At 39.7% G+C, this 243,782-nt stretch overlaps 3 protein-coding genes across 3 annotated transcripts; all 3 read left to right on the plus strand.

Annotated features, from left to right (window-relative positions):
- Positions 1 to 16,589: 16,589 nt before the first annotated feature.
- Positions 16,590 to 124,928, plus strand: LOC149280615 (metabotropic glutamate receptor 5-like). Its single transcript, XM_089500325.1, has 8 exons — positions 16,590 to 17,268; positions 49,666 to 49,915; positions 93,116 to 93,351; positions 97,735 to 97,981; positions 104,167 to 104,335; positions 106,230 to 106,356; positions 116,329 to 117,268; positions 124,109 to 124,928. Exons 1-8 carry the CDS (start codon positions 16,590 to 16,592, stop codon positions 124,926 to 124,928), a joined length of 3,468 nt encoding a protein of 1,155 aa, XP_089356451.1.
- Positions 124,929 to 156,562: 31,634 nt separating this feature from the next.
- LOC149280616 (dipeptidyl peptidase 1-like) lies at positions 156,563 to 161,718 on the plus strand. Its single transcript, XM_089500344.1, has 7 exons — positions 156,563 to 156,731; positions 158,364 to 158,509; positions 158,707 to 158,870; positions 159,653 to 159,808; positions 159,906 to 160,018; positions 160,489 to 160,620; positions 161,216 to 161,718. Exons 1-7 carry the CDS (start codon positions 156,563 to 156,565, stop codon positions 161,716 to 161,718), a joined length of 1,383 nt encoding a protein of 460 aa, XP_089356470.1.
- An 8,727-nt stretch (positions 161,719 to 170,445) lies between these two features.
- RAB38 (RAB38, member RAS oncogene family) lies at positions 170,446 to 188,010 on the plus strand. Its single transcript, XM_089500309.1, has 3 exons — positions 170,446 to 170,647; positions 179,894 to 180,174; positions 187,858 to 188,010. Exons 1-3 carry the CDS (start codon positions 170,446 to 170,448, stop codon positions 188,008 to 188,010), a joined length of 636 nt encoding a protein of 211 aa, XP_089356435.1.
- Positions 188,011 to 243,782: the final 55,772 nt, after the last annotated feature.

Below are 243,782 nucleotides of genomic sequence, written 5' to 3' on the forward strand. Positions count from 1 at the left end.
AGTGGCAAAATGGGTTAGTACGGGGTGCCAGTCCAGGCCTGATCTAACCCATCTCCCTGGAAAGATTATGCCACAGCCCAGGGCTCCCACGATTCAGACATCCCCAGGCAGCATTCCAGGTGCTAAGACAGCCTTATATATACGTATATAGTATATATATATATACTTATATAGACGACAGAAAAGAGAGATCTGTGCCATAGGGAATCACTTGGTACACCGCATCGGCATTAGAAAAGGAATTAAGGACTGATTGCCAGCAGAGCCTCAGAAAAGGGTAGATGCATAGAGACCATCGGGTCTGTGCTCCACCAGTGATGCGCCATGAGTGGGAGTATTAATGAAACTCACTAGTTACGTGACTACTTTCTTGATTCGATTATCAACAGTTTTCAACCAGGTTAGTTCTGCATCTTAATTTCGGTCAAACTCTCCAAACCATAAAAGTTGCCAGTGTGTTTTGCATGAAACTCCTAAAGAGCTGAGAGCTGATATGAGCCAACATGACCCTGAAACGGAACTGACAAAAAAAGGGTTAATATCTTTACGTTACAATCCCAAGATAACTCTCCGTTCCCAATCAGTCCCTCTGAGCCTCATAATAACGAAATAACGTTAACATTTTTCAAAAGTATTTTTTTTTTTAAGAAATCAAATTTCTAAACAAACAATTTCACAAAATTGTATTTTACTTTTAGAAGACATAGTGATGGCGAATAAAAATCTAACCATAGATTTTTAAGCTCTGTGTTATAATGGAGCAGATTAGGCAGCTTCTTGCTGAGTGTTCTGTTTCCATGGGAACAAATAATGTTTAAACATTATTTATTTTTTTAAATACACAGATTTCACTAAAATCATTGCTGATCCTGGTTTGACCTAGAGTCTTAAACATTTCATTGCCATTAGCTCCTTTTTTTTTTTTTTTTTTTAACTACAGAGAAGTGCTTCTAAACACTCCAATCTAAGGAATGGGGCTTAAGTCATCCTTATTATGGGGGGGGAACTCTGTTTTAAAGCATATAATATAATACATATGAAGCCAAAAACCCTTAATGTATGTCAGATTATGTCCATTTCCTATTAATGGGTTCTTAACTAAAAAGGAAATTTGCCAGGATCTAGAGGCGATTAACCCTGAGGGTGTCAGAAGAAGAAGGTCACCTCTCACCTCTGACACTGAAAGTGTTAAATCACAAGACTTTTTTTTTGTTGATCAAGAATTAGAAGAACTGCACTTGTAAAGAGTGGCAATTGCTTCATTGCTCCTGAAGAAGGAGGCTGATCATTTAAATGACTGCTGCAGCTAGCAGGGCATCCTCTGCTTTATAGATGTAGCTTTTAATCTGAGGGATGCAGCTGGCATCAGCATCTGGTACATGGAGGGGGTGAAAGGAGACAAGGAAATGTGATTGGGATGAGCAAATGAGTGGATGCTTGGTAGTACTGGAAGGGATCAATGCAGGTTGCATTTCCCCATCCCCCTTTCTCTGCATGATCTCCTATGCTGCTGTAGGCAGCCTTACATGGACTGAATAAAAGTAGCTACAGCTCACACCAGCAAGGACTGCACATCTGCACCAGGATTAAAGAGATGCTGCTGACAAATCCTTGGCTCATCTCATAGGAAGATCAGAAGCTCAGTTTATGAAACAAAAACACAAACAAAAAAAATTCCACTCTCATCACTTCTACTATAATTTGTGCTGCAGAGGATGCCCACCTTAAAATGTTCTCATGAAACCTAAGAGGGCACTTGGATGAGGAGGAACTGGAGATGACTGCGATTATTCTATTCTAAAGAAACATTGTGGAGTCTACTTTGCAGATAAGTGTTTGATGAGGTTTTACTGCATCAGAACACACTGGGAAGCTCTCATCACCCCTTCTGTCCCAAATCCACTCACCATACAAAGAAGTTCTGCATCCATCTGCTGATCTGCAGACACACAGGTTCTTTTGATGGAGGAACATCAGCAAATCAAGCTGCTCATGCGATCCTTTTGCTTTTTTTTTGTTTGACCCATAAGCTTCCTATCTACCAGGGATGGATGATGCATCTGCTGCTGGACTGAAAGAGGACTTGTGATTTATTTGTCTGCTTTGGAGATTGCCCTGACCCCGGTGTGTCTTCTACAAAGGTACAGTGTGTGCATTTATAAATGTCTCTTCTCATGCTGGGTAACACCTTTTGTGAAGGAGTTAAGTCGATTTCCACTCTGATTTTGTTTTGATGTGAAGTAGATAGGGGTCTGTGATCTAATTTGCACCCTCACCTCCTTATGACCTTGCAGAGATAGACCCATCAATAGCGCCCCCTTCAGCCTTCAAGCATACATCTCTAACCCAAACTAGTAGGTAGAGCTGAAACATTGTAAATCTTGTATCCAGGTTAGAGGATACATATCTTGTGTTAGTAAATAAGGCTATGTAGGAAGCGATCTAAGGGTGCAAACTCAATATACTAATAGTATTAAAACGACATAGATTGATTTCCTTCAATAAAGTATTAAATATGACATCATCAGTCAAGTCTCATATGGTTTAATTACATGTGTTTAGGAACTGAGTATCTCAACTTCATATACCCAGTGCACACAGGAGGGAATCTTATTATTTTACATGTTTGAGAATAGTCAATCCACTAAGTAGGGTTAGCAGATTCCTTCACATCTCCCAATGCTGACATTTCCATCAATTGCTGTCTTGCCAGGTTTAAAACATTGTTCCTCTGGGGAAAGATACCAACCTTGGGTTAGACTATGCAGAGCACCTGAACCAAATAATATAGGCAGTATTTTCTTCTAACGTTTGCTTATGTAATGCATGCCAAATATTTCAGACCAATAAAACCCCTGAAATAAAAACAAAGTAAAAAAATAAAATAAATAGAAATTAAAAAAAAATGAAAAAAGAAGAATATCTCATTTCTATATAGGATTTTAGTAAAGATGGATAATGACAGCAGCTGACATAACCATGGTGATGGTTCGAGACCAGAGCCTTTGATAAGAATGTGTGTGTATATATATATATATATATATATATATTTTTTTTTTTATTTATTTTTTTTTTTTTTTGCAATAGCCCACTTCAACATTTTATGATTTTCCTATAAATATGCAAAAGTAGAGGTAAGCACTGACTTCTCTTTTAAGAGTTAAGCAACTAGATGACAACACTATTATAATATTGATAAAAATAATGCCCCACTATTTCTAAGTCCAAACAAATATTATTTGTGTATTTATATGGCCAATGCTACTCCTAAGGGTACATGTGCCACTTGGTGGCACTAAAAAATTGCTTTGATCATAGGGAATGAGAAATCTGATTAATATTTCCTTTTCAGTAACCTGTTAGGTGCCAGGTGACACTTGTTAACATCTAAAAGAATATGATCCCCCACTGGTGGGATGATAGTAAGTTTGCAAAAAATTATTTAAAACAAATAAATACACAAATCCTTGATATTAACCCATTTTGAAAAGTGTTTAGGACCTCCATCCATCATTCAGGATGATAGGAATTGTAGTCTAAATATAATCTGTAATCTGCTTTAGTGCTCTCAAGCATACTGCAAACAATGTCACATCCGTTTTCTTTTAAAGATGACTTTCCATTGAAATCAGTTAGTTTCTTAAGTCTATGCATAAGCATATAACAATCACATAAATTCCCTACATGCCCAAGGATATGAGAAAGCAATTTGCGCTAATGTTCTAGAGTCTTTTGTTGATAACCAAGTACAATTCATGTGTAATATGTAGAGGACAAGTTAAGGGAAATTAGTGTGTGTGTATATATATATATATATATATATATATAATATATTGAAAAGAAAGGTCTTTCTTTTCACTATATATTCATATATATATATATATATGTGTGTGTGTGTGTATTACCTTCTCAAATGAGTATTTCGTGGGCAAATGACAGCTTAACCCCCTTTCTTTGTGTTTGTTGCCCCCTGTGGTAGCTAAGGGGTTAAGAGATACAGGCACTGGTGGGATATAGCTGTGTATCCAGCAGATGCAGTTCAAGCATGAGAAACTGGAACACTTGTCAGGGTGATCTGGGATTCCACCAGAGACCTTTCTTTTCACTTACAGCACACATGAAAAATAACTGGTGAAAGGAGAAAAAAATATATCACATTTACATAAAAGGAAGCCAAATACTAGAGTTCTCCCTGGATCCAGCACTGGGAGAATGAGAGCTGCTGCGCTGGTTTTATTTCACTTGCTTCAGTGGAGATCTGCTTGCATAGGGAAGTGTGGAGAGAAGTCCTCAAGCTCTTTGAGATCTGATAATCAGATCTAAACAGCTGAATAGTGGATATAGAGTCTTTCTTTCATTGGGGGGGGGGGGGACTGCTAGGAGGATTGGACGGGGATTCACCCATTTATGAAGCTGCAGAGTCTTTATCTGGCATGAATTGCTGAGAAGGACACATTGGATGGAGTGCAGGCAGAAGATGACCAGATTGTCCTTCCTGAAAGGTACTGACTACCATATTTAGTCCTGGTTTAATAGGATCTGTGTTAAATACATGATTCCCTGCCATAACCCTAGCAGTGATGTACATCATAGGCATGTCTTCTGCCTTAGCCAAGTACATGCTCTCCTATGTAATGAGATGACCTACCTGTTATTAACAACCTCTCCAGATTGTTATTCAACTCTTTGGCAGGTCCATGTATTGGAATACTGAGAATGCCATTATACTGGGATTAGATCAAGGTCCCCATAATTGTGTGTCTCCTTTGAATTATTTAAAATGGCAGATTTTACTTGTAACCAGGTTAGTAGAGTTCACTGTGTATTCTATGCATCACCTTTTTTCTTCCACTGTTCTATCAACAGGCTTCATTTCTTTATGTATACAGAAATAAATCCATGTTTCACATTAAATGAGGCAATCAACATGGATCTCCAGGACCAAGGACAGCAACCACTATAAAAGTTTATATGATGGAACAAGCAAATCATAGTATCTTCCTCTAGAACATTACAAATGAATGTTTCTTTTTAATGGTCAACAGTAAGGGACCTTCCTGGGGGGTAAATGGCGTATACTTTGTGTTTTCGACCAACGAGAATCTTATTTTCTATAATAAAATGACAGTAATAATTTAAATATAATTAATAATAATCATATATAATTCCTTTATTGTATTTATATATAGTAGACCCTTAAATACATTGGACACTATAGATAACATACAATTATTAACATTGATGTTTATTGCAGAGAGGGTACCAAGTAGCACAGTTTTAATTGAATTTCAGTCTTTTTTTGCATTGAAAGCAATCAAGGTCATTTGATGGATGTATTGTTTTTGTAATTTTTTTTTAAATAGTTCAAGAGGATTTGTAGGAAAATATATATATATGATATTTGATACATATGCCACAATAAGAATAATTTAATGCAAGTGGAATGCAAGGGTTGGCAAAAAAGAGAGATTTGTGACATTTTTGTTTTCAGTGCTGATGCTTAGGTATTTAAAATAAAGTGTCCTCCAAGTTTATTGAATTTTCTTGGAAGCTGAAACAGGAAGATAAATGTGTAATAAGGAAAAGCTTTTAAGACCATTGCAGTGTAATTAAAGAATGACCCAGGCAGTCAGCTTTATTCCAATATACAAATGATTGGCATTTCTTAAAACCAGCCTGTTACAACCCCCCCCAAAAAAAAAAAAAAAAAAAAAAAGACAAAAATGAAAATATGCAGCCAGAGCCACCAAATGTGGGTTAATATCTTCTTATTGGTTTGGCAAGGACCAATAGATAAACAGATGATGTATGAGACGAGCGGTATTACAACGTACTGTGATATCATAATACAATCTCAAATTATAATTATATAATACTAAATATAATATGCTATAGTATTAGAATATTTCTGGCCGGGATTGTGTATGTTATCTGACATTATGTGTTTAACTGTATATGAAATGTGATGATGTAATCATGGTGGCATTCTAGGAATTAAATGCCCCAGGAACATGAGATTCCTTTAGCTAGCTAAGCCAATTGGGAGTTGGAGTGGTCTGCGCCTCATTGCCATTATAAAAACATCTGCATTCAAAATAAAATAAAAAAATATATTTTACATATATTTATTTTTTTTTAAAGAGAAAGGACAGTGAAGGTGACCCATTGGTTCTCGTCGGCTATCAAATTCTGTTTTAGGCTTACTTGACAGAGAAGAGGCAACAGGTATTTTTTGCTTTAGCTCACCAGTACCTTGCCATAGCCTCCCATAATGAATACCAATGTATAGCAAACGCGGGTTGGTATCAATCATATTGACAGCTAAATTAGGATTATGTCATCAATGCTTAAGCTTTGGACGGTCTTGGTATGTTGCCTTCTGGCGAAGAGGGCAGACAGTTGATGCAAAAATATACTACAGCAATGACATAGCTTGCGCTAGATAGTAATTAATACTCATTAAGTTACTTATTTTATACTAAAGTGAAATTAGAGAAATACTTGTTTTTGGGATATAGTTACAAATTAAAATAACCCTCTTTTGCAAATCATCGCCTTGCTGGGGGGGCATCTCTTAACCAAATCCGCAAGACGCCCCCCCCCCCGGGTTTATAGACTCTCTTGTCCATATTTACTAAATTTGACATCACTTTTTGGTGAAATGTGCGGCTTCTGAATGTGGATTAGGAGAGGTCGCAACGGGTCAGCGCATAAATATACCGGATTTTATAGCACAACCTATATAACTACAGAAGTTTAAAAGAAACATCTCGGGTGTATCTAATATCCCCCAAAACACCATATAGGTTTTAGGCAGTTTCTGAGGGTCATTATAGTTTTAAAGAGGACTAGAATTGAACCCACAAAAAATCAAATGCGAGACGCTTAGCAACATGGTCTGGAGAGACTTCATTTTTATTAAGATAGGGTAAATAGTTATAATAAACATAGTTTAACTGTTCCTTTAGAGCTGGGATCCTGACACTGTAACTTGGTACGATTTAAGGACCTGTCGATAAACTTTTGCTAAAAATGAAGATTGGTTGGTAAAACCAGACTCACTAGTAAGCAATTTGCCTGCAAAGACAAAAAAAAAACTCTGAAAAAGCGATCGCATTTAGCAAGCGTATGTCGTACTCAAAGCCCAGGGTGGTTTCACATCCAAATCACTGTGTGCCTGATAACATAGCTTTTACTTGCAATTGGCACAGGTCATTTCCACACCTGAAGCTCACTACAGCCTGTAAGATAAGTGTGGTTACAGATTGAGTGGTAGATAGGTTAAACAGCCCCCCAGCAGAAGTGGTAGAGGTTAATAGAGTAAAAGAGTTTAAACACGCATGGGCTCCTAAATCTAAGACGAGACCAACGGCTGATTAAGGTTTGAGTCTTTACAGCAGGAAAATGGTCGACTAGACCGGGGAATGGGTCCTATCTGCTATCATATTCTATGTTTCAATGCTTCTATATGATTTTCTATTGTCTTCTATCCTGCTCCTTTTTTATCTCATGGGTCTCCTTTTCAAGTCTAGTTCCAAGTAGTGGGCTAGTGATACCGGGGAATCTGTATATAACATCCCACATGAACTATTTATGTTTACTGCGACTATTACTAAAATTAATTGTTATGACCGTGCCTTCTTTTAGTTTTGGGGGTGGGGCTGCTCTGGGGGGGGGATTTGCGTTGATACTGCGATGCGCTACCTTGTATACCGGGGACCGATGGTGGGTTTCGTGTTCTCTTTGGTTACTTTTGTAGTTTTTGTTTTGTTTTTTTGCCGGATTCTTTTTTCGGTTGTCACTCTGCCTCTTACCGTAGGCGTCGTGCGATGCTGGTGGAACGCTGTGGTCCTGCTGTTTCTGGGCCTTCCAGTGTACCCTCTTCCAGCTGACGCCCTAGGTATTCATTTGGAGGGTGGGGATTGTTCCCCCCCCTGTATATTTGTTTGTTTGTTCAGTTGTACCTCCTGCCTTTCATTGTCTTCGTCTTCCTCTCCTGGTGTTTGTCTTCCCCCCCCTCCCCTCCCTGTTTGTTTATTTGTCTGTCTGTGTGGTTGTAGGTTGCTTTGTGCCTACCACTTTCTTTGTTTTCGTCTTCCTCTCCTGGTGTCTGTTTCCCCCTCCACCCCCCCCTTTTTGTTGCTGTGTTTCTTTCTCCTTTTCCTCTTCCTTTTCCCTTCTTCCTTTACCTGGGAGATCCTGACTCGCGATTTGGGGGACGATTTACCTCCCATTGATTTCATCCTGCGCTATGACTTCTCGACCTGCCGATCTTGTTGTGCTCTCGATCAATGCCAAGGGGCTTAATGTCCCTGAGAAACGTTCAATTCTGCTTAGGGATTTAAAGCGTCAACGTGCTTCTATAGCGTTTATTCAGGAGACTCATTTTCGAGATGGGGCTCATCCTCACCTGAGGTCACGCGATTACCCTGTTGCCTATTTCAGTAACAATCCACACTCCAAGTCGAAAGGGGTTGCTATTTTGTTTTCTAACCATGTCCCGCTTAATGATGTCACTCGTTTAGCAGACCCGGAGGGTAGATTCCTCTTTGTGAAGGGTAAGCTTGCCGATGCCTGGTACACGTTTGCAAATGTCTATGTCCCTAATACTGGGCAGCACTTGTGGCTTTCTAAAACATTTCGAGGCTTGCGCCGATTTCAGGAGGGGCTGTTAATTTTCGGTGGGGATCTCAATGTAGCTCTGTCTCCTCGTTTGGATACGTCTGCGGGGGTGTCTCGGACCCCCTCTCAGTCTTAAAACGTATCCACTCTTTGCTCACGTCTGAGCAATTGGTGGATTGTTGGAGGGCCCTTCATCCTTCTGACAAAGATTTTAGTTTTTATTCTATTCCGCACAACAGGTATTCTCGCATTGACTGTTTGTTTATTACTCGCTATAATCTCCCTCTGATTGCTGCTTGCTATGGAGCCATTACGTGGTCTGACCATGCTCCCCTGTCCTTGACACTTAAATCCCCCCTGTCTCGACCAACCCAGAGCTCTTGGAGGCTGAACGAGTCTCTGCTTAATGATGCCCTTGCCTCGGAGGATACTGCCGAGACCTTACGCAACTATTTTTTGTCCAATGTGACTCCAGATCTGCCTCTTCCTACTATTTGGGAAGCACATAAATGTGTTGTCCGTGGTCAGCTTATTAGATTGAGGGCTGCTAAGAAGAGAGCCCATGCTCAAAAGCTTAGCGCATTATATCTGCAGATAGAGAGGTTGGAGAGGGTTCACAAGGACACGATGGTGGCTGCTGACTTTACGCGTTTACTTGCGCTTCGTACGGAACTCGCTGCAATCCTCAATGCCCAGGCTCAGAGATCTTTCATTCGTTTTAAGGCCTTATTTTATGAACACGGGAACAAGCCGGGGAAATATTTAGCCCGCGCTTTACGCAAGAGGAGACAACTTTCCTATATACCTAGAATTCGTTCCGCTGGGGGTGTCTTGCGATACCTTCCGTCAGAAATCGTGCACGAATTTGTGGCCTTCTATTCTAACCTCTACAATCGCTCCCCTACACACGACTCCTCTGGGGATACGGAGACTCGTAGATTGGCTATTGCTCAATATTTATCCCGATACTTACCCCGTCGTCTGCCCACTTCGGACTCTGCGCAGTTGGAGGTTCCGATTTCTCTGGACGAATTGTCTAGGGCGATTAAGCTTTCTAAATCTGGTAAGTGTCCAGGTCCAGGCGGTCTCTCTCTGGCCTATTATAAAAAGTTTTTTGATATTTTGGGTCCCCAATTGGTCTCTGTGTTAAATTCTATTTTGAAGGGGGAATGCTTCCATCCCCATACTTTGGCGGCTACGATAGCTGTGATACCGAAGGAGGGGAGAGATGCTGATCTCTGCGGTAACTACAGGCCTATCTCCCTGTTGAACGTAGATATAAAGTTATTCTCCAAAATTTTGGCTTTGCGTTTGGGTCAATTTCCTGATCAGTCGGGGTTTGTGCCTGGTAGGGAATGCAGGGATGGGACTATCCGTGCATTGAATCTTATCCACTTAGCTGGGCGTTCAGGGGGCAGGTCTATATTGCTTTCTACAGATGCCTAGAAGGCTTTTGACCGGCTTGACTGGACGTTTATGCTCGCTGTGCTTCGGGAGATGGGTCTTGGTCCTCCATATGATGGACCGGGTGTCGGCTTTATACTCTAGGCCCTCTGCCAGGGTTCGCATTAATGGTGCTCTCTCCCCCTCGTTCCCTATCTCCAACGGCACTAGGCAGGGCTGTCTGCTCTCCCCGCTACTCTTTGTCCTTTCCCTTGAACCCTTTTTGGAGGCGGTGCGTACTAACCCAGATATTTCAGGGGTGATATGTGAAGGTTTACAGCACAAAACGGTAGCTTTTGCGGATGATATGCTATTTGCACTTACGACTCCATGCGTTTCGCTACCCGTGCTCCTCGAGGCATTTCGGCTTTATGGTTGTCTCTCTAATTTAAAAATTAATTTCGCAAAATCTGAGATATTAAATATTTCCTTGCCTAGGGCAGAGGTGGCCCCCTTGACCTCCTCCTTTCACTTCCGTTGGTGCGCTCAAGCATTGCGTCATCTGGGGATCTGGTTGACTGCAGACTTATCTCTTTTGTATCGGTTTAATTTTCCCCCGCTGCTTGATGAGATTCGCAGGGACCTTCGCACATGGGGGTCCTTGGTTGTCTCTTGGGTTGGTAGGGTTAATGCCCTTAAAATGAACGTTCTTCCCCGCATATTGTTTCTTTTGCAGGCCTTACCTATAGTTCTGCCGAGGGCCTTTTTCTCGATGGTGCGTTCGATGTTCCTATCCTTTATCTGGGCCAAGAAATCCCCTAGATTGGCCATGGCGTTATTGCAGAGACCTAAGGTGACGGGTGGTCTGGGGTTGCCTTGCCTCCGTACTTATTATTTTGCTTGTCATCTCTTGCGGTCTTTGGAGTGGACATATCACCCTTCTCATAAGTTGTGGGTGCATTTGGAGGCGTTTGCTTGTTTGGTACCGATTCGGGTACTTACCTGGTTGGCTCCGTCGGTGGCCCGGAGGCAGATGGAGGGTCATCCTTTTGTACTAGCCACCTTGCGGGTGCTACACTCTGTCTCTCGCAAGTGCCGGCTGCTGACTTACCCTTCGCCCAAGACTCCACTTCGTGATAATCCGGACTTTCCCCCGGGTGTGTCTGGGGGTGCCTTCTTGGGGTCGCCATCGCATGATTCTCCCGCGCTGAGTTCCTTTATGCAGGGTCATACGCTCCGGCCCATTTCTAGCCTTTTCCCTGAGGTTGCCCCTACCGCTCTTCAGGTTCTCCAGTACCTGCAGTTGCGAGATTATGTTGCTTCCATTCCACAGAAACATCATCTTATTAGAGACCTTACCCCCTTTGAGGCTTTGCACTCTGGGGATGCCTTGCCTCCCCACGGAGTTTCTTTGTTGTATCAGCTACTATTGTGCGTCGATGATGTTCCTCTACCAGCGTATGTGGGTAAATGGGAAACAGAGCTTGCTGTTTCGCTGACTGCGGCGCAGTGGGGTAAGATTTTTACTTTGACTCATGGCTGTTCCCTAAACTCTAGGTCGCAGGAGATGTCCTTCAAATTTTTGTCGCGTTGGTACCGCACGCCGGTCAGATTGCATGCTATGTTCCCAGAGAGCTCGAATATGTGTTGGCGGTGTGGACAGTCGGTGGGAACAGTGCTTCACTTCTGGTGGGATTGTCCTCTGATTATCCCTTTTTGGAAAACTATCCATGGTATCCTTCCTCGTTTCACCGATTCCCCACCTCCTTTCGCCCCTTTTAACTATTTGCTAAATCTTACCTCCCGACCCGTCTCTGTGTACCGGCGCTCGGTGGTTCGGCACCTGCTGAATAAAGCTAAAGCCCTGATTCCCCTTCATTGGGGTGCGTCATCTCCGCCCTCTATACGGGAATGGGTGTTGCGGGTTGAACATGTTCGGGAAATGGAGGAGCTGGTGGCCAGGTCTGATAGTCTTAGCGAGCGGCATTGTCGTACCTGGTTCTACTGGTCCCAGTTCCTGGCGGATCCCTCTTCTCAACTTCTATTTGGCTGATGTTCTCTTTATTATTTGTTTTTTGTTCTCCCCTACACGCTGCAGGTGCTGAGTTGTCTATGCACCTTATTAGAGATACCCGGTACCTTCTCCCCGTGTTCAGCACTTTAAGGAGCAAACCGTTTTAGTTCCGGCGCTCTGACACTATGGCCAGAATAGGCTGAGGGGTGCGGGTATTGCTTATTGTTTCTGTCTATCAGGGTTGTTGTCTATTTTGTCATCCTTGTGTGCAACGCTGTCATAATTACTGTCATTGTTATATGCACATTCCTGCTGTGTCAGGATTTTGAGATTTCTTGCTAGTCCCCCCCCCCTCCTGTTCCCTCCTATTCCCCCTCCTGTCTTGTATACCTTGTTGTAAAATAATAAACTTTGATTTACAAAAAAAAAAAAAAAGAATTAATTGTTAGTCCAAGCCATTGGATTAGTGCGGGCGCACGCTATGTTTTTATGCCCCCATAGCGCAGGTATCAGGTGAGTATGGGATGCTGTCAGCCAGTGGCCCACCGGGCTACAAAAGGGACTTCTTACCCACTGACCCAGTCACATGGCAGGAAGTAAGAAGCCACCACTACTATCACAGATAATACTCCAGAAATGTCAGAGTCTCTGCAGATCCCCTTGCTGCAAGACATGGACCCCAGGCACCAAATAGACCCCTAGATAAGATCCTATCGCACTCAGCAAAACGAGTACGGTGGTCCATAACTTACACTGCAGCCAATATGAAGCAAGTGAAAGGCCCCTGCCACTAGGAGCAGTGGTACAAATGCCCCCTTTCCCGCATTGTTAACCCACCCCTTCAAAATTCGAAACAAAGTATTACTTTCCAAAATTATATATAATGGGTAATTTTTATTTTCTACTTAAGCCGGAAAAAAAGCTGTAGGAATACTGAATAATATGTATCTGTAAAATATATGTAACCTTAAAAAAAATAACCTTATTACCATAGTAACCAAGGTAATGGTCCAATCAGCAGGAACATTCCATCAGTAGCTATGGTTATAAAACACTTAGAACTTTTCACCAGTATTACCCTTTATAAACCACCCCTGCTAGTCTAATATCGCTCACGATAACAAATGGATTGTTATCTGACCTTTAGTTCTCGTTTGTACATCCCTTCTGGAGTTTATCCCCATAAGGACCAGTGCTTTTTTTTCATCTTCTTACTATGTCTTTCTTAAATTGTACCCACACAAAGTCTATTTTTTTTAAAGTAGATAAGTAGTGCTTTAAAAAAAAAAAAATATATATATATTTATATATATATATATATATATATATATATATCATGTCCTGATGAAAGTCAGTAATGACTGAAACGTTGACTTTGAATAAAATGAAATTGTCTATTTAAAGACCTGGAGTGCTGACCTTCTTTTTGAAAGTGTTTTACATGGAAACTGCTGGTTACTAGCACCGGGCTTGGAATATTTGGAATGGTGTGCAATGGACTCTGTGAGTAAATATATATATATATATATATATATATATATATATATATAAAAAAATTCATATAAGGCTAGGTTTCCACTTGGGTTTTTGTCCTGCGTTATTTTCTTGATGAAAAACGCCAGGAAAAACGCCAAGAAAACTGCCACTGCATTTTCCTGCGTTTTGGCGTTTTTTCTGGAGTTTTTTCTGGCGTTTTAGCCTTTCTGTGGAAGTTGCTTCTTTTGACCTTAGGCAGTTTTTCCATCCTTTACACGTTAGAATTGTCACCCAGCTAAAAGGGATTAGGATAAATGGCAAGAATCTGCCCTCTCCTGATGTCATTTACTTGGTAGAGTTCTACTTAAACACCCCGGCGGACCCTTTTGTCTCTTTTCTGTGGTTTGTAAGGCCTGCTTTATTCCGAATGTCTGCTCCTCTAGGAAGATTGGCCCCAAATGATGGTGCAAATTGTTTGCTGTTGCTTTTGGCAGGCAGGATCCAGTTGATGTGTCGCGTATGTTTGTTTGTAATGGCATGTTTGTTCCAAATGGTCTAAAATTCAATATGAACTTTGTTTTGTGTGAATACTGTTTGTTTCCAGCCTATTTCTCGTAGGACACACAGATACTGGGTCCATCCTCTGCATTGTAACTGTGGAAAAAAACGCCATAAAAAACGCCAAGGCAAAACCCTCATGGCTTTTTCATGGCGTTTTTTCTCTCCCATAGACTTCTATTGGGAAAAAAACGCCAAGATTTCCTTGCAAAAAACGAGTGTCAACATGCTGCGATTCTGAAAAACTGCCACAGAGCCCAAAAGAGCAGAAAAACGCCAAGTGGACTGAAAAGACGCGAAACAGAAAAACGCCAAGTGGATATGGCACTGTGCGATTTCCTATTGAAGAACATCTAACATCTGGCTGCAGCGTTTTTTTCACAAAAAAACGCTGTGTGGCTGAATTGGCGTTTTTATGGGCGTTTTTAGCACACAAAAAAACAAGTGGAAACCTAGCCTCAATAAGACATTTATTTTTTATGAATAAAATTTAAAAAAATGGTGAAAAAATATACTTAACTTGCCCTAATTTTAAAGCCACCCTATATTCCTTTATAATTTTGATTTATTTAACCCATGGTGTACCAGGTACATCACTGGTCCTTTAAGGGACATATTTTCACGACTTACCTGGTACGTCACTGGTCACCAAGGGTCTATAAATCTCGATAAGTACCGTCACCATCCAAGTATTTGACATTATCTTTTAAACACATGCAGTAAAGTGAGACCCTTGTATTAAGCGAGATGATCCGACGCCGTCGACGACCATTTCATTATAATAAATATGCATACTGTAATAAAGCAGCATATGAGAAATACCATCTTCGCTACCCGCGTGTGTTATAAAAATAGTAGCACTAAATCCCACACGCAATCTGCTGGAAATATGGTTGTGCCACTTGTGGATGATTATAGATGTCATTGACACAGAAAATCTTCAAGCAATAACGCCAGTGAATTGTAGTATAGAAAATACAGGGATACTTATACAAAGAAAAGAATGAGAAAGGTTTCACTCCAACTGGGATACTTTAGGATACATTTTATAATAAGTTAATTTATTTTCACCATTATTGTAGCTCATTTCTCCGTATTAAAGACTTTTGGGGTTTATTCTCTAAAAGGAGAGCTGGTCGGAGAGTCCATCCCTTCACCAAAATTAGAACGGGTGAACTCCAGCCTAGCTGGTCCTGTATAATGTATAATTGAATGCCTGATGAGACTGAAGAATTCACCATACATTATACAGGGCCAGTCAAGCTCTACCTGCAGCAGAAGGTCAATGCAGTTGGCTCTTCATGATGTATAATGGAGCTGCAATCAGAAGACCCCTGTTAGTGAATTGGGCCCTTAGAGGTGATTACATTTTTCATGCCAATGTATGTTTCCCAACCATAGTTAACCTATTTTATTATATTTAATAAATAGTTACAAAGTCATTGTGGTTGAAAAATAACTAGGAATATCAGATTTTAAAAATTGCCTATCCAATTAGCTGTATTTGTACAAAAAAAGGCAAACCCCCCCCCCGAAGACCCCAAAATTGCAATACATTTTTAGATGGACAAAATCCAATTTATTTTTGGTATTATTGGTTAATTGTTTCCATATATTAAAATAAATACTCAAGGGCATGATTCTCATGTTTCTTTAAATTATTTTTATTATTAGTATCAGATTAAAAATAAGTATTCAAAAAAGTTCTTTTTTTAAAACAGTTATAGTTTTTAAGGAATATAATGTTTTCGGACAGCTGCATATTAACCATTTGTATGAGTTCTAGCTCTGTTATCTTAGCCCGATCTACTAGACAAAACAACCTGACTCCTTGTCGTTCTACTTGTGGTAAACAAAAGAATGGCTCAGTCTAAATCTCTGGGAATACAAAAAAAAATGTCTGTTGAGGGGGCCCATATGACAGCTGCTGTGGGCCCCCAAGGTAAGTCTGGGCTCAGTAAAGGTGCTCATTTTGCCCTGAGTTAAAGACTGCCCAGGCAACAGGTATAATATATGCATTTTATGTTTATAATATTGTTTAAGTCTTTAAATAATATGTGTGAGAATGGGAACAATCTGAAATTAACACAAAAAGATTTGCTCGATGTATAAAATGTATGAAAATTTAGCCTAAATACCAGTTTCTTGAATTTTTTATGGGCTCTGTCAATTATTATCATTAAAATTGATGACGACCTTTAATTTCTATTTCTTGCCCGCTACATAAGATTTGGAAATCCGATTACTATAGATTTAATCAGTAGTGACCTTTATGACCGGCCCGTTTAATGTACATGTTTTACAAGAGGATAACTACCCATGCCCTATTCTTTCTTTTCTAGGGAATGACATTTTGGAATATTTGTGAATATCTTCCTCAATGGTCCCTCAGATACAACGGTCATTTGTTGAGTGGTGGGGAGCGATGCTTGGCTATCCAACAACATCTACAAAGGAGTAAAAGCCGACTCAAGTTGAAACAGCCAAAGCTTTTCTCTCATCATGCTATCTAGCCTAGCTTAATTCGTTTTCTAAAATGGTTCTCTACTTCGTCTTTCTGTTTCTTCTGCTGAAGGAAGATGGTAGTGGTAGTACCGGTCTGGTGGCATCAGCACAGACGAATGAAAGGAGAGTTGTGTCCCACGTGCCAGGTGACATTATTATTGGGGCTTTGTTTTCTGTACACCACCAACCCACTGTTGAAAAAGTTCATGAAAGGAAATGTGGTGAAATACGAGAACAGTATGGCATTCAGAGAGTGGAAGCCATGCTACATGCCCTCGACAGAATCAACGCAGACCCAACACTGTTGCCAAACATAACCCTTGGATGTGAAATAAGAGATTCATGTTGGCATTCTGCAGTGGCCCTTGAGCAAAGCATTGAGTTCATTAGGGACTCTCTGATTTCATCCGAAGAAGAGGAAGGATTAGTTCGCTGTGTTGACGGATCTTCATCAGGATTCCGATTAAAAAAGCCCATAGTAGGTGTCATTGGACCTGGATCCAGCTCGGTGGCAATTCAAGTCCAAAACTTACTGCAGCTTTTTAATATACCTCAAATCGCATATTCTGCCACAAGTATGGACTTGAGTGACAAAACTCTTTACAAGTACTTCATGAGAGTGGTACCCTCGGACGCCCAACAAGCAAGGGCCATGGTAGACATTGTGAAAAGGTACAACTGGACATACGTCTCTGCGGTACATACAGAAGGTAAGATCCATCTAAACAAGAGTCAATAGAATGGTTTTTTTCTAAAATAAACCATGTAAATTTCTAAATTATAAAGTGTAGATTGGTATATTTCTTGGTTTAAAGTGTTATGTGAACATATGATGGAAGCCACAGTAGCCAGTGACCAATTGGAACACTGAATTATTGTCAGTTAGTGGCAAACCTGCTTGAAAATAAAATTATAGGTTCTAATATGTTATTGATTTAGGTTTGAACCAATATATGCTTTCTTAGTAATATGCAGCTTTTAAAATAAAATATTAATCTGGTCTAAAGTTAGGTCTAAATACAAGGAAAAATATAAAATAAAATTCTTATTTTTAAAGTATATAAACAGCAAGAAAGATGACCGACAACCAAAATACACGTTTCTTAACAGCAAAGAGAATGCAATTTAATTGGTTATTTCTTATGTCTTAACAATGATAACTACATTTAAAAGTATTATATATGTGCTTTAATTGTATAGCTATTTAATTAGATCAAATAAGCAATGTCTTCTCCTATCTGCCTGTTCAATGTCTACGCCAATAAAATAGTTAAGAATGGTTAAAATTGGATTGATGCCATTAATGCAGCGTAAAAATAAAAAGTTATTTAAATATTTGACTTGTGTGCATATACAATATTCTATTCCTCAACAGAGGGGGGCTAACGTATAGGCAGAACAGCCAGCTGCTTAACTCACCAGTGGTTTAAGGGGTCTCCAACAGTAGAAGGTGTTTTTAACTGGATCCAAAATGTGTTTTGCCACAATTTATTTTGACATAACTCAGTGTTCCGTAGTGTAATTAACCCCTTAATGACAAAGGCTCAAAATGCATTGTTTTCAATGGATTTTGGGACCGTCCATAGCCCCGGTTTAGGATGGTCCCACCACATCTTTAGACAGAAGAATTGATTTAAGTGTCTTTGGTGACTATACAGTTACTTTAGCAGGAATAGGTGCGAGGAAACGTGCACAGATTTTTTTTCTGTTTTATATGGCTGTATTTCTTTTGCATTTCTTATTTTTTCGTGTTTCTCTTTAGCCCGAGTACAATATGGTAATAATAATTGCATGATATGTCCTTGGATGGAAGCTTAATGCTACTCTGAATTGAATCCTTTGTCAAATCTGAAGTCACGACAAGAGCTCAAGTGCTCCTTTTTACTGAAGAAAAGTCACGTTGGGGAGCACATCTTCCCACACAGGCTAAAGCTTCGTGATACAATAACAAACATTATTAATGGTTATCATTCTTAGTCTGCCTGCATACCCTGATGCACAATGCTGTGCCATATAATGATGAAAGGCTCCCATGGTCTGTTATATAGTAACATAGTAACATAGTTCATAAGGTTGAAAAAAGACCAAAGTCCATCAAGTTCAACCTATATACATATTGTGTCCCTACTGTGTTGATCCAGAGGAAGGCAAAAAACCCTTATGAAGCAGATGCCAATTGCCCCATACCAGGGGGAAAATTCCTTCCCGACTCCAAATATGGCAATCAGAATAAATCCCTGGATCAACGTTCTGTCCCTATTAATCTAATGATATTAATCTATGATTTATTATATTATTAAAGTGCTACTGATTTTGCTTTATTGACTTGGCTTGGCCTGTCCTCCAACTGAAGGCATCATCGAAAATCCCAAGACATGCCCTGATCATTTCTCTTCTTGGCTACTTTAACCCTAATGTATCTTATTCTGGATTGGTCCATTCTATATGTCTAGTTTATCAGGGAGACTTAAGCCTCTTCTGATTGGCTGCCTTTTCCTTGATGACTTTCATATATTTTTATATATGGTCAAATATCCAGTTTTAGATTCTCTGGTGCTTAATCGAGGAGTCAGTTTAGCTATGGATGTGTTGATTGACTCTAAGGTTGATTTCTTGTGTATGTCCTGGGTATTCCCTCATTGATGAGCTTGTTTACCTGATTGCTTTCCTGCTCTGATAGAACCTCTACCTGGTTTTTGACCCTTCAACCTCTAGTATTCTTAGGCCACTTGGCTACTTTGATGATACCCTATCCGACAGTCATGTATCGTGTGAGAAGATATCTTTCTACTTGATACCAGTCAAGTGTCCAAAAGGCATCAAAGCCCCAAGAGCAAGTGAGTGCTCAGATACTCACCCGAACAGGAAAAGGGGGCTCTAATAAATAAAAAAAACCCTACCACAGCACTAAGCAACCTAATTTCAGGGTCCGTTTACAGACTATTGTTATTCAGTAAAGCTTTACTAGCTGTCATACAATCCGATGTTTGTTGGCACCTTCCTTTATATTATAAATTCTGTCAAGCAGAGATCTCTGAGACTCCTGCTTCTATTCAAATTTTTTATTTTTTTATTAGACCGTGCTGGAGAATCTGCTGGCCCTATATAAATAAAAGATAAAAAGCAAAAAAAAAGAAAAAAACATGTTGGATGCCTATTACAAATATATTTGTGTGTATTTTTAATTTTAATTATTACAATTAGACTGTTTTCATTTTCGCTGCCCTTTGTAAATCTAGCCCTAAAATTAATATTAATGCATCTAATAACCCAATTTCATAACCCGCCATATACAATAACTGAAAATGTTGTCAACTACCAAATGCTTAAATGTAACGCAGAATATTAAATATATACTTATTCTGTCTATGATAACATTATTTATAATGTGTCATATAAACAGGCTGATCGTTTGTATCACTTAGGTAATTGTTTCGCAGATGATAGGAACATTTAAGTCATTTATTTCCCATTTCACATTATAGCACTTATTTTGTACAGCTTTAATGAAATATAACAATAAACAGTGTTTCTGTTATATATCCAAATGTTTTTTCTAAAATATTAAAAATAAATGCCTGATGGTAAAAAAAAATAATAATAAATGTCCTAAAGAATTAATTTCAAGTACTTCTTACAATTTAAGGTAGCATGACAACCAGGTCCAGGCTGACCAAATGCCCGGTGGGCTGGTAGTCTATGGAGCCATATACTTGCCTTTACTGGCAGATCAGGTCCTTCAGTATGCGGCCGGAAGCCTCATATACGTCCTTCAAACACTGCTGGCCTTAAAGTGCCAGCGCTGATTTTAATCCCCAGTCTGGCCCCCATGACAAGTCAAATAAACTAGATACTTTTATAGGCAACAGAGCTTGAAGTCAAGATTAATAATAAATACGAATAGCGTCGACTATCTATTCTCTGTTAGAAAATTACAATTAATTTTTTAGGCTATGATCAAAATACCTCTCAAAAATGCAACTAAAATCACAGACAAGGGCAAAAGTGGGCAGAAACAAGTAGTTTCGATCCACTGATGTCATACCACATGGACCATTTCTGAATAATCAGGCTTGAAAACAAGGTTTTTCCTGCAAGGGTTTTCCCCGTCATGGAAAGTCCTACTTTATGTGTTTTTTTAGCGATAAGTGATTTAACCCCCCACCCCCAGAATTTTTACTATTAAGTTCCTCTAACTATCCATCCCAAATAATCTCCCCCTTAATAAGTGGTCCTCTAGGCACATGCTTTGTTGGCTTCATCGATATCAGTGATCTTGAGACATCTTGCGCATGAACACATCGCATCTTTCGACGACGGCTCCCTGTAGCCTAATTTTCATAACCAACAAGAAAGTCAAAACTATTTGCTTTTCAGGACAATAATCAGGTCAAGCGTCAGAATTACAGCATCATCAAGGTTTTCATATCAATATAAAACATTTCGTGGTTCATACAAAATCACAAATACTGCAAATTTTCCCAATTGTGCACATTTCCTCTGCTAAAAAAAAAGTTCTTCATTTGAGCCAAAATTCCTGGTTCTAGAACAGCCTTTAACATTCTTAAATATTCTTTTCACACAGTCTGTCAAATGTATTATTATATGTGACTATAGTGACTTTTTAGATTTTACAAGAATCACTTTTTATACATATTTTCACTATATTTTTTATTTTATATATATATATATTTATTTATTTTTTGCAGAATGATAATAAAATAACTAAAAATGTTGTCATCATGATTGCTGAATGTGATATCATCCTTAATTAAAAAGTCACTTTTGATAACGTTTTTTTTTTCAAATGTCTTTTTAATTAACTTTTTTATTCTTAAGATTAATAATTAGACTTCCATTATGCATGCAGTTTAAGAACTACAAAATTGTACTCTCTCTCATAATTAGTGAATTCTCGTGGGACGGTGTTTCTAATTTGGTTCTCCCCGAGCAGTATTTTCATTGGATTGTTATATTTTTTGTGCGATGCGGGATGTGTTAACTTTTGTTTAGGTAGTGCCTACCCACTGCCGCTGTCTTCATGATTGGCAGGTTTCATGAATTACATTCTGCCCGTACTGGAAGAATGAGGAGATGGAAGTCGTTCTTAATTAGTAGAATTGTTTCTGATGAAGGCCACAATGTCCCTGAATTCTTAATTCGTAGATACAAACCTGAAAATAACTTTTACAGGTATTCAGTAAAGATATCTTTGTTCTAACAAGGAAAACATCCTAGTAGAACCCAGAAGACCTTCTTTACACTTGTCACCTTAAGAACCTTGATGAGGACCACATTGAGAGCTGGCCCAAAAAATTTCACTTGGGTTGCTGAGAACTTGACTCCAATAATTTTCATAGAGAATTCATCTGATGTTCAGCCAAAGAATGAACCTTGAAGATCCATGGAAAATCAACTTGGGCCAACTAAGACCATACAATTTCGGAACATCTACAGTTGAGAGACATCAAAATGTTCCAGTAACTGATATTTTAAAAAAAATATATATTACTAGTTTTAAACGCTGTGGAATTCACAGAATCAGCACATTCTGTTGTGATAGTACAATTATGGATGAATACAAAATGGACAATAATATGAACACACATAAAGAAGAGAGCCTTGCTCCTGAGAGCTTACGATATATCAGTAGGTTCAGAGGCATTGACACAGAAGGCTTGATTGTAGCAGAGGTCAAGTGGAAAGGTCCTACCGCTGTTTGATATGAGGGAAGCTGCAACGATAATTAATGTAAGCCATCTACGATATATTATTCCAAACCATACATACAATTAGGGGCCAGGATGGTCAGGGTGCAATCAATAAGAAAAGGTCACAATTTGGTGTCGAGGAAGGCAGAATCAATTCAAATGTAACTAAACTGTGTACGCGCATGTGTTTCTAACTTATAAGGGGACTTATTTCCAGTACAGATGTCCCTGGATGATAAATCACCAATGGAATAACGGGATATTAACCCCTTAATGACAAAGCCCATACATGTACGGGCTCAAAATGCATTGTTTTCAATGGGTTAAGGGAACGCCCATTGCCCTTAAGAGGTTAAAAAAATAAGAAATAAATACCGCTTATTAACTTACCATAAATCACAGCCAACACTATGCATACTCGTACCAACGAGTACCTCTGTAAACGAGACACATCCCGTCCTTCCAGAATATTCAGGAAAACTGTCCATGGGGACAGCGTGGTTCTCCAAGAAGAGATCTATGCCATGTTGGTGTCTTTGTCCCCCTATTACACATGGGATTCAAGGGCACAAATTTGCCAGGAATTTTAAGAATATGTTCATAACTGAAACTTCTGTGACTTATACCACTCGCTATGGATAGATCTGGCAGGATTTATTTACTGTATCTTTAGACCCTCTAGTAATAATTAAATATAATGTAAGGAAGTTTTGGTTCATTGAGAGGGTGGTAGATAAATGGAGCACATTGGGATTGGTAGAGGCTGATACCGTGATGGAATTTAAAAATGCATGGGGTAGACATGTGGCTCCTGAATCTAAGACGAGACCAACGACTGATTAAGATCTGAGTCTTACATCAGAAAGAATGGGGAAACTAGACAGGCCAAATTATTCTTATCCCCGGTCAAATTCCTTGTTCCTATGTCTGTTAACTCTCACTCCCATCAGCAACATCGGGGATATTATCTCTCTATTCAATACATTATCCAACAGATCATTCGAATTCCATCTTATCTAGCCGAGCAATGAAATAGGAATGGGTCGGTCTGCTGAAGAGACGTTTGACACCGGTAAACCATTATGACAAAGATATCCTTGTCTGCTCTCTCTCTCTCTCTCTCTCTGCTTCTTAGATCATGTGTGTTTGGACCGTAGGCATGCCAATGTCTTTCTACTGAGACGCTCTCTTTTTTGTACTGTCGACAGTCAGCTGCTGTGCACATGTTTAAAAAAGACAGACACAGCGGTATAAATGTTGAACACTTCCTAACACGACCTGGCATCGTTTCGCAAAACAATTTCCTCGAGGTTAAAACCAGATCAGTAGAGAAAAAGCTATGAGTGAATGGATATTTATTTTTAGATAAATGTCCTAACAAAGCTGGTTTGTAAAAAAAAAAAAAAAAAATTGACATTATTCCAGTTTTATCATTTAAAGTTATTGAGTAAAGTATGGTGTTCTTCACCAGTTTCAATGTTCAATATTTATTAAGTATACCAGTTAACCAAATGGAAATCGGTACTGGTACTGAAGGAGAAGAAAGCTTACAATCTATTAGGTAAACTAGTTATTCAAACAGAATCATATTATATGCATATTGGGCATTTTACAAGAATAATTAAACTTTATATAATATCATTTTTTTTTTTTGGTGTAAAAAAAAAAGAAGATTTAACCATTTGAATAATCAGTGATAGAGACAGTATGATTGACAGTATCAACGGGACTCAGTGCATGCAAGACTCGGTAACTGATGGGGTTAGAATGCGTTGTTTGGTGTATTTAAAGTTGGCATGTATTTATATTCCTATAGTTTTTTTTTTACTAAAAATGTGTTAGTCCCTGATGAAGTCTTACTGCGAAACGCGTAGGGCTAGTATTTTCTTACATCATATCCTTGGCCAGTCTCGGGTGAATCTGCAACGAACCGTACAACGATTGTTCCATTCACAATAACAGATCCTCGAGCCAAGCTGGACATTTTTACCTATATACTACATTTAATGCATTACTAAAAATGCATCGTCCTTGTGAGCGAGGTTTTAAAAAATTAGAAAACTAAATTAGAAAACTTCAACAATGTTGGGCAATTGTATCTAATTTCTTTTCTTGTATGTTAAAATCCTACCTTCTCTATCATTGATGCCTTGAATTACTGGGATTAATAGGAGAACCCCTGGACAGTGGATCAAAACTTCTCATTGGGAAGTTCTATTTGGATTTTTTTTTATTATTTTGTATCTTTTAACCATTTGAATGGCAGAAGTCTAAGCACCTCGGTTCATGCAATCTTTACTATAAAAAAAAATACTAATATCTGGACCCCCAAGATACACTATTAAGAATGAGAAATGTAAAACAGGCAGGAAGACTCCTAAACCCCACTTGAACATACTGTATTTTATCAATATTTGTTCTACGCCATTATTTAATATTATAAAGAATAAAGAAATAGTATATGAAAAAGAAGAAGAGAGAGAGAAAGGCAAAAGTTAAAGAAAAAAAAAAAAAAAGAATAAAAGAGAATTCAAATCATACCCATAAATTTATGCGTAAGAAATATGGAATATCACTGTACGTATATGTCTTTGTTTTGTTTTTTTTTGTTGTTTTTTATTTCTCTTTAAAAAAAACAAAAAAAATACTAATTTTAGCTACATTTTTTTGTTTTTCTATTGGGCATAATTATAGATCCTCTGCTAAGTGTATTCACTCGAGTACTTTCCCCGCTGCTGAAATCTTTACGTTACAGACATCTGGCTATGACAGACAGACAGGCGTGTTTAATGGCAAATTCTTTGCTTTCTCCTTGCTTCCATGCACAGCTGTCGAGAAGCCGAGAGTTTAATGAGAAAGCAGACACATGAAATCATGAGCAATGACAACCCGTGCTCTCTCATTATTGGCATAAGTAGGACAGGATTCTCATTTCTGCTCCGTCTCCATGTGCCGAGCTGTGGCTAACACACAGAATAACCTTGGTGATCCATATGGTTTAGACGGCATCCTAAACCCATTACAATAATTTGCACAAAGAGTTGAATCACCGTTGTAGAGAAATAATAGTCGAAACATATATATATTTTTTTCTAGTTACATAACTTTAGCAGAGTCACACTATTTTTTTGTCCAATTACATATCTGGCTTCAGTGACATCATATTTCTACTTCCTTCTGCATTAAAAATATTACAGTGGAAGTGGCTCTGTATGCATGTGGCGATTTCATAATAAAACATGTGCTCTCTTTAGTTCAGAGCGTTAATATAGACTAGTTTCATTATTAAAAAAAAAACTATTCAGATCTCAGGGATCTACAAGGCTGATTAATTAGCCAGGTTTTCAATACAAAGCTGACAGCGTTTTCACAGACTACTAAATAACAGCTTGGCCGCTGACGAGGAACACCCAGATCTATTGGTTTCAGAAAATAACTGGACTGGCAACAGTTGATTAAAACTATTGATCTGCGCGGCTACTCGTGCAGCTTAAAAGTTAGCGGAAACCAATTATTTCATTAAAAAACAACATTTACTAGGCGTTTGACAATCTACAACATAATTGTCACTCGTGACTGCTAATTTTCTTTACAGTGACACGGAAAATAATTATTACCGCCGCAGTAGGTAAAGAAACAACCGTTTCTGGAGATGTCCTGGATATGTCTATATGCACACACACACACACATATTCCACTCATTGACTATCTGCCTAGAATTTAACTAGGTCCTTTGGCAAGTTATTTAATCCTTCCCAGCAAGCCCAGACTGGTTATCTGGCACACCAGGCCAATGTCTGGTGGGCTTCTTGCCGTCAACACTCCATACTCACCAGCGGATATCTTGTAGGATAAGAGCATAAAAATGTAACATTGGACGCACGTACATCATTCCCTGCAGGCCCAGACCAGTTATCTGGCACACCAGGCCCATGTCTGGTGGGCTTCTTGCCGTCAACGCTCCATACTCACCTGATCTGCCACCAGCGGATATCTCGTAGGATATGCCTGGCCGCATGCAACGAGAGCATAAAAATGTAACGTTGGACGCACGTACATCATTCTCTGGGAGCAGAATTAAAGTACTAGAGCCATCTCATCATCCCCAGTCTGGCCCTGCTTCCTAATATTCCTAAGAGTCTATGGCCAGCAGTTTCGCATGACATCACTCTGGCCAGGTTATGTGAGTTGCATGATGAGGTCACAGGATGTTGAGCCCATGGAACATCTCTTCAAATCCAAAGCAAATTGACTGTTTTGGTTTGGCAACCCCACTGGGAAAAATGCCCTTGTTAGTGGTTGGCAATACTGCGCAGGACACGGTTCTACTCAATGACAACCGTTCTTATCAACATGGCAGCCATGAGAATGACCCAATCACCAGGAATTCCAATAGTTGCCATGGTGATACATAAATATATATATATAAACATATCTTCCCTGATAGTGTGGTACTAGATTTCCCATCATCAATATACAAGTAAATTAGACGTGGTTACAAGCATAAACTGTACATAATTGATGAACAATATACACCGTTTTGGCATTTGCACAGATGGGGTAAAGTCATTTTAAATATTTTTTTTTATAAAACATGACATAATAAATATGTTCCGGGGAAGGTAGTAATACAGCTAAATAAACTTAGGTAATATCTTTAACAAGTTTAATACGGAAAACATTTTTAATCATTTTTTTATCACATAGCAACCAAGCATGTTGCTATGCTTACATAGCGAAGGACAAAAATACATTTTCCCCACACAGAATATGTAAACTAATATGCTGCTTTTTATTTTTGTGCTAACAAAATTGCAAAAAGCAATACCAAATTGTGTTATTAAATAATAAATGTTTCCATTTATTAAACATAATTTTATATTTATATTATTAAAAAAATATTAGGTAAATATGACCTGAATATTTGAATTCAAAGGTTTTTTTTTTTAACATTTTTTAAGCACTTTTTTTTTCTTACGTTCGAGGGGATACTGGACCCCCTAGCCCTGTAAAGCGTTTTGGCCATATTTTCAAAGGGAAAACATAATTATTTTATGTAGGACATGGGCCAAACATCTCCTACACGGCAAATAGCAGCGCGGTGGGGAAAGTATACCCCCCATTTTACAGAAGACCAAGTGGTTATTGCATGCATTATATATCTATATATATAATAATGCAAGTGTATATAAAGACTGGAGTGTCCATTTTAAACAGGATCTTCCTTACCAGCCCGCTTACACTATGGACGGTGTGCCAAGCTGGCACAGCCTCCATAGACTACTTTAAAAAGGTGTTGTCATCAGAGCGCAAGGGCATGACATCATATCCCAAAGCTCCACTGTGAGGAGTATTTCTACTTTTTATGGACTACAAGTCCCACGATCCCCAGACAGCCACGTTATCTTTTGGAGTGGTAGCTAAACTACAACTAGAGCTTCAGCAAAATGTGCTCCTTATTTGCGTATCACTGCCCATCATCCCTTGCTGGATACAGTCTGTCACTGTTGTGATAGCGTTACGCGTACTTTTCTGTTCCTGCGATGCGTTTTCTAGTTTCTAGTGCTCTAAGTCAATAGATCGTTAATGAATGTAAGACGAAATGGCCCTTTATGAATCAAATCAAGTACACGTTCATTGTGCTTGTGAGTGGAGGACGTGTTTACAGGGATAAAGTAACGCAGCGAGCATCTTTAGTTCTCTTTACCATGGAAACACCACTCAGCATAAAACAATGTTTTCTTTATTCTTTAAGCGTCTTTCTTCCCGGTTACCTTTAACTGAGTGCCAGGAATGGGTGATGAGCCATGAATCATTGTGCCCTCTTCCGCCTTAAATAACAAAGCGGTGAAAATAAAATATATTTTTCAGGAGATTAACGCCAGTGGACAGGATGTTCCAAACTCCTATCACACTTAACCAGCATTACTACCATCAAGACTAGCTTGGGGTTTACATTAATATATATTTATTTATACAGCTCCAGCAGCAGCTCTGTTACTATAGGGGGCAGTGAAAATACTTGCCAAGTTGGCTCTATATTAAGGTTTTATTAGGGCCAAATTGTGGATAAAGACACTTTAAGGGCGGTGTGACCGGCGGATAGATATGAAAGGTCACGAGTTAAGTCTTTATGCTCATGTAGCGTGCGGCTGGGCATATCCAACCTCTGGTGTATGGAGCGATGGTGGACCACAGGTCACCATCCAAGATGGCCAAGATGACCAGTCTGAGCCTGGCTCTGCTTACTGAATTTGTTGTCTGTGATGAATACTGTTGACTGAGAAGAACAAAGAGAGTTTGACTCAGAAACGATATAGAAAATAGAAAGCAAGTGTGTGTTATTGTATACCTTTTTACAGGTATAAAGTAGAATGTTGGGCCATAGCCTGCAGCTGAGGATTGACGTTATCCCAATAACGATTATGATTCACCTTCCTGTGTTTGACTCTGACTTGCCAATTCCATTGGGTTCCTGCCTGTGCCATCCCCTTGGCCTTTCCTTCACATGCCCCAGATATTTTTCTTCCCAATTGTGTTCATTTTTGGCTACCAGAACTTTCAGACGCTTCCTCGGGATGGGATCTGTAACCTAGGAAACCGAGCTGTTCACTTTCAGCAATGTAAGAGATTAGTAATAAGAGAGAGTGTAGCTCAACCCAGAAGAGAAAGCCTAATGGCTTCCCTTGTGATGAGCCTGTGTTGCCTTTTTCCACCCTTCTTGTTCCCTTGGCGGACGGAGTTCCTCTGGAACTGGGGTGAGATCACCTGGAAACTAAAAAAGATGGACATTTCTGAATAGCAATTTTAACTTATTATTGAACTGCATCCATTCTTCTATAAACAAAAAAAATGACCAACCTCAACCACCTAACGTTGCATCTTCAAACCCTGAAGTTAAGTTAAAGAGAACGCGTCACCATAACAGATTTTGTCATGACTTAATTCATTTATTACAGCCGTCTAGCTCATGCATCTCGTTTGTCAATCAGTATAATTGGTTCCCAGCTTTTCTAAGATTCTATTTTAACTCGGGGCAGCTGAAATTTGTGTCGTAGTTTGACATAACTACAGGGCTGGACTGGGGATTAAACTTGGTCTGGCACTTTAAGGCCAGAGGCCGATAATTGACATACATGCAGCTGCCGTACGCTACTCTTTTACACTCTCGTAGCGTTCGACTGCCTCTATCACGTAAGAAGCCACGCACTAAAGGACCAAATCTGCCACATGAGTATCGGAAGAGGTTATTGTGTGATTCCATCGGCCATCTGGCTACCTGGAGTTTGCCAGATGGCCAGTCCAGGCTTCTAACTAGCATTATGTAATCTCACTCACGTCCTGACGTTCTCTCTTATCTCCACCATTAGAAATACCAATCAGCAACCTAGTCATGAATTAATAGCAACTTAATAGGGGTGATAACTGACTGGGAAAGAATATTATGCTGATTCTAAGAACGGGAAGTTAGCCCATGATATACACACGCTGAACAATGATGTTCTTCGGGATAATAAGTATATTTTAGTGGTAGGCTGGTCATGATTAGTGCAGACCCAATATATCACCGCTCTCGAGTGTTAATCTTTAGAACAAAATGTAAGCTTTATTATATTAGCATAAATGTTCCTAAAGATAAAACTACTAAATTAACCAGAGGACTCGTCCCGTGGGCTGCCTGAATCACGGCAGAGAACCGCTGTGCTGCTGATGAGTAAAGCCCTCTAATTCATAGGGAGACGGCTAAATAGCCTAATCGTAATTATTCCCCCTATCTCCGCAGATTCTACACTGCCATTCCCCTAAAACAATATTACAACCAGCCTGCAACAACGCTGCCAGCCGCTATCTACAGTACTTAAAATTCTAACCTTCCTCTGGGTAAATGTACCCTTCCCGGCACGCGTTTCGCCGCGTACATTTTACCAAATGCCGATTCGAATTTTCAGTAGATAGTAAACCAGGAACACGTTCACCATGTTAATAAAAGTGTTAACGACTATGGATCTGATTACATAAAATGATTCCAGAGTGACTTAAGTAAATAAGGGGATAGAGAAATCTTTCCGATAACTGTGCAGAATGACGGTTTGACAGCTTAACGTTTTATCATATTCCAAAGAACGTTAACATTTTGGATATTGTTAATATAGGATTTTATATTTATATTTTATATTTATATATTTATTATGTTTTATTTATATATACTGTAGGCAATGCAGTAACACATGCAAACGTTCCAACAGTCACAATGCCATTTGTGGTTTCAGCCAAATGACAACACAGATTAAATCTTTTCTTAAGCTAATTTTTACAACAAGACTGGAATAAAGAGACCGTTGGAAGCAATCGTTAAATGTTATTTTCAGTTGAAGCAAGAAGCATAGAGGGTCTTTAGGTTAACAACGATAAATCACTCCAATTAAGAGCATTCTGAGATTGAGTTTGCATTAGAGATTTCATAACAAGGTAATTCCAGTGAGGTTGTCAAGCAATCACATGGAGACCGTTACAAACAAGAAGAACATTTATATAGACGTTAGTATTCTTATTCGTATTTTTTTTGTGCATTTGTATTCGGGCAAACATGAAAACTAACACGAAGGGTGCGTTCAGCCCGAATACCGAAGAAATGAACATGGCGGCAGCAAAACGTATACTAATCTTCATGTTCGTCTTCATTAATCTACTATTCCCCATCTAGCCTACCTTATCTACGCAGCATCAAATAGGTTAACGGGAGCGGAAATCCGTAGGTTCGTGCGAGGAGTTAAAGGTCCGTGCGACCGACTCTATTGGTCGCCAGCAGGGGCTCCCTCTGGCATCAACAAATCTTATGGACTCTTACGGACCTTTAACTCCTGATGGTGAAACTCCTGCTCCAAGAGTTAAAGGTCCGTACGAGCGACTTTATTGGCAGGCAGTCTCTCCAGGTGGAGTTTCACTGTCAGGAGTTAAAGGTCTGTAAGAGCTCTCTAAAAGCTGTCCTGATGGGTTAGAACTCACCTGTACGACCTGATGTCTTCGGGGTATGCCCAAAGAATATTTATCTCTTTTATGATTTCATTAAATTGCAATACATTTTAAACACCTAAATATACTTTCACACCGCAATGCAAATTCTTTGTTACAAAAACTTTGATATGGTAACCATATTTATGTTTAAGTGAGAATAAGCCCGTGAAAAACTCATATCCAATGCAAAACGGTAACGGAATCTAACACTGAATAGTGATTTTACAATGTCCTATATCGCGTAGGTCTGGCAATACATCTGCCCCTTCCAATCTTAGATTATACAGGTTCTTCTCCGTTTCCCATGATAATTCAGTGGTTCCTACTCCAAGGCTCAAATAAAGGGGTTTATTCAAGGGAGAGATGGCAGGAGAGTTGTAGTTTCTGCTACCTCCTTTCACTTTTTATTCTAAATGACCAACACTGGCAGGTTCCTCCAGCAAAAAGGGCTGAACTTGCCCTGTATAATGCATTATTATAAGGTGAGTAGACTTTGAAGAAGAATAATGTATAGTTAAGTCAAGGGGTTGGAACCCTGGTCCCCCCTCCAACTCTCCATTTCGTGAATAAACCACACAGTCATCATTGTTTGAAAAGCTGACACTAGATACTAGACTTGTGTGTTTATATTCGGGAGAACACGAATACGAACATGAATGTTATGTTTTCGTTGTTCAAACCGAATAACGAACAAACAAATACGGCGGCGGATGAAAGTACATGAAGACGCACAACACGTAGAATCTTCCTAGCTAATATCCTTGCCCCCCCATATAAATCACTGCCTCTTAAGGCTTCTGTAATATAGCAAGGGTTAATACGGGAATCTGTAGTTTCGCACCAGGATTTAAAGGTCCGTAAGAGCGACTCTATTGGTCACCGGCAGGGGGCTCGTCTGGTTTCAACCAATGAAGAGCAGCTCACGTTATACAACAGCTCACTACAGCACAAAGAGAAAATAAAATATAAAAGTTGGTACAAGCAAAAAGAAAACAAAAAATCATGTTATATGTAGACTTGTGCATTCGTCTTCGGGCGAACATGGAAACGAACACGAAGAGTGCTTTTTCGTGTTCGTTCCGAAGACCCGCCGAAGAGAAGACGGCGGCGGTAAAACGTAGGCGAAGACGAAGACTCACACCACGAAGATCTTCGTGATTGTCTTCGTCTACCATTCTCCCCCCCTCTTCTAACTTACCTTGTCTTCGCGGCTTCGCGGCAGTTCCCGGAAGTGGAAATCCGCAGGTTCGCCGTCACGGGTTACTGGGCAGTGTGAGTGAGCTTATTGGTCGCCTACAGGGACCTCCTCTGGCATCAACCAATTGGTTGATGCCAGAGGAAGACCCTGCAGGTGACCAATAGGCTCACTCGCACGGTCTTTGTAACCCCTGACAGCGAACCTATGGATTTCCGCTCCCGTTAACCCCTTCGATGCTGCGTTAACGGGAGCGGAAATCCATAGGTTAAAGGGCCGTGCAAGCGACCAATAGGCTCACTTGCACGGCCCCTTAACCCTTTAAAAAACAAAGTTAACCCCTAACTAATTGAACAGGGAGGGAGACCAGTGGGATCTGCCGGGTAAGTTGCAGCATTGAGGTTTTAAAACCCCAATGCTGCAACTTACCCGGCACATCCCACTGGTCTCCCTGTTCTATCAGTTAAATGTCCGTACGAACGACTTTATTGGTCGCTCGTACGGACATTTAACTGATAGAACAGGGAGACCAGTGGGATGTGCCGGGTAAGTTACAGCACCAGGAGCCTAAAAGTCTGTACGAGCGACCAACAGAGTCGCTCGTACAGACTTTTAAAATCCCAATGCTGCAACTTACCCTGCAGATCCCACTGGTCTCCCTGTTCTATCAGTTAATAAATGATAGAACAGGGAGACCAGCGGGATCTGCCGGACAATTATGGCACCAGGAGTTTAACAGTCTGTACGAGCGACCCTATTGGTCGCCAGCAGGGGGCTCGTCTGCCATCAACCAATGGCAGACGAGCCCCCTGCTGACGACCAATAGAGTTGCTCATACGGACATTTAAACTCCTGGCGCCAGAGCGGCTTTAACCCCGTTTTAACCCCTTAACCGGGGAAAACGAAGAAAACCCGAACACGAAGAATGTCCGCGAATATTCGCCCGAAGAGAAGACAGGACCAGGCGAATATTCGCGGAATACGAAGTTGTTTTTTTTTGCCGAAGACGAGCACGAAGACGAACACGAAGAGCCCCCTGGTGCCCAAGTCTAGTTATATGCATATGTGTAAAAATCTTCTTAGAGAGCAATCATTCGTGGGAAATTATTTCTGGTAGAGTAAATATAATATATAAATTCTTGCGTTTTTCTAACCCTCTTATGGACAAGTCCCACGGGAGAAAGAGATAATTACTCCATCACTAGAGGAAAACACCAGATATTGATATTAATGGAGCAACTAATCATTTCTTGTAAATCTATCAAATAAGAGGCTGTCCTGTGGTTTTATAAGATTAATCATAACAAACAGCATTGGGAAATGTTAGATGATTTTAGCAACGAAGATGACTGGAGATTAATACTACATTATTTTCATGTCATCTTTTTAGCGCCATGAGCATTTGTTAACGAAAGCTATACAGCAAATCAAACACACACGCACACATATTTATACGTATAATATATATATATATATATATATATATATATATATATATATATAAAACATCCAAAAATAGTTACCGGCACTCCAGGGACTTCTTTAAATAATCACTCAAGAAACTGCAGTTTTCTAATCAACGTTTCAGTCTGTTTATTAGACTTTCATCAGGACATTGTTAATTTTGGACATTATATATATATATATATATATATATATATATATGTATATATATATATATATATATATATATGTATATATATATATATATGTATATATGTGTATATATATATGTATATATGTGTATATATATATATGTATATATGTATATATATGTATATATGTATATATATATATATATGTATATATATATATATGTATATATATATATATGTATATATGTATATATATATATATGTATATATATATATATATATATGTATATATATATATATGTATATATATATATGTATATATATATATGTATATATATATATATATATATATATATATATATATATATACTGCTTAATGTAAATAAAAAAAAGATTTTGTTCTAATTGTTAGGCATATTTAGCTTCTAATAATAATAATAATGTAATAATTTTTGGGGATTTTTCGATTATACTTGGTGTGCAAAGCAATATGTTATTTATAATACAAAAAAAAATATCACTTCAGACATACAGACAGAACAAGTATATAGTATTTAACAAAATGTAAAAAATTATTGATAGCTTTATGGATTTATTTAAAGGGTTGACTATGGATTTTAGGAGAATAAAAAAGTCAATGTATGATGACGAACGTTCTCAAATGCTACACAATATTTTATACGCTTACTTTTGAATCTAAAATCTCTATATTTGCTTCATTTAATGACTAGAGGACTTTTCTTTTTTGGGAGGGTGAGTACTGTTTCTTGAAATACTTTTTTTTTTTTTACATTAATTTTTTAGTAGTTGCTTTAGTAGTAGTTTTATACCAGAATTTCAGGTTTTTGAAAAGATTCCAGAAAAGTCAGCAATTTATATGACATTTCAAGATGCTGGAAATGCCAAGCAATATTTCATGCATCCAACGTCGAGTGTAGGGTAATTCCTAACCTTTAATATCAAAAATGGTAAGATGATGCATCACTGTCATAAAATACCTCTGTTAAAAATCCCAGTTTTGGGTCTATGATATTTATTGGACATATTTTCATACAATGATTCATTGTTTACTAGTAGACATCCCAGAGAACCTAGAGAAAAATTACTGTAAAAAAAAAAAAAGTACTGTAAAAAATATATATATATTTTTTACAAGCCACTTTTTAAAAAGAATAAAAATGTGTAGTAGCACCTTAAAATGTTACAGCCTTAACAGAGTTGGGTATAGGAGATGTAAGGACCTTTTTCCATTATATTTAATGCAAAAACACATAGAAAATACTATAGTCTGTATGAATTTTTACAGCTGGCAGAAAAATAAATATAGAATGAAAAGTGTTTTTTTTTTTAATTGATTAAAAAAACTGACCTTTTAGCTATCCGTATTTAAGAAGAATTAAATGATAAATAGCTCTGGAAATTGTCTATAATTATTATTTTCTGTCTATGTGGAAATGTATTTAATTACTTAATTTCCATAAAAAAGTAGAAAGATATAAAAAAGCATGTTTTGGGTTTTTTTTGCATAATATTATGGATTTAGCAAGATTTTTTAAGCACAGCTTGAATATTTTGGGGAAATGATCTTGCTGTTCTACTGATAAAATAAGATTGTTGTATAAGGAACAAAGTCTTGCAGGTTGCTAATAACATCTTTGGCTGGAGGGAAATTGTCTTACACTTTGTTCCGATATTCCGTATCGTTTGTAATTTGATGCTAAATTCCGTCATTTCTTTAAACCTTCAAAACAAATATTCTTATGGCTGAAAAAAATGTTAGTTTAATAGTGCCTACAAGTCACTGTTGTGTCTTGATTAAGTAGATAGAAATGGAGAAAAAAAATCTATTAATCGTGCTAGGCAGATTAGTAAAATGCATTTACATAAAGACTGGATTCCTTCTATACTCCTTTATGGGCTTTCTATGAAGTCCCTTTCTGTAAATGTATTTTGGCATGTCCTCACCTGAAGCTCTTAAAAATTTATGCTGTAGGCACTTTCATGTTTTTTGGTTTTTTTTTAAAACAACTCACATGTCAGTGGAAGGCAAGTGACCTCATTCAAAACATATCTGTAACTTGACTTTTTAGTGAATAGACCCAAATTCTCTGGAACTCTGTGGCGGTTGTCTATGCTTTATTTGAGTCCTGTGTGTATTAAATCCTGATATGTTTTCCTTAGCAAATATAGATTCGAGTTGTAATAGGTGTGTGTTTCTACTGAGTGTCATGGTAACCATCAGGATTGTTCTGCAAAACTTGTAAAAATACTAAACTTGTATCAGTAGTATTATAGCCTATTGGACCATTTTGTAATAGGTAGTGATACAATCAAAAAACTGATATCCTCTCTGGTCGCACGATTTAGTCGATAATTTATTCGAAAGCAAGGTTGAAGTGTAGCTGGATTATTTGGAAGTGAAGTGTGCTAAAATGTTACTTTGAGGGGCTGCTTATCCCTTCAGGGATTGCGGGTGAAGAAGCTTAGGATTTGTTGGCCTGGTGATCTTTGGGGGCTCTCAAAATCAGCTTCCTCACTGGGGACGACAAGGCGGCCCTGGCACTTTAAAGCCAGCAGCCGACTAATGACGTACATGTACTGCTCTGTCTCTGGAGAGATATTCTAAATGAGTATGGGGCCCGGGTGCCAAACGGCCAGTTCAGGCCTAAGTTTCTTAATGGGGAGGCAAAATAATTTAGGAAATTAAGATCGCTGCTCTCATGGTGCTTCTAATACATATACACATTGCTTATATCAATCTATGAAACGCCATTGGGTCTTTTATTTTGTTTACAAGAAAAAAAAAATAAGGAAAAAGAAAACCATTACGCTGGCCCTCCTTAAATATACACATAAAAGTACACATAAAAGAATGTTTTTTTAGTAGATCAGTCAGAATATAATGATATATTATTCAGTCTTCAGGAAAAAAAAGGTTTAAATACAGTTCTTTCAATCAAATCCTGGAAAGCCTTGTGACTGACGATATTTCACCGTTGGAGCAAAAGGGATAACACGCCAGGCTGTCAGATAAAATACATGAAACCCTTTAAACAATTTCTTTGATATGTATTTTCCATTCCATGCTTGAAATTTTCCTACTTAAAGCAATTATCTGAAGAGCACAAGGTTTGTCATTTCAGGCTCCATAAACTCAATTCCTTTGATCTTACACAGAAAAGTCGACTATTATGCAAATTGCTTTTACGTTCCCACAAAATATCACACTGCGCCGGTATAAAGTCATTCACCGGAGTAAAACTATTTTAAGTAGTGTTTTTATATCCTTGTTTCTACTTTAGGTACGTTTTGTAAAGGATAAATAAATTCAACAATAAATGATTACTTTGCACAGCACAAAGGCTAGACGTTTGTTCATTATCTACTTATTATAGTCTTATTTTCGGAATAAAGTAATTATATTATTTTAAGTTCTATTATTTGCAGCTCAAATACTCTCTTCAACATAATCCTGGAAGGGTATGTTCAGGGTAAGGACATGCAAATTAGAGGCGAGAGAGAGAATGCATTGAAATAGTATTGTATTAAACATAGGCTGTGTCTTTGAAGCTAGCCTTGGAGCTCACTTATAGGGGAACCATCGCAGATTTTGGCATAACTAGGCTTATTTATTAATAACTAGAAATGTAGAATGTGACGGCAGATAAGAACCATACGGCCAATTTAGTCTGCCCATGCAAAGACTCAAACCTTGGTCCTTGGTCTTGTCTTTCAGGAACCTTATAGCTGTCCATGCTCTGTAAACTTCCTATAGCTGGTAAAACAGTTTTAGGATATTTAGGATAATAGTTAATTTCTTGAAACTTATGTGCATACCTGGGAACTCTTTGGGTTTCGTCCCGAGACCACGGGAGAAGCGCTGCTTCTCTGGGTCAACACCGGAATCATCCAGGTCACCTGCTCTCTGTCAATTTTCCCCGTCAGCGGGTAGTCCTGGCCGCATCCAGCAAGAGATGAAATAAGGGCAAAAGAATGGGGACTCGGTGGTGGAAAATGCCGCTCTTTTACCCCAAGATTAAATACACTGATCCAATGGCCTGGTAAATTAGCTCTAATTCCTGTAGGTATCTTCATTCACCGCACCCCACCCTTGCAAGGCTGCCTGAATCAATCAACAACAAAACAATACATACATACAAACAATCATCAGCAACATAACAATAGGAGAGAGCTAAGTTATCATACTTGGGAACTCTCCGGGTCAAGAACCCAATCCTCCGGGTCGTGGGAGCGGGGTCTTGACATGCCCTGATTCCCGCCCATTTTTCCTTTAAATGGGGGTGTTTCCCGCTGCCGTCAGCAGGAACGCCCCTGACGTCAGCTGCAACTCCCACTGGTGTCAGGGGACCTCCCACTGATGTCAGTGGGAACTCCCACTGACATCGTGGGATCGCCCTCTGACATCAGTGGGCAGTACTGGCCGCATCCCGCAAGGGAAGGATCCGGGTAGCCGGAGCCTGGAAGTTCCCAGGCATGTACGTTACTTTGTAGGTTTTATAATATATATACAAAATTATTTGATTTATTTATGTAGGATTTTTGAAAGTCGTAGATCCAGTTGATTTTTTGAAATAGAGCGTATTTTTTAAGGTACACATTAGTCTGTATTTGTAGCAGGTTCTCATCTAATCAGCTGGAAAGAAAGATGAAAGCATCGGTCGTGAGTTTCCACTCTGCAAGTGATCTTCACTGGACCTTTTTGCGGAAAGCAGATGCTTGTTTTTACTAAAAATCAATACAGGATATTTCATATATCTTAAATTGATTTTTCAACAAAAAAACAATTGCTTGTTGCCAAGCAAATTGCTTGTTTTGCTTTCAGGCAAATTGGGCTCTTCAGGAAAAAAAATAATGTCTAACCTGAAAAGTACATATACATTTCTAATCATTTAAATGGTTTCTAGAAAATAAGCAGAGCGTTTTACCATCTCTGCATATTGAAACATGTGTTCTTTGTTATATCTTAAATTATTTAATTAATTTTATTGTATGTATTCATTTTCTGGATTGGATTCATTTATTTTTCAAGAGATTACAAAAAAGAAAGACCTACAGTCATCTGATACCATATTACCTAATATAGAAAGAAAGAGAAAAATACTGTAGCAGTAAAAGATATGACTCTCTTGGGTTTATTCACTAAGAAGATGAGTGGCCACTCAAGGGTAAGCTAGACTCAACTATAGTTGTAATTCAATGTAACTCTCATGTCCTTGCCTGAAACTTGAAAAATAGTACAAAAACTACATTTAAAAAAAAATTCAACTGGTGTCTCTTATTAATCAAAGAGGGGTGGTAAGGGTCATTTGTCACAGATGCCCCCCAAGGGTGATATATTTAACTTTAACTCCCACATTCCACTAGGAACGGGATAGGGGGTAGAGAAAAGCACAGCTTGGGGCTTAAAGGATAGGTGAGAGGGGATAAAAGGTCTCATCACTCACAGGGTGGAGTAAGGGAGGAGGGCAATCATCAGCCCCCCTTGGTTATTAAGGGGTTCCAGGGACCCCAGTTAAATTTTTTTCTTTAATTATATTTTTTCGATATTTTTTAAATTTAATGTAGCAGAGGACAGGAGTACCGTAACTCGCAACCTTGCATACAGTTCCATTTCATTTTTAGGATTGCTTGTTTTAATTGGCTTTAGTACATTTGTGACTTGGACTTTTGTCCAACTTGTTCTTCCATGCAGAAGAAACTGCCAACACAAAGTATTGCTCATCCAGACTGAATCATAAATATGCCAAATGATTCTGAACTAGTCAAATTAATAGACACTGATGACTTCTGTATGACTGAACAGAAGTCTTTGACATTCCTGAATGAATAATTAAAGGCCATCTATGGCTGACCAGTTTTTTCTTGAATATCTATTGCCAAGTTCAGTGATGAAGCACTCTTTCATATTAAGGAAGAGGATTTCTTCTGTAGTACCAATAGCCCTTAATTCTCTATGAAGACAAAATAAACCCGACACCATTAGTTTCCGTTTCAATCACCCATTGTGCTTACCTTATTTTCTGTTCAATCTTTTTAAGAATTCATTTACATGTATTTAATATTAAAATTTGTTATAATGTTCTCTTTGATACTGTGATGGATACTTTGTCTATAATATGAAGCATTCAAGAAAGCAGAGTTACAGAGCCCTGCGCTCTGATCACAGTGAAAAGAGGGGAAATCAACATTGCTCCCTTTCAAAATAAATACATTAATATCACCAGACATTAGCAGGGATACTCTACAGTTACAAGAGAGACCCCTGGACCTCAAGATGATGTCTGACCAAAAAGGCTTAAAAAAAAAAAAAAAAAAGTGAAAAAACCCAAAAACATTCCAAACATCTCATACCCCAGTTAACCAATTAACCACCAATACAAAAGGAACTGTTTTGATGTGAAAAATATGCATGCCTAGTATTACTTAACTTGGGGACAGAATTTGTGTTTCTTTATAGTAATAATACCTCTCCAAAACTAAAAGAAATACTAAACAAAACTACAAAAAAGTGTTTTGTTAGTGAAACCCCAATTTTTCTGTAATTATGATTAATTTTTAGCATGGTCATGCAAGGCTGGTTCCATTTACAGATAATGTATGTTCTTCACCAAGCATTAGACCTTACAGTGAGTAAGTAAGGAACCCACATCTATGCATAACTAATACCTTAAAACTGGGTGAACTGGTGAACTGGTACCTTGTATTGTAGAAAATCACAGGGTATTAATTGTTCTTAATCATGGATGTTCCAAAATTTTGGCAGGGTTATAATTGTTTCTTTTAAATAGTAGGGCTTCCAGAAGCTTCAAGGTCCTTTTTATGACTACCTAAAAAAAGAACGAACTGTAAAAAAAAAATAAAGGAATTAAAAGTTTTATATCCAGATGACTCAATATTTGGCAGATGGAGTCTCAGAAATCTTAAATATATAAAAAAATGGATGAAAAGCTGACAGTTCTATAGGCTTAAAATAATTTATAATTTACATTGTGGGTAGAATAATTTTTTTGCTATTATGTCTAAAAGGCCCAGCCTAGAGTAATGCAAGATCAGATTTGTGTTTTGTTGTAAAAAAAAATACTAACCTGTGTAACGATGAAAATAAAAGCTGTGGACTTTTTCACAAGAGTTCTCCTGCAAATTTAATTCTCTAGAGGACCGTGCTGTCGGTCTTTTTTGAGGTATCCCTTTGTGGTGTGTTTGATGACAACTTGGTGGAAAATGTGGGTACAGGATATGTGAATGGTCCGTGGATATAAGAAAATATTACTGCTTGAAACTCGAGAATGTATTGTAAATGTGGTACAATGGACTGTGCCTGCGCAGTGTACTGTGCCAGTGGTGCGTTACCGGCTACAGACATATCAGATGTTGCACAGCCAAAATAAACCAAGAGGGTGGAACTGGTGAAAGCCCTGGTGGATGCTACGAGACAGCAAGAGACAAACAGGGCAACCGTGGCTCAGATCAGCACTTACTCACTACTCAAATTAGTAATCTCCTGGAAACACAGCATGAGCAATTAACCCAGTAACCAGACAAAACAAGTGGGATTATACGATTATCCCCCTGGAGTCTTACTTTGGGACCCCCTGTGGATATATAGTCTGGGGAACATAAACCATGCTACTCTGGGTCCCCCAAGGGAGCTCGCCCACAACCAGGGTGTCGTTTGATGGCTCGTCTCTAGTCCAAATATGGTCCTAATTTGGGGCCCCGAGCAACAAGAATTACCAGGTGTCGATGCAAAAGTACCCAGTGAAAAGCTCCTGATCTCCTCCTGTTAACTTTTCAAAAAGTGCTCCATCGTTTCTACGTTTCTCCCGGTCAGGAGCATGGAGCATTTCTGGCTATGTAGAGCACTCATAACCGGTTAGCCTATAGAAGTCTGGTTAGGACATAATAGGGGACTGGGCAGGCAAGAAGTCTCCCCATGAATCCGTCATGGCCCGCCTCCCAAACGTACCCCCCATATGTCCTCAGCCTCAAGGAGTTACCGTAGCAACATCAACATATACTGTAGGCAACATCAATATATACAGTAGTTATGGGCTATGCTACCCGCTATCCTAAAGCAGTACCGTTACGAAATACCTCTGCCAAGAACGCTTGATGAAGGAATTTTGTAAACTTAATATTAAACCACCAAGAGCCTCCATTTATCATCCCCAACTTTAAGGGCAATGTTATGGACTGTGGTGGTTAAGGATGGGGAAAATGGGGATTGTTTAAACTCCACATAGGAGTATTATTAAACACGTGGCCCAAATGCAAGGAGAGGGGGAGGCAGTAATGCTTATAGTAAATGAAAGCAAGTTCTAATGCTAGATTAGGTGCTGATTTTTATAAATCTCTAAATTCGATGCATACCTAGAGTAGATGACCTTTAAGGATGGGTAAAGCTTGATTTTTTTTACATTGTTTGATTTTACTAGAGTTTATTTGTGAGTAAAGCCTGGAGTAGCGCATGATTTGTGTTATGACCTTGCTTAAAGCAGAGCTAAGCCTCAGAGCGGTGAGTAAAAAGTTGGTGAATTTATTTTTTGTTAACTTATTTCCGTGACGGTTAGACAGATTTATTCGTGTTGAGTTAGCGTTCAGGCTTTTTGTTTATAGCTTTTGTGTTCGTTTTGTTTTGCTGTAACAAAAAAAAACAGCAAACCTCTGTAAAAAAACAAACAAAAAAAACTGTGCTACATGAAAATAAAAGCTCTAGACATTTCCACAAGACTCCATCACCTGCGAATTTAATACCCTAGACGACCGGTTGACCTTTTAACCCCTTCAATTCATGCCGGAAGCTGTTACATCAGATCGGACAGCAGAAAGCCAGCGATGCTGGCTTCTGCTGTCAGGGGGGGAGTCCAGGCTCAAATGAAGGGGTTAAAGGTAGCCCGCTGGTGTTGTTTGATCACAGTTTATATAAATAGGCCTGGAATGGCTGTTTGGCAAATTGTGCCAGGGCCCCCTCTTCATTACAGTCCAGCCATGTGTGTAATTATATATATATGTATATATATATATATATATATATACACATATACCGTATTGGCTCGGATATAGGCCGCCCCCGTATATAGGCCGCACCCTAAAAGTTTGGTGCTTTTTTAAAGAAAAAGTTTTTTTCTTTAAAAAAGCACCAAAAAAACATGCTGCCACTCTGCCCCCCCCCGCCCCCCGAGATATGCTACCACTGTCCTCCCTCCCCGAGATATGCTGCCACTGTCCTCCCTGCCCGAGATATGCTGCCACTGTCCTCCCTGCCCGAGATATGCTGCCACTGTCCTCCCTCCCCGAGATATGCTGCCACTGTCCCCCCCCCCGAGATATGCTGCCACTGTCCTCCCTCCCCGAGATATGCTACCACTGTCCTCCCCCCGAGATATGCTACCACTGTCCTCCCCCCGAGATATGCTGCCACTGTCCTCCTCACTTACTTAAAAGTGCGGCCTATATTCGAGCCAATACGGTAATATACTGTATATTATTCTTTTGAGTATTAGTGCTCGGAGCACCCTGTTCTAGCTTAAATGGGGTTGTGTGGGTGTACAATGCATAATTGCCTTTTTTGTGTAGGAGAAAAACCAAGACAACATCTCAATAAGAAAGGAAATACAATGTATAAAACATTAAACTTTGAATTGGAGCTGTTACAAAGGAATATTTTGTGTATTAATTATATTAATATGTCCCATGCAATTCACTGTTTGGCAGGTTTTTATATAATGCAAAATGAATGGAAGGGAATGATTGTTTATGTTGGAATAATTGGTTTCCAAGTAAACGCGTTTTACTTATTACATGATATTAGGTAAATGTGATTGAATTTATTGTTCAGTTGAGCACTCAATGGGAAGAAAGGCTTTCCCATATTTTAGTTAAATCCTGTTTTGATCTATTAGATGAATCATATAACATAATAGAGGGGTCTATTTACTAAACTGTCAGTGCATGTGAATAAAAAATGAAAGTATGAACCAGAACTTGCTCAGGTCAGACAAAAGGGCATATCACAAAGTTCACAAAGCCAACTCACATTTGCCCCCATACAATTTGTCTGTGCCTTCTTTGCCCCCTGACGCCCCTTCCAACATACAACACACAAGTTACACACGCTTACTCATAAGTACAGATCCATGATCACACACAATTAAACATCCAAGCTCACACACACATGCGCACACACACATACCCATCCATGCTCACACACACACCCCCAAGTACACATCCATGCTCACACACACACGTACAGATTCATGCTCACACGCACACACACGTACACATTCATGCTCACACACAAACACATCCATGTTCACACACACATTTACACATCCATGCTTACATACATACATAAATACAAACATATAGATACATACCCACCGCCTGCCCCTGTTTACCTCTCACCGCTCCTGCAGCTTGCTGTCCAGCTGCTCACACACTGTGCGAGCAGCTTTGGTTTTACCTTGGGGTCACGTGACATAATGTGACGCAGATATGCTTCTGTCTCCCCATGCTGATTCAAAATAGTTTAGAAAGAGCCTGTCAGGACTCGGGTGATCAGGTCGGGTTGGAGCCCATGCGCAGGGGATACCTGGGGTTCAGTATGTAACCCACGGTGCATGATTATGCAAACAAAGACACCACAAGCAGAAATCCAGGTAATGCAGTGTATTTTATGTATATAACAGGACCAGCAAATAAGGGTAATACAGTCCAAGCAAGAAACGTATGGCAAAATAAAATACCGGTAATAAGTCTTTTGGCAGGGAGCCCGCTTGGAAGGGCACGACAGACAGAGAGCCCGCTTGGAAGGGCACGACAGACAGAGAGCCCGCTTGGAAGGGCACGACAGACAGAGAGCCCGCTTGGAAGGGCACAACAGACAGAGAGCCCGCTTGGAAGGGCACGAAAGGCACACAGCCCGCTTGGAAGGACACAAAAGCAGGGAGTCTACTTGGAAGGACACAAAAGCAGGGAGTCCACTTGGAAGGACACAAAAGCAGGGAGCCCACTTGGAAGGACACAATAGCAGGGAACCAGGAACAGTACAGGTGCAGAGCCACAGCAGGAAGGTCCATAGACTTCAATACAAAGGCCCTCACTGAAGGGCAGGGCAGGTTCATAAAGGCAGGGTAATCCAGGTAACAAGGCCCAGCTGGATGTAGACCAGGGCTCAACCCAGGTAACAAGGCACACCTGAGTTCTGAGTGCTCCAGAGGGCGGAGGGTGGCCACTAGTGGTCGCAGATGTAAACGCCACAGGTATAAAAAAGCCATGGTTCAGGCAGCGAAAAATTGGTTCCTGACAGAGCCCTTCAGACCTGGATCGGTGTGAGGAGACAGGAACAAGGGGTCACAGGGGTCGCACCAACAGACAGGCCAGGCTGTTTATAACAAGGCAGCCCTGGCACTTTAAGGTGGTGGCTGTCTGATAACGTCAGTATGGCCAACAGCTGGATATTGGCAATCGCACACTACTTTTTTCTGCCCAGGTAGGGTGCAGCTGGATCACCTGATCCACTGGCATACAACCTCAGTTGAGTCAGGTCAGTTGAGTTAAACAAAATAATTAATATTTGAATAACTTGAAACATAGCGTGCGGAAAAAGGAAAATAACTCTATAGATTCCATTTGCCAAAACTCAATAATATTGACTGTTTATTAGATTACTTCTGATAGAATATAACCAGTAACTGTTACAAAAACGTTAGTTCTGTACCATTGAATTATTTTATTTATTCGCCATTTCTTTTTTTCACACTCCAGGGAAATATTAATAAAAGTTAAGTTTTAATTACCAAGTGGTCCACACAGACTCCACTAGCATGGTTACAGCAGGTTGGCCGGTCCTGACCAGCACTGAGCCATAGACACATAAGGAACTGCATTAGAAAGAAACAAAGAAGTCTTCAAACTTGTATCGCTATATGACCGGTGTTGATTTAAAAAAATAATAATATTAATGATGCCTACGATGACTGGATTCTTGAAATCAGGAGGCAGCCTTTTCTACCCTCTTGCCTCTATCTTGGTTGGCAGCCCACCCATTCTCACATCTCATTTACAGAATAAAGAAGATGTATAGTTCTCTTACTCGACACTCCACTGGGTACATCTGCGTAGATTTAACGGTGATATACAGACTGACTCAACCAATTCATGTCATGAATAGACTAAAACAGTCTGTTGCATCTAAATTAATCTAATTAACCACTGTCATACCGAAAGATGACGTGCGAGACAATTACCATTGATTGTAACAAAGGCTCATGAAAAATGATGCACTTCGTTTCTTTTTGCCGACAAAAATAGCATCTTGTTATTCTTGATTTACTGTGCATCTTTGATATTTCTGTGTCTATTTTCTCACTGGTGTTATCTTTACAACATCTACTCCCAAGTCTGAACACTTAGAAAATGAAAGCATAATGATAGAACACAACAATATACGACATACAATGTTAAATATGGTACGGTATGTTCACAATGTAATAGGGCAAGAAAATACAGAGAAAAACCATGCAATGGGGCTGATTTCATAAACATCTTAGTTGCTATGGTGACTGAACTCGTTTTTCAAACTTTTGTTAGCCTTTAATGTGTTGGAAGCAAATATTTTGGACTATAGTGAAGGACTGAATTTTGGATAATGCAGAATATGATGGCGCTATATAAAACAATAAATAATAATAATAATGAGGTTAAAACCTTTATCGAAGCAATGGTTTAGCCAAAGGACCAACACAAGCATGTTTTGTATGGCTTTACCCAGCAGAATCGTGATGTGACATCAAGAAGAGGAGCCTAATGTTTGAGCGACTGATCAGCTTTGTTTTTAAGCGCTGTTATGGAACTCTTGAAATATTCTGATTCATGGAGTAATTTGTATAAAATATATCGTCTTAGCTTTATAATGTTTGGTTTATCTAGAAGTTGCATGTATCCCTTCCTGTATCTGGAAGTATGAGTTGGGTTGGAACTACACACTATTTTGCCACTGGGAAATGGGACAGTCCTAGATCGATATCCACCCAACCCTATATAATTCATCCAACTACAAACGTCATCCTATTCTAGTCATTCCTGTCCGCATTAGGAATTTGAACCTGGTGCTTTCATACTGCTGCATTTTCATGTTCTGGGATCTTGGTTTCATTATCAGTTCACATTTCACCTGCCTCTTGGAATTCCTATATGTATACTGATCACCCGTTGACCTCACCTACAGATTGTCCTGCATTGGGGCTAATTAGCAACCCTATTTAATTTGATGTATCCAGTCCTGCCTTGCTCATTCAAGGACTTTGGTTCATCTACTCTGGCTGTGTTCATTTTTGTTCCTGATCTCCTGTGTACCAACTTTTGGCTTTGCTGTGTATTCCCATGTACCTTGGCTTGCCCTTTCGACTGTCCATGAAGGTGCCTATTCAGATCCTTGGCTGTAAGTGACTATGAACTTTGGTTACTACGTTGTTACCTTTACTGCCTGGGTATGGTTTCCTATTCACCAATAGTCCAACCTGCCTGTCCATTGTTTCAACTCTGACTTCCTGTAGCCAAAGAAAGTGATAGTGAGGAGGGAGGGGGGATAAAGTTTAAAAGTACAAGGAAGGATAGTGGGATTTCCAATGGTTGCAGCTCTGGGGGGTCCCCTCGTATGTACATTAACTACGTCAGAGGTAGCGAATGACATAAGTCACAAGTCAATGGTGTAAGCATGCGTTGGCACCCAAATGCATGTCCATGGTTGTCAAAGTAGAACCATTCCCACCACATTTATCATTGGCATAGTATAAGACAAGCTATGTAGAGACATGTATAGATCAAAAAAATCTGCTCTTTTAAGTACAATAGTGCAGTATTTTTATGACGGGTTCATTTTGGTGAGATAATAGGATTACCGAGTTTTCTTGAAGTGTAAAAAATAATGAATTAATAGAATGAGCCATGATACAATACTATTTCACAGCTGCGCTTTCTTCTGACACATCCAAGCTATATGGTTCCTGTATTCTCTCTCTTCTGCGCATGGATGGTTAGGTTTGATTGGATTTGACATAAAACAGGATATAGTGCTGTTCTGTAGGCATCGGATTTGTAAAACAGTCATGAAAGTTTGTTAAACTGGAAAAATGACTTATTCTTTGCTAGCCCACGAGAAGTACGGGATTCGGAGCGCAGAAGGTGTTTTTTTTGTCAAGGTCAGAATGCTTTCAGAGAAACGAAATAAAAATCCATAGTTACAATGTATAAAAATAGACAGGAAATTAAATGGACATCATATAATTTAATGAATAAAAATATCGGCTGTCATCAAGGAAAACCAAAGGCGATCAAGTACATTCTCTCAAAGGTCTTTTTTTCCCCCGAGAATTCAGCTTCTTAAAGAAAGCATGACTGTAAAATATCAAATACTTTTCTCCCTGTTTAATATGCCACCGATTGTTAATTTTATTGTCATGTTTTATTGTGGTTCTGCAACATGTCAGTTAAAGGGACAGTAAAGCCTCATAGAAAATATAATCTAAAAAAGGCACAGTTGATGCACATGATATCTGATCCTCACATTTTGAAAAATTATAACATTTTATAACATATCCCAAAAAATATACTGCCCAATGTTGGGCTGAGACTAATGATTACTCTTTTTTACAGTATAACAAATGGAACATTTTTTTATAAACCTCACCCAATCACAACTGTTTTTAGAGGACATGAACTATCTTTACGTTTTCATAAGATGTAAAACCCCTTCACAGTTTATTTATTAATCCCTTTAAGGTTGCCATAGGCAGCTGCCTAGTGCCTAAACATTTTTACATGGCACCATAACGGGTATGGAACCACCTCTTATGGGAACTATTCCCTCTTTAGGCTGCAGACCCACTTTATACTCTGGAGGTGTCATGTCATATATCTATATATATATATATATATATATATATATATATATATATATGTATATTTAATTTTATTTATTTATATCCTATATAACGACTGTATGATTTCCACTCCATATTGCTTATAGGCCGTGTCCTCATATATTTGTATGAAAATAATGTTTATTTATATATATATATATTTTCTCTTTTTTTTTTATAACTTCTGAGTATACTAAAAAATGAAAGAGTGAAAATGCTCTTCCCAAGCAGGTCCAACTGGGGCTAAATTCTCCAACCCAAGATAGACTTACCTCCAGTAATTAAATTCCACTTCTCCCATTCACTACAAAAAGATAAAAATCAGTGATATTTTACATCAGGTCATGGAATCCAGCCATTGTTCATGAACACATTGAGGAACAGAAGGATTACCAAGTGGAGATTTAGCCGACCGAGGACACACCATTAATCATCTCCATTATCATTTCTCAATGATATGCCTCTTTCAGACCATCACAATCCTTATCCCTGAATGCTTTGGACTGAATGAGAAGACTTGATATAACTCAAGATTTTACAGTTCCAGAAACAAATGAAACTGTGGGTTTATTATCATTCAGAACTATAAACGTATGGTTTCAAATGTCATTGCTGAATATTAATTACTGCTTTTTTTTTTTCTTTTTAGGTAACTATGGTGAAAGGGGTATGGAAGCATTCAAAGATATGTCGGCTAAGGATGGTGTTTGCATTGCCCACTCATATAAGATTTATAGCAATGCTGGAGAACAGAGTTTTGACAAATTACTGAAGAAATTACGTAGCCACCTTCCCAAAGCCAGGGTGGTTGTTTGCTTCTGTGAAGGAATGACAGTAAGAGGGCTTTTAATGGCAATGCGGCGCCAGGGACTGATTGGAGAATTCCTTTTACTGGGAAGGTAAGTTGATTTAAACAATTTGATTGTTAAAACGTTTTAATGAATTAAATTAAAATTAAACATCAAAGACCACCCACCGTCTAGAAAAACTGGCACACAAATGGGCAACCTCTACATCCCCGATTATTTGTGGTCCTTCAGGGTTGAATTGGAAAGCACTAAAGCACTTGGTACTGGTATCAAGTTACTGCATACAGATTATGTTTTAATGTAGCCCAAAAATGTAGCCGCAAATTTCAATGGCGTGTGTCTAGATTGGTAGAAATGTGCTCTTCCATCAAAATCTAAACATCCTGGGGAAAAAATATTACATCTAGTATTACATGTCAGTCATGCCAATAGATATGAAATATATAATAGTTCTAAATAAACTTTTGTATTTCACCAACCCGCCTAAAGCTTATTCAGTCCTAATCCCCCTCTGACTTCAGCACCACCCTTCCTGGCATCGTGACAAAGATAGTAGACTAAATGCGTTTTCGCGGGTCTAGCGAATCCTTTTAGGGTAGGATTAGCTTTATGCTAATTATCTCAGGCACTTATGCATAAAAGTTATATTGCTTTGTGTTTTCCAGGAAAACACAGTTTTCGAATAACTGTAATTATACATCATTGCACCTTTCACTTGAGCTGAAAACCAATTGTGTATAAAACAATTCCAGTGAAAATGTATTTACTCTGTTAATGGATTAGAGTGGTCAGCGCTAAAATGTTCACAATGTTATAATTAGTTATTTTAATAATCTCACGCTGTATTATTTATTTCAGATAAGTGCCAACATATCCGCAAACAGTAGCTGAAAGCGGAAACGGCACATTTACCAAATCCTGTATTATTTATGTATATTTATTAAGCATATGTATACAGATTTTATATATATATATATAATTCACATTCCATTTATATTCCATATAACCAGCCATCTTCTTGTTCTCAGTATCTGCATAATTATTCCTCCCCATTAAGTATTCTCTTCCTTGCCATATTGAGACAAAGATCTTAGGATCCTAAGGATTTTAGCCTTTTAAACTAAAGCTATAGGAAGTTTTTTGGTTCTTTTTTCCCCTAAAATCTTATGGTTCTGTATATATAACATTTCCCATGTACATGTTATTGGTATTTCAATTAGTTTTTACACTTTTATATACAAACAAAATCTTTTATCTGTTTTTTTTTTTTTTTATCCTTTTAACCTTTAAAAAATGTAAAATTTTAAAAAAATATATAGGGTCGCCTATACACTCCCAGCACGGGAGTGTATAGGCGACCCTATATATTTTTTTAAAATTTTAAATTTTTTATTCATAGATTTCTAGTCCCATAACATGATATAATGGTAAAAATAAAAAATAAAAATACAATATTATTTCCCCATAAATATTTTATAAAAGTAATGGAAACTAAACATTTTCTAGAAGTCCCCATGCCTTAATTAAGGTATCCATTAGGTGTGGTTGTACATACAAGTATATTGCATATGCAGCGCATGTAGGTGATGGTATACAATATATTGCAGAGAAGGGTTTACTTTCTATATTTGTGCTAAACTGGCCATCTGGCTCTCTGTGCAGATGCCTGTTGGGCCGGTGGCCAGGAGGGCCTCGCACTTACTGATACTGTGGCTCCACTGGAAGATTGAGTCCAGTAGTGTGTGGCTGCGTGATGTGCGGCTACTCATATTCTGCCGGCCTCCATGGATATTTCTGGAATTTCAGAATATTTGTAAATAGAGAATAAGTATAATTAGATTAGCCTTTATTTAGTTACACACCTACGAGCCACTGAAAGTTGCCTTATAGCCAAAAAAGCCATTAGCACCCCAAGCGCTAGTCCCCATCCAGCTCAACCCAGTCCCCATCCCATTTCTGATGCAATTGGAGCGAGCCACCACTGAGCACAGCTGGCCCCAACTCCCTGACCTGGCACTAACTTGCCTCTCATACCTGGGAAGTTCAGGTCATACGCAGATCAGACTGCGGTAGAAAATTCTAGTTATAAACTGTCATTATTTGCACATATCTGGAATAAAAAAAGAAAATCAATGTAGAAGGTCACCTTTTTTCCTTCTATCGTTGTCGAGAAAACAATTACTGTAATTTTTAAAACTAATAAAAATTGGCAGCTGTGTTTGCTGTGAAGATAATTGTTTTTTGTTTTTTTATTACCACCAGGCCAACTAACGATTATAACTAATGTTATGTAAATACCAGAATGGAATATACTCCAAGCTTCTTATAAATTAAATTATGATATAAATAAAAATGATTATTTGTATGTACTTCCTAAAATGTTCAGAAGAACACCAAGAAAGTAGCATAATTGATGGTTAGCTCAGAAACTCAAGGGTATTATAAATTGGCGAGAAATAAAACGTACATATTCAAGATATAACTGCTTAATAAAAAATAAAAAAAATATATAAAATTTAAAAAAATAAATAAATAAAAAGAAATTGAAAAAAACAATTCATAGACTGATCCGAGCCACCTTGGGGCCAAAAATAAAAATGTTAAAATTACAATACAAAGAAAAAAAAAGATCACTCTATTATGCTAACAGAGCGAAAATCTACTCGAAATATCTTTCCCCTTTCAAATTGGAAGTGATAGGAGCCTTGTCTCTAGAGGCTGAAGCTGAAGGCAACTGATAACGTGGATGAAATAACAAAAACCATTAAACCTCACTTCAGTGGCATTTAGCTTCCTGGTGACCGAGCTTTCAAACCTGCCGTTCATCTTGGTGGAAAAAGAAAATGGAGCGATATTCGTCACCAGCAGCGAATACGACTTTCTTTTGCCTTAAACAAAGGATTGCGAATGTACTGTATTGATCTACGAGATCTGAGCCGTAAAAGCACAGCTGCAGGAGAAAGCAAAGACTGCTCATTATTTTGATAACTTGAAAGGGATACTGTGAAGTAATAACTTTTTTTTTGTGAGTAATAAAACACATAACAGAAAATACCATAAAAACGATAATACGCGGCATTCCGTAATAAAATTCGGTTAAACAATCGGTATGTCTCTAGATTTGGTCAAGGTTCGTAGGCCACCCTCTCCAGTGCCATTTCGTGAAAGTCCAGGGATCTATTACCCAACACATATTTTAGAGCTTCTTGATCCAAGGAGAAATCCGATTGCCTCTTGGTGTCGAGAAGGAATTTTTTTCCCCTGGTGGCAGAATTCGAAGTAGCTTAATTAGGTTTTTTTTGCCTTCTTTTGGATCAAGAATAGGAAGGTTAGGTAGAAGGGTTGAACTTGATGGACTTAGGTCTTTTTTCAACTATATGAACTATGTAACTATGTATGTGACACACACCCGGATGTATTATTTTAATGGTCATCTACTGTTTTCACAAAGCATAGAATTTGATGGCAGATAGAAACCAGTTGGCCTATTTAGTCTGCCCATTTATTCCATGTGTAAAAGCCTCGAAGCACATTCGGTCGTTGGTCTCATCTAAGATTCAGGAGCCTTATCCAATGCATGATTAAATTCCCTCGGCACTTGTGCTGTGAGGCTGTTCCACTTATCTACCACCTTCTCGATAAAGTACACATTTAGAATGTGACCTCGATTCCTAGACATCTAGGTTCAAAGGCTTCTCGCTGTAGGTTCTAAAAATGACTTTAGCTCAATATCTTCTTGCATGTAACGTTCAGAGCATTATTAAAGGAATATGTATATGTGTGTATATATATATATATATATATATATATATATATATTATTTATCACCAAAAAACATGTATTAATATGAAGAAGTATAAAATAATTGAAAATTGTTACTTGATAAGAAATAAAAGAAAACGGTTCGACAGTCTAGTTTATGATATTGCCCCGTGCAAGGGTGTTTAGAGTAGATCATTTGCTCAACAATATTTCATATTTCCATATGAAGTTCCATCATGACATCAGAAATAAATGTAGAGCCGCCATATTGTCTTTAAAGATCATCTTCCTTTATCGTAAATATTGAAGCTCCCCCTACCCAACCCCATCGTGTTCTACATGGTAGAACATTCGGACCACTTGAAAGGGGAAATATCACTATTTTTAAAGCTGCCTAAGGGCTGAGCTTTTTGTTTGTCAATTCGTATAATTGGATTTAACAATAGGGGACTATTTCTCTTTTCTGGAAACCATTAGCCATTACATTGGTTTACTAAGTAAAATATTCAGGAAAGATGATAGGTTAGCTTTAAGCCTGGTTCTAAAGCCCTTTCTACGTGGCAGTTATCGCTAGGGAGAGCCGTACACAAACAGCAGCTGTGGGGAAAAAAAACAACGTTAATTCAGAATAATTAGACATCGCAACTGTTACTTTTTCCCATTCCTATCACATATTTTAGCAAAAGGTGCTAAATAGCAATTGCTGAAGCCTGACACCGCAGTGGCGTATAAATTAAGCTAAATTGTTAATGTGCTAAAACGTGCCACTTTCTAAAAAAAATAATTATAAATTTGAAAAAAAATAGATGAAATAAAAATACATTTATTCCTGTCTTTATCTAATTAAAAAAAAAATATATATATATATATTGTACAGATTTTAAATCCAGAAGACCCAAAGAGCTGTAATGTTCACCCTTCGCTGGCTGGAGTTGTTTAAACGTTGAGTTGCTCACTCCCATTTCCTGCCACTACTGGCCACCCTTGCCACTCAGAACCACTCAAACTCATTATAAGGTCCAGCTGCAGTTGATTACATGATCAAGACAACCTTTATAAACCTGCCCAGCCCTGCAGTCTGGGCCTTGACATTGACGTTTGAGGACTACTTGTTTTGGTTCCTGATCTGTTCCTGCTTTGGTTCCTGATCTGTTCCTGCTTTGGTTCCTGATTTGTTCCTGAGTTGCGGCCAGCGCCCCACTAAGTGGACTCCCAAGTCGAGTGCCCTGCAAGTGGGCAACCTGCCGTGTGCCCTGCAAGTGGGCTTCCTGCCGTGTGCCCTGCAAGTGGGCTTCCTGCCGTGTGCCCTGCAAGTGGGCTACCTGCCGTGTGCCCTGCAAGTGGGCTACCTGCCGTGTGCCCTGCAAGTGGGCTGCCTGCCGTGTGCCCTGCAAGTGGGCTTCCTGCCGTGTGCCCTGCAAGTGGGCTACCTGCCGTGTGCCCTGCAAGTGGGCTACCTGCCGTGTGCCCTGCAAGTGGGCTACCTGCCGTGTGCCCTGCAAGTGGGCTGCCTGCCGTGTGCCCTGCAAGTGGGCTTCCTGCCGTGTGCCCCAACCTGAGGGCTTTCAGCCGTGTGCCCTGCAAGTGGGCTTCCTGCCGTGTGCCCTGCAAGTGGGCAACCTGCCGTGTGCCCTGCAAGTGGGCAACCTGCCGTGTGCCCTGCAAGTGGGCAACCTGCCGTGTGCCCTGCAAGTGGGCAACCTGCCGTGTGCCCCAACGAGAGGGCTTTGTGGCGTGTGTGTGCCCCAACGAGACGGCTTCGTGGCGTGTGTGTGCCCCAACGAGACGGCTTCCTGCAAGTGTGCTTCCTGCCGTGTGCCCTGCAAGTGGGCTTCGTGCCGTGTGTGCCCCAACCCGAGGGCTTCCAGCCGTGTGTGCCCCAACCCGAGGGCTTCCTGCCAAGTGACTTTCCTTGTTTATATTGTTGTACCATCATATACAATACAACTCTTAATCCTGATCTTCTGTCTGTGGTTTATTTCCTGCGCCTGTCTGTAACAACCCCAGGCCATCAAGCATCGTGGGGTACAGACAGAGCCCCTCGTATCCCCTGCACCTGGGCTCCTATCAGACCTGCTCCCCCGGTTTTAATATGCGCTGGATGTTGATCTACTGCGTAATCATCATTTGTGAGTAAAGGCTTAAAATGCTACAGAATTCAATTAATTATTTGAACTAAAATATTAGGAGTTTTAGACCTTTGTTAGTAAAGTAAAACTTTTTTTCCCATTAGGGTAGCCTTATATTCAAGCAATATACGGTAAGACAGTCGAGCACATACGGTAAGACAAGACCAAGGACTGAGTTTAGTTTGAGGTCTTATATCAGGTAGAAAATTAATTAAAACTGGTTGGGCCAACTGGTTCACCTCAAGCACCAGGTACAACTTCTAGTACTGCATGATGATTTGTATCGACAATTATACGACATTTATTAAAAAGCGACGCCAACTCATTTATTGTATTCATAGCTACACTTAAAAATAACATTGGTGATATTAAATGTGCTAAGAAATATTTTCCAGTCAATACAAGTTTATTTTGGGTCACATTTGTGTTGTAACAGAGTAATTTATTTTCTACCAATTATACCAAGTATACTTTCTACTCCGCATCAATAAATATTAATAAAGTAATAATAAATTAATAAAATATTACAAATTCCCCTAGAATTTCAGGTTTTCCTGACGTGGTAACCACTGTTTATACCTACAATGCCTCAGACTTATTTTAAAAATGTATATGATGATCTTTGGAATGATCGTTCATTGATCATTAGGAATTTATAAAAAAAAAAAACCTCAATTATGTTAATCTAAGTATTTTAGGAATTTGGTTTTACGTTGCATGAGAGGATAGAAAACAAAACATTTCAATTCTCTACCTGTAGCTTTTTTCGCATTTAAGAGACATTAAGACGTCAAAAGTGTGTTTTTCACATTCGTACCATAAATGTTCTTCTTTCTTTGCAAAAAAAAATTATGAAGAACCTAGCATCAGAGGAAATTATTTTGGAAAATTTAAATTTTTTCCTTTTAGATTTTTTCTTTCTGATTAAGGAATTAGGGAATTAACATATGGCGGTTTTAGGGGGGAAAAAAACAGAATAGTACAAGCATGGTACGATATTGTTTTTCATTTAAATCATACATATGCACCCCTGCTTTTTTTCTGCAACAATTTTGTGATAACTAAATACGTTTCAAGCCTGTTAAGTGATATCGTAGCCAGATTAACCATTTTTAGTAAAAAGGACAGTATAGCATAAAAACCTAGACACAACACTAGCCAGGTCTCACTATATTTTTATTTTAAGTCTAGATCTTGATTAAATTGTAATCTCCTTGTACATTCTGGATTACTTGCATGTGAAGCTATGTGCAGGGCGGCCAATTTAACCATTTTCCTGACGGCGTCATATAGCTGTCCCGAATCTAAGACAAGACTAAGGACTGGTGAATTTCTGGAGTTCTATGGTTCTGTCCTAGAGGTTATCCCAGCTGAGCCTCCAAAGCTGTCTTTTGGCCTCCAGATGTGGTATTTAGCTCCAACTATTGTCTAGTCCCACCAATGTTCTTCTCTTTTCAGCCCACTAAATATGATTTATTTTTTTTAACCCTGTTTCCCAAGTATGCATATTATATATGATATATAAATAATATTTCCTGGTAACGTTACCTCTGAATTAAGAGTGCTTATTAAATGTGTGCCTATTCGACCCCACATTATATGACAATAAATGAAAAAAATATATATATAATTTGGGCCTGTTGACAGCTTGGATATCCATGGTAAATCCTACGCTATATTCACAGATATCCGGTGTCATAAGGCTTAACTCTGCCTTTAAGGAGAGCAACATCTGTGTTAAAATGTATTTCTATCAGACTATTTTCCGCTCAAATCTATTAATCTCAATGAACGACAAACGGTATCAGATGCTTACAAAAAAGATACTTGTGTTCATAATTCCACAGCCCGGTAAATAAATCTATAAATAAAGCGGTACTTTAGGATACGACTTTGTCATTTTTGCATCCGTGGACAAAAATAGGACTTCGGGTGAACTTGTGACCCGTAAAAATAGTACGCTGTTCTCGGTTCCTGTTTATAGATACCATGTTTCAAGGGTAAATGTCAATGTGTATATCAAACAAATCTACCCCGGGGGGGCTCGTGTTAACTCTCTGAACAGTCACTGTTTTTCCTGTATAAAGGGGGTCTATGGATCGTGCTAAAGGGACAGTAGATCCAAAAGAGGGTTCGGTAAGTCAAGCTTTGGCAAGAAAACGCCTACATTGAATTAAATGGGAGCGCTTTCTGTGAACATGCGCTAGGGGGGTCTCTTTAGACCCCCTGGAACTCTAACATGAACCAATGATGGCGCTGTTGCGTGGTGAGCAGGCCATGCATGCGCGCTGGTAAGCAGGAGACGTGTTAAGCCAAAATCATCATTTAAATATAATTTATACATGGTCTAACCTGAGTCCTGGGAATATTTGTTCCCCTTATTGTACTTCTTGGATGACTTCCTTCAATAATTAAAGATTAATTGAGATCATAATCATTTATCCTTTTGTGGCATTTTATGCAATTGCCTGAATTTCTGGCACACGGAAAGTTAGCTCATTAAATGTAACCTATCGAGGAGAACGCATTATCTGATGTTTAAATGTAGCTCCATGCCACTTATTTTTTGTGTAATAATTAAATCTTTGTAGATAACAGGGAGTCGGGGTTATCAGGCAAGCAGTCGATGAATGACAAAAAAAAGTTTTAAAACAAAAGAAAAGCAATTGAAATATAGTTGAACTGATGACATCATAATTAAACTCCTGCCCTCAAAATATTGGATTTTGAATCATTACCTAATATGTTCCACTTAACAATTTCAGTGAATCATGGTTTTGTATTTTTCTTACTATCCTTATTAAACTTTGTTTCATTTTAGTGACTTTAATACCAAGGAGGTGTAACTACCTATCTATACTATATGTATACCCCCCCACTCCTCATTATTGACTTCTGTTGCTAATAGGTTTATAAAATCAAGAACATAGGCAGCCATCTCCATAGACAAGCATTGGCTGTAGAATGGGTCATACTGAAGAGCTCAGTGGCTTTCATAGGATGCCCCCTTTGCTGCAAGTCGGTTTTTGATCCACTTGACCTATTATTTAAGGTGGAAGCATCTAGAAGTAACCACAGTCAGGAAACGGTATAGACCGCGCACACTCACTGAGCAGGACTGCCCAGTGCGAAAGCACCTAAAAGTACTCTGTAGCATCACTCAGTAGAAAGTTCCAAACTGCCCCTGGAAGCAACACAAGCATTCTGCTTCGGGAGCTTCATGAAATTGGTTTCCATGGCCAAGTACGCTTCCAACTTTTTGGTGCACCCCAGTGCACAAAGCAAGGTTCATAAAGGCATGGTTGGATGAGTTTGGGGTGGAAGAACTTGACCCACCGCACAGAGCCCTGACCTCAACCCCATCGAACACCTTTGGGATGAACTAGAATGGAGATTGCGAGCCGGACCTTCTCATCCAACATCAGAACAAATGTTCTAATTCCCAGTAAAACCTTAACACCCCTCCTCCTACCTACCTCTGTGGATCATCTTTCCCATTGCCTCGCCTGGTTTTGGACTCTTATTATATCTGTGAATATTATTATTTATTTAGTTAGTGTGACTGGAGTGGCACTTTTGCCTCTTGTGCAATATACCCTAACTTCTTCTAGATTGTAATCCCTTTACGGCAGGGGCGTATCTACCTTTTGTTTTGGAAATCCAAGTTATACACTACATGTTCTTTCCTGCTCGTCCATTGTACAGAGCTATGGAATCTGATGGCATTATATAAATCACTAAAAATAATATTCTTCATAAAGGTTAACATTCTCTTCTTCCAGATTCTTCGGATTTTCACCCAGTTTTGCCAAAGGCCAGGTCGACAAATTTACACCAGATATATACCTAAGATTAAGTTAATTATTTTCAGGTCTGGGTGTCTAGAATGCAAAACCTGATTCCCATTTTCATTTCACCTAATTCTTTTTTTAGACCCCCTTACTATCTACTCTAATTCTATAGAGTCCTAATCATGTACCGTTTTGTGCCGTATTCCTTATACATTCTCTTATACACCAATGTCATCGTCGTTTCTGGGTCTTTATGTTATTGACCATCAGGGATGAGCGAGAGACGCTTTTGACCCTGCTTATCTGATTGTTTTAAGGACCTTGCTACCGGCCCTGACCTTTTGCCTGAGTGACCACGATTATTCAATTATCCCTCGCTGCCGCATACTCGACCTCGTTGCCTTTTGGACTCCACTTCCCAAAAGCCCTTACATTGGCATTGCTAAAATCCCATCGTTTTATAAATGGTAAAAATCCAACATATTTTTTTTTAGAATGGCTATATATTGTCTACCTGAGCTTAATGTGGTTTTATATCAATATGACCTGGCAGGCTATTTTGTAAGTATGGGGAAATATATGTGAGATAGAAGAGACGCGCACCAATTGGGTAAATGTCATTGAAACGCACCTTTAAATGGCTGTGAGTAAATGTATTATGTACTTACAGAATGTATTTATAAGAACAAGATTAGGAACACAATTTACTTTGTATAACCCTAATAAAATCATTCATGTGCAAAATAGATTTTACTGTGCGGCAACAAATTCGGTAGGACCAGATAAAGGAATTTGCAGACACTTTTTTAAAAGCGAATGAACAATGTTACGTTTCTTCCTCTCTCTCTCGAGGACGGACCTTCTGCCTTCTCGGTAACGCAGTCGGTTCACATTAGCGTTTGAATCAGTAACACAGAATGCTGATTTCTTTTCTGTCTGAATCAGAAATATACATATTAAGTAATTGCTTAGGCTGAGGAATAAACAAGATGAGTTACAACGCGCCCCGTCGAGCAATGGGATCGTTTAAGATTCATTTATGTAATTTAGATGTAATTTATTAATATGTATTGGCTTTTCCTAATCTTTTTGTTCACTTAGGCTAAAATAGAAAGCAAAGCTGTGCTTGGAATTCAACATGGAGTTTTTTTTAATGTTTCTATTTACTGTGGGTTTGGAGGCACCATTGAGAAGGGATACATGGGGTTGTAGGAATAGTTATAGGAACAGGCTATGTGATGAGATATAATATACCCACGGGTCAGCAGACCGCAAATGTTACAGTCTTGTATATTTTGACTGCACTTCCTGTTACTTGTGATCTTGTAGAGGGCTGGAAGAATATTATTTCTCTGCTCATTATGGTGCCTGTCACTCATACACACACCCTTTCTTTCTCAGGCATACACACACTCATGCTCACACACACCTACTTGCATACAGTCATGTTAACGTGGCGTTAGGTGACACCGCTGCTCTTCTGCTTGCTACAGCCATCCAGCCCAAGTCATTCATGTTTGAAAAATATTCCCCCAGGCCTGCCTGCCCCTACTCCACACAGATGATAACACATAGATCCACCAACCTTCAAGGTCCTTGCTACCCTACTCGAGGGCCAGCAGCAGACCAGCCCTAGAAACCCCCTCCCTTTACCCACTGGTAAAATGAGAGGTGGGGAAAAAAAACTCATGGACCCCCTCCACTAACATTAAAGATTAAGTCAACTTTACAATAGGACCATGGACCTTCTTGATAAAATAACAAACTTGCTTGCCTATTGTTGAAAGGACCAACTTAGAAAAGTTGCTACAATTTTTTCGCTTTATTTGGATTGGATACCCAACAATAATGCCCATGGGTGTTCGATGATATCAAAATGCCCCATCCCCTCAAATATATATGTTATACATGATCAATGCAGGGACATCTATTCTTTTTGGTTGAAATAATGACAAATGAGAAAAGTGTTTTAAAGGGTTGTTGGCAACAATCTAATTTCTAATTATATCACTTGTGGATTCAGGGAATCTCAGCTGCATATTAGTCAACAGATAGTAAACAGATTTAAACTCAAGCCGAGTACATCAATTATCTTTAGAGGAATTAATTGGGCTTTCATGCAGCAATTTAATAATGGATTGGTCATAGTTTGAAAGCAATTAAGAATAGTTTGCAAAAACATGCGGTTTCATAAAGTGTTGCTTTTCTGGTAGAACAGTTAAAATATAAGTTATTGCCCCAGAAATAAAAATTAGTAATAAAACTACTATTCCTAACCATTCAAGAATTATGTCATGCACATATTGGGCCTGATTTAATGAGCTGTCCAACCCTTAATTGGTGTTATCGGTGGTTGGAAATGTATAGTTTGCGATTCAGGTTTATATCATGGAACTTTAGACCCCAACTACTGAAAAAGCTACATATTAACTAATAGGAAAAATCTTCACTTCAATGGGGTGTCGTTATAATTAGCTTGTGTGACACAAATACTTTATACATACACAAACCAAATCAGTATATTTATCCTTGATATGGTTAATGAATACAGGATTAATATATTTTTTGGACTTTATGACAGAAAAGTATTATTGCTCAATTGAAATAACCAAATCGAGGATATTCAATTGAATTACTGCATAACTTGTATTATTATATATTGAATTATATATATCATCATGTTGCCCAGAGCAATGGGATATAAACAGGAGATAACAAGCAGCACATTAAATAAGAATTTAGACTTAAAGAACAGAGGAGGACCCTGCTCAAGTATGGTGTCAGTCTAGAAAGACATGAGGGTATATTACTCAAGGGGTGAAGGTGCTAATAGATCAACTACACCATGTAAAGAGTGATATAATAAATACTATTACTAGACTTACTGAAGAAAGAGGGTATGATGGGAGACACATGGCAGCAGGAATAAGGGCTAGGAAAGGTGTGTTGGAGGTATGTGGGTGAAGAGGCATCAAGCTATGACTTGACAAGCTTCCTGAGGAAGAGGGTCTCAAGTGATCGATTGAAGTGGAAAGGTAGGGCATTCCGAAGGACAGGACCGCTCTTTGTGAAGTATTCATGCATGAGAAGCCCCAATTACAGCAGAGGACTATAATTATCAGATGAGTGGATGGACCAGGTAGGCTTATGTTTGGAGATAAATGTGGAGATGTAGGTTGAGGAACTGCTTTGAAGAGCTTTATAAGTGAGAGTCGGGACTTTAAATGAAACCCTAGAACCATACAGGCAGCCAGTAAAGAGACTGACTGATGAAAGAGGTGTTAATAGAATAATCGTTAAGGAAGATAAGGCTGGCAACAGCGATTTATGATGGACTGTAAGGGGACAAGAAGAGGCAGACCAGCAAAGACATAGTTGCAGTAGTCAAGACAGGAGATAATGAGTGCGTGATATACTATATTATAAATGTACCATATCTAAGTGCTCTATAATTGTACTACTGTGATAAAATTTTTGTCATTTTAATAACTTTTTAGTTCTCATAGCATTTAGCATTGTGATAAAAAGGAGATGTTCTATCTATCTATCTATCTATCTATCTATCCATCTTTCAATTTATCGCCTATCTATCTCTCTTGCTCTCTTTCTCTACCAATCTCTCTCTATCTATCTATCTATCTATCTATCTATCTGATATGCTAGTAATTAAGTCATCAAAGACAGCCATATATTGTGCTTAAGTGTCAAGACAATATATGTGATTATGGCTTCATCATTGTTCAGACACTTTAATATTTACTTTTGTCCCTCTGTTTCTGTGTCTGATTATATATTTGTCACCGAGTGACTGATAAGAAAACAATAGGAACAAAAAAAGAAGAAAATAAGGAAACTAAATTAATTTTAGTAGAATTCCATTGCAATGGTTCCCAGTTAGTCCCATGTTTATCTCCACTGAACTCAGGCTGATGAGTTGCGATTTAACCTGTTCCATTTTTGATAGAACATCTTGTGGTGGATGTTTACCCTCTTAAAGCCATACTTTTCTACTACTTTTATTTAGAAAGCATGGAAAACATATTAAAGTAATATCCAAAACATTACAGAATTCATAGTTTTAGATAATTTCAAATTATAATAATTTTTAGATTTAAGGTAAAATGGCTAAACCACACTGACCCATTCCCAAGTTCTTTATTGCCAACCGAGCATCTCCATGAAGAGCTAATTTACAATTTTAAATGTATTTTAATTTGTCGTATATTTTGATACATTTTTAAATAAAACGATATTTATATTTTTCAAAAATGTTTGTGATTAGAACACTCATCTTAAAGTGGTCCTGTCATTAAACTTTAACCTGATATTATTAAATGGAGCATTAAAATGTGTTGTGTTAACCAGTTCAGCACACACTATGTCCATACCTGGGGACTTTCAGGCCAAGGCTACCCCTGGTCAGGGGGAACGGTCTACTGGGAGCAGGACTGGCAACATACGTGGGCATATGGCCCATTTATATAGGGGCGGGAGGGGAATAGGGCAATAAATGAGTGAGCCTGCGACCTAGAGATTTAGCGCCATCACCCAGAGAACCGGAGAAGAGGCTCTTCATCTGGCATCTCTGGGATATCAATATGACCCATCGTTTTCAGCCTACCTTCATTTCCAATGGACACTAAATTTCCTCTTATTTCCTCTTTTCTGGACCAATTGTAAAACAGGGTATGCTGCTTTAAAAACTGGTAAATTAACATCCAACAAGGGCAACAGGGGTCAGCAACATGCAGGAATAAATTATCTTCTCAACAAAAGAGACAAGAAACATATTTTGTATTACATGCCTTAACAAATGTTCTGTCAATTGATTTAAAGTTCATATTGGGAGACAGAGCTGTTTTAAATCTGAGCTATATTCTAACTTACTTTCAGCATTAAATATTTTATCATAAAATAAAACAACATTTTCTCCCGCTTAATCACGCTATGGTTGAATTATTTAGCATGTTAAACCTACTCAATGAAACCTCCTTAATTGGTACAAAAATCATTAAGACTACACTGTATGAAATTATTCCTTAAAACGGAATTCATTACAATTTTGCTAAGCAACAGTTATTATCTTGGGAGCTCATTTAATGATTTACTAAATAAATCATTTGTAAGTAACTTGTGAATAATTATTCCAAACTTTTAATCACTGATGTATTTTTTTTTTTTAATTAGAGGCATCCAAAAAATTGGATGAAGAAGAGGAACTGATCTCTTAGCTAGGGGCTGAAAATAATAATTCCCTTGAGCGATTTGATGTAAGATATTCAATGCATTTCCAAATTTGGAAACCATCTACAATAAGAAACAGTTTGGTCTGGGGCAACATTTTTTGCAAAGGTTAATATAATGTTTGTATATTAATTGTTTTTATCGTGGTGGAAATATTATTTATATTAGTACATTATTAAATCAATTAGAGTAAGTATACTGGTTAATTCCACCTAGCCGCCTTCTATCTGATTCATTCATTTTCTAAAACTTGCAGTTCTACTTATGGCCACTAGGAGTACCATTGTATCAATAGGCATTGAGGTTCTATTCGCTATCTGCGTTAATTAAAACGCAACTATTAGATGTTAATTGTTTGGAAAAACCTTAAACAAAATAAAAGCTTTATTGACTCGTCCTAATCATTAACTTGCTAAGAAAGCCATATACAGTATGATGTATAGACAGAATAAAAGGAATTGAGTGGATGACAATAAAAACAAACTGTATATAAACTTTGGCAACTTTCAGCCCTCATATTGTTTTGTAACAATGAGTAAATGATTTTGAGATATCGTTCTTGACAGCAATATGAGGTGTTGAGTAAATTTTCAATAATATCTGACACCTTGCCGTTGGATATTGGATAGGGACATACTATTTACTGTCAGAGATGTAATAGTTTATAATTGGATATAGAACAATGCCCCGTTTATAGTCAATAAATTAGGACAAAATGTGTTGTTGCTGTACATATATATATATATATATATCATATATAATTCCTGCATAATCTGTTTTGATATAATACAAGCGCACAAGAGGTTTAATGTGTTCTGTGCTATTAGTTACATAATTATATAGGCTGAAAAAAGACATGCGTCCATCAAGTTCAGTTCAGTTCAGTTTGTTGCTGTTGATCCAAAAGAAGGCAAAAAACACCAGTTTGGCTCTTTCCAATTTTGTACTAACCAGGGAAAAAATTCCAAAATGGCAGTCAGCTATGAGTTCAAATTATCCAACATAATGTTTGCACAGTGTGTAAAGAACCTTTGTGTATTTTGATTAAATTGTTTTCCGATAGAGGAGGAGGGAGTTTCAGTTGCTCTTCTAGTTGTTAGATTCTTAGGCATCCCCTTCAAGAATATAAAACACTATTCCCAATTGGGCAAGCTGGTTCACCATATGAGCCCAAGATAAAACTTCATTTCAGGTTGTTATTACATTGCATTACATTTATTTATACAGATTATTGTTATTATTATAGGTTAGAATAAACATTAAAATGGAGAATATACACAATGCAAAGTAACATTAACACATGTTAATACACACTGGTACAGAAGTCGAAAGTGACCCTCACTTACAAGCTTACACCCGATTTAGGGGATAAGGACTGCTTGGGCAAGGATGACTTAGGTGCGGTGAGGGTCATATGGAGAAAATTAGTGGCATGAAGATCTTGATGGGGAAAACAGATGGCTCCTTTCCGTGACACAGGTTGTAGGCATTAGGGAAATAAATGATGTGCTTCTCTGACCAGGTAGATTTGTAGTTAGTGTGTAAAGTTACAAGAAAAGCAGCAATGCCAGAGATTCAGCAATTTGGCGTTCATAGAAAGGAGTGAAGCCGAAGTTCTTCAAGTTAAGACAGCTTTTATTAGACCCAAAGTAAAGAACAATAAAACATGGGAGTTCAAGTTTTATTTTGAAGGGTATGGAGAGCCAATGATAGACTGGCAAACCGGGGCAGAGGATGAAGAACAATGGGATTAGAAGGTTATCAGAGGTGTTCCAAATTGGAGTAGTGAAATATGGAAGGGGAGAGGGTCGTTTAGTAGGGAGTTGCACTAATGCAGAAGGGATATCACAAGGTAATTATTTATATTTTAATAGATATTTTGGCAGGTGAAGGCCACAGGATTTGGTGGGTGAAAGGATGCGACGGGGTGAAAGAAAGACCAGAGACGAGGGTAACGCCAAGACAATGAACTTGGGCTGTTGGCCAACTTGTGGCATTCTGAAAAGTGATGGAGATGCTGTTTCTTTTTGTAACCACTTTATGCCCTAAAAAGTAGGTTGAAGATAGCTAAAGTAATCAGAATTATGTATTGGTTAATTAGAATATGATATTTCAAATTCAGTGACCTGTGATTCCATTTAATGATGAAGCGGTGTGATAGAACGGAATTTGGATAGAGAGAGCGCTAAAGATGATCTTCTTCGGTGTATCCGCTTTCGTCAATGAAAAAGCATTAGCATTTTGCTGTAGAGCCAAACATTTCTACATCCCAGCATATGGCTTTATTTTAAGCAGAATATTTATCACAAACCATATTACTAGGATTTAGGATGGAAAAAAAATGGTTCAATGGTGTAAGTGTACCTTTTCAGCACAGAGCAAATACTAATCGCTTATAATGCAAATATTTAAGCTTTTTCCAAGCAGTCAAAATGACAACAAAGAGGAATATTAAAAATCAGTATTATAAGACTGCAGCAAATGAGAAATTATTTTACTGTCGCTAATGTCTGCATTATTTCTTAATCAGATTTACATACCAACATTTCATAAAAAGTGCGTTAAAATTACGATTAAACCAGTTCTTGATGGTCTCAGCCGGCTTTCATGATGATAATACTTGGTTAGTAATGTAGTTTGATTGATTATGATTATTTGATCATTTGAGGCATTCTCATTAGCAAATATTGCAGATTTTAATTAGAAAAGCATTTGTTTTACTGTCCAAAGCCAAATTGCCCATAATCCAGATCAGGTATCAGTGGACCCATATGTTTGTAAACTAATCTGTGGAATAACCCAAGACAATCTCGTTGATTTTACTGGAGCCTTATATCCAATGCAATGTATAAATCACAGAAGGATTCTTGCAAGTTGTAAAACTCAATTCTTGCTAGGGTCGATGGCTACCTATAGCACTGATAGAACCCTATACTTACTTGGTGGCCGCTGGCTTTAATGTGCCAGAGGCCACTTGGTCATTCCTGGTCCTACTCTTGAACTGGGTTGGTCTTTCAAAGCCCTTGTGAATTCTGTTTGAGAAAAAGGGCAACCAGCTAGAAAACCCAGTGTACTTAATTCACCATAAAAAAATCAATCACAATCTCCTTGGATTACCCAAACAGGCATAGGTTAGGTGTGAATGGTTAATGAAATGTGAATTAAAATAAAATCTGTTTAAACAAATAAAATGTAAAATAGTAATCATATATAATTAATATAATTTACATTTTCCATTGTGAGCCATTTCATCTTTTATGTATGTATTTTTTAACATTTTCAGGGTACTCGACAAATATAATATAACTGTCTAAAATTCTAATGTTTTATATTTCTCATTTCGATAACATCATTATGTTTATTATTAAATAACTGTAACATGGTAACACTGCCAAATTGTAAAACAGCGCTAAATGGGAAATGAACAAACATGTCTCTGTGATGCGGAAATGTTTAATAACGAGATACAAGGAATAGGGATTTGGATGACCGAACATCTCAGATATTGATACAGAACAAAAAAATTGCATGAAATGGGCAATTCTTCTATTTAACAATAATGTGGAAGAATGATATAAAAGACTGCTAGACTAATGTACATTTGCTGGGTTTTTTTCTTATTTAATTTAGATTTTGTTTTTCTGCCTCATTAAGATTATATTATAAAATAAAATTTCTCAGATACTGTTTCTTATCTAAAATAAAGTTTGATGAATTGAATCACACAATTACTAGATCCAACACAGAAAGTTCCATTGCTAACTTATAATATATATATATATATATATATATATATATATATATACACACACACACACACACATACACACACACATACACACACACACATTTAAATCTATTGGAGAAGGGTATTTCTAACAGAACCTGAATGCCAAACTAATGGTCCGTATCACCATAGGTAGAGAAAATGCCTATCTTTACTTACATATAGTTTTTTCCCTGAGCAAAAACCCCAGTCTGGGTACAGTGATGTAAGTCGGCATTAACAAAAACCTGATTTTATATAATTTTGTTCCAATAAGCTCCCTGGAGGCTGCCATTGCTGAGCTGATTCTTTATGGCAATGCCGATGAAGTCTGTTCTCCATAGACCTTCATTAGTCAGAGTGTCTAGTTGGATGTTTAAGACTGAGCCATTCCATAATTTACTATAAGCATGTGATATTAGAAGGAGTCAGGGCGTTTGTCTGGCAGATCGGACAGATAACACCGCTAGCGCACATACCAATGGCTAATTTTCAGCTGCCTGAATTCATTATATTATGCAAAAACTTTGCTTCCATAAAAGAGCATATTTTTTTAAAAACCTGTTTTTAGTCTGATTCTAGTAATTAAAAAAACTGGTGGGAGATCTTTTTTTTAAATAAAAATAAAGTATTGCATGTATTTCCATTGCTATGCCCACAATGATTAGACTGTAATATAAACCTTTTTATAGTCCAAAACCAAATGCTACAGCTGCTGTAGAACTATTAAAAAGCATGCCCGTGGCTCAATCAGCATTATGAAAGGTGTACTTCCATAACAACTGGGAGAGGTCCATCTTTCTTTATCCATATGCCAAGAGAAGCAGATGTTTCAGACAACTATCGTAGCGAAGGACCTCCGAGGAGAAGGGATACAGACCCAACACATACTACAACCATACTTTCCAAGGGTTTGGGGCCACTATTTGTCATCTTATGAGACATCTGTGACTTTTTTCGCATCCAGAAAGGCAGGGACAAGTTGCTCTGGCTTATAAATAGGGTGACAGGCCAAAGATGGGCTGCAATGAATTCCAGGTCAGGAATCCATGAGATCAGTTAAACATCCAAGTAACGAGACCCCTCTGACGATTAGCAATGAAGAAAGAGTGCCTCTCACTTCTGGAGCGATGAGAGAAAAAAACTAATGTCGATGTCTTCCACCAGCCAAATGCAAGCCATTAGCTGAACAGCTGTGATGGAACAGCTGTGAAAACGGGGTGTTTCTCAAAATTCTTGCAGCATATTAAAAATTACTTTGGCTTTTTTTTTTAAACTTTATTTTTTTCCTGAAATTAATGAATGTTACAAACACCCGGTAGTTTCTATGGGCTAGCTAGTTCTAAAATGCAGTCTGTGCGCTCTATGTCTTCATTCAGCTTCCAAGAATGCCTTTGACTTCTATGATGCGCTGACCACTTTACCAGGAACAGCTTACGGAGGAACATTGCTTAATACGCGGTCATGATTTGCCTCTGTATATTCTCCCTTCTCCACATCATGCGCGCCACAATCAAATCATCCCCACCCAAGCAGCGCCTTACCTACCATCTCAATCCCTTCAACCACTTTATAGATTAGAAGACTGCAGGAGAAAGGTCCTCTTTCCTTCTGTACCAGTATGCCTTAATGTGTGTTATTGTCAATTTTGTATATTGTCAGTTGTAATCGCCCCCTATCGTAATAGCGCTGGGGAATTATGTATATGATTAGAATTATGACCCAGTAGTGCACGATCAGATTCCCATAACTCCCAACGGTTTTCAGTGGACAGTCCCGATTTTCGGCACTGTCCCATATAGCTGCTACACTGTCCTGTTTTTCAGAATAGTAGGGGTCATGTATTGGTCGTCCTCTTATCTTTGATGAGTTGGAAAATCAATGGAAGTCTTTTGCTATCCCATCAAAAGCCTCCATTGAAGGTCCCACGTGGACACCTTGTGAGTGCTGCGAGGTGGCTCTTTGGGTAAAGTGGTGTGTGTGGGGGGGTGGATTTATTATTCACTGAAATGTGAAGGAAATTTGTTAGTTTGGAAAAGGAAATTGCCTGTATTTCTCCGTTCCAATCATAAGCCGGAATGTAACTTTTTGGGATACTGTTAGAGGTTCCCACCTCTAAGTAAAGATATCCTTTATAATACAGGCTCTGTCAGATAAAAGGTAAAGTGATTTGTCAAAAGCTGAAGCAAATATAAGCAAAGCATTTCATGTCTAGCAAGGATCTGAAATAAATCCTACAACCTTTAGAACTCATCTGCACTGAGCTGGGTGAATCCTATGATACATTATTATTGTTTCAAGTGCATTTCCGAATTATGATAATTAGCTCATCGTGAAAGCTTTGGGACATTCTTCATCCGCCTTTGATGCAGAATTCCTTTGCTGTAAAGATTTCAGAAGATAGAAGTCATTTTCAGTGCTTAATTGGCAAGTTTCAAGAACAAAATAATAATTTCATCTCTTTTTTTTTTTTAACCAAAATGAGAATTACATTTTCTAGACATGTATTATATGATTCCCTGCCTATTGGTTTGATGTTCTGCACTGTTGATTTTAGGGACTAATATTTAAAGAGGGGGGCATCAGGTAATTGTCTTGGAAATTAGAGTATTGTTGTACCTTAGGGAAGCTGGCATATGGCAGCAGCACAGTGTGTGGCCACCAGCTAGGCGACTCCGACCGCACGCTAGGTAAGCATACAGATGTACCGTTCTACCAATTATATGTAGCCATTGGCCACATTTATGTCATTGGTGGTCATTGGCCTTAAAGTGCCAGGGCTGCCTTGTCGTCCCCAGTCCGACCCTTATATAAAGACAGAGATCTATAGCTTCATGACACCGCGGTGGGCACCAACATTGCTCATGGTGGACATTTACTGGGTCTGTGGTGGACAATTTAATGATGTTCTTTGGACCTTCGCAAACCTTGCCCTGAACACTGGTGTCGTTTTATGGACACTTTCCCTATCAGTGCATGGCACTCTAAACATATTCTTTTATTGCCAAAAGGGGTAAGCTGTATAAATGACACTAACAGACAAGTCAGTCCTGGACTGGCTGTTGGTCGTAAAGGGCAAATGTACCTTCCACATAAAATGAGGTCCGCTCGGGCATCTAAAATAATTCTTTGAAAAGCAGTCACCTGCTGGATAAATGCGGCCGCACACTGTAAAAGCCACATGCCTATAACTAATATGGAATGAAGGTGATCCACTGTTTTCAAGGAATGTGAGCGGTGTTCTGGAGTTAAGAAAGAGTATTCTGGTGGCTGAGCTAATAGTAAACAGTAAAGGAGAGATATTGCAGTAGTCCAGATGGGAAAGGACCAGCACTTGCATTATTGTTTTGGTAGTAGAGTGAGAGAGAAATGGGTGGTTTTGAGCAATATTTCGGGAAAAGGATTGACAAATTTTAAATTACTTCCTTAATCTGGGCAGTGAGGAGTGAAGAGATGAATCCAGAGTTACCCCAGCGGTATAACTGTCCACTGCATATACTGACCCAGACAGTTCTACTCAATGGCATGTGCTGCTAGAGCCTTTCCATGTAAAGCCACTCAAAGGAGGGAGAGCTGCAGGTGGCCAACCATGATAAGTACCCAGACAGGGCTCCTCGCTAACTCAGAACCTGGTAAGTCCCTCTGAAACAGTCTTACTGAAACATATTAGCACGTTTGGAGAGTTGTGATACTTGGCACTTGTGTGTTGGACACTCATATCTTCATTCATTGCTCACGAAACTGGGTGGATTAACACAGCCTTTATAACAGTACTATAAAAGGCTCAAGAGTCCATATAAAATGGATACATTAACATATTTATTTAGGGACCAGATTTCCCCTTGTAAGTAGTAGGTCCAAATATTGGTTTGTCAAGTTATGTGTAACCCCGTGGAAGCCAAAGTGCATCTCAGGTACATTGCTTCCTTACAGAATGATTCAAGTTTGGTTCATTTTTACAATTCCACGTCTATTATCTAATTTTTTGTATCTTTCATACCATATAGCATCATCGTATCCCAGCTTCAAATTTGCCATATGGGATTTGTTTTTAAACACTTATTCTTGTAAGGATTAGACAAATTAAATGTTGGTTCTGTTGACTTTGTGAAACTTTGCCAGAGGGGAGCTAATGTAATTCTGCAGGAAGGAAAAAGGTTAATTTGTATATTTCAGAATCTGTTTGCCTCATTTTTGTAGACAAGATTTTACCCTCAAGATTATGGAAATCTAAAACCATGTTGGCTAGTTTTTTGGGTGGTTTTGAATCATAATTTCTCAAATTTAAAAGAAAAAATGTCTATAAGTCTACACAAAAAAGGGTTAATGTTCTAAAGCTGTTGCACGCACAATAAGTACTATTCCTAAAAGGCGGTTGTAAAATAATTGCTAAGTTTGTTTCGTATTCCGCAAATATTCACCTGTTCCTGGGTTCGGACGAATATTCGTGTATATTCTTCATTTTTTTCTTCTTCGTTTTTTGCCATTTTTTGTAGAAGGGGTTAATACTGGAGCAACTCTATTGGTTGACGACAGGGTCTCTCTCTTTGAAAGAGGGACAATTGTAAGGCACGTTTCTTTGTATGGACCCACAGATATTTCACCATATCTTTCTTTTTCAAATTGCAGCACAAAACACTTAGAAATCGTACACACATACATGCTAATCCTTTTAGAGATGAGAGTGCATCACATGTGCATTGGATTATTCTTCTACTTCATTTCTTAATAAGTGAAAACAATTTTATATACCGATTTTGTAAATGTTTTTTTCCCCCAGCTATCTAGTAGTGCTTGTGTTGAGTTCACATGATAAATTGTACATCATAAACCAATCATTACAAAACCATGGGATTTTACAGATTATGGCAGATCTGTTACTGTGCATGGATTTCTAACCTATACTTTATTTCTCTTTTGATGTTTTCCTCACATGATAGTCAAGCTAGCAGGTAATTTTTCAGGATAGTTGTTATGCCATTTTATTACATTGTCAATTCCAAGTTTTGGTTGTTTTTTTTTAAAACCTACTAAGAAACTGTCCATTCTAGTCTTTATCTCTCAAATGAACATTACTATTTTCTGTCTACTTCTCCAATCAGGGGACCAAGGTCACTGAGGAAATCTCATGAACCACAATTTCAGAGGCACAGGTTTACTAAACAGATGTAAGGACCAGTGAAGTGCCAAATTAAGCAATTACATGGATGTAGTGTCAGATTAAGCCCCAAGGCATCTGCCAAGATCAGTAGATTTTTAGTTTGTTTGTTTTTTTAACCATAGTAGCAGGAAGCCACATTTGGCTACCTGCTCCATGTGCTGATTGCTGCCCAAGGGCAGCGATCAGACTTAATTTTGAGGGTTTTTTTTAATACTAAGAGAACTGGCTGATCTTTCTATGACAGATCTACAGCTCTCTGTTCGTTGTAAGAGGAAGACTCTGTATTAAACAGTAAATTTTCCTACTAAACACACAAGACCACCTCTGTGAGCAGGCGGTAGCCTCTACAGTATATTAATAGTACATAGTTGCCACTCTAGCTTTTTTTTTATGATGTGCCAGATATGAAGCTAGCGCTATAAGGATTAGAACCCTTTTTATTGTGTTAAAGTTTGCTCCAGCTCATCCCTAACTAGACCAGGATGCCTAAAAGAAAAATCCAACCAGATGTTTTTATTAATAGTATTAAAATAAGTATTAAAAACAAGTTTTCAAAAATATTGTCTTTTTTTTTGGAATGGTCCTTTTTTTGTATAATGTTTTCATACAGCCTGTTAAACTCCATTATTCAGGCCCTGCTATCCAGAGACAAAAACGTAGGAGTGCTCTGCTGTCATGTTGAGGGGTAGTAAATGGCATCAGACAGCCATTAAATATTTTAGTAAATAGACATGAGCCATGAAAATAATCAGACATAATTGTATCAGATAAATATTAATATTAGTAATATTTGTTTTTTATTATGATATTGCAATTTTAAGAACTTGACTCCATCTAACCACTCTTCAACAGTATGATGGCTAGAGAAAAGATATCAGATTATACTCTCTAGAATTGTTGCCATGTGGCCTGGCAGTCACAGATTCTAGTTTTAATCATGCCCTAAAACATCACAGAATTCCAAAGCGGCAAGAATCTTCGGTAAGCCAAGCGGCTACAAAATAATCAAGTGATTGATATAATTATACATAAAGCAAGGAACCAAATGCATGCTTGTGTATTTTCTGCCACACATTATAGTGCTCTAAAGTGTTACCTAGAACTACACTTGAATTGCATCACATCATATTATTTATTGATTTATATAGTGCCATAACATTCTGCAGTTCTATACAATGGGTAAACTGTACATAACTGTATTTGCCAAAGGGGGAGTTGACTTGAGAGTTGTGACTTTACTGTACGTTATGAAGGTCTATCCCCAGTACGCTTCAGCTGCAGGGGTCTTGTTGATGAATGGGCCATTGGACAACTAATTATAGAAAGGGGTCTAGTCAAAGCGCAATTCCAGATATGACCACAGGAGGCACCCAGAATAAGAGAGCCAGGACTTCAGCCTGTTATTTTTTTTATTTTTTACTTTTTCAAAAATGCCCAGTTTATTCACTGAGGTGACATTTCTACATTAACTATTCATGAAGCAGAGCCAGCTCAGCCTAGGGCTGCCATCTTTAAGCAGCAAAAAGTAGGCCACCAATTAGCATGATATCGCAAAACCTATGGACATTTAGTACAATGTGAAAATATCTGTTACAATTTGTTAAAATCATTGACATTTACAAAATGACCTTTCAACTATTGCTGTCTTTTATACAAAAATTCTAAAAGTACAACCTAATATCGATAGACTTACCTTGGAATACATTAGATGGAACACAGTTTCTTTGGAATCAATAAAACGACAATGGTTCCTTTAAATAAATCTTGAAGGGTAAATTAGAAGAGTAAAGTTTAAATATAGATTGAACCTAACCTCAAAGATTAAATTACGTGACTGGATAAAAAGAAGCCCATGCTCTGTTTCTATATGCTTTTCCGCAGACCTTGGCTCATGTATGCTCTGCACAAACCCAGGTCCCGGTATCCCTGCATAGGCAAAACCTTCCATATGCTCTGCACAGGCCCTTCCTCCCGTGTACTCTGCACAGACACAGACCCCATTAGGCCTGCATAGGCAAAACTTCCCGTATGTTCTGCACAGATAAAGCCTCCAGAATTCTTGCACAGGCCTTTCCTCCAATGTGCTCTGCACAATCACAGCCTCCAGTATGCTCTGCACCGGAAACTCCCCTACTGTCGGCACAGACACAGTTTCCGGTGTGCTCTTCACATACGCAGATTCCGGTGTGCTCTTCACATACGCAGATTCCGGTGTGCTCTTCACATACGCAGATTCCGGTGTGCTCTTCACATACACAGATTCCGGTATCCTCTGCGCATACACAGTTTCCGGTGTTTTTTTTCCAGTGCCTTTCTCTGCCTCGTTCCTTGACACACGTGTCAGCCAGATAACAGAGACAATCGTTGGAGATTTCGCCCTGTGATAAAGACACCCCTGGCCTTATTTTTCCGACAATCCAAATTCACACACACCCATAATGTGTTACCCATTGTACACGGCTTCAGAATATGATATAAAACAATAGTAACTTGATGAAATATAATAATAAACCTGCAAGGTTCAGCTTTAGTAAATAAATCAAATATTCTGTTCTTTTATTTTGCAATTAGAATTATTTTCTACTGAAAAAAATTGTGTATGGACCCTTTTGTGCCCGTTGTGATCATTATCTGTTTCTATTACTATTACCACTGTTACTATTTTAAGCATACATGGTGAGTTTGGAGATGAATACCGAGAAGAATGTCGATTTTCATTCATTATAATTAAGAAACTGTCTATTTTTCAGCAGACGGTAAGTGCTTAATAAGCAAACGGGGATTGACTACATGTACATGGTGACGAGTCGATGGAATCCATTCCTTTAGTGTCACATCACAAAGTATTTGGTCTTTATGGATTTTGGGTTAGAATTCTAATAATGCTAACAGAGCACAATGGGGTTGGTAGCAGATAAAGCAGAATATGGTGTATTAGTAGGTTCAACCTGATGAAAAATAAGGTGTAATATTGAGTTGAGGAAGCCTATAATTTCAGAATGGGTTTGTAGCTCTAAGAGCCAGAACTCAATCCAAGCAGAGAAAGCGCTGTTCATAAAAATCTAGGTAACATTTCTTATTACCCTCTTACTTTTTTCTATTTTCTCATCTGCCAGCTAGACAGGGCAATCTGAAAATCTTTATCTAAGTTGGATCTGGATCAAGTTTAAAAAAAAACCAAATGACTGGCGGGTCCAAGGTTTAAATGTAATGTAGGAAGGATTGGTAGATGAATGGAACAGTCTCCCATCAGACGTAGTAGAGGCTAATACAGAAAGGGAATTTATAAATGCATGGGTAGGCATACAGCTCCTAAATCTAAGACAAGATCAAGTACTGACTAAGATCTGAATTTTAACATCAGAGCTGACTAGATGGGCCAAGTGGTTATTATCTATGGTTACTATGTTTCAAATGATGGGACAAGCCAAACAGTTGAATCAATCCCAGTCTTGTGTCTACATTGGCGTATCCAGTGCTGCCATGAGATAACGCAGAGTAAAGAATGAGTACTATTGCTTTGCAGTATCTTCCTCACCCCTCTGTGTAAACGTCTTTTTAATAATATACACAATATCCTCTCTTTCTGTGGTTATAGAAGTCAGCATACTTTCACGAAAGTTTTTTTTTTTTGTAAAAAGATGTTACTGCGCATGAGACACAATACTAATGCTTTGTGACATATAAAGCCTTTTTTTAACAACAATTGCCAGCCAGTCATAAGCCGAAGGCAAATTCCAACATGTGATCTCTTGATGACTGTCACATAGGAATGTTATCAATGTCAATGTGACTATAAAGGAAATTGTATGTATGTTGCAAAGAATATGAATACATGATTTTGAATTAGCATTTATCAACTGTATGCCAGTCGTAGGTACGGTTATTTAACATTCTATGTTTTTTTATTAAGATTTGGATTTTAAAAACATTAATAGATAATACTCGGATCCACCTGGGTAAGCCTTAGCTCCATGGTACCCAACCAGGTCTTCAGTCCAGCTTTTATAAATCTTGCTATTGGAAGACAATGTTTTAATTACTAAATCATGCTCCGTTATTGTGCCTTAAGGACTAGAGTGGGAACTACTGCCCTAAATGCATCTGTACCTGTTTCCATATGCAAAGCACCTGGAGCTTAGAGATAAGGAGAACCCATTCCCAGGTGTGCCTATTCCTCTGCACCGGGACTGTCTAGATTCTCACTGGTCAATGCCAATGCTTTGAACGTACCCCATCATAAGTTGTGCACCTAAAAAAAAAGGTAGAAAGAGCAGGAGAACCTACAAAAAAAGCTTTAGTGCATCAGCTTTCACTCACATTAGTTGACCTAAACCCATTTACGACGGTGCGTAAGGATCTGTGAAACATGGTTGCAAAAGCCCCTAAGACAGTATAACGTCTTTAGAATTTTGCAGTGACGGGGGATATCTTTGCCGATACATTGATACACAGGTGGTCAGCTTGTCTAATGAAAGCCTGGACTCCACCGGTCATCAGGAAACGGCATCACTGGCTCCAAGCAGACAGCCGAAATGTATTGGCTCTGGGTACGGATACACTGAAAAGTGTCTGAATAACCGAACGCTTAATTCTCTTCCAAGAGTGTCAGCAGTAACAGAGGATTAAAGACCCCAGAGTGTTGCTCTCTAGTGACCACCTGCTGGCTGATCGCCAGTACTGCAATCAGAAAAGTGGGGTTGCAGTGACCTGTTTCCTGATTACTGTAGTGAGATCAAAGTATACGAATTATGAAACATAAGTAATAGAATTAAAGTAAGAAATTAAAATTAAACTATGCAGACCCCGCTGATGTAACACTGACATTATTGGGGATGCAATCTGGTTACAAGGTCAAGATCCTGAAAAGATCAACTCAAATGTCTTTAAAATAATTTTCTGTGTTTTATGAAAGAGTTTTTTGGCCCAATCTGGAGTATTGCTGAATATTTATATATATTTTTTTCATACCTGGGAACTCTCCGGGTGTTTGACCCTCGCTGTTATTATATCTATGACTCCCAATTGGTGCTTTTGCTACAAGTATTTTTCATTTAATATCCCTGCTTGAATGCAAGTGACTCAATTTAAATAATGACAAGTCAAGATTTTAGAGCCATGTGATAAAAGCGTTTGGTGATTCACTAAATAGAATCATTACGATTTGCAATAGTTTCAGGGTCAGCTCAATGGGAAAGTTCTTTTTTTTAATCCACAAAATCCTTAATTTAATAGTTGTGAACAATAAATAAACCCACAATTATGTGCTTAAGAGTCAAAATAAGAAAACAATATACCCTATTGGCTCGAATATAGGCCGCACTTTTTCCCCCCCACTTTAAGTCTTTAAAGTGGGGGTGCGGCCTATATTCGGGGTCTAGCACCCGACGCCCGGGACATGCAGTGGGGTTAGGATACAGATCCCCCGCAGTGGTGCAGGGGACCTGCATCCTACTCTCCGATACGCCCAGACAGCCTCCCCTGCCAGCACTTTCCACGGGGGGGGAGGGGGCCGGCACGGGAGGTTGTTTACCCGCATCGTTATTTACCCGCATTGTTTATGGTGACCGTCCGCACGATGTGTTTTACCTCTGCCCCCAAGACTTACCAGAGCAGACTCCCGGGTGTCTTGCGGGGCCGGCGGGGGACATCTACGCAATACGCGTATACAACTTCCGGTGCCAGCACATCGGCTGAGTGCCGGCACCGGAAGTTGTATACGCGTATTGCGTAGATGTCCCCCGCCGGCCCCGCAAGACACCCGGGAGTCTGCTCTGGTAAGTCACAAAAAAACTTTTTCTTTAAAAAAGAACCAAACTTTTAGGGTGCGGCTTATATCCGAGCCAATACGGTACGTATTGGATAATATTTTTGATATACCATGGGAGCAGTGATTTTAACTTCCTGTTCACAGGTTTTGTATCATTATTCATTTTGTTAACGCCTCTTCTAGATTGTAAACTCTCCTTGCCTAATGAGGGGCCTGTAAATCAATATGGTATATTATACGCTACTTTTTATGTCCTGCTTACCCATTGTACAGCTCTGCGGAATATGATGGCGCTATATAAAACAGTAATAATATGATGAAGGGTTTCACAGTGGAGGGAGGGAAAAGATACCAACAGTGGGACCCAACTCAATATATTTACTAATACCTCTAAGCTAAGGCCGGGTAAACCCTCCCCGGGGACTCCTTTAAGAGCTATTGATCTCTGGCATGTATTTTTGATGAAGGATCTGTAAAGGAAATACTTGAAAAGCTGTTTTCTTTTGTATGTTTAATTATTTATAGTTTTACATGACATTTTTACAGTGTGAAATTTTTTGGATGTTATGTTACCCAAAATAAATAATTAAAAGCAGTTGCTGTGATCAAAGTCATTTGAATAGGATTATTGTCGGAGGCACGCGTACGGTATGAGCGGCTCTAACCTTTCGTGTATGGTCTAGAACTGAATCTGATTAATAGGCACAGATGATCTTCTCCTTGAGTTAACATGTATTTATGTTATCGTTTATCTGGTTTTCACTATACCACACAGAAATCTAACAGAATAAGAAAAGCAGGATTTATGGTTTTACACCCAGGGCCATTTAAGTTTGTGTCAGGCCTTAGGTAGCCCCACATTCGGAAATGTAACGGGAAGTAGGGTGTTCTATCGGGACCTCCTTGGCCATCGTTGGTGTCTTCTTAGTGGCGAAAGCCGGCTACAAGATGGTTCTCGAAATAGAGGTGCTCCTCTGGGGAAAAGGTTCTAGCTGCAGCTTCCACTCCATGTGATGGAGGCACACAGCCAATCAGGAGAGGCTTTTGGACTGGCATCAGTCATGAGAGTTGAAAAGTCTCTCTTGATTGGCTGAGACCTCCTTTACTTAGACCTCTCATTGTCTTGGTGTCCGATTGCTGGCCTAACCCACAGAGAGAGGGTTGGTGAGGGGAGATCTTTTGAGCACCTATTGCAAAGCAGACACCATTTCAGTTGGAGGAGGCATTGGGGGGGCAGGGTATTATGTAGGGCCGACACGGCCCAATCAGGCCCCCTTATAGTGACGCCACTGGTTACCAAAACAAAAAATGAAATTAATATAAAATACCGGTAGTCACGAATAAGCAGCTGAAGAACCCAGAAGATCGATTTCAATGTTAAAACTGAATCATTTATCTTAAAACGTTTAGATTAAAACTGCATTAAAATTAGAATTATTTATTTTTATATCCAGTGATTACGATGAACTGCTTGTCAAGAAAGACATGAATACATATCTGAAGAGGATTATTTAAAAAATATATATATTTTTTTATTATTATTTAAATTTGTGAATAAGTTTAAGTGATATGGCTCTACTTGGCTTACGTCACCAAAAGAAACCTATATTATGTTGTTTTTGTTTGTGGAGGGAAGTAAATTACGCGCTTCAAAAAATATCCAGCTTGTGACAATTGTGTAATCATGTTGCAATATATCGTAATTAGGAGAGGGAGATTTTTTTTCTGAAAAAATCTAAAACAAAAACACAAAAAAATGATTACTTGGAAAGACATCTACATTTCACAGGGATTTTGTGATTTGCTGTAATTTACTCAAAATAAAAAAAATTGTGAATGTGGAAAATTGCTGTAATGTAAGGAAAAAGCAAAAAAAAAAATATAATAAAGAATTTTTGATATACCCTGCTGTTCAAAATAAGCACAATGGGAATGATTGCTATCACTGTTCTTACTGTGGATTTTGGACCTTCATACAAGGTCGTTTTGTAAGCTCCAAGTTTGGTCTAATTTTGTCTAGCATTTGCGTATTAATAGAATTAGTCATTTTTACATTTATTTTATTTAGTGCAATTTCACGATCAGCTGTTGTCTTATACCTTAGGGAATGGCGATGCAGACAGTGATGTGTTTCTATTATCTGGGGAGATAGGAATGGCAAAACTAAACCATATCTAGACTTCGGAGGTGGAATGTACAAGGGAGTTACGGTATATGTAAAGGATCTGGAACTACGTCGTCACCATGCTGTGTCTCCACCCTGTGGTGAGATGTATAGAATTCAATATAGATGACTTAAAACTTTACAGCACAATTTTTTTTTAAAAACTACATTACATAACAGATTTTTAATTGCATGCTGGAGAATCCGATGATTTTTTTCCCCCAGCTGGAACAGAAATTATATTTTTGAGATATTGTGATACACAATTAAATGGAAAAGTATGTTAGTAGGCTCGATGGGGAGGGGGTCCCACCACGTGGTTTGCTTACTTGTATTCTGCGTGGTTGAAATTGATAAATAAAGCCAGAAATGTGGTTTGTGGTTCTGTAAATTATCTACAGCTTTTACACTCTTGAAAGCAGGGCTTCTGTTCTGTATCAATGGGGTCTGTTCGCTAAGTTGTGAAACATAGAATGTGACGGCAGATAAACCCCATCTAGTCTGTCAGTTCTAGACTCAGGCAGAAAAGAACCATTCACCCCAACTCCCTCACTCCACTATCCATTATGAAGGGTCAACACTTGCAGGTTTCTTCAGCTAGGATGGCTGAGCTGCCCCTGCATAATGTATAATTTAATGGGTGAATAGCCTTTGTGAAAATCTCACCGATTTAGCTATACATTATACGGGGCCAGCCATGTCTTTCCTACAGCAGAAGTAGAATGGAATTCAAGAATTGAAACCACAATTCTTCTGAAAACTCTCCCTTACGTTTGTTCTTATCGTTATTTTTGTATTTTGTGCATTTTAAAGTTGTTAGTTTTGTAATCTTCCCACAATGTAATGAGGACCAGTGCCATGAGAAACAGAATTCGGTATCATTTCTTCGGAGTAATTGATGTGTGAGTCCATCACTAGCTGCCCTTGGCTAAATCTATCATGGCAAGGGGAAAAAAAAGACCTGGAACAATATAAAATAAGTAATATACTGGGGGAATGCCGACACACATAAATAAAATTAATCTTTCTGTCCTTGGGTTTGGCAGGAGAACTGTGGGCACATTCGCTTGATTGCTGCAGTTAGTTGGCATGGCAACCATAGGAACAATTCGTGAACCGTCAGCCTCGGTGGAAAAAAAATACAATTCAAGGTGTTATAGCTACAGGCACTTTGAAATGGAGAGGGAGGAAGGCTAAGAAATAAAATAGTCTAAAAAAACAAAACAAAAACATATAAGCTCAAAAATTTGCATTAACCCATTGAAAGTACAATATTTGTACAGATTTGTTAAAAATATATATATATATATATATTTGTATGTGTTGCTTACTGTAGCTACTGGTATCTTTAAGATAAAAAGACACTTTTTTTATTGTTACCATGGAGCACACAAAAAAGGTGCTTATTGCCACTAAATATAATTATTTGCCCACTGATTCACTAAAAATCATATTAGGGAAAGCAGAAATAGTGATAGAGTTAAATCATTTCATCAAGTCATCAGCAAAATAATAATCAGGATAGTCCCAACGTTCAGGCTTTCATCCCAGCTGTCAGTTGTTAAGTCAAGTATTATTATTATTACTTATTGTTTTATATAGTGCCATCAAATTCCGTAGCGCTGTACAATGGGTAGACAGGACATAACAAGTAGTATATAACATAACAAATTGACTTAAAGAGACAACAGGTGAGGAGGGCCCTGCAAGTATCTAATTTATTTATATGAATTATTTATATAATTTGCTACAGCAAATGCAAAGACATGACATCATACATGATCCCCCCTCCCTTTTTACAACATTGTAAAGATAAATATGATTTAATATACCGTGCAGTAACTGTACAGCAAATACGATGGCGCCATTTAAACTGATAAACGTATAATCAGAGCCGATTACTGTACCTTCTGGTTCGGGGAACCTGCACCGACCCACAATCCTTTTGAATTTTTGACACCTAGCTCCACCCCTTTGTTCAGTTAGCCCTGCCTCCCTAATGCAAACACACCCCTTCCTGCCTCTTCTTGAGGAGCAGGAGAGGGAGATCCTGAGAAGTTACCAAGTGTATCTCAGGGTTTCTGCAGCAATAAAAGTCTCAATAATACCTGTAGAAACAGCAGAAAATGTTTTTAAATAAAAACGCGGAAATAACATATTATTCTTAAATCTCCTAATAAAAACGGACATCAATAAGTTGCATGTTCGCCTCAAACGTCTGTTATGTACTGGGGTATTATGCAGTCTGTTTTGCCAGCAGATGGCAGCATAATGGAAATGTGCACTTGTTCTGTTGTGTTAGGTCTCTTGTGTATATGTCTTAATCTGGTGCGTGTGGTTACTGAAGTAAAGAAAAGAAGTTATGTTCCACTGCTTGTCTGTGTTTGTGAGCAACATCTACCTAACATTCAAATACACAAAAGTCTCCATTAAGGCCTGCCCCGTGAGCACATCTTTAAACACATGCCCTTGCAAAACTGCCAGAATATGGTTATTTCTAATAAGGGAGCTATAATCTACTTATGTCCAAAAACTGCTTAGATTTGGGTAGTTTTCATTATTTTGCTTTGTTTATGCTATTTGCATAATAAATACTTCAGAAGACTCCTACTTTATAATTTTCGTAGGTTACCTAAATGATAAAGATGGAAATTCCAGCTGAATAAAGACATAGTGAAACACTAAAAACTACTCTAGTGCCGTATATGCAGGGTTCCAAATGGGTTAATATAGGGGTCACTTTATTTTTTTACCAGCAGCATTTTTTTGTGTGTAAATTACATTTGTAAAATGAACGGGGCTCATAAACACCCTGACAGGAGAGCGGGAAACTCTCGGCGTTTCATCCTGAGGGATTTATTCATTAACAGAGGGTTATGGGGGAACTCGGATGAGAAGAAACATTTTAATCTAAATTAAAGGAACAGTTGTACCTTTTCTTTGACACATTTCATGAGCCGACTTGTGTCCTGCGGGGGGGGGGTTTGCTAATCTAAAATTTCAGATGACCAAAGGAACACTTTTGATTAAGGATCTGAGGTGTAGCTGCCTAACGGCCCTTTAACAAGACATTATGTGTGTATTTTACAAGTTGAAGGTTTCCATGAGGGCCGGTATTAGAGCCATTTGGTTAGTATATTTGTAACTACTTAGAATCTTCATGATGGGCCATTAAAGGGTTAATCTTTCCAGCGTCTCAGGGTTCCACTCATTTAGAAAGCTCTCAGGTACGGAGACTGCGTGTGGATCATACAAATAAGCAGTAGGCCAGGCCCTCCAAAAAATAGATGCGTTGCGGCACGTGCCAAGGACGGCCCTCCGGCACGTATAAATCTAGCGTGTCTAGTTTTACAGACCCAAACATTCTAAAAAACAAATCCATTAGTAAAACCCTCATAAAAATTTACTCCCGACATGTCTGCATCCAGCTAATGGAGATTTTGTTTGTTAGAATTAATGACTGCTGTGACCCTTTTATTAACCCTTTCAGTGTCATAGGAGTCTTCTCACCCATCTGACAGTACTTTTTTTTAATATTGCCTTTGGTGACATAATGCAGTTACATCAGCCACGCTAAGCTACATACCTGCTTAGAATTTCTTCTGCACAGTAGATGCCATCGATGAACAATAACCCAATTTATGTTCGGCAACATCCCCTGATTATAGACATACCCCACAAGTCTATGTTTATGCTTTTAGAGGGCTACATCCATCCCTTACATAATACCCTATAGGGTAGTATTTTTAATAGTTCTGGCTTAAGGGGTTTTGGGGGTAGTGAAAGGGGGGCATACTGGTTTTTTTTACATGTAGTGCTAGGGCAATGGGCTGTCAGGCCTTTTTTCATTTTCTTTTTTATTATTATTTATTTAATATGGTTAGCGATCCATTTCTCGCACATCTTATGTATGCCAGTGATGTCGCAATGAGCTCACTGTATTTTTTTATTTTTTTTTATATTTAATTATTTCCATTTGTGGAAAGAGGGAGAAATGCTGTTTCTCACTCTTTTCCCTCTGATTTCTCCTGCACTGATCGCAATGCGACATCTAGTACTATGGCATACCTCCTATTGTCCTGCCAAAAACCCCAGACCTCACATGGCCACTAGGGGGCCACTCCTTGTGCTAGAAACCGTGTTACACGTTAATTTATGTGTTAACACTAGCCATTTTATGTTGTAGTTAATTCTTTTAAAAATGTGTGCGGTTTGCTTTTTTTTTGCTGTAATTTTTTTTGCTTTAATTCTGAACTTTAGTTAAATAAGTATTGATCATGGCTGAATTTCACATTTTTAACATGTTGGCACAAACAGCCATGAAAAACGCAGCCGTCATATATGAGGCATGCTAAAGAGGGTGTTTGCTTGGGAAAATAGTATGCACGAACGTGAGTTGGAGTGGAAGCATTCTGAACTAAGTCACCTGTATTCAAGTAGTGATTTGCAGTGAGACAGTAAGAAAGACATCAGTTGGAAGGCTCTGATATCACTAAATCAGAGCTGAATATGAAGGGCTCAGCCCCAGACGGTCTGTCCAGCCCAGTATCAGATTTCAATTTGTCTCTAAATGGAACTAATCATTTTCCTTCCCCAATTCACCATTACCAATAATATTACTTTTCAGTGATCGACCACGTACTATGCCTTTGGGTCATATAGATTATCATCTAACTCCATTAAAAATATATATTGTATGAATCCACCTATTTTTTACCCAGGACACAGCAAAACTCAGAATGACTTTTATCATCTCCCGTCTTGGCCATGGCAGTCCTCTGATCATCAGTAATCTGAAATGACTCTGCCATTTGTAACCATTCTAAAACATCCTCCAGGCTTAACATTCTCAACAGTAATTCCTCAATAGTTTAATGACTGTTTCCTACTATATATCTGTATAAGTACTCCATTATATTAGCCCTCAGCTTCTCTTTTGTTCCATACTAACTTGTAGTACTCTTATAATTTATCATTTGAATTTTCTTTCTTTTTCTCCCCCCCGATATACTCCATAGCCATTGAACTCACTATCCTGCCATCATCTCCCCGAACATTATACTAACCACATCTCTTTAATTTAGATAATCTCTGACAATGTTTTCTTTTTTTAAAATTCTTAATTCTCTTGAAAAGATCTAAATAATGACCAAAGAGAAGAATCCCTTTTAAAGGGATTTGCATATGTCTTAGTCTAGGGTTTTTTGTTTTTTTTTTAAAGATGGAAGAGGACAGAAAGAAGAGACCTACTTTACACAGGTCTTTATACCCTTTTACAATGTCAGGTAGGGTAAAATTACTACCTTATATGAGTTATATCTCAATTATCATATTCATATAAGTAGCTTTCCAGAGAATCCCTCAAGAGGGGGTTTATTCACTAATGAGAGTTGGTAGGAGAGGTGTGTTTTAGCTCCTTGACTTCACTATACATTATGGAGGTCCAAACCCTGTGAGCTTCTCCTGCAGCTGGAGCTTGGTTGGCCCTGTATAACGACAATAATGAAGACTTTAAACGTTATTTTTAGTAAATAGGGTAATTTCCAATATGTTTCCCTTTTCATGGCATGTACCACATCATACTTGGTGGAATCAGGTTTTGGACGAGTGAGTAGAACAGATGTGATCTTCGCTCATCATTTACTGCACTTTCGCTCTCACACATTCCCTCACTCTCTCACATGCTCTCTCACTCTCTCTGTCAATGTCTCTCTAACTTCTCCTTTTCTCTGCTTCTCTTTTTTTCTCCTTGTTCTCGGTGTCTGCCCCATTAACCATAACTGTCCCTAAATGAACCCTAAACACCCCATTAACAATAACTGCCCCTAAATGAACCCTAAACAGAAAAAAAAAAGTATAAAATTAATATTTGGGCTGCTGAAAGTTAGGGGAGGTGGGGGTTAATTTAGGGGCAGTTATGGTTAATGGGGTTAACCATAACTGCCCCTAAATTAACCCCCACCTCCCCTAACTTTCAGCAGCCCAAATATTAATTTTATACTTTTTTTTAGATGAGTTGCTGTCTGAGCAGTGTCCATGCTATAAGAAAAGGGGCGGGGCCAATCGGCACTGAGTCAGAAAGGGGCGGGAATCAGTCGGCAGTGTGACTGCAGGGAGTTACTGGGAAGTACCGTAGTAACTGCAGAACCTCAGAGTTGTCTGCTTCATGAGAAGAGACCTCGGATATCAAAAGCTTATATCATTTTTTTAATTGCTAGCGAACCTTGAACTAATTAGTCCATCTTGGAGCAATACAGATATATCCATTTGTCTTATTTAAATGTGTTTTTATGTTAGCTTTGTCTCCATAACTAAATCTAATGCACATAACCATATATCCCATGCCAGGAGATGTTAGGGGTCCACACACTATTAAATCATTAATGTCATGGCAGAATTTTTGCGTTATTCAGGGGGATTAGGGAGACTAATCTATCCATAACTGGAAACCCTTATTAATACGGCTTAAACATATCTGTCTACAAAACTATTTATAAGAACAAAAGCAAGAAAATTCTGCCTATTCAAAGGAATTTCTTTCCATTTCTAAAAATATCAACATCCATTGTGTTTGCGTAATACTAACAGTCCTTTTTGTCTTCAGAAGCGTTTTGTGCTAATTCAAGACTTTAATAAGCTATTCATTCTTATGTGGGTTTAGAAATAGGCGATGCATTTTTAAGACAAAAAAAAAGTACCCATTTCGCCACAGGTTAATAATAATTGGTGCTATTTAGTAGTGCGCTCGCATATACATGAAGATAGGAAAGCGCCTCAAAAAGGACGGTCTTTTGAAATAATATCTGATGCAGTTAAACTCCCAGATATGGAATATACATAAAATAAAAAAACATATATCTAGTGTAATATTGCAATGATGTCATAATTAGTATTGCTTAGTAATGAAGGTAAAAGGGTTCCTCGAAATCACTAGTATTTTTCTTCCAGGTTCAGGAAATGTAGTGAATAGAAAAAAAAAATTAACAAAATGTATTCCGTAAAAATAGTAGCTTACATAAAAAATCCAGCTTCCAGTAATTCCAGGCAAAGATCCAGGTAGGGCAAGGAAGGTCTATGTGAGCGCATAAATAGCACCAGTTATTATACCATTGCAATATTACACTATATATTTCTTATATTTTTTCCTTTTTATGTATAGTCCAAATCAGGAAGTTTGACTGCAATATATAAATATTTTTATATGGTTTTCGGATATTACCAAGTGCAGGAATCACTATTATCGTCTGTTTTTAACATTATATAACACCTGGGAACTCACTTTTGAAGCAGAAGCTCGTAAAGCCACATCTGACTTCGGGCACCTGAGTCCGTCTATTTGAGGGCTAGTTCCACTCTTTACGTCGCTCATAAGTGATGGGGATCATTGGGGGGCCAGCCCTGAATTGGTTCCCGGGTATGTCAATAACATGGGTTATTAATGATGTTTACAATTGCAGAAGTTAGGACTGGTGATATTCTGAAATCGATACATTTTGGACAATTTAATTACTCACTTTCTTTTTCTAAATGTATATCTTCAAAGAGTTATCATTCAGTATTTCCTGTTGAGCTGATTACTTAGCTTTCTCTGCTGATGACACTTTACCTTGTATTTTATACCATCAATGTCCCTATATAGTTTATAGAAAACAGGTAAATTTGATTGAAGTAGAAGCTGCAGCTACAGAGCTTCAGCTACTCTCCTCCTCTGTACTCTGCTATTTTTTTGGCCCTGATTGGCTGCTTCAACTCATATGGATTTGCCCCTTATCCTACCTTCCAGCTATTTTGCGTGCAGGAGGTGGGATCGTTATACGAGGGTGTGCACACTTATGCAACCAGGTTATTGGGAGTTTTTTTAATCCCACCCCCCCAAAGACTTCAGTTTGTTTTGCAATTGAATTGTTAACGTTATCGGCCACATTAAAGGTGGAAAAAGTTCTGAAATGATTTTTCTTTGTCTCATTCTTTAAAATCACAAGAACCTGGCATTTTAACGGGGTGTGTGTAGACTTTTTATATCCACTGTATACTGTGTTGGCTCTGCAAATGCCATCGCCAGACCAAAGGAGCTCGGGGGGCAGGGAAAAACCCCAAATATTATCCATGTACTTGGAAAGGCAGTTAAAATATAATGTGACACTCAGCTGTTATAAAAACTAACTAAAGCCGAGCGTCTCGAATCCTCATAAACCTCCTACTCCTCCGATGTAATAAACGGTGCTCTGCAAACCAGGGGCCGCATTCATACCGTCCGAATAAATACAGAATGTATTTGGCACTCGGCAAGAGCCCCGTCAAATAAATTCCTTAAACACCGATGTGATAATGAAAAATCTTCTTTATTCCTCGTACTTGATCAAAACCCTCAGAGCCAGGCACTCCTAACGCGTTTCGCACTCGGTGCTTCTTCATAAACTATTGTATGCATTAAAGTGTGCCTTTAAAGAGTTAAGTGTGACAGTATATAACAAAATCCACTCTGTTATTGAAACAGATATTTAGTAAGAGTTTTTTTATGACCTCATATAAAGGCACCCTATCATTGCAAGTTAACGTTCTTTATTCGACCAAAACATCGTATGCCAAGCATATACTTCAGCTCTTTGTTGGTTAGCCATAGAGTGTTGGTGATTTTTAGTTTTTATGATATATGCTACATTCCAATATTTATTAACACATATAATAATTATTTCAAAAAGTAAAAATGGAGGAAAAATCCAAATGATCTAAAATCTTAGTACAAGCGCTACCTCGAAGAGCTTTTGGGCTTTCGTCGCCATCCAAATATGTTTTCTATATCATTTTTCTATATAGCAACATCTATTAAAGTATTAATAGCCCCCCAATTCTTGCTTAAGACTAATCATGGATGTATGCATACGAAGGGGGACGCGTCAACAGAAAATAACGCTAAACTACTATTAGTCAGAGATTTGGCCGAGGAGTGATTACATGTGGGCAGAACAGCAGGTTTCACGATAATTATGGAGGCTGAGGACAGATTTTGCAAAGCAGAAAAGACTAGGTTATGCCCTAATGATCATACTCATTAACCTTAATAGCAGAGGAAGTGCGTTACGGCATAGAAAGCGGCCTCTGTAGTTGTGATGCAAGACAAGGGTTGCTAGGAAACCGTTTTAAATAAATCCGAGCGAAATTATTTTTACGTTACCATATGCGGACACGGCGCGCGCATCGTCTTGGGTCTTAAGAGATGCAACTAAAAGAATTATTAGAGATCGTTTGCTGAATAAGCCGATATCGCATATATTTTAAGTTTTTATTTATTATGTATTGAGGAAGGCAGCGGCTGGATTTGCCGATCGGACACGGAGGGACCTTACACATCTTTTTCAAGGGGCATGAGAGAGAGGGACACCTTTATTAAAGATGGTAGTCAGAAGTATTGAAATTGAGCTTATTTTAATGTATAAACCCATTTTTGCTGTTTCTACACACATTATTGGGGTTTTTAGGGCTGTAGAACCCTCCGATACCCTCATACCCAGCAAACATTCTGAGCACATCGAGAAGAGGGGGATCACGGGAGGAAAGAGGGACAGAGGGAGTTAGATCCCCAAGACAAACCATCCAAACTTAAGAAATATACTCTATACAGAGCTCTGTCTTATGCACACAGATAACAATATTTTTTCCCCATGAAATCATATTTGAAAAATGTATGATGAAACAAATATTATGCCTTCAATGAGTAGAAAGTGAATTGATACGCAGGCATTCCGTTACAAGTGTAGCCACATCTCCCAGACATGACGAGTGTAAAACTAACAGTCACAGCAATAACCGGCACACTTAATGGTCCGCAAACCAGATAAACCTTAAATGTCAAGGTAATTTCCCATTTTAATCACTGGCAATTCATCTTTTCAATGCTCGGCAGTTACAGCCATGATCTCATGATACTTCATATTTTATTATTATTTTATCAGCTTGTGATTGCTATATATATATATATATATATATATATATATATATATATACACACACACACACACACTATATGGACAAAAGTATTGGGACACCTCACCAACAGGGATGAAATTGCATGGTAGAAAATGTCTTGGTATGCTGAAGGGGAGATATCCAGACATTTTGGACAATGCTCTTCTTCCAACGTTGTGGGGACAGTTTGGGGAAGGCTATTTTCTATTCCAGCGTGACTGCGCCCCGCCGCACTAAGTAAGGTCCATAAAGACATGGTTGGATGAGTTTGGTGTGGAAGAACTTGACCGCCGCACAGAGCTCTGACCTCAACCCCATTGAACACTTTTGGGATGAACTGGAACGGAGATTGCAAGCCGGACATCTCGTCCAACATCAGTGCCTGACCTCATAAATGCTCTACTGGATGAATGGGCAAAAATTCCCACAGAAACTCTCCAAATCTTGTGAAAAACCGTCCGGGGGGGGGGCAACTTCATATGAATGTCTATGTATTTAGAATGTGATGTCATCGAAGTCCCTGTTGGTGTAATGATCAGGTGTCCCAATACTTTTGTCCATATAGTGTATGTGTATTGTATATTATCCATAGCTGGCAGCAGTCCCAAATTTGCCTGGACTTCCATGACCACCAACCAGCCGCTTACTATACACAGTACCCGAATTATAATATGACATCATGACACTGCTCATGCTTTGGGGTAGAGTTGTGGACAAGGTGCTCCAGTAATTTCTTGCCCCAATAAAAAATCCACATCTTTGTGTTTTGCAAGCTTGCGGTTTTAAGATAATGAAGCAGTGAATAAAAAATCTGTACAACTGGACTGTTAAGATTTCGGCTTATTACTGTTTTTTATTTTATTACTTTTTTATATTTAATGATATATTTATTATATAATTATTATTGTTATGTAGCTGATGGAAGGATATGTTTTGTTGTGTTTTTATGTTGTACTTGGAAGTTTACTTTATCACCTTTTTGTTGCAAATTGCTTTGTGCGGTACCCCTTTTTATGTCGTATTTACCCATTGTACAGCGCTGTGGAATATGAGGGTGCTATCCACCATCACGCATTTTTGAAATATCATTAAATCTTTTTTTTTTTTTTTTTTTTTTTTTTTTTTTAACTACCTAAATTGCCAACGGGGAGGACCTTAATCAGTCGTTGGTCTCGTCTAAGATTCAGGAGCCATATGCCTATCCCATGCATGTTTAAATTCCCTCACTGTATTCATCTTTACCACTTCCGCTGGGAGGCTGTGTTCCACTTATCTACCACCCTCCCTACCACCAGGATCCCTTGGTCTTTCATACTTGGAGCCAATTTGGGGAATACCCAACTGACATTTAAGGGATTAAACATGCGTATAACCTTTTTGTTTATTCTAATGTGACTAAAGGGATTCATGTATGTCGCACTCTTTAATATACTTGCTATTATATAAATGCCCAGCAGATAAGGGCATCAATCAAACGTTTGTAAGAAGAATCTAAACAGGAGGATTTATCATGTTATCATTTTATTTATCTCTACAGTGACGGCTGGGCAGACCGCTACGATGTGACAGAGGGCTATCAGCGCGAAGCCGCGGGTGGAATAACAATCAAGCTGCAATCTCCCGACGTAAAATGGTTTGATGATTATTACCTGCAGCTACGTCCAGAAACCAATTTCCGGAACCCATGGTTTCAGGAGTTTTGGCAACACAGGTTCCAGTGCAGGCTGAAGGGGTACCCACAGGAAAGCCAGGTCTACAACAAGACCTGTAGCAGTAAGTCTATCCCTCTTATTATACCGTGGGATATAACTGCGCATGCCGGCGGCAATACCGTTGTTGGTAGCAACCATACAGTTAAAGTGTCAATAAGGCCTAATTTAGACATTTTATAGGCATTTTGAAGATACAGGGACTCCCCGGCCGTTACATGAGCTGTAATGCATATGATAGCTGAGTGTCCTCTTATGATTCCCACATTCTCCCAGCTCCTAGCTAGCAATGTTCGGCCGAACCGGCTTGGTGAACATCGCAGGGGGTCGAAGGAAGCTGCAGTAAGACGTAGAGTTGTATAACTCCTTAAGACCTCAGAGGTTACTTCTTCAAATGCCATCGCATGCAATGACAACTCAAGAAGTAGCCTGTAGGATCTTCAAAGCTTATGTGGCCGGACATCTTAGCTCTGTGGACAGGACCTCAGTAGTGATGAGGAGGCGGCTCGTGGACGTTAAGGCTGGTGGCCACCAAATGACATTAAGTGTAGCCAGAGGCTAGACATGGGAGACCACACGTTTTTTTTTTGCTTATGCAGCGTGCGGCCAGAAATCTCCATCCAGTGGCTGCACACTACAGCACCCAATCTGCCACTGAAGAAGCACATTGTGTGAGTATGGAGCCGTGTTGGCCAGTGACCCCACCAGGCATTTGTCCGATGTGCCAGATGACAAGTTAATGCCTAAATGAAACATTCCAGAATGAGCATGTTTATTAATAATCAGCTTTTTGTTACTTTACAAATGTTATTTAATTAAGCTTTGCTTTGGATCCTTATTATTATTAATTTTTTTTTGCCTAGGTAAAGTATAAGCCCTAAATATAACTGTACCAAAACTGTGAAAATCGGCCCTGCATCCTTGGGGAAAATTTATATATAAATATATCGTGCCCATTGCACTCAAGGGGTTAAGCTATGGATTTTTCTTTCCTCCTGTAGTAAGACTTTAACATGGATTTGCTCTGTGTCTCTTATAATTCCCTTCAGATATAATCAGTGATTGTGGTCCAAAACCACTTGTCAGGTCAGCTACAAATAATTCAATTTTTTGGCAGAACAAGATTATAATTTAGATAGATTTATGATTCTTTGTCATGTTTCTAACCACCTGGAATAGTACAGTATAATAAATATTTATATATATATATATATATATGTATATATATATATATATATATATATGTATATATATATATATATATATATACAAAAAAAAGATTTATGTATTTGCCTGCTAAGTAGTTTATCTACTGAAAATGAATCCATGCACACAGCATGGCAGTGCCAGCTTGGATTAATCTAGTAATAGTATAGCAGCCGGGAGAGTGAATATTCCCCTCCGGTCGAACAGAAACACCCACGCTCTACAAAAAAAAAATTGTGCCCACCGCGGGATTCCTGATTAATATTCTTTACAGATGCAGCTTCCATTAAAACAAGCAAGTTCCCTTTGATCGGTTAGCTGCCTCTATCTTCCTACTTGTAATTTTAGAATTCAAAAGACTAAACATTCTAAAGATTTTATATATATATTTATATATTTTATTATTATTATTATTTTTGAATCCAAGCAATTAACGTTTTTATTTTAAATAAAATATAATTACAAAATATTGCCATACAAAATGTGGCATTTTAAATACGATATAAGAAGTGATAGTAACACAAAGTTTAAATAATATTGCATGTCACATGACAATGAGATTTCCCTGCCAACAAATATGAATTAACGCCACTGAAGCCTAATTGCAACAATTACTATGTCTCTTTGGTTGATCCAGGCATTCTATTTGGGAGATCACGTGTTGCGTCAAATAAGAAACCCTCATACCTAATATGATCCCCTTATACATTCTCATAAGTAATTTTTTTTTTTTGAAAAAAGAAAATATATAATTTAATTTCCAGAAATGTGTGTAGGTAGTCCGTGGTTTGTTCCATGTTTAAATTATATTAGAGGGGTCGGACACAGAGTCATTTAGAGGAAATCCACATTTTAAGCTGTTTAAAAGGAAATGTTCCTGAATGATGTTCAGGGGAGGAGAATGGCATTTTGGTTCCATATTGTGACAGGGAGAATCCTGCCACTGTCAGCAAACCAATAAGGGTAAGGTTAACCTGGGTAACCGAAGATCTAATTACCGGTATGGTCACCAAGGCCTGATAATTACTTGATTTACTTGGACTTTATTGGCTTATGATCCATTTTTAATGGACTGGTTACCAAATCCTTACAGGTGCTGGGCCACATACTTTGCTGAATACAGCATTAGAAACCTCAGTTTTAATACTATTGATGTCCAAATCCATCCTGAAAATAACCATTTAAGTTATGGAAAATTGTCTCATTTTCATATTTTTTGCGAGCACAAAATTATAATGTGGCAAAAAATCACGCACTATTAGGCTGTCACAAATTCTTATTCTTATTACCAATAAAAACCACAAAAGGGACAATAACAGACAAAAATAAATAAACTTAAAGTGAAAGATGTTCCAACCATGAAGTTGCTTGGCCAGGTGCATTGGAACAGAATTTAAGGGCAGGGGCACTAATCTAATAGCCTCTTCCACTAAAAAAAGGTGCAAGAATGTAGAATGGGATGGTGGGCAGATCCAGGGGACATGCCGTATTACTAGGGCCCGTCTTGCTCCCAAATGTGCCTCCACTCATTGGGCTTCCATGCAACCAAACTGTGGTGGCTTTACTTAGGTCATGCTCTCTTCTGTTGGGATATGACATCATGTCCGAGCACACATCATGTGTTTGTTGTGAGTCCAGGGGGGTATCTGGAGGCCACTGTGCTATGAAGGGTCTATAGATCGATGAGTGCAATCCAAAATCATGAATGAAAAATAGGATCGCTGGCATGTTAGTTCTTTCTAAGAGATTTTTATGCTCAAGTCACGTATGCAAATATTTGACCACAATTCACGTATGCAAATTTTTGACCACAGCTCCAAGTTTCCATCTGAAGAAAGGGCTGAAAATTAAGAGGAGATTTCAATTCATTTGGAAAGTCTCACTGTATTAGCCTGGAATCTTTAGGTCACCGTTTAAAGCACCGACTATGAAAAAGTGAATTAAGTTTTCAATGGGGAAGATGAATTTGATGTGACTCAGAAAACAGAGTAAAAGGCCCAAGGCTCGAAATAAAAACTGCATATACAAAGCAAGCAAAGTGAAGCTAATGCATAATAAAATCACCAAGCTTTGAGAGCGTGCAGGCTTTTAATTAAAAGCTTAGCTCTTAAGTATAAGATGGAAACTAAGTGCTATCATTGCAATAAATGCCTTTTGGGTGCAGCTGGATCATATAGGATATATTGACTCAATGGTTAATGTGTGGCAGTGGCTTCTTATCTCACTGCATTCACTATTCTCTATGAAGACCTAACGCCGGCGAGTTTCTTTTTGTAAAAAGTGCTGTGTATACCGTGTAGTCATTTACTATACCAACCGGCAAGATGGCTTTGAAGTAAAAGGAGAATATTATCATTTCTTCTTTTTAGTGTATGATGGTGAAGGTGAGTGGGTGTATGCGAGTGTGTGGGTTTAATTTTCCCAAGGTAGGGGCAAGAGCTATATGCCTAGGGACCCCCAAAGGTCATAGTTAGTGTCATTGCAGTTCTTATTAATGGTTGCATATTAAAAAAAATAATACAATATTTAGCAACCTAAATTTTGTTATAACCCAGTGATTTTATAATTTGTGGGGGCCGCGTCTGAAGTTCTAAGTTGACTCTTTTTAAGAATCAAGTATGATTCCAAGTGTTTCTTTTTTTTTAAAATGAATGAATTAAATAATTAAATTAATTTTTAATTTGACATGACTATATTGCTTACCAATGAGCTGAATCAGTCGGACTGCACTGCATCAGATTCCCGGGTTGCTGCTGCAATAATAATGACCAACTTAGTCCATAAAACAAAGCAAGAATTCAGCGCATACCCAGCGAATACCATTAAAAAAACGCCTATTTACGGCATTAAATATTAAATATCCCGTCACACGATCCTTAATGCATTTGTTGGTTGCTGTTTGATAAAATGGATTACTAAAAAATAATAAGTGATAATAAAATAATAAGTGAAAAGAAAAAATAAATAATTTGTCATAATGTTAATACATCACATACCTGAGAATAATTTATCCTACACCAAAAAAATTAATTTCCCCAGATAATGTCATCTTAATTCTACCATACTTTTTGCATACTTTTGTATCATACTGACTCCTTTTATTTAAGGTCACAGATTATTTTTATATACATGTGTTTTCTTAGACCTATGAAAAAAAAGTATGCTCTTCATATCTGAAAACCTTTTTTTTTTTAATCAAAATCTAATGAAAAAAATTCTTTTTATTTTCATTTTTTCCCAGGTCGATTAACTCTAAGGTCTCAGTATGTTCAAGATTCAAAGATGGGTTTTGTGATCAATGCGATATATGCAATGGCTTACGGTCTCCACAATATGCAGATGATTTTATGCCCGGGCTATAATGGTCTTTGTGATGCCATGAAACCAATTGATGGCCAAAAACTTCTAGACTACATCATGAAAGCCAACTTCACCGGAGTCTCAGGTGACATGATCACTTTCGATGAAAATGGAGACTCACCTGGAAGGTACTTTTGACTTTTTTAAATTATTATTTTTTTATTATTTCATTTTTATCTTTTTTTTTATTCAATATTTCTTTTATTCAATTAGTTTTCAAACATACAGTAAATAATATAATTAGACATAAAATTAAAATTTTAAATTAAATATTAGTTTGTATGTTTTTTTATGTTATTAATATATATATTTGATGAATTTGATGCATTTAGAGGAATTCATATTTTTGTAACTGTGCAAATATTAGAGAAAAGTTCACTTATGGTTTGTTTTAAGAGAAATGGATCTGTAAATTGTATGAATAATAAATTAATGACTTTAATTACAAATTAAAGCCAACTTAGTTCACTAATTTAGACACATAACCTTTCTGGTGCAATTCTGACTTGGGACAATTTAATCCAATTTTTAAAAAAATACAAAATATTTCAATTAAATACATCCTTCAGTTCTAAAATAAGCAATAAAAATGTGCAGCCGTACCCTGATGTATACATTGCCAAAATATAAAAATATAATGAATGAATTATCGAAAGCGTTAATAAATACGGTTAAAAATAGTACTCTTTTCATATTTAAGTAATAGCTATTTTTAGAGTATTTTTTGGATGCAGTATTGTGCAAAAGTTTTAGGCAGATGAGAAAAAATGTTGTAAAAAATACCTTTGAAACAGACATGTTAAGTTTATTTTTTATCAACCTCGTACGCAAATTTCAACAAAAGGCTTTCTTAAAAAACACCTTTTTCGAGAAGGATACAACATTTCTTTCTAATATTCAGCCATCATCCTTATCGAACCATCTGAACGATCAACAACCTCTACAGATCATCCTGACTTTGTAAACTCATCCCTATCAGAGCCGTCCTCTTCTGCTGTTTCACTTCCCCCTCAACCACACTCTTGTCCTTCTGTAACAGTTGCTATTTTGTGTGATTTTTAAATGATTTTGCTGCCTCTGATTGTGACAGCGCTACGGAGTCTGCTGCTGCTGTAAATAAATGTAATTAGTCAGAGAGTCCGACTGGTTGTTTAGGACTGAGACATTCTATTTGTTGCCACAGACAGTATTATTAAGGGTGCTCAGGGTGCTTGTGAAGTAGATTGGATTAAATAGCAGAGATAAAATAGGGATGGCTGATAAAGACGGTTGCTTGAAAACATTTTGCAAATACTAGATCAATTTTTTATGACGCTAGTCATAAAAGAATTTGGCTAGAGTTCCCCTTTAAGTGCAGAAACCCAACCACAGCGAGTCAATACCACATAGCCCAGAGAATCTGATTTTGACAAATAGAGCTCTAGGAGCTTAACACCAAGAGTAGCTGACATTTGATTTAAATCAGGCATCCCGCTGCGTCACGTTTAGCACACTTAGCATCCAATCTACTTCCGCACTCTCTATTTTTTATTGACTTTAGGTTAAAGACTGTTTTTGGTGTTTTTTTACAGTGGTCTTCACCTATTAATGTACATTAGAGCGTAGTAGTCAATTACTGTAGCTAGCAATTGGTAAGGGTCACATTTTGAAAAGTCCGATCGTTCTTGATTCCGAGGTACATAACAGAAATGATTCTGCTTCAGTCTCATGACACTTTGCTGCTACCTGAAGAAATTCGTATGCCAATTAGAATTCTTATGCCAATCGATATTATTCAGCAATGAAAAATCTTCATTACTTCTTTAAGTGGACCTCCAACCAAAAAAAAAAAAAATACCGTTTTCCTTTATTAAACAGTTCTAGTTTTTGATTGATACAATGTTTTTAGACAGGTGCATATAAGCCATTTGTATTTTTTCTAGCTCTGTTATGGTAGTGCAATATCCTAGACAAACATTCTGAGTCCTTATCGCATTGCTGGTTGGTAAACAGTAGAATGACTCGGTCCTAATCACACAGTGATTAACATTGAACAAAATTAAATAAAACCAGTTTTTCTTCAGTCATAAGGAGTAGAAGTAATCATACAGAGCCTGAGAACAGGATATAAAGATAAATGCTCACATTGTATACACAAAATGGGTTTCTATCACATATATATATTGTGTAGTGTAATACACTATATGTCTAAAAGTATGGGGACACCTGACAATAGCACCTACATGTGCTTATTGGCCATCCCATTCCAAAACCATGGGGTTTAATATGGTTCACTCAAATCCCCAATCCAACCAGGCCAAGTTGCTCAGGGCGGTTGTCTCAGACTCAGACAACACTCTGAACAACTTGCCCTGGGAGGAACAGGGATTTGAGCCCCCATGGCAAAAGGGCAGGGCAAAGTACACCTCGGAGCAACTTGGACCGGGGAGACCAATGGCTTCGGTATCAGGAGTTAAAGGTCTGTAAGAACAACTCTGTTGGTCACCTGCAGGAGGCTCGTCTGGCATCAACAATGAAGAGCAGCTGCCCTTCATTGGTTGATGCCAGAGGAGCCCCCTGCCGGTGACCAATAGAGTGATTGATCATCATTATGTAAATACTAAATCTGGCACAGCCACTTCCCTTGTTGGTTTGTCTACAAACTTCCCATTATTCTTACCTTTTTATGAGTAAATGCAGTCTTCTACTTGTGAAGCTGGATACTGGGTCTCTGAGACCTCTACAGCAGAGTTGGGAGATAAGACTGCATTCTGAAAGCATAGCAAACAAATTATAAAGAGGCACAGAATGTGGGACATGCTTTTTATCTACAACCCTTACTCGTCCTGAACCAACTATAGTACATCTACCAAGCTTTTCACATAGTGGCATCTGCAACTTATTTTACTTCCACTAAAGGTATTGAATATATTGAATATTTCTGGGGTTTTTATGTTATATTATCGTTGATATACATCTGAAATAAATATGGTTGAGTTTTTTTAATTGTCATGTAAATAATCATTTTTATACTCTTAATTGTAATGGTTTGTTTATAATGTATTACATTCTTTATTGATGGAAACCTATCTGCTTTTCCTTAAGTTCAATATTATGTGTTAACTCATTTTAATGGTTTTTCCGCTGTCATTTTAATTGGTGTGATTATTACTATCGTTTTAATCATTGTAGACTAATAAGTAGTTTCTTATAAATTTATAATATTCATTTACTCTTCATAGCATTAATGTTTTCCTATAATTTAGCTAGTCAGTTATACTCGGCAATTTCAATTTATTTGTATAAAATTTTTTTAAATATAGTAAAATGATAGCTGTGTTAGTACATAGAGAATAATATGTGCATGTAGTGCATGCAGTGCCCAGGTAATAGCTAATGCAAGCCTTATCCGATATACTTTTGTCAAAAAGGCAAAGGAAATAAGCAGAGGAATTCATGAATGCTTGGGTTATTCATAAACAGGGCCGGCCCAAGGCAAAATGCCGCCTGGGGCGAATTTTAAAATGCCCCCCCCCTTATCTACCCTTCCTCTCCCTGCCGCCCCCCCCTCGTACTTACCTTTCAGCAGTCCTGCGGCGAGTCTCCCTGTTTGAGGAAATCTTCCGGCACTCAGCATTACAAGCCGGCACCGAGACCCAACAGGGAGACTCGCCGCAGAGGAGAGAGAGAGGGGCGCCGAGCGGGTACTGACAGCTTGGTAAGCGAAAACCACTCGGCGCCCCTTTCTCTCTTTCGCTTTAAAAAAAAAAAAAAAGGGCTTGGGGCGGCGAAGTGCCGCCCCTTCAAAAGTGCCGCCTGGAGCGGCTGCCCCACTCGGCTCCATTGTCGGGCCGGCCCTGTTCATAAAGCTATCTTTGAAAAGTAGTAAGTCAAAAATGATTAAGAAAGCAGACTAGATGGTCCGATGGGTTCTTTTCTTACACTGCTATCAATGCATCCGTGCAACTGAGAAATAGGACTAAATTAGACCTGAATCTTTTCTTACTTACTTGAAAACTGCAACGTACTGTATCTATCTATGAGTTTTGTTGGTGTAGATGCTTAACGAGGTCAAAAAAGGGAGTAGGGGGTGCATTATCTGGGAAAGGTAAGAGAGAATAAGTTGGCAATGCCTCGTTGAATGTTTTTTGGTTTCCACCTGAAGGTGGCGAGTCTTCTGTTGTCCTGATAGGCGTCGGGAGGGCGTTCGAGCACAGAACGGCTTCCTCGGTTTCGTTGTAGCATGTCTTGCTTGAGCAGTTGAGGAGGATTGGAGGTCATAGGGTGAACATCTCCTGTAAATATAATTATCCGCCTTCATATAGTGTGTAGTGTACCATTGCAAGGAGTTTGAACGTTTCCAATGTAGTTTCATGAGATATGTGATCAAATTTTTGTTTCCCAGAGATGATTCTGGCTGCAGTCTGGATTGCTTTTAGTGAGGAGAACACAGTCTGTCATGTCTCTGTATAGGGCGTTGTTGCAGTCTAGACTATAGGACTAGTGATGGGATTACTGTTTTCATACGTGCTATTCTGTGTACCATGTATACTAATTTCAGAGCAGTTTTCCTACTTGTCTCAATCTGAGGTTTTAATGAAAATGTGTCCATTACATAAATTTTTGACGTGTTGAGATGGGGCATGGGGGTTACTTATGGTAGGGCAGAATCCTGTTACTCGTTGCGACGTAATGCTTGATGGGCGAGATCTGGATTATAGCACCATCATTTCAGTTCTATCTGGGTTGGGTTGTAGTAAGTTAACCATCATAAATGTCTCTGAGGCATGATGCGATGACGTTGCCATGCTTTCTGTCCTGTTCTGACGCTCCAAGGTATATTTGTGTGTCATCCTCATAGCCCTCTTGATCGTATGAGGTCTGCGAGAGGTTTGACGCAGATGGTAAACAAGATAGATGATAGGGATGACCCTTGAGAGACTACTTTTTGTGGCTGGAACTTCACTATTGCCCATGTATTCAGCCTGTGAGAGGTAGGATCAGGAACTGTATCAGCCAACTAAACGCAGAGCTGCTCAGTTGGGGAATTATAAAGAAAATGTACATTTCTAGTAGATTTTGCTAACTGATTTATAACGTCCATCCAATTTGTTTCATAGAATTATGTATGCATGTTCTTCTTTCAGAATTTTTTTTTTACAGTAACAGAGGAACCTTCTTCCATTCTTGACTAGTAGTCATGATCCTTCAACATGTTTTAAAGTAATTGATAAAGCAAGCATTTAAGATTTTTCAGTGTTTTACATGACACAGTACATTACATCACTTACAGAGCACCAGCAAAAATGTTAAAAAAAAATTTACAATAACATTTAATACAAGTTAAGACATACTCCCATACAGAGGGAGAAGAGGAGGTAACAGAAGGCGAGGGACTGCTTGTTTTAAAATGAGTGTTGGTGATGTTGCTGACGAGCGAGGGTGATGTTGAGGAGTCAGTGCTGTAGAGATCTCAAAGGTGTGGAGAACATATGGTTTCTTTAAGAATGCAGGTGGTTGGTATTAGGAGGACAGGTTAAAATCTTTTTTTTTCTTGTAATTGTACATTTCCCCCAGGTTGTGGAATCTCCTGTTAGAGCTTCACAAGGTATTGAAATATGAGACCCTCTGAAGTCTCCTTTAATGATGTTTGCCCTTTATATTGCATATTTTATAAAGCAAGGACACATTTTTCATTACATTGAGCGAAACATTTTAGTAAAATGATCATGTCCCCATGATTCCTGCTTAGAAAGAGCTTATCCTGTAGTTTAAATTAGCTGGTCAAAGCTATGCTTTTATATTCTTTCTTCCTGATGAAAAAATGTAATATTTTCCTTGCATGTGCCTACCCAGAATCCCTTGTGGTTGTCGAAGCACCATGAGATTTCTGAGGGAAAAACAAGCTTTCTGGCTTGTCTGGTGTCTGTAGATGAGTGTTTAATAATACTTCTACTACCCCTTAAATTTAAGTGGAAGGGTTTCCATCACCTTTTACCCACCATAACTTATGTAATGGTATTTCTTAGCTACCCCAAGCCTCAACTAGTCACTGAAGAGTCCCATGAAGGACGAAACAGTGATCTGGCTATTGTACCTCTTCCCGAGTTTTGTCTAAAGGCTGTCTTGTACAGCGGGCAATTACTTTCAAGGGATCCATGTATAAAGTGGATATAGAGGCAAAGGTGATAATTGTTAACCTTATTTGCATGTGCCTACCAAGAATCCCTTGTGGTTGTCGAAGCACCATGAGATTTCTGAGGGAAAAACAAGCTTTCTGGCTTGTCTGGTGTCTGTAGATGAGTGTTTAATAATACTTCTACTACCCCTCAAGGTATGAAATCATGAACTTTAAGAAAATGGGAAAAGATTACTTTGATTATATCAACGTGGGAAGTTGGGACAATGGAGAACTGAAGATGGATGATGACGAAATTTGGTCAAACAAAAATGCACTCATCAGATCTGTTTGTAGTGAACCTTGTGCAAAAGGGGAAATCAAGGTAAGCAGGATAAAAGCAAAAGTAGAGGAAATAAAATTCTACCAATCGCTAATGTTTAATTTGAGTATAGTTTACGAATACAGAGACCCAGCAACTGAGCTGGAGATTTTACCTTTTGGTCAGCAGGATTTAACATCACCGCATTTGAGCTGATAGGGTATGAGCACTGTTATAGTTACAGCATTTGAATGCCTGAACAGATATTCAGGCTTTCCCTACCTCTGGTCTTTCCAGTGACACTGTGAGAGGGTTTCTATATACACACATATATATATTAAAGTGCTTATGTTAGCCAGAGTATCCCTTTACATTTATAAAACTATAGTTAAAGCCTACACTATTCTAATGTCAACATAATGCTCTGTACATCTAAGAGGTTCCTTAAATGCCATGTTAGAGAATAGAATATAACCAAACAAAAAGTAAAGAGAGACCAATTAAAGTGGAATTGTCTGAGTATAGTAAACCATCTCCTAATTCAGCACAGCTCAGTATTCTGTTTTATTGCTGGTAGACAAACAAACAAGAGAAGAGGCAGAGGATACATTTAATCGGGATATAAATAGTTCTTTGTAGAGCTTTTGTGATTGTTTGCCAAGTAAATGTAACTGAGAGAGAGAAATAGCTCCATTCTCTGTTATTTCTGTACAAGAAAGATTGGAACAGTTCCAGCAGTTGGCATAAAGTATAAAAATATACAGATGTTTATCTTCAGACTGCTTGAGCTTCCCTATCTATGCATATGTAATCATGTAAGTATATGTAATTCAATAAAAAAAAGGAATATAAAATTTTAAATTATGCATTCATCGCTGAGTGTCTTGGTCCGAATAAAGTCCTTCATCCTGGATGAAGACGTAGAAATTGTGTAACAATATTTAGTAGATGATCCGTTAAATTTAGTAAAGGATCCAAAACAAGCAGAGGAAACAACAAAAGTGGAAGCCTGTATATACAGTAGCGTACCCAAGGGGGGGCAGTCTGCCCCAGGTTCCATTCTTCAGGGGGGTGCGGGCATGCAGCTTACCGCTGTGGAGATTGCACTCTCTTTTCTTGCCCAGGTTCTTGCTTCCCCTTGGCTGTTTCAGGAGCAGCAGTGGCACAAGCAGGCTTTTTTAGGGGCAGGGGTAGCACAGGTAGGCTGCTATAGGGGCAGCAGTGGCACAGGCAGGCTGCTATAGGGGCAGCAGTGGCACAGGCAGGCTGCTATAGAGGCAGCAGTGGCACAGACAGGCTGTTTTAGGGGTTTAGTGTATAGTGGTATGGGTAATGCTGCACTACCGTCAATATCTGGCTCAGTATATAGTGATGGGAGTTACGCTGTACCACCATCAATATCTGGCTCAGTATATAGTGATAAGAGTTATGCTGTACCATATCTGTTCAGTGAAAGTTATTTATTTTAACCTAATTTATTAATTTATTTTTTCAGATTACTAGTTTTTCCAGTCGACATACAGTTTACAAATTTGTGGAATAAATATTCTTGCCACCCTTTATTTATTTCTTTCGTTCAAACCCTTAGAATTCCCAGCTATGCTTATAATAAAATAATGTAATGCATCAAATCATTATAGTAAGGAGAAAAGTAATCTGCTGTACACACTTACGAAGAAGTAGTTGCAAAGTCAACGATGAGAAAAAAAATAAAAACATTGATTTTCGATATATTGAAAGTTTTAGTTGTTCCTGCAAGGGACATTTTTTAATGTTCCAGTTTCTTAAGCAAACAAATAAAATTACCTTTAAACATTGTTATTACTAATAAGTATCACCCTCTAAGAAATAGATTTATACCTTCTCCTGTACACCACAATATGCTACTTTTAATTTTATACAAATTATTATATATTAATGTTGTCCATTGACACGGCATTTTTCTTTAAAATTCTAGGTAATCCGTAAAGGGGAGGTGAGCTGTTGCTGGACATGTACACCCTGCAAGGATAATGAAATAGTTTTTGATGAATATACGTGTAAAGCGTGTGAATTGGGATCCTGGCCTACTGATGACCTTACAGGTACAATGACTCAAAACTGTAGTTTTCTGCGTGTAAAATTATAAATATTGTACAAGATAATTAATATGCAGGACAAAAATAATGGCATTCCTGATTACTACGACGTATGAAAAGAGGCCCGAACTGCTGTCGATTGCTGTTGTAGGATTATCTTGTATAATGCACTCCTGTGCAGTCATACAGGCATCTATGATGTCACATTCCACGACTGGTGTTAATGTATATTTTTTTATCGTTATACTATTTTTTTTATATTTACAGTATGTAAAGGGAGGTACAACTCTGTAGTGCTGATAGATGCTATTATTGCTTATTTGTGCTCTTAATGCTGAATAAACATATAAACATAGAATGAAGTAGCAGAAAAACCCCAATTTTGTCTGTGTTTTCGTGCTGTAAAAAAACTCAAACTTTATTTGGCTCTTGGCCTCATTTTACTACCTCTGCTGGATGGCTGTTTCACTTACCTACCTCCCTCTTTGTAAAGTGGAATGTGGGTAATTTATAGTTCGGGAACTTCACTTAATTAGAAAGTTGCAATGTTTAGGTAACTGCTATTGGCATCTGGGATGTAAAACGAATGGCAAAGCAGATTAATGTCCTGCGAGATTTATATTTGTCTTACAGTGTTATTTCTTAATGTGTATGCTAAATTTGACATTTCACTGTAGCAACCGTTCATCCTCAAAGGATTTTTGTGCTGTAATTATCTACAATTGCTTATTATTCTGAGTCATACGGCTACAGAACCTTTCATTAAGACCACCTATTAATTTCTATGGAAAAAACATAGAAAGGGCTTTGTGTGTCTGTTTATGTAGCGATCATAACCTTGCAAAAGTGTGCAAGTCCATGCTGCCTGTTCACAGGTTGCTGCAGGCTACTCTTATGCAGCCTTTTCACCAACTTTAATGTGATGAGGAGCGCTAGGAATCAGTTTTAGTTCTTTTGGGTCTGTCAGCAACCCCTTTCTCTTTCAAGTTCCTTTTTCCCTCTACTAAGACTGATCCCTCTCTTGTCATTGGTGGAGACAGTCACATGTCCAGCTGCACAGAGGTTGCTGGGGGGAAATTCCTTTACAGAGTACAGCAGTGTCCAGATGGTTGCTACAGCAATCGCTACCAGATGCAAAAGTGGAGGTTACAACATAATATCGAACTAGAAGAATATCTTCATCCATGTGTGCTTGCCGTATAGGAACCATGATTGTGTAGAACACTCATTTAAAAAAAAAAAATGTTATTCATTTTTTTTAATACCCAGAACTTCAATGCTTACGTTTTCAATTGGCCATCCACATGAGGTAATTTCCTCCCACCTGCCAAAAAATTTGCACTTACATTTATTCCAATTCACGTTTAAACCGCTCGCCATACAGAATACATCAGTCAAGAGTTTCACTCTCCTCAAGCTATACGTAGTCCGACATATCACTGTCACATCATCCATATAGCCAAGCACTTTTAAAAAAGTTTTTCCACTTCCCGGGATTTCCACACCTTTCACTACTTTATCTCTTCAGATGCATTGTAACAAAGGTTCGATAACACAAATAAAATAGGGGACGGAGGGCATCCTTGTCAGACACCAGATTGAACTGGCACTCCCATTTTTTTCCAAGTTTTTAAACATAAATCCGTGCACGACCCTGTCGTATGCTTTTTCAAAATCAATTGTGGCCACTGCTACAGGCGGCATCCTTTCATTACAGTACCAAATCGCATCCCTTAAACATCTTGAATGTTCGCTCATTTGTCTGCTGGGTACAGCACACGCCTGTTCCTCACCTACTAATTTGTCAGCCACCTCTTTTAATCTGTTTGCTATTACTTTCGCCAAAATCTTATAATCAATGTTTAAGAAAGAGATGGCCCTCCAATTTTTTTAATCCATTCTCTCACCTTTTTTGAAAAGTAAGACAGTCACCCCTTTCTCTCATCGATTTCGCTAATTTCTCTTGTTCCATACTTAATTTGCATACATTTAGGAAATCCTCTCCTATCACATCCCAAAATGTACAATAGAATTCCATTGGCAGGCTATCGCTACCGGGGGTTTTATTTTTGGGAAAACTTTTGACCACCGTTTCGACTTCTCGCTTACATACATCTGCAACTAAGCATTCCTTTTCCATGCTATTTATTGTGTCATCAATGTTCATCAGAAGATCCTCAAGCAACAGGTTCTCAAATCGATTTTCAGCATATAATCTGTCATAAAACTTCCATACCTCTGAGAGGATATTATCTTTGCCCTCCACCACGTGTCCATCATTATCCCTTACACACTCTATGCCTTCCTTCTGTGTAAAAGCCTTTTTAAAGAAAAATCTGCATTGTTTGTCCTTTTCTTTTTTTTTATTTAAATATTTCTTTTATTGAGTTTCATAAAGAAAAAAAAGGGACAGAAAAACAAAACACAATGGGTACATACAGGTATCCAAATTTCAGTAAATATATATTCACTTATTGCCATACATATAGCATATAACAAGTCTCCTGACATATCTGACATTCAGAGAGAAGAGAAAGAGAGAAAAATAAGGGAGGGAGCCGGGGATATCCTCATAACCGTTGGTACATTTAAAAGTTACTCAATTTTAGGATCCAGTCCTCATAGATTACTATTGTCCTATTATGAGTCCGACTGACCCATCCTAATCCTTTTTCCATTTGTAACTGATATAATAGCTGATTTTTCAATTGCGTCCATTGAAATTGGTGATTATCTTTCCAATGCCTGGCAATCAGGATTTTTGCTGCAGGTAGGGAATGTATTAAAAGGGTTTTTCTTTCTATAGAGAGAGTAGTTGGAAGTAGGTGGAGATAGGCTACATCAGGTGTCTTATTAACCTTACATTCCGCAAGTTTTGTAAATAGAACCAAGACCATATCCCACATCTGGCTGACCACCGTACATGCATGTAGTCTCCATTTTCTCTATTACGTCTCCAGCACATCTCTGATACCCCCGGAAACATTGAACTTAACTTAGTCGGAATCCAATACCAATGAATGAAAACTTTAAAATGATTTTCTCTGATTGAGATCAAATGTACACTATTATGGGTTAAAGTTTTTGCACTTTGCCAATCTTTTTTTGGAATCTGTATCCCTGTTGCTTTGGACCATCTAGCAGTAGTTTTCGAGAAATCTACCTCTTCTATCTTTTTTGTTACGTCGTGTATTTTTGTCAAAATTTTCCTGGTTTCTTCTGAATTAAATATGTGTCCAAGTTTTGATTGGATATTAGGGTCGGCATTATAAAGTGCGTACCTTAAAAAGTTTATTATCCTTAGGTAGGGGAATATCTCTGTAGATGGTAATGGGTGGGCTAGCTGATCGTACGGTTTGACGGAGTTGTCTGTCAGAGAAATATCAGGTAGGTTAAGTTCTATAATATCCAGCCCCGCCGTAACTAATATTTTATCTTTAAGCCCAAATTTTTTCTTAATTTTAAACCATTCATTTATGGTATCTTTAATGATGATATTATTACCCACACAGATCTTTGCCTTAGATTTGAATTGGAATTCCCACACACGTGTTGATAAATTTTTGAATTTTTTTATAAAAGAGGCCACTAAATCCATCTGGGCCTGGGCTTTTACCATTCTTAATCTTATGTATCACCTTTGTCACCTCTGACTCTTCTAAGGGTTTATTCAATTGAGTCAGTTGGTCATTGCTCAGTTTAGGAATAGGTAGGGTTTTTAAATATTCTATAATTTCCTCTGATTTTATATTATTATTTAGATTATATAAATAGGCATAATAATGATTAAATGCCCCCCCCCCTATACTTTCCAGAGCCATACAGACCCTGTTGTTTTCGATTATTTTATAAATGAGCTTTTTGGCCTGTTTTTTCTTTAGCCTATTAGTTAACGACTTGTCTACTCTGTTGTTTTTGAAGTACCGCTGTTGTTTAAGTTTTTCTAGGTTTTTACTAATTTTATTAAATTCCAGATCTGTTATTGTTCCTTTTAATTGCTGGATCTTAATAGATCTAAATTTAGTTGGGGATATTTTATTAACGTTGGTGTTTGTCCTTATCTACTAAGTCAATCTGCGCCTGGAAAATGATCTGTTTACCACGCTCACTCACATACTTTCTCACATGTTCCTTTGCATTCGCAATCTCATCATTCACATTCAGTCCCAGGCGCTTCAAGTTTTGTAAATAGGTTAATCTCTCATTTTCATTTCTCAGGTTACGTGCTCTCGTTCTGCCTTCTCTAAGGAAAAATGTTTTTGTCTTCTTTTTTACCCATTCCCACCACTCACATACACTCTCAAAACATTGAATTTAGCCTCGCCATCTCCTATAGCAGCGAACATCCCGAGAGTTGTCTTTCGCATCATCTAACAAACAGGTATTCAGTTTCCACACACCTTTCCCGTTTTAAATTCAAGCTTACTTTACATGTCAGACATTCTCATACTTGGGAACTCTCTGGGTTTGAACCGGAGATTGCCGGACAGGCGCTGCTCCTCTGGTTCTCCGGGTCAAGACCCAAATCCTCCGGGTCGCGGGAGCGGGGTCTTGACACACCGCACTCCCCGCCGATTTTTTTCCTTTAAATGGGGGTGTTTCCCGCTGCCGTCAGCGGGAATGCCCCCGACGTCAGCGTGACCACCCACCGGTGTCAGTGTCCAGTTCTGTCCGCGTCCCGCAAGGGAAGGCTCCGGGTAGCCGGAGCCCAGAAGTTCCCAGGTATGCACATACGTGATCAGAAGAAGAGACTCTATCGTACGTCACTTCTGCTACATTCACGCCTGGGGTGACAAAAATATAATCAATCCTAGATCTTACACGACCATTTTCACTAAAAAAAATAAAACATTCTGTACTCTTTTGGAGACATTTTACTATATCCAGAAAACTGAAATCTTCAATAATTATCTAGAACTCTTTTCCAGAGCTATCTACCCCACCCCCAACGCCTATTCTAACATTCTAAGCTTTTTTGAATAGAGCGAATCTGTCGTCGTTTTTGACTGGGGCATATACAGTTATAACTCTAAAAACTGTACCCCCGATATTAAACTAAACAATTAAACCCCCCCATTTCAACTTCTGTTTGTTTCAAAACAGTGAACAAGTTGTTTTTAAACAAAATCCCCGCCCCACTATTCTCATCTAAACTATAAGAAAAACAACAAGGTCCCTTGGTCCAAACAGCAGACCGCGGTGGTTCCTGTAAATTGGTGTCTTGTAAACAAAGAATGTCATAACCTTTGGAAGAAAAACAGTCAAACAAAAAAGCTCTACGCGCAGCCCCTTTAATGCTCCTCACAATCGTCACTTTTGGACTCGGAGGATGACATATTTAAGTCCTCCTCTAATCTAGTCGGGTCTGAGGTAGTGTCCTCCGTTAGGAGCGCACCTTTCGCAGGGTCCTCCACAGGAATCTCAGGGACTGCTCCAGTTTCCTCAACTACGGCAGGAGGCACGACACACAATGTCTCCTTTTCCAGGGAGTCCTCAACCTACTCCACAACTCATTCCAAAGTAGCAGTGACAGTAGTTGGTACAGCGCTCTGCATAGCAGTAGGGTTGGTAATTACGGCTCCACTTGCAAAACAGGTTCAGTAGAAACGCTGGCATAAGGGTCTACAAAGTCGGGTCTTCTAGGATACAACTTGGGGCAACTCCTAGCGAAATGATTCCCTGAACCACGCAAGTCACATGTCTTCTTTTTAGTACACCCAGCAGCAAAGTGGTTAACCACAGATTCTGCAACAAGGGCCAGCTGTTCAATCCCCTTTAACGTGCCCAAAACACTGGCATGTACGACAAAATCTTGGTTGATTCAGGTAAAACAAATATCCACGGTTACCCCCTATGGAGAAATTTGGGGGGGGTGCATTTTCCCTCCAATTCCAGTTCTGTCCTCTTTCAGAACTGCCCAAAATCTCCGTTTACCATTGAACGTGCCAAATTCGTTTTCCAGATATTTCGGTCTGGAAATGTCTGTACAATATCTCGATAGAAAGACCCTGCAATTCCTCATCGGGTACGAAGGGATTGTACATGCGTCCTGTGATAGGTCTTTTCTCAGTACAATTACGCGGCACCAAGTTTATTCCACCCACCAAGGGGTTACCTTCACAACGTTTCCAGCGCTCTAAAGCTGTCATCATCCAAGCAGCTGTCACAAAAGAGACGTCATAAAATCCCAGCATTTTGAAAGGCTGTCTACGGAACATACACCGGCGTGGTACTTCCAAGAAGTTTTCGATAATCTCAATCTGAATTGTCTCAAAATTTACGTCTTCCAATTTATCCTTACCAATCAACAGCCGTCTCTCATATTCGACAAACTCCAGCTCCACCTTTAACAAGTGCCTACCGCCGTAGCCCGTACGGGCCCCTAGGCCGGCTGACCGAGACCTGTCTCCAGGCAGCCGAGAAGTCTCCTTTTGGGAGGTTCGACCTTTCTTGTCAGTGATTGGCTGCTTGAAGCAGCCAGTCGGCAGCAGGAAAGCACTTCTATTGAAATCAAGCGTTTCTGTTTTTGCTTAATGACTTATTAATTCTATCTGGCGTACTGATGCAGGAGCTTTTTTAAACTGAAAAAATGTGAATTTGTTATAAATTCCTATCAGTAATAAAACACAATTCAGTGTGGGTAAGCACTGTAGTCATAAAGTGCTCTGTGTGGTGATTGAGGGCCATCGACATCAGAGTTATCTTTAGCTGCAAATATATTTATCAGTATAAAGTGGCTTCCCGCTGGTGTTGCTACTTGCAACACAGACGCCAATCTGCTATATTCAACAGTTCTAGTTTCATGGAAAGGCTTCCATGGAAATAGCAAGGCTACAGAACATATGGCATTTGGAAATAAGTTAATTAAGATAGATGTATATATACTGTATATATATATATATATATATATATATATATATATATATATATACTGTATATATACACACTATATGACCAAAAGTATATTCACCTGACAATCAAAGCTTGTTGGACATTCCATTTCAACACCATGGCCATTAATATGAAGTTGGTCTATCCTTTGCAGCTATAACAGCTTCCACTCTTCTGGGAAGGCTCTCCACAAGATTTTGGAGTTTTTCTGTGAGAATTTTTGTCCATTCATCCAGTAGAGCATTTGTGAGGTCAGCCACTGATGTTGGACGAGACGCACGGCTCGCAATCTCCATTCCAAAGATGTTCGATGGGGTTCAGGTCAGAGCTCTGTGCGGCCGTTCAAGTTCTTCCACCCCAAACTCATCCAACCATGTCTTTATGGAGCTGGCTTTCTGCACTTGGGCGCAGTCATGCTGAAATAGAAAAGAGCCTTCCCCAAACTAGTGCCGATGTTTGTCTATGGAGATGGCTGATAGATTTTGTGGCTGAAACACATAAATGTAATAATTAGGAAGGGTGCTCACATACTTACACATATATATTCCCTATTTATATTTCCCTATTTATATTTCATCCTGTCTATCCCTTTGACCCTTGCCTTTTCACCCTGTAACAAATCTCCACTTAATCCCCAAAACATTGCTGAATAAAAAAACATTGGCAAAGCATATATATGTTTTGCCCTGATCTTTTTTTGGTAAATATTGCAGTAATGAGCTCCAGCCAAAAACCCTATGATACCTGCCAGCATGTAGGATGGGGCTAGAAGTGCTCCAAGCTTCTTATTAGCAAATGTGGCTTCACCTTGATCTTGTTGTCCATGCCCATTTTATCGTCATTCAATAGTATCCTTTACAAAAAAAATACAGTATTCCACAAGGCTCTCTTTTCAGTCCCTCAATTGTTCTTAAAACAAACGGCCATTGGAGACAAGGGACAAAATTAGCAGCCCTCAGCCATCAAATTCTATGTTTCTGGTGTAGAGCAAGCAGTCAAAGCTTTTTACCAATGTATACCAGCCACAATGATAATTCTAAGTAATACAAACTATGTAAGGCCATTCATTACAATTATTACTGATAACTTGATTCCTAACCAGTATACAACAATCTGCGTGTGACCTTCATTGAACTCATTTGGAGTCCTGCAGGTTAAGTTATTATATTTTAATTAAGAGCAGTTGTATAAAGCACAATGAATCCTTTGTAAGTATTAGACATCAAAGTCTCGTACATGCCAGTACTGACTTATCTCCTGAGCGTTTTATAGTTGATTCCTTAAAATGTTTTTGTTTTTTTTCAGTTGTTCCTTGTGTAGAGAAACCCGCAACTTAAACATACACAAGAGTGAGCCTATGGGCAATATTAACATTTAATCAATAACCACAATATAGTAGAGAAATAAATCAAATTTTGGGTTTAGAAGACCTGTAATAAAACATATTCAATGAAGGGGAAAATATAGATCTTCTCTTTGCTGAAATTTTATTATGGGACTTAAAAAGAGTAATGGATACTGACGGTTGTGAAATTGGTTGGAACCAGTGATGAATGCATAGCTCAAAGCCATCGGCATGGAGAATCCAGACTAGCTCTTTCAATCCGTCCTGTGTATTGCGAACAGACTGTGTCCTGTTGAAATTGGCTGGCAAAATCCTTTTGGATATTTTCTGCTAGAAAAATGCCTGATCTGTTCTGTCAGGTCTGCCCAAGCTGATCAGAACGAAACAATTAAATATGTCTTCAAAGCCGAGATTAGTAAGTAAATGTTGCATAATCATGACACTGAAGGAGAACGTGTATGGAAATGCAAGACAGAAGAATGAAAGAATTGAGAGCTACAGAAGTGTGGCAATGAGACAAAGTATCAAAAGAGGGAATAAATAAATATGTAATAGGAAATAGATGAAATGGCCAAAAATTACAACTATATCAGATTTTATCTGTGTGTATTCTTATGAAGAACTGAGTTATGATTCTTTAGACAATTGGTTGTCCTTGCCATCATAATGTAGAAACATAGAACTTGACAACAGATAAGAACCATTCTGCCCGTTGTGTTGCAGTCTATAGAAGGATTGCTGTTTAATTATGTGTGATAGATTTATCCTCAAACGTTGAATGCAGCCCAGAAATTGATGTGGTTTGGGGTGGGGAGCTGGCAGTCCCACATTGATGCACCATCCAAACCATATGCAGCAGACGACACGTTCCCTGGGAACATTCCAGCCCAATCCTTACGAATTTATCAGTATTTGCTCCTGTTCTTGTGTCTGTTGTTGGACTTTCAGATTTAATTTTATGGGCATCTTAATATAGAGAAGGAATAAATTGCACTGTGTTTGCGTCCTCCTAAATATTAAATTGTTTCCACCATAGATGCGAGAAAGCTGATTTACTTAAAGGGACAAGTTGTAATATTATCTATATTGACTAAATAAAGACTGCACATTCAAGTTATGATTTTAAGCTATATGTCATATTGAAATTTGGGTCAGAATGAGTAAACTTAGGCACTGTCTTGTTGTGTCCTGGTATAACATTCAGACATGAAGGTGGGGTTGCTGGATTCTAAATGGATGGAAGGGCGGGCTGGTGGATGATAACTGGAAAGAAGTTGGAGGCACTGGACTGAGCTAAGTGCCAACTCCACAGTCCTGAGATTAACACAGGGAGGGTTATTTTTTCTGTTCTAAAATAGCGTTTTGTGTACGGGTTGCCAAAGGGCATTGGATCAGCCCTGTATTTGTTATTTTATATCTTATTGTAAAATTTCCATATATATGCATTAAACGGGGATCTCATTTGCAGCCAGACACAATGTTCTATGAAGCCCACCTGCACTACAACCTCTGCTACCCCTGTTCCTTGTGATCTGAAGTAGGGGGGCATGAGTTTTATGCCTCAAAAGGAGCAGATGTCTCCTTATCTGGAGTCAGTGGTTAGCCAGGGACACAAACCCTTCATGATAAGAGGTTAAGGTATGGAGAGGGAACATCAGCTGTGAAGGACTCATTTAGTTATGCTTCCGACCATAGTGTCATGAAAATGTCAAAATAACGTCTTGCTCTCTTTTCTTAACCAGGCTGTGATCCAATCCCAGTGGAATATCTCAGATGGAGTGATCCTGAACCAATAGCAGCTGTGGTATTCTCGTGTCTAGGTCTCATGGCTACAATGTTTGTGATGGCTATATTTATTTTATACCGCGATACTCCGGTCGTCAAGTCATCTAGTAGGGAGCTTTGTTATATCATCCTGGCTGGAATCTTCTTAGGTTACCTATGTACCTTCTGTCTTATTGCAAAACCCCAACGGATATACTGTTACCTTCAAAGAATTGGCATCGGTCTGTCCCCAGCCATGAGTTACTCTGCCCTTGTAACCAAAACCAACCGCATCGCAAGGATCCTGGCCGGGAGTAAGAAGAAAATATGCACCAAGAAACCACGGTTCATGAGCGCATGCGCACAACTGGTCATTGCTTTCATCTTAATTTGCATCCAGTTGGGAATAATTGTCGCCCTTTTCATTATGGAGCCACCTGATACTATGTTTGATTACCCGAGTATTCGAGAGGTCTACCTGATATGCAATACCAACAATTTGGGTGTTGTCACCCCACTTGGATATAATGGTTTGCTGATCCTGAGCTGCACCTTTTATGCGTTTAAGACTAGAAATGTACCGGCTAACTTCAATGAAGCAAAGTATATCGCCTTTACAATGTATACCACCTGCATCATTTGGCTAGCCTTTGTGCCAATATATTTTGGAAGCAATTACAAAATAATTACCATGTGTTTCTCTGTGAGCTTAAGCGCCACAGTAGCACTTGGGTGTATGTTTGTGCCAAAGGTGTATATAATTCTTGCCAAGCCGGAGCGAAACGTCCGAAGTGCATTCACCACGTCCACCGTGGTCCGCATGCACGTGGGCGATGGAAAATCTTCTTCGGCCGCCAGTCGCTCGAGTAGCCTCATCAACCTCTGGAAAAGAAGGGGATCGTCTGGGGAAACCTTAAGGTAAATTAACTTAATATTTTTTTTTCTTCTCTGAAAACCAAAATCTGGTTAATTTCTGTTGCAACGCCTGATTAAAAGCAAAGATCTGATACACATGCACCAAAAAATATGGAATATAAGTAAAATATCGAAGTGTCATCATATTGTGTAACGCTACAGTAAGGGGAATGGTAAAAACATAACATTAACTTAGATAATATATATAAAACATTTTAAACACATGATCTAATTAATTCTTATTAATTATGAACAATTGTATATAATTATAATGAATTATACTACATTGTATGTATTTGTATTTACACAAATAATACATTTTATTATTTTTTATTTTTTTACTATTAATTCCCAAAGATATCTGACTAATAACTGCCACGCGGTTTCACCACCCATGAGCAGGATGGCTAATTGAATTTCAGTTAAGTTAAACAAAGGCAAGATTATTTTTGGGTTCGCGTATCTTGTAATTTTCTGTTGATTAATGTCGCTAATATCATCATAGTTTGGGGGACTGCCTATTGGCAAGAACAAATACCATTAAATACTGAATAACAAAGGGATTTGTTTGTAGATTGTTTTTTATTTATTTAAGTATGCATTATGGAGGGACAACTGTCACCCTTTTCTAGGAGAACCATGCCAGACCTGCCCCTTCATAATGCATAGTCGTGAGATCAATAGGTTATTTTACAGTTAAAAAACAAATAAATAGTACATAATCCCAATAAACAATGGGCTATGAGCTTGCCTGTTCCAATCAAATTGGAACCATCAAGATTTAAGTCTAGAGCTTCTAATTTCTAGAGGGCCTCAACAATAAAATATTTTTCAATAAGATTTTGCCAGCCCAGAAGTAATTACATCAGATTACATCATATTGCATTTCGTTCTATGTGGTTATCTGTTTTTCATTGTTTCCATAACGTTTGTTCATCTGCCCTTTCTCATCCCATTTTTGTCCCTAAGTTTATAGTTTGTTTTTTATTTTCCAGTCTTTGCCTCTTCTTCATCAGACCACCTATAGCAGATGTAAGTCTTGTTTGAACGAGTCATGTTTCGTCCTCATTGTATGTACTTTCATTGCTTTACAATTTTTTTCTTAGAAATATCATTCTAAAATTCTATCACATTATGATTGATTTATTTTAAGTTATTAGTCTGCCCACACCATAATAATGTTTTAGAAGCCCTAGTAGACAAGCCACCACTATATAATCATATGTTTCCCAATCACTTCTCACTGCTAACATGTTTTAACCCAGAGATTAGAGAATGCTCATTCCCTAAAAGGCTCAATGAGGGAATGTAAGGGAGAAGCATAAGGCAATGCTGAACCTAACACCCCTCAAAAACGTTTGATAGAACAATGGGCAGACTGGATGGACTCAACAGGTTTATCTGTTGTCAAATTCCTTGTTTTTAAGTAAAATGTGTACCCAGGGGTATAATAACCCCCTCTAAGAACCCTAAACCAATTACGCTGTTTGACGTATACATAGAATAAAAACTAAGGGCAAACTGTGAAGGTTATGAGACTAAAATGTTAAATGCGTGAGATCCACTTGAACAAATTGAAAGTGCGTCCAAAACAGACCGGTGAGCTGCAGTAGTCCTGCAGGTTGGGAGAAAGAACTTTTGCCTATAATCCAAAGAAAGTGACAGAGCCAGCCGGCGGCCGTTGGCCAATGACTGCGTTACGGGGATTCGAGTCTTGCAACCCAGAAGCGACCCAGTGGAAGTCCTCTGCGTATTTCATATATTCCTAAATCATTAGTGTAACAGTCACCTTCACCCATATATTATGTTTCACATATAGGACCATTTGTATTTTGTGTACACATGTATATATGTACATCATACATGCCACACGTTAGTGGTACAAGCCTTAGACTTCTTCATGCGTGCATCTTATGGTATCTTCTTCAAAAAAATGGTCAATAAATAAAGGAGAACAAGATTATTTGAAACCGTTTTAACATCAATTTTTATGTTTTTTTTGTTATATATTTTTTTTTTATTAATCCATCACCTTTTTTATTCCAGCATTTCATTTACTCCTGGGCCTACCCACAGCTATTGTCAGCAGCCAATCGGAATGTAAGACCTTGCTTTTAAATCGTAATCTCTGTTGTGTAGTGTTCACCGAGCGCAGGCAGTGGTTCTGACTTGGCTGCCTTTATGTGCTGTACGTCTGTATGCTTCTTGTCGCCTCAGCAATGACGATTGGCGTATGTGTAAAGAAGCAGAATTCCATATCGACTAGGGAGACGTTTTAACTAAACGAAACCAAAAAGAACTGTCAGGATAGAATAAAGGATCTCAATGTGGAAAGACTGGATGTAAGGCAGGCGAGAGGGTTACTTATTGTGCAACGATGGCATCTAGAAGATGTTGGTGGGACTCATGTGTTCTAAAGTTGTGTCTACGAACAGAAGCCATATATAAATGAGGGCACCCCATGTAATATTGGGTAACAATAAAAGAGACACATTTTGTGACGTGTGTGTCTCAGTCTTAGACAAGTCCAACTCGGCAAAAGTGTATTTTTGTTTGATTATAAAGCTCAGAAAGGAAGTAAATACTATCAATGAAACGAGAGGACAAAGAGGTCTTAGTCTTAAAATGGAAGGTAAGAAAGTACAAGGTGGTGGACTAGTGGGGCAACCATTTGGCAAAAGGAGTACGGTAAATACAGTGAGGTAATATAGGCAAAGTATAGGCAAAAGGCTGTCCTGGATATAAAATGAGATTGAGGACTAAAGTAAGGTTTGAGGTTTTTACAGGAGGTAGAAATGGGCAGAGAAGATGGGCCAGATGGTTCTTATGTGCAGATTACATGTTAATAAGCAGTAGAGGAAGGAAGAGAGGAAGGGTAATTACGTGGACACAGTGGTAACGATATCTAGAAATTTTACTGCAATTTGATGAGTGCGCAGATGACACTCGTGGAGTAATTACCATTGTCTGTGACACTAATTTGCAGTCATCAACCTATTTACACGGTGCTTCCAAAGTAAATATTATTATTATTAGGGATTAATAGAAAAACAGCTGCGATTACCGGTACTAATCACTTATATAACAATTAGAACTTGGTTGGTCTCTCACCCTTAAATGGACAAAACCCGTTGTTTTTTTTAAAGGCATATTGTTTTATTATTAGTAGTATTATTATTACTTTTTATTATATTTATGTAGATAGTGCCAACAATTTCCACAGTTCTCCTTACAGCCCATAGATTCAAAGGGTTTGATCAAAGAATTGTCAGACTAAGGAATATCCCCGTCGGAAGCTTACAATTTAGAGGATTTATTGTTAGTTTACCTATTAGGGACTTAGTATGTAAAGATGGTGAATTGGCTATTGAGTTAATTGGACAAGCCATTGATGTCCCTTGGCTGACCAGGCATTTGCAGGAGAGCTCCTTCAACTCCCTGTCTAATATTTGGATATCTGCATTATGAAGGGATAACCCCAGCGATGTCTTCCTGCACAGAGGGCTGAACTGACCCTGTATAATGCAGAAGTAATGTGGGTGAGTTAACTATACATTATACAGGGCCAGCTCAGCTTTCTTGCCTGACTCACTGGAGTTGGCCCTTCAAAATTCATATTGAAGGGGAGTTGAGCTGTTCCGTTAAAACATCCAACTATTAGACATCGATAATATCAAAATATGGTGTCAACCATACACATGACCATTTTTCTCATAAGTTACAAAAGTTGAAGTTTGCAGGTGAGATGAAACACTTTAACTCCATGACTTCCCTATGCATTACAAGGTACAGCCTTACCTGCGAGGGGGGCTCTGAGTCGGCCCTGTATAGTGCATATCAAAATCAGTGGCTTAGCTGTGCATTGCCCTTTGACAACTCACCCGTTTCGCAGGAGAAGCTCAGTAGGGTTGGCCGAGCAGACTTGACTGTGGACATAAGACTAAGTAAAATAGCTTCAGCCAAAAAAAGTGTTCCATTTTTAAATGTAATGACCACATTATAGTATTCAGTTTTAACAATAAATTTGAACCGGGGAAGGTAGATTACAAAAAAAAATGTAATTTAAAGGTGGGAATACCTTCTATCCAAATATTTAGTAGCTATTTTAACTATCTTATAATAATCTTATAGAAGCAACACATTTACTAGAACACTAATGAGCAGAACATTACAAAGTCTTGGAAAATAAGGATATTGCCATTTGGAATTAGATGTAACTTCTCAGAAGCAAGACTGAGGGTATATTCACTGGCCTTATTCTGTAATGTGATATTTTAAGATCCATCGTACAGTACCTAGACAACATCTTTGTTCTCTTCGTTTAGTCTTTGTTCGATCTAAGTTTGTCTTAATGTTACAATTTGTATGAAATTATAGATTGAAAATATGCAACTGTCTGTGTAATCCTGTGCAAACTTGTGTTTCTAGTCCAACACTATCAAGCATGGGTTACCTATGGTAAGTAAAAGGTTTGGCGGGGTTATTGTGTACCATAATGCGTTACAAGTTCTACGTCATTTACGGATGAGTGACTCAGGGGCCTGATTCAATGGCCCACCTAAACTTTAAATGATGGATTGGGAATAATAGCCTGTCTGAAATTAAATTCTCCACTATAGACACTAAATTTAAAATGCAACCATTAAAGCTTATGGAAATACCTGCGATTTAGTGGGATCAGTAGACAAATAGTACATGATAAATTAATACATTTTATATACAATCAAAAACCACATCTAGAAATTTGTGGAAAGGTCTTACCTAATTTATCGCGCTGTCAGCACATGCATAGAATAGTTTAAATACACTTCAACTGGCAAATTAAGTTAAATAGGTGCCAGCATTGCAAGAGGTTTTTTCTTTTGGCAGCATTACAAGGGTTATTTTTAATCACCGGGTTGGATAAGAGGGTTTTTTTCTTAATTGTCTTCTGTGCTTCAGCAATATGGTGTTAATCCTCATTGGTGAAGATCACGTGAAAAGAATTATGTTGCTCAACTTGTTACAATGTTGCACCGTTAAGTTCGAGAGACAGATTCATTTGTCTGGGCTTTGGGTCAGCAGAATTTTACCATTCATCTTTGGTGAAACTCCTGCTTAACTTTGCAACATTGAGCTAAAATATTATTTTCATGTGATTTTAACCAATGGGTATTTTTAGAATCCCGATGTCATAGCTTGCGAGCAGGGCTCTCTCCACCAAATGTATCGGTTTGTCTTAGTCTGTCAATTCTTGTCTTGTCATATCCCTTGAATTTATGTATTGTATTAAGCGCTGCGTAAACTGTTGGCGCTATATAAATAAAAGATAATAATAATGATAATAATAATAATATTAATAGTATTTTTGCTTAATTGAATTAATTGAGTTTCGGCATTAGATGCACTAAAAGTGCACATGTGGCTGAGCACTAAGCACTTGTTACTTGACTATGTGACCCTAAGAGTGACTATGGCTTTAGCATTTTGGTTTTTCCATAAGTCTGGATTTTTGATAGGTCATTGAATTGGGCCCCATATATCTCTAGGTTTTGGGCTACAATTCCCACAAAAAAATGGGAAATGCAGTTCGATACATTAGTCCAACCCTTCTATAGAGCCATTCATGATCTGACTATGATTGACATAGTCAATTCCGTCTTACATCCTATTCTGCTATTATAGCATGGATTTCAGTAATGATTGTGGATAAAAATGTATTATTATTATTACTCTTTATCTATAACTAATTATTCAGTATCTTGCTTTCTTAACGGGTCCATTTGGGTTGTAGGGTCCATACACCCCAGCGTGATTGTGATTTTTGTTGCATTTAATCTTAAAATAACTATGCCATGAACATTTAAAGTTTTTTTATTTCAAATTAAATTCTATTAAACTACCCATCTAATACAGCTTTAGTAAAAGTAACAAAAACATGCATATGACTTTAACCAATGAAAGCCTATAATAAATAATGATAAAACATATTTAATAATCTAATAAATAAATATCCCTTTATAGGTGTTAATGGTAATTAAAAAAATAGTATATTGTAAATGGTGTATATCACTAAAAAAACAGCATAATAAAGGTATAATATTAATAAGCGTAACATAATAAATATTCTATACTATTAACTTAACTGTACTATAAAAATATGTTTTATATAAAGATGTCGTTGTCCCCAATGTTAGCTTTTTTTGCAACATTATTGTATTGTTGTTAGAACAGCTTATCACTGAGGGCTACGTGTATAGTTATTAAAAGTTTAATAAAAATAGGAGACCAAAAGGGAAAAAGCCAAGGAACATGTGGGGTATCGCCTAACATTTCAGCAATAAAGCCATTTTCATCTGAGAGCCAATTGCCTTTCTGGTCCATTATTAGCTTATTAGATTTCTTTTTTGTCTATTTTGACATTATTATTGTTATTATTATTTTTGTTTTACATTATTGGAATGCATTTAGGCAAATAAAGGACCTTAGATTTTTATTACTAAATAGAGTATTTGACTACTATATATTTTATACTTTGTATTTGATGGCTTCTCATGGGGAATTACCTTTGTTTTAATAAGCACTACATCACATACCTAGCAAAAAAACTGTCAAGGAGACTAACGATCATTAGAAAGAAAAATAACAACTTAGATTTTTTTAAAGTGCGTAATAAATATTTATTATTATTGCATGGTTTGTGGAACAACTTATTCACCCTTCCCGTCCATATAACAGCTGGAAACAGAAATCACGGTCATGCTAAATAAAATAAACCGCCAATGTAAGAGAAATGAATGTTAAATAACAAAAAAAAGGCATAATAGAACTGTGTGATATGCTAATTATGTTCTTTTTTTTCAGCTCTAATGGAAAATCTGTCACATGGGCGCAAAACGAGAAGAGCAGCAGAAGTCAACATCTTTGGCAACGGCTTTCTGTCCATGTCAAGAAAAAGGATAATGTGAATCAAACTGCCGTCATCAAGCCCTTTTCAAAAGGAAGCACGGAAAACAGATATATCAGCACTTCGTTCCCCGACAGCAGTTCCAAAATGCTCTACGATGTTTCAGAATCAGAAGAACATTATCCGGTGCAGTACAGGCCGCAAACCCCTTCGCCAATCAGCACCGTAAGCCAGAGAGCGGCCTCTGGAAGCCGAACGGATGACGATATACCGTCTTTTCACTCGGACGCCGCCCAGCGCAGCGGCTCCTCGCAAGGCTCCTTGATGGATCAAATCAGTAACGTTGTGACCAGGTTCACCGCCAACATCAGTGAGTTAAATTCCATGATGCTCACGGCGAACACGCAAGGAACTATGGTGCCCACGCCTCTCTGTTCTTCCTATTTGATCCCACGAGAGATTCAGCTTCCAACAACCATGACCACCTTTGCGGAGATTCAACCGGCCCCTGCCATCGACTTTAACGGTGGGTCACTGTCTGCCAGAAAGCCCTCTTCTGACAGCGTCAAAGATAGCGCTTCAGAGGCAACCATAGTGAAGCAAGATATTGAGGAGTTGGTAGCTTTAACTCCTCCATCTCCTTTTAGAGACTCTGTTGACTCAGAAGGCAGTTCCCCTAGCTCCCCCGTGTCAGCATCAGCTCTATGTATCCCGTCATCTCCCAAATATGACAGCGTGATTCTGAGAGACTACTCTCAGAGTTCCTCCTCATTGTGAATGTAATCCAAGATAACGTTTGATATCAACAACTATGATTACAGGTTGTTTGGGGGGGGGGGCACAGATCTAAATAAAAGAGCCCCCTTATGTTAGCAACCAATGCCTGTCAAATACTTCCTTCGAGGCAGCGCCAGATTAGAAATCCCATTGTTAACGTTTAGAGCAGATGTTATTTTAGTGGCCTTAAGAGATACGGTCTTTAAGAAACACTGCTTATGCGCGAAGGGTTGATATGGAGCCTAGGCGTATTATTTAGGGCATAACAGGGATGATTCAAGTGCTTTGATTTTAGATTAAAGAGCTCTGTTTTTACACATATGTGAGCAGAACGGATTGTAATCACCTGTAAATTCTATTGTTTGTTTACTTTGGTTTTTTTCCCAGAAGTGAACCTTGATCTTTTATCAAGATTAGAAGACCAAACATGAATGTACACACTTTCTAAAAGACTCAGATATTCTGGGACCAAATGGCAGGCATTTTTCTATGAAGAGAGACTAACAAAAAAAAGGCAGTAATACTACAAATAACTATCAAACGATCCGAATGCGTATCGCTTGCCTGATACACGGCGTGACTAGCTGAGGCTCTGCAGTAAGTGACTGTACTTTCTAGGGCTTATTTCGCAACATTGTCTATGAAGATGTCTTTTTTTTTTTAATTATCGATCATTCATTAACTTGGAATCGGTTCATGGTTCAAAAAAAAAAAACAGGACTTGGATTTGTTAGCATTGAATTTGCTGTCTATTTCACCGTGTTGCCGACAATACTGAAGTAGCAAAAAATATTTTTCGGAGTACTGTTTTGTATTTTTCCCTTAAAAAGGGGCAAATTGTTTTGGTGAATATAATATTTTTAGCAACATTGTTTAATTGAGGTGTAACTGCATCCCTGTGGTTCAATTGCTTTTTTTTTTTTTTTAATTGTTTGCATTGGTTATTTTTTAAGAAAATAAATATTTGTGTCCAATTGTTTTTTTTTGCATGTAAAAAAAATGCATAAAAAATAATAAAAACTGATTTATTGTTGTCAAAAATACTAATTTTGTGAAGTTAGCCAATGATTTCAGTCTGTTTGGCTACATGTACATGATAACCTTAAACTGTGATTGAATTAGATTTTTCAAAGCAATACAGAATTTGACTTTTTTTTTCCCTTAGCACATGAAAATTTCAAATCATACAAAATATTAGTTGTGGACATTTCATAAATACACATTTCAACAAATCTGCGCAGCTTGTGAGGCTATTTTAGAGAGATACAAGTGCTGCATTTCATTGTGTACATAAAATGATATATTCTCCTAGTTACCATCACCATATAATAAGTGAGTACTGTTCTGAGGTGCCAAAAATACTTCTAAAAAGGTTAGTGCAGAAGATTTATGTGTAGCCTTAAAAAAAATGCTGGCCTTACAAGAAGGATCGATTGACAATATGAAACCGTATGTTTTGTGTTATTGGAAATATTGATTATATATTTAGGTTTGTGAAACATTTAATTTTGGAAATATATTTTACTGATAATTGTATAAATGGGGTATATACTGATTGCATATGTTGTTGCCCCCCAAAAAATCAGCTTGGATTTTTTTATTCATTTACAAATTCCTTGACCTATCTATTGGCTTTGAAAGGATACCTAGGTGGTCATTTATAAAGTCGTTTCAGGTGTGAACTATCGAAAGTGGGGAATCTCATGTAAAAGTTATCCCCCCCCCAAAAAAAAAATCTAAAAAAATTACCTGCAAAATATGTCATGGTGTATCACATCACTGATGTAGAGAATACTAGATTTTCACTGCCAAGTTTTATCTACCTGCTGTTACTGGATAAAATATATTAATTAATATTTTAATTCATGTTTTCCTTTGCATTCCAAATACCCTTCCCTAATTTTATAAAATTAGCTTTTTCATATTCCTCTGATGGGAATAATAAAACGCCAAACCTCAGGATATCCAGGCATAAATATTGAATTGTTTTTTATTAAAAATATTTCACCTCCGTTCAAGCCACGATACATACACACAGGCATACATTGTGTCCTCATCTACATGCCACTGCCTTGAATTTTTAAAGTGCATTGGAAACATTGCACTTTTTTGAATTCAGATTGTTTTAAGATATGCCCATATTGACATGATATATATATATAATTTTATATAATATTAAAAAAAATACATTATATATTGGTTTAAATTAAAATTATTTTATTTCTGTTATAGCTGGGAATATATAGTCAACGGTGATTGGTGACAGTAGAAACTTTATAACTTTTCTAAAAAAAAAAATAGCAATAAATATATCTTACTTTGTAATAAAGATTAAGATTTCATCTAGACATTAAGATAGTGTTGACTAGTTGCTCATTAAAGCAGGAAGTGGAAAAAATAATATTTCTCTGCATAGTTTAGAAATCTAAATTTTAATTGCAATTACTCCTGGCCAATAATGAAACAAAACATTCTTTTGATTTGAAAGAATAAAAATTATCTTAACAGTAAATAATGTGATAAAAAAATATCTGAATAATACAGGGCACTTTGATGTAAATTTATGAAATTGTCACATTTATTGAACTTTACCTTTTTTGAAGTGATAGTATTGCATTATATCTATGAAATTCCATATTACATTATTTTTTGCACATCTCAGAGCTCTGTGTGCATTTAAAAGCTGCATAGCATAGGGTAGTGAGTTATAGTAAGGGCTTTTTTAATGTCCTTCTACCATTCATTTATAATTGTTTGCTATATATTCATTATGCATACATCCTTTCTGCTTAAAGAAAAAAACAAGACATAAAATACCACAGTACATTACTTCATGGCACAGCTTCCTAAAGTTTATATATATATATATATATATATATATACATATATATATATATAATGTATATATACATACAAATTACAATTTTTTTTCCTTCAACTAAAAGGAAACATAGCCTAAATTATTTCAATTGTTTGAAGACACCTTAATAGAAAGTGGAGACTTGGATGACCAAACTATTTTAAGTTGTTTTTTGGAGGACCTTGACCAACCAGGTTTCTGGGATGCTTCTGCTGGTCAACCCGTTTCAACTATTCAGAACAGTGGACTCAAAGAGCAGTAGGTAGGCCCTGCATCAGGGGAGGCCTGGTACCTGTCAGCCAAGGGGGCAAACCCAGCCAAATGCCAGGTAGAAATGTGTCCCACAGCATATACAACTGATGATATACTAATTGTGCCATATCTTGTCCTGCCCCATATATATTCACCAAGAATGACTGCACAGAAAATTCATATAAAAGCACAGACAGGACCCCGTACCAATGTAACTACTGCCAAAACCTTAAATAAACGATAGGTATCCTAGTGGCTACATGTGGTATTGCAAGTAACAAACAGAACAAGGACTGGGGCAGGCTCAAAAGCTTTTAAAACAGAGTAGCAAATATCCTTCCCTGCACCTTACCAATTCTCTACCGTTCCCCATTTTCTATGGCGTTTCAAACATTGCCTATATAATTTGGGTGCTATAAGTAATGGATTTAGGGCTAGTGTTCTTTATAATGCATTTTCTAACAAAGTAGTTAGCATAACAACGCAGATGATAAGCACAACTATACAAACATTTACTGTACTGAACAAACTCAAAGCCAATCAGACACGGCGTGTAGTTAAGGCCCTTTACTATTCTCTAACAACTCATCTGTGTTCTGGCACATATATACATTATTGTGTATATATATATATATTACATTCCCATTTCCTGTATCATGGAAACGTGGACATTATACCATGCCTAGTGGTTGTACCTGGGGTATTAACAGGATTGCCCCCGCTTTATAGAACAGAAATCAAAGCAGATTAACGATATAAATCAATGTGACATGTGGCACTTTATCCCTCATGGTTTCCCTATGGGACTTTTGATAAAAGAAAACAGCAGAACAAAAGTAGCAGCAGAAGGAAGTAGAAGTATAAATTGTTTTATGTGCTAAATCGTAGCCATAAGGGCTATCCGCAAGGGTAAACGCCCATAAAATAATGCATTTTACATAATAAGGAGACTACAAAGTCACTCTTTATAGACGGTGATTGGAAGCATGGCTCACTTGTTGGTGGGGTTTGGGACTGGTCATAAACATCCCTTGAGATGCCTGAGGTCACTTAAAATGACAAAATAAATAAATCTGGAATTCATCAGATTTTAATCAGATCAATTTAATGTTCCCCGTTTATGTGACAGGTAGAACGTCACTCTTCCCAAACCCAACATTTTATGTAAAAACCCATGTAACCGTGTTAACGGATTAAAATAAGCAATATATATATGTATTCAAAATCCACCTTATGTCCATATATTCATATTAATTATTGTTAACTTGTTAATATTAAGTTATCGTTAAGTTGCTGATTATTGGTGATTGGTTCAGGCAGCCTATGTTAGGGTGGGAAGTCGAAGAGGGGACACCAGAACAGGAAATTGTTTAGGCATCTTGGTTTTGCCACCTTTGGCACAGGTTTTTGGTTCCCGGAGATAAAAGAGTCCCTTGCTGTTAAACTGAATATCTTCAAAACATCTCCGCTATACCTAAAGAAACAAAATATACTAATCCTACTAATAAATAGTTTTAAGAAATATATTTAAAGCTACAAAGGCAAAACACATGTCCGCCTATCAAAAAACTTTATTATTATTAACAACAGTGACAGGAACATTATTCTGCCCACACGACGTACCGCAACCGCTTAATTGTAAGGTCGGAATCTTGGCGGACTATCTAGCTATCTTTTCAACTGATTGATTAGGACAAGAAAAATAATTAGATGCCACCCTGCCAATTTCCACTCGTTCTCTGTTTATTCTATATTTTTATTTGATGTTGGCATGTTCTGGCAGCACAATGCACGGGTCTCAAGGACAATTAGTTCTGAACTAAACTAAAAAAGACAATGTTTGGCAGTTGATGGTAAATCTAACTAATTAAAACAGGCAACAGACAGAGGTCATTAATACTTCATGTCCTGGAAATCTACCCGGGAACCTCCAAGGGATGTCCCTCTAAAGCTCTCCTGCTTCTTAAAGGAGGCAGTAAGGGGGGTGTCTGAGTTAAGGGGATGAGGGTAGCTTTGTATAGGGGCAGAGGGTAGTGGGGCAAAACACTGCTTCTCCACCCAGTGATTAAACACACTGACCCGGAGTCCTGGCTCTGTTTTCTGGAACCTCTGAGTAGATCCTGAGATCTTCTAGAAATTTAGAGGTTATGGCAACCAACAAAGCTCCGTTCTAGAAGTCCATAAAATTAGGCTGAATGCTGCTTAACAATGGGTGGATTATGGGGTAGATACATTTAAATAATGGACACAGATTATGACAGAGTAGACATGGCTGTTGTTAAACTCCTCTTCCTTAGACCCCTCTAACCCTCTCCAGTCCACCCCAGTATATTCCACTACTGGCCAGAGAGTTGGGTGCACTTTGTGTAAATGGTCTTCACTATAAGAAAAATGTTTTAATTTCAATGAAAAACTGTTTTTTTTTTAAATAATTGTAATAATAATAGTTGTAGTCCAATATATATTTTATACTCCCATTAAGTCCCAGAATCGATGGATAACTGCTTTTAAAAACCACTACATTAACAGAATTAATGTGATTCCATCCCAGCCACAAAATGCTTCCCCATATCAGCTTTCTTAAAGGTACTGCTTGCTAGCGTAAGTTTGTCGCTTACCTGTTCGAATTTTTGTCAGCTTATTAATGAGTTGAACATAATAAAATCTCATAGCATATACTGTGAAATGAAAACATAATTCACCAACAAATAAAATTTTTGTATATAAAGGATATTGTTGTCTCCAAAATAATACATTCCTAATAGAGTGCCAAGCATCTTTGATCCACCAGTTGTAAACTTACAGTAAATACCGTGTAAATGACATATTTGTCCAGAATGCCAATGTGCGGTGTGGTAGATATCCATATATACTGTATATGTCTAGAATGATGGTGCCAATTTTCCAGAAAAATAAATACGTGGATATAAAGTGCTTGTAATTTATTTTGCAAATATTGTATTTAATGGGAAAAAAAAATATGTTTCTAAAATTGTGAATATTTGCTCTTTTTTATGTTGTTGCTGCTTCTAATAAACAAAATAGAGAATGTATTGTTTTATTTTGATGTTAACTGAGATGTTTTTACATAACACGTAAAATCTGATGGCTTTATTTAGCTTTGTAATTGTCAAAATGTAATTTATTTTTGGGGGGAAAAAGGAGAAAAATGTAAATACGATGCTTGTTTCTCAGTTAATCTCATGTTATACTGATGTTTATGGTGTCAGATACTTTTTTGAACATTATTAAAAATCTGTGATACAAACCAAACTATTTTTTGTTTATAATTAAGTCTACTTTGAATCAGATTTATTTTTTTGATGGGGGTAACAACGTTTCTGTGGTCAAAACCAGTAGATGTGATCAACAGTAGAGGGGGTCCATGAGAGAATAATCCAAAAACTTCTGAAAATACCTCAACATTGTCACATACCTGGCCCGGCAGCCGCCGAGAAGAAGGGGGAGACCTCCCACCGTGCCGCGGCAACCGCAGCCGCCACGGAGAAGAGGGAGACCCCCCACCGTACCGCAGCAGCTGCAACCGCCACGGAGAAGAGGGAGACCTCCCGCCTCTACACGGCAGCCGCCGCGGAAGAGGGGGAGACCTCCCGCCTTGCCGCGGGAGCCGCAACCGCCGCGGAGAAGAGGGAGACCTCCTGCCTCTCCGAGACAGCCTCAGCCGCCGCGAGGGAGGGGAAGACCTCGCGGCTCCACGCGTCGGTCGTCCTGTGTTGGAGCCAGGTCCGGTCCTGCTGCGTGCACACGGTCCGCTGCACGCACGGTGGGGGGTCTCCCTCTTCTCCGTGGCGGCTGCGGTTGCCGCGGCACGGTGGGAGGTCTCCCCCTTCTTCTCGGCGGCTGCCGGGCCAGGTATGTGACAAACATGCCCCTAACACACATTCTACTCTCATAGAAATGTGAATGTGACGGCAGATCAGACCCATTCGGACCGTCTAGTCTGGCCATTTTTTTTCATGAAAAGACTCAGACCTTAATCAGTCGTTGGTCTTGTCTTAGATTCAGGAGATTAAGAAAGACTAAATTAGCTTTGGGACTCCTAGTGGCATGATGTTGGTGGTTGAATGATGAGGTCATCTAGTCGAGAGAGCCCTCAAATTTTGGGAAAACTTAATTAAGAATAGTTCTATTTACCAAAAGTAGAAGGCTTTCTTCTCATTTTCTCTTCTTAACATCGCATGTTGTTGCAAACTAAAGCTCTGATTGTACCTTATATTCTGTCACACGCGGATATATAAAAACCATTAGGTGATCCTGAACGGAATGAAACATAATTATCTACCAACTGATGTTCATAAAAGTCTTTTTTGTGACTTAATGTAAAGAAAGCTAACTGTGATACAATGACTTGGCGTAAAACATATAATAATCATATAATTCTCTCTATTTTTTTTTTCCTCTCCACAAATAACAGAAATTTCTAGTCAAAAGCCAAATCAAAGCAACATTTTTTTTTCACTGAATGTTGCTACATTTTGGCCGGTATCAATAATCCACTTTTTTAATTAATTACGAATGTAGACTTTTTATTTAGAACATTCTAATCCATGTTTATGACACAGTCTGTGGAATCTGTTTTGTTAAATCTCATTCAGTCCTTTCTTGATGACAATAAGTTTGATAGCACCACCTACTTGTTTAAGTAACCCCATGTATTAAAGAGTGATTTCAAATTAATTACCATACTGGGACTTCCCAGGGCCGGTTGCCCAGAATGTCCCCTTTCCTTGGAGTGTGACAATGACCAGGCTGGATATGGTAGAAACTGAACAGGGAGAGCCTTTCTTCCAGGCTATTTACTAGACTGAGAAGAATGCTATGGGGTTTTATTCACTAACGTGGGAGTTACCGTACCTGCGCTCCAGTGTCCGCGACAAGGCTTGGGGAAGTCATCGTTGCCTATGGGGCATTTAGTCAATGAACGTTGCTGCCTACCCCTGTTTGCGGTTGGGTTTTCTCTATGGATTATGATGCAAGTGCCTTCAAATAGAATGACCAAGCTGTGGATCCTCTCTGATTTAACTATACATTACGCAGCATCAGCTCAGCCCTTTTCGGAGTATAATTTCACTTGGGTTAGACCTTCTTAACATCTAGTGATATTAGGGAGTACATAATCTGACTCCTTTTGGCACCAACGCCAGTGATAAACTGGTCCTTTGTGATTTCCAACACGAGAAGGTTAATAAAAAATAACGAAGAAAAAAATACAGCATTCTAATACAATCTGCCCCAGGTCTGGAAAGGGGCATATTAATATAACTGTAAAATAATGTATCTGCCAATTTTTCATGGAAAAACTCCTACATAATGAAACTTGGACAGAATTTTAACTACTATTACTTTTGATTGTCAATCATTGCAACGTACTGTCAAAAATGATTTTTCATTAAAATATTCTGGCTGAAGGGCGTCAGATAATGACATACTGCCCCGTTTGATGTTGACAGATTCACGGTATATATATATATATATATATATATATATAGGAATATGGGTGAAAAAAACAGTTTCATTCAGTTCCCTTAGGCACTTTTGACATATATCTGGCAAAGACCTGCGAGCAATTGGAATCGTGGCTAACACCATCCATCTGTGACTACCATATGTCAGAAAGCTTCGGAACCGACTGACGTTCCCCTTCCAATGCCTGAATATACGTAAGGAATCTGTTAATTGTAATTTCCATGCACATTTTCCATTTGTTTCGCTTTATTTTTGTCATTCGGCTGCGGCGGCTGAAAATCAGTGATTAATGTTCCTGTAAAGTTCCACAAAAATCATAAGGGCACTTAAGAAAAAAGTAATGTAAATACAGGCAGTTCTGTGTAATTTCTGCTATTTCTCGCTGATTTTTTATACATAGTTACAGAATTGCTCTTCTTTTTACTTGATTATTGAAAGCTACGCTTCTGCCGGCAAACTAGAAAGGAAATGTTATGCGATTCAGAGTGGCTGTGTCACTAAAAACAGGCTTCCCAATAAGCAGTAAGTAGTAAAAAACCTGACGTTATACGTACCAGGGGCATTGCCAGGTATGCCCACTCAGTGAAGGGGTTAACCTTACACTTGCAGAAGCAGAGAGGTGAGAGTGGATGGAGCCAAATACCCCACCACACACACATACATACACACACATACATACACACATATACATACACACACACACACACACACATCACAGCCACCATCGATCAAAGCACTGCCCAGGAGCTAACAGAGACCTGTATGTTGGCTTACATTTCTTAACATGTCTAAAATAAGTCTAAATAAGTGTTTTTTCACATTAAATTTAAAATGTAAAAACGCACACAAAGTAAATGTTTAGCATGTATATTTCTGTCATGTTTTGGGAAAATCGTAATGTCCATATACGATGCACCAAACAGGACTTCTCTGCTGTAAGTCATTAAGTCTGTTTCTGTTTGGGTTCCTAAATTAAACATCTCTTTGTAAATTTAAACATAGTAAAATACTTTATGAAGAACATTTTAATAAATTGTAGGTATTGTTGCCAGAACCAGGATTTGTTGCCCAGAATTGTTTGGTTTTCCACATAATTACTTCATAGGAAGTCTGCGGCCCTTAGATGCTCACCATGAGATCAGGAGCCCGGGTGGTCAGGACAAAACAAGCAGACAAAGGGGGCGCCATAGTGGTTATGGACAGAACGTACTATATTAAAGAGGCAAATAGAATATTAGGGGACACAACCACATCTAAAAAACTGAACCAAGATCCCACAAAAGATTTCAGCGCAGTATTGTACGCCATACTAGAGGAGGGCCTAAACTCTGCAATCTTAAATAAGAAAGAATACTCTTATCTAAAGGCAGAACATCCAAAAATCCCGGTGTTCTATTTTCTACCCAAAATACATAAGGATCTTAAGGAACCCCCCAGGAGACCTATAATTAGTGGTCTGGATTCCCTTACTTGCAACACGTCCGAATATGTGGACCATTTTTTACAAAAATATGTACCAAACACTCCATCTTTCCTAAAAGACACTACACATCTACTGAATACTTTAAAAGATATACAGTGGTCCCCTGGGTGGCTATGGGCCACCATGGACGTTTCATCTCTCTATACTGTCATAAACCATACACAAGGAATTGAAGCAATTGATAACACACTTTCCAGGGATAGAGACATGGACCCCAGGCAAAAATCATTCATTCTTGAGTGTATAGAACATATTCTCAAATATAACTACTTCTGGTTTGAGGACACATTTTATTTACAATTATGCGGCACAGCAATGGGCACCAGGTTTGCACCCAGCTACGCCAATTTATTTGTAGCTGAGTGGGAAGATCAATCAGTTTGGAACAATAATCCATACGGTGCAGACCTGGTGCTCTGGAAAAGATACATAGATGACGTTCTAATCATTTGGAAGGGGACGGAGGACAAACTACAAGGATTTATAAAACATAAATAACAATATTTTTAATCTCAAATTTACTTCCAACATCCAAACTATACAAATTGAATTTCTGGATGTTACAGTTTTTCCTTCTTCACAAAATACAATACACACGCCAATCAGATAAAAAGAATATTCAATAGACATTGGCACGTATTGAAAAATGACGAGATCCTGGGGAAAGTTCTACCGGATAAACCCCAAATTATTTTTAAGAAAACAGGTTCTCTGAAAACTAAGCTTGCGCCTAGTGTATTCTCCAAACAAAAGCCAGATACAACTCCACGTACATGTTTAGGTGTAAAACCGAACGGCTTTCATAAATGTGGACACTGTAAAATGTGTGGCTCACTTCCCAGAAAGACCGACCACTTTACAGGACATAAAACAGGTTTAACGTACACCATCAAACACTTTATCAATTGCTCCACAAAAAATGTTATATATTTACTTCAGTGCGGCTGTGGCTTACAATACGTGGGGATGACAACAAGACCCCTCAAAGAGAGAATTTTAGAACATCTGGGCAATATCAGAAATAAAAACCTCAAACACAGTGTCCCGAGACACTGCAACTCTTGCCCTTTTTTCTCACAGGACACATTTAAAATTATAGGTATAGATTGGGTGCCCAAAAATTGGAGGGGAGGTAACACAACGGAGAACCTCATAAAAAAAGAAACAGAGTGGATCTTCAAATTAAAAACCTTCAAAAGTGGGGACTAAATATGGAATTGGATATCCTTGCTCACATTTAGGAATTATTCCTCATGTCATTATATATATATATATATATATATATATATAATATTTATTTATTTTTCCCCCCATAACAATACTATACAAATAACCACCCACATCCTGAATGAAGAGTCCAATGCATTCCATTTTATTAATATTTATTATTCTTTATTGACATACATAATAATATAAGAGCTGTCATTCATTCAATTATAGTATCTTGGGTCCATATAATTAATATATAATCAGCACTTGGCATTACAGTACTTCACATCAATCAATATATAAACAGTACTTTGCATTAATAGATACATTTCCAGTAGCTCCCTCAGCTCTTAGACCCCTATACGATCGCCCCCACATTCACATATACCATTAGGAAATTTCATTGCATTCCACACAACTCTCCTCAGCTGACGCTGCATACTGTCACATATTTTCGTTTAACCACTTGTCTCCGGTATCGCATCGGCACTTTACTCCGTTTCCCTATACTGCTATATATCCATGTCAAAACCTTCACCCTTTCGGCCCCTTTTAACCCGAGCGCATACACCGGTATGTATACCGATCAGCATACACTTCTCGCACGGTCGCGGCTCTTCCTGTTTCGTCCCTCGAACGGACAATACTGTTCCGTCCTCCTGCAGTTTTCTTGCCACCTATAATGAAAAAACATAACAGTATGATGAGACAAACATTGTGCTTACACTTACCTTTAATCCTATGGTGAAACGCAACCTCCGATCGGGACATCAGCTACTCTGAAGACAGCGACCCCTGTATGCTGACGAATGAATGGAATCCGGAAGTAATTATCGAACTGACGTCAGACGCCACAACACAGACAGCAAGCAGATGGCGCCGAACATTTAAAAAGACCTCCACACACGAGAAAAAAACACTCCTGATGAAGCCTTACACGGCGAAACGCGTTGAGTGACTTTTTAGGACTTTTATTACCAGTACTTTTTATTTGCTTAATACTTTTATAGCTGCATCTGTTGTAGATCCAGCTTATTGTTACCTTGGAATAAATATTTATTTTAAATATACCTCTCATGTGGACAGTGGCTGTTTGACACACCACACACCTACTGGTATTTAACCATTGGACTCACCAGACTGAAGAATATACGGATGTAACCAGACCATCACCAGGAACTACGGGCATCTTTACACTTGCTTAAGTTAAGTATATTTTCACTTGTTGGGTCTCTAGCACTACATACAATAATACACTATTGGATCCCTTTCTGTTTTTTTCCCCTCGGTACATATCCCGTATGTGGGCCCTGAGGCTATCCTTGTGACGCATTGAACAACACTGATACACTGTGAGTGTGAAATCTGCGAGACGCAGGGCACAGTACACCTTTTTGTACACCTACACTATATTATTTTCTTTGTTTTATTTTTCATTGAATGGAATACACGAACGCCCCCTAGTGGACTTTTGCCCGGGTGGTCAGGGTCAGCCGAGATCAGGAGCCCGGGTGGTCAGGGTCAGCAGGGATCAGGAGCCCAGGTGGTCAGGGTCAGCCGAGATCAGGAGCCCGGGTGGTCTGGGTCAGCCGAGATCAGGAGCCCGGGTGGTCAGATTAGTGAAGGTCAGAAGCTAGAACAGGTATTGGCAGGGACAAGTAGTGGATAAAGGGGCATGAATCTTTCTAAAAAATAATTATTAATATTAATTCCCCATTAATTTCACCTAAATCTAATAATTCCCCAAAATCTAATGTGCCACCAAATAATCTGATTAAAATAATGGTTAATTTATTACAATTTAATGATTAAAAAGAAGATAACCCCCCAAAAAAACATTAAGGGTAGAAAAAACTGAGGTATATTTATATATGCCCTCCCTGCCCCCCCCCCCATTAATTTTCTTCCTTTTATTTCTTCTTTTCTCCTCTATACTTTCTTTCATTTTCTATTTACGGAGTGGCCCTCTATAGGCCTACCTGGTACGTCGGTCATGGCACACCTCAGACCGAATGGACCCTCTCTTGGTCTTTGGTTCTCCGTTCCACTAATCCTATTTGCTTGCCCCTAACACAAATATTGAATATGACCAATGTAAAATACAGCGATCAAAAGCAATTTAATTAAAACTTTGGCAATTGGCTGTCATGTGTGTGTGATTGGGTTACAAAAGTTGTTTATTGTTCATGTGTTGTTTATTGGTTTACTTTGTTGGAGATAGAAGCTAATGGAGAAAAAATAAATAGATCAGATAATGCTGACCCTAACCATGAGACGCAGGTCTCAGCTTTCATGATGCATACCCCCCTTACACTTCAGGTGTCCATATCAGGACACCTGTGTCGAGGGGTGTGGCTAGTGGCCGGAGAGGACAGAAATGAGCCTGAAAGGGGGTGGATATGGTCAGTCTTGGTAGTGGTGTGATCACTGCCCACCATACACGAAGACCTACGTTGTGGAGCAGTATACCTTGGAACTCTCTCGGTTTCCTTGGGTTTCAGGGTTAATGCGGGGTCGAGAGAGTGGCGTTGTGGCCCGTCCCAGTCCACATCCACTTCCCCTACAAAAATGGTGTGTGTCCTGCGTGTCAGCTGCCCTGTGAAAACCAGGACATTTTGTATGTTGGTGTGTAGTTTGGATTAAGCTGTGATGGGGACTCTTTATCATCAATGATGATGTCAAAGGGTTTTTCAATGAATGGTTTGTTTTGCAATAATATTCTGTCCCGTATGTCTCTCTGTTAAGAAGATAAGTAACAGGAATGTGTATTTTCAGCCTAAAATTTCATTTCTTTACAATATTATTGTCACGTTCTGCCCAGGCTGCGGAGCTGCATATCTGTCTTGTTTCAGTTTCCCTGTTTTGCTTCGATCCATTCCTGGATTTCCTTTTGCTCCGTTCTGATCTTCGATTCCTTGCTTCTGCTTTAGCTCTTTGCTTCAGCTCTGTTTCCTTTATTAGGTGTGCCCCACCTGTGTGTTCTGTTTGTCTCAGTCTGCAGTCTAAGGTATGTCTCAGCGCTATGTGTTTGGTTTACATGTTTGGTTTGTTTCGTACCACTGTCAGCAGGGATTAGCGTTAGGACCCACCGTCATTGGAGTACTTTGGCGTAGTGGTGAGCTAAGCATACTATGGCCGTAAGATGTGACGGAATCTCCAATAGTTATCATTCAGTCTTAGGCTAGTTTCTGTATTCATGTTTGTCTCTTATGTACCTTTGTCCTTCTTCCTTGTATCATCTGAGGATTCTGGTTCCTCTCTCCTCTCCCTTTGTCCTAGTTACTATGGCCTATCCTTGCTTAAAGGAGAAGCGTCCGAGGATTCCGGCTCCTCACTCCTTCCCCTGTGTTCCTTGCCTTGTTCCCTGTCCTTTGTTGTGCCCTGTATCATGTATATCTTGTCTAGTAATGTTTATTCCTTGTCTAGTTCACTGTAGTGCCCTGTAACATGTATGTCTTGTCTGGTTATGTTTCGTGCCTGGTCTCCCTCTCCCTTGCTTGTTATGTTTCTGCTATACCCTTTGCTTAGCTTCATACTCCCAGCCTGCAGCATCCTGCACAGGATTCTAGTATATGTTTCATGCCTGCTCCAGGGTGCCTGCAGGATATCGCTTCACTTCATTCTGGACTTCATCCGCTGCCATATCAGGGCGCTGGTGTTTGGCTGCTCAACCCTAGGTGCACAACACCTGGGTGAGTGTGGTCGCCCTGCAACCAGGCCCTGTCCATCTCCACTACTACACTGTGACTCCTGCATACAATCTTCGGGCGCGCTGGGTCCTTTCAGTCATCTGTTTGGACCTAGTCCGTGACAATTATTAGCAGTGACCTATCTGGTTTGCGGTGGTAAATCCGGGGGGGGGGGCAGATTGCGCTCTTAGTCGATCAGGCCCCATGATTGCTGCTGCTCAATGACCCGGTTACAAGGGAAATCTCTTATCTCCCCAACCGGTCCTCCATAGACTGCATTCAAAGGTGATATAATGTCATATCCCGACACTTCATTGTAAGACTGGCAGCAGTGGAGGGGCGGCTCATGGCGCTGTCCATAGCTAAATACGTCTGATTATTAGTCCCAGCAGATTCTATTGTGCTGTTACAATGAGCGAGAATACAAAATTAACTATACCATGAACACATATTTGACATACTGGTAAATAAGGAGAGGACGGCCATCTTCTTGCAAGTTAATTTACTTGGTAGTTAATTTACTGTGAAATTATGTTATATAGTTATGGAGGATTTGTTATGTTGTTATAGTGAATTTACAGTAGCTATTACCTTGAAAAATAGATGTATTAATTTCTGACTAAAGTAGATAAACAGTGTTCTAGCAATTATAACTGAGCTACAAAAATATTCATTTTTGAATTTCAAAAGATTTTTTTCTCTCTTCTGAGAATGTTTGCTGAGTATGAGTAGGGTTTGTCGCCCTAAATGACATTGCAATGTGTATGGAAACAGCAGACAATATGCTTAGAAATGAAATAAAATGTATTATTCTAGTTAACATACAAATAGACAGCAAATAACTATTTGGCCCATCGAGTCAGCCCACTTTTCCTTTATCTTAAATTCAGGAGCCATATAATGTTACATAAACTACCGTTCTGGTATTTTAGCTCACTGTTCTCCATTGGAGGGCCGGCACCTTCCGGAGCAGGGACAGGTACAGCCAAGTGGCCACTTTCCCTCCCCAGTAACATACATTATTTGACCAAAAGTATGTGGACACCTGGCCTTTAAACCTATATGAGCTTGTTGGACATCCTATTAGGGCCATTATTATGGAGTTGGCCCCTTCATTGCAGATATAACAGCCTTCACTTTTCTGGGAAGGCTTTCCACAAGATTTTGGAGTCTGTCTGTGGTAATTTGTGCTAATTTAGCCAAAAGAGCCGACGTCATGCACTGATGTTGAACAAGAAGGTCTTGTTCGAAACTGGTGTTCCAATTCATCCCCAATGACAAAAGTTCCTCCAAATTGACAAACTCGTCAAATCATCACTTAATGGGCCTTACTTTGTGTGCAGGGGAACAGTCATGCGCAAAGAAGCTTCCCCAAAATGTAGCCACAAAGTTGGAAGCATACAATTGTCTAAAATGTAGAATTGCTGTAGAATAAAAGTGGCCCAAACCCTAAAAAACGGCCCCAGATCATTATCCCTCCTCCACGAACTTTACAGCAGGCACTTTGCATTCTGGTAGGTAGCGTTCTCCTGGCTTCTGCTAAACACAGATTTGCCCATCAGACTTCCAGATAGTGAAGCGTGATCCATCACTCCAGAGAACGTTTCCACTGCTCCAGAGTCTGGTGGCAATGCGCTTCACACCACTCCAGACGATGCTTGGCATTGCGCATAGTCATCTTCATCTTATGTGCAGCTGCTCGGCCATAAGAACTCATTAATGAAGTGTTTAATAATTGTTCAATAAATGTTGCTCGTAGAGGCAGTATGGATCTCTGTAGTGGCCGATGCTACAGAGGATAGGCGAGTTTTACTAAACGCTTTATCACTCAGAAACCCTGCTGTTAGTGTGAGCGGTCTACTGCTTCGTAGCTGAGCTGTTGTTACCCCTAGATGCTTACATTTCACAATATTTGCACTCACAATGGACCATGGCAGATCTAGCAGGACCACGAGCAGTTTTTAGTACGGCCCATTCTACCACTATGGTTGTCTACTGAGATGGCTGCCTATGTGCTTAATTTTATACATCTGTTCTAATGGATTGGGTAATTCTAAGGGTATCCACATGCTTTTGCTCATATACCAACTTACACATAAACATTCACATTAACACAAACTAACACATATACACACCCACTCTAAAACACACAAAAAAACTTACTCCATCACACCTCTATCTAGAAATCAAGCCTCTACTTTGCTTGGAGCTCTTCCTTATAGCTGTACATACTGGGTCATGTGACTTTATGATTATTATTATTTATTGTTTAATTGAAATTATTAATTATTTATTGTTTTATATAGCGATAGTGATTATGTGACCCCACTACCTCCAGGTCGAGTCAGATCGGTCCTATTTGAAGAATTCTATTAAAGGGCTGTTTTGTACTTTTAGGTTTAAAGCTTAGTTTTATAACATTACAAGAACAGCGAAGGCAACGACATTGTCAAGAAAATGAATGGAATGTCTAATAACGGGAACTAGCACTGAACATTCAGAAATTGTATTGTGTGGGTATTGTACAAGAACAAAATAAATATCTTCTCTTAAAAAATAAAAAAATAGAAATAGATAAATGTAACTTGCAGTGACATTTCTTCACAGGAGAAGGATGAGAACTGATTTTCTGGACATAACAAATCAGCTGTCAACTAAAGGTGACACAGAAAGCCATCATGAGAAAGCGCGGAGCAAAGGATTTATAAACGGTTTTATATACACTTTGGTTTGACACTTGAAGCTGTAAGATATTGGTGTCATAAAATCTGCCTTGGGCTACGTTTGTAGCTCACGAAGCCTAATTTCACTAGAGATGCTGTAACTGTTTTAGAAGACCCACCGGGTAATCATTTCAGGCTCTGGAAATAGAAATATTCCTCATAAAATAGGAACCATGACAATAGTCTATAAAATCTATTGTTCTAATGGATTCTAATTGTTTTATCTAGAGCGATGTGTCAGTAATTCTTTCCGCTCTGCCGGCACGGGGAATTTATTAAAATCCAAAATAAAGACCGACGCACACTAATAAACAATGAAACTTCTTACATGGACCATAAATGTTTAAAGGATCACGTTTTAAAACGATTAACCAAACCTCGCTTATATATATATATATAAAAGTACTGTTTGCATAATAATTATCTTAAGACAATAGATAAGAAAGCCAAGTAACTTCTCGCTCTCGCTTTCTCTCTGGTGGATATAGATAGACTCCATAATATGCTGTCGGATACTCGCTTCTTACATCCCAAAGCATTACATACAAACTGTGCAAATCTAATTCTAAAAAGGCAGACATTAGCAGAAGGTTTGAGTAACGCAGGAGTTGTCTTTATCATAGAGTAGGATCTTGCTATAGTAGATTGTCTACATACAACACTAGGTACCAGGGGAGGACTGGAGGAGTTCAGCCTATAGGGAAAAACGTATAAGTGGCCCAGTAATAAAGCAACCCAACATGCTCTGTGTCCACCATCAAGTCCTGTCCAAAACTCATTTATAGAAGAGAAATGCATAGAAATCCAATACAAAACAAACACATAAATGTTCCAGTCAAGATGTAAATGCAGCTTAAATCTTTGTTAAGGTGAGCACCCCCAGTGGATACATATGAAATTACAGGTAGAACACAAGACACTTTAGTTGGCGGTTCTAAATGTTTAAATTAGAGCAGCCCCCATTGCAAGCCCTCCCCTGCTGAGCGCCTCTAGGTTTTAAAATGGACATTTGGCAAAATACAAAATCAGCTCCAGTGGCATCTTTAAGCCTCGTTACAGACCATACAGCTGCACCCGCCTAAATGTTCAGGAATTATGTACCCATTAGGTGTCCAAAATTATTTGCAACCTGTGACCAGCTGGGCTGGGGGGTAGAAAGGCAATTGCCCTCCTGGGCAAGTTCTTGAAAACAGGGCTAGTACAAGTTGGACGAGCCCACTCGAGGAGGCAAGAACACTCACATTATGTGATTCTGCGGTAATGTCATGGCTGTTTGCAAAGGCTCAGGACAAGGTAAGGCTGTGGAGGTGTTGGATTGTGAAGGTGTGATGGACTGAAGTGTGATGATAGTGTGAGGATGTTTTAATGTGAGTTTGTATGTGCAACTGTGTGAGTGTGTGTTAGTGTAAGAGTAAGTGTGTGTGCTAGTGTAAATATTAAGTAAGGGGGGTGCTGTTGGCTGTGCGGAGACCTTTTTTTTGTTGTTCTTACTAGATTTAAGTCTCTGCCTTTCTTCATATCCTAGTTGTGGTTTATTCAACAACTGATGAACCCCACTAAATTTACAATTATTTAGAATGTACCTTTTCCAAAAGAGAATGTCTGTCCTGATATATATTTATCTATTGTATCTCGGTTATAATGTTCGCATATGTCCTGCATTTGAGGAACCTTCTGTAACCATCGTTGACTTGCAAGGGATCTTTCCAACACTGGTCAGCTTTGTGCATTCAGCTGTAGGGGATAAAGCAGGTATTCTGGGGCAGGAGGAAAGAATATTGCCCTGATCTTCTCTCCTGCCCCAAAAGTGATTCAGCCGGTGGTCACCGACCAGTGTGGGCACCATACTGCCTCTAAAACACGTGGTTAAATGATGCTTGTGTATGGTGACAACTGCATGATCATTTCACATGTATGCAAAGATGTTGGATTGGGTTTTAAAGCAAATTCATACATGTCGGAATTCTATATACTCCATTAACCCATAAAATGTTACGTCCAGATCTAAATAAGGGATATACATATTGCCTGCCAGTTCTCAGCCTGCATAATCATTCCCATTAAGTCCTCCAGTGCCTGTTAAGTAACGGATTAGTGTTGATTGATTCAGGCAGCCTTTGTAGGGATTGGTAAAGAGAAGGGAGAGACGGTCAGGGCATAAAATTGATATAGATGATGCCGCTTTTGGCCACAGAGTTCACCTTCCCAGGCATAAAATGGCCTTTTACTATTAAATCCATTATAATGATGATAGCCCCTCCATGTTTCCTATGTGATAATTCACTAGATGATGAAAATTACTGAACTGTCATGATTTCTTCGATTGAAAATCCTCTTTTCCCCCAAGGCGTTTCCCTATCAGTATACAAATTCCTCTCCACGTAAGGCTCGCTAGAATACACTAACTGGGCATCAAAGCGCCAGGAGGAGATAAGGCCAGCAAGAGATAAGAATACCAATATCCAAAATTCTAGAATCTGTTTAAATTTGATCAGGAAATTTGATTGGCAACCTAGGGTATTTTTTTCCTAATAAAATAATTCTTATAAAAATAATATACTAAATTGTCGGAAGCTGTCTCATTCTAATTTATTATTTCTCATTCCTTTTTTTTATAAAAAAAAAATAATAAACTGAATTATAGGAAGATCTGTCATTCCTATTTAGTATTTCTCATTCCAGTTTTTAGAGAAAGAAAAAAAAATAATAATTATAAGAAGCTCTCTCATTCCAGTTTATTTCTCGTTCCTAATTCCATAAAAAATAATAAACGGAATTACGAGATCGATAGATCGATCAATAGATTAATAGATAAACATTCCTATGGTGTCTTACACTTACAAACTCTGGATCTCTGCCTATTTTAATTAAAACTCAAAATGATTAAATCACTCAAAATTGCTGGAAATAAAACAGTTTTCACTATTAAAATAAATACATTATTTTCACCTATGAATATATTTACAAAGCAGCAAACACCCAGATATTACCAAGCCTTGTTTGAAAAAAAATAATTGTGGCCGCATTTTCAGGTCTCTCTCGTGATGTTTTAATGGCGTTTTATATTAGAGAAATATGACAATTATCTCGCGAGCGCATGTAACCAGCAATGTTCTGCAAGGAACGCTAATGAACCCTGTGGCCTTGCTCATCCCAAGTCATTCAATTTGTTGCTATGATGTGAGGAAAGAAAAGGTTCTGAATTTCACTTTATTGAAATAACCAGTTGAAAAATAGTCTTTAATATTGTAAAGTCAACGGATGATTGCATGCTTTAATCCCATTAAATAAATACACTATATTACCAAAATTATGCGGGCAGCCTTGGTAATTATTGAGTTTAGGTTGTTTCCTCCATACCTGCTAACAAGTGTATAAAATCAAGCCCATAGGCAGCCGTCTCCATAGGCAAACATCGGCAGTAGAACGGGTCGTACTGAAGAACTCAGTGACTTTAAACATGGCGCCGTCATGGGCCACCTTTGCCACAAGTCAGTTTCTGAAATTTGTGCCCAGCTAGATCTGCCCCGGGTCCACTGTAAGTACTATTATTGCGAAGTGGAACCATCTAGTTGTAACAACAGCCACTAAGCAGTAGACCTCACACACTCACTGAGTGGGGCTGCTGAGTGCTGAAGAGCATGGAGTGTAAAACTCAATACAGCCACCCTAACTGCCCTTGGAAGCAACATCAGCACAAACCCTGTGCTTCGGGATCTTCATGAAATAAACTTGGCGTATTTTGGCGTAGTGGCGGGATAAGCAATATATGGCCATAGAGTGTGACGGAATCCCCAATATTTATGCCTTAGAGGTTTTTTGAGTGTTCGCTTGGAGTTTGCGCTGAATTCTTGCTTGTTTTAAATTCTTGTAATATCTTGCACTTTACATAAATGATCAGCGTAGGTTCTATCCCATAATACCAGAAGATACGGAGCTTGAATTAATAAGCCTTCTAAATCCTGATTGGTGGTTAAAACTGGCTATATTTTTCTTTTCATCTCACATATATTTTTGTGTTTTTCACAAAAATATATTTGTTTTGATTTTCTTACGAGCAAAAAAATATCTAAAAAAAAATAACAACTATGGAAAAATAAAAGCACAAACAAACAAAAAATATCCCCAGTAGAGGCAACTAAATCATAACAACATATTATTAAAAAAAAATGCAAATTATGTATTTTGGGTCCTTGAATCTCATTAAAAGTCTTGGAGATGAATGAGAAGATAAGGGAAGTTTATTGTGCCTCCCAGACCTACTTTTACGGAAAGATATGGAGAAGAAAATTAAAAGAATTTATTGTATCTCCCCGTCCTGCTATTACAAAAGCGACGCAGGCATGAAAGTGCGAGCGAGAGCGATAACTTACAATCCGCTATAAAGAAACATAATTGGAGTTAAAAGAAAAAAAGTCAAAACTTTTGAAATAGGTAAATATGTGTTTTCTATATTTTTCTATAATAGAAGGAATAACCCAAAGGAAGTTTATCCATAACCATGCCCTGGCTGACCAATGTGTATCAGGGTGTGATCACAGATGAAAAACTGCTGGGAAATTTAGTAAAACTGGGGAGAAGAGCCTTCCATCCCAAAGACTGGTGGTTGGTTCCACTGAGACTTCCTGTCACATGGTGTGTGTCATAGGCATACCTGGGAACTTCTGGACTCCGGCTACCCGGAGCCTTCCATTGTGGGACGCAGCCAGGACTGCCGACTGACATCAGTGGGCGGTCCCGCTGACGTCAGTGGGAGGTCCAGCTGACGAACGGGGTGTTTCCGCTTACGTCATGGGCGTTCCCACCGATGTTAGCGGGAAACACCCCCATTTAAATGGAAAATGGGCGGGGGTCGGGGCGTGTCAAGACCCAGAGAAGCAGTGCTTCACCCGACAATCTCAGGGCAAACCCGGAGAGTTCCCAGGTATGGTCATAGGCTCTTAAGGTGGATGGGGCCACAATACTTATTATATATATTTCTGAGTTGGTGTTTTGGTGATGGTGCTAATGTCACCCTGTGTTTGGGATGGTCACAGGAAACAGCGTTGCTTTATTGTTAATTAATTTGTTAACGACTAAAATACTCTTAAATACAAATTGGACCAGCCTGCCAGCAGAATTGGAAGGGGCGAATACAATGAGGGAATTTAAACATGCATGGGAGAGACATATGGCTCCTGAATCTAATACGAGACCAACGATCGGGCAAAACGGGTCTTTTTTGCTGTCAAAGTCTGTTTTTTTTATTACATGGCACTTTCATAGAGCAGAAACCCAATAAACAGGGTTTCTCATTGTCAGTACGATAATTCACATAAAAACTAAAAATATTTGTCAAAAAAAAAAAATCTTAAATAGTTAAATAGTGAATAGAAAACACCTGTTAACTCCTTCCCACCTGCTTCACATTATCTGCCGCTCACAAACTAAGTTTTAGAATTTTGTTAAAACTTTTATACGTAGAGACGACAAAAAAAAAGGCCAGAAAACGATGTGAAAGACTGGGATATTTATCCAAGGCGGGTCTAGACGTGCCTTTTATAAAAGATTTCCTTTTTTTTTTTTTTCTTGGCAGAAGCGACATTTCATGCAACAATTCCATTGATTAAAGCAGATGTTATGCCGTTCCGACGGCTTCTGTGTTTTCTGCCCGTAATGTCTTGCTTATTATGTGGAGTCTATAGCTGTTGACATAATATTGCCTTACGCAAGCGTAAAGCGTGAAAAGAGAGAAAAAAAGGCACTGAAAGCGGCGGTAATTACGTCTATAAGGGTTTCTCCATTAAAGTCCTTGCGGGGGAGAAAGATGCACTTGCAGCACAATTTTAATCTGCCGCAATTTAATGTTTAATCGAAAACGAAAGGTCTAAAGAGAGGGCGAGATGTCGTGATGAGACAGCAAGTCTAAATAGATTTCAAACTTTGGAAGTCCTTTAGGCTGCTGCTCAAGAAATAAGATTAAATAACATTTATAAAATAACAAAATAATAATAATAACAAAAATAACATTTCCAGAAATAAGAGAATTTCATGTTAAATATTTTTGATACTTGGCCTAAAATGTATATATATTGTGGCCTCCAGAAGTTTTCTGATGTCCAAGTATTTACCCTAGATTCCCCAGCTGCCAACAGTCCTACATTTTTTGGGAAAGTCCCAATAAGCAGGCATATGTCACAGCTCTGTCCTGACCAGAATCCAGCATTTTGCACTCAGACAGGTCCGAAGGAAGGAGAGACGGAGGGTAACTAGCAACTCGTGGGGAAAACCCAGACAAATGGCCCAGTAACCAAAACGTGGCCGCCATGCATGCTTTGCCTGCTGGGAAATGTAGTTTCTTGGGATAAACCTCCCAGAGGGTATAATATATACCTGCATTTTTTGTAGTTATTGGAGGTATATTGTACTGCTTTCTTATCTTGATAAAGGACCATGATGTGGTCCGAAACGTTGATTTTATTTTTCTTATCAAGTATTATTTGGAGACCCGTGAGTAAAAATCTCAATTTCTGGACTTTATATAAATATATAAATTATAATATATTATTATTTATATTATGTATTATTATTTTTTATATTACATATATATTACATATTATATATATATATATATATATATATATTACATATTATATATATATATATATATATATTATAAAATACCATTACATAATTAGTAAATACAGCTGAAGAGTTTTGAGAAAAGTGACAGATTTAAGATAAAGTGACCATTTTAAGATACATTTCCAGTCTTACCCCCCCCCCCTAGACATATAACTCTTGCATAAAAGAATCCATGATAAAAGATACGGGGACAGGGGCAGAAATTCTCCGCCGTACCGGGATGGAGGGTTCTAAACTTTGCTAAAAGGTAGAGATTTCAAATAATTCTGTTCGCATGCTTTGCTTATATTTTTGAGCTCCGCATTTCAAAGGCTCTGCATTTCAAAGGCTATCATGAAGTGCGTGATCCGTGACGAGTCAAAACTATTTCAACTCGAAACTCAGGAAGCGTAAAAAAAATAAATGTGAATGACTTAAGACATGATTGTGACAGCGATCACTTTGTGGTTTCCAGTATCCGCAACAGAAATCTATGAGTAGCCAAAAAGTAAAGGTCGGATAAAGTCACTGCAGCAAATACTTCACGTTATGTATTTTTATTTATTCAAAATGTCAAACTATACGAAGCCCTGGAAAGCCCACAGCAGAGCTGGGTCCCTAAAGATTTGGCTTTTCTGGTGGTGGGGGTCATTATCCTTTTGTGCTCGTGTCTTGAAGACATCAGCGGAGCCCGAGAAGAAGAGTTGGGAAGCACTTGCACTTTGGGCTTAAATAGAACAAACTACGCTAACTGTTGTGTTAGTACGACTGTATGATTAGCATGCATGGGACCTCTGTGGATTCCCCTGGGGGGCAAAGCCTCCTCGTGCCCCATTTCTATCCCTTTTCTCAGGATAAAGCCTGTTGGGTAGATATATTTGGGAAGCTCCCATCCATGTGCCCCTCTCATTTATGTTATGTGCATTCCTAGGACCTTCTCAGGAGGCTACCCGGAGCTCTCCCTCGTCTGGGGGAGTGGTTTCATGAAGAGGCGGCACTAGCTGCCCCAGACAGCTTTTATTGGGTAAGAAGTGGGAGGGAAGTGGGCAGGGAATGGGCGTGGCCAAACAATACTCCCCCAGCTTGGAGAAAGAAAAGGCTGACATGGAGACTCAGGGAAAACAGGACTTCATCTGGGGCTCTGGGTAAAACCTGAGAGAGTTCCCTGGTATGGTGATGTGTAACAAAGTCTCACAAATGACAGGTAGACAGAACGGCTTGTAAATGTATGGGGGGGGGGGGAATAAACTTATCTGAGGTTTGCTGCTCCAGCTTTTCCCTGTATCGTCAAAGAAGGCCAAGCATCAAGTCCATTCCATGAAGAACCGAAGAACGCAGAGGTTTGCAACCCAACGGGTAGCCATATTTAGGTCAACAGTCATCATAAAGAAAGACATTACAGAATAACTTTGGATCTATACATTCGCTGCCAAGTTCACCAATATCCTATGGACAGGTACACCATGCGATATTCTCATGGTGGGTGCACTTTAACTGGTTACTATGGTGACTTAACTTTTTTTTGTTCTTAGTAACTAAATATTTGCTGGAAACTTTGCTGACCAACTCCATACTATATTCCTTTTACCCGGTGAAGCAGCACACAGAATCTGGGTAATAAGTGAACTTTTGCACTCTCTGAAGGATGATATTAACATGGTGACAAAGAGCCCAGGTTTCTCGTGTCTGCCGGCTGAACCGAGAAAAAAAAAAGCCTTATTACCTTGAAATAACACTCCCTTCGGTACTCATTATTTTCTATTGTTAAGTTTGTTCTCATAAGCTTGTCAAACATCCCAGAAATAAATGTAATAAAAAAAAATTCCTGCAGCTCCAGATCCTAATAATTTCAAAAGAGCAAATCTTCAAATACAATGATAAATGTGCTTATACATATAATTAATTATCCTTCTAGTTGCTCCGTTTCCACAGATATATGCGGGCAGATTCCACTTTATAGCACTGAGACAGAAGGTATATAATGTACGGCTCGAATTCTAGAGTATCATAGTCTGAGGCGATGCTTTTATAAGTGTAATAAATGCCTTTATGGCTTAAAAGGACTCCCTGGTGTCCCGGGGAGCCCCCCAAACAGTCAATGCACATGATGTTGACCAGCGGTACATATATCACAAGCCACAAGAAAGGTACGGCAAAGCAAAATAGCTGGGGGATGGGCAAAAAAAGGCAAATGCATATGGGGGGATTCCATGTTCATTTAAAGTGACTTCTCAACTACCATATGCATTAAAGTTGGGGGAGGTTAATAAGATTTTGGTAGCCGTATAATCTGCTTTGTGTGCCCACTATGTAGGAGGTGAGCGTAGGTTCTCACCCTATTGAGAGTGTGCCTTGACGTGGCGGGTGAGCTTAGTTATGCTTTGGCCAATTCATATAACCAAAACCTCTCATTTATATTATGTTTATATATTTGTTGCCTACTTTATTAGGGTAAGAAGCACAGACAGTTTTTGTAGACAATGTATACTGGGACCATTATGGCGTTATCCATTTACACCAATCAGCCATAACATTATGACCCCTGACAGGAGGAGTGAATAACACGGATGATATTGTTATAATGGCGCCTGTCGGTGGGGGGGGGGATATACTAGGCAGCAAGTAAACAATTTGTCCTCAAAGGTAATGTGTTAGGAGCAGGAAAAATGGGCAAGCGTAAGAACCTGAGCGACTTTAACAAGGGATGACTGGGTCAGTGGTCGGTACCTATCAAAAGTGGTGCAGGGAAGGCAAAGCAGTGACCCGGCGACAGGGTCATGGGTGGCCAAGGCTCATTGATGCAAGTGGGGGGGCAAAGGCTGGCCCATGTGGTCAAATCCAACAGACGAGCTGCTGTAGCTCAAATTGCTGAAAAAGTTAATGCTGGTTCTGATAGAAAGGAGTCAGGACACACAGAGCATCGCAGTTTGTTGCGCATGGGGCTGTGTAGCTGCAGGCCAGTCAAGGAGCCCATGCTGACCCCTGTCCTCTGCCGAAGGCGTCTGCAATGGACACGCGAGCATTAGAACCGGACCACGGAACAAAGAAGGTGGCCAGTCTGATGAATCACGTTTTCTTTTAGCCAGTGGTTATAAAGTTATGTCTAATCGGTGTATATATGTATGTTCATTGTACAGCGCTACGGAATTTGATGGCGCTATATATAACAACAAATAATAATAATGTTCACAACTCACATGTTTCAATAATCTCCGTCTCTAAAATAGCTTCCATCATTTTCTCAGAAAAATTAACCATCACATGACTACCTTTGCTTTAAATATGGGTTAAAAAAGGAAGCGTGGATTGGTTCTAAACGGAAGAAGACGTATTCCCTCAACAGGTTTTATCTGTCCTTGTACTTAAAAGCTTATATATTGTGCAAGACACCGACCTACAGATTGCTGCAATATGTACGCGGATCGTTCCGCTTTTTATTATTGTAATGTTACAGCATGTCAGCGATTGAGGTTATTCCGAAACCCACAGAATGCTATCTCAACGTTTCATCTGCTTGGAAAACGCTTTTCTATTACATTAAAGCAACTTTAAAAGGGATGCTCCATATAATAGCTCAGGGGTCCCTTTAAATTTACATGTGGTTCCCCTTCATTCATTACGAGAGTCTGACGAATCCCCCCATATGCATGCGTCCCTTTCCCCACTGCCCAGCCAATCAGCATATATATATTTTTATATATATATATATATATATATATACCGTATTGGCTCGGATATAGGCCGCCCCCGTATATAGGCCGCACCCTAAAAGTTTGGTGCTTTTTTAAAGAAAACATGCTGCCACTCTGCCCCCCCCCCGAGATATGCTGTCACTGTCCTCCCTCCCCGAGATATGCTGCCACTGTCCTCCTCCCCCCCCGAGATATGCTGCCACTGTCCTCCTCCCCCCCCGAGATATGCTGCCACTGTCCGTCCCCCCCCCGAGATATGCTGCCACTGTCCCCCCCCCCGAGATATGCTGCCACTGTCCCCCCCCCCGAGATATGCTGCCACTGTCCGTCCCCCCCCCCCCCCCGAGATATGCTGCCACTGTCCTCCTCTGCCCCCCGACTTACCGGAGCTGACTCCCGGGTGTCTTGCGAGGCCGGCGGGGGACATCTACGCAATACGCGTATACAACTTCCGGTGCCGGATGTGCCGGCACCGGAAGTTGTATACGCGTATTGCGTAGATGTCCCCCGCCGGCCCCGCAAGACACCCGGGAGTCTGCTCCGGTAAGTCAGGCGGGGGGCCAGAGGTAAAACGCATCGTGCGGTTAGACAACCGCACGATGCGCTTAGACAACCTCCCGTGCCGGCACCCCCCCCGTGGGAAGTGCCGGCAGGGGAGGCTGTCTGAGCGTATCGGGGAGTAGGATGCAGGTCCCCTGCACCGCTGCGGGGGATCTGTATCCTAACCCCGCTGCCTGCCCGGCGCCCGGGACTGCATGTCCCGGGCGTCGGGCGCTAGACCCCGAATATAGGCCGCACCCCCACTTTAAAGACTTAAAGTGGGGGGAAAAAGTGCAGCCTATATCCGAGCCAATACGGTATATATTTTTATATATATATATATATATATATATATATATATATATATATATATATATATATATGAAACTAATACGAAATGATACTACTTTCCAAAGAGCCTTTAGTGGTGCATGTTATTGGATCAGCATTAAAATAACTATTTTTCTACGTTTGGCTAAGGACTTCTTCTCTTCGACCAGTAGGGATGCATCCATCGTCCTTACCTTTCAATAAGATAAAACACTTGATTTTACCCCAAAACATTTAAAATGACCACAAAACCATGTGGAGGTAATACGAGCTGTCAATCAACTCTGGACCACATCACAACGGCCTAGCGGATCTCAGGTCTCGGATGTAAGCACTAGTAGGTCTTATATAAAACTTTCAAACCTTGTATGTATCCAACTTTGTTTTATAAGTAGACTTCATAAAATGTTTCTCTGTTACACGTTCTCCTGTGATCTTAATACACTGGAAAATAGGCAGCGTGGCCCTTTAACTGCATAATTCATGTAGATTTTTTGGCCCTTGAAGGCTACACCATTTACTCTCCTTACTTATCCTTTTATTCTTCTCTTTTTTGGTTCATGAAAGTCCAGAAAGCTTTGAATAAAACATTATTCCATTAGTATTCATAAACCATGTATCTGCTTTTACAATATCCTGCAAGAGCTTATCCCGGGTCTCGCTTAGACGTGTTAGGTCTTGTCTCTAGCGAGATACGAGTAAAATATGTATTGGGTGGTTTTAAAAAATGAAGTCACACCCTGTAACTATTACCACGTGGACCAAAACCTGCTCGGTACAGCTGAACACTGTACACTGAACGCTGAAGTCAGAAGAGCAGCATTAAGGACATGAAGACATCTGTAGTGTCCATCACGTCCCAGGTTCATAAAATAAAACCAATACAATAAATTGTGTGAAAGACATTCCAAGAAAACAAAAATAAATGTCAAAAAGTGAACATGGATAGAGAGGAAATGATCCCAGTGAAGAGAGAGAGGGGTGAAGGTCTCATTGTCCTCAACCCATTAGTAGGTGGTCTGAGATCAGTGGACATTAATATGCCCTGACAGGAGCCCCCTTTATGGTTTTCTCAGACCTTAACAAACCTCGTAAGACCTCCTATGAATTATCCAAGCTCTGATTCCCCAGGGTCTCTGGGCCACTTTCTGCTTTCACCGGCCACACCCACTTCACCTCCTACTCCCAGCGCTTTTAAGGCTGCCCCACCCCCTTCGCAAAGCCAGAAGTGGGAGTGGCCTAGCGTGGGATGGTCAGAGGGACGTGAAAGAGGGATGTGGGTGCAGAGATTTGATGATGACTAAAACGGTTATAAAGGCCATGTGACAACGCGTACTTAACGCTTCCTGATAACTAGCCGAGATCTCAGCATCATGCCCTTGATAAAGGTCGTCACATCTGATGTAAAATGAGTTATTCTACGCGGTGGAGCAGAAGCCCGTGAGATTATTTTCCTGCACGCCGCGTTCCCTCCCTGCCTGATAAAAATGTGTTTATAGAACTCCGGCAGGAATCTGGGTTTTGAATCATTTTCTTGCGTCAGAGTTTTTAAGGCGCTTCCACGTACAGCACGAAAATGATCGTTAACTGCTTTCCGACATCGCTCCGGCCGCTGTGCGGTGTCCAGTGAACACGGAAAAAAATGTACATTAGATAGCGGCCCCCACGGCCAACATATTCTGCCAGACAGAATCATGGCTAGAACATGCTTAGGTACCACGTCAACGTCTAATATTTACTGTAAAATATTTACTCCTGGACAAGTCAGGAGACAGCAGATGATCTCCCCAGCTAGCCCACGGTTCCCACGGCTGCAAAAAAAAGCAGGACGGTGGGGCAGCTACACAGAAAAGTCCTGTGAAAAACAGGGCACTTGGGATGTATGGGGAAAGTTCTGCTGTGGGAGTCAAATACCCCATGAGGTTTATTCACTAAGGCATAAAAGGTGCAGGTTCATCTTGCCAACTTCTTATACATTCTAATACTGACCATGACATGTTTCCACACCAAAAGTAGAAACCTGCCCCGTATAATGGATGATTTAAACAGGGACGGCAATCAAGAAATCCGACTGATTTAACTATACATCATACAGGAAATGCAGGGCCATCCATACTTCTTGCACAGACAACCCTCCTGCCAATTCCCACCACAGTAAATTAACTTCTGTAAGGTATCCCCCCCCCGCCCGTCTTTCCTCCTCTGTGTCCCTTTCCTCCACTAATGCCCCTCTTTCCTCCCGTGATGCCCCTCTTTCTGGGTATGAGGGTATCACAGGGTTCTGCAGCCCTAAAAGCTACATTTTAAAGGCTGCGCCAGAATCCATTTTTAACCCATGTGGTATGGCGCAGAAGTGATTTAAATCCATAAATGCCCTGCCTGTCTCTTAACTGCCTCTCTGGGATACCTATTCCATTCACACATACATGATATGGACCGTGCCAGTTATGCATGTATTTTCACATGGACATGTGTGCCATTCCCATCACAGAAACACAGAATTTGCCATCTACCACTTCTGCTGGGTGGCTGTTCCACATATCTATCTTGTAGTGTGTGGTGTCTATGATTTTCACATCCATAATCCTCAATGCACTTCACCCTGTTACCCTTCCCCATTTGTTTTCCTGATCGCCACTCACGCAGTCAGTCTGATCACGTGATCCCACCCCCGCTGAGTCATGTGACCGGTCAGCTGATTTCCTCCCCCTGCTGAGTATTTAACCCCTGACGTTTGGCTTCCTGCTCTGTCTGCTGGGCGCCGGAATGGAGAAGCTGCTCTGTGTGTTGATCGGACTGGCCGCCTGGGGCCACCTGGGCTCTGCCGATACCCCGGCCAACTGCTCCTTCCCCGACCTGGAGGGCACCTGGGAGTTTAGCGTGGGGCAGGGGAGGGGAGGCGTCCGGACTAACGACATCGACTGCTCGCAGATGGGTGAGAGTCGGCCGGGTGCTTAACTTTGCGAGCGTACCGAAAAAAATAAATAATGTAAAGTGCTAGATTGCAAGCTCTGCGGCTCTGGTCTGCGCGCGCGCTCACTGTGTCCACTGTTGATTAGCGAGGAAATAGGTTAGGGTGTAAGGCGCGTCTCAGCTGCTGCAGAACCTCTTCCAGAGTATATGCTAAGGCTCTGATTACAGAAAATGTGTGGTGGTGGTGGTGGTGGGGGATGGGTGGGCGAGCTAAAATCTGGCTGATCTTTGCCACTTCTGTTAAATGTTGCATACTGCTTGGCTACCCTGGGTGATATGTATACCAGCATAGACTACTACACCTGGTGATTAAGGGGTGTATATATATATATATATTAGCCTGTCTGGTACCTTGGTTTTGCTTAAAGGGTTAATTTGTTCTTCACCTGCAGGGTAATGTAGAGCCACGTGACTCTGCACTTTAAATGGTTAATAGGTTTGGGGAGTCAGAATAGAAATCCCCGTTCTCTGATCCGCCTCTCAGGGTTTTTATGGCTTCCTTGTTGGGGTCGGGACATCGCTTTCATTTTACGCTCTGCGCTCTCGGTGTTAAAACCCGCATCGAGTTACTGGAACCGGGGAAACCCGAGCCGTTGGGCCGTAGCAGCTTATACTTAATGCTTCTGCAGGGGAGGGCTGGCGCCTTTTGGACCTTTGGGTCGGGCAGGTAGGGACAAGTAGGGGGCCCCCACCGGCCCCTTGCGCCCGCCTCCGGTGCTAAACATACACACCGGCTCACATTTACTCACACTAATACATACTAACGTACACATACGCACTCATGCTTACACTCTCATACGCTCCCGCTCCTGTCTCTCTCTTTCCTTTGCCCACTCCTGAGCCTTTTTAGCTGCTCGCTAAAAATGTGTCCCTTAAGTTTAAGTCTTGGACAGGCCCCGGGGCAATTGCCCCCCCTTGCCCCTCGGGTCGGCCAGCCCCTGATTGGTTCTGATCCCAGCTGTACCGTGATCTGTACATCGGACTCTGGCTAAGGATCAGCGGGTGTGAAAGTCACATGCCGCCTGGCGGTGTTGATGCGTTTCACGCCCGTCTCTTCCCGACGGGCCGGTTCTGGCAGGCTGGTGGCACGGGGTTGTTTGTTGTCGGCGTTACATCGTGTTTATTATCTTTGCCAACAGCTTGCTGTAGATCACGGTAAATATTTACTGCAAAGTGTTATAGAATCTGGAAGACGGAATTAGTTGGTGACAGTTTTATTAGTGGCTGACGTGGGACCGGAGGTCATCCTCTGGACTGGTCCATCACTGGTGGCAACTAAACTACTGCCTCATGGCATATTAATGAATAGTGAGGGTGTCCACCATTAACTTATTAACCCTCTTGTCGCCAAGTGTAACAGGTTAATAGTCTCCTTAGTAGAGCAGCTGTTCTGTTTCTGCTGCGTTGCGACCGGGTCAGGGGTATTAAGAGCCGGACTTCCATGGGGTAAGAAGGACAGCTGCCCCCCCCCCCCCCACCGCACCCAGAAGCAGATTAGATGAGAGCCCAAGATACAGAATACATCACATACCTCCAGAGCCGGTCACCGACTAAACTCTCCTACAGATTAACGTCCTCTTCCGTTTGCTTTTAGGTCCCGTGGAGCGCAAACTCGCCCTCCGTCTGAAGCAGCTCAATGTCGCCGAAGACGAGGCTGGGAATATCGGCTTCTTCACTCTGATCTACAATCAAGGGTTTGAAGTCAAAATAAATAACTACAAGTGGTTTGCCTTCTTCAAGGTTTGTGCCGTCTGAGTTCTAACGGGACGCTGACGCCTTTAGAGTTTGGACTTTTTATTCTTTTAAGGGGGGCTTTAATTCATTTAGATTGTATCCATGCTATACGCGGTTTGTAGAAGGCCTCTAGGACTTGTTGGTGGTAGTTCTTTGACCAGTGTCTGTTTACTTGGAGGTAACCTCTGCCGCTTCTCTTCCAGTACGAGCAGCATGGCTCCAACGTTACCAGTTACTGCCACGAGACCTTCCCGGGCTGGGTGCACGACGTGCTCGGTAGGAACTGGGCATGCTTTGTTGGGAAGAAGGTCGTGTCTTCACCTCGTCCGGTTGTAAACCCGGTCCCGTTTCCCGACGATGCAGGCAGGTGGGTTATTAAGAAGACCCCGCCAATGCGTGGCAACAACAAACCAATATGGCGTCTGTCGCGTTATGAGACCCAGGCACTTGTCAGGGAAGCCCACCTGCCATGAAAGTTGTGCTGTGAGGGCCGGTTGGGTGGGCAGGTTTCAGCGTGATCAGGTTGGGACCCCTGTCCCAGCGCTGATCATGTCCTCCATAATTGCGGCGGAATCTGTGGGTTCACTTGATGACTGCTGATGATTCCAGAAGCAGGTTATCGGTTATAACTCACTGGTAATTTTTCTGCTCAACGTCCTTTAAGTTTAAATGGCTCCATCATATTCCATGGCGCTGTACAATGGGTAAACGGGGCATAACATGCAGCCTATAACATAACAATTAGACTTGCAGAAACTGGTGAGGAGGGCCCTGCACAAACAGGCTTACAATCTAAAGATTAAATTGGGATAAACATCCTATAGAACGTGTAACTGTTTTATGAATATGCCTTGGGTCCAAGTAACCCTGTAAGGTATGGGATTTTGACCCCCCCCCCCCCCCAAAAAAAAAATACTTTCTTGTGCATCTATAACGCACTGACATTCGACCAGAAATATCCAGGTCAATTTACAGATTACATTGTAGAAGGAATTTAAGGAAGTCTTTACTCAGGGTGGTAGATAAGTAGAACGGCCTCCCATCGGAAGTGGTAGAGGCTATATGGAGGATATCCTCATCCTGGCTATGATGGCTGAATGAAGTGCATTATTTTTATTTTACTTTCTTACCCCCTCCTTGCTTTCACAGACTATCCAGCAGACCCTATAAGTATAACTTGGGCTTCGTTGAGCAGATAAATAAGGCTCAGAAATCCTGGACTGCAAAAGTGTATCCCGAATATGAGACCATGTCGATCGAGGACCTCATTAGACGGGCTGGTGGCCGCTACTCCAGGATCCCGCGGTATTTCTAAATATTATAATATTTCCAAATGCCAAAACCTCCCCTCCCCCATACTCGCTTATTGTCTGCTCCCCCCCCCCCCCATTATCCATTGCAGAATACCCCAGCCTGCCCCCATGCCCGATGACGAGAAGTATAAGGGTCTTCCACCTGTGTTTGACTGGAGGGATATTAGCGGCTTTAATTTCGTCAGCCCGGTGAGAAACCAAGGTAAAGTTGGGTTTTGGCCAAGTTATTGTATTTTTATATAGCGCCATCAAACTCTGTAGCGCTGTACAATGGGTAGACGGGACAACACCACGTTTCCTTTAGAGAAGACGCGCTCTACTTGTGCATGATGGTGAAAGCCTGCAGTGGTCTGCCTTGAAGTTTTGATGTTAATATGTAATATATGTCATGGTGCTTACAGACTCATCTCTAGAAGCTGGTATAGGTCACCCTGAGTGATTAACCCCCTCTGTGCAGTAGGTGATGCACAGGCCACAAGAGCAAGTGTTAAGGGCTTCTGGGCCAGCGGTTGCATAGCCTCTCCATTCCAGGCAGTGATGGCTGTTGAGGGGGGCCAAGGGACAGCACACCTCGCCTTTTTGGTTAGTTGTAGGAAAGACAAACCGTGGTCTGCTTACCAGAGTTGTTGACCGCCTGTCGTTAACCCTGTCATTACCCCCGTCTCTCCACAGGTGCTTGCGGAAGCTGTTATTCTTTTGCTACAATGGGAATGCTGGAATCCCGAATCCGCGTCTCGACCCAGCTTCGCCAGAAACCTATCCTGAGTCCCCAGCAGGTTGTGTCCTGCAGCAACTACTCCCAAGGTAAGGAGCCGCAGACCTGCTGTAAACATGAAGAGATTCTCCCACAGCCGCTCCTGTATCCTTGGGTCTTATGTTCCCAGACCTGCTCAAATACTCAAGCCTGTGCTATTAAGGGTACAGTGTCTTCAGGAACCTGTTGTGTGGATATGTCCATTATGTGTAGACACTTGGCTAGTGTCATCTGATGTATTTCGGTATTTGCCCATATATGATGGTTTAATGGTAATTGTAGATGGTTTAGGACTTCAGTATCTTTAAAATTGGCTCATGGAAGCCATGCAAGCTTTTTTTTTTTTTTTTTTTTTTTTTTTTTTTGTTCTCCTCACCCCCCCCCCCCCCCCCCTCAAATTGGGGATCTTAAACTGATATCCTTAACTGTCCATGTTATCTTGAATTAGTGTGGCCACAGCAGCGTTCATGTCTTTGGCCACCGTGTCTAGGTGTATGAGGGTTCCTGAAATGTCTTATTTTTGTGTGTGACGTACATGTGTTCCTGTATTACATATTACAGTCCCTGGGCGATTGCTCGAAAACATGCAACTTGGCTGCCTATTATTCCCTTTCACCTGCATACTAAAACTCTTTTGTATTTCAGGCTGCGATGGAGGCTTCCCATATCTTATTGCTGGAAAATATGCTCAAGACTTTGGCATTGTAGAAGAGTCCAACTTTCCCTACACCGGCAGAGATTCCGCTTGTACTCTCAAAGACGACTATTATAGATACTACACCGCCGAGTACCACTATGTGGGAGGCTTTTATGGAGGCTGCAATGAAGCCTACATGAAGTACGAGCTCCTGATGGGTGGCCCTCTGGCTGTAGCTTTTGAAGTCTATAGTGACTTCATGCATTATTCAGGCGGGATCTACCATCACACGGGGCTGCAGGACAAGTTCAACCCGTTCCAGTTGACTAATCATGCGGTTCTGCTGGTTGGTTATGGGGTGGATTCAACTACTGGGGAGAAGTACTGGATTGTTAAAAATAGCTGGGGAGAGTCGTGGGGCGAGAAGGGGTACTTCAAGATACGCAGGGGCACTAATGAGTGTGCTATAGAGAGCATAGCTGTCTCTGCCACACCGATTCCTAAGATGTAGGCAATCTAGCGCTGATATTTTTGGCAATTATTCACTCTTTCCCTGACCCAGGAGACTAAAAAAAACCATCCTTGGGCAACAGGATCATGGTCCATGCCACGACCATTGACTGGGATCTAAGACCATGGCAATGCAGGCCTTACAGAAGCCGTATATAGGGGTTCATGGCGTAGATGATCATTGATCCCTAAGGGTTATTTGAGTGATTAAGATGCCACACGCTGTCATTGTCTAATTTTGTGTTCCCCTTTCTTGTTAAAGAATCTCAGAAATCTGAATGGTTCTCGAAGCACTTCAAACTAAGCACTTGTCAATTAAAAGGGATTAATTTTGTACGTGCCTTAATTCTTTCAAATCAGGGAATGTTTTTAAAACTTAGCTTTGTATCTCGGAATGCTGGAATAAAGTTTTGGTTTTTTTCTTTTTTTATTTTGCTATTTGTGTTGATTTCTTCTCCCATCCTTCTCAGATCTCATGGTTGGCTGGGCTTGCAGAATGGATAAATAGGTGAAACCCCCCCCCCCCCCCCCCAAAGACCAAGAGGCTTTCTACAAAGTTAAAGGTGGGGGGGGTTGTTATGTGGCATCATATTCTTTTGCTCCGTCTAGTCTGCCCCATTTTTTTTTTTTTTTTTTTTTTTTTTTTTTTTCCCCTTGATGTAAGACTCTGATCTTCTTGTCTTAGATTCAGGAGCCATATACCTACTCTGTGCATGTTCAGCTTCCCTTACTGTTAAGCTGTTAGCCTTTAACGCCTCTGCTGGGAGACTGTTCCATCTCATTTAACTTACATTTTCTTATGTTGCATCTAAGCCCTCCGACCCTCTAGTTCTAGGCTATGATCTCATTTCAAATAAACTTCTCTGCTGCACTTTGACTCATCTTAAGTATGTAAACGTTTTTAATTACATCTCCCATCTTCAAGCTGTGTGTCTCCAAATCCTTTAGTCTTTCCCTGATTTTTATCCTGCAAACCACTTACCGTTTTAGTTGGAGAGAGATCAGAGGAGACCAACGTGTCAATGTTCTTCTGGAGATGGGGTCTCCAGAACTGAACCTAATACTCTAGGTAAGTTCTGACCGGACATCTGTAAAGTGACAGAACCTCTTCCTGCTATTAACGCCACTGGCCATACAACCCAGCACCCTGCGACGCTTTTATCAACGCTTTATTGTATTGTCTACGTACCGCCTTCAAAGGAGGAGAAACTTTAGAACAAGAGACCATAATCCAAAACGAGAGGGTCGGAGGCTGAGATGGAGTGTAATGAACAGTTTTGGAACGTTTGTTGCCTTTCTTACGGGGGATCACAGCTGAAATCCCAGTCTCGATACAGGGGAATGAATTGATATCTTTACCTTGGTCTTGGGTTTTATAGGGTATGTTAAGTCTTTATGAAGAATTAGTGAAGAGTTAATGTTTGAAGAGTCAGGAACTGCGATTCACAGCAGAGAATTAAGCTTCATTAGCGGATCTCCCCTCCTCCCCCCTCAATTATAGCCCTCAAGCTCAATTAAAATGCACAGAAAATCATTAAAACTGTCATCGCTCCAATCCTTTGAAAGAAAAAGCGTATCTAAGTTAAAACACTTTGCACGCTGTTTTCTTTCATTTAATTTGGAGAGTCACTCTACTGACCTAGAGAATAAATAAAGATTTAAGATTTTTCGTTAACTCTTTGAATATCAGAGAGTAGTATGGTTCGGTTCGGTGCAGGGAAGTAAAGGCTGTCTATTTTTATATGAAAAAAAAACAACAACTCCCATGTTACTCAGCCGGGACAAGGGGATTGTGCAACACAGCTTTTGAATTTACCTGTAGGCTGCCGGTATTGCAGGGATTGTGATTCAAACAACAACGTTAACCAAGGTGTGTGTGTGTGTGTGTGTGTGTGTAGGGCAGGGGGGGCTCATTTGTCGCACTAGCCCTGTAATTTCCACGGTTAAATAAAGGTAGAAAATACACATTTCCACCATTATGGCAACCTTTTTTTTTTGCACCTGCTTTTCCCATCACCATAATCGTCATTTTGGTTGAACGTGATGAGCTTAGTTGTAGATTACAATTTATATGAGCCATTTTTTTTTCTTAAAAAACCCTAAAACGATAGTTAAATAAAAGCTTTATATATATATATATATATATATATATATATATATATATATATATATATATATATATACGGTTACCCCTCCCTTAACATTAGCAGACAGTTTTCCTGCGTGCTAACCATTGATTGCTCAATACCTGCTTCTACTTTTACTTTTGCCACATAGGTTACCATGGTAACAAGCAGCCACGCTCCATGGACCGCTGGGGAAGATGGGTGCCAATTATCTCCCGAGCCCCACTACAGCGTACAAAAAGGATTTTCTGCAGTTGTCAAAAAGCGAGACACCTTGTTGACATCCCGGGTAGACTTGTATCACAGATGTGGCTGGCCCTGAAAGGGTTACAGGATCATATTTCCAGAGCCCAAAATAGGGAAAGAAAATCTAAAAAAAAAAAAATAAAAGCAGCAGACGGGAAAAAAACCAAAGATTTGTTGTCGACGTATCTGGCTAAATGCGATATGTATATTCTAAGCACTCGCATTTAGCTCCGGGCCGGTCCTGGTGAGACGGATTCTCAGAATTATTTCATTTCTTTTTCCTACCGGGTCTGGAGGAGCAAAGACTGAAGTATTATATCCGACCAGACTGGAGCGGGGTTAGAACTCCATTATATTATGCTCATCAGGGAGTTTTCTGCGCTGCCGGATATTGCCGGGACCTCTGCCCTGTAGCCGCTTTACTGTTGTCCTCCATCTTTTTACACGCTTGCTCTTACTCGTTAGGACTAATTATCAGGCCGATAAGTACCTGGTCCTCTTAGACTCTATTACTCTTGTGTTGTCTCTAATGTGTTCTTGAAATGATTTGTGCTTATTTGGCCTGTTCCTTCCCTTACCCTGCGAACCACCTCAGCTTGCCGCTGGCTATGATTCCCGCCTGTTCCAGTTTATGGCTATTACCTTGCCTCTGGTAGTTGAGGGGTTCCTCCTGCTGTATGGGCACGCATTATGCTACTTTGGGACCTTAAGTCCTGGTGTTCCCTGTGGACAGGGCTGGACAGGTAGTCCTGGCACGCTATGGTTTTATGCTCACTGGGCATGTCCAGCAAACATAACAAACATACGTCATTCATCCTTGGTCAGGCTGTCTCTTTAAATATGTCAAATTTTGCCTCATTCATAATTTTACTAGAAGAACTGAATTGTCATGCAGTACAAAAGCAGACACAGTGGAACAGCAACTTCAAATGAAAACAAAATAATTTAAAAAAAGATAAATAGAGAAAAATAATAGATAATAATAATAATAATACATTATTTCATTTTAAAAGCTGGGGGACACTGATTATTTGTAAAACCAAAGACAGGAGTAAAAACTATGAAACTGCAAGAAATGTGAATGAAAGCCTTAAAAGTAACATTTAAATAATCCCTTGACATTTCCCTGTTCATGTGATTCGTCACACTGACGGGGGTCAACCTCAATGTCATGTGAATGTCTGATGCAAACATGGCAACATATGATGTTTCTACAAAAGTGCTTTCTTTCATGAGCAGGTCAAATGTTCTCATTCATGCGCGTTTTTTTAAATACCTCTGAAGCACCACACACCGGATATTTGTAAGAATGACGCGCTACTACGGATGCATCAGCAATAGTATCGGCAAAGTGCATCATTTCACCACGTGGACATATTGGTGGAAGTCGTGCCGTTTTGTAACGTTCTATAACAGTTCCCCTTCAATCTGACGGGTTTGTTAGGCTTTCTCAAAGGTACCCAACAAAGGTCTTAGATAAAAATGATTTGAATACCAGAATGAACAGAAGGGTTCTGTATCTTTGAGAAAGAATCAGGATATTCGCTGATGCGCAAAGAGAATAGCCGAAGCCAGAGTGTAAAAGGTGCTTCCCCGTCATCTAGGATGGAATCTCTCACACCATGTTTCCTGCTTGGAGCCAGGGCCGGCCCAAGGCAAAATGCCGCCTGGGGCGAATTTTAAAATGCCCCCCCCCCTTATCTACCCTTCCTCTCCCTCCGTCCCTGCCGCGCCCCCCCCCCATTATCTACCCTTCCTCTCCCTCCGTCCCCCCCCTCTACTTACCTTTCAGCAGTTCTGCGGCGAGTCTCCCTGTTCGGTCTCGGTGCCGGCTATGAGGAAATCTTCCGGCACTCAGCATTACAAGCCGGCACCGAGACCGAACAGGGAGACTCGCCGCAGAGGAGAGAGAGAGGGCCGCCGAGCGGGTACTGACAGCTTGGTAAGCGAAAACCACATTTTTTCAAATGTGCCGCCTGGAGCGGTTGCCCCACTTGGCTCCATTGTCGGGCCGGCCCTGCTTGGAGCACTCCTAGAATGTCTCCCTAAGAGAGAAGGGTCATCTTACTCACTGAGAGGCAGCAGGGGACTTCAGATGGGGCAATGGGGGTTTTGAGATGACTTTGGCACTGGGGATATTTAGTAGTTATATAAACCTATCCTACTACAGCCTGGAATGCATCACTTTAGTCCAATCTCTACTTGCTAGGTATGAATGAAATATTAGGCAATTATCTTTTATAACGTCAAAGTGTTATACATATATATATATACCTGGTCCGTAACTTTCATGGGGCAACAGTGGAAGCTGCCCATGCACCACAAGGTGAGGTGCATGCTTGAGCAAGGCCCTGTGGCTCCTTCTGCTTTCAGAAGCTGACATGACTTCAGCATGGGGCAAATCTCCGACCCTACTCCAGGCACCAAGACCCCAGATGTCGGCTCTGATGTAGATTGACAGAAAGATAGATGCGTAGACAAGGGGTAACAGTCACGGTTGCAGGGGTCATCAATTGTGCCACTTGTCCCTCCCTTGAAAGGGGTAATACCTGCAACTAGCGGCACGGAGAACAGTGGGTGCAGCTTGCTCCAAAACCCTTTAACAAAAGCCGGTCCGACTTGGAGGCAGAAGCAGGAACGTGCCGGGGTCACGTGTGAAAGGAAGCCTCTGGGAAGGTAAGGGTTGGTGGCATGGGCATCCACAGTATTTTTTTAGGGGAGCATCATTTCAATGTCATCCAACCCTTTTTGACATTTTTCATGAAGGTTCGGGGGCAAATCTGGCACTACGAGACATGTGGCTTGGTGACGTCTGGTGGACCTGAGGACATTTTTTCACCAGGGCCCTGTGATTTCTAGTTAAAGTCCACAAAGTTCCCTGTCTACGAGACCGAGAAGTCCGAAAGCAAACCTACAGTCTGATTTCAAATATTGTTTGGAAAACCCATTCGTAAGGCATATTTTGTTTATTCTTCAGCCTTTTTGGATTAAAATCAAGCAAGAAAAGTATGCCGCTGAATTCGAAAAGTGGTCAGAATCCGCCGGGGTGGTTTTTATTCTCCGAGTCTCTTGCCCTCCAGCCAAAACGAAAACAGCGTTATCTCTTCAGTGTCTCGGTAACTTACAACCAGCAATTGCTTTAAAAATGTTCCCAATGTCATTTGGGCGATTACTTTAGCTGCACGGTCCCTCTTCTCCAGATTCACGTCTCCTTCTGGTAACTCAAAGCGTTTCGTCAGCAGTAAAAATATTTTATCGCTTAATTCAAAGCTTAATGTGACTGCGTGACTGTTCCCCATATAAACGTCTTCAAGACGGATGGAATCCCTGTAAAAAAAATATATATATCGTTCCTCTAAAATTATAGCGGCAAGTAAAACGGTACACAACGTAACACCGGTGACTATACCGAAGGATGACCTCTATCGCGTAAGCCTCTGCATTTTTTTTATTTTTTTGGGTGGAACTCTATTGAGAAATTTGTCTTTTCAACAAAATCTCACCTCCTGAAGGATTCCGATTTATAAAAGGCAGAGAAATGAGAACATCCAAAGGATGAAAGAAGGTCTAATCCGCTCTCCTTTTAAGTTTGTTGCCACGGTCAGTAATTCACTCAGGAGGCTCTCAGGAGTCATGCTCAAATTCTTGACATTCATCTAAATGTTCTTAAACACGACTCAATCATCTCTTATGCTTTATAGACGTGGTTACTGAACAAACGCCTGCGCAACTTAAATACTATTTATACACTAGAACACATTTTAAAAGAACGCTCCGGTCCCCTTTTTTACCCTTTAATGTGCATTAGAGTCCATTAGAATACAGAAACATAGAATTTGACTCCAAATAAGAGTCTTAGCCGGTTCTTCGTCTTTTCTTTATAGTCAGGATAACCGTAAGATGTGCATGTTTGAAGAGGAACTAAGATCAAAGATTTTATTTATTAGTATGAGATTAAAATATGTTTTCAAAATGTTTCTTTCTTAAAACACTTCTAGTTTTCGTATAATGTGATGTTTTCAGGCCTATCAGTCATTTGTATGTGGTCTAGTTCTGGAATCTGAGCCCCAATCTACTAGACAAATACACTGACTCATTATGGTAAACAATAGAACAACTCAGTCTTAATCACCCAGTCGGACCTTTTGAGCAAGGGAAATCTATGGAGGAACGGACTTCATTAGCATTGCCATAAAGCATCAGCTCAGTGCGGTGTTTGAGCAGGGAAAGTCACCCAGAATATCACATGACTGACAGCAATGGCGGCCTCCAGGGCTGCAGATAAAGGGAGATTATTGGGACGAAAGGACATTACGGTATACAGCACTGAGTTTTATGTTTAGGTTGAAAAATACCAATGCTGGGAGGCTGCTCCACTTATCTACCATCTTTTCAGTGAATTAAAACTTTCTTACATCTAAGCCTCTGACCCTCTGGTTTTAGATTATGACCCCTCTTGTTCTAACAATTCTCTTGATAAATCATTTTATATTCTTAAATGTTTCTATCACATGCCCTCTCTCTTCTCTCCTCCGAGCTTTACATATTGAGATCCCTTTGTCTTTCCTGATAAGGACCATCCTTCAAACTCGTTGTGGCAGCCTTTCTGTGAACTCTCTCAAGAATGTCTATATCTTCTTCAGGCAAATAATAATTTCAATGGGAGCAGCCAATCAATGGCATGAATTGTCGGACCACAGAGGAGGCGTGGCACTGCAGCTCTGGAGCTGCAGCTTCTTCATAGGCTAAGCATTTAAAAAAAAAAAACAAAACATTTAAAAGACTCGGTTCGGGGGACCCACTTTTTTTTAAAATATATTTCTATTGAATGGGGGGAGTTGCTTGGTAAGCATCAACTTTCAAGCTTTGATAATACAATCCATACAGCTCAACATGTAATCAGAGCTACAACTTGGGTGCCTACCAGAAGAAAATAGACAGGCAGGTCTAACGTAACACTGAGTGGTGGTCAACATCAGGACCAGCTCTTTTATTTTTGGTGTGATGTGTTAAACATTGCAGATTCCGTCACTTACTAAATACTAATGTCTTTTTCTAATCTTACCTCCTCTGGATAGCGTTAACTGTTTTATGAATCAACTTTAGTTGTGAACCCTTCATAGAGGAAGAACTTGGGGGTAAAGCACAAAGTCTTCTGAGTAGAGTGGAAAACTTTCTCTGTAGTCAGTCCTTCCCCTGACACTATATGTTCTTTAAAAATATACAGAAAGGGGAGCGCACAACCCCAAAAAATATAAAAGGCACATAAATTCAGATTCCAGAGTTCTCTGTCTTTAAGATCACTCACACAAAGGCACTTTAAAGTCTCGTGTATCATAAACCAACTATGGAATATGAAGTCAATGCAAGTTGTCATGTGTGGCCATTAAAAGCGTTCTCCGATTCACCCACAAACTGGAGGAAAATCACTCAGGGCAAAACAATGAGGGCTCCCAAGCGTGGACATCACTCTGCAACCAACCGAGAGACATCCCTACAGTCCTTATTGATGGCGGACTGGAATTACTGAAAAATGCATGAAAAATAAGGGAGGGATGGATCAACAAACTGAGCCAGTGGAGTATTCTGGCCTAGGAGGGCAGTCACTGTACCAGAGTACCACAGTATAATATAATGGAGCTCCTGTGGTGGCTGTCACGCCGATGGGCACTACCCTCATAAATGCAACCCTGACTCGAACATTGGACTTAAAACACTGGGTGGGGGGGCATCTGTATCCTAAACTCCTCATTGGGTAGCTCTATACTTTATTGTATTTACACACTTTTCAAAAATCTACATTCCCTATGTTTCCCTAACAAATATTAGAGATTTTGTTTTTTCCTAAAGAACAAATCTGATGCAAAAGTGGTCCTATCACCATAGCAACCACTCCATTGCTTCCTGGGGCAAGAAGACAACTTTTGCACCAGAACGCCTCTTCATAATGAATAAAAAAAAAATAAAAACAATAATAAATCTACGACTTAACTCCCCGCCAATTCTTAAAATGTAAACCGTGATAGCTACATTCCATTACAGAGTGTAGACACTTGATACATTTGTGATCACACTTATTCTAATATGTTTGCTGCTCTCTGACTTTTTTTTTCTCACTTCCTTGATGAGATCTTATTTCTCTTTTTAATAATTTTTTTTTTCTTTTTTTGAAACGTTTCAAGTCTTTTACGTTCTTGGTACATTTTTTTTCTTTTTTTTTTCTTTTTTTTTTTTTCCTCCTCGTCTTCTATTTGTGATCTTCTCTGCCCTTTCCTCCTCCCTCTCCTTTCCTCATGACCCTGGCAAGATTTCACCAGGGAGCATGGGATTAGTTTGCAAGCAGTTTGGGAGCCAAGATGCAGAGCCACCAGAAAGAGCACCTTTATAAGATCCTGGTGATTGGGGACCTGGGTGTCGGGAAAACCAGTATCATCAAACGTTATGTCCACCAAAACTTTTCTCCGCATTACCGAGCAACCATCGGGGTGGATTTCGCCTTAAAAGTTCTCAGTTGGGATTCCGATACGGTGGTACGGTTACAACTGTGGGACATTGCTGGTGAGTAATGGCACGATCTCCTATCCGCAGGCTAATTACGTACCTTTCATAAAACATCATTTATTTGATTAATTCCATTTTGATGAATTTGATGATAAAAGCGACTTGATGTATAAAATCTGGTTTTATAAGCAGCTGCTGCAGAGGACGCAGCTACTGTAATAATCTCTTTGATTTAGGCTGCATGCGTTGATAGAAATAGAAATTCTGCGTTTTGCTTAAATCATGGCATTTTTGTCCAAATTCAATTTGCACCTCTGTATATTTATATAGCGCCGGCTGATTCCGTAGCGCTGTTGCAATAGGGGGACAGTGGAAATATTAAACAACGACAATTTAAAATGACAACGACATTAACACACATTAAGACGTAATGGTACAGAAGGAGAAAAGGGCCCTGATCCCGTGAGCTTACAATCTTTTTGGTTGCACGCCGGAATAAGCATGTTGGAACGCAAGGGGTTAAGCCAAGAAAAGGCACATTCTTATCCGATGGGGATATCGCAGTTAGGAGGCTGAAACAAGTAATCGGTAAATTAGTTCACAAGAAATGTTGAATGTCTCACCTCCCGTACACATTCCGTTAGCTCTCGAGCACCCGAGGCACCTTGTAAAGATTCTCTGCGCTGAGAAACGGGGGTTAAATTCTATATAAAGTGCTGGTGTTTGTTCTTAATGAAAGAGTATTCATGTTACTGGGCCTACAAACTATTTTGTGTAAATGAATGAGGGTAAAATAGCACTGTATTTATCAGATAGGTACTGTATATTAACAAGGATTCTATAACCCCCAATATCTGGGACATAAACGTCTGGACAGTGGTCTTTTTTAGGCACAGGGCTTGCGCATGTACTGAGCACTGAGTACCGCGCACGTGCACAGCTCATTTGTGTGCATTCATTCGCATTGAGTTCGCACTTAGGCATCAAATTAGGGCAGGGTGCTGCCACACGAAATGTAATCTGGACCGTCATATATATATATATATATATATATATATATATATATATATCCATATATATATATATATATATATAAAACTGTTGGATATGCAATGCAAAATAGCACTCAGAAATATATATAATATATTGTGTGTTTCTTTGATTAAAGGGACAGTTTACGTTCCCTGATAGCCCAATCAAGAAGAATATATATTAAATTAATTCATAAAAAAATAAATATATAAGCTCTTTACTGAGCTGAAAGGTAAGCAGCTCCCCGCCTTCTCATTGGCTGCATGAAATCAATGGGAACGCTTCTGCATAGATGCACGGGGGTCTCATTAGACCGCTGGCTGCAGTTTTCATCAAGCCAGCGCTGGAGTAAATATATACAAGTGTATTTGGCCGAAAATATATCTCATTCAGTAAAAATAGCCGGGGGCTGGGAAAGGTCCATATGGGGGATTCTGCAGAAGGGGGGGGGGGGGAACAATGGAAATGTAAAGGGTCCGCTCAGCTATAATATACATTAATTATACGTAGAATGGTTGAAGTGTCGTTTTAAAAACATGTCTCTTAATGCTATATGGAATCGTCTAGCTACGGTGTCTATATTGTATATGGTCACAACTCCCACCACTCTCAGTCAGCTGGAAGTGGGCGATTGTCTTTTTCAACAGCTGGACATACAGCCTGGACACAGGACGTTGGTTATGCTTTCACGTGTTAATGGTTGTAGGATTTTTTACTACAAAAGCGGTGAAGGGGCTTATTGGGTTGCTGAGCCACTGTGGGCAAGCTTGATGGCGCGGGGGGGCGGCGTCGCGGCACTCTCCGCCCGCTTCCTCTCCGCACCGTCAGTATGACCGCCATCAATGTTGGCGGGACCATCCACTGTCATCACGGGACCGCCAATGACGGCGGGACCACCTGCGATATTATTTGGACTGCCCACTGACGCCAGGGGGACCTTCTACGTGCATCCCGCAAGGGGGGGGGCTCCGGGTAGCCAGACCCCGAAAGTCCCCAAGTATTGTTGAATTGAATATGTGTTGTTCTATGAAAAATAGGTAATTTCTGTCAGGTACACTTAAATGCCATGTGACAGTAAAAAAAACCCCACTCACTGATTAGATGTTGCCATAGAAACGCACTTATATGATTACACTTTCAGAGGTAAGAGTAACATGTCAGATCTGCTGAGGTTTTTTATATTAGATAATGACAATGAATATGGCAATTAAGGGAATTTCTCTGACATAGTATATAGACCGTATACCGTTGCATCTACTCTCCTTTTGATCAGGTTTAATAGTATTTTTCCTTTTGGACCACCTGTGTAAAAGTATGCAGTCCCAAATGTATCATTGTTTGGGTGACTTTGAAACAATCCTGTAGCCATGTATTGAACGTGAAACCTGGGTCACAAATAGGGCTCTATTCACTAAATAGACAGCTGTCAGGAGAGTTTTGATGTCCACTATCTCGCTTTATTATTCGTTACATTTATTCATATAGCGCCAGCAGATTCCGTAGAGCTGTATTCATTATGAAGGGCCAACGCCGGCAGGTTTCTCCACCAAAAAGGTCTGTGCTTGCCCTGTATAATGCATAATTCAATGGGTGAGGAGGACGCTCACCGATTTAATTATACATTATGCAGGGCCAGCCAAGCTCTTCCTGCAGCAGAAGTTCACTAGGTTTGGATTTAGATATACATACATTAAGGAGGACAGTTATGATACCACATTTCCATAAGTCTCTACCTACTGTTCTCTAACAGGACCCTATATAATAATATAAGCCCTTAGCTGCTCTTCTCAGTAAGGACACTATGTATTTTATTTTATTTTTTGTAGAGAATCTGTATTTTTATTCAATTATGTGATTCTCCAGACACTTGTGTTGGGAGGAAATTGGTCTTTATATTATTATCATTTTAGTCCATGTGAACTTTTGTACCAATATATCTAATTTTGATTAAAAAAATTTAAAAAAAAGTTACAGTGAATGTAAATAAGTATAATTAATAGTAATGAGTTTTAATCCTCCAAGAAGAGGACATTCTTAAAGAACGGACTGATCCTAGCTGGCATGTTCTTAACGTTAGTTGTTTTAAAGTTTTATTAAGACCCCTGGAGTTTAGCCCAATCTAATCTTATCCAGATCTTGTATGTGTGTGTCTGTAAATCCAAGTCCTCTTCAAGATTGGAGGCAGCAGGGAGATGGTTTCCTCCTGTACAATGTAGACTTGTTTGAGATGCTTGAAGTCATGTGCTAAAAGATCATATGATGCATTCTTCATGGTCAAACTATAAAATGCAAAGTTCTCGGAATGTGATAACGAATATGCCCTTTAGTGACCACACGTCATTCTCATGGGGGGAAAATGCAAACAAAATTATTTAATAAGCTATGATAACGATATGTATTAAAAAAGATATATTTTTTGAAAAGTGTTAGTAAAAGCTATCTTAATTCATCTACCTTCAGTCATCTACCATTCATTCATCTACCATCATTAATTCATCTACCAACAAGAGCAGGAATTATAAGATGAACACTAAAATGTGCGGAAATTACCATTTGCAAACATACATAATAATTAGGCTAAATGGAGATTGATCTCATATGTTTTATTAGATTTCTATCCTGTAATATAGCTGCCAACTTTCCTGAGTTTTCCAGGACAGCCATGTCAACTAGTCTCATTTCCAGCTGTATGATGTCCCAGCAAACTTTGGGGATGTCAACATCATTTTGCCAAACTGGGTACCATGTCGGCAGAAAAAATGGTAGAGCTGGTGCGTTCTTTGGTTACCCTAATGTGATACATCTCCTATAAAAACCCTATGAAGGTCATGGATCTCATCCATTCCGGTCCACTCATCCGGTTACCAAAGTTTTGTGATCCCTAGGTTAGTAACGCATGCAGGTAACATGGAGCTTTGCCCTGTTTCCTCATTACATGTTAACCTCTTGGTATGTGCATCTTAATATGTGCTACTGTGTTCATGCTTGGAGGTTCAACATCTAGGTGCCTCTACGTCTACCTCATCGCCTGTTGTTGAAGCTCACCCATCGTGATGTTCCCAAGCATCTTGACCCCTCTGCCACAAAATTTAGGATTCTAATAGCTGTTTAAAAATAAAACTTTGCCAGTGCTTTAGCAAAAACTCAGAGCCCTTAATTTTTTTTGCTTTGATTAATGCAAATATTGGACTGGAAGCTAAGTTATTTCATACCTAGACATGGGAGTGGGGGGCACTTCTTTAGCAGAGAAGTCCTTAGGACTTAGAAACACCGTGTGAGCCTCAGCCACGCTGATTAGCGCTTTTCCCGTACCATTCCGCATTCTTCTGGGGGATTATGTTAGGTTTGGCACACAGGTGTTACTATGTTTCACGTTTGTTGTGTTAAACTGAGTCACTAATAGCCTATTAGCACGTTCTAATCTCCTGCTAATCGGTGCCATTGTTTTTTATTTTTCATTTATAATGTCTATGCAGTGTGAAAGTTTAATGAGTGAATAATTACAGTCCTTCGATTTTCGACGTGTGATGCTGGCTTTCTGTTGCTCCTGCCCTTAGAATAATACCGTCTCATTTCTTCCTCCAAATTCATCCCCCTGTACTGTATGATTATAGACCTGACTCAGGGGAGCACCCCAGCCCCCACCTACCACTTACCTCCGTGGTCGCCATCTATCATGCTGTTATGATGTCACATTCTGGTGTGCGCTACATGGCCGGCGCAGAATGAGGTCATAATGGGGGCCGCGCACAGTGCTCCATTGGTGATAATGGACAATGGAGATCTCTGATCTCCCCAACTGGCCCAACCAGAAGTTGCGTTTTCCCTCTAGATGCCAAATATTACGATAAAGCCAGTTGTTGTGTCTGTTTTATTGTAACCATCGTGGGTTACGTATAAAAAAAAGGATTACGCTTGCAATGAGATGGTCCAACTGAGTGATAAAATTTGTCGTGGGATTAAAGAAAGTCCAAGGGGAAGCATGTTTAATAAAAAGGAAGGTGAAAGACCGAGGTGTAATGTGATAAAAGGGTAATAGATGCCTGGAATAGATTTCCAGTGGAAGTAGTACAGACAAGCACAGTAAAAAAATCAAGAAAGTTTCAGATGTGCATAAAACTATCATAAGGATCTAATAAGTAAAAAGTGATTAAAAAAGGCTGACTAGTTAGGCCAATTGGTTGCATAAGACCACCCGTGTTAGACTGTATTGTTGAATACATTAAGGATATTTTTTTAACATTTTTAATGTATAAAATTATGGATCACATAAATAATTTAATATATAAATATACACCATTAATTAAAAACTTCAGAAACCCCCCCCCACACAATTTGTACCCATGAGAGTGCCGCATACTGATAAGTGCAAGCTTTGCATTCCCCGGCATTCCGACGCAGGGAATTCCGTAAGTTTTGTACAGCATGTGAGAGAGATTACATGCATGAGAGCTCTGTATGCCAGAACCGCAAGCTTTGATCTTCAGACGCCGCAAAGGAAAAAAAAAATTCTAATCATCAACAAGTACAGGTATTTTGCTATTATTTACAGGTTAAAAAATGATCAGCAAATGATTCTGTCTTGAAAAACGGGCATTGGACAGACAGGTATCAGATATAATGCCAGTTTAAAGACATGAACAATAGAAAAGTGTTAAGCATTACGTATAAAAATATAATAAACTTACCAAATAACAAAGAAAATAATAAATAAATAATAATAAATACTTTTTATATAGTTATTTTTTTTCTGACATTTTTCCCACTAAAGAGAATTAGACGCTAAGCGCTGAGTTGTAGGTTGAGTTGCGGTGAAATGTAAAATTGAATGTTTCTATATTAGTTATGATTAAAAAAAACCTCAGTGTTGGAGAAGCTTCACTTCCTAGAAGGGCTGAATTGGCCAGGTGGGCTTGCATCATTTGTCCCAAAACCTATAGCAAGGACAAGAGTCCTCAATGCACATAATCTACACCTACCCTATACAAACTGATTGCTTAAAAGGAGCACAGAAAGGACACACTACGCGTGTAAATGCTGCCTTAAGCTTTTTTTTGTTCTGATATACACCCTAGTGGCTATAGGTGGAATTACAAGCTAAACACTTAAAAGAATGCATAGGACAGTTGCGTGATCGCTTTACATTTTCATGGTGTCCACCTTGAATATGATCCAACGCTAATTTTAATTTGCCCCACACCCACACACTTACTTATGCAAAACATACCCAAATCAGTCATTTTAAAGCAGAGATTTACATTTATTTATATAGCGCCAGCAGATTCCGTAGCGTTGTTACAATCAGTGGGATACATTTAAAACCCACACACAATAACAAACTGCTACAAAAGGAGAAGAAGGCCCTGCTCATGTGAGCTTACAATCTAGTCCGTGGTTGAGAGGGAAGTGACTACAGAGTTACCTTTAAAGTTCCAACAGAACTGCTACCCTGTTCATCTCCACCAAGTTCAAAGCCTAAAGATGTAATTACAAGACCCCCCAAATCTAAGAATTTTAATAAAGATTGCTGGCCTTTCTAACAAAAAATAGCTGTTAGCCAATAGAAACTTCCTAAGTAAGCTGAGACCCCTGCCATATTAACCCTTTAATAGCCCACTGTGAATATTCTATGTAGTCACTGGGCAAATGGGTAAATCAAATGGCCGTAAGACCGATACCCATGGAAAACTTGACCTGTCATTATTTAAAGATCTACTTTTTTTTTTCTACTTGAGTCACCTGCATTCAAGCAGGGATATCAACCATGACATACTGGTCGCGAAAGCACAAGTTGGGAGTTTTATATAGGATCACAGCGGCATAGAATAGCTCTGGACTGTGTGGCCCCAAGAATCTGCCCCTTCACCCTGAGAATAGATTATCTGGAATTGCAGTTTTTACCCCAGTCTTCTCTTAAACAGCTCACAAATTTCAGTCAAGAAATGGTACATTTTTGCATACTTTTGTAGACAAATTGTAGAAAAAAACCGAGAATTTTACCTAATACTATTATTATTACTACTAATTATTATCAGCAGCTATAATTCAGAAATATAATTTTTTTTATTAAGTTAACTTTTTCAATTTTACATTTTTTCTTATAAATCTAAGTCTCTACTTATTTGACATAATTTAACGCCACTGTTCATAGCATTGGTAGCTGAACAAAAAATAATTAAAAAATAATTGAAAAAAGACTAGAATAACACAGTACCGTATACCAGCTCTATATACATATATATATACACACACACACACACACATATATATATATATATATATACATGGAAGGACCCTATATAATATGTAGATATATCTAAACATTGAAACATATTTATAAATGATGTTTTCTCCACATAGAGGATTTCTGTCTAAATATTTTGTAAAAATAAAAAAGTATCATAATGAAGACATTGTTGAATAACACATGATTTTAATGCTTATCTGATAAATTCTTTGCGATCATGGGACTGACTTACAAACGGAAGACGGTTATAGGAAGTAAAGTTCAGACCCTACAGTATTTTTATTTGTACTTCATTTTCCTGTTTAGCTCTGAAACACAATTCAACATCTAATTCAAATACTTTATATACAGCGCTGTGAGAAAGTATTTGCCCCGTTCCCAATTTCTTCAAGTTTTGCCTATTTGTCACTTAATGTTTGTCATTTTAATGTTTCAGATCATCCAATTAATTTTTGCATTTGCATTATTATTGATTAGTCTATTGAGACTAATTGTTTCCTTATTGGACTATAAAGGTTTTTTTATATATATATATATATGTTTTTGGAACAGTAAAGAGTTAATCAAAAATATTTATCACCCCATAAACTTAATAACTGGTTGGGCCATCCTTGCGGGTAACAAGTGCAATCAAACCTTTGCGATAACTGGCAATGAGTCTTTTCCATCGCTGGGGAGGAATTTTGGCCGCTCTGCTTGGCAGAACGCTTTTGACTCCCCAGTCCACAGGATATTATCCCAAAAGTCTTGGGGGCCATCAAGATGTTTTGCAGCTCTCCCATGTATGCCATTTTTGCATATTCTCTTTCTTTTTGTGGCATTGTCAACAAGGCCCTTAAAGGACAGCTGTAGGGAAAAACATGTTTCTTTAAATCTCTTTAATAACAACATAAATACTGTAAAACCTCCACACTCACTATATAGGACATGACAGGCGCAACATATATAAATATGATATAAACATATATACAACATACCAAACAATAAGTCATTGTCCACAACAAATAACACACAATATAACCTTCACACATTCCCCACATGACAACACATAGACAATGACCCCCAAGTAAATTATAACACATAAACCTCACCATACCAGTGAGGTGCACACTAACATACCAAACCAACAGTAGGGGCATACCGAGATACCCCTACCACCGCAGGTTCTGAGCCACAGACCAGCTCGAAACCTACCAAACGAACCAACCGTACCAACCAGACAACCATAACCAACCAAAACATCCCCATTCTACCCCCCACCTAACCAATCCAGCCACACCGCTGTGACCAAGCGAAGCCAAAAGAGAAACGAAAAACAGGGAGGGAGGGTGGGACAAAAACAGGTAAGTGGCTCAAATTAATTGTGACAGGATCTAAAATGTCTGCCCATTTATACCTACACCAAAACCCCACCTACTAAAAACTAACACCAATCCCCAACCATTAAAACCCTAGAGCCCTCTTCCTAGCTCTGTCAAGGCCTGTTCCGCTAAGCTGCGCTGCTCCTCTGGCTACACTCAACTGACTAGATTGTAAGCTCACAAGATCAGGGCCCTCTTTTTCTTTTGCATCAGTTTGTTATTGTTTGTGATTTTAAATGTATTCTACCGGCTACGGAATCTGCTGGCGCTATATAAATAAATGTAATGCAATATGCAATGTAAAAAGAAGACCAAACATCTCGGACCTGCCTCCCGCATTTCATTTGAGGTCCACTTTCTGCCTCTTTTTGCTCAAGTGGTAGGTCGAAGTCAGCACATACATGTATCAGAATGTAATGCTTTATAACAAATATACTTTCATTGCTAATAGACATGGTGATGAACAAAAACAAAGAACATTTTGGGGATCATACATACATTTGGTCACTAGAAGGCTAGGCGCCCAGTAGAAGTTCATGTCAGGAGACCTAAGAAACCCCTAGGCTTCAATGCTTATCTACTATATGAGCCCCTGTCCTGAACGTACCAAGGAAAATGGAAATACATAAAAATATGTTAATCACTTTAACTTTCTTATGATAGGCCAAGAACGGTTCGGAAACATGACAAGGGTATACTACAGAGAAGCCGTCGGAGCATTTATTGTATTTGACGTCACGAGGCCGGCAACGTTCGAAGCTGTGACGAAGTGGAAAGAAGATTTAGACTCTAAATTGACTCTGTCTAATGGTATTCCCGTATCAGCCGTGCTTCTGGCCAACAAATGCGACCAGGGAAAAGACGGCCTTAAGAACAACGGTGTCAAAATGGACCAGTTCTGCAAGGAGCACGGCTTTGTGGGATGGTATGAAACATCAGCAAAGGTACGGTTTTACATTATTGCATTAAAACCGCTGTTGCAATATTAATGAGGATGACAACAGTTTGAATTTATCATACAGCCAAATAATTGCTAGTTGAACCTGAAAATGTTTCCCAATGATTTTGTCAGATTTATGAGCGTTGGGAAGCATATTGAGCGATGTATGGCGCTATCATACATTTAAGTACAAAAAAAAATAATAATGGTTGAGTATCATTTTTCTGTGGCTCTACAAGAATGGTTATTGTTGCCCCAAAATACCCACTTGCCCCCCATAATTAACATACGAACTAGCACACACGCAAACATTAACACTCACTCTAACACACACTAAAACACACTTGGCCCAGTATTGCAGAACCTGATCAGATCACCACTTTGTGGGACAGGTGAGCAGCTGACTCCCATCAGAACGTCGAGGCCCTGGAGCAACCGGTGCAGGGCCTTGAGAATGTCGGGTCCCTGGAGTAGTTGCTCCATGTGCTCCGCAGTTAATTTGGCCCTTTTCACACTAAAACATACACGCTCTATCACACATAACAAAACATACCTCATGCCTCACTCTCTTATACCTCATCTCAGACTGGCCCCGACCCTAATAACTCAACCAGTTGCCACGGGTATCCAAATTGAAGTACCGTTAATTTTTTCGTATGATAATTTATCTTTCAAATCATCAGCCACCTTGGCATTGTTATATTTTTTTCTTTAAAAAATCGTCCAACAAAAATAAAATTTATTAAAACTAAGAATCCGGTTGAATCCGGCAAACCCCAGGTGTCACGGCCATTCCTCCCGCAAGAAGCTGGACTAGTAACTTTTGGCTTATAGAACATTTTCCATCCTTGCAGCTTTACCAAGCAGTTGCTAAAAGTTCTGTAAAAGTGCACAATATGACAAAAATATTCTCAAACTAACCACTCAACCTTCTCAGAACAAAAAACCTCCAAGGAATATTATTGAAAAAGTTCCTAGGGTTCTTATTGCAGAGAAATGCTTAGCTGGAACGATCGATACCGGCAGCCGGTGTTATAAACCATGATGGGTCTCCTGTAAAACGTCCACTCTCTTTTCATACGTCCCACTACTCAAATGCTACGGCTCCTAAAGTTTTATTTTTGAGCAATTCTATAGATTTTTATGTGTGTTGTATATAAAAAAGCCAAATTGTACTTGCATTGGTAGTTGTTATGGGTTCGATATGCTACATAAGAAGAAAGCTTTATTCCTATATACAGTATATTTCCCAAGCTTGGGCAATAAATGTACTTATCTCTTATTTTTGCACATTAAGTCGGGGAGTCAACCACTGAAAGCAGCTCCCACACCTACGCACTGTGTGACTTTATAATTCCACATGAGCTTCCAAGGACCTACTGTATAATACGTTGATGTAACATTATATTTAATTTAAAGATCCAGCCTTTGCATTTTAATATGGATCCATCAAACCTGCAAAAAAAAGCATGTGCCTATAGAGGAGAAGCTGCAGCTCTAGGCCCTAGGCCTACACACAGCGATGCATTTTGGCCTAGGCTGAGTAGACCTGGGTCTAGGTCAGCAGGTCCGACAGTGTCACAAAATCAGGGGACAGATTGCTCTCTTGGTGGGCAGCTGCTGAATGGGCTGGTTTCAGGGGGAGATCTCTGATCTACCTTACCGACCCATTTACACTATGGAGGCCTGTGCCCCACCAATACAGGTCTCCTTAGACTGTAACCTAAGGGTCAAAACTAGGGCAGCGTCAGAGGTAAATACGTCTCTGTCCTCAGCGCATTGCTTCCTCAAACAGCCAATCAGTTACAGGAAACTATACGAGGTAGGGGTGACAGACAAAATGTACCCTAACCTAATGACACCTGCCCTTGAATAACCTCCCAAACTCCACCCCTTAAAATTAGAAAAATGCTGTCAGGCCTAGCCCTACTTGGCATCCCAGTCAAGGCCCACCCTGGCCCATTCTGGCCCCCATGGGCATAATTTTTGTGCACGTGCATAGGTGGATCTCCTTAGCCCTTGGAGATGAGGCAGGGTGCTCAGCCAAACAACAGAATCCCTCCATGACCACTCGGTCATGAAAGTGCATACGATGGCTGGCGTGTCCCTTTTATGTGACAGCGTTTATTGCTGTATAACTGGTTCCAAAGCTTGACTTTAAAATATGGTTATTTACATTTGTTTTTGACACACTGCTCCTGTTTCACCCCTTCGGCAATAATGGCTTTTAACAGAATATTAATCAGCTTAGTGGAATTCCATCGTTTTCAGTCAATCAGTGAAAATTGCGACTATTGCTAGAGGCAGCAGATGAAGGATGGAGTCCACAGGGCGCCAACCAAAGCAGGATAACTCTTTTAACCACGTGCTTGGATTTCTAGTAGAAATTGTAATTGGCATACCCTAAACCAGACCTGGGCAAAGCACGGCCCGCGGAATAGCTCGGACCGGCCCGCAAAGAGTGTCCTGGTGACTCACCAATGAGTCCGGTGTCAGCAACGGGAAGCAGCGAAACTATGCACTCCGAAGCCTTGTTCATTTTGTTCACTTCTGTGCTGTGCTAATAGTTATTCAGGCCTTACTTATTCAAGCACCTCTACCAATGACGTAGGCTTGAATAACTTTATTAAACAGCACATAAGTTAACAAAATGGACAAGGCTTCGGAGTTTGTAGTTTCACTGCTTCCCGATGCTGAGTAAGTGATGCCACTGTAACTTCTGAGTGCCAGGATGCTCGTTGCGGACCTTGGGGAGTGCCAGGACAATCGTTCCACGCTCGTCATTGGTAAGTGTCAGGACTTTTCCCTTTGCATTGTAATTACAATAATAATAATGCTAATAATATTCACTTTTTAAGCTCTCTTCTTGGGGCAGCTCTCTGTGCCCTCTCGTATGTTGGTCTGGCCCTCTAAAACCATTCCAATTTCTCATGTGGCCCCATGGGAAAATTAATTGCCCACCCCTGCCCTAAACTATTTGAGATATAGAAAGTGTGACCTTCGAATGAACAAAAGATACATCACAAACTGGATATGACCTATTCCACCTTATTTTTTGTTACTGCTCTATCATGATGTCCAAAGCTGAAAATCTGAGTTTAAATTTGCTCGCTTGCGCAGGGAATTGAACCCAAGAACGCCATGGCAGAACCAGTGGCACATTGTGGTAGCCCTAGGATGGAATTTCCAGGGGATGGCAGCCAAATAACCGTGGGTAGATCACCTCCAGATTGGTTGATCAGGCTTCTTGGTACTCTACTGCTCCATGCAAGGTCAATGATGGTCTCCTTGTAGGAGATACTAGCCGTGACTAACTAACTATATTTAATTTGACCCATTGTACAGTGCTGCAGAACATGATGGCGCTATCAAAAACAATAAATATTAAATTGCTCTCTCTAATTTTTGTCTTTGACATATTCCACTTACTGTAACCACCCAGGGTCGCCAACATTTGCAATTGGGATGATTTATGGACACAAAATGTATTGAATATTAGTGAATTTAGGCTAAAAATAATAAAATAAAATGTTCTTTTATTTAATCGTATTTTGGAAGGAGTTTTACAATCTATAGAAATAAATGCTAATAAAATTTAGGACAAACACAACCTTTTACTAGATGTTTTATGTTTAGTAGATATTATGCAAATATTAGACTAAATAAAAATGTTATTGCAAAAAGGCCATATGTTCCAGATCTTTACTGGATTCCACCTTCCCCATTTTATGGGAACAGGAAGGTCGCAGGTCTTTTTTTTATAAATGCATACCTTCCAAGTGTCCATGTTCAGGAGGGACAGTCCCTCCTAGGGACCCTAATCACCTCCTCTGATGCCCCCTTTTTTCTAAGAGCTCAGAAAGTTTGCTGGCCCCAAAAGCCACAATAATCCCTATAGATAGTAACGTCTAGCGCCCTTGAGGCGAATCCAGATCTCTCATGCGTGTACGTAGCCAGGCCCGGACTGGCCATCGGGCATTTGCCCGGTGGGCCGGGCCGCATTTACTTAGGGGCTGATGGAGCTGCAGCTCCAGGCCCCTACCTACGGCCGCATTAACGCAGGGCATAAGGGGCACCTGCCCCTTAAGCCCGCCGCAACTGCAGGTCCGCCACTCTAGGGGGCCGGGAAGTCCCCACCAAGGCCGGCCTTACAGGTCTGCGGCCGCACAGGGTTTAAATAAAAACATCAGGTTTTTTTTTCAACTTTATTTAACATCCTCCATGTGGATGGAGGTTGTTAAATAAAGTTGGAAAAAAAAACCTGATGTTTTAATTTAAACCCTGTGCGGCCGCAGACCCCTAAGGCCGGCCCTGGTGGGGGCTTCCCGGCCCCTTAGGGCAGGGCCGACCTTTGGGGTGTGCGACCGCACAGGGCGCCACACTCCAGGGGGCGGCGGGGGGCGGTCCGCACCGGGTGCCGCTCATCAGGGGGTGCCGACTTGCGGCACCCGGCACTCCTCCAGAGACGGACAGTAATGTCCGCCACTGGAGGAGCAGGCTCGCAAGGGAGCGGTATCGGAGGTCTTTAACAGACCTCCGGCTCCCTTGAGTAATCACTCAAGGGAGCCGGAGGTCTGTTAAAGACCTCCGATACCGCTCCCTTGTGAGCCGTGCGGCAACAGCTGCTGTACGCCGGGGTCTGTTGTCAGATCCCGGCGCACAGCACTGAAGCCGCGCCCACCGCTGTCCGTGCCCTCTGACCCGGAAGAAGACAGAGAAGACAGAAGAACTGAAGAAGAGGGAAAGAAGAAAGGAAAGGTAGGAAAGCATTAAGTGAGAGTGGATTGGTGTATATGTGTGGATTGGTGTATATGTGTGGATTGGTGTATATGTGTGGATTGGTGTATATGTGTGGATTGGTATATACGTGTGGATTGGTATATGTGTGTGGATTGGTATATGTGTGTGGATTAGTATATACGTGTTGTGTGGTATATGTGTGTGGGTTGGTGTATATACGTGTGGATTGGTGTATGTGTGTGTGGATTGGTATATGTGTGTGTGGATTGGTATATACGTGTGGATTGGTGTGTACGTGTGGATTGGTGTGTGTGTGTGTGTGTGTGTGTGTGTGTGGATTGGTATATATGTGTGGATTGGTGTATATACGTGTGGGTTGGTGTATATACCTGTGGATTAGTGTGTGGATTGGTGTGTACGTGTGGATTGGTATATGTGTGGATTAGTATATATGTGTGGATTGGTGTATGTGTGGATTGGTATATATGTGTGGATTGGTATATATGGGTGGATTGGTATATATGTATGGATTGGTATATATGTGTGTGGATTGGTGTATGCGTGTGGATTGGTGTATACGTGTGGATTGATGTACGTGTGGATTGGTAAATGCGTGAGAGTGATGGGTGTTATGCTGTACCATTTCCAATGAATTTTTCATTATATAATTATGCTCTAAAAGTACATCATAACTCCCATCATTCTATACTGTTCCATACAGTGGCAGAGCTGGGAGGCAGAGGCCTTGCAGCCCCGCCGCAGGACTCCTGAAAGGTAAGTGAACTTCAAAGAGGGAGAGGGTAGATAGTTAGGAGGGGGTAGTTGCGGCGGGCTTAAGGGGCTCTGCATTAATGTGGCCATATAGGACCAGCCAGTCTGGTCCTGACTGGGCCTATTTTAAGGTGGGGGCCTGGAGCTGCAGCTCCATCAGCCCCTAAGTCAATCCTGCCCTGCCACAGGCGCGGTCGCAGTTGCTGCTTGCTCCGGCAACAAGGTAAGTAGGGTGAGGGAGGGGGGTGCAGTGAGAAGTGGGGAAGGGGGTTACATAGTGAGAAGGGGCAGATAAGATGTGGAGAGGGGGTAGTGTGAATGCGTATATGAATGAATGAATAAATGTGTGGATGAATTGTGTGAATGCGTATGACAATTAATGAATTCATGTGTGGATGAATTGCTTGAATGATTTGTGAGACTGCATTAATGAATGTGTTAATGATTTGTGTGAATGATTAAATGCAAAGATGGTACATGAAGGGTGGGCTTTAACAATAAATAAATAAATTAATATGGGCTGCTCAGGCTTAAATGCCCGGGCCTATTTTTTGTCCCAGTCCGGGCCTGTACGTAGCGCCTTAGTAGTCATTACTCTGCTGGTTTTTGGGTCCGGTTTCTTGTGCCGCGTTTCGCCCTAAGCTTGAGGCCGGAAAAACTAAAATTTTAATTTTTTTTACCATTTTTCGGACCCAACCCTCTGTCTCCTTTTTGTGGGCAGTGGGGATCATGGACAGGTTATGGAGGTCCTCTGATCCCCCCATGCTGTGAAGGTGGCAGTAGACCCCTATCACAGCTTCCGCGTGGCCACCTTTCACGTCAATAAATCAGAGCATCGCGAGGGGTAAAGCAGGCGGGTGGTCCAAACCCTGGCCCTGTCTCCATACGTCTTCAAACAAAGGAGTCCGGGTTCCCATATTCTAGTTAGATTTGATCATTTTCTGCAATATTTTTAATGTTTTGCATCACGTTTAGGGAATGTACTGCAAAACCTGACATCTACAAAATATATTTACATAAATCAAATATATCGGAGCAAAAAAAATCACATTAATTTTATTGCTGTAATTACTTATTCAAAATATTACACTATATTGAGTGCCACAAGTATAGCACATATCATTTATACTAAAAATGTGCAACTTGGACTAGTGATGACGGGGCGGCCCTGTTACTTTAAGGCCAGCTGCCTCTTAACGGTGAATTTGCCCGGTGTGCCAGGTCCCGATATCGGAGACTGAACAACGGCTTTATCATGCGGTATTATTTAGACTTAAATTCATTCATTTAAAGAATCGCTCCAGGATATCTTCCTTTAAAATGTTTAATAAAAACTATTTTAAAGTTTTTATATATACTTCTGCTTGTTCTGAAATCTTGAATACACTTTTTCTTGCAGGTGGATTTTCCATAAAGAAATAATAATAATAATAATCATGCATTTTTAACCCCATACATCGAAACAAGTTCCTTCTATTTTTCTCATTTTCCTTATGCCCTTGTAAGTCTTTGAGGTTTTCACCATTTTTCCCCGCTTGCCTTTACTTAGTCTATACTGGAATGCCCTCCTTAGTTACATATCTCCCAAGTGTCCCTGTATAGTAAGGACAGTCCCTAATTGTGGTCCACATCAGCTTTCTAGGAGCTAGTGTTTGATTGGCATGAGTGTATCACGTGCCCTACAGCCCCTTTTTCTTAATGCCTTACCCAGTAGGTCATACATTGCATAGAACATCATAGTAAAGCCCCACCCCCTAACCACACCCCCAAAACAAAAATTTCCTTATTTGGTCATTTTAAACAAAATATGTATATAAGCAAAAAAAAGATTGAAAACCCCATTTGTAGCAGGTGTTCCTGATCCATGGCCACCTTACAAACGTACTATCCAAATCATTTCAGTAATCTAAAAACATTTTAAAAATGACCGTGTTTTTTTAAATATATATATATATGTTTTACATCATAAATAATCTTTTAGTGGCTTTATCTCTAATTTGTAGATGCAATGAATGTCTGAAAAAAAATCTTAATTCAATAAATCTATCTATCCCATAATAAATATGACTTATGTTCTTCAATTTGAAAAAACGTGCCGTACAATCGAAATTCTATTCTCTTTTCCAACTTAAAGTAGTAAAGCTCAATAGTTTTCTCTCTTTTTTTTTTTTCACAGGAAAATATAAATATTGACGAAGCCTCAAGATGTCTGGTGAAGCACATAATCGCAAGCGAGAGTGATTTAATACAGCCGGTGGAATCAGATGTTGTAAAACCCCAGATGAGTTCCTTCAAAATAGCTAATTGTTCTGCTTGCTTTAAGTCCTAGGGGTTATTCCCTGGCAGATCCGGTCAATAAAAATGCCAATAAATGCTCTCTGCTTTGCAAATAAACCTTCTGATTCACGTCTCGTGCTTAACAGAAAACAGTAGATGGGTATCTTGCTTTTCAGAGAAGTTTTCCACGTTGGGCTCACATTTCCAGAATATACTGAAAATAAGATAAATACAACCCCTAAAAAAGATGTTTACCACGTAAGAGGGATTTTATGATGCCGTAAATTGGTATGGATCACAACCATATCAAAAAATGATAAAAATGCAAATCAGAGCAGGTGTTTAGTTATTAGAGTTAGAAAATGAGAATTCTGTTGCACTTGACTCCTCCCCCAGCTGACTCTCCTGAAAACAGGAAGCATTCGTCGGTACACTTTTTGCACACTTTTTTCCCTGGGTCTCTGGGTCACCGTCCTCATCACAGGAACTTCTCACTGACATCATCGAGACCTCCCATTGACGTCAGTGGGGCGGCCCTGGCCGCGTCCTGCAAGGGAAGGCTCCGGGTAGCCGGATTCCAGAAGTTCCCAGGTATGCTGATGGGTGGTTCACTAACAAGAATTGGCAGCTGAAGCTGAAGTACATTAATATACATACCTAAAAAACAGAGTACCTTAAAATGCATTCTTCTTTAGTAGGGGTGTCTTTAAAAGTTGTTTCATATGCATTTTAAAGCCTTGAGTGTTATAAAGAGTAAAACGTAGTTTCTAAATGCCCGCTACAAAGCAAATAGTTCCTTCTTCCAAAGAAAATACATTATTAATATTATTACTACTACTACTACGGTAAAGAGTTTCTCCATCACGGAATATATTTAGCGTGACTGGAAACATGTTCACAACAGTGTTCTAATTGCCCCTCCCAGACACGAACTCTGTGAGCCAAATTCTGTTTTATTCCAAACATGAAGCTTCTAATTAACTAAATTTTCTGTCTGTACTTATCGGTTGCATTATTTAAACTGCTCATAAGTAAGGAAAATAGTTTGTTAACCGTGTGAATGCCAGTATCACTGTTACAAAAAGTTTGAGAATTCACGCTAATGAAATAATTGACCTCTCTAAAAACATCTGACCCCTCAACAAAAGATAAAATGTTAGGGTGGAAAGAAACCTACATCTAGGGTGCGTACCCGGGAACTTCTGAGCTCCGGCTACCCAGACTCTTCCCTTGCGGAACGCGGCCAGGACTGTCCGCTGATGTCAGCGGGCAGTCTTCCAGGACACGTACTCATACCTGGGAACTCTCCGGGTTTGACATCATCGGGAACACCCACTGACATCATACGGAATGCCCTTGACATCAGCAAGACTGCCCGCTGACATCAATGGACAGTCCTGGACGTGTTCCACAAGGGAAGGGTCTGGGTAGCCGGAGCTCAGAAGTTCCCAGGTACGCACATACTACAGGGCAGCATTTTATTTGGGCTGGTCAGCAATATGTAAAAATTATATGTGTCCTGTGAAACATGGCTGATGTGGTCACCTTACCTGCACCCCTTATTCAAAGTTTTGCCCCCCCATTTCCATCACCTCCAAGAATTATTCCAGGAAACTTTCTGAAAATTGATTTTTGTTTACATTAATCAATAATAAATGCATTGGTTATTGTCAATAGCATCAAAATATTCCATACTAAGCAGTTTCATGTTTGGAATCCTATCGAATGTGATAAAAAATATCAGAATATATCAGAAGCCTCCTACAGAATGGTAGGACCACCAAAAAAAGCCTAAATCTCCCTGACTGTAACCTCTTTTTATTGAAATGGACGTGTCTCGACTTGTGTGAAACTGGTGCTCACTTACGGAGCTGATAAGCACAAGGTGCACAATACCCCCCAACATCTGAAAGAACTATAAGGAGGGTTAGAGGGCTTTACTAAGGACTTTTGACCCATTCATAGAATTTTTAGTTTTAGTTGAAACCCCAAGGTCATCGCTTTGCTGTGAAGAAAAGGAAAAAAAAAGTTGGAAAAAAGTGTGAAACTGTGCCCATTAATGGCCACCATGAGCTCCACATCCCCCAGTCTACTTTCTTTGAGGTTTGCACTTCATGAAGATAAATGCGACCCCTTCCTTCCATTCTCACCCCAAAGGTCTAAAGGAGGGCTGTATCTTCTTCCGCAAGGGGAGTCATCGTTTGAGGAGGTCGCCCATAAAGACTACCACGCTTTCCTCACCAGAAAGCCGAATCGTTATGGGGAACCGGCTCCACTCTGGCTACTGGAGTGCAGTTTCCGGTATCGTTATATATGTATTTTTCTACTGTTTCTATACACAGGAATAGGAAAAAGAAGAAACTGACCTGAGACCCAGGAAAGTAGGGCTTCACCCGCAGCAAGAATACATTTGTAGCATATATTTTTATGGTAGAAAACATGGAATTATCATTGCTGTTAATAAAACGTAAACTTAAAATTTAAAACTGGCTTCTGAGATCAAAAATCCACAGTTTTTTCTCCACCTGTTATAGCTCCATTGAGACATTTTTATGAGAACTAACAAGTTGAGAAAAACAAAAACAAAAATCTTTGTTTATTCTTATTCCCATGCTGCTTTTATTTAGTTTTTATTAAAGTAGCTCGCATTGTTCAGTAAATACCCTCAGCTAACCAAGGATTTTATTAGCGAGAGATTTGTTCTTCTTCTAGCAGAGGAGTTGGTTCCGGTGGGATTTACACGCGGGAATTCTCTTACAGACACAATTACGGGTTCTGCTCTCAGATTTACTCTGAAACGGTCAACATTCTAACCAGTTCCCTTTGTTAATTGGAGCCTAATGCTTTTATACGTCTGGTCCTACAGGGTGGAAAACAATACGATCTGTAGCTTGATGATAAGCAATGTGGCAAATTCTATTATATGCTGTGAAAGTACGGCTTTATATGTACCGGTAAATTATCATGGTGCAGATTTTGGTGACTGATGATGAACCTATACATATATTTTTTGGATAGGGCGCAAGGATATGATGCAGCGCCCTCGGATGCAGTATATATAGGCATTGCTGAGCCGGCACAGCATCCGTAGTGTAAATAAGTTGGTGGGTGAGATAAAAGATCTCCCCTGCAACTGGCTCATTGAGCAGTGTGACACTGGGGGGGCCTGATGGCTCCAGGAGGACAATCTGCCCCTGGGTTTGCAGCAAGAGGGACTGCTGCCCCAGGTCTGGACCTAGTCATCTTAGGCCTGAATATGTCACTGGCTCCAACGCATATAGGGAAGTAACGGAGGCTGGCGCAACATTCATTAACTTTGAGGGGATAGCCCAAAGTTTGCATTGTGGTGAAAGATAGGTTACTGAGAACTGGAACTGGAAAGGTTATGATAATGTTTTCACCAAATCTGGAGACAACACACCAGAAAAATTGTCTCAGGAGAGTAAATACATTATCATATCCACTACTACACATTGCATATAGCATATATCCATGCCTGGGAACTTGGAAAATGGACGGGGAGTGGGGTGTGTCAAGACCTCGCTTCTGTGACCCGGAGGATTTGGGTATTGACTAGACTTGTGCATTCGTCTTCGGGCGAACGTGAAAACGAACACGAAGAGTGCGTTTTCGTGTTCGTCCCGAAGACACCCGAAGAGAAGACAGCGGCGGTAAAACGTAGGCGAAGACGAAGACACACACCACGAAGATCTTTGTGATCGTCTTCGTCTACCACTCTCCCCGGTCCCTTCCCCTTCTAACTTACCTTGGCAACGCAGCAGTTCCCGGAAGTGGAAATCCACAGGTTTGCCGTCACGGGTTACAGGGCAGTGCGAATGAGTCTATTGGTCGCCTACAGGGACCTCCTCTGGCATCAACCAATTGGTTGATGCCAGAGGAAGACCCTGCAGGTGACCAATAGGCTCACTCGCACGGCCTTTGTAACCATGACAGCGAACCTATGGATTTCCGCTCCCGTTAACCCCTTCGATGCTGCGTTAGATAACGGGAGCGGAAATCCATAGGTTAAAGGGCCGTGCAAGCGACCAATAGGCTCACTCGCACGGCCCTTTAACCCCTTAAGGTGCAACAAGTGCACCAGGAGCCTTAAAAGTATAGACTTTAAAAAGTTAACCCCTAATGAAGCAACTTGTCCGGCAGATCCCACTGGTCTCCCTGTTCTATCATTTATTAACTGATAGAACAGGGAGACCAGTGGGATGTGCCGGGTAAGTTGCAGCATTGGGGTTTTAAAAGTCTGTACGAGCGACTCTCTAAATGATAGAACAGGGAGACCAATGGCATCTGCCGGACAAGTTACGGCACCAGGAGTTTAACAGTCTGTACGAGCGACCCTATTGGTCGCCAGCAGAGCCCCCTGCTGACGACCAATAGAGTTGCTCATACGGACATTTAAACTCCTGGCGCCAGAGCTGCTGCGGTACGCGTTAACCCCGTATTAACCCCTTAACCGGAAAAAACGAACACGAAGAATGTCCACGAATATTCGCCCGAAGAGAAGAGAGGAACAGGCGAATATTCGCGGAATACGAAGGTTTTTTTTCCCCTGAAGACGAGCACGAAGACGAACATGAAGAGCCCCCTGGTACCCAAGTCTAGTATTGACCCAGAGGAGCAGCGTTCTCGAGGTGAAATCCAGAGAGTTCCTAGGTATGAATATGTATTTACCTTGGGTGCTGCCCTAATCCTGACTAGAATACTGCTTTAACTAATCCCAGGGTTCACCTGTGTAGCCGTCATGCTGATATGGGGCCCTGGTCCTCCGCACTGCGTCATGTACAGCATGCTATGAAGGCTATATAGTCTTCCGTAATGTAAATGGAGATCTCAACTATAATTGGCCCATTGAGCAGCAGCGCACCAGGAGCTCTGGCCCCTCTGTAGGACGATTTGTCCCTGGTTTTGCCCCTGGACCTGACAACCCTAGGCCTTCAACTTGCTGAAGGCAACAACCAAAATACTGGTATTTTGACAATAGTTCCTCTAGAGGCCGCAAATGTGACAGTTGCCATTGAGTTTTTCTTTATTATTATTCCTCACGCACATAATTGAACCTTGGTTGTGCTATTGCCATGTATTAAGTGTGCGGAAATCAATGTGGCCAAAGTACGTTAAATTGAGATCAATAAATAATTTGCTCTAGGCAACGTTCACTTTGCGATGAATAATGCTAATTGCTGAAATTAACAGTGAAATATACATTTGATGCCTTTATCCAATGAATATCCATTTTTTCCATACTATATTCCTATTAGACGATGAGGGGTTTTTGTATAAAAACCGATTCCAGTGCAAAGATTGAAATGAGGTCTTAACAAGCAAAGAAATGGTTCAATTCACAGAATTATTCATTTGGTTTCTATGGTAATCAATCAGTTTTCATGCATAACTGTCAATGATCAAAGGATAGTTGTGAGAATGTGTAAGTAATATTTTTGTATACATTTAATTCTATATAGAATATATCCTATATATTTCATATTTACAAGAGCCGCCATGTGTCGGAAATATGGAGTCATTGCCACAATGCTGTTAACTTAGTTGTATTCTTTTGGTAGTTGCCCTCTGTGGTCAGGTCCAGACCCTTTCATAGGGTATACTAGGCATTTGCTAAAAGGAACGCTTTATTTATAACGCCTATTTTGCCATCGAAATCCCACCTATTTTTTTTCAGTTTGGATTTATAGCCTTTAGGTGTTAGTCTTTGTTCCTAGGAACGGCACATCTAAAATCCAGCCCTGCCGCTGCTTCCAAACCTTCTTCTGTTGGGTTACCGATTGGTTGTTGAATATTTGTGGGTTTTTTTGGAATTACACAATGTCTGCAGAATCAGTCGCAATATTGTTTTGGTTTTTTTTTTTATAGCAGATGAACATGTCCTGTTTACCCATTGTACAGCTCTACGCAAAATGATGGCGCTATATATAAAATAAATAAATAAATATTAATTAAGAAAAAATTAAGAAAAAAATGGATTATTTAGAACTGAACTGAAACAGATACACTTGTATCAGATATCTCATGCTGACTTTTGTTGGATAATGCAGATGAAATGATGACATTTCCAAGTAATATTATTACATTGGAGGTACAGACAGGTCACTTATCGTTGTACGTCTCTGTTGCTCGTTGTTTCCCATGAGCTGTCTTGTTACCCTCTCTAGCCACAAGATGTTGCCGTGCCGTTGCTGCACAGTCTGAATCCTATTACTCTCTGCCCTACTAAGGATATTCCACTGATCGGCCCGATAAGCGACTTTCAGATAATCCATCAGATGACCTCATGTTTCTGGCTAATTATCCGAAGCTGTCTCGGTCACACATTGTCTTTAACACATCCTCAGTAGTTCTGTTTTAATCTATTCCTGTTTTTTGCCGTACCATACTTTTTTTTTTTTACTGACCTCTGACTGTTTCCTAGTTTATTCCTGTGTGCTTCGTGGACCGAACGGTGTCTGTTATATTATTTATTATTGTTTGCTGCCTGAACTGCATTCTACTCCAGCCTGGGTACTGGTGACACTCAAGGGTGATTGAGGATCATCTGCAAGATTCATGATCACCATGACCTGCGGCTGAACCTCTGGGGAAAGGTGGTTGTCCACTTTTTGTCCTGAAGTTGGTTTTTTTTTGTCCCTTTCATCTGGAATCTCTCCTGCACCCATCCTAACATAGTGTCATATGGATGGATAATAGACTCTCACATAATAATATAGTAATTTACATTGAGGAACAGTCCACCTAGTTCCACCTTGCTGTTGAGAAGAAGAAGAAGAAGAAGGCAATTGATTTCCAATGGTGCCTCAAAGAGGTGAAGATTTTGTTTTGACTCCAAAATGGCATCATGCTACTCGAGCATAAAAAATAAGCGTGTATCTGCTCATATGAAGCCGTCAGATGGATTAATGTCATCAGGCAGCCTGTGGCCTTAAAGTGCCAGGGACACCCCATTATCACTAGTCCAATGAGTGTATGAGTAGAGTGTGTATGGGATAAGTGAGTGGTGAACAGCTAGTGAAGGTTGTGAAATTATGTCATCATCAGGACCAAACCAAGAGATCGACGCCAACACATTTTTATATTGTACACCGGTACAATTCCTAAAAACTGTATTTTTTTCTGTCAAGAATTTGCAAATATCTTTTTTTTTTCAAAATTACATGAAAATAAAAAAATGCAAAGCACCAATTGCCTTAAAACATGCTTTACGTTGTACCAAGCACTGGTTATATTGTCCCTTTCCGATATGATAATATGTGGCAGGTTGTACATGATGACTTACACCAGTTATCAGTTTTAATCACTTTTGCTTTGTTATTTACTGTTACTAGAAAAATGATCTGTTTTAAGAGAGATAGACTTTTTCTCCTTTTCATAACTTTAGATTAATTAAAATATTATAAATTATGAATGTAATTTAATATAAATGATTGGATGAAAAATATAGGGTACATTAGTGTAAAAATTCATACATTTTTAATTCAAGTTAAAGAACCTACTGCATTTTTTTTTTTTTAATATATAATAAGTTGTGGTTATAATATAAGACAATTTGATATACCAAGAACACAACTGAAAATCCATGTTTTATGATGTAAACATTTTTATTTAACTATATCAAATAAAAACACAAAAAATCTGCAAAACTAAAGAACAATCCATCCATCAACTGCACTTGGAAAGAGTTTTAAATCTATTTCAGGAAGCCAAACAGTGAAAAGTATGGTTGGATTTTGGAGGAGGAGGAGGGCAGCTTATGCAGTAGGGCTGCATCTTATCTGTCAGGTAAGTGTCTTATATTCTTTTTCTTTTGGAAGAATGCATATTAAGGAACTCACAGAGGTTTAGGGTTATTCACAGTACTTTAACATGCATTCTTCTATAGTGGGGGTTTCAGGGACATTACGATTGTCTATTATACTCTAAGGAGTCCAGTGAGAATGGTAAGATGCTGGTTCCAATAGTATAAAAAACTAGCATTCAACCAATACTATAACACCGATACATGTTCTGCTGCTAAAGCTTAGGGATCTAAAACGATATCTAGTTCTTAAATATTTATAAAAACCATAGTTTACTTAGTTTACTTAGAATTATCTGTTTTATATTTTGTCCTTGAATTGGGACCTTCCTTTCATTTCATGGCACAAACCTAACATGAAACAACTCAGAATGTGATGATCCAGTTTCAGAACTATGAAACTCAACAGGTCTTGGATTACTGCAGGTCTGAGGTACACATGATGTTAGGGTGTCCCCTAGAGTCTTAGGAGGACATCAAGGCACCTTTTTGGATCACTTAGGGACCCTTTGATGCACCAATTACATCAAATGTGTTTCCATGTGATAAAAGGTCCTAGCGATGGTCCAAACTGTTGGAGCTTCTGGTAAAAGTATGGCGGCACTTCACTTGGAAGGTTATGTCCAATGAAGAGAGAAGAAAGAAGATAGAAAAGAGAAAATAGAATAAGGGAGAAAGGAGAACAAGAAGATGTAAGACATGGAAGCGTAGCTGCGAGACATGGACACGGTCGGCAGAAAAGGTAAGAAGAATTATTACATTTCAATGATTTGTTATGTCTTTAAAGGTGAACTCTAGTATCCCAAGAGGGTAAGAATGCATATTACAGTAGGTAGAAGTAATTTAATATGCGTTCTTAAATGTTATACCCCCCCCCACACTCTCACTGAGCCATCACTGGAGCTGACTGGAGGTAAATATGTGACGGTACGAGATGTGTTTGGGCGAATGCATCTCCTGCATGGCAAATTGATGGGGGGGGGTGGAAAAAGAGACAAATCTTTACAGGGGTGTTCTGCACCCTAAATGCATAATGCAAGAGGGACCCCACAAAAATTGAAAGGGACCAATGGATTATTATAGCTGGAGCATCCCTTTAACTGCCATAGAAGAATATTATTCCAAAGCCGGTTTGGATGTGTCACCTTCATCTGAATTTTCTTTCAATTAATGAATGTGTTATTGAGACAAAGTCATTTAAAAGCTGGCAATACTTGTATATGCTTGATTATGTCCCTTAATTTACTCAATATCTACGCTGGATTTTTTTTGAGCGCAAGCAAGTTTGGGCTTTGATCACTCTGTTTGGAAACATTGCTAATATTGCCCAGACTCTTTCCTTTTTTTGATTGCCAAAAATCAAATTGAGACATCGAAAATGTTTTATGAGTTTGTTTAGGAAATTAGTTACATTTTTTTATGAACATGCTTTATTTCTGTTAATCATGTTATCCCATAAAACAGTTTTATGGAGTGAGCAAATTAACGTCTTCAGAGATTTATTCTGTCCAGAAAAAAATAGTCTGATGGGTATAGTGTGGAATACTCAGAAACTGGAGCACCTTTCTATGCAATAGAGGGGGTGAATGTCAATTCTTGAGCATATCAAATTAGGATACCTGTGTTGGGGGTGTGGTTAGAGGTAAGAAGGGGTGGGACTGGCCTAGGCCACCCACCCGCTTTCTATAAATGGACACCTCATCTGCAAGTTGCAATGGAGGTCTATTCTGCACCAGCTCACATCTCAATGTATTTTATAGCTCCTTGGGTCAATCATGGAGAACAGAGGATCTCCTCAATTGGTTCATGATCCCCTTTGCCCGCAAAAGTGGGATAGCTACCTAGGACAGCGGGACAATGCCTAAAAACTGGGACTGTTGGCTGGTTTAGGGAACCAAAAACTCCAGGAATTCAGGATAGAACTTTTCACTTGCTGATTGACACAAGATGCTGTTTAGTGTAATATGACAATGATGATTTCTCAAGTTCTGGCATAATTCTTACCCACCTATAGTCTTATAAGGCTATCCAGAAGTTGGCCCTGGTTACTTCGTGATAGATTTTTAAACTCTTGGTAGGGACAGGACCGTGATATTTAGCTTCACCCACCACCTTCCAAAGTCACTCCTGTCACCACCTTTGCACAGGTCCCATATGGTAACATACTTCCCAACAATGGTAAAGAAGGACAGACCAAGAACGCTCCAAGGCACCCATCAACCGAGGTGCCTAGAAGAGTTACGTAATGCGCATTACGTGAGCCCCCCTGGCAGCTTGCAAAGTTGACGTGAAGACAGGGCTCTGCATGATTTAAAAGGGTGGAGTATTGAGAGCTTCCAAGCTGCAGTAACGATGAAGAGAGAGTGTGGGTGTATGTACCGTACATATGTGTAAGTATATGGTGTTAGGGGGAATGAGTGTGTGCTACAAGGAGGCTTACGGCACGACTGCCTCTCTAATTAGCAGAATCTGAGCAAGTACAAGGAAATATATGACTGTAAAAGAACTACAAAACCTGCTTGAAAATTATATACTGTATATAAAAGGCATGGAAATAATCCGAGCTTCGCGGATCTCCTGGACACCTGAGAATTTTCTTTTCTTTTAAAGTTCATCCTTTTATTTGGGAAGAGAGCAGAAGTGAACTATGTCATAGAGTCAGGATTGATTTGCTTTGAGGACATATATACTTGTACTTATATGTACTTTCAATAAAAAGAAATTATTTTAAAAGAGTAACAGAAATCCCTATCAGGATTTACTATTCCCTTAAGAAAGGATGCAGAGAAATGTAATTGCTGGCAGTTACAAGCCCCACGCAGAACGTACCACGGATCTCGCTGACTCACACGTTGTCAGCTCTGCAGGAGGACTGCTCCTTCTAATAAAAAATGCAATTTCCGGAAGAAAAATCACAACAAGCAGACTCACTGATGCACATACCGCTACAGACAAAGAACGGCAATGATGGGGTTCATTACTGATATACTTTAGAGCCCCTGATTCAAACAGCAGGACAACTAATGCGAAGACTTCTTGTCCTCAGGTGCAGATCAAGATCAGGTTGATATATATCAAAAATATCAGGTATAAATCACATCAGGTATAAATCAGTGTATAATACGTAGGTACAGATGTACCCTAAATACAGACCTATAACTAGCTTCATAGGTAGCTTCACGTGCACACATTTACACATACTCACACTATATACTGGCACTCACATATGCAAACTCACTCCATGCATCACGCACACACATCAACATTTAGGACCCCCTTCCAGCTTAGCTAACTTTGTAGGCTCAGGAGGAGGCTTGTTCCTTGTGTTCCGGTGGGACTTTGACAGCTGCCGTGCTCAGTGTTAATCACCCATCTGGACACTCTGACTAATGAAAGTCTATGGAGCAACAGACTTCATTAGCATTGCCATAAAGAATTGGCTCAGTGTGGTGATGGTGCAGGGAAAATCACCCAAAATGACACATGACTGACAACAATGTCGGCCTCCAGGTCTGCAGATAAAGGGAGTTTATTGGAACAAAATAAAATAAAACCAGGTTTTTGTCAATACCGAGCAACATTACTATATACAGCGCTGCGGGGTTGTTACTGTATATGGCGCTGGGGGGGTTTACTGTATACAGCACTGAGGGTTATTACTGTATACAGCGCTGGGGTGTTTTTACTATAACACATAGAATGTTAGAGTCAATGTAACACTAAGAATGTTAGAGTGAATCTGTCTATTCCCTTTAGGGCCAAAATAGCACTAGTAATGGACAGACTTTCAAAATACACACACAATACATTGCCCTTATAAAAGCCTGTCCTCATACACCCAAGCATACCCATAGACACACACACATGCACAATCACTCTTGCCCTTACGCACAAACATGGAGGCTTATACTTACCTGCACCCTTAGACACACTTGCCCTGCCCTAACATACACTTTCAAAACACACACTACCCTTTCTTATTGTCTCTCCTTTCTCCTTTTTCTCTCCTTATCTCTCCTTCTCTTTATCTCTGCACTTTTTCATCATCTCTCCCCTTCCTTTCTCATGATCTCTCCACATTACCATCTCTCTTATTTTTCATTATCTCTTCCCTTCTTCTCATCGCTCCTCTTTCTCCTTATCATTCCCCCTTCTCCCCATAGCACCCCATTCTCATTATCTCTCCCTTTTCTCTGCATCTCTTACCTTTCTTTCTTTCTTCTCAACATAGTCATCCTATAGTGGCAGTGAAGGTTTGTTCATACAGACCTCTGCTTCAGTGCTCCCTTGCTTTGTTAGCAGCTTCCGTTATGTCATATCCCGGCACTCAGCATCAGTCGCCGGCATGCAGTGGTAGTAAGCACTGAAGCAGTGATCTGCATGAACAGATCTTGTGCACCGTTCATTATGGGCCGATTACAAAGAGATCCATTTTCTCTCCAACTGGCCCTGCTCCTCCAGCTACTGAGTACTAAGACCAAGGTGCATAACCAAGCACCTATCAACACCTTATAAAAATAAATCCTCTGCATATGCCATAGTAGCAGCAGTATTGCTTCTTTCCTTATGTTGCTAAACTGATAGAGACACAAAGGCACATACATAGATATACAACAACTTAAAAGGGAACAACCTCATGCATATATACAAAGATGTCCCTACATACATGAATACAGACATGCATACTCTAGAGCAGTGGTTCTCAACCTTCCTAATGCCGAGACCCTTTAATACAGTTCATCATGTTGTGGTGACCCCCAACCATAAAATTATGTAATTATAGGGTCGTTCGACCCCCAAAGGGGTCGCGGCCCACAGGTTGAGAACCGCTGCTCTAGAGGGAGCAAGCTGGCCAAAATTGTGCAAGCACACAAAAGGAAAGGACGAGGTAGGGCTGTGACGGTGATCTGGGCTGACGTGTGATGAAAGGGTGTTAATGTTTTTTAGTTATTTGAGTATTACAGTGAGTGTATGTTAGTGTTAGTGTGGGTTTGTATGTGTAAATGTGTGAGTGGGTTAAAGTAGGTTTGTTCATCAAAGAGAGTGTGTGTGTTGGTTCATATACTAGTTATGGGGGGGGCAAGGGATCATCAAATGTCCCTGTTTTCAGAGAAAAGTTCTTAGATTTGGGCTCCTGTCCCTGGAATATCTCCAAAACAGGGCGAGCTATAGCTAGTTTAGCTATATAAAGTTAGTTATGCTAAAAGGTGTGACATGGATATTACTCCTTAATAACTTCAGTCATTGTACCCAAGAGTCTCCCTAAACATTCTTAATATCCCTTAATAAAACATACAGCCGAGAGCTTATTTTAAAACCCAAAACGCCCAACCAAGCATGTAAATATCCATAAAGTGGCGCCATGTTGTTTTGGCTAAATGTATTCCAATGCTAAGGGCCTCCTAATTTCCAATCTCCTATTTATCTTCTGGAAATAAATGTTAGCTTTATCAACGGAAGACTCTGAACCCCTAACAATAGTTCACAAATGCGCATTAAGTCAAAGACAAAGAATTACATGAAATATAGAATTTAAGTGGAAAGGCCCACTTAAGCTATCATATGCTGGAACACTTTAAACTCCAAATGCCTGAGAAGACAGGAGAGAAAAAAATGATACCAGTATCTGTTTTATGATCAAGGACATAAAAACGATCATTTCTTGGCAATAAAGAAAGAAGCTGGCAGGAAAAAAAAGGAGAAGGAATAAAAATAGTGCAGGCATTAGAGTGAAAGCATACATAAATAATAGTGGGCGATTTGTCAAGCGCCCTACATAAAATGAACATATACTTAAAGGGGTAGTTGCAGGATTTTTGAGGGATAAATGAGATTAATTGATGTCTTTCTTCCAAATAAAGAAGCGCCCCTCATTCCCTTTATCAGTCACCGCTCCCCACCTCCCATAACCCCAACATTTCATGTGTCCAAATTAGAATACGACAGCGCAGACCCCCATTCATTGTACGGCTCCCTGCTGGACCAGCCTATGATGCCAAATGTCCACAAAAGCGGGGCTGGTGGGACCGTTCCTGAGAATCTTGCGTAAAAGAGGGCACTTGGAAGGCATGTGCCTCCTGACATCAGCTGGAATTTTTTTTTTTAAATAACATTTGGGTACATTTTTATAAAATGCTTAATTTGAGGCAGAGAAGCCAGTGGAAGTCACATGGAGGAATTGATCAGGATCTTTTTTACGTACTTGTGCCCCCCCAGTTCCTTGGCTTGCAGGGGGAGCATACGGCCCAGTAGGTTATAGTGCTGGACAGACGCCAGGAGGCGGGAGCGGGGTCTTGACACGCCCCTCTCCCCGCCCATTTCCCCTTTAAATGGGGGTGTTTCCCGCTGCCGTCAGCGGAACGCCCCAGACCTCAGTGGGAACGCCCATTAACGTCAGTGGGATCTGAAACCATTTATTAATATAAAATGATTTGATATATAAGGGTGCTGAATTCACTCCCTGGGGGTTATAATGAAAACCTCTGCTTTATTATTCTTGTTATCCTGGCACTCCGTGTCATTTATTATAAACACTAAACCTGTACGTTGTATTTCTCCGCTGCGATACTAACTTCCTATTGTTAATAAATGACTTAGACCTTGGCAGAAAAATAGCTCAACGCACAATGACTTTTTTTTTTAACTTCAGACAAAAGAAAATGTTATTCTATTGAATAAATTTGATGTAAAGCATTTCGTTCTACAGCGTTCGCAAAAGGAAACGTGTTTTATTTTTTATTAATTTTATTTTTTCCAGGAAAATTTGGATTTTTGCATTTAAATTTAAATTCCCACCGTCCTAAATGACGCAAGGTTTCTATTTATTAAAAAATAACCGAAAGTTTCATTAAAATCCAAATAGGGTGCCAGTCATTACATCATTAAATGGAATGGAAATGTAAAGAGCGTACAATAGGATTACCATTCCTTCCTGTATTAACATCTCCCACTTCTGATGGAAGGCTGTTCCACTTATCTACCACCCTCTCAGTAAAATAAATTAATTATACTCACCGGGTAGTACAGCAAAAACTTTTGTTATTCTTTAAGAAAGGGAGGTTAAATATACATATTCCTTACAAAATGCTGATATAATGCATTAAAACGGCATAATATTTCTCCCGTTCATCAAAAATAACCTTATGATGTAAACCGAGTCCTACGATGCAAAGTGTACATTGTAAATGGCATCGTCTCCATTATTACGTTAAAACAATGCTTTATTCCAAGAAAGGCGTTCAATTACTAACCCTCTGACATTTAAGGAACAAACTATTCATCTCCAACCAAACGTGGAAAATGTATTTTTTTGTTGTTTTCTTGGAAACTAATGAAACTCATCACGAGAGTCAGGACGCGAGGCACCCTCATAAACCACTGATAAATTATAGGACTTTATATGACTTATATAAAAAAAAAAATGATAAATAGAAAGAAACCATTTTTAGGTATCATCAAATATATCATGATCATTGCGTGTTCTTTACATTTTCACTTAATGGATTTTTTATAAATGTATTATTTATTTTAAGAAATAGAATTACAATAAAAATATAATAAGCTACAAAATGTGTAATTAATGATGGCGATGCCGGGTAACCTCGCTGGGACTACACTGGTAACACTGATCTTAGGACACAAAAGTAGGCATAGACTACGTCGTTACGCAGAAAGCTAGAAATAACATTAAAAAGACAGGTCAAATATTAGTGGTTTCTTGGTAGCACGCTGGAGTATAGATCAGAATTTGGGGCCATTTTGTCTGGAACGGTTTAAACCACAGTTAAAGCGTAATGTTTAATATATCCATTAATCTCAGAAAAATCAGATATCTAAGTTAGCGTTCTGCACAGAAAGTGAGGAAATGTCCCGAAAAAATTTCCTCCCTCTTTTCGTTAGAAGCGAAGGGGGCCTATTCAGCGGTGACACCTGCTGGTGGGAGGCGAGTACTGACGCACATTTTTCCATAAGAGTAACATTTGAAGCAGTTCTTGCTGTATTTCTTTAGCAGATAATACATTTTCTGTGTTCTACTTACTTCGTGGAGGTGTTGACCTTGTGTTGAAGGTCTTGGTGTTCCAGAGAAAAAAAGGAAACAGATTTGTAATTCCTTAATACCTTCCTGTGGTCTAATCTGCTAGGAATTCAATTAGCCCACTAAGAACTGCAAGACCCCCAGTAAGGAATATAGGCATACCTGAGAACTCTCCATGTTTGACCCAGAGTCTCAAGATGTCCGCTTGCACAGTCACTTTCCCTGAAGATGGGAAACGAGCAGTACGTTAGGTACCAGGTGTGAATATAGTTGTTATGTAGAGATAGATAATCAGTTCTGGACTATTTATGGACTGTTATAATTATTAATAGTGATATTATTATTATTGCCAGGTATACATTGAAACAAAAATGGAGGGAAAAGGGGACATATAACACTACGTATAAAATATTTTTACTCTTCTCGGTGTGCCAGAGACGATAAAAACAGATGCAGTGAGTTATGTAACAGTGAGTATATTCTACTCTTCATTCTTTTCTTTATTGCACAGAATTGTAAGCCTTTAAATAGATTTCAGAGGTTCTTTGGTGATTTCGAAACAAAGACAGTTGGTGAATACATTGAAAGCGGCCATTACTTCTCATTGCGACCGATAAGCCCGGAGGGCTGGTGACGCTTTACGGCGATGAAGGATGACGGGAGATTGGCCCGGCGGTTTCTGATGACTATGGGCAATATCCCAGCACGTGTCCCGTTAGCTTGTGGTGTTCAGACCATGAATGAAGGCTAAAGCTCTTGGCTAGGGCAGTGAGGACTAAAAATAATATATGTATAAAGGGTCCAAATGTGATGATGCTTGGTGGATTTACCAACCAAGACTTCTTGAGTGCAACTTGTGTTGAACGCCCCACTGGGCCATACCCTTCCAAGCCTCAAGGCTTCATCGTTGCCAAAAGGCCACACATTTTTTTATTTTTTTTTTTAAGCCCGAGGTGCGTGCTTCTTTGGTGCCGCATCTGTGCTCCAAAGAGCACAGATGCGGCACCAAAGAAGCAGCAGAATCCCACTACGAAACTGGGTCCCCACAAGGGGAACCCAGACAAATTCCTCCCCCCCCCATGGGAGGGTCGGATATTGGGACTCTCCCCGAAGAGTGGCCAAAAGGCCACACATGGGCCAACTCAACCTATTAAAACTGCCATTATATTCCATAATACCCGGATGGAAGCAAATCGTTGTTCATTCTTCCATCTTCTCAGGGATGATGAGAAAAAAAATTGGTCTCTTATCTACAAAGAAGGCTCAGTAATTAAAGCTAAAACTCATAAAATTCACAATAATGGAACGGATTAGCACGTAACAGAATGAAACGGATTCCGGACCCCTTATTTGAAATGGTAAGTACAAAGAGAACTGTGGGTGGTTAGGTTTTTCTTTGAGCTGAACAATCAGTGTTATTTCGAGAGCGTTCAATTGCATAGTATAAATCCATATGGTATCTAAACTGTCTTTCATGTTATCAGCCCACATACACGGGGAGGAAAAAAAACGAAAAAAAAAACCCAGGAAAACAATAGTTATGCAACCTTCACTAAGTTACATTTGGTGCAAGCAGTTGCCACGGAAACGGATCTCATATTCTCTGCAGACTGCATGGATGAGCCGCGGATACGTGAGCCTTGGTATTAAGCTGCGTGGTATATTTTGCAAGTATTAAAATCTATTGGGGGCTTATTCGCTCGACGCAATTCCAAGTACAGCAAAATAGAAACACACTCTCCGTACAATCCCACATGGGTTACAGTTTCCAATCGCTTTATGTTGCTTGTTTTTAGACGGCAGCAATTATGGAAGTCGTGTTCCTAACAGGCAAAGTGCAATATATTCCACAATGCCAAAAAGAACACGGTTTACAACAGCATGTTGTTGTGTGTATCCAGCTAGCAAGGGCCAGAGGATGACTTTAAGGCCAGCGGCCAACAAATGATGGAAGTGGACATCCAGGTCTGCACTTTTCGTTTTTAGGCTAGGTTTCCACTTGGGTTTTTTTTGCTAAAAACGCCCATAAAAACGCCAATTCAGCCACACGGCATTTTTTTTTGTGAAAAAACGCTGCGGCCAGATGTTAGCTGTTCTTCAATAGGAAATCGCACAATGCCATATCCACTTGGCGTTTTTCTGTTTGGCGTTTTTTCAGTCCTCTTTGGCGTTTTTCTGCTTTTTTGGGGTCTGTGGCAGTTTTTCAGAATCGCAGCATGTTGACACTGTGGCGTTTTTTGCAAGGAAATCTTGGCGTTTTTCTCCAATAGAAGTCTATGGGAGAGAAAAAACGCCATGAAAAAGCCAGGTGGGTTTTGCCTTGGCGTTTTTTATGGCGTTTTTTTCCACAGTTACAATGCAGAGGATGGACCCAGTATCTGTGTGTCCTACGAGAAATAGGCTGGAAACAAACAGTTTCACACAAAACAAAGTTCATATTGAATTCTACACCATTGGGAACAAACATGCCATTACAAACAAACATACGCGACGCATCAACTGGATCCTGCCTGCCAAAAGCAACAGCAAACAGCAAAAAATTTGCACCCTCATTTGGGGCCGATCTTCCTAGAGGAGCAGACATTCGGAATAAAGCATGCCTTACAAACCACAGAAAAGAGACAAAAGGGTCCGCCGGGGCGAGTTTACCAAGGAAATGACATCAGGAGGGGGCAGATACTTGCCATTTATCCTAATCCCTAATCCCAACGTGTAAAGGCTGGAAAAACTGCCTAAGGTCAAAAAAGCAATTTCCACAGAAAGGCTAAAACGCCAGAAAAAACTCCAAAACGTAGGAAAATGCAGTGGCAGTTTTCTTGGCGTTTTTCATCAAGAAAAAAACGCAGGACAAAAACCCAAGTGGAAACCTAGCCTTATACTCACGCTTTGCGTGGCTGGGTATATTCAGAAGGCAGCCACACTCTGCAGCACCCAATCTGCCCTTGGAGCAGCAGATCAGAGGAGTATGGAGTACGGCATACCTAGGAACTCCCAGAGTTTGACCCGGAGTCTCAGGGTTTTTGCCCCAATCTCAGGGTCATCCGGTTATGTGCGATGTCTGGGTTTGCACATACATGTACCCATCATCTCAAGGATGATCGGCACCATTCCCCGTACAAAAGTAAACGTTGTTTAAAATAAGTTAATATATGTATAATTGGATCCGACTTTATATGTATGGCATCAAAGCATCTATCTTCATGTTCTCAGGGTCTTAATGACAATTGGTGGCCCACGTAGAGGAAGGTAGCCGTGTATTTTTGTGATCTGTTATATATATTGGTATAGCGGGTATTGGTGGATGGCCTGTTTATGACCCATAGTCAAGGCTATACGGAAATACCAAATATAAACATATCAACTAATAGTCCACTAATTTTGCCCTGGAGATAAGTATGGACACATCAATTGCCCATATCTAGCTTGTATCCGCTCTCTGTCCCTTTTCGAGTCTATTTAGGGCTGGACCTGTCTCGGCTGCACCTCTTCCCATCTCCTATAAGGAAGAGCTCATGGGGCCAGCCCTGTAAAGCTCTAGGGTATGCTAATAGCTCATTTAAAAACATGAAGCTTTACACCAGTTTTATAGACATTTACTTTATCGTTATTTCCTATTTGTTCCGTATTCTATACATTCTAAGAGATTTGCACAAATACTAGCAGAATGGTTTAAAATCCCGCCGTACGTACAAAACCCTGCTGAGAAACATGATCCTATCTACAGGTGGCGATAAACCGTTGCGTAGGTCTTGTTTAGCGCGTATTTTTTTTGTAAGACTCTAGAATTTGCCAAATTCAGTAATATTTTGAAACTAAAACTAGAAACTTGGATCTGCACCTGGTTTCACCAATAATTAAATATACCTTGTCCTCCTTTGGGTGGTTTTGCAGAGTTTCATGTTATTTATGCAAATGCCCAGTGGGGAAAAATGTAATCAGCTTCCAGTTCCTGCCTCGCTCTAAATATTATAGCAATCAAACCCATGCCAGTTTAAAATTCTAGATAAAATAGCCAATATCCTCTTAACTTTCCGGGTGACGCAACAGTATCATCAAATTATACAATAATTGATGCCGGTATAATATATATATATAATATTTTTTTAACAATTACCTTTATGTTAATTTACACCAGTATATGTCTAACTTGCAAAGCCAAGAAATTACCATTCGTACCGTTCGAGTAAAAGTAACTTCTGCTAATTGTTGGGGCCGATTGCCTCTATCAGGGATCGGGATTAGTGTGATTTTCCGTGCGGTTCTGTGGTAGCACTTGGTGTTAAAGAGCTTTTAACGCTCTGCCCTTTTTATATAATTAAAATGTAATTTTTGAAGGGAAACTTAATGGCTCATTATATTCTTTTATATTGTATCTCAAATAGTCTAAGTCTACGTACAAAGAAGTGGGTGTAAATGTCATCGGCAGTTTTATTGTTGCTATTAGTCCCTTTGATGTATTTCTTTGCATCAGTATACATCAGTTTAACCCCTTAAGGACCGGGCTCATTTTTCGTTTTGTACCCTGTGGGACCGAGGCTGTTTTAATACTTTTGTGGTGCTTGTGTTCAGCTGTAATTTTCTCCTCACCCATTTAGTGTACCCACATAAGTTATATATTGTTTTTTTCAGGACAAGATGGGCTTTCTTCAGATACCATTATTTTGATCGTATCATCTTATTTACTATAAAAAAAATAAAAAAAACATGGTAAAAATAAAAAAAAACACATTTTATGACTTTTATTTGAAAAATCTTTTACTCACCTAAAAAAGCAAGTAAAAAAACTAGCTAAATAGATTCTACTACTTGTCCTGAGTTTAGAAATACCCAATGTTTTTATGTTTTTTTGCTGTTTTTTGTAAGTTATAGGGCAATAAGTACAAGCAGCGTTTTATGATTTCCAAATCTTTTTTAACAAATCTGGTCATTCTGCCTCCATCTCCTCTTTGGAATATCTTTGAAGCCGGTTAACTCAATTTAACCCATTCAAACCATATATTTTTGAAAACTAGACACCCCAGGGTATTCCAAATGCTGTTATTTTAACCCTTTCCATGCACCAATTATACAACTACACTTTGTCAAACTTTGTAATAGTAATTTTTTTTTATTTTTTTTCACACAAATTGTACTTTAGTTATAGATATACAGGTCCTGGTATATGCCACTGTCAAACAACACCCCAATTTGTGTTCAGGAACATCTCCTGAGTGCAGTGATACCCGACATGCATGGATTTGTCGTGTTGTTTGAGATTTAAAATGCCACATTTGGGAAGTGCGCTTTTTTTGTCCATTTTGGAAAGTCTGTACCTATGCCCTATCTTTGAGCTCAGCCACTCCAATTTACCCCATCAGCCATTTTTTTTATATTAGACACCCCTTGGGTATTTGAAGTGCTTTTATTTTAACTCTTTGTTGAGATTTTTGAGAAATTTTAGCACTTGCTCAAAATAATAAACTTTATTTTTTTATTTTATTTTTTTAATACTTTTTTTTTAATATTTTTTTTACACATTTTGCTGGATGGTTCATCTAGTGACATCACTGCATAATTATTTTTAAATGTTAGCACTTTTAATTTTTTCCATATTTTTTTTTCCATATTTTTTTTTTTTTTTGAATATTTTACTAATCACATTGTGATTAGAAAGCTGGGCTCCATTGACTTGCATGGTTGAATGCAGTACCTGTATTCAACCTGCAAGTGGAGCCAGAGTTCTCTAGACCATCTAGCGAACTTTAAAAACTTGTTTGTTTCTTTTACAGGGCGGCCGCCATCTTGTTGATGGTGAAGAACACCGCTCTCCGGTCACAGCCCACCCAGAGGTAAGTGTTTGGTGTCGCTGGACTTAAACGCGTGGGAAGTGCTGGCAGGGGAGGCTGTCTGAGCGCATCGGGGAGTAGGATGCAGGTCCCCTGCACCGCTGCGGGGGATCTGTATCCTAACCCCGCTGCCTGCCCGGGCGCTAGACCCCGAATATAGGCCGCACCCCCACTTTAAAGACTTAAAGTGGGGGGAAAAAGTGCGGCCTATATTCGAGCCAATACGGTATATATATATATTTATATGTGTGTGTTTAGATACCTGCTAGAGGCAATTAACACCACCCTAGAAAGGTCCAAACTTATCAAACAATGCCAGTCCGACTTGGGCTCATTTTCGTTGGTGAGAGCGCCAGTGGCAATAGTGCGATGTAATTGACTGTAAAGAAATGCTCCAGACAAGGTAACTGTGTGTTAGAGTGAGTGTGTGGCTAATATGTGTGATAGAGTGAGTGTGTGTTAGACACTTACAATCATTCACTCTATGTGTGCTCATCATTAAATGGTTACTTCAGTCCCTGCTTTACCCACTTTCCGTTTGTGACCCATGACTTATGTGTTTCATTTGGGAAAGAGAATGCGATGTGTATTCAATTACATAGAGCTGTGATTTATTTAAGTAATTATTCTTTAGATATACCCAGGGCCTTGGGATTAACGTCTGACACAACACAATATGCGAAGGGGCTACAAAAACACACACCGACTATCTCTACCTGGCCGTAAAAAACATTTCTTGTGAGCTAAATTTCATTGCTTTTCCACCCACTTGATTCATTTTATAACAGTCAAGCTGCACTGGGTTTGCCATTTAAGCAATGACTATGAGCTTTCACGACGGCTTTGCAGAATGGATTTAGTCTTTGGTTGGAGGTGATACCGTTTGTTGGGTCAATGTTCCAAGATACATAGTCACGGAAGCTTTTGGGCCCAAGGGGTCTCCTCTTTTAGAATCCGAGGTTTCCATTTCGGTCCAATAAAAGGTATCATCGTCCGGTACGGACTGCGTCTTCTATTAGACCAGTGCGGCTATATAATATATAATATATGATATATGATATATAATAAACATGCATGGAAAAGGCACATGGCTCTCAAATTTAAGACGAGACCAAGGACTGCTCAAGTCCTGGTTCTTATCTGTCGTCAAATTCTATGTTTCTTTATCTATTTTCTTTTAAGTTCCGCAAAACCCCTCCACTTCTCTCGACAACCTGAAGTTAAAGCCAGCTTTGAGAGCATCCATCATTTTAGTAATAAAAAAGTATAACCTCAAAATGTCAAGTAGCCAAAAAAGCGGTTGCGTTATGTAGCTGGTGGGGGAACCAGCACCACAATTTATACGTAAACTTACCACAATAATTTTTTTTTTTTGCTTATTTTAATTAAACGTCAGCAATTAACACAATATTCCCTATATCTATATTAATTCATTGAATTGCAGATACATAAAATACACAATCTTGAATTCCAAATGTTCCAATTATAAACACAGTGTTAAATGAAGAGTTTATAAGATCACAGACAAATTAAGAGTATGTAGCCAGCGTGAGTTAATATGGTTATATATATACAATTAAAAACATCTGCAAAGTGCCGATTATGGGTAAAGGCGGAGGGGTGTAGGAGTTGGTTGGCGTCATATGGCTATAATGGGATATTAGTAATAACAGAGTTTTGAATGTCACATGTGTAAGTACTACTTACTTTAAATGGGTCATGGAAATGCCGCGCGTCTTAGATTTATTATGTCATTCACACGAAAGCTAAAAATAATGCCTTTATAATATACATTGTATCACGGTCACACAGAAAGAACAGAAAGAAGCATATAATGAACAGAAGCTGGGCATAAGCGAGATTCCTTGAGATATGTGGGTATTGTACCATGTGCCATGTTTTAAATATATATATATAGTATACGACCAAAAGTATGCAGACACCTGACCATCACACCTGTAAAAGCTTCTTGGACATCCCATTTTAAAGCCATGAGCATTAATATGGAGTTAGTCCCCCCTTTGTGACTATAACTCTCCATAATCTTGTGGAAGCCATTGTAGCCGCAACAGGGGGGGCCAACTTCATATTAATGTTTATTGTTTTGGAATGGGATGTCAAAAAAGTTCATATAGATGTGATGGTCAGGTGTCTACATACCTGTGGTCATATAGTATACCTCACTAAAGCTTTTCAGAGCAGCTTTGAATTCAATTTTAGTTTAAAAAATACCGGTCCTGGCTTTCTCTTGGTTTTCACCATTTTACTAATGAAAAGAAAATACCTAATTACACGGTAACATATTTACTGACTTAATAGCCTTTGGCTGTTTTTCTTACTAATTAATATAGTTCTACAACCCTAATCGCTAGAGAGGACATTATTTTGTAACTTGAAGAATTACTAAACTGATAGCTCTGACTAGATTTGTTAAGTAAATATTTGCCGATGCCGCATGTAAATTAGTGTTCAGACTGGAGTAATTATTTATCAGGCAGGCAAAATATTTTAAAACCCAAACTCATAGGTAAACAATGTTTACATTATGTACAGCTCTCCAGACACAGTTTTATAATTCTTTGGAATGTCATCATTATACTTGGGAAGTCTCCAGGTTTGACACAAAGTCTCCGAGTTAGTTACTCCTTTCTCAGGGAAGGGTAGCGATAATTGGCCACGCCTACTCCCCACCTACTTGTCGCTCACTTTTAAATTAATCCCGCCCCATATACGGGATATAAAAGCTCTCTGGGGCTAGCTCCACCAACATTTGAAGGTAGTGTCCCAGAAGAAAGAGAGCTCTGGATCCTGAGAAGTTTGACTATCATCGGTTTGTCCCATACCCTTTTGTCATTATTGGTAATATATTTGGAATGAACATTAAACAGAAAAAGTTGACATTCTTTGTACTACTTACATAGATATCATATAAAAGCTTAAAATATCCTAGCAACCAAATGAACTAAGAAAAAGAACAGGACATCTCTGAATCATAGAATAACCCAGTGGTTTCCAAATCTAGGACTCAAGAGTCACATCCCAGGAATTATGTGTTTCCTTCCATGAAAACAAGTCAATTAATGAATTTGTATTCAAATGCCTGTGCTTAGTGTCATGTAGGCTTCATCAGAGGCTGGATCCTTGGTCACATTCCCCTTTGGTTGAGCCCACCGGTACTGTGACTGAGGGGACTTAAGTGTTTCTCTTGGAGAGGTCATAGAACAGGCTGAGTACATGCAAAGTCCAAAAACTAAACCAAAGTCAAATAACAAAGAATCTAAAAGAGAAAAGGCATACCCAAAGCATTACTCAACAGGGCTCACAGCATGGACGAGAAACATAAAAAAGCAGGTTTAAGTAGAAATGCTGTACTTGACTAGGGCAGGAGTGGCCAAAGGCAAGTCAAACCATGGGAAAGTATCATACGTTGTAGTCCAGAGGAGGGAGACCAAGGGGTGTGCAGTAAGGCCTTGATACTGCATGTATTTGTCCTATAAATAATAGGCTTGTGTTTATTATTCATACGACAAAACACGATTTGGTCCAAGCAAAGTAGAACAATGACACTTTGTTGCAACATGTTGAATATTAGATAACACAAATAAGTGATATCTTGCCCAGGGCCAGCCTGTGCGACCTGTGTATAGGCACCTTCCAGGTGTGTGCTGGACTGCTAGCCGCTGGAGAATCTACCCCTAACCTGCCCAAAATAAACTGAGCATGAGTTCTGTTGATACAGCCTCTTGTTCACTGCTCCCATGCAATGCCTGCCAGCTATTGATCCTGGGCCCCGGGATATTATGCCGTATAAAGGGGAGAGATAGAGCGAAGGGGAGAGATAGGTAGAAAAGAGAGAGATAAAGAGAAAGAGGGAAAGTTATAGGTAAAGAGAAAGGGGGAGATATAACGTGAAATAGGAGGCGAGATAAAGAGAAATTTGATGTGTGAGATAAATAAAAAGAAGAGAGATAATGAGAAAGAAGGGGTAAAAGATAAAGAGGAGGTGAGATAAACAGAAAGAGTATGGATGGGGAAAAAGGTAAGGTAAAGAGAAAGAGGGGAGAGCTAAAGAGAAAGGGGGGACAGAAAGAGGAGGAGAGATAAAGAGATAAGAGAGATTAGATCAAGGAGAAAGGGGGTAAACCATTTTACCATTTGGGTTATCCAACAGCTGTTCTAAGCAGTAGCATCACAGGGCCCAGTTAATATGAATAGAATTATTGATGTAATACTTGATATTTTAGTGTGAACATATACACTGGATGGTGTTCTATGCTCATTTGGGGCCCTATCTGTTTTCAGTTCAGCAGAAGAACAATTATTTTATAGTAATTTTGTAGCTTTTGTCTTGTTTTTTTTTTTTTGGGGCAGTATCAATAAATGCTTAAAAAAAGTGTGAATGAATCTCTGGGTCTATATACTATATTGTAGCACTTATTGAATAATCAGGTAGTTTTAATCAGTTGTGCCAAAAGTGTTACAATTACATAAAAGGAACATCAAGTAAGTAAAAAAAGGTCTAAAAAAGGTACTATTTCTTCTATTTTGGAGGTAAAGAGAATTGTTTTGTGAATATCCACCGTCAGCAGTTTTTCTACAACCCTAATAATAATAATAATACATTTTCAAACACAAAAGATATTATAGAAATCTTGAAAGGGAAATGTAGAGAAATAAATTAGAGTCCAGGAGTTCTATAAATCCATTTCTTTAACCAAACCTTTGTTTTACACGCAGATGGTTCTTTATGAGAGTTCTAAAGTTAAGCTATTCACCAGTTCGAATGTTGAGTACCTAGAAGCATAAAGGGGCTGTATAATGCTTAGAAATGGTCATAAAATTGTGTGTATTTTTCTATTTTATGGATGATCTTCATTCAGATCCCATTAAAGTGATAGTAGTATTGATTTATTAAGTGGCTTATTCATAAAGCTCTTATAGAATGTGCTGACACAATAACTACAGCAGTGAGTGGTCCCTGAGTCCCGATGAGCTCTCATCCCACCCATGTCACCCTTATCTGGTGATCTAGCAGAGAGCTATATACCTATCTCCTTCGATTTCATTCCAATACCCCCATGCTAGCACACAAACTCTTACACATACAAATCCATGCTAACACATAGACAGACATACACAACCATGCTCACACACACATTCAAGGTCACATACACTTACACTGTCATGCTAACACACACTTGTACATACATTTTCATTCCAACATACATACACACACACTGCCTCCTTTACCCTCTCACTCACTTATCCCCCTTACTCCACTGACAGCTTTCACCTCGGGGTCACATAATTATCACACTATTTATCCCCATTTCAACTAGTACAGGGGCGTCCAACATGCGGCCCGCGGGACCTCGAGGTGCGGCCCGCGGGACCTCGAGGTGCGGCCCGCGGGACCTCGAGGTGCGGCCCGAGTGAGATTGGCAGCCAGGATCACACGAGCCCTGCTGCTTACTTGTGGGAGGGTCTATTGTCCTGCACAGAGGAAGCGGGAGGCCACCCCCCCTGCTGAAGTCTGTGAGCGGCATCGAGAGCTGTAGTGCAGGTAAGGTGGTGGGGGAGGGTGTTTGAATGAGTATGTGTGATTGTGGGAATGAATCTGTGAATTAATGAATTTGTGTGTGTGATAGCATGGATGTGTAAGTGCTGGAACCTAGGCATGATGGGACTGTGATTGCTGTGATTTCAGCCAGTACATGCTGAAACCTGGCTAGCCGCCCCCTTGTGTATTGATGCTGCCAGCAGTATGGGGTCTGCACTTACAGCCACCCTGTACCAGCATGTACTGGCAGGGCCGGCCCAAGGCAAAATGCCGCCTGGGGCGAATTTTAAAATGCCGCCCCCCCTCCCCTTATCTACCCTTCCTCTCCCTCCGTCCCTGCCGCCCCCCCACCCATTATCTACCCTTCCTCTCCTCCCCCCCTCGTACTTACCTTTCAGCAGTCCTGCGGCGAGTCTCCTTGTTCGGTCTCGGTGCCGGCTTGTAATGCTGAGCGCCGGCACCGAGACCGAACAGGAAGACTCGCCACAGAGGATGGAGAGAGAGGGGCGCCGAGCGGGTACTGACAGCTTGGTAAGCGAAAACCACTCGGGCCCCTTTCTCTTTCCGCTTTAAAAAAAAAAAGGGCTTGGGGCGGCAAAGTGCCGCCCCCTTCAAAAGTGCCGCCTGGAGCGGTTGCCCCACTCGGCTCCATTGTCAGGCCGGCCCTGTGTACTGGCTGACTTGGGAATGATAGGAGTGTGATTGCTAACAGCAATCTGCTAATAGCAATCACAGTCCCATCATGCATAGGTTCCAGCATTTACTGGTTGCCTGGGTATAAAAAGAGTGTGTTTGCTGTTAGCAATCACACTCCTATCATGCCAAGTCAGCCAGTACATGCTGAAACCTGGCTAGCTGCCCCCCTTGTGTATTGATGCTGCCAGCAGTATGGGGTCTGCACTTACAGCCACCCTTTACCTGCATGTACTGGCTGACTTGGGATGATAGGAGTGTGATTGCTAACAGCTAACAGCAATCTGCTAACAGCAGTCACAGTCCCATCATGCCTAGGTTCCAGCATTTACTGGTTGCCTGGGTATAAAAAGAGTGTGTTTGCTGTTAGCAATCACACTCCTATCATGCCAAGTCATATTGTTGATTTTTTTTGTGGTGTGTTAACGCACTAAAATTGGACACAAAATACAATAACTATTAATTTATATATGATTGTTGACAGCACTCCTATCATGCCCAGCCAACCAGTACATGCTGGAATCTGGGTATTGCTGTTAACAATCATAATATATAATTTTTTTTGTACAATTTTGGTGTGTAACTTACTTTTATTAAAAGTGTGGGATTTTTTTAATTATTTTTAAAGGTGTGGGGGGGTCATTTTCGGTTTCGTTTAAGTGAACCCTGAATTTTCGGTTTTGGTCCAGAATTTTAATTTTAGTGCATCCCTAAAATAAATAGAACTATTTTATTTTTACTTATCCAGAATCCTGAATTTGTAGTCACAAAACTTTCTAGGCCCAGAAATCAGTGAGAGGAAAAGTAAAGGTTTTGTGTCATTTACTTTATTTTAATCTGCATATCTTATTAAAGGCCATATTTTCTCACAGTGAAAAATGAGTGCGGCCCTCGGACGTATACAATTCTGATTAAGTGGCCCACTGCAGAAAAAACTTTGACACCCCTGAACTAGTAGGTATAATAGGGTAATAACTCTGATTGCCTCCCCCTAATACTAAGTTTAGGGTAATAATACTGATTACTCCCCCCAATACTAATACTGAGTCCTCTTATTATTAAAAATGTTAGTAGTATAAATTGTACAGTTAAACAATCAAATTACGGTAATTAATATTAAGATTTCCTTTTTTAGTGAAAACTCAACTCTGTACAGATCGCCAGTCGAGATGTTCGGTTAGTTCGGTTTTTGTATCTTAAATGTTAATTTACAATATTCAGGTTCTCAACGATAATCTGATTATTTTTCCATATTTCCATTAAAGTGCCTTTGACGAAGCAAAATATGTTATTTTAGAAATACAAAAGATGCTGTGACATCTCTTCAAACAGAACATTACGCTCATCCAATTGCCAGAATTGCATCAGTTCTCCCGATGCTCACTTCAAAAACGTGCTAATCCTCGGTAGCTGGGTGTTTGCTCCCAGGTTGCCTATCCTTTTTTCGGACGGTAAAAGAAGATTACTTTGCTTACCTATTAATTTGCCTTTGATGAAGCCTCACTTTTTGAAAACGGCTTAATCTTCAGTGTTAATCAATGTTCGCAGTTTAAAATCAAAGCTTTAATGAAATATTTCCATTTCCTGCAGAGCAATATGAAAAAGGGCTTACCGGGTCATCTTAAACATTTATGAAGTTTTCTTAATAGTTATTTTACTCAAAAATGCCAAAGCATTGTGATCTGGCACAAACTTTCCGACTCACAGTTCACAGCTTAGTGAACCAACCTCATTGATTCACTCAAGAGGGAAGCTGCAGTAGAGTAAGCAGCAGAGTTGTAGTTTCAAGTCCCTCAGCATCATATAGAGCCAACCCCTACTTCAGAGGTGGCCCTGTATAATGCATAGATCAATCAGTGTTACCTTGCCGGCGGTTCCGAGGCTTCCTCGAGCAGGGGAGCTGAGACGCAGCCCGCGTGTTCAGCTCCCTGCCCGTTCCGTTCACAGGAGACGCGGTGAGGTCCGTCCTGCCTCTAGACGTGCGCCCCCCCAAGGATCGAGTTATGGGGGGGCGCGTCTACGTCATGAGAGCCGTTCGCACATGCACGAACGGCTATCTCATGAATATTCATGCCGTGTCTTATTTTTTTTTTCTCCTCCCCCTAATTAAGGGGGTAGGAGGATCTAGGAGCAAGAGGGATATTTAAACCCTCAGTTTGCAGTTATCTTTTGCCTGTGATAGTGCCTTGTTTGCCTTCACTAGTGGTTTGAATCTATTTACGTATATTGGTTACCTGAATTCTGCTTGTACCTGACTACCCGTTGTTTGCCGCCTGCCCAGACCTTTGCTCGTGACCCCGACTATCCGATTGCCTGATCCCTGTATTTATCTCCGTGTTCCTGCATTATTGGGGATCCCTGGTTGCCGGTTCTTCTACCTGGAATCTACGTTGCTCTATATTGCGTAGCTTCTCATGACCGCTTGGGGCGCCTTTTCTTGTACTGCAGCGTGGATCCACTTCCTTACCAGCCGTTAGTGACAATCAGTGAGATGATTTTGTAAGAACGTTCAATGATTTAAGGATGCATTCTACCGGAGCAGCGAAGACCCTCTTTCAGAAGAATCTCACATGGGTTGACTCTTCATAATCCTTAATCACAAATGTCAAATTCTCATGAAAATTCTTGCCCAATTGTTAAATTGTGACTATAAAAATATCAGCAATAAATTATGATTATGTGTTTGGATTTTTGTTGCACTCCAGTTCTAAGAGGCAAGTGTGAGAGGCTACTACATCTCCGGGGAACCTGTTATCATTATTATCCTCCAGTTGGTAAGACTTGTTATTTCTGTGCTGATTACTTACACTGATGGGAAGACATTTTTTGTTCTCACTTTGTGATATTGGTGTTAGAGAACTGTCATTACTGTATCAAGCTATAGAAAGTCTGTCACATAGATACACTTAGCAACAAAATATTCTGTGTGTAGGTTGATGCAGTCCAGAGCTCAGGTGCTGAAGGCACCCTATTTATATGACAACTTCGGCAGCGTAGCTGGAATCGTGTCCGGCTATAGGATAAGGGACTCATATTAATGTGTAAGAAGTATACTTTGCCACTGAACACTAAATTCATGCTCACTGGTTAGATCTTTAGCTCCGAAACCAATGTCGAAACCAACAAGTACCTAATCAGAACTAAGCAAACCAGCGCACCCCCAATGAAGGGATTAAAAATGTTGACGTAAGTTCAACAATTCATTAATAAACCATGGAAGTAACCCTGTCTAGCTTTATGCAAATCAACAATTCTTAGTTGTAGGTCTTCTGAGATTTATTTGTTGTGAGGCATACTTCACATCAGCAGATGCTTTTTGAGAATAACAACCTCAAAATGTTTGAGTTTTTTTTTAATGTCAATGTAGTTCTAAAACACACCTCTAATGCTGTCTCATTTACTGGACTCCAGGATTGCTAACTCCTGACTCCAATTAGCTTTTGTTGAAGCCTAGGGGTTTACACACGTTTTCCAACCCACACTGTGAATGTTTAAATGATGTGGTACAATACCACAATTTGTGTATTATTAGTTAAAATAGATTTTTTTGTAAATTTTTGTCACTTAGATGAAGATCATATTTTAAGTCACATTCATACATAAATGAAGGTAAAAAGGGTTCACTTTTTCTTGCCACTGTATATAGTCTGACCTTTAAACTTATTTTTTAAGAGAAACTGCTGCGGAATGGTCCATGGTCCTACGTTTGTCACAACCAACTAGGCCCGGACTGGCCATCTGTCTCCAGTGGCAGACCAGGTGCTGGATTTGCCTGCCGAATGCTATGGTTTTTTGTTGCCCTAGTGTGCATTTCTAGACAATAGCGACACTTATGTCATCAAGTTTCTAAGCAGAGGCATGGATCTAGAATTAACCATAGTTAAACAACGTCGTGTATCATGGAAGCTCAGAGGCTCATATTTTCTCCCTTCGGCTCTTCAAATAACCAAACTGGCTGCTATGACAACAACATTACCTTGAGCAGCTTCCAAGTATCACCCAATGTGGTCACTTTCCTTGCTGAGCACCAGGATATGATGTAATATTTGGGAACCCTGCATGACATAGTCCCAGGTACCAAGTGCTATGGAAGCTTTGCCGACTAGACACAATCCTCCATAATGTAAATGAGCCTGTTGAGCAGCAGGGCACCAGAAGGCCTAATCACGCAGTATGGGCTGCCGCCACTGCCTACCTGACACTCTATTCCTAGAACGAGTCAGCCTAGGCCAGAATACATTGCTGTCTGGCAACCATTATGAAAGAGGCAAAGTCCTACAATAAGGAATAATGATTATAAAAAATAACAACAAGCTATTTCTGAACAAGGTATTAATTTATACAGTTTTATGAGTAGGTGGAACAGCACCTCTAACACTATGCCAAAATTGATTAACTCCCTTAATATAAATAAACTAATATAAACATTAAAAAAAATCCCTTCGCTCGTAATGTTCCGGTATCGCTCCAACCAAGGTTATTTTGTTCCCATAAAACACATAAAAAACTTGTTTATTAAAGAAATAAAAGCAAATACGTTGTTGCATTCCCTTAAAACAAGAGCGTAGCCGTAACATTACAACTGATCCTTGGGGACCGTGCGGCATCGTCACATCTCCTTAGTCATCCGATGTGTATAATAATTGATAGATTTTTATTACATTAAGGTGAATCCCGCAATGCGCTCATCACCTTTAGCTGCTGAAATGGTTAAAGCCGTTGTGGAGCAGAGCTGACAGAGCATGACTCGCTTCGCAGTAAACGGCATAGAACGTTCCGGGTTGAAATAGATTGCTTGTGTTCTCTGCGGAGGCAGTCTGACGAAAGGAAGCCCGGAATGTGCTTGTTTTCCACCACGATGCTGTTTAGTAACCCAAGAATCTAATGAGGTTTTGTTTTTTTTTCTCGTGGAAAATTAATTTAATTGCAAATCATTTTATGGGACATAAAACGGCTTATCCGAAAGAAACGTCGCATTTTAGCATCTCGATTAGAGCGTATTGCGACACCGCACGAGCAGACCTTTATTACGCGCAGGAATGAACAGAACTTTTCCAGATTTTAATTCGAGCGATCGATAATAGAATTATAGAATTATACCTTCGCCGATTCCACCCACTTGCACTGGTGACTCCCACCCAGCTGTCTCTCCAGGTTATTTCCCTTTTTAAGCCATGCAAACAAAACGACTGAGTGTTCTGGCGTGTTGAGCAAATAATATTAACCGGTTGTGACATTTTATTATTTTAGGCTTAATTTTATGCATAAAAAAAAAGAGCACAAAGGCAACAAATCTATGCAACCTGTTCCATTTTTGTCCTTGTGTTACACGGACATGCAATAGAATGAAAGGGTCGCTCCGATCATATACACTTGAATGCACTCCTATTGATTTGAATGAAGCGGCATGAAAATGGGGCAACGGAGGGTGTGGTGCGTGGCAGCTCTGGAGCTGCAGCTTCTCCTATATGAAAGTGCCTGATTGTATTTTTCTTTATTTCGTTTTTCTCCCTAGACGTAAAACTAAAACTTGACGTCGATGCATAAATAGTCCTGGACAATGATGCGTTTACTGTTGGGGCCGCCCTAGGACAGCAACCCCCAGTCCCCCTCCACCTCCGTGGTCGGCATTTCCAATGCAGTAAAAGAAACAAGGAGCTGGAATATGATGTCATATCCTGCTGCGATATATCATAAGGCATGCAGCAATTTATAATGAGGTTTATGGAGGTTGAGCTGAGCCATCATAGTGTAAATTAGGCCAGTTTGGGAGATTAAGGATCTCTCTTGTAACAGGCCCATTGTGTGTCAGGACACAGAGGGGGTTGATTGCCCAAGAGGTTTTCTCCAAGGGGAATGCTGCCCCCGAGGACCTGAAACCCCAGGCCAGGACACATCACAGGTGCTGGACATTAAGTGATGGTGGAAAAGCCCCTTCAAAGGGGCAAACAAACCATTATAGCCCCCTCCCAAAATTTCACTGTTTATGCAAATTATTACACAGCCTGGTTTAGCTTAGCCAGCATTTAAGGCCTAGTTAAAATTATATATGAATTTGTTCCACCTACCTGTGTTTATATTAACATTTTACCACATTGATCTATAGATGTTTTAGGTATTTAATTACTTATACGACCATGTCTTGTTCTGTAAACTATGACCACTATTATATATAGTATCAATTTATTTAAATGTTCTTTTACAGGTTTGTATTGGTTGGTCAGAGCTCAGTGTTGGTTCGCAAGTACTCTAAATGTGATTATTTTGTGTTTCCCCAAGAAAATAAAGGCAAAAAGTGGAAACGGTTGAGCCTGCATGCTACCATTTTAGAATTTTTGGGTACCCAAAGATCCGATGTTTGATCAAAAACCTTTTAATGATGCTGTTTGAAAATTCCAAAAAAAGAGGAAGTGCAAAGTAAATTGATATATTCATCACGATATGGGCTTGCTGTTGACCCAATTATTGTTGCCATTGAACTGATCATACACCGATCATGATAGATATCGTTATAAGAATTCTCTGAAATCTGGGGCACCAGATATGCAATATATTTCCAGACCAAGACAAACCCATGCGGAGCCAGCGGTGCCACAGAGCAAATTCTAGGGTGCCTTAGCGATATACATGGTTGGGTTTCCTGTGTCCACCTCGCCAACCGCTTATCACATATGTGCTTGGCACCAAAAGTGTGGCAATGTTGCACCAGCATCACTTTTTCTACACAATATCCCGCGTTCTCTCGATGATAGAATATTTAATCGGGTAGATTTCTGACCCCCCTTTAACATTTTTTTTAAATGCAGAAGATGTTCCATACCGCGAAGGACATTTACCTCCCAGCAGGCGACGTTTTACTGGTAAAAACCTTTTATCTTTATGGGAAACGGATACAAGGAGCCAAGGGTGTAAAGTGTTCCGCGAATACCTTTATTTTAACTGCACCATTGTTAAAAACCATTCTAAAGTCATCCATGAATATAATTCTTGATTATTCCCATGGAATAGTTAAGCATTAACGATGCAGAATGAAGAACTCATTTTACAGCTTGCCGGATCCCTGTTATTTTAATATTTCCATATTTTATATTAAAACATTTTTTAAAATAAGAATTAGCTGTGAAAAAATATAGATAATGTTGTCATTTGAAGTCAATTAGGATTGTAACTTTAATAGGAATCCCTTCAGGGTACTTTGGACTGGAAATTGTCCTTTTCGGGGGGTTTTTTAATGTGACTTTTTTTTTTATTATCAACCATAAATCACATATTTTCAATTAAAATGAATGTTATAAAAAGCCATCTGGTCTGGAGATCATTTGAATTCAAGGCTGTTCTAAAATCTTGAACCCTGGAGATTTGTCTTTAAAGAAGGTGTCTGGAGTCGTTCTGTAGTTTTCAGGATCCCAAGAAATTCCATTCTGAAATCACCAAAATCACCCAAATCCGCTCAGCCAAAGTTACCAAAATGAGTCTGCCTACAGTTCAGTTGAAGTGTCACACCATTTTTATCAGTATTTTTGCTACAATTACACCCCTTCTAATGTAGACATTCTATATTTTGGACAATTTACCAGTACTGTCCATAACCAGGGGTAGGCAGCAACATTTTTTGGGGAAGGACGTTTAACTAAATGCCCTAACAAGCCTTGTCATGGACGCTGCCTGGTATGCCTGCCCGTCTGCAACCAGAGTTAACTTTACGTGACATTGATCATTGTATATAATCGGACAGGGCTCTTAAATCTGAAGAACTTCATAGGACTCTACACGGGGCACTGAATTAAGGACTCAAAAAAACAATCTTGAGTCATATCTTCCCTGGTACCATGCAAAGAACCCCATATATCAGTGCTAGTATCCGAGGTTGCCCATCGGCCTGCCACGTTTTCTTTATTTGATTACTGTGTCCATCCGTGGCATCTAATATAAAGTATCAGTAAGAACATGAAGCATCTCTGTTATATAAAACTTGGAGAAAAGTTAAAAAAAAATCAAATGAAACAAAAAATAGGGAGTATTAGGGGTATTACCCCTGTTTTACGAAAACAAGTAAATAAAGGCATTAAGGGTGTTAGATAGCAACTGCCCAATTAATAGAAAAAAAGTCCAGTAATAACATCTGATTGAAGATAAGTAAACTATATCCATGTGGAACGGTTTGTCCATCTGCTATGGAAAGAAGTCTTATTACCTCCCTGTTCATTCCTCCACATTACATTTTATTTGGAGAACGCCGGCAGATCCCATCGTGCTTCTAGAAGAAGGAATTGAAAACTTAACAACATTAAAATTGGTGCTATACAAAAGCGAAAAGAACATTAACAGACATTATGATATACTGACAAGAGAGATTACAATTTATTACGCGGTTGAAGGGGAATTAGAAGGTGAGGGAATTCTAGGGTGAGGATGAGTTGATTGTAGTGAAGGTCAAATAAGGGCATCCAGAGCCGGCCTTAGGTGTTCTGGCGCCCTGTGCGGACTACTCCTCTGGCGCCCCCCCATCCCAAAAAAAGAAAGGAATAAAAACTTGTAACAAAACCCCAATCACTATATACTACGCCAAACATTGATGTGGTCTAGGCCTACCACTTAATTGTCTGGCTTAGTAGTAGGGATGCACCGAAACGAATTCTGGACTGAAACCGAAAGTGCAGCATTTACCTGGCCAAAACCGAATATGATCCCCCCAACACCATAAAAAAATCTAACACTTTTATTTAAAGTAAGTAACACACCAAAATAGGAGAAAACAATTAAATAATATTATATATATATATATATATATATATAAAGTCCAAAAATAGTTACCGGCACTCCAGGGACTTTCCAAATAACCACACAAACAACTTCGGCTTTCAAGTCTATATATATCATATAAATATATGATTAACAGCAATCACATTCCTATCATGCCCAGGCATACCCAGATTCCAGGATTTACTCGCAGACTTGGCATGATAGGAGTATGATTGCCCTATCTACCCCTTCTCACTCTCTTCTGCCGTATCTACCCCTTCTCACTCCCTTCTCCCTATCTACCCCCTTTCCCCTGTCTCACTCCCTTCTCCCTATATACGCCCTCCTAACTATCTACCCTTTCCCTCTTTGAAGTTCACTTACCTTTCAGGAGTCCTGCGGTGGGGGTGCAAGGCCTCTGCCTCCCAGCTCTGCCACTGTATGGAACAGTATAGAGTGATGGGAGTTATGATGTACTTTTAGAGCATAATTAGATCATGAAAAAGACATTGGAAATGGTACAGCATAACACCCATCACTCTCACACACTTACCAATCCACACATATACTAATCCACATGCATACCAATCCACACGTATACCAATCCACACGTATACCAATCCACAAATATATACCAATCCACACTTACCAATCCACACACATACCAATGCACACATACTAATCCACACATATATACCAATCCACACACATACCAATCCAGACGTATACCAATCCACACGTATACCAATCCACACGTATACCAATCCACACGTATATACCAATCCACACATATATACCAATCCACACTTACCAATCCACACACATACCAATCCACACATACTAATCCACACATATATACCAATCCACACACATACCAATCCAGACGTATACCAATCCACACGTATACCAATCCACACATATATACCAATCCACACATATAGACTAATCCACACATATATATACACTAATCCACACATATATACACTAATCCACACATATATACACTAATCCACACACATACCAATCCACTCTCACTGAATGCTTTCCTACCTTTCCTCTTTTCTCCTTACAGCTCCTTTTCCTCCTCTTCGTTCTTCTTCTTCAGTTCTTCTGTCTTCTTCCGGGTCAGAGGGCACGGACAGCGGTGGGCGCGGCTTCAGTGCTGTGCGCCGGGATCTGACAACAAACCCCGGCGCACAGCAGCTGTTGCCGCGCGGATCACAACGGAGCGGTATCGGAGGTCTTTAACAGACCTCCGGCTCCCTTGAGTGATGTTAAGCCGGGTTCAAGGGAGATCCTTGAACCGGCTTAACATCACTCAAGGGAGCCGGAGGTCTGTTAAAGACCTCCGATACCGCTCCCTTGCGAGCCTGCTCCTCCAGCGGCGGACATTACTGTCCGTCTCTGGAGGGGTGCCGGGTGCCCCCCTGATGAGCGGCACCGGGTGCCGCTCGCCCCCCCCCCGCCGCTAGGTACGCTGCTGGCGGCAGCGGTACGCTACGGTGGCGGCGGCGCCCCCTGGAGTGTGGCGCCCTGTGCGGTCGCACAGGTCACACACCCCAAAGGCCGGCCCTGAGGGCATCATGCCGTCCGAAACTCGCTCTATGTGGACTCTATCCAACCTAGTCCGCCACACAATCTCTAAAAGGAACTGTATAGAAAAGAGAATCCACCGGTTAGGGATGGAACGCTGCTTATAAGAGAAAAAATCTTTCTTCACTCTGAAACGGCAATCTAATTCCTCGCTGGATCAGCAAGCTATAACATGCCCTTACAACCCATCAGATCCCTGTGTGTTATTCATTGCTAAAAAAACCCCAACTCGTCCAGCCCATATTTAAATGCATGAAATGCAACCTGTGTAGGTAATGAATTCCACATCTTTATATTTCTTAATATAAAGAACTCTTCTCTTTGAATGCCGAGAAACCTAAATTCATGTCCGACCGTCCATCAAGGAAGCGCCTCGACACATCTCAATAATTTGGCTACCTGCTTCATGGAAACTGGTTAGTGGGAATATAGCCCAGTTACATGGGATCAATAAAAGTTTATCCAATTAGTCCATCACAATGTCGTTTCAAATAGTCAGATTCATGTATTGAAACAGTTTCTCTCCCTCTCTCTCTCTCTCTCTCTCTTTCTTTCTTTCATTTTGTTTTTGAGTGGATGATTTTTGCTGATGAGGCTTCCCATAGCCACAATATTTATGTTCAAAGGCTTTCCACAAGATTTTGGGGAGTTTCTGTGGGAATTTTTGTCCATTCATCCAGTAGAGTTTGTGAGGTCAGGCGCTGATGTTGGACGAGACGTCCGGCTCGCAATCTCCATTCCAGTTTATCCCAAAGGTTTGATGGGGTTGAGGTCAGGGCTCTGTGCATCCGGTCAAGTTCTTCCACACCAAACTCATCCAACCATGTCTTTACAACCTGTCTGACATCAGTGCCTAACCTCACAAATGCTCTACTGGATGAATGGGCACAAATTCCCACAGAAACTCCCAAAATTAATGTCTATGTAGTTGCGATGTTAGAAAAATCCCTGTTGGCATAATGATCGGTGTCCCAATACTTTTGTCCATATAGTGTATATTGAATGGATAAATTAGATAAAGAGTTTGTTTGTCATATCCTTATTGTATAACATTATATTACATTGTGATTAAACAGGAACATCTTAAATGTAAAACAAGAAATCCCCTTTTAACGCGTTGCATGAAATTTAATTTTGCTCAAATTGATCTTAAAACGATTAAATCCTTCCATTTAGGGAGAAAAAAACCTGAATTCATTCATAACATAGACTACTAGGATTGCAGATGTTTAAGAGAACACAAAATATACGTATTGCTGAATTCATTATATTTTTATAAGATACGGTCTCTTGTACGCCCGACACTGTAGAACATTAAAGCGGAATCTGGATCCTCACATAATCACCCTTTAAGACATAAAACAGCAGGTGGCAAACAAAGAGCAGAATCAACAGCAATTTTAACATGAAACATAGTGGAAAATTACTGTACATTCACACTGAACGCTTTATATTCTTTTGTTGAAACATAATAACGTGAAAATAAAACTAACTCAATATTAGTGAATCTCAGCAAAGCAGAAAATAAAATGCGTTACGGGCTGGAAGCATGAATAATTCACATTACTATGATCTAAAGATCACATTCAATGGGGTATGTCATGTCCTCGGTGGCCTTTGGTATAACATTAGTACAAGTGGTACGACACTAACAAGGTTAGCGATTTTGGTTAAATGGGGTAAGACTATATAGATGTTAAAGGGGAACATTCCTATGGAATTAACCTGCTGAAAGGACACGTAGGTCAAGCTACCCCCCCGAAGAGGAGCATATTGCCATCTATGATAGGGCCGTCATAAATGGGCTTCATCAGTGGCAGCGGGCTAAAGGAGCTGACCCCCCCAGGTGTTTTGGTTGGCAACCATAAACAGGGCCGGCCCAAGGCAAAATGCCTGGGGCGAATTTTAAAATGCCGCCCCCCCCTTATCTACCCTTCCTCTCCCTCCGTCCCTGCCGCCCCCCCATTATCTACCCTTCCCCCCCCTTGTACTTACCTTTCAGCAGTCCTGCGGCGAGTCTCCCTGTTCGGTCTCGGTGCCGGCTATGAGGAAATCTTCCGGCACTCAGCATTACAAGCCGGCAGCGAGACCGAACAGGGAGACTCGCCGCAGAGGAGAGAGAGAGGGGCGCCGAGTGGGTACCGACAGCTTGGTAAGCGAAAACCACTCGGCGCCCCTTTCTCTCTTTCGCTTTTTTTAAAAAAAAGAAAGAGCTTGGGGCGGCAAAGTGCCGCCCCTTCAAAAGTGCCGCCTGGAGCGGTTGCCCCACTTGGCTCCATTGTCGGGCCGGCCCTGACCATAAATGGATACTCTGGAGGTTTCTCTAGACTATGAGGGGCACGGCACAATAGAGGGAGCCACGAGCAACAGCGTGATGTAAAGCAAGGTCATGTGAGCCCATGCAATCAGTGGCAATATATGATAAGGATTGGTGGGGTCAGGTAACACAAGGTCACTTGACGCCTCGCTATGAGCTGAGCAGAGTGACAGAAGAAGTAGAGCCATGAGTGACGAGGTTAATAAAAAATCAGGTTGATTCTGTCAAATATGAATGTATAGACTGGGGCAAGAAAGCAGGTAAGTAGACTTTTTTTTAAATCTATACTCTTCATTGTTTTCTTAAGACTCCAAAAAACCTTTATTGCCACTTTAAGTAATCCTTACATTTCCATCCCCAGTATTTCCTGCATGATGGACCCCTATATTAAGCTATGACCGAGGCCTGAGGAATTAAAGGACAACCCTTGAGTCTTTTAGCTCCACCACAATTTACAGCCATGCGTAAACCAGAATGTGGTAGACTTTCCATGTGTTCATTTAAATTACATGTAAAGTTTTACGTTTTTGGAGTCCTGGAAATAAAAGATCGTTCCTAAGAATGGCAGAATTTCCAGCAGGCGCACCGTGGATGTTCCACTGGGAAAAGGTCATCACATTTAGTTTCCATTAAAATGGACCAGAATATTTCTGTCCAATTCTATGTATTGGTAAACTAAACAGGTCAGGTGTGGACAACATAAATTGGGTTTGAGACAGGGTTTTAAAACCAAACCTTTTCTGGCCAACTTAACCCTTTCTTTTTCACATTAGCCTCATTCATGGCAGGACTGCTTATCTTTTGCCTGTGGAAAGGTCAGACAAAATGGCACACAGGGCCGGCCTTAAATTAAAACATCGGGGTTTGGTTTTTTTTAACTTTATTTAACATCCTCCATGTTAAAAACAAAAAAAAGTTTTCATTTAAGTCCCGGGCAGGGGCTCGGCGCCCCTCACTCTCCGTGACTACGTCGCAGTGCCAGGGTTTCATGCTGAGCGCCGGAATTATTCTGGCGCTCAGCTGTGAAGCGCGCACCGCGGCAGAGCGGGAAGACAGACGCCTCCGGCTCCCACCGCAGGACTCCGGCAACAAGGTAAGTAAGGATAGGGAGATGGGGTAGATAGTTAGAAGGGGCAGAAGGGGGAAGGCAGTGAGAAGGGGCAGGGGGGGTAGATAGTGAGAAGGGGCAGAGGGGGGAAGGCAGTGAGAAAGGGCAGAGGGGGGAAGGCAGTGAGAAGGGGCAGAGGGGGGAGATTTTTTTCCTTTTTTTGGGATGGGGGGTGCCAGAGGAGTAGTCCGCACAGAACACTTAAGGCCGGCTCTGATTGGCACAATCTAGTAATACAAAAATCTGAGCTATATGGAACACACAATCATCAAATATAGAACACTTAAAGGATCCAGCCAAGGATGCTGCCTAAATACCCTGTTAATCTACATCCCAGTGGCTATATGTGGTACTGCAAGTAAAACTAAAAAAAACCACATAACTATTAGTGACAAAGGAGCTTCAAATTGTTTATGGCCAGGGTCAGTGATGTATTGTGGCCAAGGCTCGATGGGCCAGTTAAATCTCCCCAAATGGACCATTTACACTATGGAGGACTGTACACAGCCTCTGTAGGATGCAGTAAAAGGCGCTGCATATCTCTTAGACATCATATCCCTGTTCTCTATAGTGAGGATGGTAGCCATGGAGAGCCTAGTGTGGTGCAAAAGGTAAATAGTCCTCTACCCAGGGTCCAAGCAATGCCTTCGGACCCAACTGCCTAGTAGGATATAGGAAGTATCTCCTCCGATCTTCTGGCTGCTCAGTAAACGTCTATTTTATGTTTAGTTTCTTTCTTTTAATTTGTACTGTAATGGCTTCCAGACGTAGTTTTACTGCTCCCTTAGCCACGTAATGAAAAGCAAACGATACTGGCATCTTTGCCAATAAAACTAATCAGATGCCTACGATTACCATAGAACCTTCCAAACATTCATGTATTAGATGTTAGTCACTTTGGAACTCTACATGTAGAACAGAAATAAGGAATGGACAGAAATGATTTGCTTACAGTATATGATGTGTCTGGAACTTGCTGATAATATGATAAGCCCAGCTATACTAGCAAAGGATATCTCAAAATAGGGAACCTAGGGGATTTATAATAGAAATGCTTCATTATGTATGCAGATACAAAGTGATATCTGATAATGAAGATTGCAAACATTCATTCGCAGTTGCCTCTGAATACAAATGTCTAGTTATAATTCCACAGGCATCTCTGGGGATGCTGAAAAAGCTTCAAAATCCGCAGCAAGGCCTAGAAAAGTTATCATCTCATGGAAAATGATCCATTTACTCCAGTTTGGACAACAAGGTCCCCTCCGTGGCCCTTTTTTCCCAGCCCTAAACCACAAAGTTGTCATCTCCACACAATTTAAAATTAATCATAATTTGTCCTTTACCGGAGTCGGCATGTTCGGTGATTTGGTAACAGAGAGTATATTTTTTGTTTATTTTCATTGTGCGTGATTGATCTGATATGAAAAGCTGAAGGGTTTTCTCTACGGTCTGAAAAGTGATTTATCAGTAGGATGAGATTCTTTCATTTAATCGGAGTGATTTATCTTTAGAGGAAATGTAGGTTTTTTTTGAAAAAGACTTTACTACTAATGGGGGATAAACTTTTTGGATGACTATAGGATTAGCTGTTGGACACAGATCCGGAATTTAGACTATATAGAGACCTAAACATTTTGTAAGTGTTGCCTTTTTTGGGGGGGTGGAATGTGGGCATAGAAGACTTTTAAGGGGTTGAAGCGAGAGAATGAAAACTAATTGTTCATCTAGTTAATCTAGTTCTCACACCCAAACTAAATATCTCCACAACAATTAGTCATTTAAACATGAGAAGGGCGAGCTATAGGTAGGTCTGATAGATGAATTTAGGTTTGTTGAAAGCTCTAAAGGCAGAGGGCTTTTAATTCTTCCATATGGTGCGTATAAAAGTTACTACAACATATAGAGAGTTTTACGCTCTATTGATTACAGCCAGCTTTATCTTACAGAGAAAATTTACCAATAAACTACTCTCTCCCTTACTGTGTTTAATGCTGAAATAAAACTTGTGTTTACAATGAACTGCTACAGTACCCGACATGCCTATAATCACCCTTAAGATAAATGCTACAATATAAAAAGCCTGTTCGTAAAGATGGTGGGATATTTATACACAGAACCAACCTGCTTTTAATTCGCTTTTGTCATTGAACTCTTTCTTTTTCAGCCAACTCATCTCATTCATTTACCTTTAAGTTTGTTCTGTCACACTTTTGTTCCTAGTTTAATTACATGCATAGAATTTTCATTCTAGTATTTGGTGGAATAAAGTAAATTTTCAGACAAAATCTGTATGCTTCATCCTTCAATATGCTTACTTGCCTTTAGGAGAAGCTGCAGCTCCAGTGTGTTAGCAGAATGCCTTGAAAAAGCCATTCAGAGGCAGGAAAGCCGGAAAAGCAAAAAAAAAGAAGTAATTTTTAAGAAGTCAATTTGATAAACAATATTAATTGACGCATGTGGCATAGTATTGTCAAGCTAACAAAAAAAGTTTTCTCTTATGATGTCATAAATAACGTTAGCCGCACCAGTACTACAGCAGCTATAGTAAGTGAAACCTATATTTTACTCTCTGATTCACTTATATAATATATAATGCGCTTCATGAGCATTATTCTGATCGATACCGTGGAATAGGATATGTGACATTTAAAATCATTTTCTTTTCCACATTGAAAATAATATATGTAGATGAACGTCTGGCAGTAACTATATAGCTTTAAATGTCAGTCTGGTACTCTGTAGACACTGAGATTCATAAATTCTGATTAAAAGGAAAATATTACTTATTGGAACAGTTTGATTGATATTGCGTGTAAGGTTAATAATTTCTGTAGGTTTTATTCTTACAATATCTGTAAATAATTCAAATAATCAGGTCTGTAATATTGATCCCCTGTGCGTTCTTGCCTTTGCTTCATACATTAAGGTCAGGTTGTAATTGTAAAGAAGATATATTTATTATTCCGATAAAATATCTCGTAACATTGTATTTACCAAGGGTAACATTTGAGGGCAACACTGAATTAATCTTCGAACCAGAAGGCACAGTGTGGAATTTTAATAATAAGGTATGAAGCAGTCAGCTCACCATGGCTTCAGACTTTTTATTACTGTAATTATTATGTGAAAAAACATTTTTGAAATAAAGCAGATATATTGCAGAATTTTAAAAGCATCATACCAACATTTAATGAAAAAAAATCTTAAAAAAACCTTTAAAAATCTTAAATAACTTTAAATTAACAATCTTTTACTAATAGTTTTACTCTTAATATATTGTTTATGTAGCTCTATATTTTAAATAAATAAAAAAATAATAAAAAATGACTATTTTTTATTTTATCAATAAAGCGACAACTGGCTCCATAGCATTTTACAATGTTTATTTTCTTAGACTTTTTTTTATTGAAATCTAGGGAAATTAGAGTGCTTCATATTCTGCTGAATTAAAAATTAAGAATTTATCCGTACGCATGACAGGCTTTCTTTAATAATAATAATAATTATTATTATTATAATACTAATAATAAAGTATGTCATATATAATTATATATATATATATATAAATGAGAAAATACAATAAGGTAAATATACAATAATAATAACACACATTAAGATTTGAATAGAAATTTAAATTGTTTCTCAAATTTAAAGCCTCCGGTGATCCTCTGTGTTATCTTTGCTCTGTGACTAGTGTCATAGGACATAGAGACCTTTACAGGTTGTTTTGGTGTCCCAATACTGGTTGGCAGGCTTAGATCATCCTTGCTTTTAAACGGTATCTGTTATTATATTATGCATTCCTTATATGTTTATGCCCGAAGTCAACCGAGCTAAAGTTTTTAGATCCTTCTGGTAAAACAATTAGTTTGATCTCATTCTGGTGGTTTTGTTTTAACCCGTTTTGCTCCAAGCCATATAAAGAATATGACCAAAAGTATGTGGGCACCTAACCATTACACCTATGAACATTAATATGAAGTTTGTCCCCCCTTTGTGGTTATAACAGCTTCCACTCTACTGGGAAGGCTTTCTACAAGATTTTGGGGAGTTTCTGTGGGATTTTTGGCCCATTCATCCAGTAGAGCGTTTGTGAGGTTAGGCGCTGATGTTCCAGTTCATCCCAAAGGTGTTCGATGGGGTTGAGGCCAGGGCTCTGTGCAGCCGGTCATGTCTTTATGGACTTGGTTTGTGCGCTGGGCACAGTCACGCTGGAATAGAAAAGGGTCTTCCCCAAACTGTTCCCCCACAAAGTTGGAAGCAGAGCATTGTCCAAAATGTCTTTGTATGCTGAAGAATTAACATTAACCCTTCCTTGGAACTAAGGGACAAAACCCCTGTAAAACAGCCCAGACGATTATCCCCCCCTCCAACAAATGTTACAGCAGGCACTGTGTATTCCGGTAGTTATCGTTCTCCTGACATCCGCCAAATGCAGATTCCTCCATCAGACTTCCAGATAGTGAAGCGTGATTCATAACTCCAGGAAACACGTCTCAGAGTGCTCCAGAGTCCAGTGGCGGTGGCTTTACAGGACTCCAGGAGATGCTTGGCATTGAGCACAGTGATCTTCAGCTTCTGTGCAGCTTCTCGGCCATGGATCACTGTGCATTTCAGCACTCGGCAGCCCCGCTCTATGAGTGTGAGTGGTCTACCTCTTTCTGGCTGAGTTGTTGTTACTCCTAGATGCTTCCACTTCACAATAATAGCATTTACAGTGGACCGGGGCAGATCTAGCAGGGCATATATTTTACAAATTGACTTGTGGCATCCTATGACAGCGCCATGCTCATTGAGCTCTTCAGTACGACCCGTTCTACTGCCGGTGTTTGTCTATGGAGACGGTTGCCTATGGGCTTGATTTAATACACGTTAGCAATGAGTGCGGCTGAAACATCTAAACGCAATAATTAGAAAGGCGTCCACATATTTTTGGTCATATTGTTTATATTTTGTTCCAAGTGACCATATTGTTTGCGTGATTATGGTCACAAGAATGGAGAAAATACATTATTTTGTGTGTATATTGTAACAAGGTGCGGGGTGTTGTCGTGGAAGGGGTATACATTCCCCCCTCGATTTTGCAGGGTTTTATACGACATATAGGGCAGGCTGGTGCTCCACCCCGCAGTTTACATGCCCCTGGACTGACACGGGTTCCAGGCCGGGAGTTTAAGCTGACTCCAATGCACTGGTCAGCTGCAAGTAATTAGCTGCACTGACTGCAGTAAAGCCTGACCTGTTGGACAGAGGGGGAGAGAGAGTTTGTTTGGAAGCAGCAGAGCTTGCTATGCACAAAAGAGACCATCAAAGAGGTTGGTGGGATTATGTTTTGTTTTAGTTTAGACCCTTAGTAGTGAGGGAGTTATATGTTAGTAAGCGCTCAGACGAGCTAGGCTTTTGTTTGTAGGGAATTTGTGTTCTATGTAATCCTGTAAATAACTTCATACGTGGACTACAAATAAATCGTGGGTGATTACCTAACTGAGATGTGGCGTTAATACCCTAGAGGACCGTGCTGTTTGGTACCCTGTGTGGGTGCAGGATCACAATATATATATATATATATATATATATATATATATATACATAAAATGGTAAATGAGTTATCTGCACTGATTTTTATACAGTATATAATACAATACTAATTGGTCTGTAAGAATACATACTGGATTTATAAAATGTTCTGTTCAGAATGTACATCACTGCCATGTCTCTACGATGAACCAAAAGCTAAATCCAATTTACATGAAGCATGCCATCAATCCTACTGAGTTCTCCTAAGTGTCATCAGCATACGATTCTCCGAGAACCGGTATATTTACATATAAATACATAGCGGTATTCTGCTTTACCGCTAGAATGAAGTATCGTTTCTGTAAGAAGAAGCCCTTTCTCATTTCTAAGTATCATACCGCGTGTCCTTCAGGAAATGTAAGCACTTCTGTAAATGCTTTTATAACCTGTCCTTTCTCCGGTACCTGGTATCGCTTCAGACTGTCAATTTATCTGAAGAATAACAATGTTTATAAGTTCTTGATTGATTCTTGTGTTATTTTTCAGGAGAAAAAATAAATAAAAGCAAAATCCGGAATGTCTATTGTGTAATATAATATTTATATACTGTCATTTAGTTTAGTTTTTGGTTTATTTGGTTTTTTTTTTTGAAAATACAATACCAACATTCCCGTATATTTTATCATCTAAAATGCAAACAGAATTTTTTTTTTAATCCAGTAATATTTATTATTAAATTAAAATGTCTTATGAAAGCGCACGTGGAAGACGGGCCGAGTGGTTCTTATCTGGTGCAGTTAAGTTCTGGGTGAGCGTCAACTCTCTCAATCCCAGATGTCACCGCTGATCTGGTAGAATGGAGCTCAACCGGATGCCATCTGACTCCAGAGATTACTCAAAAGGCAATCAAGCTGGAAAAGGGCAAAACCACCTCATATCTGAAAGGATACATGCTGCCCAGGTCTACAGAACAGCATGAACAAAAAAAAAAGGAAGATATATCTTTGGCCAATTATGGAAATTAGAGGTCCCTTTGGGATGAACTCTGGTTTATCGGCCCTCAAGGTATGAAGGTGCATCCAGCTCCCTTAATTTAACCCCTGACTTTCTCCTCCAGGGTATATGCTATTGAAAGTGATGGCCCATCTGTGTACCCCAACGGCCACCCACCCAGGCCATACAGTGTCCTAGGTGCCAGCCTTTTTATGCCTATCCATGTGCAACAATGAGCCTGGCCCCACAGACCCTGAGGCTCAGGGTTCTTGCCCCAATCTCAGGGTAAAAGGGCAAATTTCAGAATCACGCAGTCTAAAGCTGACTCCTTCCTATTCTACACGGCTGTGATCACATATTAGACTCCCAGTTGCTGCTTTTGCTATTATTATTATTTTTATTATTATCTTTTATTTATATAGCGCCAACAGTTTACGCAGCGCTTAATACAATACATATATTCAAGGGTTATGACAAGACGAGAATTGACAGACTAAGGCAAACAGATACATTAGGTGGAGAGAGCCCAGCTCGCAAGCTTACAATCTTGAGACCGTATGTTATGGATGAGATCCCTGCTTGAATGCAGGTGACTCAAGGTGAGAATGCAATACGCTAAAGAGCCAGGAAAGATCTAGTCAGAGGGAAGCTGTCTGTATGCTGCCTGATGGTAAAGTAGAAGGACTGGTTAGCCAGACACAGGATATACAGTATGTATTTACCTGCACCCGAGCACAATACCTTACCTAAGAGCCCCAACACGTGCGCCACCGGGGGAGGCCGGTTGGAAGGAGCTTCCATGAGACTGAGATGCCAGAGACTGTTCACATAAAAGTGTTAGCTTTTGCAGAACTACATTATTATTGTTTTATCATGTAATACATGCGCATATTATTCCCTTTTCAGTTGTATTGAGCTGGTTAGGGAAGATTATCGTTATTATTTATTGTTTTATATAGTGCCATCATATTCCGGATGTAACATAACATAACATGAGGAGGGCCCTGCATAACCATAGGTTTCTAGCCAGGTGGAGGCTCTGCCGACGACGCAGATACCCCAATATCTCCCGGAGGCTCACCAAAGCAGTAACTGTGGAGATGGCTGGTAAGTGCTTCTCATCCAAGCAGGAACAAAAATAATAATTTAAGTGACAATACCGTATGCAAGTTAAAGGTTGTCCATATTGGGTGTTTTCTCAAAGCCTACATTCCATCTCTGGAATCCTGGAAGATCATACAAACTTCAAATTAGGACATGACAACATAAGTCCAGCGTTAGGTGATACTTAAATTGATTTAACAAAGAGAGAAGTTTATTTCAGAGAAATGTCTAACACTTAAGGACCAGTGACTTATATGTAATATAAAGACGGTTCTTATCTGCTGCCCATTTCTATATTTCTATTAAATAGACATTTTCTAGTAGTATCCCTTTAAATAATTAGGGATATTGCTTTTTTTTTTTTTTTACCTAAGTATTGAAGAAATGACGCTTTATATTCATCGTTATTTGCACAAAAAGTACTCCTGCCTTGTTTTTTCTCTCTGTACTTTTTTTCAGTTTTATGGATTTTATAAATAATGAATCCTTTATCTCCTTGGTGCAAGCGGCATAATACAAATAAAAATCTAATCACCAGCATGCCTGTACCCGGAGGTATACGGATACGGATATTTTGCAGCTGTGCATTATTTAGATTTTAGCGTGCCGCTCTATGAGATCACAGAATGGATTATTATTACTGCGTTATAATAACTCATCAGTGACATCAATAAACAGAATATTATTGGTCGCATATACCTGTATGTTCATTTGTATGTAAAAAAATACAGGTTTTTTACCTCTTTCACCTGACGGGAAGCCTCACTATTATAATTGGGGTAGATGGCATGTTGGCAACGTCTTCCTCTTTGCCCCAGAGGAATCACAGCCAGGAAAACAAGACCTTAAAAGAGGATAAAGAGGAATGTATCCGCGTGGGCATAGGAATAACTCATGCCCGACATCAGCCTGCAGAAAGGAGACGTCATATCCAGGGTCGGCCCTACAATGGAGCGGAGGAGAGAGAGAGGGGCACCGAGTGGTTTTCGCTTACCCGCTCGGCGCCCCTCTCTCTCTCCTCTGCGGCGAGTTTCCCTGTTCGGTCTCTGTGCCGGCTTGTAATGCAGAGCGCCGGAAGTGACGTGAATTTCCGGCGCTCAGCATTACAAGCCGGCACCGTGGCAGCACAGGGAGACTCGCCGCAGGACTGTTTAAGGGTAAGTACCGGTGGGGGGCGGGTAGATAATGCCGCCCCCCCCTCGGCGGGGGGCGGCATTTTAAACTTCGCCCCAGGCGGCGTTAAGTCTTCAGCCGGCCCTGGTCATATCCACCTCCAGAAGTGCTGCCGGGAAGCTGAAGTGCGCCCCTCACCTTGTTGTGCCCGGGGCAGCTACCCCATTTTGCCCCATGGAGGTTATTGCCCTGCTGAGAAGCTTTGGGGTGCTGATTATAGTTTACCTTGCTAGATTTATTATGCCAAATATAGAACCATCTTAAATATATAAAAAAAACAAAAATGTGTGTTTTGTGTTCACTACAATGATTGAAATAACAAAGTAAGCCTTGAATGGGGCTCATTATACGGAAATCCCAAAACAAGCGCATAAACCTCAAAAGCCTGATAACTTAACCCGGTTTGAAAAAGCAGATCTGACAGCAGAGCGGCGGCCAACGTTAACATCATTAAAACCCTTCCCGGGGAAAGGTACAAGGCTGCCACCTGCTGGTGAGACTCCGCAATCACAGCAAGCAAAATAATACGAACGCAAGGCAAAGGGAATTATTTACTAAACGGAGAGTTAACGATTCAACCTCCTCACTTCACTATACATTACGAAGGGAGAATTCCAATGAGCTTCTGCTGCCGGAAGAACTTAACTGGCCCCGTATAATGCATAATTAAATGTATTTTTGAGTCCTTGCCCACTGTTGCATGCTCTCCCTCATTTGCTTATGCCTTGTAGTTTATACATAGCTTTACGCCCAGCACAGGGTTGTAGTAACTAAAGAATCTCCCCCATCCCCTCTCACCCCCACCTAATTCAAAACTGTTTGACGCCAGCCCCGCTCCGCATGGTCGACCAGCCCCGCCCCATGCAAGGCTAGCACCACCTACTCTGCTGACTAGTCCCACCCACTCACTAAGCCACTGCCCAAAGAGGGAACACTCCAGGTAGCCAACCCTGGTAAATTCCCGTGTATGGGCATCGGGTATGTTGGCCGCCGGTCTTCAGACCTCACTACCTAGGATTTTATTTATGCTGCATATTTAGCGTTTGTCGTTTTTCCCATAATTTCCATATTTTACAAATTATCGCCCGCGCTGACACTCCTTTCGTGCCCAATAATTTCCGTGGTAGGATTCCGTTACTCTGGAGCTTTAAACCGACCCACCATGGCTTCCACACCTTGATGAATTCCATCCATTAGCGCACATTTCCACATGGATGACCCACGGACGCCGACAGACGTCTTTGAGTTATTTTCGAGACCAACGAGCTTTGTGATCCAAATCTTTGTGCCAAAGTTAATTTATCGGTCACGGTTGATACGACAGCCGAGGAGCAGGAACCGTAATGAAAATCCATTACCCTCCATAAGCGCGGCGGAATTATATACATCTCGTTTATTTCTGTCCAATCAGCGGACACCGCCAACCAACACTCACGTCCACAGTCATTTCATGAAACGTCTGCTCACTGTACGGACACTCAATATACATTACATTAAACTCGCATATAAAAGAATATAATACGGTAGATTGTAATGTAGACGTTTTCTACGCGGTCCCTTTTGGTGATGTGTATTGGGCATTAACATTTAATTTCTGTTAGAAAAAAGTGAAAATTGAGATTATATAAAAATGGAGAAAACTGTTGACGCACCTGAAGACATATTGGTAGAGAAGGAGAAGAGCGCAAGGTTCAGGGGAAGGTGAGGGAGTGCTTGGATGAGGATGAGTTGACTGCAGTGAAGACAGTCGCTTGCGCGTAAATCTTGGGTGGGGGGAACGGAAGGTTTGTTTTAGAGAGCAGGTTGTAGGGGCCAGGAGGAGATCGCTTGCTTCTGTTCATAGTTGAGTTTTTATCGAGTGGTTAAAGTGCGGAATGGTAAAACGTGATTGCATTTGGAGTGTGTGGGGTAGACAGGGGGTGTTCAGAGTTAATTGACACGGTGAAAGGGAGGAGAAGGGCCAACAATGTGTCAGCGCTTCTTACAGTCCATAGGGTCTGACAAAACTAGAACTGACAGACTAAGACGAATGGATACTATAGGTAAAGATTGCAAATTTAACAAAATATGCAGATTTTGTAAATTCGTATGAATCTCTGAAAACCAGGCCAGACCCCCCCACAAAACAAACAAAACCAAAGCAAAAAGCTACAATTTTCATCCGAAGTTTGCTGGCTTTTTGTACTTGCGACCGAACAAACGAAAACAAAGCCAAGTTTTATTTGCATTTTGTTGCTTCTTCATCCTCGCAATCTCTCTCAATGCCTCTCTTATCTGCCGACCACGTTCATGTCCCCTTCTCCTTTTCTGCAGCTTCTTCTTGTTCTTCTTTGTTTGAGTCAGGGACACGGAAGCGATCAGCGGATGTAGGGAGACATTGAGAGAGCGTGAGAGATAGAGTGTGAGAGAGCGCATGAGACAGCGCGTGAGAGAGAGCTTGAGTGACAATTTTGAAATGAATTTCGAACCACCAAGTACTGAATGAAAAAAGCCCTCCCAATTCCAAACCAAAAGGACAGAGAATGAAATGTGTTGCCTGAAAAGGAATGAACCAATGAAATGAAAAATGTGTATGAATGCTCTTTGGTCCACCTGCACAAGTATGTTGGCCACTTGCATCACGGTCATAGTTACAAAGTGATCCTTGGTTCACAGCGCTGATAAAGTGTAACGACGTGCGTACGGAGCTGTGGAGAATTAGCCGGCTCATTTTAACGGAAAACAGAATTAATGTTTGAAGCCCCCAGGCTGAAAATACGAAAAATCAGGCATTTTAAAAGAAAAATCCCACAGCTTTCCCTGACCTTTCTGCAGCAGGGTATTATTATTCTGCTCCATCTCTGCCCCAGATTCTACGGCTGGAATCTCATGAATAACATCCAGAGAGGGTATTTTTTTTAATGTGGATCATCATGTGTTGACTTGCAATATAAAGTTATTATATATACACATTACAACTGGCACAAATAAAATCATTTATAAAAGAAATATCTCCTAAAAATGTGAATCCACCCCCCCCCCCATCTATTAACAATTAAATGTGAGGTTCTGACCAAGGCTGCTTCATAGAGACGCGACCGGTTTATATTCAGGATTTATCTAAAAACCCGATTCTTAAAATTTTAAGAATGGGTCGTTTGGCATAAGAACACATCACATTACTTGTTTGCAGAATTTTGTACTCATAGATATAGAATCAAATTCTTTGACTTAACCGTTTTTTGTTTTATAAATTTTTTTGAAACGGCTTGTTTTTTATGCATTGGCTTCTGATTCTACTAGCCATTCGAGACGGAGGTAAAAGCGAAGCCTGGGTTTAACGGCTGAAGAAAAGTTTCTGGGGAAGGGTTGGGCATTAAATAGTATGAGAGATGATGTTTCTAATGTTGTAGTGCGCTACAGAAGTGTTGAATTCAGCAGAATACTGCGTGGTATTAAGACCCCCTCCCCCGCTCACACACACATACCTTTTTTTTACATATCTGCGAATGCATTATAGCACTAATGCATTCACGCGAAGGAATGTCTTAACCTTACTACCAATGATACATGAGGAGCAAATGCAAAAGAACCAACATAATAAATGCACTTATAGAAAGCGACACTAGGTGGCGATATCACATAAGGAACTGAATAATATAGTGTGAGGAATGGTGAAAACACCCTATAAAATAATTAACCCTACGTGTAGTTTGTGTAAATACTTTCCTTAAATATACACAATTGTATTTTACGTGAATACTTAATCTGAAAAGCATTTGCCTAGCAATGTATTCTCAGGCTCTGTGATTTGCCTGTATAATTTATGATAATATTTTTATTATTTATGTAGCACCACCATATACTGCAGTGGTGTACAACGCGTAAACCGGACGTAACAGGAGAGCAGAACAAAACAAAAGGTGAGCCGGGCCATGCTTAAATGATTACGATTTGTGACTCATAGAAATGAACGGGATTTAAATATATTTACCGATTACAGAATTAAGTTTAGGATAATGAAAGAGGGCGTCAAACCCAGAGATTTCCCATGCATGATCATTACCATTCTTGGAACTTCACTATGCCATTGATGATGTCATGTCTGATGTCATTCGCAAAAGCACATGGGGGAGTAAACTTATTTCGAAGCACTTTCTCTTGTTTCCTGGCTTTTTTCTGTCTAGATGAGAAATTAAGTTTTGCATTATTGAACTTTTGGGGCATTGAATTTCCTTTTTTTCCCCCAATGTATCAATAGACTCAAATTATTAGGTATTATTGGGTGATGCCACATGCGTGTAAGAAATATAGGGGCATCATGTTATCAGTTAAAGTGACCAGCTTGTTGTTTGGGGAGGCCAAGGAATGGCTGCAGGTCTGATGATGGTTCTCATAGCACCATATGGAATAATGTATATTTTCTGCAGTTTGGTACAGAAACTACCCAATGGATTTGCATGAAATTTGCAGGGTTTGGAGAGATTCCCACTCAAAATCCAACATTTCAGACAATGTGACTGCGGCAGCCAAAAGCTATTGGCAAAAATCAAGAAATCAATGAAACGTTAGGTATTAGAGGTCACTGTCACATGTGTAGTCTCAATTATCACACAAAGTTGCCTTCCTATATATATTATTTATTAAAAAAAAGTATTTGAGGTCAACTAAATCACAGATCCAATGAGACATGCCTGTCGAGTTAACAGCGGAAAACAATGACATATGTAAAATGTGTATGTTAAATGAAAAATGACAGCACAATGACAGCATTGTATCAAATATATAAAAAAAAACAGCTGGAGCATCTTCCGTAAAAAGAACATTGGTCGTATATTTAGTTTTTTAAAACAAAAAAAACAAAAACTGTTGACGATGGAAACAAAAATACGTAAACTAGTACAAGGTTACAACAGATGACGGCCGGCCATCAGACAGCTGCTGAGGAACTATAGATACCTAGTTTGGCTGGGCATCTTGGGAGTTGTAGTTCCGCAGCAGCTGGACAGTTAGCTACAAACCAAGCTGTCAATCAAAAATAGAAATCAAAGAAGGCAGTTTAAATAGTAAACTACTTTGACATTGACGAAAATCGATATATATTAGGGTTTCCGAGTTACAGAACAATCCGCTAACACCTTCTGACCAGCTGAATAATATGCTACAGTACTGCTTATCAAAATGATGTCATTCAGTTAATGATGCGATGGCTCGTCGTCCGATAAAACATTCCAAGCAAGGAGGCACATCTTTTAAGACAGAACATGTGATCTGGCATGGCTCTCCATCAGTTGACAATTACAACATATCACCGGAGGGATCTTTACATACCTGAAGAGTAGAACATACTGACATATCGG

Source organism: Sceloporus occidentalis, unplaced genomic scaffold (assembly GCF_023333645.1).
Source record: "Sceloporus occidentalis isolate IW3139 unplaced genomic scaffold, rSceOcc1.0.p SCAF_151, whole genome shotgun sequence".
NCBI classification, from domain to species: Eukaryota; Metazoa; Chordata; class Lepidosauria; order Squamata; family Phrynosomatidae; genus Sceloporus; species Sceloporus occidentalis.

Bases quoted from the DNA above. Each gene is read 5' to 3' on its own strand.
- LOC149280616 (XM_089500344.1), top strand. From the start codon at position 156,563: ATGGAGAAGCTGCTCTGTGTGTTGATCGGACTGGCCGCCTGGGGCCAC. The intron at 156,732-158,363 runs GTGAGAGTCGGC...GTTTGCTTTTAG, and splicing joins CATCGACTGCTCGCAGATGG to GTCCCGTGGAGCGCAAACTC. The intron at 160,019-160,488 runs GTAAAGTTGGGT...GTCTCTCCACAG, and splicing joins CAGCCCGGTGAGAAACCAAG to GTGCTTGCGGAAGCTGTTAT.
- RAB38 (XM_089500309.1), top strand. From the start codon at position 170,446: ATGCAGAGCCACCAGAAAGAGCACCTTTATAAGATCCTGGTGATTGGG. The intron at 170,648-179,893 runs GTGAGTAATGGC...TTCTTATGATAG, and splicing joins ACAACTGTGGGACATTGCTG to GCCAAGAACGGTTCGGAAAC. The intron at 180,175-187,857 runs GTACGGTTTTAC...TTTTTTTCACAG, and splicing joins GGTATGAAACATCAGCAAAG to GAAAATATAAATATTGACGA.
- LOC149280615 (XM_089500325.1), top strand. From the start codon at position 16,590: ATGGTTCTCTACTTCGTCTTTCTGTTTCTTCTGCTGAAGGAAGATGGT. The intron at 97,982-104,166 runs GTACTTTTGACT...CTACCCCTCAAG, and splicing joins AATGGAGACTCACCTGGAAG to GTATGAAATCATGAACTTTA. The intron at 106,357-116,328 runs GTACAATGACTC...TTTCTTAACCAG, and splicing joins GCCTACTGATGACCTTACAG to GCTGTGATCCAATCCCAGTG.